This window comes from Lampetra planeri, chromosome 23 (assembly GCF_965212315.1).
Source record: "Lampetra planeri chromosome 23, kcLamPlan1.2.h2, whole genome shotgun sequence".
Lineage (NCBI taxonomy): Eukaryota > Metazoa > Chordata > Hyperoartia > Petromyzontiformes > Petromyzontidae > Lampetra > Lampetra planeri.
Window position 1 is genome coordinate 4,693,040 of NC_136129.1, and position 234,445 is coordinate 4,927,484.

Genomic DNA, 234,445 nt, shown 5'->3' on the forward strand with positions numbered 1-234,445 from the left:
GTTCTACCGAGTCAGTCAGGCACATAGTTGGCACACGGCTCGTACACGGCTCGTACACAGTTGCCAAAGTACTCGACACAGTTCGCGTAGTTGCCGCGGTGCTTGATGAAGTGTCAGAGAGACAGAGAGCAGCTGGCCAAGGCAAAACCCAACGAGTACAAGGGGATGCGTCAGCAACGGCATCAGCACGGAGGTTTTCGCGGAGAAACCTCCATTTTTTCGAGAGGATAACAATCGAAAGGTCTGCACGGGGTGGGTGTGAGAACCCGCTTGCTCTGCTGTTATCTTCTGGCTACCTTGTGGTGGATCACAGGCCGGATCAAGATGACTTGGAGAGTTCGAGAAAATTCTGCACCAAGTGTGAGTCTCCCCCTAGGTTGACTCGGCCTCAAATGGGTACTCAGTAAGGACTTCCACTCGGTTAACCCAACCAGAGATGTCTGCCGAGTGGGGCCGTTTGATCATGGTGCTTTCATGAAAATCTCATGGGAGGATGATATTACATCGTAATTATCGTTTATTTTTTGTTAGGTATTTGCATATTAGAAACACTACAGCACCAAAAAAATATTTCGTACATTCTTACGGTAAAAACTCTCAAGAATAAAAAAAACCGGACGAATGAGGGTGAATGCACAAATAGGATACGGGGGTGTTGTTCACGTTATAGGGCCGACTCCCATCTCCCCCCCCCCTCTCACCCCCCCCCCTCACCCCCCCTCACCCTCCCCCCCTTAAGCCCCCCCCTCACAATCCCCCCCACAATCCCCCCCCCCATCCTCCCCACCACCACTGCTCACGGCGATAGAACCTATATCAGTCATTTTCCAAACTGCAGGTTTAATTAGCGATCGTTTCCTTTGAAATCAAAGCTACCATAATTTAAGAGGTAACTTGCAAATCGCCACATATAAACTTAATAAAATACTACGTACTATTACATCATATTTCTTTTAAAAATAAAACTTTCATTATAACCACACTAGAAATACATAGATAAATATAAAAGCCACCAGCCCACCTTTAAAATACAGTAATATCACCAGGGGCATCCTCCGTTTCAAACATTTGCGAAAATTCCAAGAAGGTGCCACCATCCTTTAAAAAAAAAAATCCCAGAAGTCGCCACTCTGGTGGTGCCCCACTAAACAATCCCAGAATTCCCCACTGATGTTGCCGCCTCGTTTTAAAATTCGCAAACATTCCGAGAAAACGACCGCGCAAAAAAAAGTGTACATTTCACCGACGAAGGCAACGTTACACGGCCGGCAGAGCAAATGTACAGCCATTTCGTACAGTACCCAACACGCAGCACGCACGCACGCACGTGTGATGGAGCGATAGAGCAGGCGAGGAATGTACAGCTTGGTGAGCGATGGGCGGAGAGAGGATGATTGGCACCTGGCTGCAGTGCAACGCATGCTTTGGCATTCACGGGGAAACCCGTTCAGGCTCTGGTGCAACAATCGAGACCGTAAAAGAAATAAGTTATTCGTCCGAAAATGTGGTTCGCCAAACCAAATCCGATTTTCCCCACGAAGCAAGACAGTTTGCGGAGCCCCACGTTGGCTTACGTTACCTACCGAAGGCATTTTCGAACACGTGGAAGAAAAACTGAAAATATTTCTGACCACGATAATTATTTTTTGTATTTTACCAGGCAAGGCCCACAGAGCTACATAGCTCTTTTTTCAGAAGTGACCCAGCCACAAATGAGAGCTCAACGAAGTTGCTTATCACGCAGAAATGTATAGCAGCCAAATACTCGCAATGAATGTTTCTAAATGTGGAGGGGAAAACCGGAGGACCCGGAGAAAAATCCACGCAACCACGGGGAGAGAGAACATGCAAACTCCAAATATACAGCCGTCAGGGTAGGGATCAAACACACGACCTCCTGTATACCAGGCGAGGTAGTTAACATCTCGCCACCATGGCGGAATGTTAACGTTAACCGTTACTCCGAGAAGTGACTAGATAACCATCCAGTACATGTCCTCTGTGTCGTAAAGTAAAATCAGCACGGGGAATTCAGGCTCCTGCTCAAAATTGCAGCCAACTCAGGTTGATAAAATCATGGAAACGTGGCACACATTAAATGTGCTGGCAGAGGCACACAGAGACCCATAGAATATCGTAGATGCCCGGTAACTCACACTAGTCCCACAAGCTCAGACACTGTAGTGTGCTGACATTAGCTTTTTTCATTTCAGTACACAGCTTCCCAAAAAACTAGTCTGGTGGAAGCCCAGCGCTGGTGCATCACTATCGCCACACGTTGCCTTTGTGTTCCCATTAATGATCAATTAACTTTCGCCTGCATGATGCTTCAACGTCATCATCGGAGCCTGGCAAACCAGAGCTGGACTCTGTGGTCTTGTCAACCTGGAGCCACGAAGGCACGTGGCCCGTCACGGTCCGCGTTTTGGCGTTTACCAAATCTTTTCGATTCACATGCCAATTAAGCCACTGCGCACACCACACGCCGCGCCCAATGGTTGGTCGTCACGGAAAGCTGTACCCTGGGGGGGGGGGGGTGTTTGCACGGACTCGAGGGTTTCCCAAACGCGAGTCCTCGCGACCTCCCACCACACTCCGTCTTTCCGCCTTCACCAATTGGACTCCTCCCATTCAAATAAACTCGTTGCACGCTGCACGCGCCCGATGTTTGTTAAACACGCCCACGTGCTGCGGCAGTGGAGCAATTACCGGCTGTCTGCGGCAGTGTGGAACACGTGTACACATGCACTGCCGTGAGCTCAATCTTCATTGGAATCGGCTTAATCGACCCAGTCAATTGCTGATCAGGGCACGTGGTACGTGTTTAACAATCATTGGGCGCGTGTAGCATGGAACAAGTTGATTTGTATTTGAGTGGTAGAAATACATTTGTAAACGTGGGAAAAAAAACTTGGTGTGGGGGGGGGGGTGGTTCACGAGGATTGGAGTTTGGTGAACCTTGACATGAGCGTCTTGCAAAATCACTCAATTGAACTATATTAAAATTGTAAATAACATGTATATTAAATATGGTCCAGATTAGTTACATTTCAACTCTTCTTAAATGTGCTGCAGTATCCTAAACGAATTGACGTGAGAGCTCGCGCTTTCCAAAAAGAGGCAATGCATCACGCATCTCAAGGGGCCTGAATTGAATCTCCCGGTAAAATGAAGGCGACGACGACGACTACGGCCATTCGCGAGTTGCTCCATGACCACGTGACCGGTCATGGAAGCCAGCGGCGAGCACAGCGCTGGGGACGCCGATGGCCCATGGGTCAGAAGGAGGCCACAACCTCGCTCCATGCGGCCCATGGCCAATACCAGGCTTCCACTTAGAACCGGCTGTGACCCAGGTGCATTGTGGATACAAGAGTACTACACAAGCAGAACCCCATTGTGTGTCCCCACGATAGCCTAGCCAATAGGCCGACGGTTTAAATAATCATTTGAAGGTACTGTATGTGTGGAGACACACGACGGAGTTGTAGTTTGTTTGTACTTTAATTGGGTGACGGAGGAGGCAATATTTTCGAGCTGGCAACAAGTCTGTGTTTTCAAATTTCGCACGCTCAGTCACAGGCAGGAGCGACTGAGGTTGTGTGTGTTAATGTACCATTGGCCGCCAAAGGTATTTGCAAGTTCTATTCGGCCTTCTGGCCGATTGGTAATGGAACGTGCAGGACTGAGATGGACGGTGGCAGCGCTGGCGTGTGAGGGATGGTTGACGGCATGGCGAGGACTTCATCCAGCAGCGGAGAGACAATGGCTGCTGCTGCTGCTACTGATGATGGATTCGGCCCTCCGCAGGGAATTAGTTGCCCACCCCCGTGCGAGCAGATGGGGCGCTCCGCACGGTTGCTCGCACCATCGCTGCCTCATTGGTCCGAGCGTCGCTCTCTCTCTCCCAGGCGGCGCTGTCCCGAACCACCATCGGCAGCATTGAGGGCGCCCTCCAGAGGGCGGGAGCGGCGACGTCGGAGCAGCAGCCAAGCAACTTTGGGCGAGTGGAGCCCGTCGAGTTACCTGCCCGCCACCGCCGCCGCCGCCGGCGTCTCGTAGAGCAGCACCCCGCTGAAAGTGGTGAAGGGCCGATCGGAGGAGGCCACCTCGCCGCTCGCCACCTCGACGAACACGAGGTCGCCCACGCTCAGGCTCAGGATGACGCCGAACACGCCGGGGCCCGAGCCGCCGCCGCTGTCGTGCGTGGCGCGTCGCTCCGACGCGTTGCGATCGGACTGCCGGCGGACGTTTCCACCGATGAGGCGGTTTCCCTCCTCTTCCCCACCGACTCCTCCTTCCGCCTCGTCCACTTCCTCCTCATCGTCCTCGTCCTCCTCTCTTTCCTCCACGCCCTCCTCCTTGCTGTCTTTGGCGTGATGCGAACGGCTGCCGTTGATGAAGCCGGGCTCCGAATGGCTGGATATTTTTGCCGTGTCCACCTGTGGGCACGGGGTGAGTGGTCATAGGGACGCAAGCCAAATGGACCGCGTTGTGCACTCGGATTCGCGGTCTCGTTTTACGTAGACTCAAGACTTTTCACGTGTCAAATCAAAGCTGTTCACCTGTCAACTTTCTTAAATTGCTGCAGCTTTCTTAGGGCACCGCAGTGTTCAAGCACGAGGTTTCAAACTCCAAGTGAGCATCTACCCTGAAGGAGGGCTACGGCCTAAACCATCAATTTTCTACATACACTCTCCTGCTATAGTTTTACATAATCCCTTTGTTAAGTATCGTCAAAAACCACGAAGATCCACACGGTGTACCGGAACCTTCATCCAGCAGTGGATTGACACATTTTAAATTTATATGATTTGAATCTGGAGGAATCCGATGAGCAATAAATCTCTTTTTCACAGATGTCCAGTCGTTTTCTCGGGTTTATGATCCCATTTAGGCAGTTGCCCAGCTATTTTACCCAGGAGATCCGCGGTGAGTGAGCACAGCAGCAGCAACAACATTAACACAAAAATATCACGCGATTTTGGACGATTTTTGACCCCCCCCCCCCCCTAGTCACACGGCGTCACAAAAAGTCAGACCCCCCCTCAAATATGACGTCACAAAGCTCTGCCCCCCACCCCCAAAAAAATAAAACATGCTTCAAATCGCTTTAAACTATTGTCATTGTAGTGCGTATTTAACGTGGCGCTGCACTCTGATGTTGTAGGAGAAAACATTTATTAAAAAGTCTATTTAATTACGTAGAACGTGTTGTCTATATTTATTTAAAGTTGCGAATTTTGATGTGATGTCACATTTCTCAACACCCCCTCCCTTCGTCACACATCGTCACAAATGTCTGACCTCCCCCCCCCTAGGTGCGTGACGTTATTTATGGATGGCCCCTTACGGAATATTGCGCGACTAACAAACGACGTGTTTAACAGACAAAGGGCTGCCCATCACCCAGCAGGTTAAATCTCTAGGCCGCAGTTGGTCAATCGGCGGGTCACGTGTGGTGGGGTAAAGCGTTGGTATCTCGCAACACCTTCCGAGCCGTCTGGACATCGTGGTTTTTAACACTGTTGTTGATTTGTATGTGTAATGACAGTATGCCATCTAGTGGCCATGGGTGTTAACTACGGGTGTGGGTGCAGCATAGGACGATACACACGTGAGCGACCACAAGGGGGGGCGTAACTGGGCCAAGGGTCAAAGAGCGGATTGAACTGGAAGCTCCTGGAACCCATAGGAGAGTTCGAGAAGAAGGGCGTGGTCAAGGGCGGGGCTTGGCCACACTGAGTGAATATGAGGGAGAGGAAAAAAATTAACCAGTAAAAACAAAGTTTTTCACTCTAAATCCTTTATATGCGTGGCGGCTAGAGTCCTCTCGTCCTCTGGCTTGAGATGGCTGCCACCTATGGGTCAGATGATTGTCACAGTGCACAACGAGTCTGTGTGGAAAATGTCAGCTCGATTGGATCACGGGAAGTGTGTTAAAAACGACCCAAAGATTTGCATGGTCGTAAGCAAGCAAGCAAGCACGCAAGCACGCAAGCAAGCAAGCGAACTTAATATAAAATATTTAAAAAGGGGTTCGGGGCTGTCGTGGGGGTTCGGGTCCTGGCTGTCGTCGCTGTCATTGCTGTCATCTCTTAGTCGTCGTCATCGCTGCATAGCCAGCCAACTATACAGTCGTCATCGCCGTCGTCACTATATAGCCAGACAGTTATATATAGTTGTACGTCGCCGCTATCGCTGTACGGTTGGCTCAGCTATAAGTCAGTCAGCGCTAATGTTACTCTGTGACCCTGTCGTTAAAGTTTTAAGAAATAAATAAAAAATCCTCTACAGTCGTGTCTCTAAAGTCGTCTCATCACATATGCAAGCACTATTTGTTGTTTAATCCTGTTTGTGGCGAGGTCTGGCTTGGGTTCCGTGTAAATGATTTTTGCTCTGGTTGATCTGCACATTCTCTACCTGCAATGATATCTTGTAACTGCCACCACTGCCCACTGTCTTGGACTGCGGTATACGAGTCTCTATGTAACTACACGCACCTGTACTTTACTCTATGAATCTCGATTCAACTCTACGCCCTTCGCGTGGCAGATTTGTGCCAGAAAGGTGCGACATGCTAACCAAAAATAAATGTACTTGACTCGATGTAACTGCGATGTCCTGTTGCTGCTGCCGCTTCTGCCGACCACCTTGGGCAGTGGTCATCCTTGTAACAGAGCTACTTAGCTCAACGGGGGCCTCACCGGCTGAGACAATAAAGCCTGAGTCTTCAGGCCAAAAAGCGTCGCTATAGAGTCGCATTTTTGGCAGTGGCGAGAGCGAGCGATTTCTGGGATGCACATTTCAAAAAGAATGTGGCTGCGGGGCAGGAAAGGCCACCTCCTCTCATCGTCGTTACCTGAGCCACGGTGCGACCGGCTGCTGACAGCCACGCCACGACACCCTGCCCGTCCGCCGACACAAGGGTGCCGCTGAAGAAGTAGCGTCCGTCGTACGGAACGCGGAAAATCCCTGCAGACAAACACAGCGTCACACGTGCCGTGGTCGTAACGTGGTGGTGTAGTGTATAGTGTATGGCACGCACCTGTGTCTGAGTCGTAGCGTGGTGGTGTAGTGTATAGTGTATGGCACACACCTGTGTCTAGGTCGTAGCGTGGTGGTGTAGTGTATAGTGTATCGCACGCACCTGTGTCTGGGTCGTAGTGCTGTCCGTCATTCACATAAGTTTTGTCGAACGCGACGACGCGACCCCGGGGCGATGACCGAGTCAACGCCGCCGAGAACGCAGCTCGGTGGAACTCGTGCACCGGGAACCCTGCACCATCACCACACCATCACAGCTACTATCATCACCAACATCATCACCAACATCATCACCGTCACTACCATCACCACACCATCACAGCTACCATCATCACCAACATCATCACCGTCACTACCATCACCGCCAATATCACCACCATCATCAGCTCCATCATCACCATTATATCTGCCATGCATACTTCATCACGTCACCTCGTGACATGACACCAATTGGAATAAACACGGGAAACACAACAACGCTGTATATATTACAGAGAGATGTCAATCGCTGCGCACCAAATTCCACTGAACACCTGAGCGGCTGGGCGCACGGGCGAGCGACTCACCGGCGACAGGCATGGGCAGGGGCGGCGAGGTCGTGGGCCCGCGGTGAACCACCGCGGCCTCCAGCGCGGCCACGTCAGCCGCCTGCGCCCTCAGCGTGGCGTTGACGGCCTCGACGCCGGCCCACAGCCGCTCGCCCTGGCGGCCCAGGGCCTCCCGCACGGCCGCCACCTCGCGCCGCATCTCCAGAAGGGCGGCCGCCTGCACCTTGGGGCCCGCCGTGACGGCTGGCCCCGCCGCCCGCTCCTCGGGGAGCGCCGCCCCCTCCACGAAGGCCGCCCGAGCCACCGACGGGGCCCCGTCCACGGAGGCCGTCGCTATTGGCGCCGCCGCCACCGGCGCCGCCCGCTCCGCCGGCGCCGCCCTCTCTCCCATCGCCGCCCTCTCTCCCATCGCCGCCCTCTCTCCCATCGCCACCCCCTCCACGGAGGCCGCCCGCATCATCGCGGCCCTGGCTCTGATGGCCCTGTCGTCTCGGAGCGTCGCCCCTTGCCGCGAAGTCACCGCCCTCTCGCCCGCGACCATGCCCTCCACGGACGTCACCCCCATCGCGGCCGCCGCCACCTCGCCCAGCGCCGCCCTTTCTGCCGGCGCCGCCCTCTCTCCCATCGCCGCCCCTTCCACGGACGCCGCCCGCATCATTGCGGCCCTGTCCCGGACGGCTGGGCCTTCCTTGTGAGCCGCCGCGGCCGGCGTCTCCTTCTCTCCCGGTGCCGCCCCCTCGGACTTGAAGCAGCCGCCGTCCCCCAAACCCTGGCTGCTCTTCTGGGAGCCCTGCAAACGAGTGTCATGCGGAGTATGAACACGATTGCCCGGTATAAGTGTGCGTATATGACAGAATTTATTGCCTGCATTCGCTGCATGAATTGTGGAGCTGTGAGCATCGGATGAGCGATGAATGTCTGACGAGGTTCAGCCAAGTGTCACGTGAATGACGCATCGCCCCCTTCCTAGGACGGTCCGCGCGCTCGTGCGATGTGACCCATGGCATAGGGGCAGTGAGGGGCGGGGGGGTCCTGGGGGGGGCGGGGGGGTGCACGTGGGGGGGGGGGGGGCTACAGCGTACCTCCCTGCAGCGCGTCGCCCCATCAGAGGCGACGCGCTGCGCCACCAGGCCGAGCTGGCCCTGCAGGCGCCGCACGCGCCAGTCCTCGCGCGCCAGCCGGCTCGCCTGCTCCCCCAGCAGCCGCCGCACCTGCTGCACCTCCCCATCGAGGCGCTGCTCCGCCTGCGCCACCGACTCGTTGACGCGCCGTGCGCTCTCCACGCGGTACTCGCTCACCTGCGAGACAGAGCCAGAGACTAACGTTGCCTCCCGTACGCGGGCTGTTGGGCCGAGTGCCGTTAGCGAGCACCGGGGGAATGCCAGCAGGCCGTGCAGAGGGGTGGATGTGGCCAGGAACCAGGCCCCGCTGCCCCCCGAGCTGATGTTTTGGGACGTGCCGTAGTTGGTTGTCAGTTAAGGCTGAGTGGACCTAGGCAAGGCCCCAGTACCAGTTCAATAAATACTTACCGCTGATTCTAGCCAAGGCCAGGGATCGAACTGGCAAAGACACAATGATCCGAGCACATGGAGCAAAACCCGACCACACACCGGGGGGGGGAGGAGGGGAGGGGGGGAACGTGCAACCGCACGACCGTGGAAACCTGAACTGTGGCACAACCGTCACGAGCGGCTCCCTCGCTCCCACGGCGGGCTCACCGAGTCGCGCAGGCCCCGCAGCGTGCGGTTGATGGTGCTGAAGTTGAGCTTGAGCAGCGTGATCTCTCCCTGCACGGCGCCAAAATCCCCGTATTCGACGGCGTCCTCCCCGGCTCCCCCGCTGCGTTGCTCCCAGCGCCGCACGCTGGCATTGAGCGACGCCACGCCGGCCTCCACCGCCGACAGCCGTGCCAGGACGTGCTCCACGCGGTTGTCGTCCGTGCAGCAGCCGCGATCCTGGGGCCCGGCGGCGTCCGTTCCATTAGCGGCCGCCCCCCCGGTCGTCACGACGACGCCAGTACCGCTGCCGCCGCCGCCAGGAGGCTGCTGCCGCGCCGCGTCGGCGATGCGAACTTCCAGGCTGAGCGTCGTCCGCTCGAGCTGGGACTTGAGGTCGGCCGCCTCGCCCGCCACGAGGCCGGAGAGGAAGTCCCGCAGGTGGGAGCAGCGCTCTGGCAGACACGTGTCGGACGCGTTGATCCGCGCCTCCAGCCCGTCGAGACGGGCCTCCAGCGCCACCACCTCCCCCGTGATGACGGCGCCCGGGATGACGCCGGGGCCGCCCAGCACCTGCGGGCAGGGGGATCGCGGTTAGAAACGCCGTCGCCGACACATGTACGTCCAAACTTAATTTGGAGCTTTCGTGACTGCAGGAATTATTCTTTGGTTCTTTCGGTAAAGTGACGTATAAAGATAAAATAATAAATTAAATTAAATACTAGCATACGACGTTTCGATTGCAACACAAGCAATCGTCATCAGGTATAAATGAAATAGAAACACAAATCTAGTATACTTAGACATGTAATGTAATACAACAGAGAGTCGGATAACATAACAGTCAACACCCTATCTGGTTGATTACGTTCTTCCTGAGAATGCTAAATTTGAGAGAGAGATTAAACACAGAACCAGAAACATAGACAGACATATAAGCAGACAGATATCGCAGAGATACATAGAGAGAGAGCAAACATAGGCACAAAGAGAAACTACGCCTCTGTGTCGAGGCTTTAAATAGAGAAAGGGGGGGGCGGGGGCGGGGAGAGAGGGAGGGAGGGGTTAGAGAAATGTACGTCCACCGTCGTGGTCTCAGAAGGGGGCACGGTCGGCGGACAACACTCGAAGGTCCGCAGAGGTGGGTGCACAAACCTACTTGCCGTGCTTCTGCCTTCTCCAGGCCACCCTGTGCGCAGCGGGGAAGCGAGGCGCTTCAAGCACACACCGAGTGCCCGCGTGTGCAAAGACACGATCATGAGACTGACGCTACGACGATAAAACCAAGAGTATTGAATTAAACACCTCTTCAAAAGCAGCGTCGTTAAGAAGTGTCGGTCACTGCAAGTTCCCCGAGTCGTAAATGCCAGAGGCTCCAAACTAAAGCGAAGACCCTAAAAGTACTCTTAGGTTTTTTTCGGTAAAGTCACGTAGGTAAAAAATTAAATAAAATTTTTATAAAAGTAATAATTTCTATTATTACTTTAATTATATTATTACTTTTATTAATTTTTTACTTTATTTTTTACCTACGTGACTTTACCGAAAAAACCTAAGAGTACGAATCCTTGCAGTCACGAAAGCTTCAAATCTAACCCTAAAAGTAGCGGGCGAAACGCGCCGTGCCGACCTGCGCGGCCGCCTTATCTCTCGATATCTCGATGCCGAGAAAAACGCCTTCCCGCCCTCCCCCGGTGGTGATAGTTGTTGTTTTCTCCGCACCCCTCTCTCGAGGTCGGCGAGCCGTCCGTCGAGCGTGGTGGCGGCCCCGGCGCAGCAGGCGGCGGCGCCGTCCGCGTCGGTGCGAACGCCCTGCAGCTCGCCGTGGAAGGCGGAGAGCGTCGCGTTCACGTGCTGCTGCAGCGCCAGCTGCGCCCGCTGCGCCCGCTGCTCCAGCAGCGCCAGCTGCGAGTCGCACGAGCACAGCCCGCCGTGGCCACCGCCGTGGCCGCCGCCGCCGCCGTGACCGTTCATGCGCTCGTCCACGCCGTTGAAGATTTCGCCTGTCGGACGAGGGGACAGAGAGAAGAAGATACATTCGCTCGTGAATGATTTCGATCGAAAGCTTTCGTGACTGCAGGGATTCATGTTCTTGCTTCTTTCGGTAAAGTCACGTAGAAGGGAAATAAAAAAATAATAAAACTTTTACTATTAAATTCTCACGACGTTTCGATTGCAACACAAGCAATCTTCATTAGGTGTGAAAACCACAGTAAGAATTGTTTTGAAAAAGTGGCGTTTTTTTCTTGAATCAATGCAAATGTTAAAAGGCTCGCTGGCTGGTTAGAGGGAGCATGAATGTGAGACTTGAGTGGCATATTTGCGCCAGAAAGGCGCCACGTACGTAAACAAAAAGAAAATTGACTTGACAAAGCACGTGCGGACTGCTATTTTATTAACTAAAATGTTATTCCGGCTCTGAGACTTAAAATGCCGGTTTTCCTGTCTCGCGACGACCACGACTCTCGAAGGCAGGAAGGGGGAGGGAAGGTGCTTCCTCCGGTGCGGCCCGGCGCAATCTACAAAGCGCCTCGATACCGACCGCACGTCAACGATGCTGCACAGAAAGCGAGCGTCGCGACGCAAAACAGAAAGAGCGCGCGAGGCGGACAGAGGGTTAGAGCCTCCCGGGGGAAACGCGGCGCCTCGAACCCTCGAACGAGCGGCCGAGGGCCCTCACCCTTGAGCTGCAGGATGCGGTCGCCCAGCAGGGAGTCGAGCACGGCAAGGTCGGGGTGGGGGAACTGCTGCTGCGGCGGAGGGGCAGGCGGGTGGTGGGGGACCCTGTCGGCCAGGCGCTGGATCTGCTGTGCCTGCCCGGCCACGGTGGCCTGCAGCTCGGCCAGCGCGCGGTCGCGCTCCCGCAGCTCCTCCCGCAGCGCCACCACCTTCGCCATGACGTCCGGGTACGGCTGGGGGGGGAAACGCGCAGGCGCAAGACGCGGGTAGCCCTGTGAGCGAGTGGCACCCGTGAATATTCTTAGGTTTTGTCGGTAAAGTCGCGTTGTTGCCTCCGAAACGTCGTGATTTTTATTTTATATTTATTTTACTTTTATTAATTTAAATTTTTCACCTACGTGACTTTACCGAAAAAACCTAAGAATATGAATCCTTGCAGTCACGAAAGCTTCAAATCTGGCACCCATGAAGTTCCGGCGACACGGCACACGAGTAGGGGTTGGGTGGCCAGCACCGGGCCCCTACCCCCCCTCACCCGGTGTCCAGTGCTTGCCGAGCTGCATTGGCTTCCGGTTGCCGAACGATGCATTTTTAGAAGGTCGCACTCATCGCACGCAAAGTGCTTGCCACGAATGAACCACAATACCAAGTATGAATGCATGTTGAACTTCTTTCGCACCGTACGTAGCCAACCGTGCTAATCGAAGGCGCAAACTCCGGTCATCCCTGCAGTGGCTTTTGGCTAGCCATCGAACAAAGACGGTCACTGCATCGCGCGCTTTCAGATGCGCTTCTGCGGCCGTCTGGAACGCTCGTCCTTCCGATATTAGGAAGCCACTAGAGCCGTGCAGTTTTAAATCATCATCTAGATTGAGAACTCATTTGTTCAGACCCCTGCACCTCCAATAATCACGGTTGGCGACAGACGGTGGAAAAGAAGTTCAACATACATACATTACCCCACCTCCCTCCATTACGTCTCTGTACCTCGGCATACATCCCAGGAGTCTTGTCTCCGCCGGGCACGACCTCGTGACGATGGTCGGGAGGCACGGCCTCGAAGCCCACGACGGAGTCGGGCGCCTCGCCATGGGGAGGGCCGGCGCCACGCTCGTGCACCACGCCACCCACGAGCGCTTGGATCATGTGGCGCGCGTCCGCGTGCAGGGAGGCACGCAGGCCGTCCGTCATGCCCACCAGCGAGCCCTGCGTCTGCTCGAGCACCAGCGTCACGCGCCGCACTGCCTCCTCCAGCCGATCGATGCGCTCACCGTAGATGTCCATGAGGGGCCTGCCGCCTGTTGGGATGAGGGCCAAGGTCAACATTGAGATGTTCACCGTGGCCATAACCGCCGGTGCCGCCGGACTAAACGGACCTAAACTTTAATTATTTTCCGAGTAAGGTCCGCTGAGCTACATAGCTCTTTACACCATTGGAACCTCATTTGCCAGTAAAAATATGATAATTGGGTTTTTACCCTTCTATCTGGCAACAAAACTGATACTTTTTTTTACAAGGAGTCATGTTTACATAGACCACAATTCCTGCAGTCATAATGCAAACAAAAAACACAACTCTGATAATGTGCACTGTCCTTGAAGTTGATTGGTCCACAGCCGAGACAGCTTTCCTTAGAGCCTAGTCTCATATGGGTTGGACCAGATGACGCCAAAAGGCCATGTGAGACTAGGCTCTAAGGGAAGCTGTCTCGGGTGTGGACCAATCAACTTCAAGGACAGTGCACATTATCAGAGTTGTCTTTTTTGTTTGCATTATAACTGCAGGTATTGTGGTCTATGTAAACATGACTCCTTGTAAAAAAGGTGTCAGTTTTGTTGCCAGATAGAAGGGTAAAACACCAATTATTACATAGCTCTTGTTCAGAGATGACCTGGCCACAAACGATAGCTCAACAAAGTGGCTTATCGTGTAGAAATTTATAGCAGGCAAATACTCTCAACGCATGTTGAGTCTTACATGTGGGGGGGGGGACCGGAGGACCCGTGAAAAAATCCACACGACCGTGGGGAGAGAGAACACGCACATTCCAGAAAAAGACAGGCATCTTCATGGTCAGGATGGAACCCGCAACCTCCTGTAGACGAGGCGAGGGAGCTAACATCTTGTCACTGCGGTGTCAGCTCAGCACTTCTGACCCCTGTGCCACTCGACTAACTCGTGTTTGTACAAAGACAAAGACTACCCGTATAGCCTTAACAGGCTTTAAGATCAAGTGCTGTTCGCGAGCACCCATGAAGTCCTTCCCACCACCATGCAGGTTTTGACAGATATTTTCACCACACTTCACCCATGCTGGTCAATTGCCGGTTGGCGACGGCTTCCAGCACAGACGCGGGAGCACGAGAGAACACCGCAGCAATTGATTCTTCTGCACTGCACTTTGTTGACCGCAGTGTAAGCACGGCCCCGCAGCGGCCGATGACAACCCGGCGCACGGGGATATTGGATGCGTGCGGGAACACGTGCGGGGGGAAATGCGCCGTGCGCGCGACGCACGGGCATGGGACGAGTGCGTACTTTTCGGTGGATACTTGGGCTTGAAGCCCGGTTTGGTTGGGTCACCCTGAGCCCCGCCTGGGGGGGCCCCCGGCACCATGGCCCCCGGCACCTTCGGGGCTGGGCCCCCCACTTTGAAAGGCCCCCCACCGGTGGGGACGCCTTTGACGAAACCGGCTCCAGGCACTGGGAGGGAGAGCGGGGGGGGGAGGGGGAAAAGAGAGGGGCGGGGAGAGAGGGAGGAGGAGCGATGGAGGGAGGGAGGCAGATGGGCTCACATGGAGCTCATGAATTCGCACGCATCGGAATGAAGACACACGTTTGGCACATGCGTATACGCGCACGTGCCTCGCATGCAGGCAGATACACACGTGCACATGGTTAGGGTTAGAATTACAATTGGGGGGTTGAGATTCGGGTTCGTGTCAACACTGTAATCTACGTCATTGTGCGCGTGCTGTTATGTTATTCTGTCAGAGTTGTGTACTGTGAATGGTGAGAATATTTGTACGTTGGTTCATCATCGGTCACCTGCGATAAGGGTCAGGTTATAGGTCAGGGTCAGGGTGATGTTCTGGGTTAGAGTCAGGATTTGGGCCATTGTCACTATTGAGGTCAGATTTGGGGTTCAGATCAGGGTTATAATCAAAGATAGGGGTTACGATAGGGGCTGTATCACTGGTCAGATTAAAGGATACATTCTGGGTTAGAATAGGGCCACGGTTAGGGTCAAAGGCAAGTATTAGAGTTAGCGTCAAGGGGCAGCTTTAGGGAAACGGTTGGGTTACTGGTCGGAGTGAGGGGGGGGCCACGCTTTGTGTTGGAGTCAGGGCCGCTCACCTGAACCCGATGGGGGGGCCCCTCCCCCGACGCGGTCGAGGCAGCTGTCCCCGCCGAATCCCGGGCAGCAGCGCCACTCGATCTCGGTCACCGTCTTGTAGCCCAGCTTATAGTGCGGCCGTAGGTACGTGCGGTACCTGCGGCGACACGGGCAAGCGGCGGTGGGGCGGTGGGGCGGGGGGTGGGGTTTATCCGCTGAACCAGTGGCCACTGTGAGGTTCATCTTCTTGGTTCTTTCGTTAAAGTCACGTAGAATGGAAATAATAAAATGATAAAAATAAAACGTAATAAAATAATTCTCACGACGTTTCGGCCACAACGCAAGCAGCCGTCCTCAGGTGGAGAACACAGGTCTGTCGAGAAGACAGAGTCACGAAAGCTTTAAATCGAAATTTACTGTGAGGTTGTTGCTCGCACGAGGACAGCGAGGCAACAAACTGTGAGTGTCTGGGTTGGAGCCCTGGGGCCCCGGTGTCTTGCCAGGAAGGAGGTTGTCACCCATGTTAGGATACAGAGCCAGCACCTCTGAGGTTCTGGGGTGAATTCATAGATCAGTCCCCGAGGGGGCTAATACTCCTTTTTTCTTCTTGGTTCTGTCGGTAAAGTCACGTAGAATGGAAATAATAAAATAATAAATAAAAAACATAATAAAATAATAGTGAGAATTATTTTATTATGTTTTATTTTTATTACTTTATTATTTCCATTCTACGTGACTTTACCAAAAGAACCAGAATCCCTGCAGTCACGAAAGCTTTAAATCGGGGCTAATACTGTAGTGGGCATTTAAGAATTCTCCCAGAACCTCTGAGTACCTGGGTTCAACACCTGTAACTGGACGACACCATGGAGGCTGACATTAGACATCTAAGCCCTGGGGCTGCGTGTCTCTCCTAGGAATCTTTATCTCGCGACAGAATACTGAGCCAGCATATCCGAGTGCCTGGGTTCGATTCTTGTAACTACGTCTCCTAGGGGGCTAACATTAAGACATTTGGTGATTCACTCAGAACCTTTTGGGTGTCTAGGTTCAATTCCTGGAAAATGTGTATCCTCGGGCACTGCGACTGGACATTTTAATAATTGTCCATCCTTGCGATCCAATGGAATTGCGATGCGATTCAAGAATTTATAATTTTGTTTATTAATCACTTGGATCGTTCCTCATGTTTTTTCCTCTCTTTGCAGTTTCGTTAACTCCACAGGCCTGAAGTGACACACGAGCGCGACGTGCCACGTGCGCGAAACCACCAATACAGCCATCGATTCTTACAGGATCGTGAGTGCCGACAGCCAACGCGTCATTACACACGTGTCGTTACGCGCGAGTCGTTACGCGCGAGTCGTTACGCGCGAGTCGTTACACGCGAGTCGTTACACGCGAGTCGTTACACGCGAGTCGTTACACACGAGTCGTTACACACGAGTCGTTACACACGAGTCGATACGCGTGCTTCATTACACGCGCGTCGTTACACGTGGCAGGCTGAAATGACTGTCGCTACACTCGGCCAACACCTCTGATGTCTGGCTTCTATTCCTGGAGCAGATGCCAATTTCAGAATCAGTGGGCCCAGCAACCTCGAAGTGTCTGGGTAAGAGCTCTGAGAAACTGATGCGCTCTAGAGGGCTCCGGCTCATATCTGGAAACTGAACCAGCTCCCTTGAGGGTCAGGGTTCAATTACTTAAGCTGGCTGTCGCGTGCGGTTTTGATGCCAGTGTCAGAGACACTTGAGCCAGCAACCTCCAAGCACCAGGGTTTGAGCCCTGGGTCTGGTCACCACGCACAAGTGGTTGACTTCCCACCCGAGTATTCATTTCTCACCGGATGTTTATTTATTTATTTCCGGGTCACAGGGAGAGTGGAGCAGGCGGCGATTCACTCGTAGCCCCAGACAAAGCGAGAGGCATACTGGACGTGGTCTTCTGGGAGTGGAAATATTTTACCGAGGTCGCCGACTAGGCTTGCCACCTGTCCTGATTTTCTCCAGAATCTTCCTCTCTTTGAGACAGTTGCTGTCCTGGGAAACCTCTAAGGCATCCGAGGACATTAAAGATACCCGTTTCTGTCAGTTGCGTAGTAAAATTGATAATAATCATAACTTCAACTTGTAACGCGCTGCCGCCGCCGCCACACAGTATTCACTCGCTCTTGTAGAGAGAGACCGAATCAGAAGCACGAGGAACCAGATGACAAATGGGAAGGCAGCAGCAGCAGCCACTCGATAAGCCGGTGCAAACAATTATCCAAGCTCTGCAGTCCTCAATATGTAAAGGTGTTATCAGACTATTAAGGAGTCTTTACACGTGGGTGGAAAGTGAAGCACCCGGAGAACACTATCCCATACAGATGGAAAGGTGCAGTCCACAATTGCTGTGCCGTATTCTCCTGGTGAGCCAGGGTATGACACCTCGATGCCCACGGGCAAGGAGTTTCACAACATTTGCGTGACCCACCACCCTCGCCTCCACAGTGCTGATCTGGAGGTATGTGCCACCAATAATTTAAAAAATAATGAACCACTCAAGACAAAACAATTACACGCAGTTCAACCCTCCACTGGTGTCGTGAGACGTTCCTCTTCCCACGAAACGCCCCGGTTATTTCCTCCTTTTTGTAGCTGAGGGGCGACCACCCTTATCGCCCATCGGACCACCTACCCACTTTACCAACAGTAACCCGTCGAAATTAAAACCGGTGGCAAAGCCGACGGCTGCGAGCGGGAGATTCGAACCGTGGCCCGTTCCCGTGGGGCTGGGCCCCTGCGATCCTCACATGAGCGGCCGCTGGCACTTGCCCTTGGGCCAGGAGCAGGGCCTACGCTCGGCCTTCACGTAGGAGTCGGTGCCGTTGATGACGGCGCACGAGATGGTCCGGGTCACCACGTGCGCGCACCAGTTCCTGCGGAGGGAAATGCCCGACACGAGGGGGGTGAGGGGGGGGGTCGCACAACACGGAGGAGGGGGGGGGTAGAGAGAGGAGAGATGACGTCTTCGCTCCCACAGGTCAGCTCAGCCTGAAATGAGACCTCAGTGTGGGTCGCCAACCCCCCCCCTCCACCTAGGTTGACTCGGACTGAAATGTGGAACCAGTAAAAAGCAACTCTTAGACTGACTGAAATGTAGAGCTGTTGAGTCGCCCCAAGTATGAGTGGTTGTGGGTCTCCCCTAGGTTGATTCAGACTGAAATATCGACCCAGTGAGGGCCTCACCTAACTTGACCCAAACTGAAACTCAGACTGCAGTGTGGGTCTCTCTTAGGTCTACTCAGCCTCAAACGAGTACTGTACCTAAACAGTGTTATTATGAACATCACCGACATTGAAATAAAAAGTATGGAAGGTGACGTTGAAGTGAGGCCATGTGAGCGCCATGACGGTGGCGAATTAAATATAATTTATCTCATGAACCAATCCACAATCTTGCGTAAAGACAAAGACGGGCCAGGGGCACGCAGCCGAGGCAAATCGTATCGACAAGAGCTACGTAGTTGATTGGAGTTTGTGACTGCCAGTGTTCTATATATGCAGCACAGAAATAGGTGGCTCGCTAACGGCACTTGCTCCGAACAGTGTTATGCAGTGAGTAGCCAGGGTTATAATAATTGTATTTTTACCCTTTTATCTGGCAACAAAACTGACACCTTTTTTTACAAGGAGTCATGTTTGCATTGACCACAATACCAAAAGGCGTCATCTGGTTCAACACCATGTGAGACTAGGCTCTAAGAAAAGCTGTCTCGGGTGTGGACCAATCAATTTCAAGGACAGTGCATACATTATCAGTTATGTTTTTTGTTTGCATTCCGACCGCAGGTATTGTGGTCAATGCAAACATGACTCCTTGTAAAAAAAGGTGTCAGTTTTGTTGCCAGATAAAAGGGTAACAAAACAATTATCATATTTTGCTACTGGCAAAGAAGGTTCCAATGGCGGTAGCCAGGGTTACTTAATTTTGTTATAAACTGAACACAGTAACACACCACAGGGCAGAAAATAGCGAACAAAAAAATCCACTCGACAACATTCGTCAATAACACGGCTTTGACTTACACAACAGGGTCAAACGGCCGCATTGAAGATGGAACCGTAGGGCCCAAAACGTCTCCAACCACGCGCCAACGTTGGCGCATAAACTCTTGGGTGTGTATTTTTTGGGGGCCATCACACAGCAGAGGGGTTTCCCACGCCTCCCAGTTTGCCAATACCGTATTACCCGCTCCGTTACAAACGAGGGAAACAACACACGCCGCACGCGCCCGATGCTTGAGGAGGCGCGCGACGTGGGGAGAGGGGGAGGGGTGCCGAATCTAATCGAACAAAATAAACCGAGCAGGTAATTCAATAGTACAGTACTGTATCCCTCTTATATATCTATACCTGCTCCTCCACACACACACAAAAAGAAAACCTATTCTAGATTTGAAGCTTTCGTGACTGCAAGGATTCATATTCTTAAGTTTTTTCCGGTAAAGTCACGTAGGTAAAAAATTAAAATTAATAAAAGTTTAATAAAATAAAAATAAAAATCACGTTTCGATTGCAACACAAGCAATCATCATCAGGTATAAATGAATTTTTTTGTTGCTATTTCATTTATACCTGATGATGATTGCTTGTGTTGCAATCGAAACATCGTGATTTTTATTTTAATTTTATTTAACTTTTATTAATTTTAATTTTTTACCTACGTGACTTTACCGGGAAAAACCTAAGAATAAGAAAACCTATATTTAACGCATTTCCACCAGCCACACGCCACTTTTGAGAGTGGCTATAGATTCAGCAACGCGAGCAGAAACTCTGGACCCGTTTCAACATTTAAGCAGTCTGGCTCGCTTGAATACAGTGCTGTAATCTCAGCCAGGCTTGCTTAAATACTTCTAAGAAGAAAAAGAAGAAGTATGCGCAGGGACAGATATTAGCGAGAGATCTATAGACCCATTGTCTGAAATTGTGTGAATTATATTCTCCACACTGACCCGAAAATTGATGTTTTGTTATCTAATTAAGAGCGATCTCGAGGTCACGAGTGACAGAACAAAGACCGGAATTGTCTTGAGCAAACTTGGGGCAAGTGCTGTTAGCGAGGGCCTTTTGAAGGTCTACACGACACATCTGTAAAAGGAAGAGCTTTATAGCTCGTCGGATTCCTCCAGTCTAAATACTCATTCTGATTCTGACATTAACGGGTACAGGGGGTGGCCAACACCGCGCCCCCGCCCGTATTTGTCTTCCCTAATTCTGATGTCTACACACCGCACCAGGAACTGTTACAGACAGCACCTCATTCAAGGCTGGAGCGCCCAGTTCGGATAAAATCGTCGAATTCGTAGCTGAAGTGCGCTAACCACTGCGCCACCGCTCCCCATGTCACTGGGACGCATACGCAGGCAGAGTTGATATAAATCATGTTAATAATGAGTATTAATTAATGTATCGATGCACCCGGTTTCGGCAGGATCTTTCCAACACGCCCACTCATGTGATCCGCTACGGTCATTGTGACTTTCCGAGTTGACCAGCTTAAGTTATTACACCCTACGCGCGCCTGATGATTGCTCGACACGAGGGTTGCGTCGATGATTTCGAAGCATTTGCGCGACACGCGCGGTATACACACAAACGGGACACGCAACGCAGAGACACGCACGTAACCACATGGAGACACGCACAAACAACAGATCCCCCGTGTAATCTTAACAGACTGTTGGGGTAAATCCTCTTAGCGAGCAGCTATGAAGACCGGCACGGCACACGAGGGGGTGGGGTGGTCAGCACCCCGCACGACCGCCTTTGTCTCCCTAGTGGCGATGCTTTACACACTGCACCAGGTACTCATTTGAGGCTGAGTCGACCTAGGGGAGGCCCAGGACCGGTTCAGATAATCGTCACTGGTGTTGGCCCGTGAGCGGGAATTGAACCCGGGCAGCCAGGTTTGCAGCGCAGTTCGCTCACCGCTACACTACCGCTCCCCATACGCACACACAGACACACAGACACACATCAGCAGAGATACAAAGACATACAGACACACGCACCAACTCCGTCTCAATTTGAATCGACGCGCTGTCCCGTCGGACGTGTTTATCGCCGCATTCTCCCGATTATAAGACGCTCCGGAAAGTCAGACAAACCCCAAACTTGTGCCCGACGCCCCGAATGAAGTTGTACAAAATCTGACCGCACACACAGACACCCACCGGATGAAATATGCACCGCCAATTTTTACTTTAAAAGTGGTGCGTAATCACCCGGTGAGCGCCATCATCGGGCGCATATAGCGTGTAACAGCTTTGCATTGCGACTGAATATAAAGCAACGCTCACAGCCAGTCTCGGTGGTAGAGTTCGGGAGATGCCCGCGAAATCGTCTCCACTCCATCATCCCACGTGCACCACCAGCCAAATGCGCGAAACGCATGAAGATGCCCACTCGACACGGTAGCGAGATGATAATTACCACGCCTGGCATGCAAGGAGGATCGTGGGTTCGAACCCTACCCTGACGCCTGCTGTATAATATTTGGAGTTTGAAAGTTCTCCCCCGTGGTCGCGTGGATTTTTCTCCGTGTCCTCCAATCGTTTCCCCTCTCCGTTGAGAAACATGCGTTTCGAGTATTTGGCTGCTAGTAATGGGCCACATAAACCGCGTTTTTGAGCAATAATTTGCGGCCAGGTCGATTCTGAAAACGAGCTATCGATATTGACCTGGTCAAAAAAAAAGTTTTTTTATAGTTTTAGTTTCGTATTCCTGGTTCTTTCGGTAAAGTCACGTAGAAGTGAAAAAAAAACAAGAAAATAATACAAATAAAACAATTAAATTCTCACGACGTTTCGATTGCAACACAAGCAATCATCATCAGGTGTGAAACCCACAGCAAGAACATTTTAAAAAAAGGTTTTTTTCCCCCTTCTACGTGACTTTACCGAAAGAACCAAGAATATGAATCCCTGCAGTCACGAAAGCTTTAACTCGAAAGTTTTAGCTTCTTGGTTCTTTCGGTAAAGTCGCGTAGAAGGAAAAAAATAAAATAATAAAAATAAAACATAATAAAATTATTCTCACGACGTTTCGGCCACAACGCAAGCAGACGGCTGCAGTCACGAAAGCTTTAAATCGAACGTTTTCGTTTCACCACTGGTCCCGCCAGCGAGGCCAGATCAGAGCTAACAATGTCTGGCCGCGTCGCTCTCTCACCTGTGTCGGGGAGGGGAACGCACGGGAGGGGACGGCGCGGAGTAGAGACTCATTCGGTACGGGGAGCCGAAGTGTCCCTTGGCTGTCGTTCCGAGAGGGCCCAAGCAACACAGGGCGACCAGCAGCACCAACAACGGAGCACCGGGGACTTCAGCCAGAGCCATGATCCGGGGTGGGTGGGTGGGTGGAGGATGCCTCCCTTGGTGTTGATGATGATGCTGGTGGTGGTGGTGATGGCTGGTGGCTGTGATGATGGAGAAGGTCACTTTTCCGCTGCTGGAGTTGAACTGCAGCTCACGAGGTCCATGTGCGTCCGCTCGTCTGTGCCGATGCTGTACTTGATCAATCAAATGATCGGAACTAACTTATAGATTCGTTTCTCTTTGTGTGTGTGTACGTGTGTGTGTGTGTGCTGTTGACCTGGGCCCAAGTTGTGAGTCTCTCGCTGTTTGCGTGATTTTGATTTTTAAGCGAAGCTACACACGGGTCGACAGGCGCTCCAATGTTGTCGCGGGTTGGTTTTTTTCTCCCTTCTTCTCCGTTCCTTTCAAGTTCCTCCACCTCAGCCGAACGTGGCCAGAACCATCGGAACAAAACAAAAAAATAACGGGAACAAAGTTACTCGAGCAACGCTTTGCCAAGACTTTCTCCCCAGTTACAAATCATCATCATCATCATCGAGAGAGAGAGAGAGTTATGGGAGCGATTGTGATGGGCAGTTAATAACGAGGGCAGTGACGATGATGCGAAAATGCAGGGGGTTGATGATGATGGCGGTGGTAATAATGATGATGATGCTGTAAAAAAAATCGGAGACGCGATGATGACGATGGTTAACGATGTGCAATGATGATAAGGGATGAATGCTGCGTTATGGTGACGGCGATATCGACGATGACGACGACGACGATGCTAAATGAGTGAAGGCAGTGATGATGAGCGAAGGCGATGTGATTGTGATACCGGTGGTGACGCTGCCCTAGGGACGATGCGGTCACTCTGCGAGCCGATCCTCCCTCGCCTCGGCTGCCCCTTCGCGTCTCGCGGCCCTCCTCGTACTCCGTCGCATTTATTAATAAAGTGGGGGGCGGGTGTGTGTGGGGGGGGGAGGGTGGTGCCTGTTTCCTCTCCTCCTCCTCTTCCTCAGCCTCGTCCCATCGCAAAATGTTTGCCCAGCTTCGGTAAACACGAGCCGCCCGCTTTGATACGGCCCAGTTCAACCCCCCCCCCCGCTGCCCACCGATCTCCTTCACAATCTCCCCCTTCGCGCCTCTCTTCATGTCACGCCTATTTCTCATTCTCATCCTCTCTCTCTCTACCCTTAACTTCTTAACTTCTTTCTTTGCAGATCTATAGCCGCGCCCTGGCTCTCTCGCTCTCTCTCTCGCCCCCTCCCCTCCTGCTGCTACTGCTCGACAGCGAACACTGGGCTGCAAGGGCTCCCGGACCCACGTTTCCGTGCAGCGCTGCGGCAACACGAAGATGCAATGACTCTTGGCTCATTCCTCAGAGAGGCAGGAGTCAGGGTCCATGGAGCAACATCACTGAATAGCACTCGGAGACTAGAAACGGGTCGGGTTGCTACCTCCGAGCTACAAAATCCCAGGGCCGTGTGATCTACCTCGTAGCCCAGGCCCTAAGCTGCACAGCGCCGCCACAGAGGACATTGATTCCCGTCGAGGTGCCATGTACATCGACGTGAGATCGCGTTTTCGCCCTCGCATGGTGCGGATTTTCTCAGGGTGATCCCATTTCCTCCCACGTGTAAACTCATTAATTGGCCAAGAAAACACCTTCATGTACAGGGCGCTTCAAAAAGATGTCGACACTTCTGGCAATTTGCAACAAAACCACAAGAAATGTTTGTGCCTCCGGGCTCTGGAGACCACCTGGAGAAGATTCCCAGGCACGCGTTGACAATGACGGCGAACAAGTGGAGGCTCCTTTAACTTTCCCAAGCTATTAGTATTTGTTATCATGTCGCAGTGTATTATCCGTTCTTTTTCCACAAAAAAAATAGTCCCATCATGTAAGTGTTTAAAAAAAAAAATTGAAGCACCCTGAATAGAGGACTGCAGAACTTGGGGGGAGGGCAATTTGGCACCAGCCATGACTAGCTGCTGCTGCTGCCTTTACCACTTGTCTGTGGTTTCTTGCACCTCCGAGGGCGAATTCTCTGCTGAGGCGCGTTATGCAAGTTGACATTCTCCCTTCATCTGACAATACCATGAGCAAGCCAGTCTGGAGTCTTTCTCATCACCAGCCGTCAACTATCCACAGCTGGACAAAGGCCTCCCCCCCAAGCCGACCGAAAGCCACTCGGGCTGCCGCGATACAACTCTCCACCCAGCACCTTGCACAGGGACCGACTTCATCTGCCCCTCTCCGCGGTGGACGATCGAGAGCTTAAGACCGAGGGAGACGGCCGTCACTTTGTGGACGCGTCGCGCCGGTCTGGAGGCGCAAACTCCGACAAATTGCGCTCACTTTAGTCGGCGATCGACGTTCGAGGTGGACTGCGACCCTAAAATGAGTAGCGCTGCCGCCTCACGTGGTACCGACCGCCCCCACCCCCCCAACCGTGATCCGTGGATTAAACAAGCAACTGGAGACACCGGTGTATGGCAGCCAAGAGCAGTTAATGAGAATGCTATTCGCAAGAGGTCACACGTTTGGCGCAACGCTCCTTCAGGAAACTAAGCGCGATGAATGAATGTGGTGGACGTCCTCTGGAACGTTCCATTCCTTGGCTGCCACTCCGTCGTGAATCCTGACCACCGGCCGTCGTCCACCCTTGCTTCAACGCACGTATGTACTGTATGCTGGACTTCTTTCACACCGTACGTAGCCAACCGTGCTCATGGGAGGTGCGGGGGAAGGACAACAAAAACACACAAAGTTCTAAAGAAATGAGGTTTCAATCTCGATTTAAAAGTGCATAGCTCGAGTGGATTCCGAATATTGGAAGAGCGTTCCAGACGGCCGCAGAAGCACATCTGAAAGCGCGCGACTCTCAAAGTCTGCTGCATTGGCCGATAATGAAGGCTTGCTTACAAACGGCTGACTTTTTTCAAAACAACTTGGACTGCTGATGATGCACAAACGCAACTCTACGTGCCACCAGTCTGCAGAAGGGCATTCCTCTTCAGGAGAGGGATTGATCGGCGACGTTTGAAGGTTCACGTCGTAGTTGGCTAGTGAGCCAGGCTTCAGGAGTGGCCTGGTAAAAACCCTCGATCGCTGTAGGCGAACGATTGAAACTGGCAGTGGCGGGAAGCTATGCGGCCCGTGGTTTGAGATTGGTTCAACAGTTGCCGCACTGGGGGATATATTTGCAATTACAATAGAGAATCACGCGACCATACGCAAATGCATCCCAGAGTTGTATTAGACGGACAAAAACAATCTCAAAATATTCGTCAACACTGCGTTAAAAGCAATGGTCCTTATTACAAGCACGTAAAAATGTGCTATAACGGCCTTTTGCCAAAAAAGTGTTGACGAATGTGTCAAGTATAGTAGTAGGTTTTTACCCTTTCAACTGGTACAAAAACTGACACCTTTATACAAGGCATCATGTTTGCAATAACCACAACACAAGCAGTCAAAATGCAAACAAAAAGAAACAACTCTTTTTGTTTGCATTTTGACTGCTTGTGTTGTGGTTATTGCAAACATGATGCCTTGTATAAAAGTGTCAGTATTTGTACCAGTTGAAAGGGTAAAAACCTACTACTATATTTTGCCACTGGTTAAGGAGATGTCTCAGAATGCGTCAAGTGTTTTGTTATTTGTGCTTGTGCACCCGCCATCAACAGTATTTTACAAGTCGGACCGAGGGGCCTGGTGTGGTAACCACCCAAGGGCGCGGTGGGCACCCACGTGTGAGCTGTGTGCTCTGTGCGGGTACAAACACAGCGCGTGTAGTTTGCGGGCGAACATCTGTCTACACTGTAGGCGTGGGTTTGTGTGCTGGGTTGGCTGCGGTCATGCCACCTTTCCATCTCCTTTTATGTTTGCAACGGTTTGAGAGTCGCATAGTTGACTGCGGTTTCGCGGGCGACAATGCAGCTGTGTCCCCCCCATCGAGTAGCAGCGGATAACCGCTTCGGTCATGGCCACAAGCTGTCGACGAGTGAACAAATTCACTGGTTTCACAGTTACGGAACTTGCTGTGGACCTGCACAAGGAAGTCCATTGTTGGGTTCTTGTGCGAGTCTATGGCTCTTTACTATAACGTTTGAGTCATCGACATGAGACTATTAAGGCCAGAGCAGAAATTGGTACCGCCTAACCACGTCTTACCAATTTAATAAGGTTAATTGGTGAATTAATTTGCTGACCCCACCCATGTCAAATGGTTCTCGCATAATTTACTGCTATTTGGCACAAATAAATAGGAGACACTCAAGTTCGTGGTACAAGTGATATACTGTACATCTCATCTCGGCTCATGAACTGTGGGTCTCAGTGGCACGCAGGATGCTGTACACATGCTATATGGCTGTTCTGCTCCATTTTGGACTCCTGGAGGGAGGTCCGTCCTCTCAATGTGAACACTGCTGACTTCGGAGGCTACCGAATGGCCCAGGACAATGCGACTGTATTTTGAGTTGTTTGCACCTTGCCTAAATGGAATCATCACTCAATTTGATTTTGTGACCATCTGTAGAGGAGTTCAAGGAGGCAGCCAGGGGGATCGGTGTGCTCCTCTTGTCTGTATCACGGAAAATTGAGCCAGCACCGCTCAAGGCTCCCAGGTTATAATCCGATGACGTACATGTCATGAGTTTTTCTCCTAATTCCATTCCGAAAACGTACACCTGTGATGACGTGCACCTACGTCATCGGAACGGAATCGGAAGAAAAACTAAACTAAAATAACTTTATCGGTACGTCAAGTCAGAAGACGTATGAAGGCTCCCAAACTGGGCATATGGCACAGTTTGGCGCAATCTGTCAGAGTACGGTCGTGTCACTCTAGTTCTTTGCGGTGAGTTCGATGTCTTGAAAAACAACGGCGGTATGTCTCTAAATAAAATTAACCCGAACCGCTTGCGCGTTCTGAGATTTATGGGACCCACCCTGCAACTTGCAGATGTCTTGAAATGGGAAAGGTTTGGGCGAACATTTCGCCAGGTTTGGCATAATTAAGCAAAGCGATGGGGAAAAAACACCCCACTTTAGTTTCAGTTGTTTTGCAACAGTAATGAGTTTCATAGTCTTTGCCAAGCCAACAATAAAATTTGTAATAATTTACAGCTTCGTCAATCCACTGCTGAAGGCCTCCCCCACAGCACGTCTTGTCACAAGGGTTGTTTGACCATACTTTACCATGCTGTTCGGTTGTGGGTTGGTGAAGGATGGGTACGTGGAGGGAAGGGGGTGTGTGACGCAGTCCCAATTCCGCAGTAACACACCGCGAACGTTTGCCATGGGCCGGGAGTCAATCTCACGTCCCCAGATCGGCACGTGTAAGAGAGCCAGGAGTACACATTTTCACCATTTCCGTTTCCACGATCAGTTTTCTTTTGCAACAATACACAAAGCATAAAAGAACAAGAAAAATACCTTTTTTTAAGTAAAAACACCTGTTTATTTAGTTGTTTGCAAAATGGGCCTATGGCAAATATGCGTTTTTAGGCAAGTAACAAACGTTCAGTAAAATAAATGTACAATGTTTCACAATTGCCATCTGTAGTGGCCTACAATACTATCATTAGTTTTGAGCCTTCGTCTTAAATGGTATCATACATACAGCATATAAATGACCTGTACACAATATAATTCAACATATTTAAAGTTTACATTTTTTTTTACCTTGTCAGAACTTTTTTTCCTCTAATTTGGAACGGTAGACGCAAACTGCACGGTGACATTCAAGGTGCACGTTAACGACTTGCTCCGCGTTTGCGCTGCTGATTTGCACTCAATTGACCGCATTCCTAGATGTTTGAAGGGCCTCCATTACAGGGAGCTTCTAGAGAACTCCTCCAGGAGGCATTTGACTATTCCACCCTGGAGACGTTCGTTCTCGCAGGAGGTGAGAGCACCCACAATTCACCCCACCCATTCGTAGGGATGGGTTGACAGACACGATGGGGGCGGGAGGGGGGGGGATTTAAAAAACAAATCACTCAATCTTTTAAATAACAGCCGCATTGTGGGATGATCGAACCGGCAACCCCTGGATTACAAGTCAAATGTGCCGACCATTTGACCACGAGCAGCTTCGTCATAGCTTTCCATGTCACTCGAGTGGCCAGCAAAATTTTATTTTGCAGTTTCTTGATCGGTTTCCCCAATTAATGTCCACCATTGGCCATGTATCAAAGTAACTGTTGCCACGTGTCAAATTCCACGAGGAGGGTGTGCTTGAGAAACAACAGATGTAGTATGCCAATGAAGAGATGGTGGCCACCGACTTTAATCAATCACAGTGACCCAAACTAATACACAGTTCCGCATTTCAGCCGCCACGTGATCACCCCGAACCAAATGACGCCCGTCAATGGACGATGCACGCGAGTGACGCAGAGTAACGCCGAAGTTGTAAATCTTAGCATTTTGATGGAAGGATTCATTTTTCCTTTTTCACGAACGGTTTTCTAATTGAGATATATTCATTACTTACAGAAGAGACTGGGAAAAGTTAGACAATGTGGTTGGAAAAGAAGCTGCTGCCTTTGCATGTGTAGGCAATGTAGAACAGCTCAGTACACAGAGCGTGGGATCAAGTGCGTGCGAGCGACAGCACGGACGTGACGTCAAATCTAATACAAAGCTGGTATCAACAGCGATAGCAACGTACATGTGTATGTTGAATTTCTTTCCCACGTACGTAGCCAACCGTGCTACACGGACAAGCAACGTGAAACTATAGCTATGATAAATTAAATAGCACACCTAAAACTGTAAACACTGACCTTGACTGAAGATTAACATTTGTTCAGCAAGGCTTATTTACTCCCCAGTTTTCCTCATATCCATCCATTCGTTTTTAGAAGAATTAAAAAGCATGAATCCTGTTTCGTTTCCAAATCTCTCACCGTTTCTAGTTTCAAAATCAGACTCCATCGACCGGCCTGACTGAGGATAGATAATATGTGACCGCCCGACTTACGGTGGTGCACTCCTCCTTTTAAAAAACACAACAAGAACTAGAGTCCTTTCAGGAGAGAACTATGACTGCGCGTTCGCCCAATTATCAGAGTGTACGTGGTGAAAGCGCAACCGGAAACGATCATGTGCATACCAGAAAATAATCGAAGATTGATACAGGTAGGTCAGTGACCTACTCACTTGTACTGCTCGCTACAAGGCCGCTTCATTAGGCCAGTCAGAATCGGAATCTAATGCACACGCAGTTCTCTGCGTGGCCACCTTTTGAAGTGCTCAGGAGCCCACCCACGCCTGGCACGAGCTTACCTCCAAAACGGCGACAAATCTTCCCAATAAAGGTGAATTCCTGTCTTCGCGCTTTCGCAACGACAGGCGTGCACAGGCAGGATCGATGATCGTCGGGACAAACCAACGGGGTCAGGAACGCAAGCAACATCCAAGCTTTCGTTTTTCGAACCTACGCGGCACATTCTTCACAAATTTAAACGCACTCCGGTAATGCTTGGTTGGGGCACGTAGCCGCGCTCATCCCAGTGTCCCAATGCAGCCTCGTCTGTGGGCCATAGGCCAACATGAGTGACCCCTTTAAATCAGATGGGGGGGGGGGGGGGGTGGTGAAGAGTTGGTTATACCAGCGCCTTCCAGCTTCTGCCGCCCCCTTTCTTGCTGTGGGGGCGGCATTGTGTTCCATTACCCACAATGCCACCACGATGTTCTTAAATGTCCCAGACGAGATTTTCGACTGGTGAAGGCCGTCACAGCTTGCGGCGCTTGCTCCTGATGGGGGTATCGGGGCTGCTGCTTGTTCCATTGTCACTGGGGCAGGGGGGACGAGGAGACGAGATGGACATGGCAGGAGTGAGATATTCAACCTGGTTATTCCTTTAGCAGAAGCCGGCTGAATGGCTACAACACAAACATTACAAATGTTCGTCAAATCAAATGTCAGAAAAGTGTTGATATTTACATTTTAAGACCAGGAATTAACCCCCGATTAAGCACATAACCAAATTTATCATTGGTGACCAGGCCATAAATGACTCCACTTTAGAACCTGCTAAAATCAATGGTGGTTCAAAGCTGGACTCAAACACCAGGATACCTCTAGCTCAGCGCTGCCAGCTCAGCACTCTGATTTCCGAGCCACCCGGCCGCCTCCTGATTCATGTGCTTGATGCCCTCTGCGTTACCCGAGGGGGTGAGGTAAAAGCTCGATGAAGGAAGTTCTCTGAAAGGAAGGATTCTTGAAAAGAAAACCCGAAAGGCAGAAAAAGACAGATGCTGCTTGACCGAAGGAAGTTGAAGAGAGGGGGGATGGAGGGGGTTATGCACAGTAAAATGAAAAGGAAAGCTCAAGATCGGATAGGATGGAGGGAGTTTAATCCTTAGACCTGACGTTGGGCAGAAGACCCAAGTAGGCCTGGTGAGCCTGGTTGTTGCCTGTGGGTTTTCACGCCGCTCACCTCCCACTGCGCCGGGCGGCTTCCCGTCGGCCACGTCTGTGGGTCAGAGGGGTCGAGGGAGTCGCCGAGTCCAAGCCATTACCACCAGTGGATATGTACGAGCCCCGGTGGTCAAGGGTCACGGGCATGCCGGCTTTCAGTCCAGGCCGTTGTGGGGTCATCCCTAAGGCAGTGAGGGGGGGGGGGGGGTGGGGGGGGGACATGTAAAAATTAAATTGCTTGAAATTGATTCTTACGCTCGCAATGCGTGCAGTGAAATGCGTGTGTGAATTAAAGATAAGCATTTACATTCATTAAGTGTTGAAATGCGAAGGCAGAGCGCTCCAAAGATGGATGAAAATATAACGAGGTCAGGGTGAACCACAAGCAAAGTACAGAGGGGAAGGAAAGAGAAGCCAAAGGGTGTAAAGAGAGCGACGGGCAGAGGAACACAATCGACGGGTGAACAAGACGCCGACTCGCACACACATCGCAGGTTCAAAGACATTCAACGGAGAATTCCATTTCCGGGAAGAGAACAATCTGGGAGAGGATATGGGACTAGCTATGGAGTCATCGGAGAGATGCGAGGATCAGGATGATGGTGTGGGGGTCACGGCTCGTGGCAATGGGGGCAAGCGGCCTCACCAATTTTATGCTCGAGCGAGCGGAGTTTCTGCTCCGAGTCACGCAGCTCCGCCTGCTGCTGCTTCATCTGCGGCGACCGCATCTCGTCCACATGCGAGCGCAGCTCTCGCTGCACGTCGTTATGCTGCTCGATGGCCGAGCGTAGCTCTTGCAGGTAGCCTTCGCGACGCACGCACACAACACAAAGACATACATCGCCTGTACAGCAGAGGTCGCAAACGGGTTTTGATTCCTTACCCGTACCCGGCCGCACCAGGGTCGCAAATGGGTACCCGTACTCTACCCGTACCCTACCCGAAATGAGTGACAAACAGCTACTCACCAGTGACTCACGGCCTACCCGTACCCAGCCGCACCAGGGTCGCAAACGGGTACCCGTACCCGGCCGGGTACGGGTAGCCGGGTATCGGGTAGGGTACGGGTATCGGGTACCCGGTTGCGACCTCTGCTGTACAGCCTTAACAAACCGTTGGGGCAAGTGCTGTTAACGGACACACCTATGAAGGGCGGCACGGCACACGAAGGGGTGGGTGGCCAGCACCATGCCCGGTACTAATTTGAGGCCGAGTTGACCAAGGGGAGGCCCAAGACTGGTTCAGATAATTGTCACTGGTGTTGGTCGTGAGAATAGGAATTGAACTCGGCTCGCCGGGTTTGTATCGCTGCACGCCAACGGCTACACCACGCACACATGCACACGCAACCCGCACAAATGTGCCCGAGTGTAGCCTCTGTGTTTATTACCCAGGTGATAAATACACCTGCACAAATTTGCTCAGAATGGCGACCACAGCTGCTGCCAGTGCCCGCTTGTGCTGGAGTGTCGGGGGACAACAGTGGTTGTTATTCACCGGGCAAGTGGCTCGAGTGTTTCCTAAACCCACACCACGACGTTAACCCACGAGACGACGGTGGAGCCGTACCGATCTGGCTGCTGAGCTCCTGGCACTCGGCGGGGAGGGGCGCTCCGAAGACAGCACCGCGGAGCTTGGCGAGCAAGGGCGCGTGGTTCTGCTGACCGCCGAACTTGCCGTTGCTGCGGATTCGCTCCCCATTGCGCGTCAGCAACGTCGGGCAGAACATCGACTTGACGACCTGAGGAGAGATGCGGTGCGGCGAATACAGATCATCCGGCGCTGTAGACCACCAGGTTATATACTTCCCAGTGCGACGACTAGACCAGCCAGCTCTAGAGCAACAAGTGTTACACCGCCCATTGTTACCACTCAACGAGTGATCATTACACAACCCAGTACTGCTGATAGACTACCCATCACTAGACCATCTTAACACGAGACCACCTGGCCCTCACACCTGTCTCAATCACTGGACCACTCTGCACTAGCAATTCGTTGGCCAACCAGCACAACTACGACGACACTACCCATCGCTAGGCCATTCAGCCAGTGCAACCAACATACTACCAGTCACCAATACCACTGGAACACCTATGACTTAACACCCCACGCCACCTCTAGGCCACCCAGCGCCACATCTAGGCCACCCAGCGCCACACCTAGGCCACCCAGCGCCACACCTAGGCCACCCAGCGCCACACCTAGGCCACACGTGGGTGCCTCACGGTGCTCACCTCCTGCCTGTAGCGGTTGGCCGTGTCCAGAGAGTCCAGGATGATGGCATCCCCCAGCAGCTGTGAGAACACTGCAGGGGACACACAAAAGGAGCAGCCTGGATTCTAAGGACCGCTTAGGTGACACGTCCCTCTCTCTAACAGCCCAGGGGCTAGAGCAGAAATCGGTACCACCTAAGGTAAGCAAAACTTTTAGTCTTGCTGATGTATTTATACAGCCGATAAGTGAATTATTTGATAACCCCACTCTTTTAAGATGGTTCTCACCAAATGCACCATTTACTGGCCACATGAATGAACTGGAACCGCTAAAGTGATGCCACCTCCGGTGGTACCGACCGGTGAAATATCTGCTCTGGCCCCACAGACTGTCAAGTGTAATTCCAAGTGTGCTACTTGCAACGCTTCTTTGAGCACTTCAAGATTTTTTGCCCCCAAATTCTGTCAATGCCCATGTTTCTCTCCCACCTGTCATGGCCGTTAACATACCCCGATTAAATATGTTCCTCTGCTGACACCTTGGTATGTTGCTTTAAATAATTAGGATTTGGTTTTCAATTTTTTTAATGTATAAAAAAAATATCATCTGGATAATCCCTGGAGAACGAACGTCATCGTTTGCAAAGGTTGCCCAGATTGTCAATCTACCCGTAGCACGTAGCAAACGTGTCCATAGTCTATAGCGTCTTCCTGGAGTAGACCGACCTTCCCTCGTCCACCTCTTCGTCAAATAATTTAGATCCCGTTCCACCTTCACCAACTGCACCAGGTGCACATGAACTCCGCCATGTTTTCCAGGTGTGTCCCCCCTGACAGGTACCTGTCAGCTGTTTGGCGAAACTTGTCGTACGAGCCTTTGGTTGGCTCCCCTTTACCTTGAACATTAATTTGCTACCTTCTCCTTGATCAAGTTCTTCTTACAGCTCTCCTGAAGCTCATTCCCATTGGACGCTGGAATTATTACATATATGTGTGTGTTGAATTTCTTTTGCACTGTACGTAGCCAACCGTGCTACTTGGAGGCGAGTCATTCGCACAGCTTGAAATGTTTCACGCGTGTTTTTTGGCATGAATGACGTAACGCAAATATAATTGTTACAATTGCGACTACAGATTTGCCTCACTTTACGCGATTCTGCAGAAACGCAGCTAACCTATTCCATCCAAAATTTGCTCTACGCAGTTTGAATGCAATCATATGTGGCTATGCGGTCAGTTTCGCAGCGGTCTCACTTTGTGCGTCCTTATTTTGTAACGCATCTGCCGCACAAAGCGAGGGAAACCTGTATTCTACATTTATATTTGTTCCTTTGTCTCCCTTGATGCAGTAAAAAGAAGCCCCCTTCAGCGGGCCTCTCCCAGGCTAAAAAGGGCACCTACATCTAAATAACGCACGGCTGTTACGCAAGACGCTCATATATAAGGGTGGAAAAATTCTTACGAAAAAAATTGTGGCACCTTTTCCTTCGAGCCAATTCACTAAATTGTAAACGAATGCATATTTATGAATACGCCATGAGCAAATTGCGTAATTAGACCGAGCAGATCCCAAAAGGAAAAAATTTAAGACCATCTTGGGAGTTAAAACATGTTTAAAATATCTAAATTTTTTTCGTTCATATATATACATATATCAACAGCTGGAAAAGAATGTTTCCATCGGTGCCAAGATTCCACTTATATAAATGTCGAACTCAGTCCTTATACATGAATTAAATACGTTGGCAAAAAAAAAAAACCCAGCACACATTCATCACCTCCTTTTAAATTGATGGGAGCTCTGCGAACGCCACGATTTTAATCTGTTCCACAAAACCTGCAACAAAACTGCCCCTGGACGCGCTCCCCACCGCGCCAGTTCTCAGAAGCTAAGCCGAGAGCCTTGGTTAGCGTCTCGCGTAGGTGACCGCCAGCGCTTGCCACGAGCCCCGGTACGCACGCTCGGCACGAGTCAGCCTGGCGCCGCTACTGAAGAAGTCTCTCCCCCCCCCCCTCCACCATTACGCGATCTCTACACGCAATCCTCTTTCCTCTAATTTTTCTGTCTTCTCCTCTCCTTCTCCCCCTTTCTCTGTAGTGCACACCGGTGCTGTGTGCACTGCTGCGGTGTGGTTCGTGCTGATGCAGTGCAGGCGTGCACTTGTCTGGGTGCATGATGGTGTGGCGGTGCAGGTGCGCTAGTATGAGTGGCGTAGTCAGAGGGTGTACTGGTGTGGCTGTACGGTGGATACTGGTGCGGTGCGGGCACAGCCTGGTGTGTGCTGGTGCAGGCGTGGTGTGTACTGGCGGTGTGCTTTGTGCCCTGTTGCGTAGTGGGACTGGTGCAGGTGCGGTGCCATAGTGGCACGCGTGGCATACCGATCTGGCATTGCTGCTGGTGCTTTGGGAAGATGAGCAGGTGGCGCGCGTACACAGGATTCCCCTCCACATTGAACCACGGACGGCCATTGATCATGTGTGGTAGCGGCCTGTACGCAAGCACACAAAAAGACAAAGATCCCCCGTATAGCTTTGACAGACTGTTGGGGCAAGTGCTGTTAGCGAGCACCTGTGGCACAAGAGGGGTGGGGTAACCATCACCACGTCACGTCCGGCCGCCTTCGTCTCCAGTGGCACATCGCACCGTGTACTCATTTGAGACTAAGTCGACCTAGGGGAGGCCCAGGACCGGTTCAGATATTCGTCGCTAATGTTGGCAGTGAGCGCGAACAGAACTCGGGTTGCCGGGTTCTTAGCACATTGAGCTAGCCACTACACACTCCCGCTCCCCACGCATGCGAGCGTGCGAACACACATGTGCCTGTGAAAACACACACACCCCCACACGTGTACACGTACACGCCCGGCCACATTCACCCAGTTGCCTTCCTCTTCATCATGCCAATGGAGTTCCCCACAATGCATCAGTACTAATCATTGGTTGGCCGATGGAAAGAGTGGGCCTGGCTCACAAAACAATGTACGTGCGCACGCAGAGGACGTGGACGCACGCATCGTTACTTTTGCTACAAACTTGAACAAAAATATTTTAATCAGTTTAAATGGAACCACTCTAATTTAACAACAAGAGAGCTCATTGCAACTCTTCCATCGCAAATGCGCAATTAAACTGCTTAACAGTGGGTCACATATATTTTCTGCAATGTCCAGCATGTTATTTAAAAATATTTACTGGCTCAAGATTTTTAGCACATGTACATGCAGTGGCCAGTTTTGCTGTGCTTACAGAGATATGGCGTGTCTACAAATCGACTAACTCAGCACAAATTCGGCCCAAGTTGAAATCCTGCTGTTGCATCTGGGGTGGAGCACCCATTTCCAAGCTCACTGGCAGATGGTGTAACTAAACATAAAGCAGTCAGGGTGATTCATGATCCAGCACTCACCAATTCACTCCAGTCACTTGCTCACTGGCAGTCAGTCGCCTGGTTATCACTCTTCGTTTGCTACGAACATGTCCGTCCAGCGCTCGCTGAGCTGCATTGGCTTCTGGTTGCCAGACAAATACATTATGAGGTAGTACTCATTATACACAAAGTGTTTGCTACAAATGAACCACGATACCTTGCTGATCTCGTCTAGGAGCATAAACCATCACGTGAACTCCGGTCATCCTCGCAACGACTTTTGGCTAGCCGTCGAACAAAGACGGTCACCGCATCGCGCGCTTTCAGATGCACTTCTGCGGCCGTCTGGAACACTCTTCCTTCCAATATTAGGAAGCTACTGGAGCTATGTACTTTTAAATCTAGATTCAAAACTAATTTCTTGAGAACTGCTTTTGTGTTTAGTTTGGGCTCCTTCCCCTGGACCTCCTATGAGGACCGGTTGACTACGTATGGTGCGAAAGATGTTCGACATACATAAATGTGTAGTAACATGGAATGGGTCTCTACGTAGCATAGCGCTGGTTGCTGGCAGAGAAGGGAGAATCTGCAGTTGCACCAGCCCTGTCTGTCAGCAGGTCACGTGATAAGCCAGAGAGAGGGATGTAGGGGAAAGGTGATAGAGGGGGCACGTGAGGCGAGCCTGGGAACCCGCTTGTAGGTTCGAGAAGGGGGGCATGGTCGGGGCAGAACGAGGCCACACTGGAAAGTATAAAAGGGGACCCCGAGCGAAGGCCCGGGGCTGTTGCCTGGAGTGGGATCCCCTCGTCGTGCTGCTGGAGTCTTCGCCGCCATCTTCGTCTTCACCTTCTCGCAGGCAGTCTGCCAGCTGTCCTGACTGGGAGTTGTAGTTACCTCTTGTCACCTGTGAAGGCTGATAATAGAGTGCCTCCTACTCCTAGTGTCTCTGAGTGTGTACACCATGGTATGTACACCATGGTAATAACCTTGCAACTTCCCTCTTGGAGTTCTGCAGCCAGGTTAAGAATTCCCAGACTGTTCTGTTCCATCCATGCAGTGTTCAACCACCACAATCTATTTAGAAATTCCCTCCCATCATAATATTCTCCCTCAAGCTCTTAATAATAATAACCTCATTCAATTCAAGAAACGTGTTATGCTCTTAACTATTAACACCATCAACAGTGCTATTCGTTTCGCCATCCAGTTGGTGTTTTGGGCCTGCGCACAGCAACGATGACAGGCTCCCTCCAACGCGAAGAATTTTAACTCTCGCTGGAGAGAAATGTCGCTTTAAACATCGCAACTGTCGCTGCAGACCACCCAGGCAGGGCCGCGCTCGCCGCCTCCACCATAAAAACGGTTCAGCAAACAGCTGAAGGCGACGCGCAAGATAAATAGGCTTTTATTTTTATCTCCTATTTCATTCTTTTATTTTTATTTTTTTTATCGCTGCCACTGCTGCCGCCGCCAAAGTCACATGTTTGTGCTTCAGCGTTCACGTGGGTGTTAGTGGCCCCGGGATGGTTGGTCCCCACCCCTCCCAACCCCCTCCCAGCCTTTCATTGCAACATTTAAAACAATATTTTAAATGTAATAAACTCCGTACATAAGTGCACTTCCTTCCTAGGTTGCTAACTAAACTGCGAGTGAATATTCCTGTCAATGACGGGCGAATGGGAGGGGGAATGGAACTGTTCCTGTTGGGCATGAACAGTTTCTGAAGAAGCTCTCGCCAATGGGAGCGAAACGTCAGATTTTGCGCCAAACAACACGAAGTACATCCCGAAAATGTATTAGAGAGCTGTACGGCCAACAAAAAAAACCTACGTAAATGGCGTCATCTGGTCCAACCCATGTGAGACTAGGCTCTAAGGAAAGCTGTCTCGGGTGTGGACCAATCAACTTCAAGGACAGTGCACATTATCAGAGTTATGTTTTTTGTTTGCATTATGACTGCAGGTATTGTGGTCTATGCAAACATGACTCCTTGTAAAAAAAGGTGTCAGTTTTGTTGCCAGATAGAAGGGTAAAAAAACAATTATCAAGATGAAAATAGAGAAGATTTTTTTTGTAATGAAAGCCTTTTGGAGAATTCTTTCGGAGCAAGAACATGCAACAAGCAAGGAAGTCCTGACAAGAATAGATACAGGTAAACATGCGTTTTGGAGTATTTGTCTGCTATAATTTTACACATAAGCCACTTCGTTGACCTATTATTTGTGGCCAGGTCGCTTCTGAAAAAGAGCTATACAGCTCAGTGGGCCTTACCTGGTAAATTAAAAAGTTTAGGGAGTTTAATAATTGTATACCCTATGATCTTGCCATTCCACAATCTCACTCGCACCAGCAGAGCAAATTGAATTGCTCTATATCTACTGATTATCCTCTCGGGCATGTCCCCTCCAATGGCTACCACGGTCATCAGTTTCGGCCACCAGCCAGCCCTAATCAGAAAACTGCAATATTTCGGACGTGTGACAAGTGTGAATGGTGACCGGTTGCAGAGGACGGTAACACTGGAAGGTGCCGCAGAAAAAAGACATAGCATAGCGCGGTATGTAAGCCGTCTTGGTTGAAAGACACAGCGACGGACAGAGAGAAGAGGAGAGACCACCGCAAAGCAGGTGCCTGTGATGGAGAGTAGGAAACAGTCACGCACCAATGGCCCAATAGGCCGAGGGGATTAGAAGGAAAACACAAACCATGAGAGTCGGCGGCGCGCGAGAAATATCCCAGTTACATCTTGGGTGGGGAGCTCGTGAAGCTTCAACCCACGTGCCTTGGCAGTGCCGGCATTGGCTCTGAAAGCGGCCTGCTTCCACCGCACATCGCGCTGCTTCAGCAGCGATGGACCGTGACTCGCCGAGCGGCCAAATAAGCGTGACGGATTCAGATTTGGCAGCGGAGACGTTTTTTTGCTGGAAAATATATTTTCTTGTACGTGATCATGGGGCAGGGGCGCACAAACTGGCAATGAGTAGCAGGAAATGTACCGCCCAAACATGGAAATAACGGGCACGATGCAGTGCCCTCATTTTAGACTGCGAGCGAGCGACACCACACTGCTCACGACTTGCATTCCGCCCAGCTGCCCCTTACTTGGCAGCAATGCGCATGTATTAAACGCTGCCGATTGTGTACCCAGGAAAGCCTGAGCCAGAAGACTCAAGAATACCACTACCGTGCTGAGAGTGTCATTGTCTTTCCATGGTGGCGAAATGTTAACTTCTTCGCCTGGTATACGGGAGGTTGTGGGTTCGATCCCGACCCCGATGCCTGTACATTTGGAGTGCGCATGTTCTCCCCGTGGTCGCGTAGATTCTTCTCCGGGTCATCCAGTTTTTCCCCTCCACATTTAGAAACATGCGTTTACAGTATTTGGCTATCAATTATCATATGATAAGGCACTTCGTTGAGCAATCAGTTATGGCCAGGTCGCTTCTAAAAAATAACTCTATAGCTCAGTGGGTCTTACCTGATAATATATTTTATATATATATATAGTTTATAGTCTCTACTTGAGACTCCTCTGTCTTCAGTAGTCAGACCATTCTGGTGTTCACACAACCCTACACCAGGGCCCATTTAGCCCCCAATTTCAGATGAACCCGCCTCAATAATGTTGCCGATCTCCCCAAAAGGAAACTGGGGTTGGAATGTATAATAATAATAATAAAATATCCAATTATCCAGTAAAGTCTCACAGAGCCTCGTTGCTTTCCTGCATTGGATGTTTGACTAATTTTGGCTTGTGGGAAGATTCTAGAGTAAGTGGAGTTTTCTCCACCATGCACGCGAGGAGGTGACATTCAATGCCCTCATCTCCCAGCTACCCAAGCACTAACCCACTCAGCTCTGCTTAGCTTCTGAGATACGATGAGATGGGATGCATTTATAGGAAAGTTTGAGCATCATCGAGTGATACGAGCTGTTAGCTACATGACGGTTAGATGTCACGCGAAAAAACATCCTCGGGCGAATTCAAACGGCAACAACTTGGAGCCATATTTCTGGTGTAGAACGGTTCTCGCCCGATCATGTTGTTGGGAAAACTACGGGTTAATCGTTGGTTCCAGTGCCAAAAGATAATTCTTGTATTTATTCGTGTTGCGCAGGACGGAGCCTGAGAAGCAGGTGGCGAACACATGTGGTGGTTTGCGCGCGCCGCGCGGAACGGACGCAGGGCCCACTATGAGCTCATCGAAGAGTGCAGTTTTAACATCAAATTGCTCGCTCGTTCCACGCTCGTCGCCGAGCAGGCAACCACGGTGGCGAGATGTTAACTGCCTCGCCTGGTATACACGGAGTCATGGATTCGATCCCGACCCTGACGCCTGTAATATTTGGAGTTTGCGTGTCTTTCTCCCCCACCCCCCCCTGTGGTCGCGTGGACTTTTCTCCACATTTAGAAACACGAGTTTAGAAAGTATTTTTGCCGACGTAAATTTCCACGCGATAAGCCACGTCGTTGAGCTTTCATTTGTGGCCAGGTCGCTTCTGAGAAAGCGCTATATAGCTCAGTGGGCCTTACCTGGTCAATAAACAAATAAATAGAAACAAAGCGGATGAACGTGAAGAAGGTCCCCCGCCGCTGAAACATCAGACACGGCAGCAGCTGGATGAGTCAATGCATCACCAGACCACGGGGGATGGCGATGGCTTGGGAAGCCCTTCATCCAGCAGTGAAAAGATCATGACTGATGACGAAAATGACAATGGTGAACGTGTACTGTAGGACTTGCTGCTGTAATTTCAGCTTCATAATGTGCTGCAGTGATAGGCCACTGGTCCGGCGGTTAGCGCAGCGCTTCGTTTGGAACCTTGCGAACAGAATTTGATTCCTGGCCACAGCTAACAGAAGTGGCGAGCGAAGTCTGAACCGGTTCTTGCCCTTGCCCCACCCCATCGCCAAACCCGCACTAACCAGCGCGGTGAAGTATGGTCAAACAAACCCCTGCGGCTGAAATGACGCGGGAAGGCCTTCATCAATCAGCCGGATGACAAAGGGGCTGTTAATTATTACGTTGATTACTATAATCAAATGAAGTGAGGAACTGCCTATTCCAGCAGGACCTTGCGTCGTCGTCAGTGGGGACTGACCCCAGAAACGATGGCACGGGAACTAATGGCATAACCGGTTTGTTAACCATAACCACGGCACGGTAATCCTCCGGCTGTGAAAAGGGTAGCTTGCCACGTGTCGCTCATCGCATAGACGGGGGGTTCGTACACGAAAACCTGTCGCGACTGGCTCTGCTCGAATTCAAGTGAAAAACCTATTTGATGCAATGCGCTGTGCATTTAGTGGTAGCCGAGCTGACATCATGAAATTCATGGCTCAATCTCAGGAGGCCGCACTTAAAGAAAGGAAACTTGGAATTGAACCAAGCATCTCAGCACTGCTAGCTCGGTACTCTCTCTGTATCTCGGATCTCAGTGGTGATGGCTCAGGGTTTCCTGTTTCGGGGATTTCAGTAATCAAACTGGCTCAGTGCTCTAACATGGGCACTGGTATTAGTCCCGTGAGCCACCGGGCCACCGCTGCTGAACATCTAAAAGCATTCGTCTTGGCCGGCGGAACAACTTTTCCAGTTGACGGGGATTTTCATCATCTGGAGATGATGTTAACTTGCTGAACAAGTCTCAAGGCTGTGCCCATCCCACTTTTATGGAGGACCCACAGATTGTAAGGGAGCTCAGTTTTCTGTAACGGCCCAAAGTAGTGTTATGGCTGTATGGCTGGGTCTGTATAATGCTGACGATCTTTGGTTAATGTGATACCAGTATATGGTCATCACAGTGCATAACCAGTGATGTTTAAGTCCAGTCCTGAGAAATTGAGCTCCTGTGCACACACGTGCTCTGTTGTGGCTTGCAATGCATTTGTGGGTATTTCCCATGATGCCACATGGTTAAAGAGGCGTCACCATAATCACGTGCTATTCAACAGCCATGCTCACCATAATGTAGGGTGTCTTCGTGAACAAGTGACAAAGCGCTAACTATAGCGCCAGCAGTGTGTCCCTTTGATGTAAGTTAGATCATTTAAAAGCAGCAGCTTTAACCAATGTGCAATTGTCAGTAACATGTCCAACGTAGGAAATAAAGTAGACAAACTTACAAAGAATAATTTACACGTTCACCTCAATTGCTCATTTGGCTTGGTGTGCACAGCCTCCGGTAGAATACCACTTTCAAAAAAACCTTGGAAAGTTCCCTCCAATTCAAGCTGCCATGCAACAAATATTCTTCTGTAGCAGGGAGTGGGGGAAAAGTGCACCCTCCCACCCCTAGTGCGCAAATTATATTTTTAAAAAAAGTTACTTGAAGGGATTTCAAGAAAAGTTCTGCCACGTCTGCTTCTGCGGGTCGTTCTACAAGCAAACGGGGTGATGCACTGCTCTGCACAAAATCTCCCAACGGATGAATACAACTGGGGAAAAAGAGACAATGCTTCAAATCGCTTTCAATCGACCATCCTACCACTTGCACCTCCACCACGGATTTATCCAAGCTTCTCAATGCAGCTCCGCCCGGGACAATGACACGGTCTAGCAGTGGTATGTTTCGCCCCACTTGTTGCAGAGGTTCACGGTTCGAATCCAACGGCCGCCCTGGTTATCACTGACGCTCCGAGAGATTGAATCAATTAACCGTGAAGATACTACCCGCAGTCTGCGTCGCAGTAGACGCTAAAAGATCCCCTGACATAATTTTCATGAGCAGGCCACTGTGTGCCAGCGTCAGCTTCCAGATTTGCCCAAATTCGAAGAACACCCACAAATCACTCAATTGGGATAATACAGGTAGCAATCATCGCCCCCCTCCTCGCAGTCTGATGCCCCGGAGTCACTCTAGCAAATGACACTCATCCTGGCCTCTTGAGTTCTTACCTTGCTCAACAAAATAGATTTGAACCGATGACTTTAATAACTGCACCACAGATGTACACAAATGCCCGGTGATTAGCGGTGGGGGGGGGGTGCAGCCAACGCAACTGAATCACCAATCTATTCCAGAGCTTTGCTTGCAAGGGTTTTTGGTGCCACAACAGGCAGCGAGGGTGTCCCCTCTTGCGAGGACCAAAATAATAAGCCTCACTTGTTCCAGGCAGACAGATTTCTCCTGAAGATGGAGCTCAGGGGCAGCAGCTGTTGCTGCCCGTTGGTCTCGACGTAGATCCGCTGGGCGGCCTCCGTCGTGAGGGTGAGCAGGCAGTCCATGTCGCCGCTCATGTGCCACGACAAAACCCTCGCCACCTCGTCGTCCTCGATCAGTGCCAAGTGGCCCAGCTGCGGGGCACGCACATGCAAAGACAAAGGCCCCCCCCGGGTAGCCTTTAACAAACTGTTGTGGGCAAGTGCTGTTAGCGAGTAGCGCCAATGAAGGCCGGCACAGCACACGAGAGTGGGTGGGTGGTCAGCACCACGCCCGGAAAATATTTTATACGCACGGAATAAGGTGCTCATTTAAGGCTGAGTTGACCTTGGGGAAGGCCAATGACAGGTTGCTGGGCACCGCAGGCTGCGAAAGTTGGCCGTGGCTACAAAACCCGAAATCCAGTCACCGCAGGTGAGGCAAGGTGGGCGAGGTCAGTCGGGGAAGGGTGAACAAGCGGATGAGTTTATGGGAGATGGGCGAGTTTTTAAAGGGTGGTTGAGTTTGTGGGTTGTGGGTGAATGGGCGAGTTTGATGGTTGGTAGTCATACGAGTAAAATTCGTGGTGGTGGTGGTGGTGATTATTGAGTATTGGTAGAGAGTCAGAGAGTGGCTGAGCACGTGGAAAGTGGGGCGAGTGAGGTAAATGGCGGTGGGTGAGTTGAGTAATGGTTCAGTGCTGGTCAGGTGGACAATCGACGAGCGAGTGAACTAGACGGTGGAGGTTTGGTGAACTGTTGATAAAAGGTTGGATCAAAGATGGTTAGAGGGTAAGTGGACGAGTCGCTGCGGGGCAGCGATACCGTGGGCGAACGAGCGAGCGAGCGAGCAAGTCCACGGGCGAGTTCCTGGAATCCGGGCGAGCACTAAATTAAGCGGGCAGGCATCGTTTGTGCAGAAAAGGCACCTTGCCCAGGATTTCCTGGTCGACGCGCGGGTATGGCGGCAGGGTGCACGTGCGGCGTGGCTGCTGCACGAGAAGCTCGTGTCGCTCCTTGAGCGATCCCATCAGCTCATCCACCACCTCCACCTGCACGCACAGGGGGGGAGGGGGGGGGGGCACGTGGACTCCGCCACGCAGACACAGCTGAGTGCGCGGGCAAGGAACTCTAAACCGCTGGTTATGAGCGCAAGCTGCTGTGTTTCAAAGTCCACTCTAAACGTCACTTCCGACGACAAGGAGTCACACGCAACACACGTGGAGGGCACCAGATGAGGGCATGAAGCACAGTGGCTCACGAGACACAGGAGCGCAAGCGGCTCGCTGTTATGCACGCCCACACGCAAGACGAACACTGCCGGTCAGCTCTTGCCTGCTGCTGTTGTTTTGGTTGCACAGACAACGGAGCGTGTCTGGGGCAGGGTGTTTAGGCTGAGCGGACCAGCCTGTGTATTGGGCAGTATGACCGAGTGCCGCGACTGGTGGGTCTCACCGTGTTGAGCTGCATGTCGGGGACTTTCTGCTTGCGGAGATCCGCGCGCAGCTTCTGCTCCTTGGTGGCGGCTTCTCTCTGCCCCACTGCAGCGGGATCACAACATCGGCAAACGTAAACACTCCGCCCATACGCGCGGCGTAACGTTGCCACATCTCACGACCTCCGGCTGCCTTCACTTCGCATCGCTCTATCTAAGCTTCCGGTCTCCCTTACTCTGTTTACCATCGCTGTGCGGTCTCCGTGTTTCACATCCCATCTCCGCACCTCGGTTTCCAAAAGCATTGTTGCACGTGTCGGCGTGGGTACATGTGCGAGCACACGCGTGCATGTGTGTGTGGATGGGGAGCGGTAGTGTACCGGTTAGCGCACTGCACTCTGAACCCAGCAACCCGAGTTCGATGCCCGGTCACAGCCAAAGCTAGTGACCATTATCTGAATCAGTCCTGGGCTCTCGTGTACTGCATCTCCGATTAGCACGGTTGCTACGTACGGTACAAAAGAATCTCGACAAACATACATACCCTGTTGGCCTGCATCGGTACGCATGAACAGCACTTGCCTCAACAGTCTCTGAAAGGCTCCATATTGTTTGTGTATGTGTGAGTGTCCACATGTAAGCGTGTGTGTTTGTACATGTCTGTGCATGCGTGTCCATCCGTAAATGCGTGTTTGTCTTTGTCCGTGTCTGAACATGTGTGCGTGTCTGGACATGTGCTCATGTCACCTTTGAGCTCCTTCACGAGCTTCTCCTTAATTTCCAGCATGCTCCGCATTTTCCCCACAATGCTCGACAGCTGATCCCGTTGCTTCGACAGCGCCGCCATTTCCTGCTGCTTCTTGCCATCTGCAAAAACGTCGGGGGAGGAATGTGGTGGTGGAAACATGCAGCATTCGATTCCACAGGACACACACTCTGAACTGGCTTCTTCCTGTCTGGTCTCATGAGCAGATTTTGGCCTACACTCTCGCGTGCCAAGTGCGAGAGTCTTTATTCTAAATAAATTACGAGCCGGTCGAGTTGCCCTTGCTTTTGCAGACCAAAATCACCCGGCAGCCTTTCTTTAAACAAACTCTGGACCGGCTTTGACCTTTTTGACCTCATCAACAATGGTGTCTTTGGGGTTTGCTGCAGCGGTGGCTGTCATAACCCATCGCCAGAGCAAGAGTGGGATGGGCAGGAGGCTGCCGCGGGCGTCGGAAACGAAGCAATCAGCGGCAGGGGCTGGTGGTGGCTCCGGCTCCAAGGTACGTTGGGGCAGTGCCGGCGCCGCAGCAGTTTGTGTGGGGTGGGGTGAGGATGGCACATTGCTCAGGGTAACCAGGTTGCCTGGCTACGGCTGTGGTCGTACCGTTGTAGAACATGAAGGGGAGTCTGTAGGGCTGCACGGGCGGCTCTTTCGGCAGGGCCTCGCCGCGCACCTCGAAGCACAGCACGTACTTTGCGCTGTCGTGGCCCGGTGTGTCCTCCGCCAGCACCAGGCTCTGCGGCACGAGGCGTAGGAGGGAGGGGGGGGGGGCGGAAGAGACCACGGGAGAGAGAGAGATATACTGTCACACGGGCGGTTCAAACGCACAGCAGGGCACACTCCTGCTAGGTGCAGTTGTAGCAAGGGCTACCGTCGCACATGGGGTACAACAAGCGCATGGGCAGCAGGAAACACAGCAAGACAGGAAACACAGGGGCACCCGACACATGGAAGGACATGAGAAGAATGGCGGTTCGTTGGTCCGGGTTTCAAATGTAACAAAGTTCGCCTTGGGTTTTCCAGCCTAAGGTGTCAACGCGTGGAGGGTGGATTGAGAAACTGGAATGCGCTGGCAGTGGCTTCCATCGCTTTCTCCACGGTGCAGCCCAAGCAGCCTCCCAGGAGAACCGGTGTTGTGGGAGCCCACTACTTGTGCCTCACCATCACCACACATTGCCTCTGAGAGCTCTAGTTATCAAGGAGTTCACTTTGCCACCTACTCAACCTGGAGGTACAAGGTACCAATTTATGAGACACAAGAGGGTATGAGAGAGAAAATCACCAAACAATGGAGGGCATGAGACACAAGACACGTGACACAGGAGAACATGAGACGCATGGTTGGTCCACTGGTCTGTATTGCATCAAAACAGTTTATTATCTTTATAAATTCCTGATTAAAATCACATGTAACCTGAAGGCAATTAAACAACACACGTTGAAAAAATTACGCTTATTCAACATCCCGAGCCCACTTGAGGGCCGCAATGTTTCTAAATTAATCATTCAAGGTACAGCACTAAAACAACATTACGCGACGCCGGGAAACAAAGAGGAGCCTTCATGCTCACGGCTACAAAATGCAAATGTAGTGGCAAAATATTTTCCTTGGACACAACTTTGAATAAAAATGAAGAAACTTGATGACAAATTACGGGGTTACATCTTAGAGTAATTAGCGGCTTGCTGGACCTCACACTTTAGAAACCAGGAGCCAAACGCCCAGAGGAGCCGCGTGCCCAGGGAGCTGCCTGGCACAAGTCGGGCCAAACTTGGAATACAGTTGCCATATCTAGGGGGGGGGAGCCCCCAGTTCCTAGCTCACCACAAAAAGATCAGAATCAGAATACTTATTTATACTGGAGAAATCCGATGAACTATAAAGCTACTTTTCACAGATGTCCAGTAGGGGCGGGTCAGAACATTACAACGACAAACAACACCAACACACAACAGGAGTGCAAAGTATAGGAAATGTAAACAAATAACTTTTAAAAAATATACAAATAAAACTAAACTATGTTTATATCACCTGGTAAAGCTCACTCAACTATTAGCCTCGTGTTCAAAAGCAACCTGGCCACGAATGACAGCTCAACGAAGTGGCTTATCACGTGGACATTTATAGCAGCAAAATAATCTAAAAGCATGTTTCTCTACATGTGGAAGTAAAGGTGCAGCCCGACAATTGCTTGCTCATGCCACTGTTGGCAGAAAGGCCTCCAAGAGAGCCCTAGACTACCCCTCGAGGTTATTTGGCCTATTTTTTCCACGCTCACCAGGTGTCTTGGAAGAAGATCGAGTACCCACACTGTATCCCACCCCAGTTGAACTGGCGATTGACTAACTGTGCTGAACCCAAGAAACCTGCCCTTTGCTTCAACTGACGCACCATTGATTGAATCAAACAGGAGTCCCTCTGTGTTATGCTGCTGAAAGGTCGGTTGTTATTTTTTTTTTATAGATGCTGCAATGTCATCGCCCGCAAGAGGAGGCAATTCCACTCGCCGTGTGGGTGTCAGTACTGTAGCTCAAATGACAAATGCATGGCCAGGAACCAAATCACTCGGAAAGAGCCCGATCCCATCCGATTTCAGTCGCTGAGCAGCGTTGATTCCGGGTGGCACCATGTATGAACTGTCATGCACAAACAGGCTGTCACAGGGTTTGCGGCGCTATTTGGTGGGCAGCAAAGAGCAGTACAGAAAAATCCATTTGTCATACTTGTACATCTATGCTCCATGGTGTTGGGCCAGTACGGCCGTGCGAGCAGGGTGGCATTTGCGACCCAAAGCAATGCATCACTGCCGTAAACACAAAACCAAGCCGAAAGTTCACCTGCTCACCCACTCGCTCCCCCATCCACCCACTCCCCCGCCCGCTCGCTCGCTCCCCCATCCGCTCGCCCGCCTGCTCGCTCACTCGCTCATCCCTGCAATGTCTTGGGCCCGTGACATTTTTCACGATGTGTGGACAAAGCTAGCGTTGTGGCGCGAAGGTTTTTCTTTCTTTTTCGGTGCAAAATGAAGCCGCACGGTCACTCAGACAAACAAACACGCTGGCAGGCAAGGGGACAGCAGCCTCCCTCAGGGGGATGATGCTCACGTCAGGGCATGGCAACCAGCGCGCCTCGGAGTGCCTGGGTTCAATCCCAGGGTGTAGGTGTCTCTTAGGAGGATGAATTCAAAGTAAGAGCAATAAGCACAATAGCTTTGAAGCACTGGATTCAAGCCCTGGGACTAGGTGTCTCTCCAAGGTTTGATGTTCATGTTAGAGTAATCAGCCAGCACTTATGAGGTCCTGAGTTCAATCCATGTGTGGGTGTCTCTCAGAAGTTTAAAGTCCAGGTTATAGCCTTTCCTAGTAAAAGAAAATAAAAAAGTTTGTAGCTACACTACCAGGGCACTTGAGTACACGCATGGCCAGGAACTAATGGTACCAGGGTTCCCAGTACCAGGGTTTCCCAGGGCCACGGCACCACTTTGCAAATGCGATGCCAACACCCACGCGCACACAATGAAAGTAGCACAACATCAATGGCACGGGAAAGGGCTGGGCCTGGTGCTTTCCTCTCCACTCCACACGCCTGGCTGGCTCCCACCCCCCAGAAGAGCACGTTGAGTGCAGTGGTCTCTCTATTAAATGAGACATGGGATGCATGAGCTCCTCAACCCCACCCAATGAAGACAGCGCTCGGTTACTGCTGTGTCTCGGGGCAGCCGAGGCTGCGCAGGGAAAATGCGAACCACGATGACCCACGTACTAATCCACGCCTCGCTGGAAAGCAGAAATGGCCCGTGGAGCTGAATATGACAATGGTGAATGTACTGCGGAAAGGAAGTGCACTTGCTGCTGTAATTTAAGCTACAAAAACTAATCTCATCAGCAGCACAAAGTACAGGGGACTTGTGAACTCGCAGAGAAAGTGCCAAAGAATTGTTTGAGAGCCTGGGTGGTACTCATTTCTCATTGGAAAGCCTCTCTTTTATTTTTTGATTTTTTGAAATCACGGTGGCTGAGCACAGGCCCAAAGGCACAAAACGCCAATCGGACAGCGACTAATAGTAACTACTGAAAGTGAAACAGATACGGTTTGTTACGTTTCTTGAAATTGAGTGGAGGTTATGGGAACTGGGGAAACGGAGAAGATTGGGAGGGAATTCCAAAGTCGAGTAGTGCAAGAAGCAGAAAGAGGATGGGAAAAAATGTGTGCGCGTTATATTTCCTTTGTAACGCAGGTTTCCCTTGTTAAAACAGTCTCAGTCTCAACGGACTCTCCTCTGCTTTTCAATCATGTGAATCTTGTGATCCATGCTCTAAATAAGGAATGGATCGGCTCCGAGCTAAGCAGCCAACATTTCACATTCCCATGGCAAGAACCAGGACGATCACTTTTTACTTCACATGAAGGCACCACTCAATTTTACTACCGCAGTCGACCCCCGACTGGGAATTGAACCTGCATCCTGACTGTGAGTGCACCTGGAGAGGTGACAAAGGTGGGGGTGGTCGGGGGGGGCGCGGTTTTATTAACCAATCAATCATGTTCACAGCTTAGACACACAGACATAAAGCTGCTCACGTCCCCCACAGCCACAGAGGATGTGCGCTTGCTTAACAAGCCTCTCTGCCATGCCAATTCAATTTGTTTTCAACGGACGCCCCACGGTTTGTAGGCATTGCCGCTCGCCGTTAACGGCGCCCGGTAGACTCGCTACACAAGCCTATTGGGGCTGCAACACAATGATTATGACGATCATCAGCCATGATATATCTCGCACCTGAATGAAGGCCTCCCCCCCCAAGCCATTATCATCCCTCACGGTCTTACATTCCAACAAACTATCTACGCCCTTGCACCCATGCTGATTTCCATTTTTGAAATGTACTTGTACTTGGCCTCATTTACGCTCCGTCGCCTTCAGCAACCCGCATGAAGTATGATCAAAATAACCCCCACAACCCACACAGCATAAGAGATGCAGGTGGGGGGGGGGGGGGAGCCTCATCCAGCAGTGGACGAACAAAATCGCTGTACATGTACAAGGGGCAACGATCACAATGTCGGTCAGTAAATTGAACCCAGAGTGAGATTTGAACTTGCGCGCTTGCAAATCGCAACAAGGCTGGCACCGTCGCAAACCAGCTACGCTGACAATTCAGGCGACAGCCAAAACGTCTCACTTTTAATCTCTCTGTAATCAACAAAAATAAACCAGCTATGGCTGCAGCAGCGGCTCTCACGGCCATCACGGGGCTTTTGCTTTTTTATTCTCAATCCCAGCCCCCCCGCCCCCCCCCCCCGACTGTCGTCACCGACGCCGTAATCCGCTCCTCGCTGCCACAAACAAAACCAGGGCGCCGCGAGCAGCCGTCCGCGCCGCCGCCTGTGCCCCACGATGGCGGAGAATCGATCATCATTGTTCACGGGAAACGGCTCGGGCCACGCGGCGGCCTCGCCGACCGCCGATGTGCGTCTCAATCGCCGGCCGACGTTTGGCTTGGCAACCACGCCGTTTGGTTTGGCGAGAGGCATTGGCGTGACGTGAAGAAAGAAAAAGACAGGGGCGGGGGGGGGGAGGATTGATGGGGGGGGGGGTTATGGGCGTGTGGAGGAAGGGCGGGTGGTTGTGAGCTTAGAGAAGAGCGGATGGAGGAAAGGGTTGGTGGATGGTAGTGGGAGAGGAGGCTTTGGTAGAGGAAGCGACGGGGTAGGAGATGTTGAGGGGGTAGGGGGGCGACGGCCAGAGCCAAATCAAACGTGGCATGGGTGGATGCGACCATGGGAAGAGGAAAAACGCCTCTCGCTCGCTTCCCCAACGTCTTTTGACGGCGCAGAGGGGCGAGGCTATGGAGGGATGTGCAAACAGGCTAGGGAAACAACCAAACGTGTTGCGCAGGCATTCACGCACGTGCTTGCGTGCCCACTAGACATTGCAAAACAAAGACCTTCCATGTAGCCTGCATAAGACTATTAGGGCAGGTGCTGTTGGCGAGCATATATTAACGCCAGCACACCGCTTTCATCTCTCCAGTGCTGATGTTTATGTATGCACTGGGTGCTCATTTTATGTTGAGTCAACCTACGGGAGGGGCCGATGTCCATTTCAAGCAATTTTCAGGGAACAGCAAAGCTAACCACAGCACCACTGCCCCAACACACAATTGCCACAAACATCAGCAGTGGGATTTCCACATTCCTGTGGAGAGAGCAGGACCATCCGTACAAACAGCAGCTCTGGTTGGCTTCTCACAAAATGGTACATGTGTTTTAGCAACCACTGGGCGATCGATGCGCTCGACCGGGATTTGAACTCGTAACCCGATTGCGAGCTGGGCACTCAACCCACCGCGCCAGACATGCTCGGAAATAGACATACACATGACACACGTGCACCCTAGCACACACACACACTGAGATGTACGCGCAAGTTCAGGATTTGAGGAGCAGTGAGAAAAACATATCAATTGCTGTTGATATTGGCAGCCGCAAGGCAACAGGACATCCACAGAGAGAATTACGACGTCTGTGGCAGGAGCTGCGCCATAAATAGTAAATATGGCGGTAATATTAATTTTGGTGAGGCCACAAATCAAATGGCCAAATCTAAGTTCGTGCTTCAGGACTCCGCATTCGAGTAAGAACACCGACATGCACACGCGCTGCCTGTGTTTGCATCTGGAAGCGAATATCCATTGCCGCGCACAGCTGTTTTTATAGGACTGCTTGTTGCGCAGGTTTCCTGAATTATGTTGGTAATTAAATCCGACTCCCATCCCGGTCATGGGAGACGGACGATTCTATGAGTAGAATTTGCCTGAAAGTGGCAGATATAGCGGCTGCGTGTTAAACTGCTTTGGTTTCAATTTATCAGACCCGAGTGCAGTACAGACGGACGGAATCATGGGACGCATGCAACATAAAGAACCAACACCTCACCACTGAACGAAAAGCAGAGGTCCCTGGCTTCGACCTCCCTTGAAGACAGTGGACAGCACTCAACCAAATTCGCACAGGACAAGGGGGATGCGGCCACCTGCTTCACAAGGGGAAGATGGGTGATGTGACCTCCAAGTCCCAGAGCGTGGAACGTATCGCATTAACCTACCCACTCAGATCTGTGCTTCATTTATCGACTTAGCAAGTCAGGAAGCCACCGAGTGGATCGCCAAACTAGACGTCCCATTGGAAGCTTCTCCCGTCATACAAAATAAGAAGTGCAGTACAACTACCAAGGGTGGAACGAGTCACCAGCAGTGACGACGACTTGACGAACATGAAGAGAGGAAGCACTATTGGGCGTCTGTGAAAAATAAATAAATAATGTTTCTAAATAACTTTCGCTTTCAGCAGGCGCCTCCCCACTGCGTGTGCAACCACCCGTCAACTCCGCCATTTCCACGTGCTCCACACCTCTCCACTTTGCAGCGCAGCAAGAAAGCACGCTTCCGGCCGCAAATCTCAGCCGGCGCCGTGTTTCCCGGTGTTCAGGGTCCCTAAGCAATTGACACCCAAGCACCCCCCGCCGGCCTTCCCCACTGGCATTTCAAGTCCCTTCCAGTTCACCAGAAGTCACTTTCGCACATTTTAGGTCACGTCCAGGTCACTTTCGGGTGAGCGTTGGTCATTTCAAACGGTTTTGGGAGATTCCCGGCGACGGGAGGAATCTTTCCGCGACAGTCAATCGCCATCGCAGGACGTGCGATTGTCAAGTCACCAGTGCTTCCTCCACATTACAGACGCGGTGAACTTTGCTGTGGAATTTGTTCAGAACGCAAGTGGCCCCCATTCTTTTTACCAATTTCAAACTAAGGTTGAAAGCATTCACGAGTTAACTCAGTTTGCCCATTCATATTCTGGTAGGCACTGTAGTTCTCGTAAATCCGATCCAATATGAACCAAACTCCAGAATAATAACACAAAACATGTCAATAGCACTGCCTTAAAAGTAAATAACATTTAGTACACATGTGCTATTTAGAAAGGAAATTGCCCAAAACTTTGCCTATTTTCTTTCTTTTAAGGCAGTGGTGTTGACACAAACGTTGAGATTTTTTTCTAAACTGTCCTTGTCCAACGCAGCAGCAGCAGCATCACCATATAATTTGTCCAAACTTTAGGAGAACATTGTGTTACCTTTAGGGATTTACCCAATAAAAAAACATAAAATCTATCGGTCAAATTGACCAAGAGGTTGCAAAATACTGGGAGGCACAAACCAAAGCAAAAAGGAGCATTGCATTTTCAAATTTGCAAGCATGCCCGTCTTCACAGCTTCCCATCAGCTATCATGCTGTTAATTAAATACTTCAAAAGACAAACGCATATTGGAAAGCGTCACATAAACCACGTGTATGCATGACTTTTCCCTGACCTGGTTGTGATATTAAAGACTTTTGGAAGTTACCACAGATCTAACGGACAGCGCACGCAACCAACGAACTCGGACAATCGCAATTACTGACCAACCGGGACAGAAAGAACGACTTAATATCCACCATTAAACAAAACCGCAGTTCTTTGGTCACATCAACAGATTCAGCGAACCATCCGAAAGCCAGCGGATAAATCTGGGTCCACACCAGGGCGATCGGTCGCGCAACTTAGTTGCATGCAACCGAATTCGCTTAGATGCGAACATTTTTGCAACTGCTTGCTTGCAGCAAAGACAAACTCGACTCCAAGCGATTCCGCTTGGCGAATCTCCAAGACATGGACTCCGGCCTGATCCACCGATTGTCACGGGACTTGAAAAAAAATTAACCCGTAAAAACAAAGTTTTTCACTATAAATCCTTTATATGCGTGGCGGCTAGAGTCCTCTCGTCCTCTGGCTTGAGATGGCTGCCACCTATGGGTCAGATGATTGCCTGCCACCATTAAGCAATTGGTAATGAAATATAATTTATTTTTTCCTAAAAAGTGTAAAATTTTGGAAAAAAATTTCAAGAAAATAAATTGTCACGCACAACGAGTCTGTGTGCAAAATGTCAGCTCGATTGGATCACGAGAAGTGGGTTAAAAAACGACCGAAAGATTTGCACAGTCGTAAGCGCGCAAGCAAGCAAGCAAGTGAACTTAATATAAAGGATTAAAAAAAAAGAAGAGGGCGCAGGAGGAAGACATGGCGATGGATTCGGAGCATCGCAGGACTTTCACAGCTTCAACCGCAAACAGCTGATTCGCGAGGCTGAGAACCGGGCGGGGAGAGGAGGTCACGAGCAGAGCCGCCAGCACGGCGCCCCTCAACCACCTCGTCATTAGGCCGGGGCACCACGGGAGGGGGATGGACGGGCACAAGCGGCGCGTGGACTACCCGCACTGACATGGCTCAAGCGAAGCGGAACAACGTTTCCGGCTCCCGAGCAGCAGCCTCGCGGCCCGTGTGTGCGGTTAAACGCGACGGCTAAGTGAGCCATCAGCCGGGTAGTGGATGTCAAGGGACTGGGGGCTAGTGATCATTTGAGATTGAATGAACCGTCATGATTCATGGGTCGTAAACCATAGGTGGCGATTCGAACCAATAGTCAAGGAACGTTTTTCCCCCCATTGCGGTGAATGCGGTGGCGGCTGTGGTGGCAGCGGCAGGGGGTCATGTAAACCCATCATGACGTGAACAATGAATGCGGATTTCATTGAGTTTCATGCGCGCAGTTCAACACGTGCCGTACCAAATGTAAGAATGGATTTTAATCGATCGCGAGCATAAGAACAGATGGAGATTTATGAATCAATACATCCGTGCTGTCGACTGCCTGCCCCCAATGGCGGAGCCAGGATTTTCAGGTAGGGGGGGCAACCCCTCCAGCAATGAAAAATGATCGGAGTTGTTAGTAGGCAAGGACTTGTCCCTTGCTTTTTATTCGACGCGTGTGCGGCGATGGCGGAGCCATCGATCGAGGGTCGAATTCGAACCGTGTGTGATCGGCATCACGCTCGCTGAAGGTGAATGCCTTCAGGGAAGTCGTGCACTGTATATGCAACTGCGCACAATTCTGTGAGTCACTTATAACCGCTTTGCCGTTACTTATTGCCAATTATGGATTCAGATTATTGTCCTATCATCTCATAGAGTCCCTGGCACGTAATAATATGCTACACAGTGGCAGTCGCAAAATGCCGATTAATTTCGATCGGATCATTGGGGGGGCACGTGCCACCCCACCCCGACACTGGTTCCGCCAGTGCCTGCCCCTGTTCAAGCGCAGGCTCGTGAGCTTCCCTTTCATCCTCTGCCTATGACTGATTGCCTCCCCCTCTCTCCCTATAAAGAACAAAAAATGCCTGTTTTTGAAGAGCATGTTGCAAATGCGGTCGTATTTAGAAGCTTAACAAAAATCTAAATTGTATTGTAATTGCATTGTGGACGTCATTGCTTGAAAGAGTTGGCGACTGTAACGATACACTTAGGCCATGTCATCCCAGATGGGAAAACTCGCCCTGATTGTAGATTGCAAAACAAAGAAGCATGAAAAAAATACAAAAATGCTCCGTGATTGGACACACACACAAAAAAAACAGCCGCTCATGGGGCTCCAACCAAGGTCTTTGGAAGTACTGACTTTGTGTTCTGACGACCAATCAGCATCAGCCTCCTGAGACATCACAGCCGAGGGCTTGAACCCAGGTCACCTCTAAAGGTGCTGGCTCAATGCCCTGACATAGGCACGCACCCTCTAAATCACCCAGCCTCTTCCACTTTTGCTTAACCGAGTGCAGGCAAATAAATCCATATTATTTTTCCATTTAGAGTCCACATTCGGGGGGAAACGCCATGCCCGTTGCTGTGTGTGTGCAAGCGAGTGAGCGAGCAGGTCTGGGTAGGCGGGGGCTCATTGTTTCTGTCTTAATTTAAGAGCGCACACGCAAGCGCGGCTGTATTTATAGTTTCCCTTTAGCTTTCTCTGAAAAACCCCCCGGAACCAATATGGCAGAGTAAATGTGATTACTCCATTGCATGGTCAGGAAATAAGCGAGGAGATTAAAAAAAACACACACACAAGTTGTGGGGCACTTTTGGATTCGATCCACAAAACTGCGCGCGGCTGGACGTACTCACCGCACGCCCATCTGCACTTGGAATTTCCTAACAACTAGTGCAGCTGCAGTGGCACGCAGGCACACACACGCGCACACGCAAACATTCACACTCACGAGCATTCATTCTCACACGAAGATCAAAGACAAAGAACCCCGTATAGCCTTAACAGACTGTTGGGGCAAGTGTTGTTAGCGAGTACCGATGGCGGCCGGTAAGGCACCATACTCATCTAAGGCTGAGTCGACCTAGGGGAGACCCAGGACCGATTCGAATAATCGTCACTGGTGTTGACTGTGAGCGGGAATCGAACCCGTATTGCCGGGTTCACTCCCACTCCCCACATTCTCACACACACAAAAATAAAGACTGACGCACACATGCATGAACGAGGACTTGCACGGGACGCAATTATGAAGATGAACTAAATAAATGAATATGAACGTAAGTAAGCTGAATGTACGCACGCACTTATGCATTCACACACACACAAACTTGCACAGGACGCAAATGATTAGGAGCTAAAAAAACGAATCTGAACTGCAAAAATTGAAAACATGCATGCGCACACATCCATACAAACACACGAACACGAGCTAAAGAAACAAAGATGAACTTAGCAAGTCGAGCACACTGACACACGGACGGAATGAGACACACGCACGGGCACACTTACGCAAATGCACGTGCACGCATGGTGCTCTGCCCAACACACTCACACACGCACACGACCACACAATCCACACACACACAATATCGCATGCACACACAAATATAACAACACACCTGCATATACAACAGTTGACACACACAACACAAACAGCCATGCAGTCATACAGGTGGTTGAGGCAAGTGCTTCAGGCTGCTATAGCACCCGAGGGGATAGCGTGGCCCACACCACTCCCATCCAGTTTCTAATGTTTATATACGACAACCAGTTACATACACATTTAAGTCGGAATCGGTTGTGAAGACGCGGGCAATTTCATAACCACTCGCCCCTTATATTGTCTGTAGTCAGGATTCAAACCCAGGTCGATGGGATAGGATGCAAGAGCAGTGTGCTAACCACTGCACCACCACTTCTTTTGGGGTGGCCTGTCCAAAAGCTGTTTGGGAAAGTAGAGTTAACGATCACCTATGAAGGCTGCCGACATGGCATGAGTATTTGTGGTGGCCAGCACCGCGCCCGGCCAATTAATGATCATTACACACTGCACCAGTTACTCGTTGAAAGTCAAGTTGACCTAGGGCTAGGACCACCACTGATGCTAGCTGTGGCAAGGAATCGAATCCAGATCGCTTGGATAGGAGTGCAGTACGCTAACCACAGGACCGCTACTCAAGCAGTGGCCTGTCCACATACACACACGTATACACAAACTTAAAAGCCTGTGAATACACACACACACACGCCCGGTCACGTGACATTTGCACATGCCAAACACTGGGAATTCAATTATCCACATCAAACAGCTCCGTAGCATTCGACTCGTGACTGTCTACATCTAAGAGCACGCGTCTTCATCAACTAAAAATGCGTGCGCACCATCCCTCCCTCCCATCCAGAGCCCGGCACCGTTAACAATCCCACTTTCACTCCGCGGGCCATTTTCGCTTTCCAGCGAGGCGTGGATTAGTATGTGGGTCATCGTGGTTCGCATTTTCCCTGCGCAGCCTCGGCTGCCCCGAGACACAGCAGTAACCGAGCGCTGTCTTCATTGGGCGGGGTTGAGGAGCTCATGCAACCCATGTCTCATTTAATAGAGAGACCACTGCCCTCTACGCGCTCTTCACTCATTATAACTAAAGGGCACCTGTTCGTCAATCTAAACTATTATTTTTTTCACCAATTAAGGCCCACTGAGCAAAAGAGCTCTTCTTCAGAAGCGACCTGGCCACAAATAATAGCTCGAAGTGGCTTATCATGTGGAAATTTATAGCAGGCAGACAATTTGAACACGTTTCTAAATGTGGAGGGAAAAACCGGAGGACCCGGAGAAAAATCCACGCAACAACAGGGGATAACATGCATACTCCAAATATACACAACCTCCTGTATACCAAGCGAGGTAGTTAACAATGCGTGTGAAATGTCATGGTTTAAGTCTCTCTGTCCTGCCACCCACACCAACTCCCCCACAAGGGCTTTAAAAAATTTACAAAATTAATTCCAACTGTCAACAAAAAAAAGTAATTGGAAGAGAGTTTAGACATTTCTAAAACCCCACGAAGATTAGAACAGGGTTTCAGCCACATTTTTTTAACCTAGGCCGTTTGTACATAGCTCATCATCACCACCACCTGGCTGGGGAAAAATAATTCCAGACTCTGGAGGTAGCAGAAGATAATTAGTAGCCCTCCTACTGAGTAAAAGGTTGATCGAGGGCATGGATAGAAAGCTTTGGTTGCTGGAGCAGAGAGTGCACTAAGGAGAGTAGAGAAAGATGAGAAGAGTGTTATGGGGAGCATAAAGAGATGAGAGGAGAGGTAGGAGACAGTGGAGGAGAGGTAGGAGACAGTGGAGGGGAGGGGAGTCGAGTGAGATGATAGCTACAAACGTCTTCTTGGTTTTTTTTCGGTAAAGTCACGTAGAAGGGAAGTAATAAAATAATAAAAATAAAACATAATAAAATGAAACAATTCTCACGACGTTTCGGCCACAAAAAAAAAAAGCTACAAACGTATTACACACTTATTAAAGACCCAACGTTACTACACGGCAGGGGTAGGTCACTGTGTGCCAGCCAATGTCACTGCCCAAAACCTTAATCTGAAAATGACCCATGGCCAAAGGCCATAATAACAACACGACATCAACAAGACGTGATCGCAATCACCCGCGTGCACACAGGGCCAGCGTCGGAGGCCCCCCTCGGGAGCCCTGGCTTCGGCACCGAGCGGATGACATTTGGGTTAAATCGGGACGTTCCGATGGAGCGTTAAGAAATGTTGCTGCTCCTGCGGCATGACGCAGGCAGGGCTGCCAGATTTTTGGGGGGTAAACACCGCCAAAAAAACTCTGGAGCCGAAGGGCCCAAAAGCGCCCGATTGCTACAGCGGGGTCCAAAAAAGAACAGACGTTGTTCAAAAAGTAGTTTTTTTTCTGAATCACATTTCACAACAGCCGATTGTGAAGAAAATATCACAGTCTGGCAGCTTCGAGCAATCCGTTCACAGTCGGGTGACATTGCCGTGGCTGTGAACAACAACAAAAACCACAAACACCGTCACCACGAACCCGAATACCACAATCACCACCGCCACGACAACCACCAGCATCACCATCGCCACCACTGCCAAATGCTCGACCGCTGGCTCACAAAGCACTCGGGAAGTAATTTGTCAAGAGTGACACTGCCCGTGCAACGCCTTGGCTGCTGTGCATTGTGTCTTGGGGCCGTGTTGGTTTTTGTTTTCTGATCGGCATTGATAACAAGCTCCGAGCAGCACTTTTGTTTTTTTACTCGAGCACCTACTTACAGAACGGAACGACCACTTGTATGCATACTTCATGCTCGCGCGTCTTTAATAGGGGAATAAATATTAACGTGAATATATATCGTACGAGTGTGCGTATGTGAGGGGTTTTTTTTCCTTTCAATTATAGTACCACATACCATCATTCTAGTTGGCTCTGCCATCTGGCCCAAAGTCAAAGGAAACGTGGAATTTTTACCACTGCCTTGGGATCATCACTGCTCATTTGAGTAAAGTGACACCTTGACTTTGACATAAACATCGAGGATAACAACATCTGCAATGGTGGAGAGTGGTGCAGTGGTTAGTACACTGGCCCATGAACCCGGCGACCTAGGTTTCGATTCCCAGCCTCCACGTCTAAGATCAGCGGCGAGCGATACAACACATTCCTGCGGAGGGAGCTGGTAGGAACGTTGGGTTGATCGGTCAATGGCCAGGGTCAACGGCGGCGTGGTGTATTCCGCAAATATGGCCGACTGTGAGGGCGGGCACAAGCCGGCGTGAGTAGGTTAAACGTTGAGTTTTATAAGGGCATCACGGGGTGACCAGCCCCACCCAACCCAGCCCCACCCCTCCCACCCCTCCCCTCCCCTCCCAGCCCCTCCCCACCCTGCCCCTCCCCACCCTCCATTCTCCACCCAGCCCCACCCCTCCCATTTTTGGATGCACGACGGACGGACACAATAATCCCCTGTGGGCTGGTGTAACCAAGAGGTTCCTACCAGTATAAACTGGTCCTGGTATTCTGTCGCTTCTTAAACCCACGCCGTTGAGTCGCAAGGTGAAATTTGGTCAAACAACCTCCAATGACCAAAGTGGAATGGCGAGGGCTTCATCCAGCAGTTGACTGACGAAAGACTGTAAATTATTATGTATATTATTATTATATGCATGTGACATGTTAATGTTACACTTAGGCTCATGGAGTGAATAAAAACACTGCAAACAAAAACAGAAAAAAGCAACTGATTGTTGAAACGAATTACGACCCCATAATCTTCACGGGGTGGGGGGGGGGTGAATTATTGTCCTCTCTACTGAGGGAGTGGGGCTCAGGGGAGATAAGGCCGCTTGCTACATTCGTCTGAGACGCACTGGGCCGACACCGCCTAGACGCTAGGCTGCGAATCGGCGCAGCAACCCGAGATGAAAGCGTGTTCCCCAAGCGTGGCCCAGTTTAACCGTCTCGGCGCCGGCCTCTGACGAAACGAGGAAAACAATACAACATCGCTCGTGCGGATTCGCTTTTTTCTTCTCGGGATTCGGCCGAGCCCCAACTCGGCGGGACTCTGTTCCGCGAGGAAGGCACAGAGCAATCCACTCACTCATCTGCACAGCTGATGAACCGGAGCAGCGAGTCGCATTGCGTGCGCGAGCATGTGCGCTGTGTGAATGTGCGTGGGTCTGTCCCAATATTCTGTGAGGATAAACAGGGAGAGCTGTGCCTTTGTGCGTGTATGTGGACGTGTGTGTATTTGACACACGCGCACAATGCATGCGAGTCTGCCCCAATCGCTTATGAGAATGAAAAGGAGGAACTTTGTGTATGTGCGAGTATGTGCATGTGCGCATATATTCACGTGTGTGTACGTTCGTGTGCACATATATGAATGTTCATGTGTGAATGTTTAAGTGCTTATCTTTGTGTACACACGATTGTGTACACTGTATATGCTCGTGTAAATATATATGTGCGTGTGTGTTCATGTGTGGGGAGTGGTGGTGCAGCACTCACGAGCACTGCGCTACGTAACAACACCAATGACGATAATTTCAACTGGTCCTGGGCATTCCCCTAGGTTGACTCGGCCTCAAATAAGTACCTGCCGTAGTGTGTAAACATCACCACTGTGGACAAAGGCGGCCAGGCATGATGCTAGCCACCCACCCCCTTGTGTGCCGTGGAGGCTTTTGTAGGTGCTGAATAACAGCACTTGCCCCCAAGTCTGTTTAGGCTACGCGAGGATCTTTGTCATTGTATTCAAGTGTATATGTGCACAGCTGACAACACTGTGCGCGTCCTCTCTCTGTTCAGTTGCCCATCGTCATGTCGCTAGCACGGGATCCTCCCGGTGTGGACGCGAAAGGGGGATGTACACCACCGCACAGCGTCAGCCGCAGTGCACACACCGCAATAGTGCAGGCCACCACGATGGCGGCTGCAGAAGCAGCAGGAACAGGGCCGATCGGCACGCTCGCTCGTTAAAGTCCGCTTAACGACGGCTCGTAAAGCTTAACGACATGCTACATTTCTGTCAGAATTATGAGCACAAGCCAACACCCTAAGTGGCATAAAAGCACCTAAAAATTAGTGGCTGTCTACGAAGATTAGTCACGGAGGATTTGGTGTAGCCACGAGCAGTATTTCTGTTTCGTGCGCATGCACGTGTGTGTGTGTGTGCATTAATTAAATTCAATGTCCTTTATTTAACCAGGTGCGAGTCGTGATTTGTTTGGAAAGAGAGGGGGGAGGGGTCTGGGAAACCCTAGTCGGGACGTGTTTTATTTTACGACCGAGTTGCGGGTAATTTCAAACTCACTATTTGAGCTACCGGCCCTGGCACACAAAGATGCCCACGTTCGAGAATGATTCCCCCATGGTCCTTGACATCCGTTCTGCCGCGCACAGCGGTGAGCCTTGGTAATATTAATTTAATGAGAATATTTGGCCAGGAACAACACTGTGATACGGACTACATTCGTTTTCACAGGTGTCCTGGATCGATCGGCAGAGAGAGCATCGTAAATCACCACGCAAATCCGGAAGTCAGGTCCAATGGCATTCGATCTCTGAAGCTAAGCGGAGTTGAGTCTGGTTAGGACTTGCATGAGAAATGACCACGCATGGCGAAGAGGGTAGCTGTAAAAGACTATATTAAGAAATTCATCCGTGCGAAGTTTTGAGTGTCACCCCCTCGTATGGGTGGTGGGTTTTCTCTCCGTGTACTCCGGCTTCCTTCCACATGAAGTCAAGCATTCATTTTAAACACAAGAGAAATGCAGATTTGAATCCAGAATCTTGGTGTTGACAGCTCTGTGCTGTGACGCAATATTGGCCTCTGTACTGTCCAGCCATCTCCAACAGAAAAAACAATACCATGCCCAGTGTCTATTCTATATTTATTCATGCAGGTTTTTAAAAAATACTTTCTGAAAATGTTATCACGACTGTGCTCTAAGAGCCATGCTGCTATGAGACGGAGAATCGATGTGTATCTCTCGCACAGCAGTACAATCCCTTGGTCTTATTACCGAGCTTCCTCGTAAGATCCCTTATATTTAGCTCTGGTTCACATAGTAGGGGGCAGCTATATTTCACCCACCCTGCCACAAACAGCACTGGATGAAGGCCTCTCCCACGCCATACTGTTAACTCTAAGAGCTGGAACGTAGCCAAATTAATTGCAGAATTTATTTTAACACAATTTATTCGTGTAATCACTGTTAACCAGGCTGAGACCATCAACTCACGACAAATTAAAACCAGGTTTCATCACAGGCGGCTCAAACCTGCCATTGAGCTTACAGTGCTCAGCGGTGGCGACTTGGCACTTACCTTGGAGCCGCTCGGCCATGTGTGCATGTAGAACTTCTTTCACACCATACGTAGCAAACCGTGCTAATCGGAAGGTGCCACACCTCTGCCGCTCACCTGAATTTTGGCGACGCCGGCGGTGAGTGGGACTTGGACCGAGGGTTTATGTCCAATGAAGAGCGGCCGCTCTTCCCCCTCTGTCTTCTCCTCCGTCTTCTCCTCACTCCCCTCGATGGTCACCTCCACCTCTCCGTCCAAGTCGCAACCGGTCGGGTTCCCAAACTGGTCCTGCGACGCGACATGCCGTGTTATCGCACACGGGTGATGTCCCCTTTCTTAATCCACTGCTGGTTGGCGAAGGTAGGGTCAACAGCGTGTGGGAGCATAGAAGTACAATAGACCAATGGATTTACCGCACTGCCGTCTGCAGTCCACTAAACAGGCCCAGCAGTTGTGCATGACGGTCGCCCATCCAAGCACTTTGCGGCTTCTATCTGTGATCTAATTAATAACCACCAAGAACCATTCGCTAGTAGGATACGCCCAACTTTCAGAGTGGGGCTGTTCCCCTGCATTGAGATGTTAGCCAAAGCGACCTCCATTCGCTCTCTTAGATAACTGGTAGGATGAGCAGATACTGGGCCGCAGTGCATCTGTAATGTAGCCCAGGGGTCCACAATCCGAGCCTCTTTACCGACTGCTTCATGACGGAATGCATGTATTTATTCACATGCATAGAGTTTTGTACCGAATAAAAAAAAGCAAGCTCTTTTTCGATTTAAAGCTTTCGTGACTGCAGGGATTCATCTTCTTGGTTCTTTCGGTAAAGTCACGTAGAAGGGAAATAATAAAAGAATAAAAATAAAACATAATAAAATAATTCTCACGACGTTTCGTCAAGGCGCCCTTCCCCCCTTCCAACCCAGCTTAAATATACGCTCCAAGCGTGGTGGTGTTTCATTCAGACGCTGTCTCCCCGACAGACCTGTTCTTCACCTGAGGACGGTTGCTTGCGTTGTGGCTGAAACGTCGTGAGAATTATTTTATTATGGTTTATTTTTATTATTTTATTATTTCCCTTCTACGTGACTTTACCGAAAGAACCAAGAAGACAAGCTCTTTTTGCTACTTCTGTTGCTGACTCCTGATCGAGCCAATAACCACCGGGAATGGTTTGCTGGGTGGACGCCCTAATGGGTATGAGCCACACCGGCCTGCCGGTGGGTGCCACGAGAACGCAGGAAGCGCCGGGACGCTCACCGTGAGCCGCAGCGTGACGGCGCGCAGGAGCGTGCGGCTGTCGAGCGAGCGCGAGTTGGACACGGTGAGCGTGGCCGGTGTCACGTCCGGCTGCAGTCGCTCGGGCGGCCCCGGCTTCACCTCCAGCGTGACCTGAATTGGGCACGCGCGTGGCCAAGAGAGAGCGGGACGCGGTCAAGGAACGCAAGTGCCCTGTCTGGCTGGCCTGACCACGCTTACACTATGGGAACCTCATTTGCCAGTAAAAATATGATAATTGGTTTTTTACCCTTCTATCTGGCAACAAAACTGACACCTTTTTACAAGGAGTCATGTTTGAATAGACGGTCTATGCAAACATGACTCCTTGTAAAAAGGTGTCAGTTTTGTTGCCAGATAGAAGGGTAAAAAAACAATTATCTGCCCGCGCTTGTTTCACCCGGAAAAGCTTTGCCGAGTCTCGAGACACTTTTTCAGGAAAGTCCTGCCAAGTTTTCGCAGCAGGGGGGCGATGCTGCTGCTGTGTGTGTGTGTGTGATTCCAAATCGAGTGATTTGCTGGTAATTTTTGAGCATTGGGATGTTTGTCAAATTACGGTTACATTGTCTTCACAGCCCCTCACTTTGCAAGTCTCTTTTCCATCTCTGCCAATTTCTCTCTTTTTAAATCCTTTATATTAAGTTCACTTGCTTGCTTGCTTGTTTACGACCGTGCAAATCTTTCGGTCGTTTTTTAACCCACTTCCCGTGGATCCAATCGAGCTGACATTTTGCACACAGACTCGTTGTGCGTGACAATTAATTTTCGTGAAAATGTTTTTCCAAAATTTTACACTGTTTAGGAGAAAATAAATAAATATTTAATTACCAATTGCTTAATGGTGGCAGACAATCATCTGACCCATAGGTGGCAGCCATCTCAAGCCAGAGGACAACTCTAGCCGCCACGCATATAAAGGATTTATAGTGAAAAACTTTGCTTTTACGGGTAAATTGTTTTCCTTTCCCTTGTTCCTCTATTGTTTTATAGATCACAACTAAGGACCCCCTACTTTTCAAATGAGCATTGAGGCGGTGCTAATCTGCAGTTTACAGCCATAATTCTAGATTTGAAGCTTTCGTGACAGCAAGGATTCATATTCTTAGGTTTTTTTCGCTAAAGTCACGGAGGTAAAAAATAAAAATTAATAAAAGTAAAATAAAAATAAAATAAAATCACAACGTTTCGGAGGCAACACAAGATTCCGTCACACAAAAATAATATTCAGGGCCTACCTTGGCTCCTCCCACCCTCAACCAGTATATATACAAATACTGTGTTCTTGGAATTTCTCTCACTTGATACTGCTATCGTGCTGTGACTATTCCACCTGAAGACGGAAGCTTGTGTTGCCTCCAAAACGTCGTGATTTTATTTTATTTTTATTTTACTTTTATTAATTTAAATTTTTTACCTACGTGACTTTACCGAAAAAACCTAAGAATATTACAGCCATAAGTCAGTGGTGGAAATTCCACATTCCGATGGTGGGGGTTCGTCTAACCGTAGGTAAACTGTTGTTGACGTCCCCACAAAGTGGTACTTATTTTCGACCATTATCCCCAGTGGGATGATTCACTGGTTGAAATCGATACGTATTACAAACATCACAAAGCTACGACGAGATGGGCGTGCGGTAACACATGTTAGCACACAGACTTGATTCCCTACCACTTACAGCCCTTTGTTAATCCACTGCTGGATGAAGGCCTCCTCATCCAAACAAAACAATTAATCGAATCATGATTTATAATATACGCTTGGTCAAAATGGATTGGCGAAGGTGGTAGGGAAAATCAATCTCAGGCCGCTGGTGTTTCGTAGAGCATTGTGCAAACCACTGCGCTTCGGTTCTGCCCCATCGAGCGTTGGAGAATGGACCGTTTCAGAATCATATACCTTGTAAGTAATGGGTTCACATGACCTCTACTGTCACTAGAAGCTGCTAAATTCCCCACAAATGAAAACAAATTCTCAATTGTCCAAACAAATCACGACCAAGAGCCACGGAAATTCGTCAAATCGCAAGGGGGAGAGACTCATCACATGCCTACTTTGCAGCATTACAGTCTGCTGCTGTATAGAGATGCACATCTGGTGTTAGACTGCCACTCACCAGCATTCCCTTCAGCATTGTCTTATCGTGGGTGTATATGAACTCAATGTTGTACATCCCAGTGACTTCCGGCAGAACTTTATTCCTGCGAGAGACCGGTCCGCACACACACACACCGATCAATGCTCAATGTGCATGTGTGCATGCATGTGCAAGTGTGGGGGTCTATGTTGTATCTATATATAAAAGGGAAATTTGTGAATATGTTTGTCTGTTCAAAATGTTTAGCGTACTCCCTGACATGCAACAAACTTTAAATTTGCCATGTGGGTACTTTCCAGACTGTACACCATGGGGGGAAGGGGGGGGCGCAATAATGCATATATTTTACACGGCAAGTGAGCTGCTGTGACGTCACATGTCATGTGACCCGTATGCGGAAGCGTAACGGAGTGTGCCTGCTGATGTCACGCCACCCCCAAACCCTCCGCGGGTAAAGTGAAATACAAATGTGTTGCAGGTCTAAGGCGTTCTTCGCGCAGCATTGGTTTATTATTTTAGTCGTTTACTGCCGTACGCACCCTGAAGTTGCGTGTCTGCAGCAAGCACGTGTATGTGTACCTATGGACGCACGCACGTGTGTGTGGGGGGAGCGGTAGTGTAGTGGTTAGCGTGCTGTCTGTGTGTTTGTATCTGTGTGTCTGCGTGTGTGTGTGTGTGGGGGGAGCGGTAGTGTAGTGGTTAGCGCTACACTGCGCTACGAACCCGGTGACACGAGTTAGATTCCCACTCACGGCCACCACCGGTGATGATTATTTAAACCGGTCCTGGGCCTCCCCTAGGTCGACTCAGCCTCAAACGAGTAACTGGTGTGGTGTGTGAACATCACCATTGGGGAGACAAAGGCGGCCGGGTAGTAAAGCTAGTACTGTATAAAACATAAATGACGAAGACAAAGATTCCCCCATACGGCCTTAACAGACTGTTGCGGCAAGTGCTATTAGAGCATCTATTTAGGCCAGCACTGCACACGAGGGGGTGGGTGGCCTACAGCCTTTGTCTCCCCAATAACGAATGTTGACAAATCGTACCAGGTACTCATTAAAGGCTGAGTCGACTCAAGGAGAGGTCCATGACCGGTTCGGATATTTGTCACCCATGTTGGCCATGAGCGGGAATCGAACTCGGGTCCACCGGGTTAACAGTGCGGCGCGAACACTCCCCGCTTATGGAAAACAGGTCCACGCGCGCATGCCCACACGGTCAAACGGTTGTTGTGAAAAATTCCACGAAGGTGTAATGCCCAACATGATGGGAATAAATATCTCAAGTAATGAAACCCTTGCACCAACCGGGACCGCCCATCGTGGTGAAGTATGGGTTTTAAAAAGTTTCAACAGCAACGGGTATGGTGTAGAATTGTTGGTTGTTAGGCAGTCACTCACCGGAAGTAGAAATGTCCTTCCTTGTCTCCCGCTTGGGGCATGTTGCACTGGAATGTGATGCTCTGCAACGCAATTCATTAGCGTTACTCAAACCAGGTGATTGCCCGAGGACTCATTCATCCGTTCGTTAACTTTATTCAAACCAGATATATGAAAGTGTTTTGGTTTGCTCATCTATTTTGTTAGTCATACTCGGTGAGTTATAGTGAGATTAATTCATTAAATCCTTAACTGTATTCAAACCAGCTGAGTGGGCCAGAATTCCCTGTGGGTTGAGCAGAAATACACCACCAAACATGCCAATGAAAGATGTTGGATGTGGAATTTTTTAATTTGCACCCGGGGTTGTGAAAGCCACATGAAAACTGGAGGAGGGATGATCAATAATATGCAGCAAACTCTGAAATATTTCATGTGATCAGTTGAGTAGCTCAGCAAATAATGGAAATTGTGATTTCTTTATTTCTACCACTTCAAGTTGTTCTTCAACTCGAGTTCTGGGGTAAGATCAGGCCAAATCGAGCCAAATAAAGTTTCTCATCCTATGGAAACAAGATAGTATCGTTCGAGGGGACCGACAGTGAGATTAGTTTGGTGACGACAGCACAATAGCTCTTCGATGCGTTTTCTGGTTACGACGCGTGACGTCTGGCGTTTTCCTCTCAGCACGTGGAGCGAGACGTCGGACAAGTTCCACGTTTATTTTGTTTAACCAGGTAAGAACTCAAGAGATCAGTATATAGTCTCATTTGAAAGCGTGACTTTGGGAGGGGGGGGGGGGGGAGGTTACCGAAATGACGAAAGCGTTTTCTGGTTACGACGCGTGACGTCTGACGTTTTCCTCTCAGCACGTGGAGCGAGACGTCGGACAAGTTCCACGTTTATTTTGTTTAACCAGGTAAGAACTCAAGAGATTAGTATATTGTCTCATTTGAAAGCGTGACTTTGGGAGGGGGGGGGGGGAGGTTACGGAAATGACGAAAGCTAAACAAATAAAATAAAGGGCAGCAACAAAGCAAACATAAATCAGAACAAAAACAATAAAACATCGCATCGAACAACGTGCATTACAACCTAGAAACACATGACAGCGACGCAGCAAACCCGTGCGAACATACGCAGCAACACTGCGGCGGCATCGTATCGACGAAACCTTGCAACAATTAAAGAGTTCCGTTGTTTGTCCTAGGAGCCTTACTAAATTCACGAGACAAACTCGTCTTTTCAGGAGGATCCGCCCCATTCCGGATTTCAGGCCAATTCCTTCACATGTTGTGATTTTGCTCATGGGGAAAAAGGCAAGATTATCTGGAGAAAAACCCACGCTCCTCAGTGACGGGAGAAATACAACACCCATGATGGTGCCGGAAGTATCTTAAAGTGCACACAAGTAAAAATCTAGAGTACGGCACAAACTCGGTTAGTTCCGTGTGGTTTCCTGAATCATCGGCGCCTGCAAATTGTCCCAAAACCTTCACAATTAGCAATATAACTCAAATTAAAAACCTTAAATAATCCGCAGACATTTCCCGGGGCTAGCTTTTGAGCGGTGCTATTAAAAAACAATCGTGGTCGACACACGTCTAATAGCAGCAATAACGAACATGCTAAATCACTGCGACGGAGCGAGGATAACCTCAATCACGCGATGTCGCGCCGGGCTGCCAGCCGCCAACGGAAAGTCAAAACCACTTCTCTCCGCCTGATGAAGACCGCTTCTGTTGTGATAGAAACGTCGTGGGTTTTTTTGCTTTTATTATTTTAAATTAATTTAGAAATTTTTATAAAAATTTTATTCAACAATTTTTTTATTGTGTTGTTTAGCAATTTTTTTGCTTTTTTTCAATTGATTTTTATTTTAAATGAAATTTTTATTTTATTATTTTATTCTCTATCTACGTGACTTTACTGAAAGAACCAAGAATATGAATTCCTGCAGTCACGAAAGTTAAGGCAAAATTCAGATCCACTCGATAAAAAATAGACATTTACAACATTCATATTTTTGTGGCTGCATTTCGAGAGAAGAGAAGTGAAGCCCATTTGAATCATTCTCATTATTTCGGTAAAAAGCCCATTACTGTACATTGTTAGCTTCAAGGGATGGCAGTACAGCAAGAGGGTTTGTGAACCCGTGCGAGCAATCGTTTGCGCGGGTTTTCTCCGGGTGCTCCAGCTTCCTCCCAATATCCAAAATTCTCCTGAACAGACAATGGCCAAACATCCATATGCAGGGCCCTCGAAAAAAGTCTTGAGACTATTTTTAAGAAGAATTGACATTATTATGAGATTGAGCGCATGGGCCAGCTGCAAATAGAAAGCTAAAATTTCCCTTCCCAAAATAAGTAACTTAATTGGCCTTACATTTCAGCAGATGTGATTTTACCGTTCAATGACATCACACAGAATAACCGTGTAATACTATGAGTCACTGCATAGAAATAATGTCGACATTAATCAATTCAGCTCTATCGGACATCTGTGAGACTACTGTACATCTGTGAAAGAGCTTCATAGCTCATTGGATTTCTCCAGGATAAATAAAGATTCTGATGTACTTAATTTAAATAACTGGGAACTTAGCTACCTCTTCGTGCTTCAGGGGATGAGTTGCGTACGTGCTGACCCCTGGGCCGCTATGCAGGCTGTCCAAATAAACTCGACATTTTAAACGTTTTAAAATTTTCGAAATTCCTTGCCGGGTAAGGCCTGGGAAGAATTTCAAGCCGAGATGCACGCTCCCGCATGGCATAGAAAAAGTGACGTTTTCACCAAAGAGAAATGAGAAAAACCCACAACTAAATTTGCGTCTTCTTAGACACCGAGAAGGAATACCCAAAAAGAGCAAAATCTGCAGAATTTTCGATTTAAAGCTTTCGTGACTGCAGGGATTCATCTTCTTGGTTCTTTCGGTAATGTCACGTAGAAGGGAAATAATAAAATAATAAAACTAAAACATAATAAAATATAATTCTCACGACGTTTCGGCCACAACGCAAGCAGCCGTCCTCAGGTGAAGAACAGGTCTTGTATTTTATTATGTTATATTTTTATTATTTTATTATTTCCCTTCTACGTGACTTTACCGAAAGAACCAAGATCTGCAGATATGTTTTTCTTCAAGTTTTCCAACGCTGCTAACTCGCCGCCAACATTTGTTTCGTGTTTTTTTGGCCACAGAAACTGCCCGCGCCTGCCAGCGTCAGATCCTATCGCTGCGGGAACAGCACACAAGTGTGCGTGCTCCCCTCTCTGTATGTGCGAAGCACCGCCGTGGCCCGGACGGCGGGCTGCGACAGCGGGAGGCCTAAACGGGCGCAGCAAGCGGCGGTGAGAGTAGGAGGGAGGCAGAGAGCCCTCTCGCTTGACGTTTCTCACACGTTGCGGTAGACGCGTTCGCTGTTGAACGTCTCAACGTTCCAGAGGTGGCCAGGTGCGGCTTGGCAAGCTAAATGCCTGTGTCGATGTTATACATGGTCATGCGGGTTATTTCACCATACTTCACCATGTTGATGAAGGGTGGCAGGACAAGGGAGGGGGGGGACGCACCAATTTTTTTGAGAATATAAAGTAGAGAAACGTAATCGAATAAAGATTTGAGAAAATATGTAAGTTGAAGGCATCACACATGCTGTAAAGAAAATAAAGTGGGTTTGGAGGCGATGCTTCGATCGAAGGAATGATGTCCGGTTGATGAGACTCGTGATTGAGTTGCAGCAAAAGGAGGGAACTCGGCGGAGATGGAGATTCTAAATCAGCTCACGTGTGGATTGTTGGAAAGCGGAATCATGACGAATGGCAGTGGCTTCATAAGGCCTTTTATTCAGCAGACGATTGATCATGTTTCTGCTGCTGATGATGACATCCCATTGAGACAAACATCTCCTTAAGGGGAGGACTGACAGGGGAGCCGTGAGCCAGCATTGGCAGCTTGAAGAGTTTTATGTTGCACTTTGCCTCGGGCCGCACACACAGGATGGGATTCTCTCTGCTGGAGAGGATGTTTGCCTGTTTGAGGACCCTCCAGGGATGTGTCACCTCAATTACTCTCTTTGCGGACGCCACAGTTTGTAAGGAAAGGCTATTCGTTTTTACGGCCCTCGTATCTCATGCGGTACAGGGGGCGCGTGTTATGGATTATTATTAATGCCAGACCTGTACAGAGTCACCTAAGACCAAAGTACTCGAAATGAGCCCGATCTCATCATATATCGGAAGCTAAGCAGATTTGAATCTGGATCGTGATTGCATGGACAACCACCGTGCATAACATGTGTAAGAGGCTGTGGAGCTATGTTGTGGGCAGGATAATCAGTAAAGTACAATACATCATTATAATGTACTTAAAATGTACTTCTATACTCCCGCATCGATTTTGCTGTCCAATAACTGTTACTTGCGTACAGCTGTAAACTATGTTGGATTGGCGGGCTCAGCGTGTTTCATTCCATATTCATACATGTATGTTGAAGTTCTTTCGCATACTTCATGGCCAACCTTGCTCATCAGAGGTGCAGGGGAAGGACAACACACTAAACACAAAAAGCAGTTTTAAAAAAATAGTTTTCAATCTATATTTAAAAGTAAACAACTCCAGTGGTTTCCTAATATCAGAAGGAAGAGCATTCCAGACGGCCGCAGAAGCTTTCGTACAAAATCTCCAAGGACCGGTGTTGGTAAAGGAGACAATTGATGGTGGACCAGGTGAGAATAAGGCATGCATGGGGATTGCTGGTGAGAATAAGAAGGCAAAGTCAGGTGGGTAAAGTTGACAGCAGTGGAGTGGGGGCGGAGCAGAAATATTGGAGGGGGGACAGCAGTAAACCTAAGCAGGCAGGCAATGATGGTCGAGCAAACAGGCAAACGCTAATTTGGACGACTCAAAGCTTTGCATCTGTTTGCAGAGTGGGCGATCGTCAACTTTAGCCGCTTACCGTCAAGAATGCCTGGGCCACGAAGGCTACTCTGGAATGTCCGACAAGCCGTGTTGGGCAGAGGGAGGTTCAATCAGACTTTACCGCCGCACAAACATGCAGGAGACAAGCCGACGGGGGCTGATCAAACAATTGAGTTGTGGTGGTGGTGGCGGCGTGCGCGCGTGAACGCACGTGGAAAAAATTCACGAGGACGGCATGGCCCGGAAGATGTGTCGTCACATGGAAAGATATTTTGCCTGTGCATCTACAACACGGTATTGGTGGTTGGCGTGCTGGTGACATAGGTGGGAAAAGTGAGGTTACTCTCGGAAAGAAAGCCTCCATTCATACTGGTGCAGAACCTTCCTTAAAAAAAACGCTCTTCAGACTCCCCCGAACCTCCTGGACGAATACAGAGCTACGGCCACATCACCCGCAATGTGCCCAAGGTCATAAAATGTTGGGCTAGAGCCTGTATAGAACTTGGGATGGGCGAGCACCATACGTGTCACAGGCTATGGGGGCTACATTGCGGATAGCAGAGGGCCAGGCAGCGACGTCTATTGTTGTCCTGGACTTGCATGCTCCCCCAGCCACTCTCTCTCCATCATCACCAGCCTGCAATGACCAGCGCGGCCAATGTCTGGTCAAACATTTTGCCGTGCCCTCAGCCGGCAATGGACGGACAAAGGGCTGCACGACACGTAACGTTACATACGGACCGTTATGTAACTGCACGTGTGCGGACACGGTCGCAACAATGTAATTTTAGCGGATAGGGGAGCTGTCCAGCTGGCACTGACCCTGCATACCTTAGAGGGAGACTTGGGGGAGACTTTGGTGTCTGCATTCCAGATCTTCATGCTCAGGTTGTTGGGTGTCACGTTCTTCATCAGCTTCCCATCCTCAGCCAGAACTTGCACCATGAGGTCTGAGAGCAGGTCACCGCATCGAGCACGTGGCGTAAATTGTTTTGTAATTTTGTTTGTCATTCAAGAACCCAGAATACAAAGAAGATTTTCCGAAGATGAGGAAAAACAGCAAATAACGTGGACCACACCCGGAGCAATACACCCTAAAAATTAGAGACTGACCATGGGCGTCTCTGAGCTCACTGCCCTACAATAGGGGAAATGATCGGGGAGCAGGTTAAATGTGTTTTTAATGCTTTCCAAGCAAGGTTGAAAGCTTTTTCCCCATAAGTTCTGTCCGTCAATCGCACCCATCCGTAACGAGGCGCAACTATACACCTCTCGTAGAGATGATCCAATATGTATATGGTAATAAATAATTTAGTTATACTGCATCGGCAGTGGTATGCACAGGCACAAATAACAAAAAAACTCAACGCATTCGTCAATAACGTTGTTTGTGGCATTAAAAAGGAAAAAAAATACACAATCGGTGATGTTTTGCACAATAGCCTTTTTTCAGAGTACACCACTGGGATTGTAATGATTCACACCACCCCAAAGCGGCTAGGAGAAGCGCTGGCTCAAACATTTCCACGTGGCCTCGTTTTTATTTTTTCGAAATTTTCCGTATGGTTTCTACGATTTTAGTTTGATCCAGTCTCTTCAATGTAACATCGGCCTTTCATGAGCACATCATTGCTATGCATTTCAAGTAATCAATTCTCACACGTACAGTAAAATGCAGAGCATCACGAGCATAAGATTACATTTATATCAGAAGAAGAATTAATTAAACACAAAAAGCCAAACTAAATCCAAAGACTCTTTTTCAGGAGGGGTTTTAATTTTTAGATGTTTTGAACCAATGTTTTGAGTATTTCTAAGTTTGCCAGGAAACCAGAGCATCCAGAGAAAACCTATGTGCATGAGAAGGCAACACAATCACCATACACAGATGGAAAAAGATTGAGGTTAGTCCACTTGTTATACCATCTTCTCACGGCGAGTCAGGGCACATGGCACCTCGACGCCCAGAGGAAAGGGAGATTCACAACATCTGTGTAATCCACCCACCCTCGCATCCAAAATTCTGTACTACAGACAACATGCGTAGCCACCACAGCAAGATGGACAGACACGTCGTCACAAAATAACCGGCACTACAACTAATAACATCGTTGCCATCATGACCACCACCACCATTCCAAGCGCCCACTGAATGCATTCTCACGCACACACTATTGCTCCCAATTTCCGCCAAAATAAAATGGTGCATAACGGCCACTCGCTTCTGAGGGAGATAAACTGCAGTGCAGACAACGCCTCGATTCAAGCAGGTTTTAAACAGCGTTGGCACGTGTGTGTACCCACGCGACGACAAGAATAGACCTTCCTGGAAAGCACGGCACTAAAATATTCATGGCCATGTCTTTTTCTGTTTTCCGCTGTTTTTGTTTTAAAGGAAACGTTGCCACAGAGAGATACGGCCCTCCGTCAACCGCACGTAGAGCCGCGACGGTGCAAGCGCCATGCGCTCATCACGACTACAAAAGTCAAAGTGGTTTCCTCCAAAAGTCAAAGTGCTTTCCTACTTGAAGAAGCAAGGAGACATTGGTGTTCATCTCCTATTTGCAGCCCTGCAGAGAGCCAGCATTGGATATTCTGCATTCTTATGGTGGCAGCGAGGCCATCCATAGGAAACCGCTGTTGACCCTTTCCCAAATTAGTACACATTTCATCGACACCGAAAGCATGGTTGGCTAAGTCAGCCAGCATTTTTAAATCGCAACCTTCCAACTGCGAGTCGCTCCCTCTTCCACTGGGTAAGCTGGCCAGCTTTGTGACACCAGTGTTACAAATGTATCGCTTCCATCACACAGCACCGTGATGTGTTTATTATTAAAAATGCTAATCCTTATTTTCATACTACAGGGTTTTTTGTGAAGTCATTAGTGATGGGGCTGATACCATCGCCTCATTACACATGAGAATGTGATATACGTTTTAGAAACGTATATCACATGCACGACATCCTTCAAGGGTCTATCTTTCACAAAGGGCTGCCCTGCACTCTCCTTAGCTGTGCAGATGGGGGCGAGTGATTCGCTCTGCATCGAGCTGTTGAATTAGAGCTGTAGAATTTACAAAGCCAGATGAGGCTAAATCAAAGCACAAAATCTAATTTTTACACGGTCTGGGACTTCTGAGATAATGAAACTCCCTGCACATACCAAGTCTCATTGGCTTAATCTTCCTAGCAAAATTGTTTTAATTTGGATCGGATGCGCGAATTGTTTAAGGTCACGCGCGGCTTCAAAGACTGTTCCGTCCTAACACGGAACTGAAAAATGTGCCCCTTTGAAGTATCATATTTAGCTATGGCGTGTGTATGGAAGCACGTGTGTGCGCGCACGCGTGCATACTTGTTGGCACGTGTATGTGTGTCACTTTACTGCCTTGGTGACAGCACAAACACAGCTGGCTCGTGCCTAATTACCGCCGATGGCACCGGCGTAACGGTGCCATTCAGTGCCCATTAAGGGGCCGTGCTGGCAGCAGAGTCGACAAATCTCGAGAAACGACAACCAGGCTCAAGCACAACACTGGCTGTGTCGCAACTGGGAACCTCTATCCATCATTAATCATTCAACCGCTCATTAAGCTGCAACAGCCAAAACGAAGGCAGCAATTTGATGAAAACGCACAAGCGCGAGCAAAATGTTAAATGTAATGGTCCTGAACAGGCCCGATCTCGTCGGAACTCGGAAATTAAAGCAGGATTGAGCGTGGCCAGTACTTGGATGGAAGACCACCCTATGAGCGGCTTGCAATCCGAGGGTTGAGCGTTCGACCATCATCCCTCCGGGGCCAATAAAATTAGTTTAAATTTGTATGGAAAACAACAGAAAATGTCCTGTGGATACACTTGCCCCTGCCATAGTAATGCGAAAATTCCACAACAAACAACAAGTTGAGTAGGATTTAACTTTAACTCATACGCTTAGGCTGCGAGGTGGCCAAAATATAGCAGTACAGCATGGATTGTTGAATCCATCTTTGTGGAGATCTAAGTGTTACCGCCTCATGTGTGGTGGGTTTTATCTGGGTACTTAAGAGTTTTCTCACATATGAAGCGAAATTATCATTAATGGCGATGAACAAACAACCCAATGCAGGACGCATCTGAAAAAAAGTGTCCTGAGACTAAACAAATATTCAGTGGTTAACTCATAACAGTTTTCTTTCGTGCAATGATTGGTGACCAGGCCGAGCTGGTCAAACTCGCTCTACTTGAGCAGTTGGTTTAATCTCAGTGGGTACGCAGATTCAAAGCCAGCAGCCCAGCTGTGCTGGCAAGGGATCAGTATGATGGTTCGCTCACTATTTATTGACAAAATCAACCACTCATGACAATACTAATACGTACACATACAAAACAAATATCCCTATTTAGCCCTTTGGACTCTAGTGGCGAAGTGCTTTTAACGAGAACCTACTCAGGCCAAGACAGAGGAGTAATGTGGCTTGCATCTTGCCCGGCCACCTTTGCGTCCCAGTTATGTAATCATCAGCTGATGACAGATTCATTTGTCACTTCTAATTAGCGTTATGCATAGCCAGGAATCAAAACCTGTAATCGCACCGCTGCTCTCCATAATCGCACAGACACACACAGAGACAAAAATATACCCACACAACAACCACCACCACTTGCCACTAAGTGGAGGTGACATCACCCACAGGTGCCTGAACAGACTTTTTTTGGTACAAGTGCTGTAAGCGAGCACGTGTCAATGTCGGCATGGCACACGAGGAGGTGGGTGACCAGCAGCACTCCCGGCCGCCTTATCCTCCCAAATGGCGATATTTACTCATCACACCAGATAACCAATTGAGGTAAAGTTGCCCAGGACCGGTTCAGATAATCGTCACTGCTATTGGCCGTGAGCGGGAATCGAACTCGAGTCGCGTATTAGTAGCACAGTGCGCTAACTGGTGCACCACCGCTCCCCACACTCACGCACACTCATACATACACACACAATGTACCCACACTGGGCAGTCTGTGTGTGGTAGCCATGCCTGTGAGGATGCCTCCCACAGTGTGCTGCACCAGCTTGTTGAAGTCCACCAGTAGCTGCGTGGCTTTGTTGGGATCGGGCAGCACGGACAGGAGGATCTTGGGCCCCTCCAGCACCTGTTTCCCCACGTGGGCCTTCAGCTGCAGCGTGAAGTCTCCGCTGGAGTGTGCCGCACACACAAGGACAGAGATCCCCCCCGTATAGCCTTAGCAGACTGTTGGGCCAAGCGCAGATAGTGAGCAACTACGAAGGCCGGCACGGAACCCAAGGGGGTGGGTGACCAATATCACGCCCGGCCACCTTTGTCTTTCCGGTGCTATTTACACAGCGCACCAGGTACTCATTTAAGGCTGAGTTGACCTAGAGGAGGCCCAGGACCAGTTCAGATATTCTTCACCGATGTTAACTGCGAGCGTGAATGGAACTTTGATAATCTGGTTCGTTGCCTTGCACGCGAACCACTGCGCCACTACTCGCCATGCACATACAGGTGTGCACAGCATAAATACACAAACATACACACATTTTTATACATGCATGTGTATATACCGCCAGTTTTTTCAACCCACTGCAGGATAAGGGCCTCTCCACTCTGGGTGGGTCATGATGTTTACGTGACCTACATCACCACATTGGTCAACATACATACATTTATCACTCACACATAAGCATACTTATACAAAAAAAACACATGCACACGCATACATGTACAAAGCTCTCCCGAGTAGCCTTCAAAAGGCTGTTGGAGCAAGTGTTGTTAGTGAGCGCCAATGAAGGCCAGCACAGCGCACCTATGAGAGAGTGGTGTGGCCAGCACCAAACCTGACCACTGATGTCTCCCCAGTACTGACGTTTACAAATCCCAGCATGCACTCATTTATGGCCGAGTCGACCTAGAGGCGACCCAGGACCATCTCACATTCCACCTCTGCCCCTGCTATGCGACGCGGCGTGGAATGGCTGACTCACCAGGGCGCGTTCACTTGCAGGACCCCAAACTCGGCCTTCCCTTGCTTGTTCGTCTTTTGAGTGGTGGCAGCCGGAGAGAGCTGTTCCACACAGCCACGAGGAGTCAGCGCGACACCACACACAAGCAACATAGCGCAACACAGCAGACGCGCACAACGTACATGCACGCAGGCCAGGCATGGTGTTTTCCGATTTTCAGTTCATTACAAAGCATGGCCTAGGTATGAAATTTCGGATATACGGTGTCAAACCAGAAGCGATGGCACGTGTACGTAATTGACGTCGCTCCTGTGCTCTTCTCACCGCGCAGTGTCACTTTTGTTGGCACGAAGACAAATCAAAGACAAGAATTCCCCCCTATAGCCTTGACAGGCTGTTGGGGAAAGTGCTATTATCGAGCGCCTATGAAGGCAGGCACGGCACCGAAGGGGGTGGGCGGCCCTCACCATGCCCAGCCGCCTTGGTCTCCCCAGTGGCGATGTTTACGTATCACGCCAGGTACTCACTTGAGGTTGAGTTAACCTATGGGAGGCTCAGGACCGATTCAGATAATCGTCACTGGTGTTGGCCATACGCAGGAATCCAACTTAGGTCGCTGAGTTCGTAGTGCAATGCTCTAACCATTATGCTACCGCTTCCCCATACACACACACACGTCCACATGGTGACTGGGGTGGCTGGGACACGCTTTCCCGTCGCATTACCGCTCCCTGAAGACAAGTCACATCTGCGTGCATACACGCTGGGGGGCAATGGCTTCGAAGTTCATGCCACCTCCTCTCCGTCAGTGCCCGGGTCCCCATTGGGGGAAGGGTGGGGAGGGGAAGCTAACGATCCAACCAGTCGTGACTGAATTCTACCAACTCTGACTCTGGTGTGACTCTCGGTGTCAAAACGAATTCGCTAACTAAATAAATAATCCACACGCAATGCCTGCACCGTCGAGATGACCTGGGGAAGTGCTTCTCAGGATACACTCCGCATGCTTCACCACAATCCGTGTATTCCATCTCCGTTTTATTCAAATAAAAAATCCCTGAGTATGGCACTCATCTCGTTAAGTCGTCAGCATATAAAACCTGTACAGTGCAGAAACGTGTAGACTACATGGCCATTACAGGATCAACAACGCAACCCTCTCATCCATCGAGGTTCGTTGGGATGTACTGCGATGATGCCGTGGTATCTCTGCTGATTCCATCCACTGCTAAAATCATATTGAACCACAGACGTATTTCTTTGGTTTTGCATTGAGTAATTAATCCATCAGAGTGAACAAAAATGCTAAGAAAGTAAGCCGAGTCCAGAGGGCGTTTCCCCAAATGCCCAAGTAATTTCTAAGAGCACACTACCCCCTGTTGACCGCGGAATGGACAAGAGACATCTCTCTTTCCGAAGTCCAGTAGGAGTCACATGAGTCCTTTAATGGAATATGTGGGTGTCTTGATGTGCCACATGGGTGCCTTGATGTGTTGCATGGGCATTGTCAGCAAAGTGCCTTTTCGTTGTCTTTCCCCAGCCATCTAAAAATTACGCCCAATTTACTGTCCTGAGCCAGTGGTGGAAGCTTCACATTCCTATGGTGGCGACGAGTCGATATCTAGGACATCCAATGTTGACTATTCCCCATGAAGCGGTACTTATTGTATTGACCCGCAGGGGATGTTGGGCTGAGACAACCACCGACCAGGATTTTAGCTCGCGGCCTTCCGATTGCGAGCAGCTTGCTCGAGCGCTGAGCGACATAGCCGGGATCTCATACATGAAGGAGAAGCTGGAACAGACCTTGAGCGAGTGCGGGGTGATGAGCTGCACACGGACGTTCGGCTGCTGGCAGGGGTTTCCCCACTTGTCGCACAGCTGAACCGTCAAGGGCTTCTCCAGGCTACTGTAGTTGTACACAGTGATGGGCTGCACGCGCACACCATCACAGAAGACAAAGATCTCCACGATATAACCTTTATACAGACTGTTGGGGCAAGTGCCGTTTGCAAGCACCCATGAAGGCCAACGCTGTACACCTGGCCAGTTGCTGATGTTTACACCCAAATGCACACACACACAGCACTAGCTACTCATTTGAGGTTGAGATGACCTAGGGAAAGGCCCAAAACTAGTTCAGATATCACTCACCAATGATGTTAACTGTAGTTGTCAATCGAACTCAGGTCACCGGTTTGAAATGCAGTGCACTAACTACTACAACAGCGCTCGACACCCACACACAGATGCGCTCGAGCATACGTATACATGCACGCACGCACGCGCGCACACACACACACACAACGCCAGCAACACCCACGCTTCTATCTCCACAATGCCAATGTTTTTGAGATCACTACACTAAGACTAAGTAATCATTTCAGAACATGGCCATGCTCCGATTCCAATTGTCATCGGTGACGAGCATCATGGCCAGGAATTGAAACCGGGATCCTGAGCTCATAGCTCTGCACTGCTGGCCAACCATCATACCCCACCACTCACCGCGTAAAGACAGGCACACAACACAATTAGCAACTCAGATGAGCACAGACGATTATTGACTTTAACTTCGCGTCGACCCACGCACTGCACATGTGCTCAGAAAACATCACACGTGTCGAGAGATTTGGAAATTTCGGGGCAGCTAAGCCAATACTGCATTTCATTATCCTTATGTCAGCTAGTACCCAAGGGGCAGTCCCATGCTCGCTGGAGCAGAGAGATGCTAAGTGATGGGTGGTGGTGTCTATGCACGCCTGTAGTCTGGCACTGTGGAGGCGAGGGATAGTGCGACACAAGAATGTTGCAAAACTCCCTTCCTGTGGTACCATACGCTGGGCTCTCCAGGAGGCGGTACAGCAGCTGTGGACTAATCTCCAACTGTTCCATCTGTACAGGATACACAGAGTTCCCCCCTTGCACATGTGGCTTTTCTCCAGGTCCTCCTGTTTCCTCCCATATGTAAATACTCATTAATTCAAGCCCCCACCCAGTGATTCAATGCATTGTCATGACTCAAGCATCGATTCTTTTTGTCTATTTGTCACCGTATGTTGCCATCTGTGCTGCCTCGGCCTCTGTTCAAGTGAAGGGTCTCACGACCTTGCTTTCTTCCCTCTGTCTTTCACCGAATGACTGCCCTATTTTCTCTCCATAAAATAAATATCCCCACCGTTTCTGTTCGTCCCCTCAAGATACGGTCGGTCACATTCCGACGATACATGAACCCACATCATATTGTCCTGTAGAATGCAGAGTAAATTTTGTTTTCAGATGCTGCACCAAGTCTGCGACGGTTGGCGGTGAGCGCGAATAATTAAGAGTGCAAGTGCCTTTTGCGTGTCGTGCCAGGGCAGCAGCTGCAGCGTGGCGGGCTGGCCCGCGTCGAGGGTGACTATGAGGTGTTCTTTAAGGTCCTTGAGCGAGAATAAAATGTCCCTGGGGCCCAGGGGGCCTAACTGGAAGCGAATGCCCTTCACCAGCACGCTGCCGGAGCACTCCTGCCAAACACAAACACACACACACGCAATTATTATTATTATGTTTATTTACCGAAGGAACCCTGACCGAGTCTCAAGAAGGGTCTTGCAAGTTCCCGCAGTTGGTGGCGATGGCTGTGGTGTATATTACATTCAAGTAATTTGCGGGTAAATTCTGAAATTTGGGAGTGGTATGGCCAGAAATCTATCTGGCCACCTTTGTCTCCCCAGTGCTGATGTTTACACCTTGCACCAAGTACTCATTTAAGGATGAGTTCACCTACAACAACAAAAACAGCTGCCATTCACCACTAAGTGATGGTGACATCACCACTGTGCTTGTGCTAGATGAGGTGCCAGGTGGCAAACCCACCACCACCTCTTCGTCATGTCAGACAACAACACTGTGGTGTTTGTGAGTGTCTCACATCCACCACCGTGGATAACCGTAATACTAGGACGGGTGCGAGGGACTGGCAACCCCCTTCGCCATTAATTAATTTACTAAAGAACCACAGCAAACAGATCCAAAAGACAAAGATCCCACGTATAGCCTTAACAGGAAAGTGCTGTTAACGAGCACCCATGAAGGCCGGCATGGCACACGAGGGGGTTGGTGGCCAACACCACGCCCTCCGTCTCCCCCAGTGGCGGTTTACAAATCACATCAGGTACTCATTTCAGGTTAAGTCGACCTAGGGGAAGCGCAGGACCGATTCAGATAATCGTCACTGGTGTTGACCATAAGCGGGAATCCAACTTAGGTCGCCGAGTTCGTAGTGCAATGCTTTAACCATTACGCTACCGCTCCCCATACACACGCACACACACACGTCCACATGGTGCCTGCGGGCGGCTGGGATACGTGGGCGCCAGAGCGATGCAGCAGCGGACGCACCTGCCAGCTCATGTTGAGCGTCGAAAGGTCGAGACCTTTGGCCGAGACATTGAGCGCCGTCGCGAAGCCGGACGACATCACGGTGTTTCCGAACTGATCCGTCACTTCAACCACTGTCGGGAGTGTGAGGGGCAATGGGGTCGAAGGTCAGTCGAGGGGAGGGGGGGCAGGGAGGATAAACAACAAGAAATCCCACCATATGACCATCAGCAGCCAATCAGAAAACTGCTGGATAGAGCGGTGCTTTCTGGTGGCCGGTAGGGGACAGAGCAGGAGGTAAAGAAGCATTTTATTAATTATTCAAACCACCCACACGAGCCCCATAATCGGCACTGGGCTTGCAATGCTGGTGACCATGGTCTGGTGTTCTACATATGCTGGCTAAGTTGTAGGAATGTGGAGTTTGCACCATTTGGTTGAGCAAAGGTACTCCCTTATTAACGTAAACAATGATACAACATACAGTTACAAGTTATCATAATGGCCATTGCTTATCCAGAAGAGCAGAGGTGCCACGATTAATCCCACAAGGCATTTCATGAAATGCGCCGACGATGATGTGTAGAGATCAGCATTGGTGATAACTGCTTGTTGAGAATTCACGCAAATAATATCCAATTTAAACCTTGAGGCTAACAAAACAAGCGAGACGAAACAAACCAAATAAATAAACGAGATGGTCCAATATAATTGCAACGGCACAAACTATGCAAGAGAACATTGGTTTAATAATAATGTAGAGGGGGGTCTTGGTTTAAGAAAGGTGCCTTTAAAGAACTAAAGTTCGATTCCTCGAGTGAACCCAAATGTGACCACCAATCGTGGGAATTTTGGAGACGGACGGCGAATGTGTGGAAAGAGCTCTAGCAAGAAGCACAGGGCAGGACTGCACTCAACTCAGAGGCAGCGACGCATTGAGGCAGCAGGAGCAAGGAGCAGATTTTTCTGAACAGTTGGAAAGACCGAGCGATTAAAGAAGAAGCGCCGTGAGGGAGCGAGCATGAGGGGTGAGCCATTGCATGACCACAGTTGAGATGGAAAACAGTGGCGCGGTTGAGGCTGCCGGTTTCCACACTCACGGATCTCAGCGCTCAGCATCTCGTCCAGTTGTATGATGGGTAAGCCTTTCAGCGTCACCCTCAGGTTCTTGGGCTCATCCGGGATGGCTCTGTGCCCACCGATCGACCACAAAGACAAAGATCCCCCGTATAGCCTTAATATACTGTTGGGGCAAGTGTTGTTAGCGATGAATGCTGGCACGGCACACGAGGGGGTGGGTGGCCAGCACCATGCCCCCACAGCGGCAATGTTTATACATCATACCAGGTACTAATTTGAGGCTAAGTCGACCGAGTGTTGGCCATGAGCGGGAATCAAATTCGGGTCGCTGGGTTCATAGCGCAGCGCACTAACCGCTGCACTACCCGCTCCCCACACACACGGACACCTCTATTAAACTGTTTGAATGTTGCAGGGTTATTCTAAAGATAAAGTCGTTTGACGATTTTTTTTTTAATTCAAGCCATCTTCAACAGCACATCACGAGAGCATTGCAACCCGCAGCCGAAGTGATGGCGAACACCGGTGACACTGCCACTGTGGTCACGCGGTAGCTAGAGAGATGAGGCTATAATGACAACTTTTGTAGACCACCAAGTGTCTCTGTGTGCGTGGAGTTTTATCGACCCAGCTCCAACTTCTGTTCGATTATTATCATTTAATAATGGCTGATTATTAAATAATATCATTGTGCCTTAGCTTGGCTCGGAGAGTGCTGGGCAAATTCCGATAAACAGCATCACCACTCAAGTGGTGTATCTATCGAGTGTGCAGGCGGTGCAACTGCTCTGAGAACCACGCACCAGAGACGGGGCCCGATTGCGAGGCTCCAAACGGAGCGGCCAAAATTTGGACAGCGGGCCGCCTTATTTCATTCCTTGCAACCGAGGCACCATGCCAACCACTGCTGACAGTGCGCCCTGCTGCGTAGCGCCCACCTGATGGTGAAGGAGGTCTCCAGAGTGTTGTTGTCGTCCTGGAAGAAGATCTGGCAGTACTTGGGCTCGCTGGCGAGCGTGGGAACCTTTACGTCCGGCAGAAGGCCCTGCATGAGTAACTCCCGGTTCACCTTGGGGGTCCACGTCACCTTCAGCGTCCGGCAGGTGAAATGAAAGCAATCATCAGACGGAACCATCTCTTAACGACCGTTTAATATGCGCTCTCCCCGTGTGGCCTAAACTTTTCAGAATGTCCATGTCGAGCTGGGCCATTCATCACTTGTCATTGTATGCCAGGCTAAAGTCAGCAAGACCAAATGTCGTGCCCAAGTGAACAAATGAATGAATGAGCGAGAGAGCACATGGGCAAGCAGGAATGAGAGCAAGCGGGCGATAGGATGAGTTTGTTACAGAGCAAGAGAGTAAGAAAGCAAGAAGGTAACAGGATGAGCAAGCGAGTCAGAGGGTAAAGAGGGCAAGTGAATGAATAAGTGAGCAGAACGTAGGCGAAGAGGGTGAGCTTGAGTGAGTGAGGGGGAGAGAGGGCAGGAAAGTGAACGGGAGAGTGAGAACACAGGCAAGAGGCTAGGCAGGCGAGTGAGCGAGTGAGCAAATGAACGAGTAAGACAGAGGGCAAGGTGAGTGACAGTAAACGGGCGAGTGGCAGGATGAGCAGCCGAATGAGCGGGTGACAGGGCAGGTAGATGACAGGGCGGGAGTGGGGGGGGGGGTGAGTGCGCGAGCACGCATGCGAGCGAGCGAAGGGGAGAGGCAGGGGGGGGGGACCCCACCCGCATCTTGGAGACCAGCGTGGCGTTGACCATGATCTCGCGGTCTCCCTCGTCGTACAGCTTGTAGAGGAGATTGCGCAGGTGCTCGCCCGCAGGCCAGTTGATCTCGTCGGCTGGACGGATGAGCGTGGCGCGGTTGTTGCCGAGGTTGAAGATCTGGATGGAGGCGGCGCGGCTGCTGGGCTGCAACTTCACTTTGCGCTCCACGGGCGGAACTTCTTTGTTGTTCTGCGGCGCATCGGCAGGACGCCGCGATGTCAATGCTCACGAAACGACATGCCGTTGGATTCATCACGAGACAATATATTATTTATAAAATTCCCCCGTGATGTTGATTTTTATGAAAAGATATTAATTCTAGATTTGAAGCTTTCGTGACTGCAAGGATTCATACTCTTAGGTTCTTTCGGTAAAGTCACGTAGGTAAAAAATGAAATTAATATTAATTTTCACGTAATTTTTCACAATATATAATTTTTAACAACATTAATTTTCACAATAATATATTATTTTTCAAAATATAATTTTTCATGAGAGGTAATAGGTGCCCCTCCACAAGGGATTTAGGCACACCCAAGTAGTGTGGCGGGCACATGAGAGTCTATCCACTCGGAGCATGCCAAAAGGAAATCTTGTCATCGTACTGCGTGATCTGTTTGTATCCGTAGCCTGCGCCAAACGAAATGGCAAGGACGCTGCACCGATACCTGTATGCTAATGAAGGCCGTGATGATTTTATCCTCCTTGAGAGAGGCGATGTGGATGGGAGGCCCCGTGAGAGTGGCCGAGCTGGCGTTGCTGCAGTCCGCCATGTACACGGGAAGACCAGGGGCGCCCTCAAACTGACAAAGACAAAGAGGCCCCATTCAAAGTTACGGAATGTTGGGGCCAAGTGGTGTTAGCAAGCATCTATGCAGGGCGCTGGAGGTGGCGGAAGTGGCCAGAACAATGCCCGCCGCCTTTGTCTACACATCACACAAGGTACTCATTTGAGGCTGAGTCGACCTAGGGGAGGCAAAAGACCAATTTCAGATAATCATGTGTAGGACGTGAGCGGGATTCGAACTCGGGCACTAACCACTGCACTGCTATTCCCCACACACGCAAACACATGCAGACACACACATATACGCAAGCATATTAATAAAATGCAATTAGTGAACCCTCTGGGGCACAGTGCCACCAAGTTACGTAGGTGCTCCGTGAGCATGCCCTGCTTGCTCCACACATCACCGTGACTGCGAGCGTCCTCGCACCTTACTCTGGATGATCAACTTAGGCAGAGACGAGACGTTCCCCGCTTTGTCCATGATATCCACCGTGAAGTGCAAAGCGGTACCGTTCTCAACCAGCAGCAGCTCCGCTTCGGGCTTCACCCTCAGCATGCTGGGCGGGCCTGCACACATACAAAGAGAGTCAAAGATCCCCCAGACTGTTGGGGCAAGTGCTATTGGCGAGCGCCTATGAAGGCCGGCACGGCGCACGAGGGGGTGTGGGTGGCCAGAACTACACCCGGCCACCTTTGTCTCCCCAGTGCTGATGTTTACACACCACACCTGGTACACTCTTACGGCCGAGTTCACCTCGCGGAGGCCCAAGACCGGTTCAAATATTTGTCACTGATTTTGGCCAAGAGCGGGAATCGAAATATGCCTGCACACATACTCACGCACAAAGATTCCCCGTCCAGTCGACACACTTTTGGGGTAAAATCCATTGTTGCGTTGAACTACTAGGCCCCAAGGTCTACGATCTCCACTTGCAGTCACCCTCGTCAACCGGCACTGACCAGTGTGCCAATGTATGGTCAAACAACCCCCAACAACTTGCACAGCTTGGGGAGGCCCTCATCCGTCAGTGAAGTAACAAAAGGGCTGCGCGTGTACGCGTGTACGAGTAGACATGAGCGTCGTCAAGCAGCGTCACTCGGACATTGCCCATCGCGCAAGCGTGTAGAACCTGGCAGCAGACGGATCTTGAGCATCTGCGTGCTCTCCTTCAGGTTGGGCACCGTCACCTTGAGGTTGAAATTCTGCACGACAAGAGAAGAGTGACTGTGAGTCGGGCCTAAATGCACGGTTTGATACGATAGCAAAGCATCCTACTGTTAGCGTCTGCGGCCCATAATGGAAGCAGCGCTGAGGCTGGAACCATGTGTGCCAACATGTGCGCGCATGTGTGCGGGTGCGTATGTGTATACGTGCCCAAGCGCGTTTGCGCGCCAGTGTTTGTGTGTGTGCAAGTGTGCACACGCGTGTGCCCACCTTGCCCTGGCAGTGGTGCACCGTGCCCTTGGCGGTGACGCCCTTGAGCAGGAGGGTGGTGCCCCTGATGACGGTGCTATCATAAGACAGCTCTAGGCCCCTGCAGGGAGACATGGTGCGGAATTATACAGAGAGCGAGTTGGGGTCACACAAATTAAAACCGATCTGAGCTCGTCGGGAGTCACCAACTCAGGTAACGAATGACGTGTGGTCTGTATTCAAATCATCATAAATGTATCCGATCTCACAAGTTAAGCAACATTGAGCCTGGGTTTAGTATTTGAATGGGCGACCACCAGGACTGGCCAGGTATTGTAGGAGTTGATACTGACAGATGGCCAGGAGACGGCTGTGAGTTATACCCCCTCGTACACATGGATTTTCTGCAGGTACTCTGGTTTCCTCCCATAAGCCAAACACTCATGAATGGACTTGGCCAAGCATTTAAATGCAGAACCCTAGTGGAGAAACGACGACCGTATGCGATGTGCTTACCTTTCCTATACTTTGCACCTTCATCGTGTTTCGTATTGTTTGTTGTTTTAACTTTCTGACCCGCCCCTACTGAACATCTTTGAAAAAGTGCTTTATAGCTCATCCTCTAGTATAAATAACAATTATGATTCTGAACACAGGTGTTGTATGTTGCCATGGGGGTCCATTCCCAGCAGCAGTGCAGACCACTCCACTGTTGTACTGTACAACGTTGTGCTGCTAGTTTTAGCATAATCAGTCACTTCTGTCACTGCAGGGACAAGCGTTTGCGATTGATAAAAATGTTTTGGGTCAGATCAGAATCAGAATGTTTATTTATAGTGGAGGAATCCGATGAGCTATACAGCTCTTTTTCAGAGATATCCAGTAGGGGCAGGTCAGAAAATTATAACAATATGAAAGCACGATGGGAGTGCAAAGTAGAGGAAAGGGAAGCAAATCACAAAAAAAAACTATTTTAATTTTACCAAGTAAAGCCCCCTTTTTTTAAGAAGCGACCTAGCCACAAATGATAGCTCAATAAAGTGGCTTATCACGTGGAAATTTATAGCAGTCTCCTTCACCCGACAGACCCAAATAAATAAAGTTAGCTGGCTGTGTCGGGTAGAGGAAGGTGCATGACAGACATTGGAATTGTACTCCCCGTGACACGACCCAAAAATCTCTTATGAATCATATTGGTTGCGAAAGCATCAAGTGTTGTTCGGGGCTTGTGAGTTAACCTGCGGTCACCCACTAAGGGTATTTGAAAGTCCTATTCGGCCCTCGATAAGGCAAAAGCTTTTCCAACTATGCCGTAAAACGCATGGAGCTGCACGCCGCCAAGCGGGGTCAAGCACACTTAGAAATATGTCGCAAGTGGGGACTGGCTGCTGGCGCCAGTAATTTATGCGAAACGTGTGTGTGTGTGCGCTTATGGAGTTCATTTGTGTGCATTGAGTCCACATGTGGAGTGGAAGCAGTCGGGGTCTGGGGTTTTTTGTACCTTCTCGGAGAAACCAGGTGTGTTCAATTCCTCCTATGCATGTTTCGCGTTAACTCTGACCGTTTGCATCCGTCGCAACTGATTTCCAAAACCCGGCACGCGGACGTGGATTTATTTGTTCTCTGGCTCAGGCCAAGGAGGGGGGGGTTACCCTCAGGCCATTGCAGATAAAGTAATTTGCCCGTAATCAAGTGCCTAAATAAAGGCACGTCACAAGAAAAAAAGAATGTTATATACATGTAGCATTCGCCTTTCTGTATAGACGAGCGTGCGTTTATAGGTGCTCGCTTACAGCACTTGCCCGAACAGACTGTAAGGCTGCACCAAGGATCTTTGTCATGGATTTGTGCATGTGCATATACATGTAAATACATGCTGGGTGCATATATATGTACGTGCTTATGTGTTTATGGGTGTGTGTGCATTCATTCATGTTTGCAGTGAGTGGGTGGAGAGGTAGTTCAACCACTGAGCTACAAACCCAATGACCGAGATTTGATTCTGGGATGCGGCTAACATCAGAGGCGAGCAATGTCAGAATTGGTCATGGGTCTCCCCTAGGTTAGCATGTATATGTAACATGTGTCTATATGTGCGTAACGTAATGTACGTGCGTAGTGTGTGTGTGGTTATATACGCGTCTAGCATGTTTGTGTGTACGTATACAGCACGTGTGTGTGTATTATCAGGTGGTGCAACTGCCAGCCATCTCAGTCGGTGAACCCATAACACCTGAGTCTATCCAGTGACCTCCTGCCAGCAAGCCTTGCACACATCACGGCATCTCAAAGGAAATCTAACCTGGCACAAGCGCTGTGGTGAAGTCACTGTCGGTTTGTAGCAATTGCCAGCCGTTGCTGTTTTTGTCGTGTGTATATATGTATGGCGTGCGTGTATCATGTTTGTGTATAGTGTGTGTGTGCATATATAATATGTGTGTATAGTGTTTCTCTGTCTGTGTCTGTGAGCGAATCTTAAAGCAGCTGGTGTGCCGACTCCTGACTGGCGAGGCTGGGTAATCCGAATAGTCAGTGTGCCAGCCCCAGAGAGCATGTGCACCACCGACTTGACAGTTTCAATTTCCGTTACAGCCACTCAGCTAATTTCTATGGGGAAATTACCAGAGCCGCGCTATCAGTTGCAGACGGATCCCGCAACATCAGTCACATGGGCAAGCCATTGGGCTGGCATGTCGTAGAGTGTCGTAGAGTCGTAAGCCACGAAACGTCACGCAAACTCAACTGCATGTAGACTTGAAGAATGGTGCCACAGGCTCCCTATTCAAGCCCCTAAGTCCACCTCTGCTGTGTGGGAGGTCACTCATTCTCTTCTGTCATACCCAATTGTCTGCAACTCTTTTCACCCACCCACCTGTAGGGTTGACTACCTGCCCTGTTCAAAGCCAGACAAGAGATTCTTATGTTTCCTCTGCCGATGACTGGCTGTCTCTATTAAATAAGCCACACTTCATCTGCTTTTTGATGCCATATGAATCAAAATTGTATGATATTACAGAGAAAAAAAATATCCATTTTACTATCATGCGATGAACAACTCGAAAGAAGTAGGAAACTGCAGCTCTCCAAGAGGTTACTTGAGTAGATCTCAACAGCAATTCTTTGAAATCTCCTTCCTGTGGGCTATTCTCTTACACCGGCTGATGCTTTGATTGCTGCTTTGATTGTGAGAATAACGAATGGACCTCGCGTCTTACAGAACGATGACAACAGGGGAACTGGAATCATATCTCGACTGAGCCAACACAGCGATTGGGCACTCACGCTGCCTCCAGGATGGGCTTGAGTCCCATTGGAGGGCAACTGTCGTGGCCAAACTCGTCCTTCATGTCGAGCGGAATGTTGAACGGGGTGCCAATGAGAAAGGGTGACTCCAGGAAGCCCACGGTGAACTTGTCTGGCTTGGCCTCTGCGCGGGAGTGAACATCAGCAATTACAACTTCAACATCCTGGGACTCTGTATTTTCCGGACGTAGTGCGCGTTGTTTTGCACAACGTCCGACGTTTCGCTCGATGTGCTGGGAGCCCCTGCAAGAACTGGATTCAGTACATTTATTTAATTCAGTTCCTGAACAAGCTTCCAGCAAATGGAAACACAACGAAGAGCTATGCAGCACATCCACAAAAAACTAATGAGTCAACATCCTTCAATGCGAATGCAGACAGGCACAACCGAAGCAAACAGTTGTCAATAACCTGGAATGTTTCTTTGTTTTGTTTCTATCTTTGTTATACTCGCTCTGGTAGCCTAAACGTATCATCAGTATGTCGTTAGCATACCACTCCAATAAATCTAAAATAATCGACTCCAATGCGCACGACTCAACACGTGCATTGGGAGTAGCACCACGGAAACCCTGTAAGCCTCTGGCAGCTGTCATGCACATTGGCCGCCAAATCTTGCACCATCCAAGCTCAGTCAACCCGAGCCTAGCTTCCCAGATCTGCCCAGAACAGGCGCAAACCCCGGAGATCAACTTGTAGGCTCGCGGTCATTAACAGTCTCTTGTCTATCATGGTCTCCCGTGTTAGCCGCTGTTGGTGGTGCCGATGGCGTGGAGCGGTGGCAGTGCAGGTGACACGCACCGGTGACGGTGAAGTGTATGGCTTCCGAGGGCAGTTGGTGCCCGGAAAACATGTTCCCGTTGCTCTCGTTTAGCACCTGCAGCCGCAGCGTGTATTTGCCCCGCTTGTTAAGGTTCTCTGCAAAATCACAAACATTACAAACAACGAAACGTCAATGTGCGTAGTGTCCAATGCAAAAGCAGTTCATGATGCTGGGCGGAAAGTGTGTAGCGTGACTATAAGTATGCATAGTGTGGTGGGAATGTGTGTGTGTGTAATGTGCGTGCGTTATGTGTGTGTGGATAGCGTAGTTCAGTTTTAAGTTTCTTTCGTTTAACCTGGTGAGAACTCAAGATAACCAGGATATAGTCTCATTTGTGAGGGTGGCATGGGGCATTAGCCAGCCAGTAGGGGGCAATGACTAGAGGGAGGTCACAGGCTGCGGCATGGATACTGTGCAGGAGAACTTTCGAATTTGCAAGGGGGAACTAAAGTGCAACGTACGACACCACATGAGCCAAATGCCTGACTTGCACAACACACAAACACACAACATGAACCAACTGCCTTACTAAGACCATGTTGACTCACAGCGTAAACATGTGATCTCCCTGCAAGTGTTCGTTCGAGTGGAGGGGGTGGGGTACGGTACCTAAAAGGATGAAAACCACCGGTATGAATCCAAATTATATTGTATAAGAGGTGTTCGTTTTGTGGCTCATGACTTCAGTTTTAACATCGAGTGATTGAGAAAGACTCACCCATTTTCTTAAACCAGAAAGGCCACTTGCTGCCTCCGTGCTGGCTGATGTGGGACACAATTTCCTTGTCTCCGCTCGTAGCTGGAGTGAACGACGCAAGCAACACAAAGACATCCGGTGTGCAGACACCCGTCTCGCACATCATCCGCTTCGAGAATGCATTTAAAAACCTTCAAGGTGTTTTTGGATTGCATCTGCGAAAGTCCGAAAAACCCGCTGGAACTGCAAGATGGCCAATAGGTGGCAGTACAGAAAGTAGTTTATTTAAACACATTCCTGCTGCCAAGGGAGCTGGTAGGAACGTTGGGTTGCTCGGTCAATGGCCAGGGTCAACGGCGGCGTGGTGTATTCCGCAAATATGGCCGACTGTGAGGGCGGGCACAAGCCGGCGTGAGTAGGTTAAACGTTGAGTTTTATAAGGGCACCACGGGGTGACCAGCCCCTCCCCACCCAGCCCCACCCCTCCCACCCCCACCCTCCCCACCCAGCCCCACCCCTCCCACCCCCACCCTCCCCACCCAGCCCCTCCCAACCCCTCCCCACCCTGCCCCTCCCCACCCTCCCCTCTCTACCCAGCCCCACCCCTCCCATTTTTGGATGCACGACGGACGGACACAATAATCCCCTGTGGGCTGGTGTAACCAGGAGGTTCCTACCAGTATGATTCTCTAGAGTACATCGAGTGTTATCCTCCCACGTGCACAACTCTTTATGCATGGCCATCACAGCCATTCTTGTTGTACGCAATCATATCATGACTCATTCTGAATGAGGGAAAAAACGATCGACTAAGGGCAATGATGATGACTTGTGTACGAACTTTTGACCTTTGACCGTGGTCAAAAAGTCTGCAAACTCACCACTCAATGTAAACAAGAAATAGTGACTGGGTGGTGGAGGACTGCAGACTCACAGTGGAACAGGATCTTGAGCTCCACCAGCAACTTGCGAGTGGAGGTCTGGCCTCCACCGGGCAGCTTCTGCATCGGGTCACCGCGCCTGTTTAGAATTTCCACGCGCAGGGGGCCTGCGAGAGGGGCCGGCAGAGACCATTAGGCAATGTGGCATTGGTCAACACACGCGCCACCACCATAAAACTCCGCAGTACAGTCAGTCATCTGCATCAACTCATAATAGCAGGAACCTCACTCAGAATTGGCTGCATGTGGTCAAGTGATAACATCCCAATCTCTCTAGCTTGTTAAATTACTTATTTAGTGTGCGTTTGTTGACACGACTTGACTATCGTGGTCTCCATGAACGGGATGCTATGCGCAGTGCCTGCCTGCTGTCTGGTCAGCTGTTTGACCAGACCACCGTCCCAGCTCTGTCAGCATGTGATGATTCACACATTCAACAAAACTTGGGTCACCCACAAAAGTGCCGGGTTGTGTGCTTTGCCATGCATGCTGCTCACTGTCCGCTCTGTCTGCTGCATCGTCGCCCTTAAACTCCCCTGCATTGCCGCTGCGCTGTTGGGAAACGCACTTCCAGCCATGAGTAACAGCCTCGTGTTCCCAGTCCCGTCGAGGATTCTCACCTATGGGGGTGCCGGCCGGTCTCTTATCACTCTCGGTCACTTCTCCTCCCTCGGGCCAGGTCACCAGGAACTTGTCTGGAAACCTACATACACGGCAGTGCACACGCACACTTTAATATCCATGCATTACATTTTTTAAAAGGTTGCAAGGTACAGACCTGCAATTGCTTGCTTGCGCCAATGGAGTCTCAACCCAAGACAATGCCCATCCAGAGTGTATTTGGCCTACTCTCCTACACTAGCCCGGACATCTTGAAGTAGCCACATTTTACCCTAGTGCACCCGATCAGCCAATCGACTAACTGGAGTATGCTCATTTATACTGCTGAGTGGACAGAGGCGGGAAGGGATTTAGGAAGCTTGCCCCACTGTTTCAACTACCACGCCGGGAGATGGAATCGAACTGGCAACCTCTGGATTGCAACTCCAGCGTGTTGACCGTTACACTACAGGCAGCAACCCCCTGTGCGGGAGTCCCCCACTCAAAATGTAAGTATCCAGGCAATGTACCGAGTCAAATACACTATTTAAATAACTAAAAATTGCCTGTTAATTACATACAATGACCACACCTGAGATTTTCCAAGTCAAACAGAGGAAACGGAGCAAGCAAAAGCTCGTGTGAGGGTGTAGCCGGATAAAGAGGGCACCACCCACTTTGCCATTTCGTCATCGATGCACTTCTTGATCTGCGAGATCGACGCTGTACGGTCGAGCTTAGACAGCGGCACGACCCGCAGCTCACTGTACAACTCACGCGGCTCCTGCGAGAGACAGCGACACACGCACCTGTCACAACAAAAGCCGCCACTCGCCACCAAACTGATAAAGTCACCAAGCCGCTTGTGCCATGCAAGGTGCATTTTTTGAGGCACAGCCATCATGGCCACGCACATGCGTACCCTCTCCTAGCAGCGGGGAGCACCCTGCGTCTCCACAAATTATATTTGTAAATATTTTCTGCTCAAATAATTACAAGCCGCTCCTCGGTCACTGAGGGTCAGCCAAGCAGTGCCCACTTGACTGCAAACATGTCGGCGATTGCTTAAGAAACAATAGAATAAAAGCATTCAAAGCATTCTGCGTCTTCACCCACATTCTACGCAGGTGAACAATGAACACGTGATTATAGCCCAATTTCTGTATGTTTGGAATTATTTATGATTTAATTTAATCTGGGCCACCCCTCCCCCCAATTACCCCAGATTATGGAGGCTTCACTGTACCACTGTGGAGGTTTTCACTGTTCTGTGCAGCTCTCCGACGTATTTTCCGGTTTTACCGTGCGCTGTATGGCACGATGTCCAACGTTTTGCTCCAGGTGCTGGCAGCTTGTTCGACATGTGAACTAATTTTAATGGAAAGTTAACTAAGATCACCATTGGTACCTCATTTGCCAGTAAAAAATATGATAATTGTTTTTTTACCCTTTTATCTGGCAACAAAACTGACACCTTTTTTTACGAGGAGTCATGTTTGCATAAACCACAATACCAACCCATGTGAGACTAGGCTCTAAGGAAAGCTGGCTCGGGTGTGGACCAATCAACTTCAAGGACAGTGCATACATTATCAGAGTTATGTTTTTTGTTTGCATTATGACTGCAGGTATTGTGGTCTATGCAAACATGACTCCTCATAAAAAAGGTGCCAGTTTTGTTGCCAGATAAAATGGTAAAAAAACTATTATTAACTAAGATCGTGACACTCGTATTGCGGGTGTGTTGACCGTAAAATACATGCCCTGTCTGCTTCACAGAGGAGGGAAAAGATTCCGTGACGTCATTTGAAAAAAGGAGTAGTAGGCAACGTGTTCCAGCATCGCTATCGTAATTTTCCAAAATCGAGTAACTCACAAATTACATAATCGGAATAACCAATAGCAACGTTGCCCCCCTTACTGGCGGATCATGGCCTACTTTCAGGCCGGTACTCTGTTCATCTTGATCTACAAGCAGCCATTAGGACCCCTAGAATAAACTATCTATTTTTATTTTACCAGCCAAGGCCCACTGAGTTATAGAGCTTTTTTGCAGAAGCGGCCTGGCCACAAATGATAGCTCTACGAAGTGGCTTATTGTCATGTGGAAATTTATAGCAGCCAAATACTCTAAACGCGTGTTTATAAATGTGGAGGGATAAACCAGGGGACACGGAGAAAATTGCACGCATCTACAGGCATTAGGGTTGGGATCGAACCCACGTCCCCCTGTATACCAGGCGAGGTAGTTAACAACTCGCTACCGCATCACCCCTGACTGCATTACAAGAGCATTTATTATGTTACGATAGCAATATACTCATTATGCAAGTCTTGTTTCATTGAGAGTATACCGGTCGGCATGCGTGAGGAACAGAAGCTGCACTTGCTCACCTGCGAGATCTCCATCTCCCCGCCCGTGGCGTACACGTCCTTCTCGTGGTCGCCATACAGTAGGAAGCGCTGGATTTTACCGTAGTAAATGGGCTGTGTTTTAATAGTCTTCACCTGCCGACCACACACAAACGCGCATGTGTATATGAACACACACGTACCAACAAAGGTCCGTCGTACAGCCATGCAAGACTGTCGGGGCAAGTCTTGTTCGCGGGTGTCTATTAAGGCCTAAATGCTGCGTGAAGGGGTGGTGTGGGCAGCACACCACAGCAGGTCAATTTTGTCTCCCCAGTACTGATGTTGACGGACTGCAAAGTTGAGGTTGAATCGACCGAGAGAAAACCCTCACGTGTGATGGCAACACTATTCCATACATATGAAGTATTGGAAAATGACGGCAGGAAACTCCTTGACGGGAACACACTTCTTTTATTAAATCTTGACTCGTAACAATACAACGCGTGGCCTCTCTTCTCACAATGCGCTTCTCTTGACTCTGGATTCTGTGCTGCCGGCTCTCTGTGCCTCGTGTAGACTCCGCGCCTCGGCTACACTCCTCTCTCGCCTCGTGTAGACTCTGCGCCTCTGCTACACTCTCCACTCGCCTCGTGTAGACTTTGCATCTCCCTCTGGCTACACCGTATGCATACTCGGCTCGTGTAGACCTTTCTCTCTCGCTGGCTACACCGTATGCATACTCGGCTCGTGTAGACCTTTCTCTCTCGCTGGCTACACACTATACATTACTCAGCTCGTGTAGACCTTTCTCTCTCGCTGGCTACACACTATACATTACTCAGCTCGTGTAGACCTTTCTCTCTCGCTGGCTACACACTATACATTACTCAGCTCGTGTAGACCTTTCTCTCTCGCTGGCTACACACTATACATTACTCAGCTCGTGTAGACCTTCTCTCTCTCGCTGGCTACACACTATACCTTACTCTCTCTCCCTCTCCATTACTCTCCTCTCCGGGCTCTATCTCTGCACCTTCGTCTTCATTCTTAGATGGTTCCACTTCTGCCCCCTGCTCCTCTGTGCATCACCTTATATACCCCTTCTTCCCGGGAGACGGAGCGGATGCGGACCTCAACGTCGGCACCGCTCCTCAGTTACCCAATCCCCACGCGCTATCCCTACGATCCGGTTCCGCTCAGCGCGTGTTTCCACTCCCCGACCAATCACACCGCGCTGCTACCCGATCACTCCCTCTGGGCGCGTCACCGGCACACAGCCAATCAGCAGCACTACCCCCACCCGCGCACTGACGCCTGCTCCTCCCCGTCAGCGCGCGTCACCACACACACCCCCGTACATACGCGCTGGCACACGACATATACACCCAGCGCGTATCACCACTACATCACCCCCTCCCACATACCTCGCAGCCGGCCCGGCTGCTAACAACAACCAACCGCGACGATAAAACGACAACCAACAAAAAAAAACCCCGTAACCCCCCGAGTGTGCCCCGTAACATAACACAACAACAACAACAAGAATAACTATGTACAGATTGACAATGAACCCGAAAAGTCAACAATAACACGATACGAGCAAATTCGAAACGAACGCGCCCCACGTCCCTGCGACTACACGCAGTGACGAGGCGCTCCAACTGCCCCGACTCCTCACGAGGCAGGTCATGCAAAGTAGCACGACCTGGCGCGAGTCCGTCTGGCTGGTCCATCGTATGGGGCGGGACACTGACGACCGTCCGGCGGTTCCGGCTGCTCCAGACGGCGCGGAACGGGCCTGAAAGGGCCGGCCCCGCCGCGGAGATCCGGCCGCCGGTGATCGGCAGCTGTCAGTTCCGAGACACCTGGGAGCAGATCAGGCGAAGATACGTGTGGATCAGGCAGAGACATTTCCCCCTCTGGGTCGCCGGTCACGTCACACGCCCGGCCATCACGACACAAGGGGAGGCCATATGGAGGCGAGAACGGTTTCAGTCGGGAGGGGTGAACGTACCACCGGCGCTTTCCCCACTTTATCTGAACGCACTGGGGCCGTGCAACGCGCACGACCTCCACGGGTCCCCTCCACGGTCTCAACAATTTAGGCGACGTAGCCAAGGGTGCCTGAGGGCAATGCAGCCAGGCCCTGTCACCTGGTTTCCATTCGTGCATGGACACCTTCCGTGCCCGCAACCGTTCATTAGCAATTTGGCGAGCCCGCGAATTAAGCTGCGCGGCCTCCCTTGCCTCTGTCAGCTTGTGAATATTAAACTTAATATGTTCTGCCAAATTAGAATTAGTTCGTGGAGCGGACAGGCCAAGTTGCGTTTCTATTGGCGGGTCAGCTTCCCGACCGTACATCAAATAGAATGGGGAAAACCCCGTAGCTGCATGGGGGGCCATTCTATACGCGGCAAGGACTCCCGGGACCTGCAGGTCCCAATCTACATGTGCCTCGCACACCTGCTGGCACAGCATGGAAGTCAAGGTTTTGTGGAGTCTCTCCACCATCCCGTCAGTCTGCGGGTGGTACGGGGAGGTACGCACCTTCTTGGTCCCCAACAGATCGCACACCTCTTGCAACAATTTACTCGAAAAATTTTTACCTTGGTCGGTCAGCAGGCGTTCGGGAGCCCCCTTGTCCAGGACATAGCCCTGGACGAAGGCATCCGTCACAGCCGCTGCCGACTGGTTAGCGAGAGGCCACGCCATAGGCCATCGGGTAAAGTATTCGACCCCCACTAACAAATATTTATTCCCTCTCGGCGTGACTGGGAAGGGCCCCAAAATATCGAGTGCAACGAGCTCGTTGGTACGCGAGACCTGAATAGATTGCAGCGGTGGATTAGCTGCCACGGCCGGTGGTTTACGCCTGGCGCACTCAACGCACCCCTTCAGAATATGCACCACATCACTTCCCATTCCCGGCCAGTAATAGTCACGCTGAAGCAGGGCAAGCGTCTTATTAACTCCCAAGTGCAAGAGGCGTTCGTGTGCCGCCAAGACAACCCTCCCCCTCACAGCGGAAGGCACCACGAGTGCGTTCCGCCGGGACAAACTGTCCCATTTCAATAACACGCCCCGCTCAAGTACATAGGAGCCGGTACGCTCCTGGTCCCCCTCGGGACCCCCAACCTTGCGGCGCAACGCTAGCAGCGAGCTGTCCGCCATCTGGAGGCGGCCCCATTCGCTGAGCGACAGCGAGAGCAGCGAGTCCCGACCCTGAGAGGCAGTGGAATCATCCCCGATCGGTGCGCCCGCTGTCGCAGCCAGTGCCCCCATCTCCCCCGCAAGCGTCGGTTTACAGCGCGCCGATCCCGACAAACACGCGCATTCATCACAAGGCAACAACCGCGACAAGCAATCGGCATTCGTGTGTCGCAACCCCTTACGGTACGTAGTCGTAAACTGATAGTCCTGGAGGACTTCCAACCAACGCGACAACTGGCCCGAGGGCTGGGCGACCCTCAATGAATACTGTAGCGCCGCGTGGTCCGTTCGGACTGTAAAGTGACGACCATAAAGATATGGCCTAAACTGCTGCACAAAAAAAACAATGGCAAGCAGCTCGCGACGGGTGACACAGTAGCGCTGCTCCGCCGGAGACAACACCCTACTACCGTAGGCGACAACTCTTTCGACACCCCCAACGACTTGGGATAGCACCCCCCCAATGCCCGTGTTGCTAGCATCCGTGTCCAGCAAAAAGGGACTGGCAAAATCGGGATAACACAAGGGTGGGGCACCCACCAAGGCGTCCCGGAGGGAGCGAAACGCGGCCTCCTCCTCCGGTCCCCATTTGAACTTCACTCCCTTCGCCGTTAGAGCGTGCAAGGGTTTTGCAATAGTGGCGAAGTGCTCAACGAACCGCCGATAATAAGAAGCAAACCCGATGAAACTACGCACGTCAGAAACGGACGTAGGTGTCGGCCACGAACCGACACAATCCGTCTTCGCGGGATCGGTGGAGATCCCCGAAGAATCGACAATGTGACCCAAGTATCTAACGGACCTACGAAGGAGGTGACATTTGGCCGGTTTAAATTTCAACTTAGCCGATCGCATTCGCAAGAACACCCCTCTCAATCGCCGGAGGTGTTCCTCAAACGTTTTACTGAAAACAATGACATCGTCCATATAAATCAAGCATGTATCCCACTGCAAGCCCGACAAAACCAGCTCCATAAGTCGCTGAAACGTCGCTGGAGAGGAGTGAAGTCCCATGGGTAACCGGTTAAACTGGAACAGCCCCCCTGGAGTCCGAAATGCTGTCTTAGGTTTCGACTCTTCGTCGAGCGGCAACTGCCAAAACCCCGATAACAAATCAAGAGTCGAAAAATATCGCGCACCAGACAATGCATCGAGGGACTCATCCATCCTGGGGAGCGGATACGCGTCAGCCACAGAGATCTTATTCAGGCGACGGAAATCAACGCAGAATCGCAGGGACCCGTCCTGCTTCTTAACCAGCACAATAGGCGCTCCCCACGGGCTAGAGGAGGGCGAAATAATATCGGCTTCTAGCATATCGTTAACAGCCGACTGAACATGTTCCTTCTCCACGGGACTCAGTCGGAAGGGATTTAGCCTGACCGGCGCCGCATCGCCCGTTTCAATGTGATGGTGCAACAAATCCGTGCACCCAATGTCATACTTATGTTTACTGAATACATCAGAGAATTCAATGAGCAACTCGCGCAGCGCACCCACCTGCGCCGCCGACAAATCGTCCGAGGCGGCACATAACGAATGGACCCACTCAAGGTCTTCCCTTGGCTCAACGTTCCGCGCGGGGCTCGAGCCCACCTGCGCAACCAACCCATCATCCCCAGGGACCTGCGCCGCGTGAGCCAGCACGGTGCCCTGCGGAATGATAGCTGGTCGCGACCCCGCGTTCAAAACCATCACAAACGGATCCCTGTCAGCCCGCACCAAAGTGTGAGCCACCGATAAATCAAGACCCCCGACAGCCTTGTTAGAAGGACCCAAAAGCATACTCTGTCCCGAAGCCTCCCTCACCCATGGTTTCCGCAACCGGAGGGGAATCAACATCTGTGAACCCGGGGGCACTTGCACTGTCTGCGTCGCCACCGCTTGTATCGTAGCGCACGCCGTCCGAATGTCAGTAGGGCCCGTCAAAAATGAAATCCGGCGACCCGATGGCAGTTCAATGCATCGTTGATCGATAAGAATTTTAATGGGCATTTTAGCCAAAAAGTCAGTGCCCAAAAGACACGGAACTGCCAACGAAGACGAAACGAAAACGGGTCCCGACAATTTGATATCTCCAATGCAAATGGACGCCCTAACCTGACCGATAATGCCCAACGATCCCCCGTTAGCGGCGTAAAATGGCACATCCACTGGAAGCAGCGGACGACATTGGACCGGAAGAATATTATAAATGAGGTCCGATATAATAGTTGCCGATGCCCCCGTGTCCACTAACACCCTAATCTCAACCCCATCAATAGATCCCGTAACAACGGACGAACCCGCCGAAGCAGCCACAATTCTATGCCCCAATTCCGCCCATTCAATGTCTCCCTGGTCCCGGCCGAACCCCCCTCGCCGAACCGAATCCCCGAACCTTAACCGGCCCTCCTCCGCCGCAACGCGGCGTCCCATGTGTGCCGAATAAACAGGCCGAGCGTGTGAGGTGCCGCGACTTGCCGGGGATTGTAGAGATGACTTGGGCTCTCGGTCGTCGTCCAGCCGAGCTCCCATGGCGCGCTGCCGCGGAGCGCGGCACCCGGACGCCACGTGGCCCCGGAGGCCGCAGTTATAGCACGTGACGAGGGTCGGAGTAGATCTTGGTTGCTCCGACTTTCGGCCCGATCGCAGAGGCGACCGGGCCCCCGGCCTCCAGTCCCCTGGTCGTCCCGTGGCGAACGCCTCCTCTCGTGGGCTGACGACTTGGGGTTCGGCGACCACCAAACCCGGGGCTGCGACGACAGCAGCGTTGCAACCAACGCCTTGCTTCCGTTGTAGGGCCTCGTGCGCTTGAATACTCGTGGCGACTCTCAAAGAAGAAATATCAATCTCGTCAGCTGTGTTGATAGGGACCCCCAGGTCCTGCGCCAACTTGAGCAGCTGCTCCAAAACCATCGCGTCTTGGCCCTCCTCGTCCATCCGAGGGAACGCAGCATCAGCAAGAGCCAGCAACGCCGTGCGATAGGCCAGCGCGGTCTCTGTGGCCGTTTTCCGTCTTGCGTAGAACTGATGGCGGCACGTAGAGGGAGGCCCGTAGACCCTGGCCAACAACCCCAGCGCATCCTTCAGCGTGGAGCGGTCCGACTTCCGTGCAGCCCTGAAGGCCGCGAGCGCATCGTCGTCCAGCATGGCGGGCAATGCCCGCAGCGCCGTAGCATCGGACCACGCTGACATCTCTTGATGGGCCAAAAACCTTCGCTGAAATTGGCCCCAGTCTCCGCCTTCCGCCTTGAAGGCTGACAACGTGGGCAGGCGCTGCTGAAAAATGAAGTCATCCGCCTCGTGGTTCCTCTCCGCCTGTCCGTCGGTGTCTAAGATGGTGGCTCCAGCAGCAGACGTAAGATGGCGGACCCCCTCGCGCGCTGATGACGTCGATGCGCGCGCTTGGGAACCCACCACCACGTGGCGCTCGCCGTTCCCGCCAAAAGTAGGCCCAGGCGCAATGGCGGGAATCCCCCATTCGTTTTGGCGGGAATCTGCGGGGCGACCTTGTAAAATGTCCCCCACCGTCCCCGCTCCTCCCGACGAGCTGATCTCCGCCAAGATGGACGCGGCGGCGAGCAGCAGCTCCGCCAGTCGGGAGTGCGCCTCACGAAGCCCGGCGTCTGTCCCCGGTCGCTCGGCCGGCGCCGTCGACGGACCCTGCAGCGTGGGCAAGTCCTCTTCCTCACCCCCCGCCACCAGCGGCCCCGAGTCGTCCAGGTCTTCCTCGCGGTCAATCCCGTGGGTCCTACGGGTCTTCCTCGTCTCCATACTTGGAAGCCCGTTTCACTTCTGACGCCAGATGAAGTATTGGAAAATGACGGCAGGAAACTCCTTGACGGGAACACACTTCTTTTATTAAATCTTGACTCGTAACAATACAACGCGTGGCCTCTCTTCTCACAATGCGCTTCTCTTGACTCTGGATTCTGTGCTGCCGGCTCTCTGTGCCTCGTGTAGACTCCGCGCCTCGGCTACACTCCTCTCTCGCCTCGTGTAGACTCTGCGCCTCTGCTACACTCTCCACTCGCCTCGTGTAGACTTTGCATCTCCCTCTGGCTACACCGTATGCATACTCGGCTCGTGTAGACCTTTCTCTCTCGCTGGCTACACCGTATGCATACTCGGCTCGTGTAGACCTTTCTCTCTCGCTGGCTACACACTATACATTACTCAGCTCGTGTAGACCTTTCTCTCTCGCTGGCTACACACTATACATTACTCAGCTCGTGTAGACCTTTCTCTCTCGCTGGCTACACACTATACATTACTCAGCTCGTGTAGACCTTTCTCTCTCGCTGGCTACACACTATACATTACTCAGCTCGTGTAGACCTTCTCTCTCTCGCTGGCTACACACTATACCTTACTCTCTCTCCCTCTCCATTACTCTCCTCTCCGGGCTCTATCTCTGCACCTTCGTCTTCATTCTTAGATGGTTCCACTTCTGCCCCCTGCTCCTCTGTGCATCACCTTATATACCCCTTCTTCCCGGGAGACGGAGCGGATGCGGACCTCAACGTCGGCACCGCTCCTCAGTTACCCAATCCCCACGCGCTATCCCTACGATCCGGTTCCGCTCAGCGCGTGTTTCCACTCCCCGACCAATCACACCGCGCTGCTACCCGATCACTCCCTCTGGGCGCGTCACCGGCACACAGCCAATCAGCAGCACTACCCCCACCCGCGCACTGACGCCTGCTCCTCCCCGTCAGCGCGCGTCACCACACACACCCCCGTACATACGCGCTGGCACACGACATATACACCCAGCGCGTATCACCACTACACATATACAGTAAAACCTTGGATTGCGAGTAACTTGGTCTGCGAGTGTTTTCCAAGTTGAGCAAATTTTTTTAAGTAAATATTAATTTCATAAACGAGCGATGTCTTGCAATACGAGTACTACTGTAGTACGTACAGTATACGCTTTGTCTGCAGAGCATCACGTGATCACAACTTAGCCGATGGTTCTTCTCTCTCTCGCTGCGGGATTGTGGGTAATGGTCTCCCATGCTCGGTCTCAGTCGGCGTGCCTCACTCGTATAGTCAACATCCGTGCGAGCGTAGACTGTTTACTATAGTGTTGTGACCACGAGTGTGTGCGTAAGCATTTTTTTATTTTGTGTCCAAGTGTAGTGACTGTTCTTTAGTAACTGTCCTGCAAGTGAAAGTCGTCCTACACAATAACCCTCCTCTCCTCTCTCTCGTCTCCCTCACACCAGCCACGATTAAATTGCATTAATACATTTTATTACTCTATATTAAATTTAAATAATAAAAATATAAAAAGGTATTTTGTATTAATCATTTTTATATGAATACAGTATTTTTGGGTTGTGGAAAAAATCACGTGTTTCCATTATTTCTTATGGGGAAATTCGCTGTGATATACGAGTGCTTTGGATTACGAACACGTTTCCGGAACGAATTATGCTCGCAATCCAAGGTTTTACTGTCGCCGTCTCCTGGTGGGCCAGGGTATGGCACCTCCCCGAAACCCACGAGAACGAAGTTTCGCAATTTTTGTGCAAAGCCACCACCGGCTGCCACTACCGCGAGGTCACATCACCGCACCCCTCTCCCCCCCTGCTCGTACTATGCTTACCAGGTCGCCGGTGTTGAAGAGGCGTCCATCCCACTCAATGCGCGAGAACACGGCCCAGGGCGTCTGCATGCGCTTGGGCACGTCGGAGCGTGTCAATGTGCAGCAGAAGCCCGAAAACTTCACCTGCTTGTCGTAGCGCTCATGGCAATCCCTGAGCCACTGCAGGAACTCGCGCTCAATGCGAGCTCGCTGCTCCTGAGAGCGCAAAAGTGGGCGGGGGGGGGGGTGGTCAGGGTGCAGGATGGTGAGTGAAAATGAGGGAGAAGTGGATAGAATGATGTAGACCGTGGCAGAGAGGGAGTGTGGGGGGAGAGAGATGCGATGGAAAGGTTGAGTGAGAGCGTGAGAAAATGAGTGAGGGCGAGCAAGAGAGAAATAGAGTGAGAGAGGAGAGACCAAAAGACACAAGCGATAATGAAATGGGAAGGGAATGGCGAGAAAGCGTGTGAGAGAGAGAGGCGCAGTGTGACAGCGTGGTGAGGGAGAGTGAAGAGCGATGGAGAGCACATATAACACTGCCTCCAAACTCTGGAGACTTGAACCGGCCGGCCACCGGCAGCTTTCTTTCACAAGGAAGGAAACATCATGCATACATAGAAGCATTTAATTTGAAGGACGACGCAGACAGATACCTGTTCAGAAGCCGCCGTCTGGGCAATACCCTTTTCCATTTCGGCAAACGGTCCTTTTTGTATTGGTTCATGTTTCCAAGTTTTGTGCAATAACATTTTGATCAGCGTGCCCGGTGGTTTTCATTTGGGCAAGTCGCTAATGGCAACACAACTTTTTACTAAAGTTTCGTTCATATCGGATCATATTTAGGAGGGTAATAGTAGTGACTCCCCCGACCGCCCCCCCCGCCCGCCCATAAACACTTAACAAAAATCTGCGTTGTGAACGGAATGGCGCAGTGGGCGGCGGTACCTGTCCATTCACGAGGCGTGTGAAGATGGTGTCCTTGCTCTTGAGTCGGATTGCCAAGTCCATGAAGGTCAGCTTGTTGGTGCTCACTTGCAGCCGATCGTTGGAGAAGAGGCAGCCCGAGATGCGGTTGTAGCACTCGGGGGGAACGGAGCCATACTTTTTCGGCCGCTCGCACCATTCAAAGCTGCCGGGGATGGGGGGCATGGCGACAACGGGAGGCAACAGGATGACGGACAATGCTGTGGACGTGCAACGGTGTAACCTCTACGATGTGCGGCAATCGGAGTTGTGGCCAGGAGATGGCAGTGCTGAGTGTCGTCCGAACGTGTAAGTGATTGGTTTTCTCCGGGTTCTGCCATTTCCTCCCCAAATGAAGCCAAACCCTCATTAATGGAATTGGCTGAGCATCCAAATAAAGTGGGACACTCTGTCACTGTGTGCTGTCACATTGTGGTGCCTCCATGTCACAATGTGGTGTCGCCATGTGGCCGTGTAGCATCTCTGTGTGGTGTCACCGTGTGGTAATGTTGTGTAGTATTCCCATGTGGTGTCTCTGTGTGATGTCTCCGTGCGTGGTATTGCTGTGTTATGTTGTCATGCGGCGTCTCCCGTGTTCATATCGCCATCGCCTTGTGGTATTGTCAGCGCTCACTCCTGGATTGTGGTGTAGGGGATGAGCCGCCCGTTCCAGTAGCACTCAAACATGGGACGCTTGCTCTGTGGAGTTGGGTTCAGCATGAATACATCGTAATCCTCCTCGTCCATGAGCGGCTCGTCTGCACCACACGGCGGGGGGTGGATGGAGAGAAAATGGGGATGCACAGGGAAAAGCAGGCAGAGGTGAGATGTGGAGAGATCAAGTGTATGCACGGGGAGGAGATAGGGTTGCACAGGATGGGATACATGGGCAGAGAACAATGGGATGACAGCAGAGAGAACAATGGGATGAAGGTGGATAGAACAATGGGATGAAGGCGGAGACAACAATGGATGAAGGGGGAGAGAACAATGGGATTAAGGTGGAGAAAACAATAGGATGAATGGGAAGAGAACAATGGGATGAATTGGGATATAACAGGATGAACAGGGAGACGATGGGATGAATGCAGAGACCAATGGGATGAATGGGGAGAAAACACTGTGGCCGTGTGGGGAGGGAATAATGAAATGCGTTGTAGCAAGCGGTAAGGCACTCTGCAGCACTGACAGTGATACCGCTAAGACACTACATGGCACTCACTGCGGGTTAAGGCGATGTCCTTGGGGTACGTTTCGTGGTCGTACAGGAACGGGTGGTAGCGGATCACGCCCTCGATGGAGGATCCCAAGTTACCGGACTCGCGCGCGCGGAACTCGAAGGTATCGCACGCCGTGCGGACATACTGCGTCTGCATGTCATCCGTCACCTCGCGCAGGTTCACCACCTTGAGCGCGCGCTGCCGCTCATACAGAGCAATCTGTGGCGGTGGCAGCAGCAGCGACGGCCGTCATCAACACCGCCGCCCAACACCACCAATAACCATGAGCAACAGAAATAACAGCAGCAGAAGCATCACTATCAACAGCACTGCCACTACCATCAGTAGTAGCAGCAACAGCTGCATCATCGACACAAGCACCATCACTTCTACTACCAGTGCCATTAATACCAACAGCATGAATTACACTGGCACCATCACCTCCAGCCACCAATGCTACCAGCACCACCAACCACCACCAGCAGAAACGATAGTAGACACCAGCACCATCACCTCCCACACCATTACTACCAGCGCCACAAACCACCACCAGCAGCAGCAACAACAGCAACTGTGGCAAATTTCATAAACCGCAGCAGTATAAAAGTGTGGGTGCTCTGCAAGGCGCCCGCATTTGCGTGGGATTGCGCAGAGCACTCGCCTTGATGTTGATGTTGGAGGCCACGTGGCGCTTGGCAGCCAACTTGGCAGTGGGCAGCTCATTGCCACGGGAACCGTGGATGTAGTAGTGGTAGATGTGTCTGCACACGGACAGCAAGCGGGCACAGCACCGGCAATCACACGCCCTGCTGTGCTGGGCTACGTTGGTATCCGGAAAGAACCATGTTTCCAGACAGCGCGATCGGAAACACCGATTCGTGTGTTGGGATCTAGGCTTCGCCCAAATGATCATGGCAAAGTGCACGTTCCAGCCTGTTTGGAAATCTACTGCTCGATGAGGGGCTTGCCACACCGTGCGGGAAATGGTGGTTATTTAGACACGATTTACGACACCGATCGTTGCGGGTTTGTTGAAGGCAGGGAGCATTGGCACAGGAGCATAAAAGTACGGTCCAACAAGCGATGTTGCCGCATTGTCTTGCGCTACCTTCCATGTGGCCCTGCAGCCTATGAGACGTGTTATAAAATTGTACATCGGACGATTATTATTTGAAATGAACTGGGTTATTGTAAGTGGTTGTGAAATTTTGATGACAGTAGAACAAGTTGCGACTGATAAGGAGGGGTTGGGATAGGCTTGGTTGTAGCTGGCAGACGACAGAAAGCTGGCATCATTCGATTGGGAAGACAAAGGGGGTCGGCCAGGGGCAGGAGCCAGTGTGTGTGTGTGAACGGTGTGTCAAATCCATCTGTTTCATGCGAGATATCAAACGATCTGGGAAATAGGGTTGGCTTTTGTCATTGTGTATTATGAATCAATCATATACAGGTACTAGCTTTGCTACCCGGCTTCGCCCGGGACTTGGATTCTTGTCCAGGATTCATTTCATATTATTCCCTTATATTTCACCGAAAAAACCCTGAAAAATAATTATGCTTGCAAGATAGAAAAAAGCCGAAACAAATCAATTTAACTAAATCGGATGTTTTTCACTCAAGGAAATTAAACCTTAACCCACTTATACGCAAGGTCGGTTTAGGCAACTCGGGAAGGGAATGACGTGACGAGCTGAAAATAGTCGCATTCCCTTAGAAATTCCAGACAGCGTAAGCCGTGCAAATGTCATGACCTCAGAGCTCAGCGTTCGAGAGTTTTTGCTGCTTCACACAAACAGATGTATTTTCCGCTTTATATTTAATAGCGAGCTGAAAATAGTCAAGACAGCTACGCCGCGCATTTGTGCGGAAGGAGGGTTTGGGGGGGGGGGGGTGTGACGTCAGCAGGCACACTGCGTATCGCTGCCGCATGCGGGTGACATCACAGATGTGACGTCAACGCTCACTTGCCGTGCAAAATATATGCATTATTGCGCCCACCCCCCCCCACCCCAAAATACAAAAGTCTATTTTTATACTGTATGCATTATGTACAGTCTGGAAGCTACCCACATACCAAATTTCAAGTTTGGTGCATGTCGGGAAGTATGCTAAACATTTCTAACAGACACACATTCACACATTTCTCTTTTATAAATAGATACCTAGGTCAACAAAGTAGATGCGTTCCATGATGTCACTTTGTTATCAGAAACTTCTTTACTAGAGGTAGATGTAACATGGGAGACATTGGGATGCGTATCAGGACCTCAGAGAAGGGGGGTATAGAATAGGAAACCATTGCTGCTTAATCGCCTTCACTTTGTCCGCTTGGTTTTTAAAATGGTCTTTAAGGTGGACTGCGCCAACCCGAAGGAACGCACCACATCACTTTTCATCTCTCCCGCCTCTACTCTCCTTTACGATCTGCATTTTTGTTTCCGAAGAGATGGATTTCCGCCGCGCTTCTTTCCCAGTAAGGCCACTCGCACTCGATTGTCAGTTGGATGACATAATGGGGGTAAGTTAAGTTACTTTATCACTGAAAAAAACACGATCGCATTTGACCAAAATGGGCCAAGTGAGGGAGACTTGTGAAGCTTTTTGCCGATTGGCTCCTGATAATGAACAGCACAGAAACCCCACTCGATTGTATTTATAGGACACGCGGAGCATTTAAAGCTTCACCCTTTTCAATTGATTTTCACCATTTCTGAAGATATTTTTTAGATCATTGCATAGTAAGGGGAGCCCTCAACAGCCAACTTCGTAATACAGGAGCTTCGTTCCCAGATGATTTGTTAACCGAGGTATTACTGTTCCTAAACAAATCAAATAGGGACAGGTGTGGGGAAAGAGGAGAGAAGCCGAGGGGGGGAGGGGGGGTACGCACGCGAGCTGGCGCGTCCACGTGTGGAAGGACGCCTTGAGGTAGTGGATGTGCGGCAGTGCAATGCCCGTCACCACCACGTTGGTAAAGCTGGGCTTGCCCTTCTCCTCTGCGATCAGGCTCCGCAGAAAGTGGTCATCGTCGGCGCTCACGTGGGATGAGTCGCCCGGCTGTGCGAGCACATACGGCAACGCGCACACACGCACACGTTCAGGGCGACTCGGGGATGCAGTGGCATAGATCGGATGTGAATCTAGGCAGCCGCCTGTGAATAAGCTGTTCTTCTTAGGTTCTTTCGGTAAAGCCACGCAGAAAGTAAAATAAAATAAAAACAAAAATCACGACGTTTCGGAGGCAACACAAGTCTCCGTCATCAGGTGGGACCGTCACAGCCAGATTAGCTGTATCAAGTGAGGCAATGATTCAAGATGTAATCCCTTAATGATGACGGAGACTTGTGTTGCCTCCGAAACGTCGTGATTTTTGTTTTTATTTTATTTTACTTTCTGCGTGGCTTTACCGAAAGAACCTAAGAAGATGATTCCTTGCAGTCACGAAAGCTTCAAATCTAGAATAAGCTGTTCTCAAGTGTATGCAAGTTGATGATCTCAGCACAGTCACCAATGACCACACAAAGAAACCATAAGCTCATATAGAGACCGGCAGACTCGGTTAGAGCCCAGTGGACTCGTATGTAGAAACTTAAGGCTCACAGACTCAGAGAGATCCACGGGGTCACAGAGAGCAGTAAAATCATAGTTTTAATTAAACTGGGCTTTTAAAGCCCATAGTGTGGATGGCCTTAACTTTGTCTGTGGCTCCATGCCCCCTACGCTTGTGTCTGTCAGTGCGGTGCTCTCCCCACCATGCGGTTGCGGATGTAGCTGCTGTAGATGGCCTCATTGCTGCGCTCCTTCCTCTCAAAGTCCTCCTTGGAGAGGCACAGCTCATGCACGTCCGTGGAGCTGGCTGCCTTGCTGATCATCTGCAAGCCATGGCCACAGCCGGTTGTTGTCCAGTTCCCGCCGCTTACAATACACGTTCTTCACGTCACACCAAACTCTTTTGAGATGTTCAGTATATAAAAAAGACAAAGATCCCCCATCTAGCCTTGACAGTCTGTTGGAGCAGGTGCTGTTGGCAAGTGTCGCCTATGAAAGCTGGCACGGCACACGAGGGGGTGGGCGGCCGGCACCAAGCCTGGCTGCCTTTCACTCCCGAGTGGCTTTATTTACACATCGCACCAGGTACTCATTTGCGGCTAAGTCGACCTAGGGAAGGTCCACAACTGGTTCAGAAAATCATCACTGGTCTTGGCCATGAGCGTGAATCGAACTCGGGTCAGCGGGTTTGTACTGCAGTGCAATAATCGTGGCACTTCCCAGGATATCCTTGCGGAGTCTTGTGACTCTTTTTCAGCAAGGTCCTGCCAAGTTTTCACAGCAATTTAGCAAATTTGGTCCATGACACTAGCACACAATTAGGGCCTACTCTTGCAAATGACGTCATACATCTTTAACATCCACTGTGAAGCAGACGGCGCATGTTCTTGCAGTTACTACACTCACAGCAATAACCGGGGCGGTCGCTGGATTCGAACCGTAAACACCTCTGCAACAAGCGACTGATGTGTATGCATTTATGCTGAACTTCTTTCGCGCCGGTCATAGCCAACCGTGCTAATCGGAGGTGCGGGGGAAGGACAACAAACTAAAGACAAAAAGGACCCTTGCGTACCCCGACTAGTTTTGGCAGTGGGCTGTAACCTCTCACGATCCAGCAATGGAATAATCCACCTAGCACCTGCTGGACTCTAATTTCAGGTTGAGCGGACCCAGGGGAGGCCCTCGGCTCACCCGTGTGCAGTGTCCAATGTAAAAGACGGCTTGTTTGCCTCCGACGCCGAAGCAGGAGATGTCGCTGTTGATGCTGCGCGTCACCTCCACCGGGGGCTTGTAGCCCGAGCCACCACTGCACGGCGATACAAAGACAGCAGACGCGGGTCAGCACACCGTACTCGCAACGCAGAGGTCGCAGGGTCAACTTCCTGGCCTCGGCCATCGAAACAATGACCGAGTTTCTTAAATTGGTCCTCAACCCACCCTACCGCCTCTGTGAACCCGGCAGTATATAAATGGGTTGCACCACAGCAAGTCAATCAGCAGGTCTCGTGGTATAAAGTGTGTGTGTACACCACAGCTCTTCCAAGACATCTGGTCAGGATGTAAGATTAGGTCATCTGCCCTCTTACTGGAGGGGTTCTCTATAGGTCCCTCTAGTGGAGGCCCATCTGCCAGCAAAGGCATGATCAATTAATGCCGGGCTGCATGTTTACCTAAACCTAATACACTACAATGTGTATATAAACCGTCTGAATGTCACCGGGTCTCAAGGTGCTGTATCGAACAGTGGGCTTGTTGATTTTTCAGAGAAGCAGTTGTATGTATAGACGCTAGTCTCGGGCTCTCTGAACATGAATGTAACACGGATGACGCACAACACTTACAAGGCGAATGCTGTTTGCTTTGTTGCTTGCACCTGCCATTCTTACATCTCTATTAAAGTGACAGCCACTGTAATAGGCCCCCATGAGAGTATATATAAGCAGAACTCCGTTTCGTGTCTCCGCATAGATAAACAAATGATTTTGCTGTGAAAATCCAGAGACCGATGGACTGAATTTGTAATTATTTATAACAGGAGAGAGCTCTGCTTGCATATGATTTTACCCATAATGTTTTACAACAACGCAGAAGAAGTTTCTGTATTTGAGGGACTCTTGAGAAAATAAACGTAGCCCGGCTAACACATAACATCTACAATGTAAAAGCTATTTGCGTGAATGACTTGCACCTGCCAAACATACATCTCTATTAAATTAACAGCCACTACAACAGATCACTATTAGAGTAGGTAGCGAGCGGTTACTTCAGTGAGCCTCTCTAAACGTAGCTCGGTTAAAACACATCGCTGACAAGTGGTGCGGTGGCGAGGCGCGGGAGACATGGCACGGGGAAAGGTGAGGCGTGGGGTGAGGCACGGCGTGAGGTGAGGTGTTGGGACGAGGCATGGGCTACGGGTCCCGTTGCATGGCACAAGACAAGAAGTGAGGGCTGTGGGGCTCTGGGCAAAGAGAGGGACGTGGGGCAAGGCAAAGTGCGGGGTGAGGTGAGGTGAGGTGAGACGCGGGGGTGAGGTGAGGCGAGGCGAGGCGAGGCGAGGCGCAGGAGCACGGGGCAAGGAGCGAGGGGTGCGGGGCGAGGGGAGGGGCGTGGGGCGAGGCTCACTCGCTGGCGTCGGGGTCATGTCGCGTGAACTTGGAGAGCCGGTAGACGGCCCAGTTGTTGAGCTGCCGGGGCGTCATGCCGCAACCGTTGTCTGTTACCACCACGGCCGGCCGGCCCTGCGTCTCGTCAAACAGCTGGCGGAGCAGAAGGAGCAGAGCAGGAGAGGGCGGTGGGGGGGGGGCAGAGGAGGAATGAACAGACGGCAAGGTCAGGGTGAGGAGGAAGCGACACGGTTTTGCGAGCTAATTTAAGAGGCATGCATGCAACGATTAAAATCCCACGCACTGGTCAAGTCAGGACCACAGTTCAATGAAAAATAACAAATTACCTATATTTCTTAGGAGTATAACAATGCATCAATTCACCGGTTGTTAATTATTATTTGAGTTGAGAATGCAAGCATAGAAGTACATGTGTACGAATCAATGTTTATCATTATGTCACATGGATTGGAACGGTGTGATCCTGAAGTGGCTGCAGGGTTTCTGAGAACCAATCACATATCATGTATAGTTTGCTCTACAGCCCATGTCAATCCACTGCTGGATAACGGCCTTCCCTATAGGTCGCAACTGAAATAGCAAACTATAATAATATACAGCATCATGGAATACATGGAAATACAATAATTAAAAACTGCAACATTTTACTCAAGAATATACTCAAAATAACAACTGACACAGTGTGCAAGTAATATACGCAAGTAGAATGTATGTACAGTCCCCATATCTCCGAGGCGTGTTCACAGTTTCAACTAAATTGGTTAAATCGCGCCATCGCTTGTTTAAAACTTAATTTCTTCTCTTGCACAATGACAAAACGGATCGGATACATCTGTAGAGTAGAGATGTACGCAGTGCGCACAGTTGAGCGGGTGCAATCGGGGACGAGCAGGTGTGCGCGTTGAGGCATGAGGTTGGCGCCGGTGAGGCGGGAGATGGGGGCGATGATAAGGGTTTAATGAGTGCGACAAGCGCTTAAGTGGGGAGCACGTGAGGACTCGGAATGAGGAGGGGTATATAAGCGTGAGTGCGACGAGTTGTTCGGGGACCAAGAGAGAAGACATCTCGCCGCTGTCCCTCAAGCCGTCAACGGGACCTCGCCCCTCACGCCGTCGCCGGGCGGGTGTTGGCTGAACCTCCAGCCCGGGACAAACGGGTGAGTAGGTACGGGGCAGCGTAGCGAGATAGGAGAGAGTAGGTGGGGTGTGGGGTAGATGAGAGTGGGTAGAAAGGAGGAAGCGGTTTGTGTGTGGTGACAGTGAGAGGCAGTCATAGGTGTGCCTACAACTGGTGAGAGAGTAGAATTAATTAAGTGTAAGCAGGTGACTTGTTACTCCGTGTCAGTGCGAGTAATTTAATACACTACACATCAATAAAGTCGGTAATCCTAATAACTAAGCTTGCCTCCTTCTTATTCTCATTGGAGAGTGGGAGTGTGCAGTATCCTGTTTGAACTCGATGAAGGGTAAGTGTAAAAACTAGCACCATTAATTATAATAAGCTGATATGGCCAGGGAAAAAACAATTTCACAAACTGTTTTTTACAGATTTTTGTAGTGCAGTGTCACTATTTGTAGAGAAAAAAAACATTTAGGATGCAACAGAGGCAATAAATTATTAACTCGCACAACGATTTTATAAGCTGTCATGATTCAGAATCGTGGTCGCATTCAAAAAGCCTTTCTTTTACGTCTCATTTTTACGTTCTTGTTTGTAATATTTCTCAATTTCCTGTGCGGTTTAATCGGCCCTTTACCCTATTTGTAACATGACCAATATAGTTTCCGTAAGTCGTACATAGGTGTGCTATTCATAGGGGGTTCGAGGTTGGAGGGCATACGGTTGACCATATTTCACCACACCGGTCAGTGCGGGTTGGCGAATGGAACATATTTTTGTCTCTTGTCTAGCGAATAACTTTGTCTATGTCCTCTAAGCTGGGTGGAGACACCAAAATGCGCCACTCTTGCAAACACCTGATGACACTGGTTGTTATCTCCAGCAAAACGTCAAACAAAATTGCCAATATAATTTGCTTCCTTTTCAACGAAACTGGTCTGCTGAAAAACTAAACCAACTAGCAAGTTTGCCCATGTGACAACTCGAATTGCTTGCCCTGATTGACAGCCCTGATTGACATGACCACACAATCTAACCCAACATAATCCAATTGTGAATAGTGATGTTGGTCGTGCAAGCCTTTGTATGAAATGATGCATCACGTCCCTCTTACCAGGCGGACGACTATCTCCCTCGCTGAATTTCCTGCCGTGGCCGCCAACGCATTGTCTATGAGCTCAGCGAAGGCGTACGCTGCAAAGAAAAGACAAAAACAAAGATCCGCCTATATCATTTTAAACGGAATGTTGGGGCAAGCGCTGTTAGCGGACACCTAGGAAGGCCAACAGCACACGAGGGGGTGGGTAGCCAGCATCACGCCTGACTGCCTTTGTCTCTCTTGTGACAATGTTGACACTCATTTGAGGCCAAGTCTAAAATGAGTACCGCACCTCGGGGATGCCCAAGATCGGTTAAGATAATCGTCACTGGCGTTGGCCGTGAGTGGGAATCGAACTCGGGTAGTAGCAGGGTTCATAGCCAAGTGCACTAAGAGGCCATTCATTTAGTACGCACGCATGGAGGGGGGAGGGGAGGTTAACCCAAATGCATACGCTTGCGTATGGGGGGTCTACTGACAATGTACGTACGCATAGGAAACGGGGGGGGGGGGGGTGAAGCCTCGATAATAATTTGTCTACATTGGCCTTCAAATGAGCCACAGTTCAGTTTCTTCAGCTGTCAGACAAATACTACCAGGAGAAGTGGGACTGTGGGAGAGGTGTCACTTGTATGCCACCGTACCCCGGACTGATAGCTATCACGCAGCTCAGCAAAATAAGTGTCCAGGGTACACAACTTAATTCTTTAATGCAGCCGGCGGTGGACGATCTGTTTGCTTAAACACGTTAATAGTATTCATCCTTGATCATTATATGGGCAAGTGCGGTTAGCGAGCATCTTTGAAGGTACGCAAGGGGGCACGCCAACTCGCCTTTGTCTCCCCAGTGGTGATATTGGTACACTGCAGTAGATGTTCATTTAAGGTTGTGTAACCCTTTGGGTGACCCCAGGAATGGCTCAGATAACAGCCACTGATGTTACCCGTGGCCGGGAATCGAACTCACTCGCCGAGTTTGTAACGAGCGAACCACTATGCCACCGCACACACAAGCAGTGTTATTAACGAATGTGTGGAGTTTTTTTGTTCCACACAGTAGAGGGCAGCAATTTCTCACCCACTGTCACAGAGTACTGTTTGATGCATGGACAAAGCAATATTTTTAATTCTCAGATCTCCAATTTAGCCAAATTCAGTACAGAATAAAATTTAATGCGATTTTTTTGTGTGTGTATTGGGGGACACGCAGAGACCATCAACTCATTACAACTGAGAACCCGGTTTAACCAAAAGCAGCAGGAACCTATATTTAACGAGAGGATCTCAGCAGTGCCGGTTCAATGCTCTAACCTCAAGCCACCTGGTGACTTCTGTAAAATGCTGTTTTTGTGTTAAATGCAGCAAAAAAAGTGGCTTAAAAAGCAGAATGCTGCAGCATCACCAACAGCACAGCAGCACCACCAAAACCATCAAAAGTGACTGTGACAGTAGCAACAGTAGCAGAATCAGTAACAGCAAAAGCAACAAAAGTAGCGGTAGCAGCGGCAACAGCAAAAGCAGTAACAACAACACTATGTATGTTGAACTTCATTCGTACCGAACGTAGCCAAATGCGCTAATCAACCACAGCCTAACCAACAAGAGCCATAGCAGCAACAGCAGCAGCAGGAGGCGGCGGCAACTCACGCAGTGGGTTCTGCCCCTCGCTGGCGTAGTACTCGTACATGCCGCTCTTCACCAGAGTGTCGTAGTGCGGTAGAAAGTCGATGCGCTCGCACGCCTGTGCAGGGAGCTCCTGCTCCACGGAGGAGAGCACGTAGAGCGTGAGGTCACCGTGGCAGCCCAGCACGCCCTGCTCTGCAGGGGGGGCGGGGGAGGGGCACACGTGAAACGGGCGCATGGACGCACGAGTGACACACATACACGTGCGTGCACACATGTCGGCGCGCAGTCACCGACACCGCCAATAACAACTGGCCAACGGTGGCAGTGAGAGACGATGTCACACGCCCCGCAATGCGCTCCATCGTCGCGATTCGGGGGTTGCCGATTCCACACACTGATCGGTTTCACGGCGCTTTCCTCGAAATACAAGGTGAAAGGTAGAGGTGCAGCCCTGCGTTTTTTCTTTCTCACAACACAACTGGCGGAAGGGCCTCCACCAGAGAGAGTTCTAGAGGGTGTTTTTGGCCTACGGTCCAAGGCTGGCCAGACGGGTTGGAAGAGGTGGGGGGTACCCACATTTTACCCCACCACATGCAACTGGTGTACCCATTTGTCCTGCTGAGTGGACAGAGGTGGGGGAATTTAAGAAACTTACACCATTGGTTTAACTAAAAGCTGCCCATTGTTGCGTGGTGGTGCACCCTAGTGTAATAAGAGCCTATGTCCGGCTCACGTGGTGATCGGCTCTGCCGGTCCTGCTTTACAGCCAATGGGGGGAGAGCCTGGGAGCATGGCCCTGGCGTGATCGAGGGGTGCCAGCTAGGGTGATTGGTTCTGCTGGTGTTGGCCTCAGCCAATGGGAAGACAAGTCAGGGGCGTGGTCCCAGGAGTTGATGGGGAATCTAGAAGATTCGGCGCAGGCTACCAAGGATTGGCTGGAGCGTACCACGTGACCCAGGCATTAAATAAGGGGAGAGATGAACGACACGTGGTCAGACAAAGAACGAAGGAAGAGAGGGGCCACGCGCGAGCTGGGCTCCGAGTGCCACGTGGCGGTGCGTCTCTTGTGGTCTGTCTGCCCACTTCCCGTTGCCTGCCAGCAGCGGGGAGTACTTGTGAACTGGAATAAATAAAAGGACCGATTCCACAAGTCGTCTCCAAGAGTATTATTACACTAGTACATCAGTTTTCTTAACAGAACCATGTTAAATATTGACTTAAAGCTTTGGTGACTGCAGGAATTCATATTCTTTGGGTCTTTATTTGTATATTGTTTTTATTTTTTCTATCGACGTGACTTTACCGAAAGACCCAAATAATAAGAACCATATTTCCATGGAGACTAAATATAGCCCATTCACAGGTTGTCATGTTATTTCATATTGTTTTAATCCACCTGCGCCGTCCTCGGACGACGATGATGACCCGCTCAGCCAAGACTTGACGGACCCGGTTGCCGCGACCGTGGCTGGCTCAACCAAAGGACCGGACAAGGACATCGGCGCGGAGCTGTCTTCGTCTCCGGCCGCGGAAGACGGTTGGCGGCGGCTGGCGGAGCAGATTGATTCTCTTCAAGCTATTCTGCTAAACCTCGTCATGATGGTCGCCTCGTCTGCGGCGCCGGTGCCACCGCAGGAAACGCTGCCGAGTGGAAGCAACCAGGGCTCCTATCAGGCGGTCTCGGAAGGACTGGCCGCCATCACAACCACGGCGGGCGCCACGTGGTGCGAAATCGCCATTTTGGGCGCGGTCGCGAGCGCGCCACCCGATGCCGCCATTTTGTCCGAACCGCGTGGCGCACGCCTGGGGGAGGCGGCATCGCTCAAGGATGGCGGCGCTCGCCGCAGCCATCGCCTACCCAACATTAAATAATTCATCGCGGGCGGCGACTGAAATGCGTTTACTTGGCGGTTCGAATCCGCTTTCCATTCAGTGAAGTGGACGGAGGCGTTAGAAGCCTTACCTACATTGCTGGACGACGTTTCGTTGGCAGTGGTCCGATCTATTCCCTCGGAAAAGAAAAAAACGCTGAAAGACGCATTTGCCGGGATGGCGGAAATTTACGAACCACCGTCTGACGCTCAGAGGAAGTTCATGCATTGGCGCCGGGGGCCAACGAATCTCCACTCGCCTTTTGCGGGGCGCTCGCGATGGCCGCCTACCCCGACTCCACGGCCGACTTACTCGACCCTTTGATTCTAGCTAAGATGCTGGAGTTGTCTAAGGAAATGGACATCTCGCTACCGGTGTGCGGCCACGAACCGTTGACATCCCGATGGGCCGCTAGGTGCCTCGACGCAAAGGTCAACTTGCGTCGGTGGAAGCAGATGGCCGCCTGGACGGGGGACCCCGCCAAGGATGGAGAACCGGTTGGCTGGGCGCCTTCTCGCGTCGTCCATTTTCCGGACGACGATGGCGACGGGGATCTGGCTGTTGCCACGCCTCGCTGGGTGCTGCGACGGGGGTCCATGGGGCGTCGGGAGGGTGCCCCGACGCCGCGTGGTAATGCCGAGGGGGCCTCCCGGCCTGCGGGGATGACGTGCTTCAAGTGTGGACGGATGGGCCACTTCGCGCGCGACTGCCGGAGTCGTCCCCGTCCTCCTCCGTCGTTCCCGTCCTCCTCCGTCATTCCCGTCCTCCTCCGTCGTCCGTGACTCCACCTTCGGAGTCGCCTACATGGTCGGACCGTATCCCTGGCCAGGCAAGTCGGCGCGCATCGGACACCCGGCATGTACTGACACCTCATGTATCTTCCGGCGCACTAAATGTTCCTTCGGTTCGCGACGCGCATGATGCTGCTTGGGGTCCGCCGCGTACGGTCACTCAGCGGAGGAGGTTGGCGCGCCGTGTCGTCGCGGCCTCGTCGGAGTCCTCCACCGTACCGGGTACTATACAGGGGGTGGACGTACGGATTTTGGTCGATACCGGGCGTTGGCGACTATTATATCCGACGTCATCTTCCACCTCCTGTTTATCCCGGCTTCACGGGTGCGACCGGCTTTTGACGCGTGTATTGCTGCTAATAGAGAGTATGGGTATCATCGGACAGGTGGAAGTTCATATCGCCATTGGTAGTGTAGCCGCATCGGGGACGGTTTTTATTTCATCATCGTTAGCGGTGCCCTGTATGTTGGGCACCGACTTCCTTCGTAGGATGCCCATCAAGATCCTTGTGGATCAAGGCTGTTTGGAACTGCCGGAGGGCCGGAAAATGTTTTTTTTGCCGTCACCGCTGGGTCGCCCATTGCCGTGCCTTGCCGTGCAAGCGATTGCGGACGTCACGGTAGAGGTTCCATCTGGCGCACACATGCTCATACCCTTACGTTATTGAAAACAGTTGGGGGAAGTCTGTCCCCGTCTAACTCCGTCGCCAAGAGTTTTTCTCTTTGTCGACGCGTACCCTGTGCCACGGATGGACGATTCCCTGGATGCCTTGTCAGGAGCGAAAAAAATTTCCACCCTCGATCTCTCGGCAGGATATTGGCAGCGGCCTCTCGATGAGGCGTCGAAACCAAAGACGGCATTTTGTACGCCTCAGGGCCTATTTGAGTTTAACTGCCTTCCTATGGGTCTGAACGCCGCTCCCGCCACGTTCCAGCGTTTGTTGGAGCTGGTGTTGGCGGGGCTACAATGGGACAGAAGTCTCATATACTTAAGACGATGTCATTGTGTTCAATCGCACGTTCGAAGAACACCTCCAACGCTTGAAGGTTGTTTTCGATAGAATGCGGTCTGCTAATCTGAAATTCAAGCCTAAGAAGTGCCATCTTCTGCAACAATCCGTGCGTTACGTAGGTCACATTGTAAGCTCCGACGGCATCGCCACGGACCCGGACAAAACCTCTTGCGTTCGTGACTGGCCGACCCCCACCTCCATGGGGGAATTGCGTCGATTCGTCGGGTTCGCGTCCTACTACCGTTGCTTCGTTCCAAATTTTGTCACCATCGCTAGGTCCCTGCACGTCCTGACGGAGAAAAATCAGAGGTTCAAATGGGGATCCAAGGAAGAATTGGTGTTTCGAACCCTCTGGGATCGGTTGGCGTCCGCGCTGACTTTTCATTGCCCTTATCCTGGACACTGATGCCAGTGATACGGACATTGGCGCCATTCTGTCCCAGCGTAAAAATGGCACAGAGAGGGTCGTGGCATATGGTAGCAGGGTTCTCTCTACAGCGGAGACTCGTTACGGTGTTGAGCGCAGAGAGCTTTTGGCGATCGTGCATTTCGTTCGCCAATATCGGCCTTACTTGTATGGTAGAAATTTTCTGGTACGCACTGACCATGCCGCCCTGCAATACGCGTTCAAAATTGAACAACCGTCCGACCAGCTTTCGCGCTGGCTTGAAACGTTGCAGGAGTTCTCTTGAGATATGTTACCGTAAAGGTACTCGCCACGGTAATGCGAACGCGCTCTCCAGGTTGCCCGGGGGTTCCGCTTGTGCCTGCGCGTCCGGCACTAACCGGTGCACGGTTCTTCCTCAGCCCCCTCGGCCTGTCATGTCCGTGGGGGTGGACTCCACGGAACGTGCGGAACCGGGGCCGGCCGACGGTGCATTGAACCTGCCACGGTCGGTATGGATACGCGAGCAGCTGTTGGACGACTCGTTAGTTTCACTGCAAACTCGGGCTGACAGGCCCCGCAGGGCCCCGTACAAAGACGGTTTCCGCCAGGCTGCCTTTCGGGAGGGCCTATTGATGTGGAAGGATGACCTGTTGGGCCATTGGCGCCTGGTAGTTCCCGTGACGCTTCGACAAGAGCTGATTGGCCAATGGCTTGGGCCCTGTCCGATCAATCGGCGGCGTCCATTACGGATGCGTTCTTGAACGGTTATGTGATGGACAAGGGGGCTTCGGAACGGCTGATCACAGACCAGGGCCGAAATTTTTCATCTAAATTGCTACGCGACGTATGTGACGCTTTGGGCATAAAGAAGATACGCACTTCACCCTACCATCCGCAAACGGACGGAATGGTGGAACGGTTCAACCGTACCTTGTCTGCCATGCTTTGTCACACGGTGCACGAAAAACAGGCCGATTGGGACCTTCACATTCCTAGCATACTGTCCGCCTACCGTATGGCCCCGCATGTCTCTACGGGTTACTCACCGTTCTTCCTCATGTACGGTCGGGAAAACGTGCCGCCGATTGGCGTGTAAATAGGGGTGCCCCGCCAAGAACCAGCGCTGACCCTGCCAGAACATGTCCGGGATTCGATTAGCCGAGTCACGGAGGCGCGGGAGGCGGCGAGAATTGCTACGGCAAAGACCCAGGCCCGTAATGAGCGGTGTGCTCGTCGATTGCGATGCGAAATGCCATGGGCCGTAGGCGACCGGGCCTGGCTTCACTGTCCCCAGGTACCAGTGAGTACTTCTCCTAAATTACACAGGCCATGGCAGGGGCCTGTTGATTTGATAGAGGTACGAAGTCCTCAATGTGTACGTATACGGTCGGGTTCGCGTCGCTGGTACGTCCACACTTCGCGGTTGAAACCCTTCTTTGCTCCGCGCGTTGCTCCCTCATCCCCATTAACTACCCTGCCGGGGTCTGATGCGTCCGATGGGTCACCTCGGTTGCCAGTTGATCCCCAGAAGGGGTCTGGTTTGCCTTCCACAGACTCACAGTCCCTAAACGCTCCGGCTGCTGCGGACGACCCCGCTCCGGCGGGACCTTCATCCGCCAAGTCGGACGCCCAACGGACCGGTGGCGCATCGGGCTGCAGCGGGGGATGGACCTGCGTCTCGTACATGCTCAAAATCTTATTCCCTTTCGTTGGTGACTGTTTGACCCTTCTTGCATAGCGCGTTCATATGCATCTTATCATTGTTGCTGTCGTGTGTTGAATGTTATTCTTACTTACCTTGCCATATGCGCTCGTTAGGCGCCCTGTTAGTGTTCTTACTGTTGCATTGTCTTCATTCTCATCGGCTCTCGTATTGCTCCTCGCTTCGTTTCTAGCCGGGACAGCTAGCCTTTTACACCGGGGAGGGGGGGGGTGATGTAATACGAGAGTTCACCGCCGATCAGTGGGATAGGCTCTGCCGCCTGGGCCATCAACCAATCAGAGGGATGAGCCAAAGTTCAAGGGCGGAGCTCAAAGGCTCTGGGGAGTAACCATCTAGAAGGGTCGTGAGAGGGCGTGGTTGTGGGCGGGGCTTGGTGACGTAGGTCAGGTGATATAAGAAAAAGCCGGAAGAAGCTCGGGGTCAGTGTGTGGAGCCAGGGAGCGGGACCACGTCTCGCGCCTCCGGAAAGCTAGCGGCCATGTGGCGGGCCGGAGGCTTCCTCCTTGCGAGCCGCCTGTCAGCGGCGCACGGGAGCAGGAGAGGGTGTGAGCGAGCCGGCGCGAGCGACAACATCTAACCGCGCGGAACGGGAGTGCAGCCGTGTCAGAGTGAAGAGCGCGGAGCTGTCCAGCTGTCGAGGAATTAATAAATAATAAAGAAGACACAAGTTACAGATCGTCGTCGCAGTGGTTTATTACACTAGTAACAAATAGATATGTTTACGTGACAAACCTTACTAATTGGCTGCGTCGGGTGGTGGTGGGTTTAACGACACATTTATATTTTTACACGATCTAACCTGTTAAATGGAGAATTCCACCAAACAGGCATTCAGCAAAAGTAATGGCAACCCTAGGATGACAGAGAAAAAGATATGCCCCATTGAGTGGACGAGGAGGCACTTGTATGGAGAGAAATTAAATGGATCATCAGGAGCAGCTGGGATATGGCGGTCGATAACAGTAGGACTGTTGTTGCTGATAGTTCGTGGACCCAGCGGCTTTCATAATCGAGTTGGACGAGTGGAAGTTTCGCACCTCCCCTCCCGTTTAACTTCTCTTCATTTATTTTTTCAATCTTTGATTTTAGTGACGGTGGCACCCATATCTGATCACAGTACCCTTTCTTCGTCTCCTCTGGGTAGTTACACACCGAGGGTGAGCATACCATGCGGAATATAAGAGACGACCAAACATTATCGACTCTGGATTCACATCACGACCCTGAATCATGACAACGCACCAGATCGCTGGGGGTGGAAGGTCAATGGGATTGAGCCGTAGTATGCACAGCAAAAGACGATCTCCTGCATCACGATCTTGACTCACCAAAGGACTTGTCATCCTTGATCTCTTTCCTGCTCGTGGTTGTGATGACAAAGCTGTCTTCACTCCCGATGTGGAAGAGCTGGAAAATATGCACACACAAATATTTACAGCGGTGGTCCGGACCGAGGTCTCCGCATTCAAGCACTTTAAGCTGTCACGGCCACTCAGCTTGGCAGTTCCACAAATGAGACGCCATTGTCAAATGTCAACATTACCATAATAAAGATACATGTTTGGACATGTACAGCCCTTTTGTCAATCCACTGCTAGATGAGGGTCTCCTCCGTGCTGTGTGGGTCATGGGGTTTTGGAGCATACTTCACCACACCAGCAAGTGCCGGTTTGTGAAGGCGGGAAGCATGGGCAAGGAAGCTTATAAATGCAGTCCAATGATGGATTTTCAAGTTCCAAGTTAGTTTGTTTAACCAGGTGAGAGCTGAAGACAAGAGGACAGTCTCATTTACAAGAGTGACCTGCTTAAAACAAGGTGTGCTTTTGGAATCCATCCTGATGAGGAAGATGAGCAACCAGCTTGCTGTGCTGCACTGCCATATCCTGGCTATCCTGTGACACAGTAGGTCAGGAGTCTCTCTGCACACAGTAATCTCTGAGTGATCCACCAACTCCAACCTCTGAAGTGGTGGTTTACAGACATAATGGATGCATGCGCGGGCAAAACAAAATCACACAAAACAGTGATGCTGCACGGTAACCACCGTGGTGCTGGTGCAAGAATCCTGACAATTCACTCACCAGTCCACTCGCCAGGGCACAAAACAAATACATCTCGACATCAGTTGCTACATTGTGAAAGTGCTGTTGCGGAAACCAGTGCACAATGGGGTTTTCTCTGTTTACTATGAAAAAATGTAAACAAGCAGCTGTGCCGGGTGGCTCAGATTAAGTTTATTTTTCATTCGTTACATAGATGATCCCATTTATCCAGTTGACCGGCTATTAAACAATGGAGATTCACGGTGCGCGAGCACAGCAGCAACAACCAAACATAAACGTCAATATTGCAGAGAATGGGCACAGGGTCCTTCAGGAATGTGATGTCAGAGATGCTGAGCCGCTTGCCGTAGCTAAGACACCTAACTTTAAATTCAGTTTTCAGGTGCTCTTGTTTAAAACTGGGTTCTCAAGTACTGGGAGTTAATGGTCTTAACCCTCTCACCAATGATGACTTAGATATAGACCCACTGACTTACATAGAGACCCACAGACCTGCTTAAGTCTGAGCATTTATCGGGCACTCTTATGAATCCAGTCCATCAGGAATGCGCAATAATCACAGATGTAAGCTCTTTTGAACATTGTTTTTTTTGTCAATTGCAAAACTGGCTCAGGCTCAGGGGTGGATCCCGAACATGAGCTGGTAACTCGTTCCAGGTCTTCGGGCAGGAGACCCCAAAACTACGCTGGCTGTATCACACAAGGTTCACATAAGGGTACAGCAGATCACCGTGGGCTGCGGATCGAACACGCCATCCATGTGGGTCTGTTGAGGCCGGCACGTCCTGATTGGCGAGATAGGATGGAGTGGATGTATGCAGACTGTTGGAGACGAGTAGGCATAGTTTGTAAGCAATCCTGTGTTTAATAGGAAGCCAATGTAGCACGTCTCGTATCGAAGTCGTGACCGAATCAAATTTCTGCTTCCAAACTATCAGACTGCTGTGTTTAGCACTGACCAGAGTGGATGGAGGTACACAGCAGCGGCACAGCCAAAGATGCTGTTTCAGTAGTACACATGGCTGATGATAAATGCGTGGGCGAGCATCTTGGCTGTGGACTACACTCAACATAGTTGTGAATAAGCTGGGTTCTCGAGAAAACACGTTGGTCTCAGGCAGGTCACCAATACAGCACACACAAAAAACTAAATTGATAAATTTGGTTTTGTATTTAATTTTGTTAAATTCCAGCTCTGACATTTTGAAGTATAACTTTGACTGGTAAGGGAACACTACGCATTATGCACTCCGTTTCTTCTAATGAATGCATCCTTTGTCTCGCGTCAGGATGCCGATAACCCAGTTGGGAAATCATAGAGGTGTCTATCACCTTAGGAGGGGGGCAAGGTGGCCCGGAGTTCAGAGAACTCACCACTTAAGCCATTTTGCAATTGGCCCAAGGCTTCACTCCAGCTGCAGGCACCTGGTAACTCCTGTTGAGCAATTACCAAAGCATTGTCCCTTGCTGCTCAGTGGACGTTTTAAGCTACACATGTACTGTACAGTAATGATTAACGATTCACACTGATTCCAATATACCTAAATATAAATGTGCATGCAAACAATGACTACAGTGAATCCTTGATCAAATATTTAATTCAGGAGACAATAAAACGAAATATTAGATGTGGCAAAGCATTCACAAAAGGAATTATATGTCCTGCCAAAAAACACATACTTTATGCTGTCCAATGCTACTACTCTGCTTATCTAATGGATTATTACTTTGATGCTGTGTATCTCCACCTTCAAAGCTTTGCTCTCTCCACGCATCGCTATGCCATGTCTCTGCTGAACTCAGGCCATAACATCTCCAGCTTCTAGCACCGTACATCTCTGCACTACTCCGAGACGGGCGGAGCGTGGAAATGCAAACCGTGGAATCGTGGACGCAGCACGGAGATGTTTGCATTGCACGCAACAGGGGTCACGTGCAGCTGGAAATATTTATGTCAGTGAGGGCTATGTGCAGACCCAAAGATACATCACAAATGACAATAGCACACGTGGTGTAGTCGTCTGCTCCCCTCCTCCCCCATCTCTTACCCTATGTCTCTTCCCCTGTGCGGTGCAGCCCACGTAACGGGACCGTACTGTCTCTCCCGTATCCTCTATTCCTCTCCTCCTATCGTCTGCTTCATGAGTTTCTGGAACTTTCTTAAGACCTTAATGCTCTCACTCCGTAGATATATAACATCACAGTGGTCTTAGCTACTCCCGTTTATAACCCTAAGCATAAACTCAAACGCTTGTCGTAACACTTAAATCCTAAACTAAACTCAACACCTAACAGTAACCCTTACACCTAACCATAACCCGAACCTCTAACACTAATCCAAAAAACTAAACCCTAAACCATAACTCCTAACAGTGACACTAACTCCAACCCCAAACACTTAACCCAATAAAAACAACCTCTAATCATAAACCATAACCTCCCACGATAGCTAAAGAAACGAGGGCCCTAAACAACGCATCAGGGTGCACGCTAAAGAGGCAGGAATTATGAAGGACCCCTGTCAACAGCTTCATGATTCCCATGAACTCTCTAATGACGGTTTTCAAACTTTGGTGCGTAGTAACGGCCTGCAAGGGCCATGCCAAAAATCTTGTACACGTGTATGTACGTATGAACTGCAGGTATGCATTAGTGGGTGAATCTGTATATTCATGCCACTCAGTATATATGTATAGCATTGGGGGTTTGACAGCACTATGATGGGGGAAGGGGTGGGGGGTGTTTTCACATGTTGTGTATTTTCTAGGGCCACATGTCAGGGGTCGCACTCAAGGCCACCAGGGGCCACCAATTGCCCTGGGGCCTTTCAATGAAGAACACCGACCTAATTACCTTCTCCAGCAACAGCTGACACCCTCTTCTTTGCCTGCCCCCCCACTCCCATATCCCTCTTCTGCACAGACTGGTCCAATGTTCTGTGACCAACCATTTAATTCTCTAAAACTTTCTATTTTCTTTGAAGGTTTGTTTAAAACAGAAATGAATATTCAAAGGAAAAATAATGTTCGGGGTCAATTAATTTGGATGGGTGGGGGGGGTCACAAGACACCTGGATCACCCTGTACACTGCATCCCATCTCTCCTCTCACCAGCGCCACAAGTTTTCTTTTCTATTTTCCTTTCTGTTGCTTTGAGGAGCATCCACCCCAGGTGACAAACACCATGTACTCACCCCCTCCACCTCCTCTCGTCTCACCTGCCACAGGATCCACGGCTACCACTGAACTTTCTAGAACAGTGGTTCCTGACACTCACACACACACCCCACCCCCTCTACTCAGTGAATAGAATGACGGGTTTTATTCTGTAAACAAAACACACGAGACGGTATCTATAACAGTTCTGCGCTGCGTACCACTTCCCCAATATCCACCACCACCGTTACTCTCAAGTGACCCGGGGAGACTTGGCATCCCAGCGAAACTCCTCAAACATTGTCTCTGAGGAACCGCACGCAAATCCAAAAGAGCTTCACCCTCATCCTCATCATCTCCTGTCACCAGCCCCAAGCGTCTCTCAAAAGCTTCACCAAAGTTATCCCCTCGCAACTCAAGATCACAGGGGGGGGTGGTGGTTGATACACGTGTCAACCTCTCTCCCGTCTCCACTCTCTCCTCATTCCCTTATCAACAAACCTCAACCTTCTCATCGATCCTCTCTCTCTCTCTGCCCCCCCCCCCCCCCCCCGTTGTGTGCCCGCGCCTCCTTTCACCTGCGCCACGAGACTCCTGAACTCCCTGAAGAGCTTCACCCCGGTCACGTCCAGGACTTTCTCGCTGCCGTCACCTTCGCTCGTCCTGCGGCGGTCGAACACGAACACGTGGCTCCAATTGGCCCACATCTCGCCGCGGGCCCTCGGACTCGCCGACCTGAGCACGGCCGAGGCAGACGAGGCGGAGGCGTCGCAAACTCCACGCGCAACGCCCGCCATGTTCTAACTCGATAGCAACGCGGCGGCGGAGGATGGACGACTCCGTTGTTCTATCTCTCTCTCTACTCGCTGCTACACCCCCCCCACCCCACCACCACCACTTCCCCGCGAGCCTCCCGTCCCTGCCCCACGAGTCTTTTGAACCCCGGCGGAGGCGATAATTTATCCCCTTGGCAGCAACACGCCGCGTCTTTCCCGCCGCTGCCTCCTCCTCCTCGTCGTGTTGCCACGAGCCCCGCCCCCTCCCCGACGATGATGAACCCGCGACCTCCCGTAGCCCCGCCCCCCTCTCCCCAGGCCTCCCCCCCTCTCCTACCAGTAGCCCCGCCCCCTCTCCCACCAGTAGCCCCGCCCCCATCTCCTCAGGCCTCGCCCCCTCTCCCACCAGTAGCCCCGCCCCCATCTCATGGGGCCTCGCCCCCTCTCCCACCCGTAGCCCCGCCCCCATCTCCTCAGGCCTCGCCCCCTCTCCCAACCATAGCCCCGCCCCCTGTCACAGGCCTCGCCCCCTCTCCCACCCGCAGCCCCGCCCCCCTCTCCTCAGGCCTCGCCCCCTCTCCCACCCGTAGCCCCGCCCCCCTCTCCTCAGGCCTATCCCCCTCTCCCACCCGTAGCCCCACCCCCCTCTCCTCGGCCTCCCCCCCTCTCCCAACCATAGCCCCGCCCCCATCTCCTCAGGCCTCACCCCCTCTCCCACGCGTAGCCCCGCCCCCCTCTCCCCGGCCTCCCCCCCTCTCCCACCCGTAGCCACGCCCCCCTCTCCTCAGGCCTCGCCCCCTCTCCCACCCGTAGCCCCGCCCTCCTCTCCTCAGGCCTCTCCCCCTCTCCCACCCGTAGCCCCGCCCTCCTCTCCTCAGGCCTCTCCCCCTCTCCCACCCGTAGCCCCGCCCTCCTCTCCTCAGGCCTCTCGCCCTCTCCACCCGTAGCCCCGCCCCTCTCCTCAGGCCTCTCCCCCTCTCCCACCCGTAGCCCCGCCCCTTCTCCTCAGGCCTCACCCCCTCTCCCACCCGTAGCCCCGCCCTCCTCTCCTCAGGCCTCTCCCCTTCTCCCACCCGTAGCCCCGCCCTCCTCTCCTCAGGCCTCCCCCCCTCTCCCACCCGTAGTCCCGCCCCCCTCTCCCACCCGTAGCCCCGCCCCCCTCAGTGGGTAAAAACCCAATGAGCTGTTTAACTTATTTTTCAGAAGCGACCAGGCTACAAACGATAGCTCAACAAGGTAGCATGTTATGTGAAGATGTATAGCGGCAAAATAATCTGAATAATCTATGTGGCCTTAAAATAACAAATTAACCTTATGGCGGGACCCCGGGGAAGTCAAAATCGTAATTAGTTTATTTTTGTGCGACTCCGTCCCACCGCGCACATACAATCCACATAAAAAATCGCAGTGGCGAGGACGAATGCGCAAAAGAGGTGAACAAGCGAAACTTTGATGAGCGAATCGTGTAGAGCTCGTGGAGAGGAACAGATCGCAGTGTCGTTCGCCTTCAACAGACATAAAATGACGTCACAATGCAGTTCATGTGAGAGCCGGGGGCTTATGGGACCCCGGGGTCCCGCCATGAGGTTCATATACACATCTCGGGAAATGGCCTTCCTATATAGAGCATGTGCTTTTCTAAAAGTTATATCTTTTTTTTATTTCAAGGCCACTGTTATTGAAGAATGGGTTGATTTTTTTGGTTATTTGTTCATCACTGCCAACGCAATATGACCACACAATTTTACTTCAATTTGATTTAAAAATTGTTTGGTACATGAATAAGTGGCCTACAAAGGAAAAATAAAGAATAGGCGATGTTTAGGGCCATACTGTGCATACAGTAAGCCCTTGTTAAACGCGATAGATGCGTTCCTGAAAAGTGCCACGTCAAGGGTAAAACTCATTCTTGCGAAAACAATTTCCCCATATTCTTGGTTCTTTCGGTAAAGTCACGTAGAAGGGAAATAATAAAATAATAAACATAAAACTATTAAATTCTCACGACGTTTCGGCCACAACGCAAGCAGCCGTCCTCAGGTGAAGAAACAGAGCTATCGGACGCTTTTAATGTTTAATTTGTATTATTTTATTATTTCCCTTCTACGTGACTTTACCGAAAGAACCAAGAATATGAATCCCTGCAGTCACGAAAGCTTTAAATCGAAATTTCCCCATAAATTGTGTAACGATAAATTTTGGCGAGATACGATGTACCCACACACAGTAAGATCAGAATATTTCCTTCAGACTGGAGGAATTCGATGAGATCTTAAGCTCCTTTTCACACATGTCCAGTAATGATGATGGCACCAATAGCTAAGGTTACGCCGCCTTGTCCTGTATTGTTCCGCGTACCATATCACACCGCTCGGCCACACAGCTCAGGAAAAGAGTTCCATGTCAACCGCTCGGAAACCGCGTTATAACGGTGCGTGTTCCGCATTGCGCGTAAAGCGTTCACCAATTAGAAAACCGCGTTATCACGAAAACGCGTGGTGTGAACACGCGGTAGGCCAGGGTTGGGGAACGTCAATTGGTGTGGCCCTGCCAAGGCAACAGTTGTGTAGTGTATTCAGGGGCGATTTCTTCATTAGGGCGATTGGGCGACGCACCACCAACGTCATTCAACCAGAGTCACGCTAGCCGTCACTGTGCCTCTGGATATAGTCCAATCAGCGTCATGCTACGTTCTGTGGAGTACCGCCTCTTTTTGGGCGATTTCCCTCCAGCTGAGAATCGCCCCGAGTGGTCCCATAGACTTACATTCAAAGATGTTTTTTTTCGAACGGGGGCGCTGCAATGCATTCTCTATGGCTTCCGGGAGGGCTCGCCCTAACGTGCTTACGTCATCATACGTGCTTACGTCATCATACGTAAGCACGTTTCATCCAACAATATAATTTGTCGCCACCTAGTGGAATCTTTAATAAAATAAACTTGAGTGGTTTGTTTTAATAGTGAGTATAGAAACAAACAAGATGTATTGTAAGAGTCACTTTATTTTTCATTAATATTAAAGAAGTGAAGTTGCCTTTACATGCTTAAGCTGTTAATTTATCCATTGCATGGGTGGACCTTATCCTTATCAATCATCCAGACATTTGCCCCCCCTGAGAGATTTTGCAGGAGCCGCCACTGAGTGTATTGTATAACAGGACCCTGCGGGGTGGGCTGGTAGGAACGAACAATTGAATGGCTATAATAAAATGAAATGGCAAAAAATGGCCGCCAATAAGTGGATGCCCCGTGGCCCCGCCCTCCACCCACGTAACCCCGCCCCGGCCACCCGTGGCTCCGCCCCATCTCGGTGTCCCCGGCCCCAGCTCGTTGTCCCGCCCCTTACCGCCGTAACCCCGCCCCAACCACGCCTAGCCCCGCCCTCCACCTCGTGCCCACGCCCCCTGCCGCCGTTGCCCCGCCCAGCCCCGCGTAGCCCCACCCCCTGCCGCTGTAGCCCCACCCCCTGCCGCTGTAGCCCCACCCCCTGCCGCTGTAGCCCCACCCAATACACCCCTAGCGGGGGAGAGATTCCCAGGCCTGGCTCTAGGCTGGAAAGCCGCCGACGAGGAGGGGGTAGGGAGTTGTTTTTAATGTAAAAGCTTTAAATGTAAATGTTTCTATTAAAAAACATCAGGGAATGTAACATTGTTAAACATTAACTCCCTTTCACACATGCGGGGGTACGATACGAAGGGAGAGTTTGAGGCCTAGGTCTAGGCTTTAGGGCGCCGTGAGTTAATTTTTAATTTACCTGTTTTAATTATTTATGTAAAAGCTTTAAATTTAAATGTTTCTATTTAAAAGCATCAGGGAATGTAACATTGTTAAACATTAATTCCCTTGCACACACGCGGGGGAACAATACGAAGGGAGAGTTTGAGGCTTTGTTCGAGGCTTTAGGCCTAGCTGTAGGCTTTAGGGCGCTGTGAGTTTTTTTATTTAATTTCAAAGTTTTAATTAAAAGCTATCTCAGGGAATTATAAGGGAATGTTACACGTGTTTAGCCAGGAAAGCCTCATTAATTTAAATGTTTTAATTAAAAGCTATCTGAGGAAATTATAAGGGAATGTTACACTTGTTTAGCCAGGAAAGCCTCACAGAGTCTAAAGGTTTTTGTAGGGTAATGCCAAGTGTTTGCAGTAGGGGGCGATGTTGCTACACGGACGGACGGACAAACGGACGGACGATATAATCTATTGTAGGCTGGTCCACTTCGTTCCTACCAGTAATAGTGTAATGTATAGCAGTCTATAGTAGTGGTGTATTGCATAGTGGAGTGGAGAGCATTGTAGTGTATTGGTGATTTAATTTATCTGTTTTCATTTAGTAGCTATCCTATTAACCAGCTCAACTTCCGCCTGCATTACAAAGCTTTAGTTTGAACTCCATGTCCACCTCCCAGCCCACACCCCACCCCCACTGGCTCCTCCCCCCCACTACTATATAATCCTTCGTCACAGCCATCTCGAGGCATACTCAATGGGCATGTGGTGGAAAGCCAGGAATGTGACGTAGTTTGTCGATCCCCTTGAGCCGTCCACGTGCGCGTGGAACGTAACTGTTTGTGCCTCTAGATTGCAGTACAGCAAGCAGGCTGCAAAACTCGTGTTTGTGAGTGGAGGCAGTGTATTAAACAAATAATTATAATTGGCAAACCCGCCTGGCTTTAAATATTTCTCGAGTGAAGATTTCCTGGGTCAAAGGATCGCTCAAGATGTGTTGGCAACGATTAAACGCCATTCCAATAAATCGACTGTTGTTACTGCTGGATAAAGGTCGTGTTAAAACGATTACTAAAACACACGCAGCGTGTAGAGCTTGCACACCAAGCATCTCGTGGATTGCGGAATAAACGTGCAGAGATGATCGAGAGGTGGCAGTGGTTGATGTGGAATGTGCACACATTAGGGCGCAGCTCCAGTAAATTCGAACATCCTGCGTCTTGCGGTGAAAAACCATGTCCGCAATTAAGAGAGCCACCGGCAGTCCAGTACTCGGATCACCTCAAGTCATTGCCATACCCAGTCGCGTTGGAGGCACCGCAGTAGTTGAGACGTTACCTACTTTGTCTCGTATACAGGAGGCCGCAAGTTCGTGCCTGACCATATTTGGGATTTGCAGGTCTCTCTCCAGGTCCTCCGGCTTTTTCTTTAACGTGTATAAGTGTTGCGTTTTAGAGTACGACTGCTATACATTTTTCTACGCGATTAACCACTTCGTCGAGCTATGTGTAGTACAAGTCGTGTCCTGAACAAAGAGCTATAGAGCTGTGGGCCTCGCCTGGTAAAATGAGTTTGTAATATACCCTCTGGTCTCGTCATTCCACAATCCCACTCGCACCAGTACAGCAAATGTCATCGCTCCATAGCCAAAGGTCGTTCCCTCGGGAATGTTCCTTCCTTTGGCTACCACTTATCAGTTTCGACCATCAGCACCCATCCCCCTTGAGTTTTCTCCAACCCCACCTAATTATCGTTACGTTAACCTTCTACTGCTTGGTGCAAACTACTCACCTGCATGCTTAACCTTGTGCACTTTAGATGTATTCTAGATTTTAAGCTTTCGTGACTGGATTTCGTGAAGGATTCATACTCTTAGGTTTTTTTCGGTAAAGTCCGTAGGTAAAAAAAAATGTTATTGATTTATGTTCATTTATTATTATTTTTTATCTACGTGACTTCACTTTAGATGTTCCATTCTATTTCAGAAATCATGTTTCTGATTCATGTCAATATGCAAACTGAAAACATTCATTTTTAATTCCACTTGCAAAAACTGTTTTGATGTCGATCTGCCCGAAAATAATTGCCCTGGATACACGCATTCTGGGCTGTACGTGTACACAGGTTACAAGGTGGCAGTGGATATCCACACCAAGCTACAAATCCAATGACATTGTTTATTGCAGTGAAAATAGGCACTTTACAATTTATAAATCACTTAAACTGAAGCGCACAACTTTGCCCATGTCCATCAGGAACTGTAATATTTAAAAACACTTGGCCATATCGAATTTTTACATCACTACACGCTGAAAGTTTCCAGTTAGCCAAACGCTGTGGTCTACAAGTGTTTGTTGCCACAGCCGTTTTGACAAATAAAAACATTTAAATAACGCCGTGTACATGGACAAAATTCAAGGACTCGGGATCATGTTGATGTAAAAATGAGCAACAGCACTTTCATACCAGTCCGACCTTTTTTTCCCATGTCAACAGGGAAAAAAATATTTCCCTTCCAACACTTTCATTAGAATGCCAGCCTTCACACAATGCTTGAAAAATCCATTGCAAACGGAGACAATCCAGAACAATTTTCACAAGACTCCAGCACACTCAAAGGGGGAGAGGGGAGAATGTACCTACAACAAAACACACCGGTCTATAACATGCCAGGGGACTTCCAGATTTTACAAAGCCCACAAAATACCTGGCAGCCAACTTCAATTGGGAACCCCCCATACGATTACAGTAGTGCAGTACTATCGCCTGAATGCTGGGCTAGCTGTAACATTAACGAAATTCAGCTGCAGACAGAAACCAGGAAAGAAGTCCGAAGTAGACATGCTACCGACGTGCTTCCAAGGTCCCAGGGGTGCAATGGACCCCTCGCGTACCCCCTCTACGGGAGTCCCTCGAACACGCCGGCGACGGCATCGCGGTCCGCAAATCTTCCTCGCCCACCAAACCTGCAATTTGTATTTGATGTAGTGCACATCAGAAACCACATGCAGAAAAGTGATATCTTAAATCAAGAAAGGAAATTTTAAATGGCAGGGGAGGAATTCCTCACAAAAGCGGAGAACAGGCTTAAAAGGCAGTTTAAACATGAGCTTTCGTGACCAATATTATTCATAATAAAGGCTTTTGGGTTAGATCGTCTGAAGGCCCCAAAAAATAATATCACTAAAGGCATAATGAGTAAGAGTTAAATGTTTGTTGAACTCAACTTTGGAAATCAAAAGTGTTTGGAAAGAATCAGAAAAACAAGTTTTAGGACCTCCAGTGTGGATGAATGGAGGAACCAATGACTAAAGAAACAGCGCCCATGGTAGTCACAAAGGAAGAGATGATCAATGAAGCCAAACGCATTGGTCGACAGCACGGGTGGGGAACCTTTTTTTCTGCCAAGGGCCATTTGGCTATTTATAACATCATTCGCGGGCCATGCAAAGTTATCAATTTAAAATAGCCTGTTATATTTGGTCAAACATTTAATTAACTCACCCCTAATGTGACGGCTGGAACAGACCAAATGATTTCGCGGGCCTTATACGGCCCGTGGGCCGGACGTTCCCCACCCCCGGTCAACAGCAAGACTTTACTACGATTGGGCACGTAACTCTCAATTACGGTTCACCCATTAAAATGCAACGTTATTCTCGCGACACGTGCATTAAATTACATGGGAAACGTGCTGCTTGTGAATGATTAAATATGAACTAAAACTGAGAATTCGGAGGGTAAATTATATCCACGAAAAATCTGAGTAGCGTCTAAATTGGTCCTGCAGCCACCCACCCCACCAGCATGGTGAAGCATGAGTAATCAACTCCCACGGGCGACACAGCAGTCGACCGACAAGAGGACTCTGCATTATTGTAATTATGAGGGCGACTGCCCACCTGGGTCGGTCTCCGCGGAGCTCCTTCTCGCGCTGGTTCTGCTCAAACCGCTCGGCCATCTCCTCTAGCTCCTGCGGCACATCCTGACCGACGCACACATGCGCATAAAGACAAAGATGCCCCCCCCGCCCCGTATAGACTTTAACAGACTGTTGGGGCAAGTGATGTTGTTCAAAACAAGTGCCACTCCGTTGTTCGGCAGTTTCTTGCCGAGTGGAGAACTGTCCACCACCCTGCATGGTGACCTGGAGCCAGAACCAGTCCACCCAGACCTGAATACCAGAGGTCAAAGCAGAACCGGTCCAGCTCCCGACAGAAGGACTGCCTAAATCAGTCTCTCCTTCATGCACAATGCCACACACAAAATAAGATTCTATAAAGAAACACATACATTATACACCTCACAGTTAACTTGCATCTAAGTTACATTAACTTCACACTCACCTCAGCCACTTTAAAACATAACTACAACATTTTATACAACTCAAATTTGAAATTAAATAAATCAATTACAGTATTTTTTTTACTACACACTGCCTAATAGATGAACAAACACATTCACACAAACACAATGGGGGAAACTGTTGTCGAAAGGCTATGTAGTATTGTGCACATACCAAGAGATAACTAATGTTTAATCTACAGTGGGGATTAACCATTCCTGGTCGAGTCACTAAGGCCCAAATGTCTTGAGGTGGTGGACTTGACAAGATAAAACAATCAGTGTAGATTCTCCCTCTCCCAGGGTGAGGAATCGGACCATTCAGCCTCTATCCACTATGGTCACCACTCATGGGCAGGGCGAGTGAGAGTGAAGAGAGTGACCCAAAAAGCCTCTTATGGAGAGTGAAGAGTTTGCGAGTTGTGGACACGACCCACAGACAGTGGGGTAAAGGGACGTTGAGTTGCTTTTGAGATGACTTGTCGAAATGCTGTTGAGTTGAGATGTTGAATTGGTGAGTTGAGATGCTGTCGAGTTGCGGTTGATGTTAGGTTTTTGTTGAGTTGATGTTGAGTTTCCGATGTTGAGTAGTTGTACATGCGGAGTTAGAATCGTCGCTATTCGCAGGCTGTTGAGTTGTGTTCACAAACACGCATACAATCACATTCATTCAATAACTCATACCCGCACACACATGTATGTATCCAAGACAGATCTCCCCCCGTATAGCCTGTAGCAGACTGTTGGGGCAATTGCTGTTACCGAGCACCTATGAAAGCCAGAACGGCACAAGAGGGGGTGGGAGGCCAACACCACGGCCGGCTGCCTTCGTCTCCCGAGTGGTGGCGTTTATACGCACCACACCAGGTACTCATTTGAGGTTGTGTCGACCTAGGGGAGGCCCAAGACCGGTTCAAATAATCGTCACTGATGTTGGCCTTGAGTGGGAATCAAACTTGGGTCGCCAAGTTCACAGAGCAGTGCGCCAACCGCTACACAACCGCACACAAACATACACACACGGACATGCAAATTCACAAGCACACCTATACGTGCACCCACGTACCTATATAAAAAACAAGCACATACCTGTCTGTATGTGTGTGTGTAGGATCTGCTCATATTTGTAGCAAGCACACAAAGGGACAATTTAATGGGCGACTGCTTGAATCACCAATCTTTCCTTCACCAAGGGTTTCTGGGTACACACACCTAAAACAATAATGGTGACACCATTCTGGCGTTCACCAACATAGACTAAGCCCAGGGGTGTTCAGAACTCACAGATAACATCGCCACCCACATGATGGATGAAGTCAATGGGACCAGCTCCTACTCCTCTAAGTGGGAGAAATGGGAGGAGGGGTGGAAAGTGATTCGACGAGAGTTGAAAGGGAAAGGCAGAAAAGGGTTAGAGGAAAAGTAAGACAGGGCATCAGGCTATTTCCGGGCTACTCTTTACACATGTGTAGTGGCTGGAAATGTCACTGTGGTGCCGGGCCTCCGAGGCCACGGCGGGATGTATACCGTTTAAGTGCACACCTCGGACACGGGGTTTCGTACCAGCCCTAGTGGAGGCTTGGGTGAGCGCTGGTTAAGCGCGGTGGCACCACGCACAGCGTGCGGTGCGGGCTCCCGTTGAGAGAGTTGGAGTGTCAACCAGCTAGGGTTACGTTGGGGGCATGATACTCTGGTTGACCTGGGGACATGTGACCGGATGATACTGGAGGGGGGCCACCGGTGGAGGGGGCCAATGGGTGGTCACATGGTCCGGGAAGAGCTCTCGAGAGCCTTCAGGCAAGGGCGAGAGATTGAGAAGGTGGGCGGGGCTAGAGGCGGAGCCTGCCCCAGCACGATATAAGGGGGCCCCCCCCCCGTGAGGGGCTCGGGGTTCTTACTGTTGGAGAGGCAGGATATCCCACGTCAAGCTTGAAGAATCCTCCAGCCACGCGGTCTGGGACCCAGCTTGTGGTCCGGACCGGGATAGTGGAACCCGTGTCTAGTTCCGCCGTAGCGTGGTTAGTTGGGTGGTCACCACCCGAGAGTATGTTAATAGCCTGGAGTATGTTGTGCAAATAGTTTAATAAAACGTGTTGCTCCCTAAAACAACGTCTGCGACTCAGTCGAGACTCACTACACGTGTTGGGAGATTCAATTAATACCCAAAAAAACCCACCCGTCTGGAACTTCCCGACATATACATTCTGATGTTTCCGTGTATCTGCAAGGCTTTGAACATAAGTGTATGTATATGTACGTGTCTGTGGATCCATCTCAGTCGGTCAACTCATAACAACTGGGTCTGTCCTCTGACCTACTGCCAGCAGTGAGCATTCTACATTACACGTAGCCTCCAAAAGTACATCTTGTCTTAACACAAACGCCGTGGTGGCGTCACCGCTAACTTAGCGACCAATGGCAACTGTGGTTGTCATTGTTGTGTACATGCAAATGTATTAACAAGCATCCTCATCCATCTTCTTGGTTCTTTCGGTAAAGTCACGTAGAAGGGAAATAATAAAATAAAACATAATAAAATACAATTCCCACGACGTTTCGGCCACAACGCAAGCAGCTGTCCTCAGGTGAAGAACAGGTCTGTCGGAAAGACAGCATCTGAATGTGACTTTACCGAAAAAACCAAGAAGATGAATACTCTTAGTTATTTCGGTAAAGTCACGTAGGTAAAAAATGAAATTAATAAAAATAAAACAATAAAAATCACGACGTTTCGGAGGCAACACAAGTCTCCGTCATCAGGTGGGACCGTCACAGCCAGATTTGCTACATCAAGTGAGGCAAGGATTCAAGATGTAATCCCTTAAATGCAATCCTTGCCTCACTTGATGCAGCAAATCTGGCTGTGACGGTCCCACCTGATGACGGAGACTTGTGTTGCCTCCGAAACGTCGTGATTTTTATTGTTTTATTTTTATTAATTTCATTTTTTACCTACGTGACTTTACCGAAATAACTAAGAGTATGAATCCCTGCAGTCACGAAAGCTTTAAATCGAAACATCCTCATACATTCGCGAATCCTCTTCCCCTCACCTGCCCGGCCTCCTGCATGATGCTGATAAGGTCTGCCGCATGCCTCCAGTCACTTCGGGTCACCAAAGTCACCGACTTGCCCTCCTTGCTGCCCAGCACGGGGCGGGGGGGGGGGGCACACATCCCATCCCACGAGTGAGCTTCTTGTCAGCAGGTTACAACAATATGCCGTTTGCAGTATGTGGCACGCAGCGCAATCTGCGATCAACCTCCACATTGCAGGTCACAGCACTGTCTCTTTCCTCACACGGCTCTCCTCTCTTTCCCTCCCACTCTCTCTTGTCCCAAGTTCTCATAGGCTCTCAATTCAAGAAACATGTGACGGCTTCATCTATAACATGCATTAATTGGACCTGTGCTCAGAATGGAGAAAAAAACTGACATTGTGTGTGTCGGTGTCACACGTGCAGTGGCGTTTCAATGTTGCATTCGTACAAACGCATGGCAAAACGCATGTACACACTTGCGTAACATTCGGTTGCACGTAGTTTGTGTAGCTCTCACGTTGGCTGGAGATTCTCCATGAATGCTCGTTCCGAGTGATGTACCGTAAAGGAATACGGCATTGTAACGCGCACGGGTTCTCACGCTTGCCTCAAGGCAATGGTAGTGCGCCAATGGTCAGGTGTATATGCATCTTGTGTCAATGGCATCTGTACACAGTGTACCAGTAAGGTGTGTTACTCTACGAAACATTCGAATATACATTTTGTACCACTGTGACCTGTGTGCAAGTCAAGGGTGTACCAGGGCAACACGTGTATCAGCCTCAAGTGCGTGTGTAGTTCTAGATTTGAAGCTTTCGTGACTGCAAAGTCACGTAGGTAAAAAATGAAATAAAAAAATAAAAAATCACGACGTTTCGGAGGCAACACAAGTCTCCGTCATCAGGTGGGACCGTCACATGATGCAGCAAATCTGGCTGTGACGGTCCCACCTGATGACGGAGACTTGCGTTGCCTCCGAAACGTCGTGATTTTTCTTTTATTTTTATTAATTTTAATTAAATTTTTTACCTACGTGACTTTACCGAAAGAACTAAGAGTATGTGTGTGTAGTGTGTGTACCGAAGTGACGTGCTGCACACGGTGTATAGCAGTGATATTGTGTGTGCGCGTGTGTACACAATGCATGCTCCCACCCGGCGCGGCCCGTGCGGCCGATGCGATGCACGTACTCCTCCATGTGGCGTGGACAGTCGTAGTTCAAGACGTGTGTGATGTCGGTCACGTCCAGCCCGCGCGAGGCCACGTCCGTAGCTATGAGGATCCGCACGCAGCCTGCATACGCATCCGTACACCACCACCGCTCCAGGAACACCACACAACACCACGCACCACCGTACACCACGGACACCGCACAATAGGAAATGCCCACACCATGGACATCTAGCACCATGGCCACATCGTGGTCACTGCACACCGCAACAACCACACCAGGTATAATAAAAAACTCATTATGCATTGTTTTAGAGACTTGTGGGTAAAAGTAAATGTAAGTAAAACTCCATTCTGTCCTTCCATATAAATAATATATATGTGCATCAGCATATTGGCTTTCCTGGCAAATGTTATCCAGCAATGTGAAAACAAGAACATTCTGCACCGGTTCCACCTTCCGGGTCTCGTGAAGCTTAACAAATGCTGCTGGATTTCGATTTAAAGCTTTCGTGACTGCAGGGATTCATCTTCTTGGTTCTTTCGGTAAAGTCACGTAGAATGGAAATAATAAAATAATAAAAAATTTACATAATAAAATAATTATCACGACGTTTCGGCCACAACGCAAGCAGCCGTCCTCAGGTGAAATGCTGCTGGGTTTGCCAGATGTGACCGATGCCTGTGGTGTGAAGCCAACGCATTACGGATGACATCACCGCACACCGCTCACCGAGCAGCCACCACTCCCACCGACTGGTGTGCGTGGAGTTCCACAGGCTCTGGTTGCCTCCGCAGGCAGCCAAGTGGGCATTTCCACAGGGTTGCGACACAAATCAATACAGCTTGGATCTATGTATCGTCTGAACATGACTGCATCAAGACACTGCACAGCAAAGTTGGGCGTGCATCGCCAACGTGCGCCGTCTGCCGAGAAGCGGACAAAAAACGCCGCGCTTGGAGAACGAAACCACTGCGATGTAAAATTTCGATTTAAAGCTTTCGTGACTGCAGGGATTCATCTTCTTGGTTCTTTCGGTAAAGTCACGTAGAAGGGAAATAATAAAATAATAAAAAATAAAACATTTAAAATACAATTCTCACGACGTTTCGGCCACAACGCAACCAGCCGTCCTCAGACGCTGTCTTTCCGACAGACCTGTTCTTCACCTGAGGACGGCTGCTTGCGTTGTGGCCGAAACGTCGTGAGAATTGTATTTTATTATGTTCATTTTTATTATTTTCCTTCTACATGACTTTACCGAAAGAACCAAGAACACTGCGATGTAGTAGGGGGGTGGGGGGGGGAATGTGGAGGCTGGGGTGAGAGGGGAGGGGAAGGTGGACACAGGGATGGGAGCAAATGCTCACCGCTGCGGAATTCACTTAGCGCCTGCTCTCGGTCGAACTGCTCGCGGTCGCCATGGAGACTCTGGACATCGAGGCCCATGAGGCAACACTTCGTGGAGAGGTGATCGGCCCTGCACTCATGGGTGTGCGTGTTGTGCAGACAAAGATCCCCCTATATCCATAAACTGCTTGGAAAAGTGATGTTAGCGAGCACCTATGAAGGCCAATATGGCACACGAGGGGGTGTGTGTACGCGTGTGCGTATGACATGCACATGCGTACTTGCACACATGTACGCACATGCGTACGCAACACAAGAACATCAACAACAGCTGCTATTCGCTACTAAGTGACAATGACGTCATTATGGATTGTGTCAAGCTAGGTGGTCTGTAGCAGGTCACAGGCAGACCCCCAGGTGTTGTGGGTTGAGAAGACACCTACACACACACACACCTGTGTATAGACACATGCACGCAAACCCAAATATAGAATCAGAATCTAAACTGGAAGAATCCGATGAGCTATGAAGCTCTTTTTCACAGATCTCCAGTAGGGGCAGGTCAGCATAGGACTTGTTGGGGAAAGTGCTATTACAAAGCACCTATAAAGAATGGCACAACACACAAGGGTATGGGGTTGTGGCCAACACCACTCCTGGCTGCCTGTCTGTCTCGGTGCTGAATCCCCGTGGGGTGAATCGATGACACGTCGACCGCTTTCCCATTATTCCGAGCGGCTCAAAACGCCTTCGATACACCCATGCTGCGCTTTAGACCCGTCACATGCACCAAGACTCCGCAAGCCGCATCGGCCTCCGCAGCCACGACACGCTCGCCCTAGCGACTGCTGCCATCGGATGTGTTGCTATGGCATCGGTTCCCATGGCAGCCGTCTCCCTTCTCCCCAAATTGCCCGCCCCACCGAGCAAAAATTGGTTCAAAGCCAAAGACGCAATTCCAAGGAGGGGGAGCAGAGCGAAGGCGCAAAGCCAACGCTTTGCGCACACGCATGACTAGACAGAACATGGAGATAAGCACCCAGAATTACACAGTGGAAACGCATGACACGCCACACCCTAAAACAAGATGCATTTGGGGAATATTTTTTTTTATAAACGTATAAAATGGCATGCTGCTATGGTGTAATAGTTGGCACACCAAAATTAAAATCGAAATGTCACTCGTTTGATATCCCGGTGTGGCAGTTGAAATGAGTGGGTTTTTTAAATCCCCCCCCCCCCCACCTCTGTCCAAGTGATTTTGATCGTCAGCCTCAACACCACCGACTACATACGCCAATGATGTATTGATAGGCAAAGATTGTACTCATCAGCCATGACCAATCCACTGGTGGATGACGGCCTCCCCATGCCATCGCCATTCAAGAGTCGCTTAGACAGCACCGCAGACAGCACCACGGCAGCACAGAAAACACAAGAGCAGCACGCACTAAATATTGCACCAAAATACAGCACCAAAGCATTAGGCACAGCATCACATGACACCGGCACAAACCACACGTCCGTATCACTGCACACAGTACCACCGGTGACGGCACCGCCTCTCGGCAGATGCCCTTCGTGTCCTCACATGGCCTTTCGCCCCGTGAAGACGAGGACCTTGTCACTGGGCTGCATGCTGGCAAAGAATTTGAAAAGGAAGTCCTGTTTGTCTTCGGGGTTCAGGACCACCACCTCCTGGTGCACCGAATGGACGGCCTGCAGCACAAGTGATGCGCACAAGCGTGTGCATGTACGCATGATGAACTGTTGTACCGTACGTAGTCAACCGTGCTAATCGGAGGTGTCGAGGAAAGACAAACTAAAACACAAAAAGTTATAAAGAAAGAAGTTTTCAATCTAGATTTAAAAGTGCATAGCTCCAGCGGCTTCCTAATATAGGAAGAGCATTCCAGACGGCCGCAGAAGCGCATATGAAAGCGCACGATGCAGTGACCGTCTTTGCTCGATGGTTAGTTAAAAGCCGATGGCAAGGATGACCGGAGTTTGCGTGATGGTTTATGCTCCTTGATGACATCAGCAAGGTATTGTGGTTTATTTGTAGACACACAAGCAGGTGGCTGGCAGTAAGTACCCTCCCTTCCGCACAGCTCGGTTGAAAACCCATCAGCGTGTAGTGGGGGGGGGGGAACACGCTGCGCAGCACACCAACACAGACAGGCAGCGTGAGCCCCAGTGTTCCCAAGCTTCAAATGCGGTGCACATTGCATGTGGAAAACCGTGCATCTCGGCACCGATGAATTCAGTGGGATTTAACAACTACAGCATTAACCCCCATAAACACAAAATTGGCATTCGCTTACCGATCATTCACAGCCCCTTGTACAATCCACTGCTGGATGTATAACTCCGTATGCCGTGTTGATCATGGGTGTTGTTTGGCTATACTTCACCACACTGGGTCAAGTAAAGTCAAGTTTGTGTAACCAGGTGAGAATGCAAGAGACAAGGATTGTCTCATTTTAAAGAGTCATCCGAGTCGATGTGGGGGTTGGTGAAGAGGGGAGGGTGGCCCATGACCATTTCAGATATCACTCGTCACAGATGTGTCGTGAATGGAAATCGAACAGTGCACGAAAAATGGCACACTGATCAGAAGCGGGAACCCTGAAGTTATCATACAACACAGTACCACATCTCCGTATTCCCGCGTTGCAAGACGGGAGAAGCCATCGCCACTCACCGCCAGATTCAAGGAGCCGACGTAAACGAGCATTGGGTCCTTGAGGTAGGAGCGCGCAAGCCGCCTCACTCCGGGCGGCCACGTCGCGCTGTGCAGTTTTGCATGTGCAGACAAACGGATGCGTGCATGCGAGTAAGACGTTTCGTCCAAAGCCACTGTGTAGAATTTCGCGGCTGCGCTACATCGCTCTCTATGCGTTTTCGGGTTTCTGAACTTACCCAAGAAGCTCCGAGCAAGTGGTCCGAAACAGACATCACACGGCACAACCCAAGAGCGCACCGTCGAGTTATGGCCGTGTCTATTATCGAGCTTTTTTTGTATCTATTGCATTCCATGATTATATGTGCGTGGATAGGAAACGGCCATGTATAACAGGTGTTATAGGCTGCAGGGCTCCATGGCAAACGGCACAAAGCTGCGCATGGGGAAACGCCCGCAGAGGGGGGAGAAACGTTAAGATGGCGGCGGAGGTGGCAGCAAGATCACCTAGTCATGGTAGTTTGCCTGTCTGGCCGCACGTCCAGAAGGATTTTCATGATCTGCGGCTCAAAGCCCAGATCCAGCATGCGGTCAGCTTCGTCCAGCACCTGGGGGCACGGCAGGGATGACGATGACGAAACCATGAAATGAACATCAACACTCGTGCACATCGTTAATTCTTGTCAAGTAAACGAGTGTGGTGACATCTGGAGTGGATATCCTAGTTCCTACAGACTTCGGCCTGAACGACAACAGTGATAATAATCATGGGAAGGCTTTGTGTTTCTGCACCACTGCGAACAGTTCCAAATATTATTATTATTTTCTTTATTCAACCTCTTATTTAATAAGGAACCTGGTTGTACTATCCAGCAGCCGACGTGATGTCAGGCTGCACATCATGAGGATTAGGGGGAGCACGAGGAAGATTGGCGCTCATGATTTCGCCGACTGGTGACGGTGCCGGGAATCGGCAGCTCTCACCAGATAAGTGATGCCGCGCATGCTGATGTGCCCGTTCATCATGAGGTCGTTGAGCCGTCCAGGTGTCGCGATGACGATGTCCACGCCCCTGGTGGCGATTTCGATCTGCTCCCTGCGGTTGCCCCCACCGTAGATGCACACGCTGCGGGTGCACGACCACACAAAAAGCATGGCAGCGTTTAATGCCAAGTTCACCCTACAGAGGCCCAGCTCATGTTTCAGAAACCACCCATCACCGGTGATGTGCTCGCGTAATAATCGCAAGGTACATGTACAAGCTCTTATGTCAACTCACTGCTGGTTGAGAGCCACCGTACATAATGTCAGTCTGACCATACCTCAATATTTTGGTCAGTGAGTCGAAGGTGTGCGGGGGAGGGGAGTAGGAAGGTGTTGGCCAGGACAGTTTCAAATATCACTCGCCACTGATGTTTGCCATGGTCAGGAATCAATCTCAGATACCCCAGTCACTATCATGGAAGTGAAACACCAGCACAACCCAACGCTTCTTCGAGTAGGAAGGACACCAACCGACGTTTAAGCGTTGATGTGATCAGTAATGACCGATGACGTGGGCCCATCACTCGACGATTATTATCAATGTGATCGGTGGAGAATTACAATGTGCGTGACCGATCTGACGTTTCATTGTTGCTGCTATCCAAGCGATTTATTGTTGAGGCGAGTGTTTCGATCGCCGCTGACGTGACCAGCGGCGACTGAACATGAAGAATGCAGTCTGCGCGATTGATGTCGTGGGTGTTTGGCTGCACGGAGGCGGCTCTCGCCTGGTAATTCCCTGGTACGAGTATTTGCTGCACTCCGATTTGATCTGCAGGGCGAGCTCGCGTGTCGGCGTCAAGATCAGCATTCCCGGGCCCTCCCGCTGCTCCCGGGGTCTTCCACCGTGACACACGAAGTACGGGGAGTTGAGGGGGGGGGGCACATGGGAACACTCAGCAGGTGCAGGAGGTGGCCTCTAGGGGGGCTCATGACCAAGGGGGCCAGAAATGCCGAGAAACCACCAGTGATTAAAATTGGTTATCAAGTCTACCGAAGTGATGGTTCTCAACCGGATGATCAAAGTCTGCACAATGAAACAAATCGTATTACATTTTAATTTGGGTTTTCATCAAATATTCCTTGTTTCAGTAACAGCATTCTTTGGTTGGATTAATATGCAAATAAAAGTTATGCCACTATGCGGACAGATAGCTTTTAAGTGACCATTTTCAGCATTAATTATCTAACACAAGGTGGTATGCACTCCTGAGGGGTCTGAATGCAAACCTCTTCATCATCTTGTGACATGACCACGATAACACAATTGCAATATAAATGTTTTAAGTGTACGATTTCAAATATAATTGGACTCTTTTCAACTCATTGATGAAGGCCACTTCACACCTCATGTGCCATACTTCACTACGCTGGTCAGTACACATTCGAGAAGGGTAGGCCCAAGGACTGGTTGAGACATCACTAACCAGTGACGTTATCCATAGCTGGGCATCAAATTCTATAGTTACCAGGTTTCGAGTGTAGTGTGCTAACCACTGCGCCACCGCGCTCCAACCATTTACGAAGCGTATAAATGGGACCACATCTCAAACTGCTGTACAAAACATAAAACCACAAGCAGCAGCAGCGTCGGAATGAGGTGCATTTTGGAACCATATGCTAAGCATCAAGGAGGCACACAGGAACCATTTTAGAAGCAGATAGGACTCACATTGGCTGCAGTGGGGTGTGTGGAGATACTGAGGGACTCGCAGAGTGAAACCGGAAGAGACTCGGGGGACTTGCAGGATAAGGTGGCACTCAGAGACTCACATTGGCTGCAGGGTAAGGTGAATGAACCCTGGGAAGAGGAAGGCGAGTGTTTTCCCTGTGCCTGTCTGAGCGATGCCCACGAGGTCCCAGCCCAGCAGAACCACGGGCCACGCCTGGCTCTAAGGCAACAACGCAAACAACGCAACAGCACAATAACAATGTCTACTCAACACACATTGTCATATAACAATACGTTAAAACTAATTACAGCCGTTTATCAACCCACTGCTATACGATGGCCTCCTCATGCCACGATCATCATGGAAATTGTTTGACCAAACTTCACCACTCTAGTTAGGCGTGGATGTATGCACGTGCAGTACAACGTGCAGTACAATGGATTGTGTAAATTCTGACCATGTAGCCCCGCAGCCTTTAACACCCAGTATGCACGGTGGTTACTCATCCAAGCACCAAGCTGAAGCCTACTTAGCTTCTGAAATCTGACATGATAGGGTGCACTCCAAATGATTTAGTCGTAGGCTGTCAGTCCCAGGCACTGAAATAGAATCCTTGAACCTGGACTTCAACAGGGGGTCAACAGCACAGATGACTGGGGGAAGCGAGTTCCAGACAATGGAGACGGTGAGAGGTTAGTCTTTCTCATTTTTCGAGCAAAGATTGACCGGGGGCTTCAACACAAAACCGTGGTTGCTGGAGCAGAGAGTCCATAAACAGCAGCAGAGGGGAGAGGTAGGAGAGTGCATGGAGGAGAGTGAGATGAGAGATGTAGGCAGGGAACGAGTACTGGATGATATTTAAGATAGTGTGTCATCTTGAAATTGATCCAGGATTAGATTTGGAACCAGTGAAAGGATCAAAGTATTCGGGTGATGTGGTGATGAGCGAGGAGTCTGGAATTCGGGATCATCCAGAACTTGAGGATGAGGGATTTAATGAGAGCGTAGAGGAGACCATTATAATTGCGGAGTTGAGACATGACGCAGTAGCCCTGGTAAGGAAATGGCCAATGTGAGAGATGCTGTGCAGATGGAGGCAGGGGATCCTGCAGAGTAGAGACATTACTGGTAGGAACCTCCTGGTTACACGAGCCCACAGGGGATTATTGTGTCCGTCGTACAGGGAGGGGCTGGGTGGGGAGGTAGGGGCTGGGTGGGGAGGGGCTGGGTGGAGAGGGTGGGACTGGGTGGGGAGGGAAGGGTGGGGAGGGGCTGGGTGCAGAGGGTGGGAAGGGGCTGGGTGGGGAGGGGCTGGGTGGGGAGGGGCTGGTCACCCCGTGGTGCCCTTATAAAACTCAACGTTTAACCTACTCACGCCGGCTTGTGCCCGGCCCTCACAGTCAAGCATATTTGCGGAATACACCACGCCGCCGTTGACCCTGGCCATTGACCGAGCAACCCAACGTTCCTACCAGCTCCCTCCGCAGCAGGAGTGCGTTAGTGGGAAGAGACAGAGTCCCTGGATCAATTATTCTATTATAAAAGCCCAGTATTGCGTGAATCAAAAAATTTTAGAAAGTGGACCCTCCCCAGATGTGGGGGTAAAAAGTTAATCTAACAGATTTCCAAAAATTGTCGACCGCCCCCCCCCCCCCCACAAAAAAAATTACCCAGGGCCCCACCGCCGATGCTCCGCGATGCGCCAACCTGTATGGGTGAAGGCGTGGTAAAGCCTGCGCGACAGATGTTGTCCAAGATGTCGGGGAAATGCTCAAAGGCGTCCGCAAAGGTGCGCACAGGGTTGGGTATGCTGCGACCCCCCTCCTCGCACATGTCCACCACGGAAATGTTATTGTTGCTCTGCCTAGTGGTGAGTAGAGGCCGGAAAAAAAACGGAGAATACAAAGGTTGTTGCCTAATCTTCACCATTGTTTTGCTATGCAGACAGGCCATCATCTGAAACGTCGCCTACTAGATATTTTCCCTTTTAAGGCCAGTGTTCGTGACAATCTTGAGTTAATGTGTGCTTATGCACCACTGCCAACACAGTATCACCGAATAATTTAACATTGCAGAGATGGGCAGTATATAAATTACATTTAATTTAAATATAATTTCATTGAATTCGTAGCTTGTAATTGGAAACTGAATTACACACTTCAAATTGGTAACTTGTATCTAAATTACACAAGACGGGGTGTTAATTGGTAATTTGTATGCGATTACATGTATTTTGCCCATCTATATAGAGCGTAATGCGACACCGGACCACACACCCACGTGCTTTACGCCACTACCACATTGCGCTCACCAAACAGGGACAACCTCCTCCTAGATGAGGCAACCCTCACTCGGCGAAGCCATTCACTCTCTAAATCATATCAACACCATCTGAACTAGACAACCACATAGAAAACCAGTGTCACCTCCAGATCAGATAATCTATATATACACACACAACGTTGACATCTACCGAATGTTGTCCTTCTCAAGACCAGGCCATCCTCCTGTAGACCCTTGCACCCTAGCGCAGAACACCAGTGTCTAAACCAGTGTTCTTTATTGCAAGACCCGCGCGTGATGTACACAAATGTGAAAACACCTAATCGCGCTGTCAAACCCAATAGTTTCAAATGTGGGGTGGCCTTCCCAACAAAGTCTGAAGGCGAAAGTGGCCCTCTGATAATGAGTGACGAACACTGGTCTAAACACCAAGCCGTCCATCCTCGTAGAGACCACGCCATCTCCCTTTAGATCAGACCACCCCTATCGTCTCCCTTGGGACTAAGCCACTCTTCTCTCGTCATCACGTGGCACGAACCTCCACTCGGCCACCTCCTCAGGGCTCATTCTGGTCACGCTCGGCGACTCAAAGTAGAAATTCTTCTTGATGGGAGGACAGTCTGTGGATAGAGGGGGGAGGAATTTCAGGGTGTGGATATGCAGATGGCCGGACCCGCCGCCCCCCTAGAGTTCTTGGATGGTCCGTGTGCGTGTGTGCGTGAATGTTGTCTGTGAGCGCACCATTCCACTTGAGTGCCACAAAGTCGGCCTGGCGTTCGTTGATGCTCGCCCAGTCAATGCGCATCCGCGGGGGATTTTCGGTGTCTTCAGAGTCAGCGGCTGCACCACTCGACTTTGTCCCGCCACCACCAATACCACCTCCACCACCAACGCTACCACCTCCACCACCAACGCTACCACCTCCACCACCAACGCTACCACCTCCACCACCAAAGCGACCACCTCCACCACCAAAGCGACCACCTCCACCACCAAAACCACCACCTCCACCACCAAACCCACCACCTCCACCACCAAAACCACCACCTCCACGACCAAACCCACCACCTCCTCCACGACCAAACCCACCACCTCCACCACCAAACCCACCACCTCCACCACCAAACCCACCACCTCCACCACCAAACCCACCACCTCCACCACCAAACCCACCACCTCCACCACCAAACCCACCACCTCCACCACCAAACCCACCACCTCCACGACCAAACCCACCACCTCCACCACCAAACCCACCACCTCCACGACCAAACCCACCACCAAAGCCACCACCTCCACCACCAAAGCCACCACCTCCAGATCCACCACGACCACCTCCTCCAGACCCATCATGACTATCAACAAACCCACGACCACCACCAAACCCACGACCACCACCAAACCCACCACTGCCACCTCCAACCTCATTTTCACCACCTCCAAATCCACCTCTACAAGCACCTCCACTCACACCACCACTATCATCACAATCTTCAGTCCCACCAATACCTTCCCTAGCACCACCACTCGATACCGTTCTACCATCATCTCTAGTCCCACCGCCCCAACTGGGGTCACCCCTGCCCTCCATACCCTCCCTAGCCGGGTGCCACCTTCCCTGGCTGCCTTGGTGGCTCTTCTCTGCCCCACTCCCCGTGATATTGCGGATCAGGTTGCGGGCAATGCGTCGCGCGCCTGCGCTGCCCACCAGCTGCACGGTGCCCTCGTCCCCATCTCTCAGCAGCTGCGGGTAAACGGGGAGTGGGCGAGTGAAGGCAAAATATCAATGGCTTCAATGCAATACGATTTTTTTTTATATGCATTGAACAGAAATAGTGGGAATATTATTTAATCGCCCCCTCCATTGGCTCCCGATCCAAATCCCAGATCAATTTGGGTAGCAGTGTGACACAGTGGTAACATTTGTTTGCGTTTCACAGCAAGAAGTCCTTGGGTTCAATTCCTGAATTGGGCACCTTTGTGTAGTTTGTATATTCTCTCCCTGTTTTGAATGAGTTTCCTCTGGGTTCTTCAGTTTCCTCCAAAAGCTAATGTAGTCTGGAACTCCCTTCCCCCTTTACATGTGCTGTCAACTCTGTCCAAGTCCAGACTCAAAATCTTCCTCGTGACCACTGCCTCTGACTGTGCCTCTCCACATAAACTAAATATTTCATGGCTTCTCTCCAGCATCTTGACATCCTGTCGCATTTAAACGCAATAGAAATCAACATTGTATTGCCAGGCAGCAATAGTGGTTAAGTAGGATTTTTTTTAATACGATCATTTGGGCTAGGTTTTTGGTCCAGTGCTAAAAAATTACAGTCGTTCTAAAATGGAATCAGTCAACAGGAAGCACAGATGTGGTCTGGAGCAGATCGGCCCCCTTGTTAGAACGAACACAGGAACACCCCCAACCTTAATCCGCGCTCCACTCAGCTTCTCCAGCTCCTGGATTTTGCTGCCACCTCTTCCTGCGGGTCACAGAAAAAAAAACTCTTAAACCAGTCAAATCCCCCTGCAATTTCCATTTGCAGACCCGAGTGGACATTTCACTCCGTGTTTAATAAAGAACACTTTTTTGTGAATCACCTTTTTGGATAAGGGCCTTCCGGCACTGTGGGACTTTGGGGGCTTATATATTTCAAAACGCAGGCAAGTGCAGGTTGGTGACAGTGGGGAGCATAGACATTGGGAGCATACATGTACAGCAATGGAATTTGCTGCTCTTCCCCTGCTAACGTAGCCCCAGCAGAAACCTATAAAAACCACGGCTGGTGATTACTTATCTACCTTGACCCAATGAGATTGTCTCTTATGTCAATCAATTATGACTGATTTAGGTAGACATAATTTGTCCATCCTTTCCTGGTGTCGGACATACCCAGACACTATGACTTTCACATCCGCACTGAGATGGTGTTGACGGTGCAATTATTTTCATGTGCAAACCACTGACCTGTTCCCTAAATAGGCCATATTATTATAAAACTATAATTCCCTTTAAAATTACACGCCCATATACTAAAGTAGGAAATGTTCAACAGCCCGGTTGTCCAATTTGTGCAAGTGGCCAGCCACGAACTGGATTATGAATTCCTCAAGCTCTCAGGCCACGTCAAGTAAACATGGCGAGGCAGTGGAGACCGTACCGATGACCCGCCCAACATCGCCAACATCAATGGAGAAGCTGCAGCAGCCACCGTCATCATCGCCACCATCTTCGGCGTCACTTTTGGCGATTGAATGCGGGCACTCCGACACATACCTCTCCTGCCCATGGACTACACACACACACACAAACATTCCACATATATCCTTTTAACATACTGTTGGGGTAAGTGCAGTTAGCGAGCACAGTACACGAGAGGATGGGTGGCCAACACCACGCTCAGGCAACAAGGTGAGGCCAAGGACCAATTCAGATAATCAACACCAGTGTTAACCGTGAGTTGGAATCACACAGTCAAATAAACCCAACACTCATGTTTACACATGCCACTCGGTACTCGTTTAAGGCCGAGTTGACCGAGGGGAGGCCCTGGACCGATTCAGATATTTGCCAATGTTAGCCATGAGTGGGAAGTTAACTCAGATTACCGTATTCACAGCGCAGTGCACTAACTCCCAACACTGCCGTTCCGCATGCACAAAACATTAAAATAAACAACATTTTTACATTTCAAATGAATAAAGACCTCCCCGAGCCACAGGGTCTTGTTTTGTTTGTAAAAAGTGGTATACCCCGCGGGTTATATGCGTGAAAATACGGTAATGTCTTCATCACAGCAGTGGACATCCTCAGGCGTGTTCCCTCCTTTGGCTGACACTCACTCATTAGTCTCAACCCCTAGTTATCACCATCCTGTCCAGCGATCTTTCCTGCCAAAACCCACTTACATTTGGTTACGGTTAATATGCATTTTGACTCGTGTATATTCCCGAATTCATGAGTTCCTCTCTCCGTCTCTGAACCTACTGTGCCTTGATAATTGACGTTTTCATGGAGTGATATTACCTGCCAAGGCATGGATAAGAAATATTGACATTGACGGAGATATTAGCCAGGCGGTGGTGGTCACGCACGTCTTTAATCTAGCACTGTGGAGGAGAGGGTTGATGGATCACACAAATATTGTGAAACTCCCTTCCCATAGCTCGCCAGAAGGCGATACAGCAAACTGTGGATTCCATCTGTTCCATCGGTATGGGATAAGTCCATTCACACACGTGGGATTTCTCCGGGTGCTCCGGTTTCCACCCACATGTAAGCACTCATTAATTGGCCAATAACACCTTAATGTATAAAGGAGAGCAGAGCTTGGGCAATTGTTGGTTCGGACTCTGCGTGGCTGCTGCATTCCCCTTAATCGGTGGTTCCTCCTCGTGCCTCATCGTTCTCTCTATCTTATTTTATATTTATAGAGCGCCTTCTCTCAAGGCAGATAACAGTCTAAAAAAACGGAAACAAAATAACATGATTTGGATGACATGAGCGCGCAAGCATTGAGGAATAAGTGACCGCGATATAAGGGTACTTTGGGACCACGAAGGGGTTGGGGAGGAACGGGAAGGAGTGCAGGGGTGAGGAGAGGGAATGGACAATAGGTAAGAGGTAAGCTTTTTTTACACCCTTTCATTTAACTCACTCTGTCTGTTGTTGTCGTATCCTCAAATCTTGTAACTCAATTTTGACCCACTTCCCAATGTGGTATCGACTGCAAACGTAGTATACTTATGTCTTAGTGATGACAATACTATATTCTATCATAAAAAAAATGTTACACAATCTTTTTACACGCTTTCAATTAACTCAATGTTCTTGTTGTCGTATCTTCAAATCTGGTAACTAAATTTTAACCCACTTCCCAATATGGTATCGACTGCAAGCTTGGTATACTTATGTCATACTGATGACAATACTATATTCTATCATTAAAAATAAAAAAATGTAAACCATCTTTTTTATATGTTATGTTTCGCCTTGGCTCAAATTGTCCACGCTCAACTGACGTTGCCTGTAAATCACCACGGGCCCTTACGATATGCGGCCACTTCCTGGAGTCGTGGAGTTCTGCCATTACTCGTACTGTACATTTCATTAAAGCGTGTTTTTTAAAAAAAAGTTTTTTTTTTACATTACTTATTTTACGTATAGTTTTTATATTTGACAAGAACCCGGTAAAAGGCACAAACCCGTAACAAGGGAGGGGGGGGTTACAGAAATTTCTCCGACCTAAGCCCGAACTCAGTGCTGCTGGGTTCTGGCTGGGGGGGGTAAGCTTTAAGAGAGGAACAGAAGGTTAAGGAGGGAGACTACTCAATAATGTACAGCGGAAGTTTATTCCAGTGGAGAGGTGTAAAGAGGAAGAAGGACCGTAAACAGGATTGGGCACATGGAGGGACAGAGAGATGGCTGGGGATGAAGAGAACGAGAGGGGCCATATCGAAAGAGATGAGAGGCGCAAGTGAGTGAGCGAATCCTGTGCGGCCGCGTTACATGTTGAAATTAACACATTCCTCCTGCGGAGGGAGCTGGTAGGAACGTTGGGTTGCTCGGTCAATGGCCAGGGTCAACAGCGGCGTGGTGTATTCCGCAAATATGCCCGACTGTGAGGGCGGGCACAAGCCGGCGTGAGTAGGTTAAACGTTGAGTTTTATAAGGGCACCACGGGGTGACCAGCCCCTCTCCACCCAGCCCGACCCCACCCAGCCTCACCCCTCCCCACCCCTCCCCACCCAGCCCCACCCCTCCCCACCCCTCCCCACCCAGCCCCACCCCTCCCCACCCAGCCCTCCCCACCCAGCCCCACCCCTCCCCACCCCTCCCCACCCAGCCCCACCCTGCCCCACCCTCTCCACCCAGCCCCTCGTAGCCCCACCCTCCCCTCCCCACCCAGCCCCTCCCTGCACGACGGACGGACGGACACAATAATCCCCTGTGGGCTGGTGTAACCAGGAGGTTCCTACCAGTATTATCCGAAAAGCGTACAAAGAAAGCGTCGAGATATGCACGCACGGAATGACCAACATACCATATGTGGGCCCTTTCTTGTCAGCAGCTGCTGCCTGTGAAATGGAAGCGTTTAAAGGCAGTCACTGTAATGGCACATTGCTGACATTGTCCCCTCTCAAGCTTTTAATATCACAGGAGACGCATAATTTTCCTTGGATGTATTAATTACACTCCATCCTTACGGTCACGACACACGCATCCGATCTTGCGTACGGAAATCTATTTACGATGGGCCGTGTACGATATAATTTTAATATAAAAATAAGCGGACATGGATAAATTTTGTCCGCTTATTTTTAATCTCTACAACGACGCTCACAAATGGCTTTAAGTACTAATTACGACCGCTATTCTTAACCTTTTTGTGGCTACCGCCCCCCCATTGCATGAACCAACATGGTTCTGCGAAATGAATGTACGAATAATTAACATCAAATGTTAAATCTTGACTTAAAGCTTTCGTGACTGCAGAAATTCATTTTCTTTGGGTCTTTCGGTAAAGTCACATAGATAGGTTCAAAGAAAACAACAACAAATAACTACGACGTTTCGATCGCGTGACTTTACAGAAAGACCCAAATAATATCAAATATATTCTTGGTTCTTTCGGTAAAGTCACGTAGAAGGGAAATAATAAAATACAAATATTAAACGATAAAAATTCTCACGTTTCGACTAATTGCTTGTGTCGCAGTCGAAACATCGTGATAAATTTTATTTTATATTTTTATTATTTTATTATTTCCCTTCTACGTGACTTTACCGAAAGAACCAAGAATATGAATCCCTGCAGTCACGAAAGCTTTAAATCAAAATATCAAATATGTGGTTCCAAATCCTCTATTTTGTGGGGTATCCTAACAAGCGAGTAAGTTGCAAGATAATAAAACATGAATGCGTGATGTAATTTTGTTCGGGCTCGCTGGCTATTCTTGGAAACCCCAAATTGTTTACGATAAATTAGTCTAGCAATGTATTCTATATCTATTCTAGGTTACCATATGCATTCAAATGCTTCCGTAGTAAGTTTACATTGGCAGATTCACACGATTATTGAGCAACGACTCGTGTAACGATATAACTCCACAACATTGGCCCGCGATTAAAAAAGAACCAACCGAGTTACAACATTTAAAACAAATACACCCGTGACACGACTTGTGATAACCGGAGGTGGACCAAGAAAAACTTGAAACTAAATCAACAACAAAAAACCCGCACGACCGCTCCCTCGTACCACGCTAGGTTCGTCGCATTCCCAATCCGACATCACTCGTATCGGGTCCCGAGAGCCTCCGAGTAGTCAAAAACCACCAACTTTCGTAATTTCGTCACTCAATTATCACTTTAAATCCACCACTGTCTTGTTTTTACTGATGGCGGGAACTTGAACTTAAAAAAAAGCTTAGACCACGTGGGCGGACGCAATTCGAGTGCGCGCGCGCGCGGAGTCGGTAAAAGGGGGAGGAGCCTGTGGAATGACGTCACGTCATTTAGTGACGGTTCATGTACGTGACGTCATATCATTAGTGGGGAGATGACGTCATATTGAAATTACACGCGTTACCCCCCCCCATCCCCCAAATTCGTCAGGAATCTGCGCGGTGATTCCTGTACAATGTACGCAATGGATACTGCTTCAGAGCATACGGAGGTGGTCTCATACCTGTCAACCTGCCCTACTTTATTGCAGACCAATTAAGGACCTTATTGGTTACCCCCGTGCCGCTTATAAACCTCAACGTTTATCCTACAAAGTCCCAACACAAGGGAGAAACACAAACAAATAGACACAAACACGTTTATTTAGCCCTATTTACAAATAGACAAACCACGTTTATACTGGTAGGAACCTCCTGGCTACACCAGCCCACAGGGGATTATTGTGTCCGTCCGTGATGCATCCTAAAATGGGAGGGGTGGGGCTGGGTGGAGAGGGGAGGGTGGGGAGGGGCTGGGTGGGGAGGAAGAGGGAGGGTGGGGAGGGGCTGGGTGGGGCTGCGTGGGGAGGGGCTGGGTGGGGAGGGGAGAGTGGGGAGGGGCTGGGTGGGGAGGGGAGGGGCTGGGTGGGGAGGGGCTGGGTGGGGAGGGGCTGGGTGTGGAGGGTGGGGCTGGGTGGGGGTGGGAGGGGAGGGGCTGGGTGGGACGTGGGAGGGGTGGGGCTGGGTGGGGAGGGGCTGCTCACCCCGTGGTGCCCTTATAAAACTCAACGCTTAACCTACTCACGCCGGCTTGTGCCCGCCCTCACAGTCGGGCATATTTGCGGAATACACCACGCCGCCATTGACCCTGGCCATTGACCGGTGATTCAGTTTGTTCAAAAAAGCAAATGTATTTCTTGTAGAAGATCAAACAAATTAATGTATTTCTAGATTAACATGAAGCAATGCAAGGAAACTCTGGACCTGTTTCAAATCTTGTATATTCCCAACAACGACGCTGGTGATTATTTTGTGTGAACTTAGTGTGATCGACACGGCGGGAAAATCCATTTAGCAGTAAAGGCACAGCAAACTAACTCTATTGCATATTTGCACGAGATCGAAGCTTCGTTTATGAAATATAACTCGCATGTTTACGGTCACTTGCTCCATTACATAACTCAGATGATGTTACTCGCCGTCAAAGTAGTCAGAATCATACGTGTATTATACTGGAAGATCTTGATTTGAAGCTTTCGTGACTGCAGGAATCCATACTCTTTGCTTCTTTCGGTAAAGTCACGTAGGTAGACAAATAAAACAAAATAAAAATAATATATCACGATTCTTTTTTTACGCCTGAGGACGACCGCTTGTGTTGCGATCAAAACGTCGTGATATATTATTTTAATTTTGTTTTATTTTTCTACCTACGTGACTTTACCGAAAGAACCGAAGAGTATACCGGAAGAATCCGATGAGCGATAAATGTATTTATTTTACAGATGTCCAGTGGTGACATGCCTAGACCTCTATGGCAATACACTTATCAGTAAATTGAATCGTAAGGAAACTTGAAATTGTATCCGACAACCTGGGCGTACAGGCATATGCCACGCATGGGGGAAATTAGATTAACTGGGAGAATGTATCGTGAGGCAGAGTAAATATGTTTGTATTGGTGACAGATCGGACACCAAAGGGGTGGCAGTATTTACTTAACATAAAAGCGAAATAATAAAACACCTCTCTGAACGTCACACGAAATGTAAATATGCTACTGGATATGAGGCTTTTGGGTTAGATCGCTTCAATGTGTGTCGTTAAACCCGCCATCACCCGACAGCCAATTAGTAAGGTTTGTCACATAAACAAAACATTACTAAATTTCGATTTAAAGCTTTCGTGACTGCAGGGATTCATCTTCTTGGTTCTTTCGGTAAAGTCACGTAGAAGGGAAGTAATAAAATAATAAAAATGAAACATAATAAAATAAAAATACCCACTTTATTTTATTATTTTTATTGTTATTATTATTTTATCACTTCCCTTCTACGTGACTTTACCGAAAGAACCAAGAAGACAAAAACATTACTAGTGCAACACAAGGGTGTGTTGGAGAGTAAACCCACAAACATTTACAATTCGAGTACGACGTTTTGCCTGTAATTACACCAGCCTCATCAAGCGACTGCCAGAGTTGTGGAGAAATCCTCCTGTGGATAATATTGGTCGCGAACGCCTACGTGTTAAAATGCAACTGGACGTCTGCGAAAGAGAGCTTTACAGTTTAAAGCTTTCGTGACTGCAGGGATTCATCTTCTTGGTTCTTTCGGTAAAGTCACGTAGAATGGAAATAATAAAATAATAAAAATAAAACATAATAAAATAATTCTCACGACGTTTCGGCCACAACGCAAGCAGCCGTCCTCAGGTGAAGAACAGGTCTGTCGGGGAGACAGCGTCTGAATGAACCGAACTTAAATATACGCTCCAGGCGTGGTGGTGTTTCATTCAGACGCTGTCTCCCCGACAGACCTGGTCTTCACCTGAGGACGGCTGCTTGCGTTGTGGCCGAAACGTCGTGAGAATTATTTTATTGGTTTATTTTTATTATTTCCATTCTACGTGACTTTACCGAAAGAACCAAGAAGAAGAACTTTACAGCTTATCGGATTTCTCCAGTCTAATGATTCTGAAATGTGTTGCCGACAACACCGGAGTGCTTGCGATTTGTACGCCAAATCCCAAGTTAGCATACCTCTCAAGGGGCCGTCCATAAATGACGTCACGCACCTGGGGGGGGGTCAGACATTTGTGACGATGTGTGACAAGGGGGGGGGGGGGGTTTGAGAAATGTGACGTCACATCAAAATGCGCAACTTTAAATAAATACTAGCAGAAGTACCCGGCGTTGCCCAGGTGAAAAATATATTTCTTAATAACCTTACATATGTACACAGATGGGCTGCTACCCCTGCCCCCCCCCCCCCAGCCACGATCTCCTCGGCCGTTGTGCAGTAATATGTACGGCCTATAGTGTGGTGGGGTGTCGAGGCCTAGTACCGTGCAGAGCCTCCGGCCTCGCCTAAATTGCCCACCCGGATGAGGCTGGGTACTGGGGCCGTTACCCCCCCCCCCCCGCGCTACAATAATACTGTCTAATCGCTATAATTTTATTATCTACCGACTCTATAATAGTAATTGCACACATTGGGGTGGGGGGGGAGTGAAGAGGACGTGAAACTTTGATGAATTTACCTCAGAGTCGCGTGTTAATGCGTGCGCATATTTTTAACGGGAATTAAAAATGGCGTCCACCCCGCAGCGAATGCGTCGCTACCCGTTGCCAGGGGCAACCGCCATGGAAAACCAAACGGACCAATCGTGTCTCGCAAATCCCTCACATTTCGTCCAATGAAACTGCGTATGGTCCGGCGACACACAGACAGACAGACACACACACAGACAGACAGACAGATTTGCGATTTTATATATATAGACTAGCAGAAGTACCCGGCGTTGCCCGGGTAAAAAATATATTTCTTAATAACCTTACATATATACACAGATGGGCTGCTACCCCTGCCCCCCCCCCCCCCCCCAGCTACAATCTCCTCGGCCGCTGTGCAGTAATATGTACGGCCTATAGTGTGGTGGGGTGTCGAGGCCTAGTACCGTGCAGAGCCTCCGGCCTCGCCTAAATTGCCCACCCGGCTGAGGCTGGGTACTGGGGCCGTTACCCCCCCCCCCCCCCCGCGCTACAATAATACTGTCTAATCGCTATAATTTTATTATCTACCGACCCTATAATAGTAATTGCACACATTGGGGTGGGGGGGGGGAGTGAAGAGGACGTGAAACTTTGATTAATTTACCTCAGAGTCGCGTGTTAATGCGTGCGCATATTTTTAACGGGAATTAAAAATGGCGTCCACCCCGCAGCGAATGCGTCGCTACCCGTTGCCAGGGGCTCGCAAATCCCTCACATTTCGTCCAATGAAACTGCGTATGGTCCGGCGACACACAGACAGACAGACACACACACAGACAGACAGACAGATTTGCGATTTTATATATATAGATAGACAACACGTGCTACTTAATTGAATTGACTTTTTAATAAATGTTTTCTCCTACAACATCAGAGTGCAGCGCAACATTAAATACGCACAATGACAATAGTTGAAAGCGATTTGAAGCATGTTTTATTTTCAAAATGGAAATATGGTGTTGGGGGTGGGGGGGCAGAGCTTTGTGACGTCATATTTGAGGGGGGGGGTCTGACTTTTTGTGACGTCGTGTGACGAAGGGGGGGGGGGGGTCAAAAATCGTCCAAAATCGCGTGACATCATTTATGGACGGCCCCCAACCCCTTATCAGTGCCTACTGATTACATAACAATTCAGACCATATTGGTCACCCCGTGCCCTTATAAATCTCAACGTTCATCCTACAAAGTCCCATCAGAATGGAGAAACAGACAATCTAATTTGCCCGTGTTGAAACGGCTGTACGCCGTATGGACATAAAAACTCAAATTTGCCTGTACAAGAATACGGGTAAACCGTATGGGTTGTCAGGTATGAGTGTGTCTTTCTCCTATATAGGCAAGACCCTTGCCGATCTCGTGTTCGACACCCACGTGGCGAACACTGCCTCTGTAGCCGCGGCGCCGTCAGTCGGGCTCTGTCCCCCACCTCGTTACGTAGTGGATGGTCGTTGTCACCACCGCCCCAGAACAGGCTGATGAATATTCACATTCACTGAACATCCCTTCCAGAAGTGAATATTTACATTGATTTCTAATTGCACAATAACGCTACAATCGGTGTGTATAAGCATCTTGATCACCTTACGGTGTAGTTACAGCAAAGCAATCGCTTACCCCTTTTCTGCCGTTCAAATGTTGTGTCCTCAGGAAATGTCTCTTATCAGTCCCTCCAGAAAAACGCGGAGTTTTTTGGTGATTGTTGCGGGCAAAAATCGTTGATTATGCGGCACGTTTTCTTAAAAAATGCGATGGAATATGCGGGATATTTATGCAATTTTATGCGATTAAATTGCGGGAACTTGCAAAAATTGCGGTTTGATGAAAAAGAGAAAAAAAAGTGATTCCCCCAACACCCTATTCACTAGGCTACTACTTTAATGTAAAGAGTCATTTCTTATTACTTCCTATGATAAGCAAGCATACTACATCACAGAAAGTGCTGGGAATATTTAAGTTCTCATCTTGTTTTATTTCAGACCTTAACAAACAGATGGCTCAAACTTACAAAACATTGAGTCGAACAAGTTCTGTAGCTTTACAAAATGAATATGCTACAACTTCTGTAAAAATGAATAAATAAAATATTAAAAAATAAAATGTGTGCTTCCTGTTTTACAGAGGTAGCTATGCAAAATAATTTGCCCCCACTGTCATGCAACACACTGGGGAACTGCTTTGCGCGGTCTTTTGCGCTTATGTTTGTTGGCAAATGAGAAAGATTTGCGGGCTTCATCATGGTTTCATTGGCATCGCGGGGTTTGCAGCTTTTCAATGATGTCGCGTAATGAGTGACGTCACTTCATAACGTTCCCATGGCAACAGGGGAAATGGCTGCGCTTGTGTGAAGTAAACGCAACATTTTTCAACTTTCTGCTAAGATATATGTGACTTTTTGCAACGAAAATGCGGGGATTATGAAATAATGCAAGCCCGCATATTTTGCGCGCGGAAATCTGCAATTTATGCGGCGAAAGTGCGGCGTATTTGAAAAAACGCGCCCCCCGCATAAATATGCGGACTTTGGCTGATTTTGCGTGAAATCTTGCGATCGCATAATCGCGTTTTTCTGGAGGGACTGTCTTATTAGCTGAACCGCTGTTTATATGAAGCAACTGCTGTATATCAACCTCTCCCCCGTTAGATAGCCCCCTTTCGTGGCACCGCGCTTTCAGATGCGCTTCTGCGGCCGTCTGGAACGCTCTTACTTCCAATATTAGAAAGCCAAGACATGCGCTTTTAAATTTAGGTTGAAAATCAATTTCTTTAGAACTGCTTTTAGTTAGTTCGTCCTTCCCCCGCACCTCCAATTATGGCTGTCGGCTACGTACGATGCGAAGTTCAACGTACAGGACATTCATGTGTAGTGACATTGAATGAGTCCCTGTAGCGCGTGGCGCTGGGAGATTGATAAGACAATGGGATTGGGGGTAGCTGCCCGTTCTACCGGTTGGGCCTGTGGGCTTGGTACGGAGTCTCCTGGGAGATCCAAAGGGGTGCGGGGCCGAGGGTGGAGTCTGGCCACGCTGGGGAGGATTAAAGGAAAGCTCCGATTTAAGTCGGGGCTGCTGCTATCTAAAATAAAACTCGCCATGTTCTCTTAAAGCTGTGGATCTGGAAGCATGTTGGCTGTCCTGACCCGGTATGTAGTTATCCCCCATGGCTGCAAAGGCCGGAATAAACACGAGTGCCTCCTATTCGTCTCTGAATTGGTACACTACACATGTGAAGTATTGGAAAATGACGGCAGGAAACTCCTTGACGGGAACACACTTCTTTTATTAAATCTTGACTTGTAACAATACAACGCGTGGCCTCTCTTCTTCACAATGCGCTTCTCTTGACTCTGGATTCTGTGCTGCCGGCTCTCTGTGCCTCGTGTAGACTCCGCGCCTCGGCTACACTCCTCTCTCGCCTCGTGTAGACTCTGCGCCTCTGCTACACTCTCCACTCGCCTCGTGTAGACTTTGCATCTCTCTCTCTGGCTACACCGTATGCATACTCGGCTCGTGTAGACCTTCCTCTCTCTCTGGCTACACCGTATGCATACTCGGCTCGTGTAGACCGTTCTCTCTCGCTGGCTACACACTATACATTACTCAGCTCGTGTAGACCGTTCTCTCTCGCTGGCTACACACTATACATTACTCAGCTCGTGTAGACCGTTCTCTCTCGCTGGCTACACACTTATACATTACTCAGCTCGTGTAGACCGTTCTCTCTCGCTGGCTACACACTTATACCTTACTCTCCTCTACTCTCCATTACTCTCCTCTCCGGGCTCTATCTCTGCACCTTCGTCTTCATTCTTAGATGGTTCCACTTCTGCCCCTGCTCCTCTGTGCATCACCTTATATACCCCTTCTTCCCGGGAGACGGAGCGGATGCGGACCTCAACGTCGGCACCGCTCCTCAGTTACCCAATCCCCACGCGCTATCCCTACGATCCGGTTCCGCTCAGCGCGTGTTTCCACTCCCCGACCAATCACACCGCGCTGCTACCCGATCACTCCCTCTGGGCGCGTCACCGGCACACAGCCAATCAGCAGCACTACCCCCACCCGCGCACTGACGCCTGCTCCTCCCCGTCAGCGCGCGTCACCACACACACCCGTACATACGCGCTGGCACACGACATATACACCCAGCGCGTATCACCACTACATCACCCCCTCCCACATAGCTCGCAGCCGGCCCGGCTGCTAACAACAACCAACCGCGACGATAAAACGACAACCAACAAAAAAAACCCCGTAACCCCCCGAGTGTGCCCCGTAACATAACACAACAACAACAACAAGAATAACTATGTACAGATTGACAATGAACCCGAAAAGTCAACAATAACACGATACGAGCAAATTCGAAACGAACGCGCCCCACGTCCCTGCGACTACACGCAGTGACGAGGCGCTCCAACTGCCCCGACTCCTCACGAGGCAGGTCATGCAAAGTAGCACGACCTGGCGCGAGTCCGTCTGGCTGGTCCATCGTATGGGGCGGGACACTGACGACCGTCCGGCGGTTCCGGCTGCTCCAGACGGCGCGGAACGGGCCTGAAAGGGCCGGCCCCGCCGCAGAGATCCGGCCGCCGGTGATCGGCAGCTGTCAGTTCCGAGACACCTGGGAGCAGATCAGGCGAAAATACGTGTGGATCAGGCAGAGACATTTCCCCCTCTGGGTCGCCGGTCACGTCACACGCCCGGCCATCACGACACAAGGGGAGGCCATATGGAGGCGAGAACGGTTTCAGTCGGGAGGGGTGAACGTACCACCGGCGCTTTCCCCACTTTATCTGAACGCACTGGGGCCGTGCAACGCGCACGACCTCCACGGGTCCCCTCCACGGTCTCAACAATTTAGGCGACGTAGCCAAGGGTGCCTGAGGGCAATGCAGCCAGGCCCTGTCACCTGGTTTCCATTCGTGCATGGACACCTTCCGTGCCCGCAACCGTTCATTAGCAATTTGGCGAGCCCGCGAATTAAGCCGCGCGGCCTCCCTCGCCTCTGTCAGCTTGTGAATATTAAACTTAATATGTTCTGCCAAATTAGAATTAGTTCGTGGAGCGGACAGGCCAAGTTGCGTTTCTATTGGCGGGTCAGCTTCCCGACCGTACATCAAATAGAATGGGGAAAACCCCGTAGCTGCATGGGGGGCCATTCTATACGCGGCAAGGACTCCCGGGACCTGCAGGTCCCAATCTACATGTGCCTCGCACACCTGCTGGCACAGCATGGAAGTCAAGGTTTTGTGGAGTCTCTCCACCATCCCGTCAGTCTGCGGGTGGTACGGGGAGGTACGCACCTTCTTGGTACCCAACAGATCGCACACCTCTTGCAACAATTTACTCGAAAATTTTTTACCTTGGTCGGTCAGCAGGCGTTCGGGAGCCCCCTTGTCCAGGACATAGCCCTGGACGAAGGCATCCGTCACAGCCGCTGCCGACTGGTTAGCGAGAGGCCACGCCATAGGCCATCGGGTAAAGTATTCGACCCCCACTAACAAATATTTATTCCCTCTCGGCGTGACTGGGAAGGGCCCCAAAATATCGAGTGCAACGAGCTCGTTGGTACGCGAGACCTGAATAGATTGCAGCGGTGGATTAGCTGCCACGGCCGGTGGTTTACGCCTGGCGCACTCAACGCACCCCTTCAGAATATGCACCACATCACTTCCCATTCCCGGCCAGTAATAGTCACGCTGAAGCAGGGCAAGCGTCTTGTTAACTCCCAAGTGCAAGAGGCGTTCGTGTGCCGCCAAGACAACCCTCCCCCTCACAGCGGAAGGCACCACGAGTGCGTTCCGCCGGGACAAACTGTCCCATTTCAATAACACGCCCCGCTCAAGTACATAGGAGCCGGTACGCTCCTGGTCCCCCTCGGGACCCCCAACCTTGCGGCGCAATGCTAGCAGCGAGCTGTCCGCCATCTGGAGGCGGCCCCATTCGCTGAGCGACAGCGAGAGCAGCGAGTCCCGACCCTGAGAGGCAGTGGAATCATCCCCGATCGGTGCGCCCGCTGTCGCAGCCAGTGCCCCCATCTCCCCCGCAAGCGTCGGTTTACAGCGCGCCGATCCCGACAAACACGCGCATTCATCACAAGGCAACAACCGCGACAAGCAATCGGCATTCGTGTGTCGCAACCCCTTACGGTACGTAGTCGTAAACTGATAGTCCTGGAGGACTTCCAACCAACGCGACAACTGGCCCGAGGGCTGGGCGACCCTCAATGAATACTGTAGCGCCGCGTGGTCCGTTCGGACTGTAAAGTGACGACCATAAAGATATGGCCTAAACTGCTGCACAAAAAAAACAATGGCAAGCAGCTCGCGACGGGTGACACAGTAGCGCTGCTCCGCCGGAGACAACACCCTACTACCGTAGGCGACAACTCTTTCGACACCCCCAACGACTTGGGATAGCACCCCCCCAATGCCCGTGTTGCTAGCATCCGTGTCCAGCAAAAAGGGACTGGCAAAATCGGGATAACACAAGGGTGGGGCACCCACCAAGGCGTCCCGGAGGGAGCGAAACGCGGCCTCCTCCTCCGGTCCCCATTTGAACTTCACTCCCTTCGCCGTTAGAGCGTGCAAGGGTTTTGCAATAGTGGCGAAGTGCTCAACGAACCGCCGATAATAAGAAGCAAACCCGATGAAACTACGCACGTCGGAAACGGACGTAGGTGTCGGCCACGAACCGACACAATCCGTCTTCGCGGGATCGGTGGAGATCCCCGAAGAATCGACAATGTGACCCAAGTATCTAACGGACCTACGAAGGAGGTGACATTTGGCCGGTTTAAATTTCAACTTAGCCGATCGCATTCGCAAGAACACCCCTCTCAATCGCCGGAGGTGTTCCTCAAACGTTTTACTGAAAACAATGACATCGTCCATATAAATCAAGCATGTATCCCACTGCAAGCCCGACAAAACCAACTCCATAAGTCGCTGAAACGTCGCTGGAGAGGAGTGAAGTCCCATGGGTAACCGGTTAAACTGGAACAGCCCCCCTGGAGTCCGAAATGCTGTCTTAGGTTTCGACTCTTCGTCGAGCGGCAACTGCCAAAACCCCGATAACAAATCAAGAGTCGAAAAATATCGCGCACCAGACAATGCATCGAGGGACTCATCCATCCTGGGGAGCGGATACGCGTCAGCCACAGAGATCTTATTCAGGCGACGGAAATCAACGCAGAATCGCAGGGACCCGTCCTGCTTCTTAACCAGCACAATAGGCGCTCCCCACGGGCTAGAGGAGGGCGAAATAATATCGGCTTCTAGCATATCGTTAACAGCCGACTGAACATGTTCCTTCTCCACGGGACTCAGTCGGAAGGGATTTAGCCTGACCGGCGCCGCATCGCCCGTTTCAATGTGATGGTGCAACAAATCCGTGCACCCAATGTCATACTTATGTTTACTGAATACATCAGAGAATTCAATGAGCAACTCGCGCAGCGCACCCAACTGCGCCGCCGACAAATCGTCCGAAGCGGCACATAACGAATGGACCCACTCAAGGTCTTCCCTTGGCTCAACGTTCCGCGCGGGGCTCGAGCCCACCTGCGCAACCAACCCATCATCCCCAGGGACCTGCGCCGCGTGAGCCAGCACGGTGCCCTGCGGAATGACAGCTGGTCGCGACCCCGCGTTCAAAACCATCACAAACGGATCCCTGTCAGCCCGCACCAAAGTGTGAGCCACCGATAAATCAAGACCCCCGACAGCCTTGTTAGAAGGACCCAAAAGCATACTCTGTCCCGAAGCCTCCCTCACCCATGGTTTCCGCAACCGGAGGGGAATCAACATCTGTGAACCCGGGGGCACTTGCACTGTCTGCGTCGCCACCGCTTGTATCGTAGCGCACGCCGTCCGAATGTCAGTAGGGCCCGTCAAAAATGAAATCCGGCGACCCGATGGCAGTTCAATGCATCGTTGATCGATAAGAATTTTAATGGGCATTTTAGCCAAAAAGTCAGTGCCCAAAAGACACGGAACTGCCAAAGAAGACGAAACGAAAACGGGTCCCGACAATTTGATATCTCCAATGCAAATGGACGCCCTAACCTGACCGATAATGCCCAACGATCCCCCATTAGCGGCGTAAAATGGCACATCCACTGGAAGCAGCGGACGACATTGGACCGGAAGAATATTATAAATGAGGTCCGATATAATAGTTGCCGATGCCCCCGTGTCCACTAACACCCTAATCTCAACCCCATCAATAGATCCCGTAACAACGGACGAACCCGCCGAAGCAGCCACAATTCTATGCCCCAATTCCGCCCATTCAATGTCTCCCTGGTCCCGGCCGAACCCCCCTCGCCGAACCGAATCCCCGAACCTTAACCGGCCCTCCTCCGCCGCAACGCGGCGTCCCATGTGTGCCGAATAAACAGGCCGAGCGTGTGAGGTGCCGCGACTTGCCGGGGATTGTAGAGATGACTTGGGCTCTCGGTCGTCGTCCAGCCGAGCTCCCATGGCGCGCTGCCGCGGAGCGCGGCACCCGGACGCCACGTGGCCCCGGAGGCCACAGTTATAGCACGTGACGAGGGTCGGAGTAGATCTTGGTTGCTCCGACTTTCGGCCCGATCGCAGAGGCGACCGGGCCCCCGGCCTCCAGTCCCCTGGTCGTCCCGTGGCGAACGCCTCCTCTCGTGGGCTGACTACTTGGGGTTCGGCGACCACCAAACCCGGGGCTGCGACGACAGCAGCGTTGCAACCAACGCCTTGCTTCCGTTGTAGGGCCTCGTGCGCTTGAATACTCGTGGCGACTCTCAAAGAAGAAATATCAATCTCGTCAGCTGTGTTGATAGGGACCCCCAGGTCCTGCGCCAACTTGAGCAGCTGCTCCAAAACCATCGCGTCTTGGCCCTCCTCGTCCATCCGAGGGAACGCAGCATCAGCAAGAGCCAGCAACGCCGTGCGATAGGCCAGCGCGGTCTCCGTGGCCGCTTTCCGTCTTGCGTAGAACTGATGGCGGCACGTAGAGGGAGGCCCGTAGACCCTGGCCAACAAACCCAGCGCATCCTTCAGCGTGGAGCGGTCCGACTTCCGTGCAGCCCTGAAGGCCGCGAGCGCATCGTCGTCCAGCATGGCGGGCAATGCCCGCAGCGCCGTAGCATCGGACCACGCTGACATCTCTTGATGCGCCAAAAACCTTCGCTGAAATTGGCCCCAGTCTCCGCCTTCCGCCTTGAAGGCTGACAACGTGGGCAGGCGCTGCTGAAAAATGAAGTCATCCGCCTCGTGGTTCCTCTCCGCCTGTCCGTCGGTGTCTAAGATGGCGGCTCCAGCAGCAGACGTAAGATGGCGGACCCCCTCGCGCGCTGATGACGTCGATGCGCGCGCTTGGGAACCCACCACCACGTGGCGCTCGCCGTTCCCGCCAAAAGTAGGCCCAGGCGCAATGGCGGGAATCCCCCATTCGTTTTGGCGGGAATCTGCGGGGCGACCTTGTAAAATGTCCCCCACCGTCCCCGCTCCTCCCGACGAGCTGATCTCCGCCAAGATGGACGCGGCGGCGAGCAGCAGCTCCGCCAGTCGGGAGTGCGCCTCACGAAGCCCGGCGTCTGTCCCCGGTCGCTCGGCCGGCGCCGTCGACGGACCCTGCAGCGTGGGCAAGTCCTCTTCCTCACCCCCCGCCACCAGCGGCCCCGAGTCGTCCAGGTCTTCCTCGCGGTCAATCCCGTGGGTCCTACGGGTCTTCCTCGTCTCCATACTTGGAAGCCCGTTTCACTTCTGACGCCAGATGAAGTATTGGAAAATGACGGCAGGAAACTCCTTGACGGGAACACACTTCTTTTATTAAATCTTGACTTGTAACAATACAACGCGTGGCCTCTCTTCTTCACAATGCGCTTCTCTTGACTCTGGATTCTGTGCTGCCGGCTCTCTGTGCCTCGTGTAGACTCCGCGCCTCGGCTACACTCCTCTCTCGCCTCGTGTAGACTCTGCGCCTCTGCTACACTCTCCACTCGCCTCGTGTAGACTTTGCATCTCTCTCTCTGGCTACACCGTATGCATACTCGGCTCGTGTAGACCTTCCTCTCTCTCTGGCTACACCGTATGCATACTCGGCTCGTGTAGACCGTTCTCTCTCGCTGGCTACACACTATACATTACTCAGCTCGTGTAGACCGTTCTCTCTCGCTGGCTACACACTATACATTACTCAGCTCGTGTAGACCGTTCTCTCTCGCTGGCTACACACTTATACATTACTCAGCTCGTGTAGACCGTTCTCTCTCGCTGGCTACACACTTATACCTTACTCTCCTCTACTCTCCATTACTCTCCTCTCCGGGCTCTATCTCTGCACCTTCGTCTGCATTCTTAGATGGTTCCACTTCTGCCCCTGCTCCTCTGTGCATCACCTTATATACCCCTTCTTCCCGGGAGACGGAGCGGATGCGGACCTCAACGTCGGCACCGCTCCTCAGTTACCCAATCCCCACGCGCTATCCCTACGATCCGGTTCCGCTCAGCGCGTGTTTCCACTCCCCGACCAATCACACCGCGCTGCTACCCGATCACTCCCTCTGGGCGCGTCACCGGCACACAGCCAATCAGCAGCACTACCCCCACCCGCGCACTGACGCCTGCTCCTCCCCGTCAGCGCACGTCACCACACACACACCCGTACATACGCGCTGGCACACGACATATACACCCAGCGCGTATCACCACTACACATGCATTAGTATGTCCAAACATTGTAGCCAGAATGATACGTATATTTCCGGTAAAAACCATTTTACAAATAAAGAAAATATCAAAACAAGCATCAATCTTCCATTGACCCCATGGTAGTTAGAAACCACATCGTTATAGCATTAGATCATTGTCTACCTACGTGACTTTACAAAAAGAACCAGAGTATGAATGTTCCTTGTTAAGTTGGCAAAATCCCAACTTATTTGATAACAGTATGCGAATCTTTCAAACAAATGTGGTGTCGTGGATCAAGCGGTTACACCATTTTACAACTGGCACCCATGAACACATGCACAACATACACGCACATCGTGAGGCAGTGTCACACTAAGTTTATTATCAAAACGAACACAACACGCTACAAGGTAAAGAGCTTAAAACTTAACCACGTCCCAACAAAATCCAGCCACGAACCCAGCAACCAAGCTCTGAGGGCCACTCTGCAGCTGCACATGGGGTCAAGTCACGCACGGAAAAATCACGAGCATGCAAACTTCTTTGGCATCTAACATTCATCCAACAAAAGACTAATAGCTTTTTGGTCCTCAAACTTTCAGTCTAAATTTTGAGCATATTCAGTCTTGCATACCTTTAGGTGACCGATTTCTGCAGAAGCATATTAGTCTTTTGAAGACTTTCCAAGAAATAACTTCTAACAAGCATTGCTTCACAATTTGACCAGTTGTCCAAGACCATTACAAATCGGCATAAATGTGTACGTGCTCATTAGGCCCAAAGCAGTGTTGGCACGTCCGAACGTACCAAGGCCTTAAGCGTGACCTAGTGCAAGACCGCAGAGCGGTGTAAGGAGGCAAGATGTGGCGAAAAGCACTCAGGGCAACGTCTTCACATACGACAGTTTTAACAAGGTAACCACTAACAACCCCACAAGGCGCAGGGGCTGTACAGCACGGAGATTCGGCCTTGAGTAAGCGTCACAGGTCTGCCGAGACGATGAATTAAACTTGCAGAGGGCATATTCTTAGGTTTTTTTGGTAGTCACGTAGGTAAAAAATTAAAATCACGACGTTTGAGGCAACACAAGCTTCCGTCTTCAGGTGGAACCGTCACAGCACGATAGCTGTATATGCTCACTTGATACAGCTATCGTGCTGACGGATCCACCTGAAGACGGAAGCTTGTGTAGCCTCCGAAAAGTCGTGATTTTTATTTAACCTTTATTATAATTTTAATTATTTTACCTACGTGACTTTACCGAAAAAAACCTAAGAATATGAATCCTTGCAGTCACAAAAGCTTCAAATCTAGAATTGCAGAGGGCACACATCGCGATAAATGGCGCGGCCGTATATAAATGAAGTGGTTAACCACGTGAAAAAACCCAGTTTTCCAAAAATGTTACGTGACCACGCAATTATCCCTACGTCACGATCAGGCTGTGAACGAATACCATTAGGAATTTACGGTGTTTTTAATGAATGGCTGCAAGGCATGTACAAGCATGAAATGCACCAGAACGTGAGGTGGAACTCGGTTTGAGGAGTTATTGCAGCCATATGCATTTCATAAACATTTCAAAGCCAGTTCCCAAAAGTGTAACGGCAGATGCCAAGTGGCAAACGTAGTTTCCTCACAGCCGGATCACGCAGCTGTGATGTCATGAAGCTCAATTCCACCTCAGACAGATTCTCGATTATATAGCATGAAAGGGAAATACCACAAACCACACAAGACCTCAAAACATGGCAGCAGCTCTGGGAGTTTTTGGCAGTTTCCAGCTACATTTTTTCTCCAAGAATAAAACTTAATGGACATGCGACATCTTGCAAATATTTGTTTTATAACGACGAATCGGTAACCCTTTTCGAGATTTTAATGATCTATCGAATTTCACGAGGTTAAGAAAATGTAGGTGGAAACACATTGTGCCCGTCAATAAGCACATTTCCTCATGGTCACGTATATAGCAACGAGCAAAATACAGAAGCACGTAGGCATGAAGGTGAAGCAATTACAAGACTGAGTGCACATCACAAGCCAGACATCCAATAAGCAGAATATTTTAGCATTGAGATTTCTTTTTTGTAATGCAGACAAAGCAGTGATCTCCCTTCATATAAAGTATTACCTCCCTAGGAATTGCCACGTCCCACGTGTGTATTTTGTAGTTAACTGTTAGATATACTGAACCTAACACTGGTTTAAAAAATTACATGTAAATGACAGGCAACTTGACTTAAGCATGGGTGTAGGGAATGCAGTGTATATACAGCCAGATAATCTAGGGCCAGAGCATGGACGCAGGTCATAGGAATGGCCTCCGCTCTCTTCACTAAACCCTCATGGCACAACAGCTCAGCAGAAACAACTTTTCACTCCTGTTAATTTGGGATGTCCATCAGTTGGCCTCCACCATCGATTGACAAGTAAAACAAGATGGAGTTGTATTGTTGTTGTTTACATACAACTATTCCACAAATTGTAAAGCAGGAGGAAATCGTGCTTCACAGTACTTACAATGAAAATTTTTTTTTTTTACCAATGACACATTTCAGAACTGTGCATTAGTTTTAACCTGTTATTTAAACATTTGCCTGCTTTTATTAAATCACACCACAATGTGGGATGGAAATGGCAAACTATATGCAAAACCCAAACCCTCCCATGCAAGTCAATGCCGAACTCCCCCTTGCCACTTTATACGGCAACCCAGTATCTATGGAACATCCATTTGGATTAATTGGAATCCAGCCAACATTTCAACCGATCACCGACTAAATCAACTCATTACGCCTGCACTATGGGTGGCAATGGCGACACTAAAAGCATGTTCAGTGCCAGGGGGTGTGGGTGGGTTCGATTTTTCCGATGCAGGAGGCAAGGTGCGGCGTTTCTCATGGCCGTGGTGTCATGGGTCAAGGACGACCGTGCCGTGACGGTGAGGTGGAAAGGGAGATTGGGACAAGGCAGTGCTCTATTGGCGGCACGGCTCTGGGCACTTCTCCTTGTTTTTGCGCACCTCCTCAGCACGCTTCTCCTGCAAATACAGATGCGCGCACATTTTAGGGGTGTCATACTATAGTGCGACAACAAGCAGCATACCGTATTGTGCGGTGGTTCAGGCTTTTTTTTTTTAATGGTGGTCCCCCTCCAATCCAGCCCAATAATCCCCAAACCCCCCTCATCACACTCAATGCAGTTAAATCTTCATTTGGAATGTGGGATGTAGTGGTAACAGAAGGCTACACAAAGCCCTTTTTCTAATTTAGTGTCCATGCCACAGCCAGGACACCACCCTGAAAGGCTTTGAGGGCCAACCCCACAAGTTAAGTACTTCAGGTATAGGTCAGGAGCAGGCACTGAAATTTGTGGGTGCACAATGCAGTATGTTCAGTGTAGTATCCTGCAGTTTGTATTGTGCAATGTATTTCAGCTGTTACCGCTGTGAAGCATCATAAAACGCTGCCTAATACTGCATTACAATATATTCATGCAAGACCCTTTCATCATTCCAATGATGGAGGGCCTCCATGACAATACGTCACGATTCTTGTTGTGCGATGTTGATGGCAGCCAGATTTTGCAGCATCGTGCCAGTACAATATATTTTTCTGCACTGCCCTCTGCTGACAGTAACCTAAAACCGTTTTTTTATGCATGGTCTGCACCTATTCTAGCACTATCCAGCCAGCTGGGATCGGGCACACAAGATGGCTTTATGTTAAATGAATAAGCATTGCATAAGGATTAGAGAACTAATTTTAGAATAATCAGAACCCAATATCTATGCTGAATCTATCCTTGGCAATTCTACAATTTCAGACACATAATAATTTGGTGTTTTTTAAATTTTCTATGGACACTATGTAAACCAATTAGGTACCATCGTTCAGAAATAAATAATTTGTAAACCTCTCAAAAAGGATAAGTGCTCATTAAATACCAATGTCGGGACACTATGCTACAAATAAATCCCAAAACTGAGCGACATTAAAATAGCCTTGCAAGGTAGGGGTAAGTGCAGCCCATGCAGTATAAAACCACGGGGTGAAGAGCCACTCACAGACTGGCGAAGCTTCTCCATCTTGGCAGCAAGCAGGGCCTCGCGGTTCTCCTTGTTGGAGCCCATCTTGTTCTGCAGTTTCTCCTCCGACTGGCGCATGAACGACTGGTTCTCCTCCTCGGCCTTCTGCAGCACCTCCTTCTCGTGCTCGCGCTTCTCCGCCAGCTGCTTCAGCACCTGCGCCTCATGGGACTGGGCGAGAAGCAGTCGGTTTTTAGGATTCGCAGTCGGTATTTAATACACAAGAGTAAAGCGCCAAGTGCCCAAAAGGTCTCGTCTCCTGTTCCGTACATGGAGGTGCTACAAAGGGATTTAAGTTACATGCAATGTTCATAAACAAAAACCACAGGAATACGAGCAAAACTGAAAGGCTAACAGCAAAAATAAGTCGTAACTACACTAGGCGCGGTTATTATAACATAGGTCGAAATTGAAATATAATAAAAACAACGTAATAAGTCAGACGTGTGCCTGTCCAGGCTCGTAGGTATGGACGTGAAGTGGCGAGTTGACAGTTGAGCGACTCCCCCTATGTGGGTGCAGTGCACAAATGCCACGCCAAATTACCCCAAGGCTTTGGGAATACAATAAATATTGTACCAAACAGACGGTTTTCTTAAATAGTATAAACGAGTGGCTAAATCTGACTATCCACATGCACTGTACACAGCAGGGAATAGCCTATGAAGATTACTCTTTATTGCAATTAACCAAGCAGCCCGTTCAACAAGGTGTGGAATTGTATCACTAAACAATTATCAGCTCTCCAAGGACCGAGATGAATGCAGTTTATTTACAATCAGCTGAGAGCCCATTGAGACTTAAATCTCTTTAAGGGAAATCATTTCAAAAGTTCCAAGTTCCTTGAACTTGAAATGAAACAAATATCAAAGAGCCTAAAGGACAACATATGTTGGAAACAAAATGAAGCTAATTCTGCATACCATTTGTAACAGTAGATCAACTTGCACAGAAACTGTTGAAATTCACACCACTGAAAAATTAACTACCATTCCTAAACAGTCATTGCTACTCAGGTCTCTATGAAAAGAACCAATGAACCTTGATGAGCTCTCACCTGATTCAAGGGAAGGTAACCATCAATGGCAATACAAAGCGTATCAGTGGGAATGACGTCAGATCAGTTAGCACTGTACCTTCCTGCGCTCCTCAGCAGCAAGCAGCTTCTTCTGGATCTCCTCAAGCGAGCAGTCTTTGCGCGTGGGTGAGAAGGGTGGCGCCGGTGTGCCCGTGCTGGGCTCCTTGAGGATCACCTCGTAAGCCGCGCCCGACGCACGCTTGTTCAGCTCCTTCACCTCAATTGCCTCGAGTTCCTGATGCTGCTCGCACACAAGCACACACACGAGGAGTTGTTTATCGAATCAGTTGAGACCATCGCTTTTTTTAAGATGAAATTGAAATCGCCATTGCAGAGTGGCAGCTTAATTGTTGTTTCTGAACGGAGTTATTATTTTACACTTTCGAGCTGGGATACCTGGATAAAGCAAAAAAAGCGTAATCAACCATCTTCTTGGTCAATTGGCCGAATCCCTTAAAAAGTGGCCACCCTCCACATAATTAATCCCAAAAGCAAGCAAACCCTTCCAATTACACCCAACACGAGACCATGGCCGATGCCAGTGATGTCACCAAGCACATAAAGCATCAATTGTGGAAACAAAGGTGACACTTAACTATGTGTTATCCGATTCGTCGAGTGTTCAAACCGATAAATCGATTACTTAACTTCAAATCAGAATTATCAGCTACACACGACAGCGTTGGTTAAATTAAAGTGCTTAGGATTTGAGACTTGCAGCTGTTGTGTTACCCACTCAAAACAGTAGACCTGATGCTCTAAAAACACACCATTGTGCAAATATTTCAGTCAAGCCCTCTCACCAACCTCACTAAGATATTAACTGTGCCCAGTTAAAATGGCTGAAAGTCTGAGCAAGTTTAATTATTAAGTTAGAATTAAAAGCTACGCATATATGCATCCAAACAGACTCCCTTATGCACACAAATTCACAAAAGACAAAGATGTTTTTAGTAGACAGTTGCCATTGCTAGTAATGTAGTAATCCAGTATAGGCAAAAATTGCACACATGGTCAATGTGCATATTGGTACTGACTTTGGGTATAAAATAACAGTTCACTCACCCTCCAAGCATCACTCCCACACCAGACAAAACAACGTTTTCTTCCAAATCTCAAATGGGTAAAACATAATTTAGCGTAGTTACCAACTAAAAGGCAAAACAAGATAATTACGAGGCACATGTTGTGCAACACACAAGTGGAATAATTAGCAAGTGGTCAGCAAGAGATGCGTTATGCATCCCTTGTAAACATTCTCCACACCCAATTGGAAGGAAAGGCTGCTGATCTTTGACCTTCCCATTTCCTCACTAGAAGTATTTTAAATAAAAACATGCCTCCTTTCCATAGGATGCCCATATTCCATTGTTATGTACTGCATCTTGGAGACGTGATGGCATTTGTGCCATATAAATCCAAATTGTATTGTAAAAGTGCCCCTTTGTCTACACATCAAAACACTATCGCTGTGCAATGCTACTTCACTGCAGCACAATGCCCATTTATTTTCCTCAAACCTTATCCTGATTATTCAATAAACTATCTTCCATTATAGAACGACCCACTTTTCCTATCCAATCTACCCTTTGAAAACTAGAGGAACCTTTTTTCCCCTTCACTAAGGGCCAGAAAATAGCAGTAACCCAAGCACACACTATTGCCCTGAAGGGATTCATTGTAAATCCTTATCGCATCTCGGTGGCCAAGCAGATGGCAACACTGCCCAAGGCTGGCGACCTCTACAATCTGTTGCCATGAGCGTTGCACAGTAGCACTACTCCCCTATTTTTCCACAGAAGTGGTGCCCAAATAAAAGTTCCCAGGACTCTGCACGGGCTGGAAATTATGACCTGGCTTTTCAAGCTCAGGCAGCAACAGTGTCAGTAACTACAAAGGCCGATCTGACATTTCAAGGCACTGTCACACCCAGTGTCAAGGCACAATTGTTGCGCAGCTATGTTGCGCAGCTTCAATTGAGCTCACAAAAACAAAATCAATAACCTCACAATCCTACCGTTGCTTTCAAGTTTCCTGCATTGCACCTATCTGTGGAATTGGTTTAAGCAGTGGCAGGCCACTTGGATTTTTTCCCCATCCCTTTGTCTAATAGCTGACGTTATGCCAAGAAGTTTAGTTTCATTTTAATGCACGTACCATACCACAATAGGCTCAATTAATGTTGTACATCTTAATTACAGTATTTACAAAATGGGTGTATTTTAAAAAAAAGACTTAAGTCGATTACACTGATCTGCCCAAAACTTAAGGGATTGCTGATAACAGGCAGATAAACACTCGAGGCAAACCCCTTTTGCAGCCACAAGCGCCAGCCACAGTTGCTACATCAGTATGCTTGCTGACATGTCTGACATGGGTGTGTGCACCAGACATTTTGTCAAATGTAATCAGCAATGCACAGGTTTTTTTCTGTATGCTGAAATCTTAAAACGGGGCGAGGGAAGCAGTAGAAATACACACCATATTAGGCCAAAGAGCTCTTAAATTTGAAGCTACAGGGCTGCTATGTATGGAGCGTATACCAATGTCCATACTACCAACTTTTGAATGAAAAGGGTTCGGGAATTGCACAGATCCAAGAATCACAGGACAGAATGTTCGAGAAGGGCATTTTGAACGCGACGGTTTGGAGTAATTAAATCTGTCTCCACAATAGGCGACATGTGGACACGTTCACACGCATCTCAGCCGATGCACCAATGACATTAGCATATCAATTACGCATCCGTCAAGGCGAAAGTAGAGATTTGTGATTATTTTTCGGACAAATCTGTGGAAAAGTGTAGGCAACATAAAATCGCATGCAGCTAACAGGATGAACTAATGCACCCGACATAGCAAGCCACATAATGCTCGTACGACAGACACCCACCACGCCCATGTACGCGAATACGAAAGCAAGTAAATTAGGCATCACACCACAACCAACAGCTGCCAGGGCTTAACAAAGGAATGACAAATACTAAATTGAACACGCGGTATTCGCAAATCAAAAAATAAAATCACAAATACGAAATTATTCGCACACTAAAAAAGCAACTAACTGCACACAAAGGCACACCGACAAATGCACGAACAATTTATGACACGAACATTTGAATTACGTTTAGGAAGATTGGAGGCATGGATTACAGAACATACGCAGGTGAAATTTACGTTTTCCGCCCCCCCAAAATACTGCACATTCATACAAATGGGCTCAGACAAGCCACATCGCTCGGGTGGTGAATAGTGACCGGATTGGAAGGCAAAGGAGGCATCCGTTCATGGTGGAGATGGAGCGAGGGGGAATCGGCTCGTGCGCATGTTATTACAATCGCGAGAGCGTGAAATGGCGACGGCTTGTTGGGCGTTCAAGGCCCTTCATCCAGCAGTGGACGGATAACGACGGGCAAATAGACAATGTGTACAACGCAAGGACACCACACGGAGTACAACACAATGGATAGACACAAGACGTCAACAGCAGTACAACGCACAGACACCACACACACGGAGTACAACACAATAGATATACACAAGACGTCAACAGCAGTACAACACCACACACACGGAGTACAACACAATGGATATACACAAGACGTCAACAGCAGTACAACACCACACACACAGAGTACAACACAATGGATAGTCACAAGACGTCAACAGCAGTACAACGCACGGACACCACCACACACACGTACAACACAATGGATATACACACAAGACGTTAACAGCAGTACTCACGTGTGCATAACGGAAGATTGATGTTTAATAAACTCATTGGGAGACAGGCTCGTAAAGATAAAAAAGCGTCTGTTTTATTTCCCGCCAGAATGACACACCACATGTTCGCGTTATTTATTTTATTTTCTGTCATCTAATCTAATTTCGGCGGGAAGGGCGACGTTTACGTAAACCTCCCCCCCCCATCTCTCTACACGTCCAGCGTTGTTGTTAAATCAACATCACAAGAATTTACAACCACGGGTTTTGATTTATTGTTCCCACGAAAGCAACGAAAACTAGCAACTATCTTTGTAGGAGTGCCCCAAGTGTTATTGTTCTTGGTTCTTTCGGTAAAGTAGAAGGGGAATAATAAAACAATACAATTCTCGTTTCGATTGCAACACAAGCAATCGTCATCATCAGGTGAAGACCTGTGGCCGAAACGTTGTGAGAATTTTTATTGTTTTATATTAATTTTCTTTTATTTCCTTTCTACGTGACTTTACCGAAAGAACCAAAAAGATGAATCCCTGCAGTCACGAAATCTTTAAATCGAAATCTAAGTGTTATTGTTTGCGATAAGGCTTTAGAGATTAAGATATAATTCAATTAAAAGCGACAATTTGTTTTAGCAAAACGGACACTGGTTGACGAAAATTAATGCTTTCTGCTTGTGCGATACGCCCCAAAGTGTATATATTTTTAGTCGTTCGCTAACATTTGCTAATTTTCTACCAATGTATTCATTAAAAACATGATAGTATTAAGTGGTTTCGATTGCCACCGTGGGTTCTAAGGAGGCTGCTTGGGCTTTATTCTTTACACTTGACAGTCGACCACGCCGCTTTTGTTCACAGACAATGAGGACCCCCCGCCCCACCAACACAAAAAAACGTGGCAATGTTTATCTGCAATATTACTACAAAAGTATAAAGCTTAATTTTTTTACACGTAACGAGATAATGTACCGATTTTAACACAGATATAATCTATAGTAATACAAATCATTGTTAAGTGTATTTCACATGATATCCGCCGTCACGTATTTTTGCAGATAATACTGCAGTTATTTTACACACTTATCGCGATTAAATGCCTCAAAGTGTTTGTTAAATTTAAACACGAGTCAAGGCTTAATTATTAAGACCGTCGCATTACGCAATTATTTATTCATCCGCAGTCCTATTTTGCATATTTTACACGCTATTGTCTCAATTTCGTGAATAATCATGCACGAACAGGTAATTATTTACTTATTTTTAGACATTACCGTAAAAAAATGTTTAAATTCTACGCGATTCGAGCCGAAACAAAAGCGCGCGCTCAGCACCCGCCCCAAAACAAATAATATTAAAAATCATTTCATTTTTCCGACAAAATAACCTCGTCACAGCCACTCACAAAACACACCTTCGCATGGAAAAAAAACAAAGCATAAATCACATTACTAACCAAATAAAATATTACTTTCATACAAAAAATTTGCAATAAATGGAGGGAAACGACGAAACCATTCCCCTCGGCTCAGCAGCATCTGCGCTCTCTAGGGGCATTGTTCAAAACGTCGTCTGTATTTATAGTCTTTGTTGGTGGTAGTGATAGTGGACGAAGCTATTGCCTTTTTTTGTTATCATGCTCAACGTAATTTATCCCTCGATTCGTGTCACAACGGCTCCCAACAGAACCTCGCCTTCGGTTTGCCCACAAAAGCCTTAACGGAGGGTCGCGACTTTACCTCACGAATTTTGCTCGCGGGCACGGGAACCCGCCTGAATCCTACACCGCTACGTCTGGGGCTTAAGAGATGTTGGTGGTGGTGGTGGGAAGGAGGAGGAGGAAGAAGGAAAAAAGACGAACAGCTCTCACCTCAGCCATGGCTCACAGCTTCTGTCTCTGGCGCAAATTGACGACTGAAGACACCGCTCCGTGGCGCGCGCGAGCGACTGTTAACACCGCTGGCCCCGCCCCCCAACAACAACCTCCTGCTGTGATTGGCTCGGCGTGGATACCCCACCAACCCCCACCTCCACCAATCCCCCCCCCACCAATCCCCCCCCCACCAATCCCCCCCCCCACCAATCCCCCCCACACCAATCCCCCCCCACCAATCCCCCACCCACCAATTCCCCACCCACCAATCCCCCCCCACCAATCCCCCCACCCACCAATCCCCCCCACCCACCAATCCCCCCCCACCCATCCCCCCACCCACCAATCCCCCCCCCACCCACCAATCCCCCCCCACCCACCAATCCCCCCCCACCTATCTCCCCCCCACCAATCCCCCCCACCAACCCCCCCCACCAATCCCCCCCCACCATTGTGGGACGAGACGACAGCAACAAAAAAAGGGAGGGGGGAGCTCAACTCGGCCTCTCCTATGCGCATGCGCGCAACCAACGGCGTTGCAACAAAACACGAGGCGTGTGGACAGAGAGGGGGGCGGGGGATAGGTTGCAAAAGCTTGCAAGCTTTTGGCGGGAAAGCATCTCCAAGTCGATTTTTATTGGCCCGCGCGTGTCACGTGACGGGGGCGACGGGGCTGGCAGACAGCCCCGCCCCTCCCACCACCCCCACTGAGCAAAGCTGCAACGGCTCTCGTACAGTTGGCGGGAAATGTAATTAGCTTATGATTGGTTTAGTGCGTTGTCACGTGACCGGGGCCTCCTCGTGACCCACTCGGGAGCGAAACCGAACCCGCTTGGGTTGGCGGATTGTCGTAAAAAAACAACCCACAATTCTCATTGGTCCGTGTGCGTCACGTGGTAACGGCCGACAGGTTTCTCGCGATGGCCGAGCGAGAAAAACAACCCCCCCACAGCCCCTCCCCCCACAAGTGTTGTTGGCGGGAAGAAAATAACTTGATTCTGATTGGCTCGTGCGCGGCAGTCGATGTAATTAGACGACCCCTCCCCTCCCCCTAACAAACAAAATAGCCCCCACCCCACCGCCGCATTTGGCGGGAAAAAACATGTCAGTTATCGGTCACGTGGTAGAGATCGGAAGGTTATCGAAATTGTTACAGTAACAGTGGAGGAATTTGGCGGGAAAAAATGTTTCAGGCGAATGATCAATACGTGGGGCGCGGTGATGACTGACAGTGAAATGCATGCAACACTCGCACTATGATAACCACTTTATAACGAAGCCTTTTCGTTAATGAATACCTATTATTGGTTCTTTCTGTAAAGTCACGTAGAAGGGAAATATTTTATTTAAATTTAATATTTTATTACGTTTTATTTTTATTATTGTATTATTTCCCTTTACGTGACTTTACCGAAAGAACCAAGAAGATGAATCCCTGCAGTCACGAAAGCTTTAAATCAAAATTTAATGCATACCTGTCAAACCCTGATCAATGCCAACATTTTTCCAGACCAAATTGGTCACCCACGTGCCCTGAAAAATATCAACATTCATCCCACAAAGTCCCATCGCAAGGGACAAAACGCAAAGAAATAAGAAAAAATGTGACTTGAAACGTCTGTTCAGTCTAAACCTGACAAATAAATGTCCCTGTACAAGAATAATGGGTAAACCGTACTTGTTGACACGCTATGTTAATGGTTCTGTATAGTATAGAACACAACAACAAAAACAGTCGAATTCATGACTGGTTTGCTGCACATTGAGTCGGGTGGAGGTATGTTTAGACCAGGCTATGGGCTATTGCCATGCGAACCCTGACACATTGTTTTAACAAGTCCCACTGATAATTAAGAAAGATAAACGAATGTTGGTCTGCAGTCTTTTTGTCAATTCACTGATCCACTGCTGGATAAACCACGCCACGTATTTTACACTTCAATGCGGGTGTTGGCGATGTTATGGGTTGTAGGTTCGGTTCAGATATAAATCGACACTTTTTCTACGGTTGTATGTGGTTAATGGCTGTGGCCAGGAATTAAATGTTAACACAAGTTAGCAAGTTCATAACACTGCTCTCAAAACCGCAATCAGCCTAATCACCATGCCACCACTCTAGACCTCAAGAGCTAAAACCGATCCATAATCTCCCTGCTGAAATTGTTGTCCATCAAATAATAAACAAGTTACAGTATAGTATTCATACCTGTAAACCCATACGATTTGCCCGTATTCTTATACAAGGAAATTTAGTTTTCAGCTCCAAGCGAGCAATGTTTTGGTCTATGTGTTTCCTCCCTTGTGATGGATCTATGTAGGATTAACTTTGAGATGTATTAGGGCACGGGGTGACCAAGAAGGTCTGTAATAAGATAGGCACTCATAAGGAGTTGACGGGTATGAGTATTTATTGAAAAATGTTTGCGGCGTAAGTCTCAATATATGTTTTAACTCAGCACATTCGTCAACACTGCCTTATAACAGAGACAAACACACATTGGCAGCGTTATAGGCTGATGTTTTGGGCAATTCTTCAAGGTTTTAAGCTTGCGAACCATGCGATAGCTTCGGGGTTGTAGAATGTGGTTATTCGGGATATAGCCCATTGCTTGGTTTGGGGAGTCGCAAGTCACTGTGTGTCATCTTTAAAAAAAATCCACTTTGAAGAAGTGCACCTCCTTCAGGGAAGGAATCCGTGGCTTTGGCATTAGGGGTGCACGCCACCGTGATTCCACTCATCCACTGAGGTGGTGAGATGTTAACTACCTCTCCTGGTATACAGGAATTTGTGGGTTCGATCCTGACCCTGACGCCTGCACATTTGAAGTTTGCGTATCTTTATCCCCCAGGTCAAGTTATTTTTTTTCTCCGGGTCCTCTGCTTTTCCCCCCACATTTAGAAGCATGCTTTTAGAGTATTTGCCTGCTTTAATTTTCATATAAACCACTTCGTTGAGCTATGAGCGTCCAGGTCGCTTATGAAAAGGGGCTATATTAACATACCTGTCAAGCCCTTATCAGTGCTTACCTTATTACTGACCAATTCAGACCGTATTGGTCACCCGGTGCCCTTATAAATCTCAAAGTTCATCCTACAAAGTCCCATCACAAGGGAGACACACAAAGAAAGACAAAAATGCCCGTATTGAAACGGCTGTACGCCGAAAGGACCTGAAAACTAAATCTCATTGGAAAAAATACGGTTAAACCGTATGGGTTGACAGGTATATATGTATGTCTCTACAACTATTACTCGCTTAGTTTTAGATTCACCCGTTCACTAAGATGCGAGGCTGCAAATAGCATCGTGCAATCTTTTATTTGTCCGCAGCAAAAACCAGACGAAAACTGCCCGCAGGAGCCTGGATTCGAACCGGCGAAAATCAGACTCGGAGGCAACCCAAAGGCAGAGAACCAAACACTGTGGTGAAATAAACGGACCACACCATCTGAAGAAACCATGACAAACACGAGACAAAACCCATTCAACACCACAGGAAATAATTGAAGTGCAATCTTAACTTTGGAGTGGCTGTACAAACTGGTGTAGTATAATGGATTCCTGCTAAATCCCATATAAGCCACATCTGAATGACATTGCCATTAATAGTCTGAAGCTCACATGAATCTGAGTTTAAATCCAATACTGTTTAGTGAGAATCCCACTTACCAAAAGAAACTCTTTATTATGCCAAATACCAGGCATGCAATTAGTACAATTCAAAGCCATGATTGAATTAACACATTAATAAGTCTCCTTTGTCATCTCAATTGTAGTTTCTCACTTTTCATGCCACATTTGCAGTTATGTTTACGCTATTTGCATAAATACATTGTATTTTTGCATTCACATTTCATTTTACACGCAATTAGATGCATTTATCGTGATTATAATCTAATTTAAATCGATGAATCATTGTATCATCACATGTCTACTCAATAGCATATACGCATTTGTAGTAACTCCGATAATTTTATTGGCTCGTACATTTTTTTTTCCCATTGCAGCACTAACATCAAATTGGAGCTCTACACAGCCACAGGGCAGCATGAGTCAAAGGAGCAGCAAGTAACGCTGCCCTGGGTTGCACACCAGGGATGTGCGGTCAGGGGAAGAAATGAAAATAGCTGTTACGAAAAGTAAAAAAAAGAATCAAATAAAACAAATATTAAGATTTTTCCACTGATCTGTGTTATAAATGTAATTTCTGTACGATTCCAATAATTTTTATAGTCAAAATCGACAAATTTGCGGAGCTCCGCTGCAAATACAGGAAGAGACGAGAGTTGAGGCAGCGACGCGCTCAGCCTCCCCTCTAATTGCGCAACCCCTCAGTAACTGGATGTACCGCGGGCAATAAGCGCGTGCCTGTTACTATCTCAGTATGTCACCAATGTAATGTTTATAGACCCCTTAATTTCATGTCCTCGCCTTCCATACTCCAGGAAACTTATTTCACGCATGTGTATAAATATATTTAGGCTCGCTGGTCTCGTCATGAAACTGCAATGAAAAAGCACCAGGGGAGGCAGCTATCACATCTGCCTCACTGAGGGGGACGTCTAACACGCCCCCCTCAGTGAGGACACGCCCCCTCAGCGAGGCCACGCCCCTCCATGAGGCCACACCCCCTGTGTGTGAATCTGGCTCTGATACTAGCCAGTGCCTCCCCAGCCATTGACCTCACCGTACATCACTGTTGCACACATGGGGTTGTACAGGACGTCAAGGCTGCAAGAAAAAATGTGTGCAGCAGGCCTTTAACTGAGAATATACAAGTGCAGGGTGAAGTCAAAACGGGCTAGGTAACTCCATATTCTCCGGATAAAAAAAAACCCTCCGGAAAGTAAGATGCATCCCAAATTTGTGCACGGTGTCAACAAAGTTATGCAAGTTTGATCACACTCACCTACCGGAATATAAGATGCAACTTTTGTTTTAAATTAAAGGGAAATTTGCTCAATCCGGAAAATACGGTAAATGTTGTCCAGCCCACAAGGCATGCAAAACCACCACTGAAGATACACACCATCAGAAAAGCATTTCTAACAGTTTCCATATATTTTAGTTTGCTCTTTTTTAATAAAAATAGCAATATTCAAACATGTTGCAGCTACATTTCCCCCTCCCATTAATTACACCCCCCTTGCAGAGGCACAGAGCACATTTAAATTCAATTCAAATCCCCACACAGAGAGCAAAGCTGCACATCACGTGGAATGACCCGAAAGAGTGCCACCACTGGCCTCCACATGGCAACCTTAAATTGTCTTACACAAACACAATGTCCATTCTTTGGCTGTGCAAACAACATATTTTTTCCCAGTGCCTATCTACAGAATAAGCTTAGAAGAGCTGGGCTGAGTAAATTAAGTGCAAAACAAATGTTTACATTATAATTCGTGACCAGACCGAGCCAATCAAACACTCCACACAAGAATCGTGGCTGACGGCCAGAGATATAAATCAGCTCTACTCCATGCTGATGCAAACATCAGCATCAGAGAACCCTGGGCCACTCCGATGCAACATTGTGAAATTAATCATTAATTTAACGAAGTGCCAGAGTTAATTAATTATTCAAAACCACTTCTTGGTAAATCATAATTACGCAGGGAGAAGTTATTCATTTTTAGCAATTTAGTTGTATATCATTTTCAGATGACATTTGGATGACAATGGTGGCACACAATATGCTATTCTTACAAATCATGCCACGGAATATTTAAAGTCCATACTTCAGTACAGTTGGCTTTGAAATTGCCAATGTCCCATAGAAGTTACTTGGCGGTTATAGCAGGAACTTTAGTGTAAACTCAATTGCAAACCAGTTCAGTGGTGTGGTGAGTGTGCTAACCCAGAGGCTACCAAGGCTCTTTGTCGATTACATCAAGGCCTCCATAATACAGGTTTTTTTTGGGTTAGATCGCGTAAATATATAAATCTGTCGTTAAACCCGCCTCTATTTGCCAATCAGGCGATGTGCCACAATTATGTTCTTGTACGGCACACAGAATTACAACAGATTCAGAAGGTGATTTGATCTGATTGGGGTAAGGAAGACAAGTAACCCGCAGCTATAGAATATATACACAAAAAAAATCCAATAAACACACGTGGAGTTGGGATTGCATCGCAATTAAGGACGGTTTAGAACATTCAATGATTTGCATTATAGAAGAGAAACGAGGGGAAAAATTGGAAAGGTGGAGCAGCAAATAAACAAATGGGAAAATAGGCAGTGGAGTATGGTATTTACTGAACTGAAAGCAATAATAGGGTGGATATTTGCTATTCAATCTGATACAAATCGAGTACGATTTGTCTATATATTACGGCAGCCAAGTTACGCGATTGCAGTTTCCTAAACAGGAAATTCTAGGCAGAGGTACGCCTTCATCAACAGCGAACAAATTCAGTGATGAGAAAAAATAAAATACAATTTCAAATCCACCACAGCATCAATTCCAGGAATTAAGACATTTTGTACAGAACGAGCCACCCCTGAAAATGAGATTAACTATTACAGTAAACATACACTGAATTCTTAAGCTATGTCAGGAGATGCTGTGCGAAGCTTACTTCCAGGCTCACCAGGCCTTTCTCAATTTAGCTGAGAGTAGATTTTTGAAATAACCTAACACAATCTTTATAGTCCATCTTACAGCAGAACGTTGCTTTTAAATTTCATAATGACCAGGTGGGCTTTAGCGGGAATCGAACTCGTGTGTCCCGAGTCAACGGCGAGCATCCTAACTGCTCGGTTATCCAGCAGCATACATAACCATTCACATCGCCCTCTGCTGGATTAAAGGCTGATATATCAGCACCAAATAATCCTGATTTTTATTTTGTAGAACAATCACTTTGAGAAGGGGTGGGGGAAACCTATGTCGGCACAGATTAATTTCACACGGCCCATGACCATGAGGACCCAGAACTTTGAAATGGCCACAAGGTATTTATCCGATGCTGCACGCATCTCTAATGAATAATTAATCTAGTCACTAGAATGGAAGATTTTCAACCTTATTTGAGTAAATTCGGTCACTTCAACCACTACAAAGCTCTCTTTATTCCAGGTCGACACGCAAGTTAATTTTTCGCATTATCAAATGCCACGAAAAGGTGTGTGGTACTACGTGCCCCACCAAAGGCAACCGAAGGTCCAACTCGGCCCTCGTTAAGGAGAAAAATTACCCCCGATTTATATCCTTAGCCGCAGTTCAGCAGACAGCCAAACGGCGTGGGCGTGCCGACACACGGGTTGCGGCGATCCTTGGAGACGAGCGAGCTGGCGAGTAGCGACTGTTTTGTCAGCAGCAGCGCCGCGCCGGCTGACCCGCTCCACGCAGCTGGAACCCGGGCCGATCCGACGAGTCCTGGCTGCCAGGAGGCACGCGCTCGCCTACACACGCGCAGGTACGGGTACGCACAACGGTGGACAGACATGGCATGTAAGAAGGGAACGCGTTAACATGACAAAGACACACGAGGAATATTGAACTTGTGCAAATAGGGTCATGTGGATGTGTACAGGTGATGCATGTGATAGACATGTAAGGGCCACACAATACACAGGGGACACGCGCACAGCGGACCGACACACATGCATAAATGTGGACATAAAGAACACATTCTTGGTTCTTTCGGTAAAAGAACCAAGAATATGAATCCCTGCAGTCACGAAAGCTTTAAATAAAAATAAAGAACACACTTAAATCTGACACACAGGACACAAATCATACATGTGGCACAAGGGAGACACACACGGAAGGAACACACACATACCGATATATATAGAGAAGTGTGTGGGATGGTGCTACAGACAAAACCAGTGGTCACACATGTAGACGGTATGACATCATAATATGATGCGACGTCACAACGTCCGTACACCTTACAGGATGGCGTTAAGACATCATGTGGCCCGTCAGGACACGCTAGCTTAAGTACATGGCTCGCTTGAAAATTGTTGGGAACACCCGGGTGTAGTGCACGGGATGGCGGTAGCGTTGAACGCACTGATGCGAGCAAAGATCTCGCAGATGTTGATGGCCGACTTGGCGCTCGTCTCGATGAAGATGGCGTCGATGGAGTCGGCGTAGTCTCTCGCATCCTGCACGGACACCTCCCTGCGCACCCACGCACGCACCATCACCACAACTGCACCATACTAACACCAATACCATCGGCATCACCACAGCACAGTGCACATACAGGGTATCAGCAAAAGTCAGGAAGCATTGTAATTTTATGAGACTCTGCGATCCCCGTTTGTGAATTTCTGCACGAGACATCCCCCACAAGGGTGGAGGAATGGATGGAGAGTTCCCTCCGAATGGCTACTCAAGATCTCTGGACCTCACACCTCTCGACTTTTGTCTGTGGGGGCATTAGACGCCTGTCATTTTCAACAACCGACCCAAACACATCAAAAAAACCTAAGAATATGAATAAGAATATGTAAAAATACGAGCCAAGTGTGCCAAGACGTGCATGGAAGAATTTCTTTACTCAGTGTCACCATGCCTAATTAACCTGCATTTAAAGTAAGAAGTGTTGCTATTCAAAAATAGCTGTATACTAGAGAATGAGGACATGATGAGGAATGTTCAAGGCAGCATGATACAAAATGCTGTGGTTATGATGTACAGCATAACAGCATTCTGTCATTGTATGGTGCGACTATCATAGCACAGCGTTCTGTGGTTGGCATATAGAGAGTGTGGTAGCAGTAGCGTGGGGTAGTCTGGTGTGGCTGGTACGGTACGGCGTGCAAATCTGCGCATACCTCATGTCATCCAGGTCACACTTGTTGCCTGCGATGGCGACGATGATGTCCTGGGGCCCGTGCTGGCGAAGTTCCCGCACCCATGACTTTAGCATCTGGAACGACTCCTGGCACCCAGAGACACAAGGACATGCTGTTACAGGGACACAAGGACATGCTGTTACAGGAACACAAGGACGTCCTGTTGCAAGAAGACAGACGTAGAGACAGAGACGCAAGGCCACAAGTACGCAAAGACACGGAATTGGATGACAAATCTGGATTGGTCAGACAGTAGAGTGAAAGGGAACGGCTTTGCCCAAGCAGGTGATTGAGGGAAAATTCTTTGGGAAAAGACCGCAAGATTTAAAAAGAATGGCTACACGAGACAATGCTCAACAAGATGAGGACAAAGAGAGCAGCGGAAAGCAGAGTGGAGAAAATTGTGCCTCGGACCTGTCCATAGACAGAGCACTTAATGATAAGGATTGATTTAGTCAAAAAAAATAATTTTCAGAACAATGTCACGGGCTGTTCGGGCTGTTATTATGCTCTTGTTATCAGCAATTTTCACACTCTTATAAGGCAGCAGTGTAAAATTACTCCTTTGAAGCAATTGTGGCCGGAAAGTAATCCGGACGCCAGTCCTGACTTCCTGTAAATTCAGCAGTGGCGGCGGATGCCCTCACCTCCTTGGTGATGTCATAGACGATCACAGCAGCGGCTGACCCCCGGTAGTACATGGGTGCCAGCGAGCGGAACTATGGGGCACAACGCCGCACCAGAACATGCAAGTATGAGCACAACAACGACAATAACGATTTACGTCAATACAGTGATTTACACAGTGGGGCTACGTCGTGGGCAGCAGCGAGAAGTGCAACACGATCAAACATGTTTCTGTGCTCCACATGCGTATGCTCCCTGCTCCCACCACCAAGAGAATCAGAAGTTAATTTTGCGAGTAAATATCGTTGAGCTATACAAGTCTTTTGCAAGGGCGACTTGGCCACCAGTCGCCAAAAACCCACAATGACCAGCATGGTGAAGTATGGTCAAGTAACCCTCACGACTCGCACGTCGTGGGGAGACCCTCATTCAGTGCCAGATTGACACAAGTTTTTGTACGTGTGTAACGGTGTTATTGGGCCAAGATGCGCCGTTCTCATGCGGTAGCCGGCAATACCGGCCTCATGCCAATAGGGGGCAACAGAGGGACTGAGCCCAGCGCTGAGAGTCTATGCGCCATAGGGTCCAACGGTTACCCTATGGACCAGTATGTAAAAGGGGCAAACCCCAGACCCCAGGAGGGTGGACTGGGGGATGACATCATCCCCGGATCCTTCTCGAAGGTTCGAGAAGGAAGGCGTGGCCGGGGAGAAGCGAGCCACGGCTCTGTATAAAAGCCGGACATCTGGACGGTCCCGGGATTCGTCGTTCAGCTAAAGACAAAAAGAAGCCTCCTGAAGACTGAAGAGCCCCGAGGGCAGAGCCGTACTCCTGGCAAGGGTCGGCTCCAGCTTGTTTACCAGTGAAGATTCAAGCTTCACTCGCGGAGGAATTGTAGATTAGCCAGTGAGAGGCGTAGTAGTCTGGAGAGTAACCTCCATAGTGTATCGGGTGTGAGGGGCCGTTACCTCTCTGTGTTAGGTGTTAAGTGTTAAATAAAAACTGTGTTGCCTCAGAGAAGCCTTCTTCTAGTTATTCAACCCACAACACGTGTGTAGTGACATATAATGGGTCACTACGGCGCCTAGCGCCATCTACCGACAGAGAGAGGAATTGCATGTGTAGTAGCCCTCTGCCAGCAGAGGACACGATGTCATGGAAGAGGTCTCCAGGGGAGCATCCTTCTGGGGGCTGGCAGAGTAGGGGGCATTTGAGGATGTAGTAGCTCGATTGGCAGGCAAGGGCACGTGATAGGACAGGGTAAGGATGTGGGCCAAAGGTGACAGAAGGGACACGTGGTGTATGGCCCAGAATCTTCTGGGAAGTTCCAGAAGGGGGCGTGGCCGAGGGTGGAGCCAGGCCACGCTGGGGGGCATAACAGGGTGTTCTCGGGGTCCCATTGGGGTTGTCTGCTGGAATGGAACCCGCCGTGCTACATCTTCTCCTCGGTCTCCGGTCTTCGTGCTCGGCATCGTGGGTCAGGCAGTGTGCCGACTGACTTGACCCGTTTATATAGTTACCCCGTTTTGGTGACTGGTTATGTAGTCACCCCGTTGTGGTGGTAGAATAAACGTATAGCCTCCTGAATTTCTGTGTCCCTCCAGTGAACCCACTACACGTGTACGCAGTGTCGATATGCATTCACATTTCAAGACAGTTATAAGTGGGGTGGGGGTGACAGGGCAGGGAGAGACACTGTCGCAAAATCACTGTAATGAAACAAACAGGGCCTAGGACCAACAACAATGAGCCCAGGGCAGCCAGGGCAGCGAGGGCAACACCAACAAGTTCCAAGGGATCCTAGGGGGAGGCTGAAGCATGCGTTCCATGTAGTCAAGTAAACATGTGCTCATGTGATATGACTGCACTAAAAACTCAGCTGCCAGGGGTTCGATTCCCAGTGACTACTAACTTCATTTGCAAGTGGCACTTAAACCAGTTCATCCTCAATTAGGTTGATTCAGCCTGAAATAAATACTTGGTGCAATGTGCATACATCATCAGTGAGGCTCGGTTTTGGCCCCACGACCCTCTCTCATGCACTCTAAAGCCTTAACAGGTGCTCGCTAGAAGCCCCTGTCCCAACGTTCTGCTTGTTATACATTGGATTGATGTATGCGAGTGGGTATACTCACACGCTCCTGCCCAGCTGTGTCCCATATGAGATACTTGTGAACCTCGTTCCCTTGGGGCACCGTCTTGGTCATGAAGGATGCCCTGAAGGCAGAGAAACCACAAATGGGTATATTAATCCTTTCAGTGACAATTTCACAAGTTTCAGGCCATGGCATTATTCATCCAAGGCTTCATCTTAAAAACTCCCAAGGTGTTGGGCCTGGCCGGTGTGGCTTGGAGGTCATTAGGCTCCCTCTGCAGAGATTCTGGGTTAAAATTTTGGGATTCAGTAGCCCGTGATGAAACCAGGTGCTGACGTAGCGAGTTGATTTGTCTCAACTGGGCCACCAATTGTTGCATAGAAAATCAAAACATTTTAACTTGACTGCCTTAGCTTCTCGTTAGTAAAAACAAACTGTTTGGCTGTGATGCTGACATATTAAATGGCGTATGGCAAAGTACCCCCCCCTACCGTGAAAAGGATAAAGGCCACCTGAAGGATTATTTCGTGAGAAGTCTGTTATGCAGCCATTCTCTGACACATGCGGTATCCTGCACTATGATATTTTCAATTGGATTCTCTTAACCTCATTGAATGATATAAACAGCACAGGTGAAATAAATTTGGGAAAAATATATATTTACACAACTTTCCATAAAAATACATTAGGCTCCTCATTTTCATACAGTATGAGCTGCCGTTCTATTAATAATTGCCAAATAATGTATTTATTCAAGAAAGTACTTTTTGCAAACCGCAAACACACTGCATACACAAGGAAATATTTCGTCTGGAAACACGTTTCCTCTTCCATACGCTGGCGCCTCTACGTTCCACGAAACTCCACGCAAGTCCAATTAAGAGCCAGGAAAGCAGAATAACACAACTCAACCAACGAGCAGGAAGCTGGGGGAAGGGAGACGGGGGGGGGGGTGGAGGCTGTGGAAGCATTGAGTCATGGAGCCAGCCACGACGCACCCGATGGTTGGGTTGATGTTGGGATCAAAGTTGTCCTGAACGAAGCGGCACACGATGCTTGACTTGCCCACCCCGGTATCCTGGATCACGTGGCACAACAAAAATGGCAAACACCGTCAACAACAACGGTTTAGATTTGAAGCTTTCGTGACTGCAAGGATTCATACTCTTAGGTTTTTCGGTAAAGTCACGTAGGTAAAAAAGAATAAAATTAAAGTTAATAAAAGTAAAAAAATACGCAAAATTTATTATTATTTTATTATTTTTACCTATGTGACTTTACCGAAAAAACCTAAGAGTAATAACGGTTTAGACTGCTAGCCTGGGTAAGAAGAGAGCGTTCCATTTGAATGTCAATTAGTGTAATTATGGCCACGCATCCACATGCTCAAAGCCACATACTTGCCTACTTAAACGTGTAATGTTATAATTGCGCTCGTACATATAACCACTTATCCACAATCATACACAACCACTCCCAACTCCCCACCGACACATAACGTACATTATTTACCACACTCACCTATATACACACATTCACCAACATGACCTCATATAAAAGTAGATTCACACACTTAAAAAAATCACACTATCCCACAATCACATTTACCACGTAAGGGGCCCACAAGCTCACTCTCATCCATGTCTACAGACTAATAGCTACACATACTATAAACTAGTCAACCAAACATCCACATAGCCACTTAAATAAACTACAACTTCAATTCGTCATTAAGTGGCGATGGCGTGAAACACGGCGTTTGTGCCAGGCTAGGTACACCTCGAGGCCACGTGAAGTGAGGAAGGCTCGCTGACAGGCCACGGGGACAGGCCCAGGTGTTATGATTTGATTGAATGAGATGATTACAGACTCGTATACAAAACCAGACACTAGAACTACTCCCGATCGCCTTTATCTTCCCAATATGTATCATTACAATCTGCACCAGGTACTAATTTAAGTCCGAGTCAGGCTAGCGGAGGCCCAGCACCCATCAGATAGCGCTCACCATTGATGTAAGCTGTGGCCAGGAATCACACCTTACCACACTACAGATAAACTTGACACCTAAACGCACACATTACAAAAACAATTCGCGACACCACGAAACCGCACACACCCACAACCACACACAGACACAGATAAAGATCCCCTGTGTAGCATACACAGGTTGTTGAGGCAAGGGCTGTGAGCGAGCACATAAGCATGCCGAAATATCGCACAACCAAACACACACCACCACACAATCGCACAACAAATAACCATACTTCACCACTATTTTGAATCCTCGACCGAACCCACCCAGAGCAGTCAAACCTTCAACGCTCACACTCAACCACGTACTGCGTCAACAACAACAACAACAAATCACTCGCATAACCACACGAGTCTAATGCACACGAGCATATGACCACACACGCACAAAGATAAAGATCCTCCGTGTTGATTTTAACAGGACGTCGTGGAAAGTGCTGTGAGCGAGCACCAATTAAGGCCATTAAGCTGCTGTTCGCTCGCCTATGAAGGCCGCCACACTTGACCACTCACCCGGAACAGATAAACTTTTAACTCTCACCTACAAGCACCGATACAGCCACGCGACTTACAAACCAAATAGCCCTTTAACAGCAGACTGCTGGAGCAAGTGCTGTTGGCGATCAGCTACCAAGGCCGACACGGCCAGCACCACGCCCAGTCGGCGTTGTTGTTGTTCTCTTCAGTGGGGGTTGCTGACACACCAACAACAACACCACCATCATCGCAAACGGGCACTCATTTGAGGTCGAGTCGACCTAGGGGAGGCCCCAAGATACCCGTTCAGATATTCGCTCACATCGTTATTAAAAAACTCTTGAGCGGCGATGGAACTTGGGTCGCCGGCTTCGTAGCCCAGTGCGCTTAGCCACACTGCATGACCGCTTCCCACAACACTACTTGTACACACAGCTATACACATGCACCCACGCACATACAGACAGTCATACTTCGCACATACACACAGTCATACTTCGCACATACACATAGTCATACTTCGCACATACACAGTCATACTACGCACACACACACAATCATACTTCGCACATACACACAATCATACTTCGCACATACACACGATCATACTTCGCACATACACACAGTCATACTTCAACAAACCACTGGACCCCGCCACTCACCCCGAGCAGGCAAACCTTGAGCTCCCTAAGCGCCATGGAGACGCCGCATACAGAACTCGCGTTCTCTTCCTCACCAGCTTCTTCTTATTCTTCCTCCTACCCCCCCCCCCACCGCCGCCGCTTCTTGTTCTTTATCGATAATAAACACAGATAAATAGACGCAAACTTCAACGCTCGCGACGCCAATTCGAGGCGATCATCACGGAAGGAGCCCGCGGCCCGGCACGACTCCGCTGCGAGCGACACGGAGATGCACTTCACTGTACGGGACTGTACCGGAAGTCTGCGACCCTCCCTCCCACAGTGCAGCGCGCGCACACACGCGCGCGCGTCAATCGTCCGATGCCAATTTGATTGATTTGAGAACGATAAGGAATTTGCGGTAACGTGGAACCGCTTTGTCAATGAATGGCAACGGCTGGATGAAGGGCTCTCTCTCTTCCACACCGCGCTGATAATGGATGAGATTGGGGGGTGTTTTTTTGGTTGTTATACTTCACCCCGCTGGTCGGTGCGGGTTGTGTTGAACGGTGAGGTTCAATCGTCTCTCCGCAGCTGATGTTTAGCCATGGCCGAGAATCGAGCTCAGTAGTACAGACTACAGTGGTTCATAGCGCCGTGTGCTAACCACACAACACCACCGCTCCCCTCGCTGTGTAACTTTGTTCGTGGAACGAGATCGTGACCTTCGGGATCAGTGTCTGTGCGTGATGCTCAATGAGCAAGATTAAGGCACCATCACAGGGCTCAATGTCCAAGGCTCATCGAACCAGATCAATGTACCATTAGCGTCCATTGTCTGTGCTTGAGAATCAATTCGCAAGATTAAGGCATCTTAATAGTTCGTTTTACCGGGGCTCAGCCAGATTAAAGCACTCAAGTGTTCATTGTTTGTACCTTAGACTTAAAGAGCCAAAAGCGCAGCTAGGATTCAAGATATGTACCTGCGGCTCATACAAAATAAGGCACCATTACTGTTCAACGTGATTTACGCCTCGATTCATGAAACCAGACAAACGCATTGGAGGGATTTTTTGGGGTTCAGCGGAAATGCCTGAGTCTGGGCATATAATGTGAATTAAGTTGCCCCGACAAACGTTTTGCTGAAAACAACACGTGGTTCCAGCAGTAGCGCACGTCACGACCACGGAATGAAGCTGTTGACGGTAGCGGTTTAGAAAAATAGAAGAGGTCCGCGGGTGTAGATCTGACACCAATAAAAAATGTTGGGGTGCTTTGACATTTTTGGTATTGTTTAGTCTCCCTCTGCAGAGTAATCGTTTAACTGCCGACAGGAAATATTTACCAAAAAAAAAAGCCGAGGCATTACCGTCAATATGAAATAACAATGAATCGTTACGTTGTGGAAGATGTTGGGCAGAAAATCAATGAGCAAAAAAAGCAAATGTTATTTAAAACGGTTTTATTTTTATTCATATTACAGCTACCTTTACAGCTCGGAAACACACGCAAGGCCAAAGGGCACCGTCCTCATCAACTAAACTTACATCAACTCAAACATATGAATCATTTATATTTTAATAACATGTCTTTATGTACATACAACCAACTCCCCTATAAAGCGACGGGGAACAAGAATGAAATTGATGTCATGAATATTGGCTCTGGGAGCTCGGGTTTCAGCCACGATGTGGTGACTTAGAGGGACACTTTTGGCGTTATTCAAAATGAAAATACATGGGGGGGGGGGACTTTTCTTCAGATTTGTAGCAAAACATTTGAAGTGATTTTTAAAATGCGAGACAATCATATTTTTCGCACTTGTAGTTTACAATTGATCCAATAAAACCGAACTATTAAGGTTTATGACCTGTAAGTTGTTAAAGTAAACTGACTTTATTGCAATATATTACCAATTAGTAGAGTTTGCATGCATTCACCAGTGCAAACAAGTCAAAACTAAATATTTGCTTTTAACTGGAATCTAATTTTATGACCGTTTCACATGTTTTTTTTTACTGAAGATGAGTGATTTTTTTGGCATTTTAACAATGTTAACTCAATAGTGTAATGCCCAAATATCCCCATAACATTTGCATGACTTAAGCAAAAACTTAACTTCAACAGCCAAAATAATTCCTTAAATGTGTGTATTTTACCAGATGAGAGACCATGAAGACTGTGTATCATATGAAACGGGTAAATATAACTACATATTGATTTTTATTTTTGAAAATGTTCACAAATTGGTTTCTGGCGATTTTTCACTTTCAGATTATGGGAATAAACCAAATAACGATGCCAGATAATGTATTTTTTTAAAAGCCCACCTTACAGCTAGTCCTTACACTTTCCTGCATCTCTTATTACACGTTTACCAATCACCATGAACATCACTTTACCTGGCTTACACTCAAATGCCAAAGCTTGGTAAAAGAGAGAAAGGACTAGAAGCTCGACAATGCAGCATGAAAGAACGTCATCTCTACCCACGGTTCAAAGTATAACTTTCCAAGTGAGCAAACGTAGATAAAATGTTTTTTTTTTATAAAACGTGAACATAACACACACATGAGCCTGAAAAAAGCGTGTAACTCGATCTAAAATACATAACCAACAACCCTAATGGTTATGAATGACTTTTAAAATGTAATGTCTAACAGGTTAAAATATATATTTTTTAATAAAGCCCGATTGCGGGAATGATGTTCGGCTAATATTCCTCTCAGGAGTATGGTCCTGTATCGTATTTTGTTGAACTTCTTTATCACCGTACATCGCCCACCGTGCTAATCGCAGGTGCGGGGGAAGGACAACTAAACACAAAAAGCAGTTCTAGAGAAAGGAGTAATCAACCGAACACCATGTCAAAACCAAAAAACATAAACTTGCACAAAAAGTGGTCCATTTGAATAAGGTCTGTGAAATCTGATACCACATTAAACAGATATTGATATAAGCAATGGATGCCTTGGCGTTAAGGCTTGCCAACATCCAAAACCTTAGTACATAGGGATGGACTTGTAAACGCACCACTGGATTACATTTCTGCTAAAATCCAATTTCAGAACCATGCTTGTTAACAAATCAGGTTGTATTCCCCGAATATCTTCACATGTAAATGGATCCAAATTTAGCAAGATCAACAATCAAACCCCACAAGTTTTGTAACGTGCAATCGTTCAATGGGTTCACATTTCTACACCACTTTTGGGTCTCGACAGTTCTACGGAACCCATTTAAATCCACTCGTCTGCTCGCCCCATGATGATCATCCAAAGTGATCATTTTTTTGCTCGACCCAAATGCTAAAGAATCCCCCCAATTTGACCACACCCTACCAACGACTCTTTCCGATTCTCACCGGCCATTATTCAGCCTGGTTGGAGCTGATTTATATCAACGATTGTCTTTCAAAGGAGATCTGGGAGGCCATAGGCAACTCTAATTTATTAACAAAATGTCCCGTTTTCATTATCAAATGTAGGATTTCTTTAAGACATGGAAAATCTTACATTTAGCAATACTGCAAATTGTATTAAACTGCCTAGTTAGCTTACAGATCTCCCTTGCAAGCGATAATTGAGTTTCATATGGTAATATAACAAACTTATTTTATACAAAGGTTTTCATATTTAGGGAACATCGAAATGGGTTCTGCAATTCTGGTTATTTTTAAAAATCTATTTCCTCTATGAAACTTGTGGATGTTTTTTTTAGAATTAAATTTCAGTTCCCTCAATTTATTATTATTTATGACCATATGAATATTGTTTAAAAATAAAATGTTAAACCAGTGTTGATGCCACAATTCAAATTTCATGAAAAAAACTGAGAAATAAACATTGCCAGTTGGCCACTATTAGCACACATATTTCTGCAATCAAAATAATCATGAACATTTACTAATTTGTTTAACCAATAATTGTAAATGTGGGCTTAACCAGGTTTTAGAAAAGGAAGCCATTCCAAAAATAGTTCACAATAGTTAATTATGTTCACTTAAAACAAACTAGAACATTCAAATAAAACCATTGTGCACTGAAATTTTCATTCAATGAAATCCCTTGAGCTGCACCGAGCAGTGGTGAGATCTCGAAGGGAAATCAAATGGCTGCCACACCTCTTGGCCAGGGAGGGTTATTCAGCCCAACGAACCACACGAATGGATCAGCTACCTGTACCAATGGCTGACGTTCTCTAACAAACGCCAGTGATGAATGTGGCACCAAAATAAATAACTAAAATATTAATCAACAAATGGTCTGAGATTCAAACTCAGCTGCACAGTTCTGTGAATTTAGCTCTTCACTAAGTTTGCTTGGCTTATACCTACACTTAAAAAAGCATCAACTCTATCTGCACAAGCACATCCATAAAATTAGCATGTTTTCCCTATCCGTATCGATAGAACTACCCTTTACACTATCCTTCATTTTAAAAAATCCCTTGCAACAACACTACGTTTGTTATAACTAACCTTATACGTAACATACCTCTAACTGAAACACAAACTTCACCATTTCAGCTAGCCAGCTTTGTTATTCCAGCACCCAATAGAAATATGGTATTTTTTACATTTCTGGCATATTTTTTATTTTATGTTTTTATTCCTTTCTTAATACATATAATTATCAACACAAAATGTACATTTTATGCACTGCATCATTTCTCACTGTCAGGACACGTAACTTGATTAAAATTTTCCTGGAGGCACAACTAGAGGGCATTTAGTGACGAAAATAATCCTTTCTGCAGTATGTGTAGGCAACAGTTCAAAATGCAAAAGCACCAAATCTGACAGATGTCGCTTGCAACGTAATTTAAATAGAGAATAGGAGTCATTAACTAATTCCCAAGGTCATAGTGTGTATAGTGAAGCTGTCAGGGTCATAACATAACAGTACTGAAAAACTATACATTAAACTGCATCTGCACTAAACTTGGTGCTTTCATCGCAATTTGAACATTCATGTTATTGACCTAAAGAGCTGCACTCATGTGGCCTAAGACAGTGAACATTTTTATATTAAAAAATCATAAACACAGCATATACACGCACACACACAGTGCTTATACACACATACACCGCATATTGATACTGTGTATATGTGTATATGTACGTGCCATACATGTGCATAATTACACCAGACTGCACGTGTATACACTGTACATGTGTACACCTCTACACTGAGTGCATGTACATGCACTGCGTGGACAGTGTATATACACGGAGTGCATATTGTACACATGTGCAGGTAAACATGTGTATGTACATATATATATACACACACAGTGAATTCCCCCCAAACCGTTACAAGTCTCCCATTCTCACCATCAGGTAAGACAGGGCTTGGGAACGAGATTTCAAACTGTGAAAATTACCTGTGGGGGTGAGGAGGCGTGGCTGAGGCAAGCATTAACAGGTGAATAAGTGTACTCATGACCTCCTTGAGAGGGTCAGTGGCAGCACCGAGTGTTTACAAGTATGTGCATGTAAATATAAAAAAACAAACACAAATATGCACACACTTGTGCACACACATACAATAGCTGCATCTCACTGCAAAGAGACGCTCTGACTGACACTCAGTGCCAAACGACGGAGCGGTACAAAAGGGACAGCGGCGGTGGTGGCTGTAGCGTCCCCCGTCCCCCCCCCCACCCCCCCCCCCCGTTGCTCCATCCCACCACCTCCTATCCCTCCCCCTCGGTACCACTATGCACGCGCATGCGGCCGTCACAGGTTGTGAAAGCGTGGGCCGGGCGTGGCCACGATGTCGCCAAATGGCGCATCTTGCCGCAAGTCGATGGCCTGCTGCTTCTTGAGCACCAGGAAGCTGTAGAACTTCGCCGTTGCCTGCTTGCGGTTGTTCCGTCGGCACAAATCGAGCAAGCTCACCGAGTCGGCGCCCGTCTTCGCCAGCACCCGCTGCGTGTAGTGGAAGGAGGGGGGGGCAAGCAGGGAGTAAAAACGAATGGCAGCGGTAAGAGACACCAGTTTTATCCCAGTGGAAGCGAGATGTAAAAAAAACAGCACTGTGGCATTTGTCTAATACAACAAGATGAGGTTATGAAGTGAAATTATGATAATTTTAACACTCCAAATATCCCCCACGTCATCTCTCCATGCATCACGACCCTGGACTAGTGTTGACAAACATTGGTGTAAAACAAGATAGCAAGCATGCTATGATACACACTTTCAATCTAATCAAGCAAATGCGTAACATGCAGTATTTAAGATTTAAAAGACTCAATCACCCTGGTTAATCTTGAATGGGAACCCAGGGTGAGACAGACGTTATGAAGTTCAAGAGAAAGACCCACCCATAAGGCTTAAACCTGAGGTTGCAGCAGAGGCTAAGCGCTCTGTCAGGGCCATTATGAACACTTTGAGAAAGCCATCCAGTTCCAAGGCTTAAATCTCTGTGGTGCTGGCTCAGAGTGATATCAGCCACCCGCTATACTGTGTGGTCTCATTGTTACACCTTCAAATAGCACGGTTGGCTAGGTACGGTGCGAAATAAGTTCAACATACACACGTTATCGCTGCAGGTGCTATGAAGCAGGCAGACAACAAAAACAGGTGGGTTATGTAAGTGACGTGGGGTACCTGTAGCGCATGCAGCATCTGTTGTGTGCGTTTGTTCCATCTCTTCTCCTCCTGGTCCTGGTTCTCATCACCAACCTCCTGTGGACACACGCAGCATGTAAAGTTGTTTCCGAGACATGCAGACACCCCCAGGCGGTGTCAAGTTGTAGAACGTTATCAAAACACCCGCGAAAAAAAAAAGGTGCGTTAAAAACATACGGAAGCACCAAGGCTTTTGCGACGTTGCAATGTCCAACCCTAATTGTTAAATGATCTTTGACCTAACCAACGACAAAGATAAGCTCTTTGATTTTGGCCTTACCAACAGCCGAAGGTTCGTGCTCTGACATTATGCAGGAAAGACATGTGTTTAAATGCATACTTTTACGAATCAGAACTTTTCTCATTGACATGAACCCTGCAACCTCCAAAATGTTAACATAATATCCATAATATAGGTTTTTCTGGGTTAGATCGCATAAATATGTGTCGTTAAACCAGCCAATTAGTACGGTTTTTCAAATAAAACGAGCATGCCAATTCGTTACTAGCGTAGTGACATTGAATGAGTCACTGTAGCGCGTGCCACTGGGGGATTGGTAGACAATGGAATTAGGGGTAACAGCCCAATCTACCAGTTGGACCTGTGGGCAAAGCACAGAGCCCTGTGGGGAATCCAGAGGAGTGCGGGGCCGAGGGAGGAGCCTCGCCACACTGGGCAGGATAAAACGCGAGCTCCGACTCAGTCAGGGCTGCTGCTCCGGCAGTAACGACAACGAGCATCATCAGGCAGACAGACAGATTTATGGAGAAATCCTCCCTATTTCGTTCCTTACAGGGATAGATGTGATATCACTTGTGAGCCCTTCACGTGTGAAGGGGGGGGGGATTAATTAATGCATATAAATAACAATGGGTATCCATTGCCAGTTGGGTTATTTCATATGGAAATCAAAATACATTATGCAAGCACATTGTTCTTGTACCGCCTGTCATTTGTGTGCACTAAAACAGCAGTTCTAGATTTGAAGCTTTCGTGACTGCAAGGATTCATATTCTTAGGTTTTTTTTACTTTACTGAAAAAACCTAAGAATATGTTATTGTCTGTGACAGGTTATCCCCATTGACGCATGGTGACCTGGATAGGCACGGATTTCAACAATGTATTATTTGATGATTCGCTTCCAAGCAGCACTAAGCCTGTAGCTATCCGAACGGTAAAACAAATTCTCAATTTCAATAGATTCTCTAATTAGTCTTGGCCAGTAGTAACTCGTTTTGCACAGAACTTCAACCTCATCAAAATAAATTTAGTGTCCTTATTGGTACGCATGTTCTGCCACTGCCGACAGTTGTATTTGGGAGTATTTAATATTCCTTTGGTGTTCTTTTCGTCTCATGCTGATCATTCTTCCTGTCTGCTCAACATAACAATTTGCCACAAGTGCAATTAATCCGGTACACACCTTCTGTTGATAGCTTCGGTAATACATCTTTAGTACCAGATATCAGTTTATGTATGTTTTTGGTCTGTGCCAAATCTGACTCGGATGTTTGGTTTTTCCAAAAGTCTGCCTAGTTTATCAGTTACTCCCGCAATGCACGGTATTTTAATAGTTTTAATTACTTGGTCAGTTTCAACTTTCATGTTATTTGATTGGGTTTTGGCATTTAGTGCCCTGTTGATTTGTGCATCATTGTAAGTGTTCAATTACAGCGCTACTTTAACATGTTTAATTTCACTTCTATGCAGGCCGAAATAGACGCGAAAGCCTATGCGTTAAACTGTAAAAAAAATAGTTGGTTTTCTTTGATCGAATCATAGCCCCATACCATGACAATTCATGGAATCGCGAGTGGGGTGATTCGTTTAACAGGCCTAGCAAGCGGTCAAATATATTTACGGCACATATAGATTGAACACAACCGATTCTTGCACACGCAATTCGAATAACATATCACAAGTGTAAAAATGCATTTTAACTTGTGACTTAATAAACAAATCGTTCCAATCCCTAATAAATCAGGGAATCGCTGTGTCTCTGAGGGAAAGAAATGGCGCTCTCACCTCCTCCTCCTCCTCCTCTTCTCCCGTCTTTTCCTTGGTTTTCCCATCGAGAGCCAAGTTAATGTCGGAGACGGTGCTGGACTGCTCGGTCGGCTGTTCGAGGCTGGCCGACACTATCGGCTGCTCGTCCAGCATCGTCAGCTCCAGCGGAGGGGGCTCCAAAGTGGTGTCCGGCTTCCGGGTCAAAGGAAAATAGGTTATCGGATGCGTCAATATTATGAGAATACCAAAAAAATCATCATCACGTGCTCTGTCACAGCACTCTCTCAAGGGAGGTGGTGAGGGAGGAGGGGGGTGAAAAATCAGGCAGTAGTTAGAGCAATACGCTATCAAACCAGGGTGATCTGAGTTCGATTCCCGGCCATGGCTAACATGAGTGGCGAGTGATATCTTAACCTGCACTGGTCCCCCATATTCACCAAAACACACTGTTTGTGAAGTATGGTCAAACAACACCCATAAATAAAAGTGTTGAGAGGCCTTCATACCGCAGTGAATTGACAAAGGGCTGTAATTTACAGTACTAGGGCACCACGGTGGCAAAATGCTAACAACCTTGCCTGGTATACAGGAGGTAGTGGGTTCGATCCTAACCCTGATACCTGTTTATTTGGAGATTGCACGTTATCTCCATGGTCGTGTTTTATTTTCTCCAGGTCCTCCGGTTTTTCCCTCCACATTTAGAAACATGTATTTACAGTATTTGCCTGCTAGAAATTTCCACCTAAAAAGCCACTTCGTTGAGCTCTAATTTGTGTCCAGGTAGCTTCTGAAAAAGAGCCATACAGCTTAGTGGGCCTTACCTGATAAAAAATATATTTTTTTAGCAAATAAAAAAGCTGTAAGTTTTAAGTTAACTTGTGTTATCACAGCATTGATGTATGGAGTCGCATAACTGATGTCACTATAGTGCCATGACGAAATGCTTGACAATTTTTTTATTCCTTTTCTTATTAATTAAGCTTCTATCTTTTATCAGACAGCCTGGAACATGCAGTCTAAGTCTGTCCTGATCAGGTAAGACCCATGTATGTGTTTTTGCATTGCCTCTTTTAATAACAGGTGTACATCACTCACAAGCATGGGCTCCATGAATTCTGGCGGTGGCGGCACATCCTGCGGCGTCTGTGGCGTGTGCTGTGGCGGCGGTGGCAGCTCAGGCTGCGGGGTGGCGGGTGGCGCCAGGTCTGGTGCAGAGAGGTCACTGGCCTTGCGCTTGACCCCCTTGCCGTGCGAGGGTGTGGCGGGTGGTGCCAGGGGCTGCTGCTGGGGGGCAGTTCCCTTGTCATCCATGCTGGCACGCGACCCCTCCACCACCAGTGTAGACTCCTGCAGGCGACTTGGCTCCTCCGCAATCACCTCGTCTTGACACACGGGAAGACATGAACTTAAACGCGGGTATGCGCATACCACGCTGACACACGCGCAGGCAAGCAGACACAAGGTTACATAGAGACACAAGCACATACAGAGGCGCTTATGAACATACAGAGGTTCATAAGCTTGTGGACACATGAATATAGACACCTGGCCAAGCAGAAACAGACTCGCATACAATAGCACGTAGACACAAGCACCGAGACAAAGGCTTATGAAGAGACACGGGCACATTAAAACAAACTTTCAGAAACAGGAACATCCACGCAGACATCGATATGGATACAGAGATTTACAGACAGATGTGATGTGCCGAGTTAGTCACTGATGTTGCCATTAGGTTACACTTCAAGGATTGTAATTTCCCAGTGTAGTGTCTCCTCTTTGTACAATGTCCCCATGATTATCTTCGCTTGCCACATTCCCCTGTGCCATATCTCCTGTGTGTCTGTGTCTACCCATGCCTTGTGTCTGCGACACCACCATACCGATGATGTGGTGTCCATGTCGCGGGACCTCAGGGTTCTCGCACTCTCTCATGAGCTCCTCCAACGCGTCAGCCTCGCCTCCCTGTCTCCTCTTACGCAGCTCCTCCGCCACCACCGGCGCCAGGCAGCGTGAAAATAGCTGCTCAAGACATAAAGGTGGTAGGGGTCAGGGCTGTCAAATAATCTTCAAGGCTATATCTCAACACATCCATTAGACAGAATTCTATTAAGCTGTGCTAAGGGGTAGTTTACCTCCATGGCTGGCTGCATCAAGGTTGTTTATAAACTTTTCCTTGACCACCCTAATATTGCTAATTCGACTTCACGTCTCCCAGATCCAACTAATTGTGCACCACATAACGTTTTCCTAAATCACTATTCCCTTTCTAACCATTTCCCAAAGCAAAACTTTTCCAGGTAAGTCAACCTCTCATACGACATCCCCATGTCATCCTTGCTTGGGTTTAATTTCCCTAGCTCACCTTTTTCCAGGTCTACCCAAGTAGACCATTCCAACAAAGGGAACCATTTTCCAGATCTCATTGCCCCAAAAAACTGTCCAAGCTCACTGGCTTATTTCCCCTTTTCACAGCTAATTCTTTCTCAGGCCACCCTTTCCTAGGTCTCCCAGCCCCACATTGCCCTTTACCAGGACTCTCATCCCCAGGTCACCTTGAGCAGCTGGCTGTTCCATAGTGGCTGCGCAGGCAGAGAGAAGAGCTTCTCGACTCCACCACTCTCCTTCCACATCATGAGCTTCTTGGTAGGCGGTGCCAGGTCGAGTGTCGTCAGGATGTCCGAGTAGTCACTGAGCTGTGAGCGGATAGTCTTACTGTCCAGCTCCTTCAGGCTATCCACAATCAGCTTGCGCTTCCGCTTTGCCTTGATCTCCTTGACTGCGTGCAACATAGTTGGTGGCAGGGGATGGGGGTGCAGTCAGGGACATGTTATGCATATTAAACATTTTTATAAATAAGCATGGGGTGGCACTACATTTTATCTGAAGCCCTGAGCATGTGGCAAGGGCCAGTCTTTCCAATGGAGTCATTGATCAGGAATAACAATTGAACGGAATCAACTCCCCAGCCAACCCAGTTTTAAATGTTATTTTCAGTCAAGCACTTTAATGACAGCACCATCTACCAGGTAAAAATCCAATCCCGAGTGTGATCTTCAACAATAAGACAATGAATCATTCTATGTTGCGTTTACTATAAATAAGGACCTTTGCTGAAACATTACCCAATTACACATTTTTCACATATAAGGTAATGCTAATGATGACTGTGTCTTTGTAGTAATGTGTGTTCATGTATGTGGGGGGGGCACAATATTCAGTGCACCACACTTTAAACCCAGTGTTCCGTGTTCAATTCCTGGTCACAGGTAAACATTAGTGGTAAGTGACATCTAAACCAGTCCTGGTCCCCCCTCTCACCAATATGAACTGCCCAGTGTGATAAGTATGATCAACCAATTCTAATGACCAACAATGTATGGAGGCCTTCATGCAGTGGATTAACAAAGCCTGCACAATGATGAATGCTTTTGAGATTCTTATATTTAATTCCACATCACACTTAATAACATCAGTTACTTAATTTCTGATTCCACTTCTATCCAAATTATTCAATAACACCTGGATAGTTGTGGTCCCCCAATAATTGTGGAGCAAAAAAAGTACACATCTGTGCTGGAGAAAAAGGGGCGGTGGAATAAGGCAGCAGTATGTCCCATGATGAGTGATGGTTAGTGCTTTACCCGTGATGTCGATGGGTTCCAGAGCGAAGGCCTCACGCTCGTTGGGCACCAGCGTGGTTTGTTCGGCCAGCGTAGGCACAGGCTCCGCCGCGTCATCAGACACGGGGCTCATGGGTCCGACCACTGAGGCACAGGGGAGTAGTGATGGTAATTACAATCTAAATCATATAATATGCAAGTAATCTAGTGTTATCAATTAAATGTAACTGACAAAGCACAATCAACACAATACAATCTAAGCAAAGCAATAAAAATGCATAAAATATAATGCAAAAAACAGTACAATCACCACACATTCAGTGCAACAATCACAGTATTGTAAAATAAACTAAATATATTATCAATGCAATAAACGCAACACTAAACAAAACAGAATACTATCATCAATCAAAACAATCAATACAATCACTTTCAAGACTAAATGAACTAAGCAAGAAATGCATTACCATCATCGTCATCATCCACATCATCGTCATCGTTGGGGCCATGAATGGGCAGCCCCACGTCGTCCTCCGAGGCCCTGATAGCCGGATCGTCGAAAATTCCAGGCTCGTTACGCAGGAGGGTATCCACTGCACGCGCACACCACGCACAAATGCTGTTAGCAAGCACCTATTAAGCAAGGTAGATAAGATATGAGGGGGTGGTGCAGCCAGCACCAGAGAAACCTGGCCACCGAATTTTCTAAGGTATTGAACTGACACCCAGTCAATGTTTATCTGATGGATGGCCATTCAGTCTGCTGCCCCTGCTGTCTGAATCTCCTAATGGTGACTACTTCCTGTTTTAAGTCCAGGCCTATTACCATTCCTCTTTTGAACGTCTGACTTTTATCTCCCCCAAAAATCTACTCAATTGCAGTTTTGTCCCTCCACTCGCCTCTCTGTTACTTCCCTCCAAGTTAAAAACTCAATCAACCACGTATTTTCACACTAGTACATGTGTACATGGCCAGCCCTTTCTCAATCCTCTGTTGAATGAGGGCCTACCGACATCGTATGGGTCGTGGGAGATATCTGGCCATATATCGCCACGCTTGACTGTTTGCCATTAATTCAAAACCGCATTGTATCATGGGAAATAGAATTAATAAACAAGGGTATGTTTATCCAGGAAAAATGTAGGTTGAAAAAACACATTAGTCCATCAGCCTTTTCATACAGATATTTTCCAGTTAGTTCACCCAGGCAAACTCTAAACTAGCTTCGACTTTCTGAGTCGCAGAGTAACAGCGTAGTAACCACAACCGAAATAACACAGTAACTGCAAAATAAACTGTGCATGCCGTCTCACCCAGAATGCCATCCTCGTCACCAAAACCATCGTTGCCTTGCCCGCAAGGCTCCTCTGTGAACTCCAACGGGTCCAGGTCGGGCGCAGTGGGTGGTGGTTTCTCCACATTGATGCCACCAGCGATGACAACCTCTCTGCCGGGACTGACCACGTCGGCACGACTTTGCTCGGCGTCGAACAACAGGCTCGAACCAGTGATGCTCACCAGCATGTCTTCGCCCAGCGCGGAATTGCCGTGGCGCTCGATCTCAGGTTCATCTTCATCCACGCCAAATCCAGCTGGGGTGAGGGGGGTGTCAGGGATTAGTGGTGCTACTGGCATTTGCCTCAGGTGGTCGGGTGGCTCAGCGGTAAAAGCACTCAGCTGGCAATGGTCACTCGAAACCAGGCAGCCACTTGTGATAAACTGGCATCTTCGTGGCCTCTAGTTTGAACTAGAGCCCACTTAAAGGATCTTCGTGGTAACTCTGTAGTATACACTTCTATGGGTTGTTCTTTAACACAATGGGTTTCACTGCTCTGCCAGAATGCAAATGCATCATTTGTCTCGTGACATGAAACGGAAGACAACATTTGGATAAAACAGTGGGGAAAAGACAAAAAATGTTTAAGGGCCATGGGGCAAGCATGGTCGCCTTACCATAACCTTCATCCTGCAAGACCTGCAGCGTCCCCACATCCTCTCGCATGGTGATCTCCTCCAAGCGGCTCTGGTTCAGCGTGAATTGCTGTGCCACGTCAATGTCCCTACACGCGGCACGCACATTGATCAGTGTTCCGTACTTACATACACTGCACTCAACAGCTTTAGCCACAGGGCATGTTACAGAACACAATCACACAGGGAAATATACCGTGGATCTCCTTCCCTTAATCTCAAATGTGTTATGAGCCACTGATGTTTGGGACCACGTAGGGAGCATATCAATGGATACACTCATACATACTAAGACAAGCGGGTATAAACAGACACTTACACATACATGTGTAGTGACTTAACTCGGAGACGCTAAGTCTTGGAGGCACTTATTTTATTTAACCGAGCACCCTTTGCGCAATACACACCCTACGCTGGTACACCCTACGCTGGTACACTCTTCTGTCGCTCGTTTATACACAACTCTACGTGGGTTGCTAGCCTATACACAACACTAGCAGTCTAACACGGACGGTACTGAACCGAGACAGGCAACTACCGTCTAGCAGCGCAATATCGAGTGAAGACGACAGCGACGATGGCGATGATTGATCTTCAACAGCAGGACGGGGATCCCACTTCAAACGACAGCCCTGAGCTCTTGCTCAGGGCCCCCTTTTATGCTCCCAGTGTGGCCCCGCTCTGCCCCGGCCACACCCCCTCTCCAGAACCTCCAAGCGGGTTCCCGGGCTTCCCCCAAGTGCCCCTTCTGTAACCTTTCCCCCAGATATCCCCTCTGGTGTATCACGTGGCCTGCTGACGTCAGGGCTGCTGTAAGCCGCAGATCCCCTTCCCCGCCAGCGCAATGTTGCTACATTGCTAATTCTATGTCACTACACATGGACAAAAACACCCTCGAAAGCCAGGCGAAATGGGCAAGTCCTGTTCTCGAGCACCAACTAAAGCCAGCAGGGGTATAGCAAAACACCAGGCCGCCTTGGTCTACCCAGTCCTGATGTTCACCCACTGCACTACTCATTTAAGGCCAAGCTGACCTAGATGAGACCCAAGACAGGTCCATACTAAATACACTGGTGTACATGACCTGGAATCAAAACTGCCGGGGTATTTGCGCAGTGTGTTAACCACTGCATCGCTGCTTTCCACACACATACAAAGACAGACACATTGAGGTAGGAACAGTTATTCAAGCGTACCCGAGGTCAGGCAGAGGCTGGTCGAAGTCATGGAACTCCTCAGGCAGTGTGATCGCATTGTAAGCAGCCTCTCTGTTTTCCTCAGGAAGGTCCACAACACCTGCACACATATACGTACAAAATCACATATCCCATACACGTACCCCACATACATCTATATTACATGACTTGTAAACATGCAATTAAACAAAACCAATAGCTTATACGCCCGTGCACAATTCAAGACATAGCACCCTCTGCACTAGCTAGTGCCAGTGGCAGGAACATTTGAGAATGCACGTGGCAAAGGACTTAATTTTCTCGTGTCAGGTAAGGTCAACTGAGCTATATAGCTCTTTTTCAGAAGCGACCTTGCTACAAATGATAGCTCAACGAAATGGCTCATCATGTACAAATTAATTGCAGCCAAATACTCTAAATGCATGTTTATAATTGTGAAGGGAAAAACTGGAGCACCACGAAAAAAGAAAACGCAACCGCGGGGAGAACATGCGAACTCCAAATATACAGGTGTCAAGGGTCGGGATCTAACCCATGACCTGCCGATCACGGCAAGGTATTTAACATCTCATCAGCATGGCGCCCGAGGACCAACCCAATACCGTGCTCTTCAGTTTGCAGACACACAGGGAACAGAGCAATTTCCTCACCAGGCCGGAAGGCCATCTTGATTTTAACGAAGGCTTCATTGCAGTCGGCGAGGAGGTACTTAGCCTTCCGGCTGTAAATCCGCACAACACCCAGCAGCAGATGGCCCGACGTACGCAACGCCATTTTCACCTGCGGCATGAGGACGAATAAATAAGCCAGAACAGTTTAAGTTCAAGGCTATCGTCATTGGCAATCATTGCTAGCTACTGTCACAAAAGTAATTTTCCATTCCGTAAAAAATTTTTTTTATGCATAATGTAACAAAAAATGGACAAATATGCTCGCCGCTCCCCCTAGTAGTTAACTGATATGACAATTTTGAGACCAGCTCAGCATGGACTACTATTGTGAACAATAACAAGGGAACAGTGCTCAGATAAGTGGGCTTCACGAATTGTCCAAAAAGTTTATATTAACCATAACCCCCACATCAGTCACACATCCTTACCGAATGTGCATAGGACTCACAAAAATTATAGGGGAAAGGTCACATCACATCAGGGCGAACCTTCGGTGAGATGATGCTCTCAACACTGCTCTCGAGGTTGCATTCAAACACGTGAGCCTTGGTCAGCTTCTTGTCCCAGTGGGCGGCCAGCCAGATCTTGGCCAGCGGCCCCCGCTTGCTGAGCACAAAGTGTGCGTAGAACATGGTGGCGGGAGAGTGGACGGCGGGTCTGGGACGGAACGCTTGCCTCCCTCAGATGGAAATTTCGCCAGCGCGCCCTGCCACATCACACACCGATACAACCACCATCACCATCACTGCAACAACTAACCCCTTAAAACTAGGGGTGGGGGCACTTTTCCTTACCGAGGGCCGAATCTGACTTTCGTATTCTTTTCGCAGGCAACCAAGCATTAGTTAATGCTAAATTTTGATCATGCCAATACTGTATACATTTACTTTGTGCTCCATACGACTCGAGAAACAACAGTTGACCAACTGTGCAAACATAATATACACTATTGCTAGGTCTAAAAATGTTCTATTCTAGTGCTGCTAAGAAGCTTGCAGTGATGACTGGATATCGTTTGCAGGCCGTTTTGAAGTGGTCAGCTTTATATGGCCCCATGTGGCCACAGACTGCATAAAAGCAAGTCATGGACCGATTGTATCTGGCCCGTGGGTTACAGGTCCTCAAACTTCTGAGTTAAGTAGTACAAGCAGGTCTATTACAAGCTAGACTGCAAATTAATGCACTAAAATAGCATAATAGGCATGTAATTATGATCAATTCGTCGATGAAAATCCATTCTTACACTCAGAATACATTCATTTAATTGTGCGTGTAAAAATAGGTTATTGTATGTTTGTATATTTTTTGTAAATGGGTTACTTAAATTCTCCAGGCAACATTCATTCCAGACACAGAACAAAAATAACCAAATAAAATCATGACCCCAAATCACAACTGATTGAATTTCAGGGGACACCATCACATGCATAGCAATAAGCTAATATAAAAAAAATTGACGTAAAGTCTCTTATTGTCCAACGTGATTTCATATTTTATAAAAAAAAAAAAGAGGTATGGGAAAGTTGGTACTGTAAATAAATTTCAACCCGTGTTTCTATGAAATTTACAACAGACCCTCATGAATTGCAAATGCTTTTCTTTTCTATAGTCTTGTACGTAAAATAATACATCAATATCCTTTATTTAACAAGTTCTGAGCTTGTTGATATTCATTTCCTATTTTACAATGGAGATTTCTGGAACAATAATTAATGAAAGACTTAATTTCTGTATTTTACGGTACTGTTTATGTAATGACACTCTTCACATCTTGGCTATAACACGGATATAAACCGAAAGTATAACAACGTTTTTTACATACATTTTCACCAAATGTGTTCGGTAATAACGTTTTTCAGTGAGTACACAGCCTATTTGTTCACTGTTCTAAACAGTTTTGACGGCATAACGCAAAGCAATGTGGTTGCTTTGATACTGGTAAATATACGTGTGCAACTAATATGTAATAGTGTAATTATAAAATACACAAAGTTACAGATTTAAAATGTTTGTATACCTCTAATTACTTGTTTGCTATGTATGGGTTAATTTACACCATGGACAGGCTTACAAACGAGCTGTTCTATCCCAATCTATGTTCAAAGTGAAATATTTCAGTAATTAACAAAAAATATCGTGTCCAAGTAATAAAAATATGATTCATTATAGCTTTCTAAGGGGTTAGACCACGTAATAAAATGGCCAAATTTATATTGTAACCCTCTACCACCCAACATAGGCAAACAAATGAAATTGTTAAGAATTAGGTCCGCAAGGAGTTTTAAACCTTACAAGATCTCAAAACGTTGTGACCACGCCTCGATATCCCGAAGTATGCAAGCTAGGCCAGTGATCCCAACATTTCGGGATCCTACGAAATTTCAAATTAAAGGTTGGAAAACATCGCAAAAGACTATAACAAAACACAATTGCTCCAAAGAGGCCAATATGTTGACGTAAATACGTGTTATTATATACGGTACGCGTTTGGTTTATGCTTTAATTCAACGTATAACACATACCCAATCTACCAATTCATACATAATAATTACGTATAATCCAACAGTCAGAAATAGCACTATGTCTTCTTCACATCTTTCCTCCCGCCTTGTTAGTACTTTAATATTCATAAAAAGCGAATACACATTAGGTTTAGGGGATACATTTCATAAATCAACCCCAAGTTTTCCTCAAAATATCGAAATTAGCATCAAACACATTTAAAAAAATTACAAGATTATTCAGTCGAGGTGGATTTTCACAGCTGGCCACGGAGTTTTGTTGTCCTACCCCCCGAATCGCACAGGTTGGCTACGTACGGTGCGAAAGAAGTTAAACCTACAGTACTGTACATTGTGGATACACTCGCTCGTTATGTAAACAATGAACATTCCACAACACAAAATCGCAACCACAGCACGAAACGCGACTTATAACGGTGCATACATGCTAACAAAAGCACTAACAATAGTTGTTATATACAAAACATGTAATGAACAACGAAGTGGTACCAGCCAGGCCACGCGAAAAAAAATCCACAAGTTCGCGAAACAAACACTGTTGTCACGAATGCGTCAAAACCCCAAAGGCACGAAATATAAACTACCGCGGTGTTACTTAACATCGCTGATAACCGAAAACGCAAAATTAATTTAACGTTTAACGGAAATACAAATAATGCACAGGCCTCGCCTCGACTAGTCCCAGGCCTCCAGTGTTAACGCGCCGCATCAAAGACTTTTTAACTCAACTCGCAGTCTCGCTGCATAAGCGCAGACACTTTCACAGAGCACAACGTTAGCACGAATCAAATAATAAAGTTGTAAACGTTATGCGAATTGTATTTTAATAAGATCGAGTCATTTTACCTCAGCTTTCGCGCCGCCGCTCGCTTCACGGTGGCTACGCCGCGGGGCACGACGGGAATAAAACAAGATGGCGGCTGGTGCCTTCCCGCCAAAACTCCGTTCAAATTCGACGAGAAGTAGTGCGCGCAGTGAAACGGCTTTAAACCTTCAATTATCGATCACATACCGCACATTTATTTCCATGAGATTGGATTCGATGCGATATATTTTTTACAAATGTGTTTATCTTTGTGTGTGACGACGTACTGTGATGTTTTTGACCGACGCGGATGAATACAAAGCCAGGTGACTTTGCTGTTGGTAACTTGTGGGTGATGTTACCGTGTGTTTTTGTAGTCTTCCGCCGGGACTATTTGTGGCACTCTAGTCAAGTTAACAAGCAATTGCAGGGCTGCGCCTCCAGCTGCATTATGAAACTAAACTATTAAACCATTGGAACCTCATTTGCCAGTAACAAAATATAATTGGCTTTTTACCCTTTTATCTGGCAACAAAACTGACACCTTTTTTACAAGGAGTCATGTTTGCATTGATCACAATACCTGCAGTCGGAATGCAAACAAAAAACACACAACTCTGATAATGTATGCACTGTCCTTGAAGTTGATTGGTCCAGACCCGAGACAGCTTTCTTTAGAGCCTAGTCTCACATGGTGTTGGACCAGATGACGCCAAAAGGCGCACAACTCAAAGACAATGCACCATCAGAGTATGAGAGCTCGGGGTCAAGCATTTACACCATTGGAACCTCATTTGCCAGTAGAAAAATATAATTGTTTTTTTTATCCTTTTATCTGGCAACAAAACTGACACTTGTTTTTACAAGGAGTCATGTTTGCATAGACCACAATACCTGCAGTCGGAATGTAAACAAAAAACACAACTCTGATAATGTATGCACTGTCCTTAAAATTGATTGGTCCACACCCGAGACAGCTGTGAAACTAGGCTCTAAAGAAAGCTGTCTCGGGTGTGGACCAATCAATTTTAATACCGTAAAATATTTTTAATTGTTACATTTTTATTATTTCCCTTCTACGTGACTTTACCGAAAGAACCAAGAAGATGAATCCCTGCAGTCACGAAAGCTTTAAATCGAAATTTGCATCATTGTTTTAACTGAAAAATCCTAAGAGTTGGAACTCACGATCTCTGGATAGCAGGTCCAGTGTGCCAAGCATTATACCACGACAGCAATCCTCTCACCGAGATTAACGATGGCATAGATTTCACAATCTCACACTGGCATTTTGCACAGGAAGACAGACACACGGACACAGTTGTACATTTATTTTCATTAACCCAATTAGTTTTCACTGATGTGGTTAGAGTGTTTTTTTAGCATCGGCTCACATCCGAGAAGAAACTTTCTAAACATCAAAACGTGGCACAAACACAAATATTGACACCACACAACCACTGCGACAATTACAGTTAATCGGTTTCAGGATCATTACATTAAGCATCAACATTTTAATTCCCACAGTACACATTATATCTCTAGTTCCTTACAGTGGACTTGGTTGCTGCCCCCAAGTAGCATTCATGTTATGGGGCACATCGAGAAAAAAAGTGCGTTGTCGTACAGTGGGGAGGATAAGCCAGCCCCCCCCCTTTCCCAGTGGAACATCTGAGCCGGGCCCTCAAAAAATGGGTGGTGTTTTTCCACTGGCTATTTGCTGTGACGAGCTGGAACCAAAAACGTGATGTGCTGCTCTCGCATATCTGAATCTGGGCTCGGGGGCCAAGGAGGGCCAGAGTTTGGGGCTCGTGGTTTATTGTGACGGCGGTGCATTGCAAGAAAGATAAGCAACACAGTGTCGCCGCGTCACCTTCACGTCTCGACTTTTTCATTGTGTACACATCATCGGCATCACGGCTCTGCTTCCACAGCAGAGGTCGCAAACAGGTTTTGATTCCTTACCTGTACCCGGCCGCACCAGGGTCGCAAACGGGTACCCGTACCCGGCCGTACCCGTACCCTACCCGTACCCGGCTGGGTACGGGTAGGGTATGGGTATCGGGTACCCGGTTGCGACCTCTGTTCCACAGGGGAAAATTCTGGCCTCTCCCAAGTCGTGCCGGGCTGGCTTGGCACAGCCCTGGCGCAGCTCAGTTGTACAGTGAGAAAAAAAGAGGTATCTGACGTGAATGATCCCATAATTGCACAAGTATAAGAAAGATGTACAAGTCAACACTAAATTCCTTTGTGAGAATGATTTACGCACCATTAGTGAACTTAAAACAGTGAAAGGGTTCCTTTGCAAATGAGCTGCAGGCAGCTCGATTGAGCCAAATCATAAATTGCTCCACATACCACAAAAATACGGCAAAATAAAAACAGGTTTCAGCTTGACTAAATATCTTCAGTCAGGTCTAGCCATATGAAGCAATGGTAAAAAGGACACCCTGATTTTATGGTCAGTAGCTATCCAAGATTGTCCAAAAAGACTGAATCATTAACACATAAATTCTATAATTATATTGGAATATTAGCAATAGCTCAACATAAAACGAAATGTATTTTTACTTGTGTTGTATGTGTAAGCATGTCAGAGTTTCTCTATGGGCTGCATGTCTGCCTGTGTGTGTACTTGTGTCCGAATTGATTATTGATGTTGTACATATTTGTGCCTTATGGGTGTGTGTTGTGCAGTAGTGACATGAAGGTCTGCAGTCAGTGCCAAACCGTGTTACCATCACCACCTAGCCTGGGCCTCCACATCAACCCCTCCTATACAGTGCCTGGTGTGGTTGCAGTGCGGTCATGAATATCAGCATAGGAAAAACAAAGGCGGCCCGGAGGTAATTTTACCAGCTTTCACCACCTACTCATTCATGTGCCATCCTCACCTTAATAACTGCTTATCAACAAGCCTATCCAGGCCAAAAATAAAAACTGTCTTGTGTGTATGTGCATGTGTGTTCTTGTGTGTGTGCATCCGCCTACAGTTGAGTGAATGAGTATGCCTGCTGGATTTGTGGAGTGTTAGGTGCACAGTTGTGCTGTCATTTAGCCTCTGGTCTGTCCAGTCGCCTCCTCGGACTTGAGCTGCTTTCCGAGATATTCCCTAGGGTGCAAGAGACAGGAGGGAAGGTAGCAAACACAACAATGATGTAGTCAACACCGCAAGTCGCAACAACTTTGGGATGCATCCAACCGTGGAGAATGACTGGCAACTCATGACACATTGTTGAGCTAGGCTGCAGATGGTGCTCTCGCTCTCAAACGACATGAATTGTACCTGCACCTTACCAAGTTTGATTTATACCCGTTTTGAATGCCCCCATAAAAAATACGGCTACAGGAATGAAATTGTAGTCAATAAGGTTAAAACAAGGGAAGGACACTTTTCTTAATATCGATGCTTCAGCTCACGACACACACAAATCGAATCGCGTGTGTAAGCATTTATATTTTTGTTCGATCCATAAGTGTTGCATGTAATGGGCTCACATGACCTCTTCACCCACTTTGCTACATTTACCACAACACTAAGTAATTACAGGACTGAATAGCAACATTCTACATGCTCACGCATCTATACTCCCTGCCTTCACCAACGTGCACTGAACAGTGTGGTGAAGTTCGATCAATAACACTTGTGACTCGTATTGCGTGGATTGCAAATCCAACGGTGGATTGCAAATGTAAATATGAATTTTTTGATTTATATAGCGTCGTTCATGCAAAGTGAATCTCACAATCACTGAGGAACCACAGATAAGCTGGAAGGCTGCCAGGCAGTGGGCTGGCACCAACAATTACCCAAGCTCTGCGTTCCTCTAATATAAAGATGTTTTCAGCCAATTAATGAGTGTTGTACAATTTATGAGTGAAATATTATATTGGTGTTATGCAGGTGTCCGTTAAAAACGCTTGGTCTCGATAAACTCTCACCTGGTTTAAATGGCGATTTAATGACAACATTAATATCGTGACACTTGTGTCCGCCTGATGCTCCTGTCGGTGTAAAAGCCCGTAGCTCACGTGAATGTGCAGTGTGCGTGTGCACTGAGGGTCCCACCAGTTGTGAACCATGAGCTTCTGCACGGCGAGCAGGGCGTTGTAGCGCACGTGCTGGTCCTCGTGGTGCATGTGGTTCATCACCAGGGTCTTACCACCCAGCTGCTCTATAATTCTGAACAAATACAAACACACAACGTAGACGTATGCTTACGTGTTCACTACGTAGGGTCAGCATCAGCACCGAGAGCCAGACTGCTCACTAGAGACACCTATACAGGTAGTCCCCGACTTACGATATTTCGATCTTACGATGGCGATAGCGATATGACAAAATAGTAAAATATTTAACATTTTGCCCAGCAGGCAAACGCAGCAGCGTACGAGGTACGATACTTTACGGTGGGACGCTGCCGGGATGTACTGTACGCATATAGTTTATACAGTACGGTACTGTAAATTGCTCTGTTTTGCTAAATTATCACCATTCTTTAAGACTCCCGGGTAGGCTAGGCCATTTTCGACTCACGATATTTTCGACTTACGATGGGGTCGTCGTAACGCATCTCCATCGTAAGTCGGGGACTACCTGTACTCCTTTTCGACTACCACATCCAAGCCAAGCCAGCGGGGGACCTTCACGTTATGGATATTTGCGAAGCCGAGCCATAACCAAACCATGATACGATGGCCTCACAGGACATCTGAATCTGGCTCTGGGTCAAGCAGAGCCAGGGGTGGATGGAGTTATTGACATATTCATTGCATATGACGTCAGCGGCACAGTTCCGCTTCTATAAAACTAAACTTTTTTATTTTACCAGGTATGCCCCACTGAGCTAAATAGCTATTTTTCAGAAGCGACCTGGCCAAAAATGATAACACGAGGTGGCTTACCACGTATAAATGTATTGCAGCCAAATTCTCTAAAAGCATGTTTCAAAATGTTGAGGGAAAAACTGGAGGACCCGGAGAAAAATCCACGCGACCAAGGGGAGAGAGACATGCAAACTCCAAATATACAGGTGTCAAGAGTCGGGATCAAACCCACGACCCTCCTGCATACCAAGCAAGGAGTTAACATCTTGCCACCGCTGCGCTTCTGGAGCGGAAAAACAACCTGGCGCCTCCTGAGCCGCACGAGGCTGGCTTGGCGTGGCCCTGGCGCAGCTCGGTTGTACCATGAAAAAGAGGTGCTATTGACAAGACGGCATCCATCTAACCATAATCCAGAGCCACCCCCACATAACGAAGTGTGTAGATGATGTTGGTGTATGGGCGCGCTGGGCTGCGACGAGCGAGCGAGTACCGTTTTCCACGGGGATAGTGCCGCACGTACTCCCCCACGTCGTGCGCTGCCACGGCCAGGATCTGAGGCTCCTCGGAGCGCTCGAGCAGACGTGTAAGAATCCTGAAAAACCAAGCACAAAAAGCAAAGATAAAGATCCCCCAGTATATCCTTCGCAAACTGTTGGGGCAAGTGCTGTTAAGTGAGCACCTACGAAGGCCGGCTCGGCACACGAGGGGGTGGGTGGCCCGCACCACGCCCGGCCGCCTTTGTCTCCCCAGTGGCAATGTTTACACACCACACCAGGTACTCATTCGATGCCGAATTGACCTAGAGGAGGCCCAGGACCGGTTTAGATATTCGTCACTGGTGTTGGCTGTGAGCAGGAATCTAACTCGGGTTGCCGGATCCGTAGGACAGCGTGCTAACTGCTATACCACGCGAAGCGCTATACACACAGACACATACACACACGGAAAGCACCTCAAACACAGAAAGGGTGAGACTCACTTGAGCAACTCGCAGTTCTTCTCGTTGAGTCGTGCCGCGTTTTCACGCCAGAACTTCTCCGACTTGTGCACGGGGCTCCACTCCAGCCGGCCAGACTTCAGCTCCGAGCTGTACTCGTCAAATGAACTGCAATGCAAATATGTAAGTACACAAAAGATAAAAATAAGAATCCTCCATTGAGCCTTCCAGACTATCGCTGCTAATTAAACCTCTGAACAACACATGAGGTGGTGCGATAGACACCACGCCTGGCCGCCTTTGTCTCCCCAATACTCATTTTAAAGGTGCACACAGATGTACAAGATCTCCCATATAGCCAATACAAGCTGCTAGGGCAAAGGGCAGTTCGCAATCACCTATTAACATGGCACATGAGGTGGTGTGATCAGAACTACACCCGGTCGCACTCACACAAACACACACACCCATGCTTGCACACGCATCCCGGGAGCCCGTTTTGTTTGAACCGCGTGTGCACCTGAGGTCCTGTACGCTCTCTCCGAGTTTGTCGAGCAGAAAGCGGATGTCTTCCGAGATATCCTCATCGTCGTATTTCTGCTGCTCCAGGTTCTCCAGCTGCTTCAGCACCTGCGGCACGGTTCAATGACGATTAACGACGACGATGATAACACAAGTCAAGGTTTGTCGTGGCTGTGACGGTACCACCTGAAGACAGAAGCTTGTGTTGCCTCCGAAACGTCGTGATTTTTATTTTTATTTTATTTTACTTTTTAATGTTTTTACCTACGTGACTTTACCGAAAAAACCTAAGAATATGAATACAAGTCAAGGTGCAACAATGGATTGATTCATCATCATCATCATCATCCGTCTTAAAATCACTGACAGTTTCCATGATGTATAACTATTTGGTGGTCTTCAGTCTAAGTTGGTACGATTTAACAGGACGCTGTACAGGTAGTCTCTCTACTTACGATGGAGATGCGTTACGACGACCCCATCGTAAGTCGAAAATATCGTAAGTCGAAGATGGCCTAGCCTACCCAGGAGTCTTAAAGAATGGTGATAATTTAGCAAAACAGAGCAATTTACAGTACCGTACTGTATAAACGATATACTGTATGTATTTATTAATTACAATACTGTATTGCACAGTAAAATGTAAAGTAAAAAACAAGGTAAATACTTAGCCTACCTACATGAACTGCAATTTAATAGAAAGTTTTTTCAGGAAACAATCCTCTCTTCTATAAAAACTTTTAACATGCTTTGAAACACAAAAAACACAGAAAAAAATACACGCGCTAACACCGAGACAACTTAACTCCGTCGACCGCTGGTCAGAGTGAGGCATCACACAAGGCGGGAGATGCCTACATCCCGGCAGCGTCCCAACGTACAGTATAGTACCGCGTACGCTGCTGCGTTTGCCTGCCGCGCGAAATTAAAATATGTAACAATTTTGTCGTATCGCTATCACAATCGTAAGATCGAAATATCGTAAGTCGGACCATCGTAACTCGGGGACTACCTGTATTTTAGTCGGTGCTGCCATAGCTCAAAGGTTCAGCTCACCTTTCCCTGGATCATGGCAAGAGCGTACTCCTGCCGACTCTCACGCTCCACACTCTTCTCCAGAAGATTCTGTTCCACACACGACAACCACCACAACAACCATTACATTCCTCAAGCAACACTTATCACACCACTCACCATCACAACCACCACAACAATCACAACCACCATCTCACCATCATCACAACACATAAAACAACACCCATCATGCGTATGTATGTATGTTGAACTTCTTTCACACCGTACGTAGCCAACCGTCACAACCACCATAGCAATCATCACCTCCGTAAAAATAACCACCTCCACAATGACAACACTCACTGTTACCATGACCGTCCCCCACCACCACCATCGTGTGTGCTCATGGTTGCGTGTGTGTACCAGCGGGTGCATGTGTGCGTGTGAGTGTACCTGTGCATGGATATTCACTGTGGGTGTATCCATTCATGTGCAATTGCCCATGTATGTGGTTTTACTACTGCATGTTACATTTTCTAGTATGTGCACAAGATTGTACATGTGTGTGTGCGTATGCATGTTGGGGCAAGTGCTGTTTACAAGTTAACGACGTTTGGCTTTGTGCACGAGTGAGTGTGTGTGTGCGAGCGAGAGAACCAGACATACACGGAAGGTGGCAAGGATGATGCGGGTGACCTTCTCCTTGACTGACTCCTGCAGAATGTCGGACAGCGTGGTGACCATGTTATAGCGACGGATGCTCTCGCACATCTGCGGGCTGAACGTGAGCAGCCAGAGACAGAAGATCATCTGGTACTGCAGCTGGAAGCCACACTTGGTGTGCAGGACCGACATTACACTGTGGAAGCACACACACACACAGCGGAAAGAGAGGCATGGTGAGAGATACGCAGTGGAGTCTATGTGTGTTTGTTTGAGCATGTGGTCCGCGTGAGTGTGTGTGTGTGCATTGCCACTGGTTCGTGTGTCTTTCTCTTTGTGTGTTCCTGTGTGTCTCGGTGTGCGTGTGTGAGTGCAGTAGTGGAGTAGTTAGCGCGATGCGCTAAGAACCCAGCGACTCAAATTCAATTCCTGGTCGTGGCTAACAAACAGTAGCAAATATCTGAACTAATCATATGCCTATCCGTTGTTGATTCAGATTTTTAAATGAGTACCGGACATAGTGGTGGTGGTCACACCACTCCCTCATGTGCCGCCAGCCTCCACATAGGTGCCCAATAACAGAACATGCCCAAACAACCTATTTCGGCTATATGGAGGGTCTTTGTCTTTGTGCCATTGGAGTGTGTGTGAAGAAGCATCACTCACCAGCTGACACCATCCATCTCCACCCAGGCGAAGCGATACTCGTTCACCCTGAGCATGAGCTGCAGGCATCCGGCCGAGCACTGCAGGTACTGCGAGTTCTGCACAAGCCATAACGGCGACAGAAATGTCAGTGACTTGGTAGTGGTGGGCAAAGACTTGTGATGTTTAAGTCACTTGTGGAATGCAGATCCGTTAACGACAGTGGCTTAGAAAAATATTAATTCACCCCAAACGTGGTCTGGGTTGATGCTGGTTTCTTAAATTGTATACATTTCTAAATCACTACGCAAAGCCTTCACTACAACCTCACTGCAATGACGGAGCATCTGACTGATTTGAAAGTATTTTTTGTTGTTGCTATGGAACCTTCCAACTCGCCTATTTAGTTTATTTTCATTTGAAGTTCTCAAATTAATTCGACCACATTTAACGCATGTGTCGGGAATCTACTATAAACTCTCACATGGTAACCTTTAGTGAGAGGCACCGTGCCGTCATTTCCCTGCGGCGTCTCGTGTTTTGCACGGTTCTGCTGGAGCGGACATACCTCGGTCGGTGAGACATGGCCACCGTCTTGTCCACCTGGGCGATTTTTCTACGCATTACACACATTACACAAAGGGAGAGATAGTGTGGGTCAGCAACTCAGAAGCATCACAACTGTGTTTAAGACAAAGGCGATCAGGCGTTCATGTGCAGCCAGTGCCAGTTAATTCATATGTTTCTTTCCCCCAGAATATTTGTTCCCCCTAGGAACAAATATATATTTCGGAATATTGGTGAACATTGGTTCTCCTTTAAACTATTAACTATTTTTTATTTTACTAGGTAAGGCCCACTGATCTACATAGATCTTTTTCAGAAGTGACCTGGCCACAAATGATAGCTCAACGAAGTGGCTTATCATGTGGATAGTTATAGCAGCAAAATACTCTAAATACGTGTTTCTAAATGTGGAGGAAAAAACCAACGGACCCGGAGAAATATCCATATGACCACGGGGAGAATATGCAAACTCAAAATATATGGACATCAGGGTCGGGATCGCACCCACTGCCTCTTATGTACCTGGCGAGGTAGTTAACATCTCACACCGGTGGTGCCCATTGCATATTTGTACCCCTTTATTTTTTTGTTTGTAACAAGTAATCATACAAGTCCTATGTCCATGTATGTGTGGCACCTGTGAGCCAAGCTGTGTCTTGAGCCAGTTGAAGTAGTAGGTCAGGTCACTCCCCTCCATCAGCTCCTTGCCCCACGCCGCCAGCTTCGCAATGATCCGAGCAGCCTGCGCATGCGGCCACACAGGTGAGCACGCGCACGCACTCCAACGTGGCAACAGAGCGTGATAATCTCCAGCGAAGGCAAAGCCAAAATACACTCGCCAAGTAACTAAATTAATTATATTATTTAGGTTGGTGAAACACGTGCCTAGCTGCAAATGGTGCTGTGTAAGTCTGTAGAGCCTGCACTGATCAGCGTACTGCAGTGCGATGGTGGGTTAGCTTCACCAACCCATACTGACCAGCGTGGTGAAGTTTGGTTAAACAACCCCCGTGACTGACACAGTGTGCAGAGGCCTTCATGTAGCAGTTGATTGACAAAGGGCTCTAGTTGCTCCATCGCCTTTTGACCACATCACCCAGCATTTACCCGATCTCGTGAGCCCTCATAGCTTAGCCTAGATAGTGCTTGGATGGGTGGTCTCCGCACATACAACTGGTGTTAGAAGCTGCTGTGAGCCAAGAAGTGGGCATTAGAGGGCAGTGTTGCAAAATCCATCATTGTACTGTACGTCTATGCTCCTACATCTATGTCGCCCACAATCATCAACCCGTACTGACTGGCGTGGTAAACTACAGTCAAACGAATGGCATGACACGCACGGCGTGGGGAGGCCCTCATCCAGCAGTCCATTGAGAAAAAAGCCCGTGTGCTTACATAATAATGGGGAGAAGATTCAAATCACTTGTATAACAAGTAATAACATGGCGACATCCATGCTGACGACGCCCAAGAGTGTGCACCTGGTGAACGGTGAACTGGTCCTGGCGGTTGAGCATGGGGAGGAAGTAGGACCAGGCCGAGGACTTGTTACGCCTGGCGTGGTCAAAGAAGATGGACACGCGGCTATGGTCCTCCTAGTGAATGCAACGTCACGAGCAAATAAAAATATAGTTTGCACCACAACAGCAAAAAACACAATGGTGGCAAGGCCACAGAAGTAATCCCCAAGCAAGTTGAGTGGATGATGCTCTTGAAGTAACCGGCATTAATTTCAAATTAACCATTTCATTGCCACACAATCATAGTTATGAGTGGCACACTTGAACCAAAATAGTAATTGACCACTCGATCAACGTGGAGGAGAGGAAAAAGTGGTGGAGGAGTCACCTGCAGCATGTCGTCCACCATGGTGAGCAGCAGCTGCACCGTTTGCTCACGCGAGATTTGCGACATCAGATTCAGGAATGTCTTGGCTGTCTGCACACGGAAAGCAGGCATGACACGTGCACACAAGGAAATGACCACATGCCCTTGGGGACGTGGTTGATTCCCACGTGTAGACACAGTCAATGCAGAGTCCGGTATATGCACGTGCACATGCACTCAATAAACTTCAAACAAAGCTTTTCACGGTCTGTTCTGTTAGTGAGCACCTTTAAGGTTGGCACGGCACACGAGGGGTGGTCTGGAGAGCACAACACCTGGCCAGCTTCGTCTCCGCAATGCTGATGTTTACACACTGCACCAAGTATTCAGTTAAAGCTGAGTAAACCTACAGAAGGCCTAGGACCGGTTCAGATATTCTTCACTGTTGTCAGCCATGGCCAGGAATCTAACTTGGGGAGTCAGGTGTATAGCACAGTGTGTTAACCACTTCTGCTCCTCACATACTCAAACCCACACAAGAACCACACCAACACGGACACACATATATACATATTCACACAGCCTCTCACTGTCACTGCACGTGTGTGGGTATGCACCTGTATGCCCTCCGTCTCCAGAATGTGCTGCCGCTGGGCGGTGGGCATCCGCTCGAATCGCTTGATGAACTCGCAGTCATCCTGGGAGATCATCTGACTCCTGCCAATGTGGCACAGCACAACGCGACACAGTACGCCGTCAGCACCCCCAACCTTCCATGCATCAGCGATGATCGGTGAAGTCTTTGATTCAAATGTATTCTTGCATTCATGGTACTTGCGTTGAAGTGTGGTAAAAATCTATATCTTTTTTAAATTCACCTATGTTGTATGCAGTACTCCAGGTGAGATTTTGAGTCTCAGCAATTTACCCTCCAATTTTGATACTATCTTACACATTAAATGCCAATGTCTTATGGACAGCCCTTTGACAATGCAATATTGGATGAAGGGCTCCCCACAGCACACTGCTCATGGGGGTTGTATGATCATACTTAACCACATGCCGGTCAGGGTGGGTTTGTGAAGGGGGAGTTGACCAGGACCGGTTGAGATATCACTTGCCACTGATGTTAACTGTGACTGTGAATTGAACTCAGGTCACTGGGTCCATAGAACGGTGCACCAGCCACTGCGCCACACATCCCCACCACATTTTATTGTCTATTGAGACTCATGTAGATATGAATGTAGGTGTTTTTTTAGTACACGTTTATCAATGTTCACATCTAGACATGCATCTTCCATATATGTTGCATTGTTATTTCTATGCACCTGATTGTTTAAATATTTTGCTCGCTTTAATAATTTGATGTTGAACACCGGAATTGTACTCAAAATGTCATTTCTTTCATTTTACTTCTTTTCGATTTTACCAGTTTGGCATTATACCTATGTATTGACATTGCTACGTTTGATTTCATTTGCTGTGCTTAAATCGTTGTGAATAAGAAGTGTTATGTTTGTACTTATTTGACAGATTTTCCTTGAAAAAGACAGGCCCTCACCTGGCTATAGAGAATATTATTTGATATAATCGAAAATACTAATCTGTCCCTGAGTGTTATACCTAGAGGAACACATGGATCAGGGGACAAATTAAAGACATCATATTCACAAGTAATAAGATTCAATGGGCTTGGGCAGGATACATTATTATTAGGGATGGCCAATGGACGATACTGGTGATCAAGTGGCAGGATACGTATGTACATTGAATATGTGTCTATGAATATGCGACTGTAAGCAAATATGAATTTGCCAAACATGGGTATACCAGTTCATGTATAAGACCACGTTGGATTGTCGCATCACGAGACCTTGTGGGATAAGAGCTTGGGCAGCCCTTCATGCACCAGTGGATACAGCATGGCTAATGGGGAGCCCTTCGTGGAGCAGTGGATAGAGCATGACTAATAAAAACGAATCTCTTTAGAACTACTTTTTGTGTTTATTATGTTGACCTTCCCCCGCACCTGTGATTAACATGGTTGGCTACGTACGGTGCAAAAGAAGTTTCAACATACATGCATACGTGAAAGCTTATCATTGGAAGAATTGCCCGGTGTAACGCCACGGGTCTGGATGCATCACTCACTGGAGGTAAGACTGCCAGTTGACGCTGGATGAGCGAACCTCTGCTGCCTTCGCCGCCACGATGTTGGTGGGGACGAACTCGGTTACTTCATGACGATCCATGGTGCTACAACAAAGACAGAGGTTCACATGAATAGACTGTTGGGGCAAGTGTTGTTAGTTAATACACACGCACACACACATGTCCGACGTTTTGCTACGCGTGCTGGAAGCTTATTCAGGAACATAAAACACATTAGAGCTATATAGTGTAACTACGAAAACCCACACGACACAGGTATTGCATTAATCGTATGATTGTAATCGATTACTTGCTGTTTATGTAAATTAAGTGTTGTCAAAGAACCCCCACAGCCTACACGGTGTGTGGAGGCTCTCATCCAGCAGTGTACAGTATTGACAAAGGGGGCTATGCATGTACGGTACATGGAAAGTACAGTTCGTGTATATTATGTGCAGTTGTACATTTTTGCTAATGGACTTTCATGATGGTGGGCAAAACAATTTGTACCAACAAGCCAAAACATTTCGATTTAAAGCTTTCGTGACTGCAGGGATACATCTGTCTGTCGGAAAGACAGCGTCTGAATTCAGACGCTGTCTTTCCGACAGACCTGTTCTTCACCTGAGGATGGCTGCTTGCGTTGTGGCCGAAACGTCGTGAGAATTATTTTATTATGTTTATTTTTATTATTTTATCATTTCCCTTCTACGTGATTTTACCGAAAGAACCAAGAAGAAGCCAAAACATTGATAAACACAAATGAGATTATTAAAATGAGACGAAAACTGCGGGGGGGGGGGGGTTAAGGGAATTGTGACCCCGAATCTTGGCAACATCCAATCTCTGTGCGGGTCATGCATCATCACTGTTTCTTGGTCACTGTACGGTGTTCATTTTAGGTCCGGGGAGCGGTGGCCATAGTACGCTGCGCTATGAACCCGCGTTATTGACGAATGTGTTGCGAATTAGTCGTGAACCCGGTGGAGATCACGGAGTCCGATTGCTGGTCACTGTTGATATCGGCGGCGAGCGATATCTGGCGCGGTTCAGGCAACTACCCCCGTCGTGAGAAACCGGCATTGACCAGCGTGGTGAATTAATGGTCAAGACAACTCACACAGGAATGTAAAACGGATAAGAACGATTCATGTAAAGAGTCACCACGCAGGCCGACGAGTGCGGCCTACACCGCGGGAGTCACCATCGGCCTCGACTTGTTACCCCTGCCGCCTCAGCGCACCATTCGCCCGCTAACCAAATGACCAAGCGGGCCGGGAGTCGTCGAGGGGTTAACAAAAAAATATAAATGTTTCACGGTGAAATTAAACGACGCGACACGAGCCGCTGGGTGATTGTGAGGGTAAAACTGATACGACGGCACACGGAATAGTTTAATTTATATCATTTTAAGACGAAAAACCTCACCTCGACTTCCCGTCGCTCCACACGGAGCTTGCGGAGATCACGGGCGGTCAGGTGACGGTGACGTCATGCGCAGGGTCCTTAGGGTTCCGAGTCTGCAGTGAGACTCATAGGGGCAGACTAAGGTAGTGTTAGGAGCCTTGGGGTGCAGTGTCTGTGGTGAGACTCATAGGGGCAGACTAAGGTAGTGTTAGGAGCCTTGGGGTGCAGAGTCTGTGGTGAGACTCATAGGGGCAGACTAAGGTGGTGTTAGGAGCATTGGGGTTCAGAGTCTGTGGTGAGACTCATAGGGGCAGACTAAGGTGGTGTTAGGAGCATTGGGGTCAGAGTCTGTGGTGAGACTCATAGGGGCAGACTAAGGTGGTGTTAGGAGCTTTGGGGTTCAGTGTCTGTGGTGAGACTCATAGGGGCAGACTAAGGTGGTGTTAGGAGCCTTGGGGTTCAGTGTCTGTGGTGAGACTCATAGGGGCAGACTCAGGTCGTGTTAGGAGCCTTGGGGTTGAGTGTCTGTGGTGAGCTTCATATGGGCAGACTAAGGTGGTGTTAGGAGTCTTGGCGTTCAGTGTCTGTGGTGAGACTCATCGGGGCAGACTAAGGTGGTGTTAGGAGCCTTGGGGTGCAGAGTCTGTGGTGAGACTCATAGGGGCAGACTAAGGTGGTGTTAGGAGCATTGGGGTTCAGAGTCTGTGGTGAGACTCATAGGGGCAGACTAAGGTGGTGTTAGGAGCATTGGGGTCAGAGTCTGTGGTGAGACTCATAGGGGCAGACTAAGGTGGTGTTAGGAGCATTGGGGTTCAGAGTCTGTGGTGAGACTCATAGGGGCAGACTAAGGTGGTGTTAGGAGCCTTGGGGTGCAGAGTCTGTGGTGAGACTCATAGGGGCAGACTAAGGTGGTGTTAGGAGCATTGGGGTTCAGAGTCTGTGGTGAGACTCATAGGGGCAGACTAAGGTGGTGTTAGGAGCATTGGGGTCAGAGTCTGTGGTGAGACTCATAGGGGCAGACTAAGGTGGTGTTAGGAGCTTTGGGGTTCAGTGTCTGTGGTGAGACTCATAGGGGCAGACTAAGGTGGTGTTAGGAGCCTTGGGGTTCAGTGTCTGTGGTGAGACTCATAGGGGCAGACTCAGGTCGTGTTAGGAGCCTTGGGGTTGAGTGTCTGTGGTGAGCTTCATATGGGCAGACTAAGGTGGTGTTAGGAGTCTTGGCGTTCAGTGTCTGTGGTGAGACTCATCGGGGCAGACTAAGGTGGTGTTAGGAGCATTGGGGTCAGAGTCTGTGGTGAGACTCATAGGGGCAGACTAAGGTGGTGTTAGGAGCCTTGGGGTTCAGAGTCTGTGGTGAGTCTCATAGGGGCAGACTAAGGTCGTGTTAGGAGCCTTGGGGGTCAGTGTGTGGTGAGGCTCATAGGTCGTATAAGGAGCCTTGGGGTTCAGAGTCTGCAGTGAGGCTCATAGGGGCAGACTAAGGTGGTGTTAGGAGCCTTGGAGTCAGAGTCTGTGGTGAGGCTCATAGGGGCAGACTAAGGTCGTGTTAGGAGCCTTGGGGTTCAGAGTCTGTGGTGAGGCTCATAGGGGCAGGCTAAGATCGTGTTAGGAGCCTTGGAGTTCAGTGTCTGAGGTGAGCTTCATAGGGGCAGACTCAGGTCGTGTTAGGAGCCTTGGTA

The 234,445-nt window shown here is 48.9% G+C and overlaps 7 protein-coding genes across 11 annotated transcripts; all 7 read right to left on the reverse strand.

Annotated features, from left to right (window-relative positions):
- Window positions 1-820: 820 nt before the first annotated feature.
- LOC144726277 (uncharacterized) lies at window positions 821-23,629 on the reverse strand. Of its 2 annotated transcripts, XM_078604833.1 has the most exons (14): window positions 23,511-23,629; window positions 22,548-23,108; window positions 18,125-18,250; window positions 15,348-15,484; window positions 14,529-14,693; window positions 12,977-13,287; window positions 11,991-12,222; window positions 11,033-11,313; window positions 9,314-9,883; window positions 8,678-8,893; window positions 7,614-8,385; window positions 7,151-7,279; window positions 6,863-6,975; window positions 821-4,442 (listed from the first exon to the last, which is right to left on the reverse strand). In XM_078604833.1, the coding sequence occupies exons 2-14, from the start codon at window positions 22,709-22,711 to the stop codon at window positions 4,023-4,025; spliced, it is 3,636 nt and encodes a 1,211-aa protein (XP_078460959.1). In that variant the 5' UTR covers window positions 22,712-23,108; window positions 23,511-23,629; the 3' UTR covers window positions 821-4,022. The 2 variants fall into 2 exon arrangements, with proteins under 2 accessions (XP_078460959.1, XP_078460960.1); XM_078604834.1 differs by having other exon boundaries at window positions 22,548-23,606.
- A 4,490-nt stretch (window positions 23,630-28,119) lies between these two features.
- SMCHD1 (structural maintenance of chromosomes flexible hinge domain containing 1) lies at window positions 28,120-130,877 on the reverse strand. 4 transcript variants are annotated; one of them, XM_078604837.1, is made up of 48 exons: window positions 130,440-130,877; window positions 125,972-126,050; window positions 118,878-119,043; window positions 117,246-117,325; window positions 115,011-115,144; window positions 113,580-113,694; window positions 112,589-112,708; window positions 111,727-111,893; window positions 109,498-109,597; window positions 108,839-109,055; window positions 108,251-108,374; window positions 107,599-107,782; window positions 106,675-106,869; window positions 97,908-98,021; window positions 96,191-96,297; window positions 95,534-95,616; window positions 94,907-95,020; window positions 93,994-94,074; window positions 93,254-93,370; window positions 92,432-92,576; window positions 89,171-89,270; window positions 88,866-88,938; window positions 88,163-88,302; window positions 87,614-87,748; window positions 86,907-87,134; window positions 86,116-86,264; window positions 85,198-85,286; window positions 84,119-84,231; window positions 83,074-83,241; window positions 81,542-81,667; window positions 79,757-79,836; window positions 78,789-78,946; window positions 74,604-74,722; window positions 68,876-68,937; window positions 67,491-67,575; window positions 65,357-65,488; window positions 64,214-64,384; window positions 46,644-46,776; window positions 46,019-46,138; window positions 45,292-45,377; window positions 44,766-44,888; window positions 43,802-43,992; window positions 35,709-35,818; window positions 33,351-33,421; window positions 32,683-32,854; window positions 31,760-31,918; window positions 31,133-31,295; window positions 28,120-30,485 (listed from the first exon to the last, which is right to left on the reverse strand). In XM_078604837.1, the coding sequence occupies exons 2-48, from the start codon at window positions 125,984-125,986 to the stop codon at window positions 30,425-30,427; spliced, it is 5,895 nt and encodes a 1,964-aa protein (XP_078460963.1). In that variant the 5' UTR covers window positions 125,987-126,050; window positions 130,440-130,877; the 3' UTR covers window positions 28,120-30,424. The 4 variants fall into 4 exon arrangements, 2 of the variants coding, with proteins under 2 accessions (XP_078460963.1, XP_078460962.1); XM_078604836.1 differs by having other exon boundaries at window positions 118,878-119,048; XR_013587260.1 differs by lacking the exon at window positions 33,351-33,421 and having other exon boundaries at window positions 118,878-119,048.
- Window positions 130,878-136,519: 5,642 nt separating this feature from the next.
- On the reverse strand, window positions 136,520-159,456 carry LOC144726279 (putative ATP-dependent RNA helicase DDX43). Its single transcript, XM_078604838.1, has 18 exons — window positions 159,201-159,456; window positions 157,983-158,016; window positions 155,100-155,231; window positions 154,366-154,421; window positions 152,692-153,694; window positions 152,489-152,570; window positions 151,375-151,531; window positions 149,768-149,886; window positions 148,723-148,833; window positions 147,935-148,076; window positions 147,458-147,558; window positions 146,972-147,059; window positions 145,859-145,986; window positions 144,288-144,397; window positions 142,901-143,039; window positions 141,760-141,847; window positions 138,265-138,347; window positions 136,520-137,328 (listed from the first exon to the last, which is right to left on the reverse strand). The coding sequence occupies exons 1-18, from the start codon at window positions 159,231-159,233 to the stop codon at window positions 137,262-137,264; spliced, it is 2,673 nt and encodes an 890-aa protein (XP_078460964.1). The 5' UTR covers window positions 159,234-159,456; the 3' UTR covers window positions 136,520-137,261.
- Window positions 159,457-173,692: 14,236 nt separating this feature from the next.
- Window positions 173,693-184,207, reverse strand: LOC144726281 (stathmin-1-A-like). Its single transcript, XM_078604840.1, has 4 exons — window positions 184,094-184,207; window positions 178,557-178,739; window positions 177,400-177,591; window positions 173,693-176,373 (listed from the first exon to the last, which is right to left on the reverse strand). Exons 1-4 carry the CDS (start codon window positions 184,100-184,102, stop codon window positions 176,311-176,313), a joined length of 447 nt encoding a protein of 148 aa, XP_078460966.1. The 5' UTR covers window positions 184,103-184,207; the 3' UTR covers window positions 173,693-176,310.
- Window positions 184,208-187,395: 3,188 nt separating this feature from the next.
- On the reverse strand, window positions 187,396-199,093 carry RAB22A (RAB22A, member RAS oncogene family). The gene is made up of 7 exons (XM_078604841.1): window positions 198,808-199,093; window positions 196,633-196,712; window positions 195,674-195,755; window positions 193,559-193,630; window positions 192,891-192,997; window positions 192,122-192,231; window positions 187,396-191,504 (listed from the first exon to the last, which is right to left on the reverse strand). The coding sequence occupies exons 1-7, from the start codon at window positions 198,841-198,843 to the stop codon at window positions 191,413-191,415; spliced, it is 579 nt and encodes a 192-aa protein (XP_078460967.1). The 5' UTR covers window positions 198,844-199,093; the 3' UTR covers window positions 187,396-191,412.
- Window positions 199,094-204,454: 5,361 nt separating this feature from the next.
- Window positions 204,455-218,328, reverse strand: RAD21 (RAD21 cohesin complex component). The gene is made up of 14 exons (XM_078604839.1): window positions 218,245-218,328; window positions 215,365-215,582; window positions 214,856-214,985; window positions 214,206-214,305; window positions 212,992-213,098; window positions 212,352-212,630; window positions 211,505-211,630; window positions 211,059-211,181; window positions 209,970-210,193; window positions 209,298-209,436; window positions 208,510-208,796; window positions 207,433-207,606; window positions 205,385-205,462; window positions 204,455-204,700 (listed from the first exon to the last, which is right to left on the reverse strand). The coding sequence occupies exons 2-14, from the start codon at window positions 215,506-215,508 to the stop codon at window positions 204,509-204,511; spliced, it is 2,103 nt and encodes a 700-aa protein (XP_078460965.1). The 5' UTR covers window positions 215,509-215,582; window positions 218,245-218,328; the 3' UTR covers window positions 204,455-204,508.
- A 1,191-nt stretch (window positions 218,329-219,519) lies between these two features.
- ATP6V1H (ATPase H+ transporting V1 subunit H) lies at window positions 219,520-232,898 on the reverse strand. Its single transcript, XM_078604843.1, has 15 exons — window positions 232,788-232,898; window positions 231,360-231,464; window positions 229,823-229,922; window positions 229,227-229,316; window positions 228,860-228,973; window positions 228,016-228,120; window positions 227,380-227,427; window positions 226,833-226,930; window positions 226,170-226,362; window positions 225,546-225,614; window positions 224,488-224,597; window positions 224,010-224,135; window positions 223,521-223,622; window positions 222,273-222,386; window positions 219,520-221,315 (listed from the first exon to the last, which is right to left on the reverse strand). The coding sequence occupies exons 2-15, from the start codon at window positions 231,458-231,460 to the stop codon at window positions 221,258-221,260; spliced, it is 1,428 nt and encodes a 475-aa protein (XP_078460969.1). The 5' UTR covers window positions 231,461-231,464; window positions 232,788-232,898; the 3' UTR covers window positions 219,520-221,257.
- Between the last annotated feature and the right edge of the window lie 1,547 nt (window positions 232,899-234,445).

What these genes read in the sequence shown, in the direction of transcription:
- ATP6V1H (XM_078604843.1), bottom strand. Translation starts at nt 231,460, where the DNA reads ATGGATCGTCATGAAGTAACCGAGTTCGTCCCCACCAACATCGTGGCG. An exon ending in AACTGGCAGTCTTACCTCCA is followed by an intron (nt 229,923 to 231,359) that starts GTGAGTGATGCA and finishes CCACATTGGCAG; the next exon opens with GAGTCAGATGATCTCCCAGG. An exon ending in ACCAGTTCACCGTTCACCAG is followed by an intron (nt 228,121 to 228,859) that starts GTGCACACTCTT and finishes CCGCATGCGCAG; the next exon opens with GCTGCTCGGATCATTGCGAA.
- LOC144726281 (XM_078604840.1), bottom strand. An exon ending in CTGCTGAGGAGCGCAGGAAG is followed by an intron (nt 177,592 to 178,556) that starts GTACAGTGCTAA and finishes CTTCTCGCCCAG; the next exon opens with TCCCATGAGGCGCAGGTGCT. An exon ending in TGGAGAAGCTTCGCCAGTCT is followed by an intron (nt 176,374 to 177,399) that starts GTGAGTGGCTCT and finishes CTGTATTTGCAG; the next exon opens with GAGAAGCGTGCTGAGGAGGT.
- LOC144726279 (XM_078604838.1), bottom strand. Translation starts at nt 159,233, where the DNA reads ATGTCGGATTGGGAATGCGACGAACCTAGCGTG. An exon ending in AATGCGACGAACCTAGCGTG is followed by an intron (nt 158,017 to 159,200) that starts GTACGAGGGAGC and finishes TCCATTTCACAG; the next exon opens with GCAGCAGCTGCTGACAAGAA. An exon ending in TGCGCGGCATCACTTATCTG is followed by an intron (nt 147,559 to 147,934) that starts GTGAGAGCTGCC and finishes CCGTGCCCCCAG; the next exon opens with GTGCTGGACGAAGCTGACCG.
- LOC144726277 (XM_078604833.1), bottom strand. Translation starts at nt 22,711, where the DNA reads ATGGCTCTGGCTGAAGTCCCCGGTGCTCCGTTGTTGGTGCTGCTGGTC. An exon ending in TCGCCGACCTCGAGAGAGGG is followed by an intron (nt 9,884 to 11,032) that starts GTGCGGAGAAAA and finishes CCCTGCCCGCAG; the next exon opens with GTGCTGGGCGGCCCCGGCGT. An exon ending in GCACTACGACCCAGACACAG is followed by an intron (nt 6,976 to 7,150) that starts GTGCGTGCGATA and finishes GTTTGTCTGCAG; the next exon opens with GGATTTTCCGCGTTCCGTAC.
- SMCHD1 (XM_078604836.1), bottom strand. Translation starts at nt 130,658, where the DNA reads ATGGCGGGCGTTGCGCGTGGAGTTTGCGACGCCTCCGCCTCGTCTGCC. An exon ending in CCCTACACCACAATCCAGGA is followed by an intron (nt 107,783 to 108,250) that starts GTGAGCGCTGAC and finishes CATCCCCGGCAG; the next exon opens with CTTTGAATGGTGCGAGCGGC. An exon ending in CCAGCAGCAATGCCAGATCG is followed by an intron (nt 33,422 to 35,708) that starts GTATGCCACGCG and finishes TGTCCCCTGCAG; the next exon opens with TGTTCTCACAGCTGCTGGGG.
- RAB22A (XM_078604841.1), bottom strand. Translation starts at nt 198,843, where the DNA reads ATGGCGCTTAGGGAGCTCAAGGTTTGCCTGCTCGGG. An exon ending in AACATCAACCCAACCATCGG is followed by an intron (nt 195,756 to 196,632) that starts GTGCGTCGTGGC and finishes CTCTGCCTTCAG; the next exon opens with GGCATCCTTCATGACCAAGA. An exon ending in TGTGACCTGGATGACATGAG is followed by an intron (nt 192,232 to 192,890) that starts GTATGCGCAGAT and finishes GTGGGTGCGCAG; the next exon opens with GGAGGTGTCCGTGCAGGATG.
- RAD21 (XM_078604839.1), bottom strand. Translation starts at nt 215,508, where the DNA reads ATGTTCTACGCACACTTTGTGCTCAGCAAGCGGGGGCCGCTGGCCAAG. An exon ending in AGAGCATCATCTCACCGAAG is followed by an intron (nt 214,986 to 215,364) that starts GTTCGCCCTGAT and finishes CTCATGCCGCAG; the next exon opens with GTGAAAATGGCGTTGCGTAC. An exon ending in AGATGCTGCATGCGCTACAG is followed by an intron (nt 204,701 to 205,384) that starts GTACCCCACGTC and finishes CACTACACGCAG; the next exon opens with CGGGTGCTGGCGAAGACGGG.